The sequence below is a fragment of the Podarcis bocagei genome (assembly GCF_964188305.1).
Source record: "Podarcis bocagei genome assembly, chromosome: 3".
In the NCBI taxonomy this organism is placed as follows: Eukaryota; Metazoa; Chordata; class Lepidosauria; order Squamata; family Lacertidae; genus Podarcis; species Podarcis bocagei.
Genome location: NC_138127.1, coordinates 104,738,642 through 104,982,434, shown reverse-complemented (window position 1 = coordinate 104,982,434; position 243,793 = coordinate 104,738,642). Strand labels below are relative to the sequence as shown.

Sequence of the window (243,793 nt, the reverse complement as noted above, 5' to 3'; positions counted from 1 at the left end):
AGGACAGATTGTCAATATATGAGAAAGGTGATTGTGTGGGTAAATCTTAGGATGATGTGCAAGATAAATAAATGGCTTAGGATGAGTTAAGAGAAAGGGGCCTGGAGGGTTCAGATGCTATGCTGACAGTTACCGGATTTGGCACTGCAACGCTATAAGTAGAGAGAACCTCTTTGTTCCATCCAAACTCCACTTCCTTCTGCCTTAGAGTGCCTTCCCTTTGGCAGAGATCTCAGAGGAAACTGCAGCCATGAGGTTCCTCTACCTGAGCTTTACTCTGGTCGTCATCCTCTTCCATGTTGTTGCAGGTAAGACGGCACAGGAAGGGAGTAGCTGCTGGAAATGCAGAAGGTCTCAGCTTGAATCCCAGGTATGTCCCCTGCCAGAGACCCTGAGAAACTGCTGTAGGTGGAACAACAGCAGGAATTGGCTGCTCCCTATTCTATCTGGCTGCTTAAAAAGGGGTGGTGGAGGAGGAAAGTGTTTAACAATATATTTAATATTGAAATTGAATACAAGGCTTTTGCAAAAGCAGAAATGTTCAGGATGCAGAATGAGCAAGAAGGCATGTTCCATGGTGGTCATTTATATTGCTGTGAATTTGGAAAAGTTAGTGTCCATGATCCCCAAGTCCTTCCGAATTCCAGAGGTCTTGGATCTATGAAGAGTAAAAATCTGATGAAGGATTCTATTGTAGACCTAACCCAGCAAGTTTCTTTGTTAAAGAATGCCCACAGTTGCCACCTCAGGATCCCATGAGCATAGCCAATGAAGAGATGGTGCCCATTGGGCAAATGGGTGGGCCTTACCCTCTTTTCATCTGGCTGGGAGCCGAGTAAGACTATAGCCAGCACAGCATCTGGCTGGGAGCCGAGAAAGACTATAGCCAACACAGTTGGGTGTGAGCTGAGCTAGACACATTGGCAACACTACTGGGAAGATGACAGAAAATACCATTCTCAGAGGCAAGGTATTTCTGAATCTCAGAACAGCAGTAATTCTGATTGGCAGATGTTGAAAGCAAAGGGGAACCTTCAGTAGAATGGAAGGAAGGCTGACTTAGTTGCCAGTTATGTGGGTATGTGGGTGCATTATCTGCTCATTTTTCTCGTCTTCCATTAGCAGCCTGTAAAATTTCGGTTTGGCAACTGTGCTGAAAAGATCCCAGGAGCAGTAATCATCATCATCATAATTTTATGATTTATACGCCACCCAAGTGGCTGGGTGCAGCTAAGTGCCAGCACCCTTACAAGGTTCAAGAATCAGCTGTTGGCCAATGAAATAGTAGTTAGCAGGTTGAGAGGCAGCAGAAGTCTGTAAAAGTTGGTCATCCCATTAAATACGCAGGGTTCTAGTTTGGAAAAAAAGTAGTTGGTAACCCCTTTGCCCCCTTGAAACGAATTTATTTACCTTCTCTTTTACACAGGGCAAGATTTGCTGTGTGAACTATTAGGAGGAACTTGCCAATTCCCAGCAACTACAAACTGTGCCAATGGAGAAATTATAGGGGTCTCCTGTGGCAGCAACGGAATCTGCTGCTTGGGTAAGTGATATCCATTGAGTTGTTTTGTTTTCACAAAAGAGATAAATATGTAGTAAATAAATATATATATAAAGGTAAAGGTAAAGGACCCCTGACAGTTAATTCCCGTCGCGAACAACTCTGGTGCACTCCTCTCGCTTTACTGACTGAGGGAGCCCCCGTCTGTCTTCAGACAGTTTTTCCAGGTCATGTGGCCAGCATGACTAAACCGCTTCTGGCAAAACCAGAGCAGCGCACGGAAACACTGTTTACCTTCCCGCTGCAGCAGTACCTATTTATCAACTTGCACTTTGACATGCTTTCGAACTGCTAGGTGGGCAGGACCTGGGACCGATCAATGGGAACTCAACCGATTATGAGGATTCGGACGAGGACCTTCCGGACAGCAAGCCCAGGAGGACCGGTAAGATGATGTTGGCCAATGAAACAGTAGTTAGCATTTTGAGAGGCAGCAGAAGCCTGTAAAAGTTGGTCATCCCATTAAATACGCAGGGTTTTAGTTTGGAAAAAAGTAGTTGGCAACCCCTTTGCCCCCTTGAAACGAATTTATTTCCCTTCTCTTTTACACAGGGCAATTTATATGTGAACTATTAGGAGGAACTTGCCAATTCCCAGCAACTAGAAACTGTGCCAGTGGAGAAATTACAGGGGTCTCCTGTGGCAGCAACGGAATCTGCTGCTTGGGTAAGTGATATCCATTGAGTTGTTTTGTTTTCACAAAAGAGATATATATGCAGTAAATAAATATATATATATATAACCAAATAGGTAAAGGTAAAGGACCCCTGACAGTTAATTCCCGTTGCGAACAACTCTGGGGTTGCTGCGCTCCTCTCACTTTACTGACTGAGGGAGTCCCCATCTGTCTGCAGACAGTTTTTCCAGGTCATGTGGCCAGCATGACTAAGCCGCTTCTGACAAAACCAGAGCAGCGCACAGAAACGCTGTTTACCTTCCTGCTGCAGCAGTACCTATTTATTAACTTGTACTTTGACATGCTTTCGAACTGCTAGGTGGGCAGGACCTGGGACCGATCAATGGGAACTCAATCGTTTATGAGGATTCAAACGAGGACCTTCCAGACAGCAAGCCCAGGAGGACCGGTAAGATCCCCCCCAAATCTTTTTTTTTTCTTTTTAGAAATTTTTATTGGATTTTACAAAATATAGAAAAAGTACAAAGACAAGGACAAGAGAAAAACACGAATGCATACTGCAAAATACAACAATACACACATTTAGCACAAAAATACAAAATACAAAAATACCGTATTTTTCGCCCTATAAGACGCACTTTTTCCCCTCCAAAAATGAAGGGGAAATGTGGGTGCGTCTTATGGGGCTAATGCAGACTCCTTGGCTTCAGCGATAGCAACACGAAGCCTCCGAAGCCTGCGCTCCGGAGGCTTCGCGTTGCTTCCGCTGAAGCCAGGAGAGTCTGCTGTTTGAGGCTGGCGGTGGAGGAAAGCAGCGCTTCCCCCATCGCCAGCCCCAGAGGATGGGGGGCAGCAGGAAGGCGTGCGACGCCTTGCCGCTGCTCTCCAACCCGGGTTTGAGGCTGGCGGTGGGGAAAGCAGCGCTTCCCCCATCGCCAGCCCCAGAGGATGGGGGGCAGCAGGAAGGCGCGCGACGCCTTGCTGCTACTCTCCAACCCGGGTTTGAGGCTGGCGGTGGGGAAAGCAGCACTTCCCCCATCGCCAGCCCCAGAGGATGGGGGGCAGCAGGAAGGCGCGCGACGCCTTGCCGCTGCTCTCCAACCCGGGTTTGAGGCTGGCGGTGGGGAAAGCAGCACTTCCCCCATCGCCAGCCCCAGAGGATGGGGGGCAGCAGGAAGGCGCGCGACGCCTTGCCGCTGCTCTCCAACCCGGGTTTGAGGCTGGCGGTGGGGAAAGCAGCGCATCCCCCATCGCCAGCCCCAGAGGATGGGGGGCAGCAGGAAGGCGCGCGACGCCTTGCCGCTGCTCTCCAACCCGGGTTTGAGGCTGGCGGTGGGGAAAGCAGCGCTTCCCCCATCGCCAGCCCCAGAGGATGGGGGGCAGCAGGAAGGCGCGCGACGCCTTGCCGCTGCTCTCCAACCCGGGTTTGAGGCTGGCGGTGGGGAAAGCAGCGCTTCCCCCATCGCCAGCCCCAGAGGATGGGGGGCAGCAGGAAGGCGCGCGACGCCTTGCCGCTGCTCTCCAACCCGGGTCTGAGGCTGGCGGTGGGGAAAGCAGCGCTTCCCCCATCGCCAGCCCCAGAGGATGGGGGGCAGCAGGAAGGCGCGCGACGCCTTGCCGCTGCTCTCCAACCCGGGTTTGAGGCTGGCGGTGGGGAAAGCAGCGCTTCCCCCATCGCCAGCCCCAGAGGATGGGGGGCAGCAGGAAGGCGCGCGACGCCTTGCCGCTGCTCTCCAACCCGGGTTTGAGGCGGGCGGTGGGGAAAGCAGCGCTTCCCCCATCGCCAGCCCCAGAGGATGGGGGGCAGCGGGAAGGCGCGCGACGCCTTGCCGCTACTCTCCAACCCTCCTTTGGGCTTTTGCGGGAGATGGGGAAATTCCCCCACCTCCCGCAAAAGCAGGCAAAAGCCGCGCTCTTTAAAGGGGCTCCGCGGCTTCTGCTGGCTTTTCTACGAGGGGGGAATTCCCCCACCTCCTAGAAAAGCCTGCAGGAGCCGTGCACCTTTTAAAGAGCAAGCGGCTCTTGGGGGCTTTTCCCCAAGGAGGGAGAAGGGACTGACTGGCCGAATCAGTCCCTTCTCCCTCCTTTGGGCTTTTGCGCGAGATGGGGGAATTCCCCCACCTCCCGCAAAAGCCCGCAAAAGCCGTGCGCTCTTTAAAGGGGCTCCGCGGCTTCTGCTGGCTTTTCTACGAGGGGGGGGGAATTCCCCCACCTCCTAGAAAAGCCTGCAGGAGCCGTGCACCTTTTAAAGAGCGCGCCGCTCTTGGGGGCTTTTCCCCAAGGAGGGAGAAGGGACTGACTGGCCACATCAGTCCCTTCTCCCTTCTTTGGGCTTTTGCGGGAGATGGGGGAATTCCCCCACCTCCTGCAAAAGCCCGCAAAAGCCGTGCGCTCTTTAAAGGGGCTCCCCAGCTTTTCTAGGAGGTGGGGGAATTCCCCACCTCCTAGAAAAGCCTGCAGGAGCCGTGCACCCTTTAAAGAGCGCACCGCTCTTGGGGGCTTTTCCCCAAGGAGGGAGAAGGGACTGACTGGCCCTTTCAGTCCCTTCTCCCTCCTGGTCAAAAAGCCCGCAGGAGTCAAGTGGGGCTCCTGTGGGCTTTTGCGGGAGGTGGGGGAATTCCGCCACCTCCCGCAAAAGCAGGGAGAAGGTCTTGGAGTAGCGCACAGGCTGCGTGCAGCCTGTCCGCTGCTCCCAGAGCTGCGGGGGGGAAATCATATTTTTTTCCTTGATTTCCCCCCCTGAAAACTAGGTGCGTCCTATGGGCCGGTGCGTCTTATAGGGCGAAAAATACGATACATACATTAAAAACTAATAATAAAAAGAAAAAGCACATATAAAAAAACACAAAAATTCCTTCTTTCTTAATTTTAGAACTTAAATTCACATATTCTCCTGACTTCCTCGCATCCCCCGTTCTTGTATCCCTTTTCAAAGTTAGTTCAGCAAATTCATAGCCCGTTAATTTACCTGTTGTTGGTTTAATCTTAGTTTTTATCTTGTTGCTAGAACCCCCACAATTCATTTCAATCTCATCAACATTCAGAAATTTTACAATATTTCTGCAAATAGATTTTGAATTTCCCCCAATCTTCTTCCACTGAGTCTTCTCCCTGGTCTCGGATTCTGCTAGTCAACTCTGCCATCTCCATGTAGTCCATTAGTTGCATCTGCCAGTCTTCTTTACTAGTGTTAATTCTGTCTCCTTCTGAAACCTCTCTCTCTGTGTCGGTGTCAAGTTTTTCTCCAAAACCTTAGTTTTCGTTTTGTTCAGCTTAAAACCTGCCACTTGACCAAAGTCCTGGATTACTTCTAAAGCCCTCTTGGTGCTAGATATCGGCTCCTGTAATGTCATCACTAGATCGTCTGCAAAGGCTTTGAGCTTATATTGTTTAACTCCGACCTGAATACCTTGAATCATTTGGTCCCTTCTAATCATATTTAGCAAAACCTCCAGGACCAAAATAAAAAGCAATGGGGAAATTGGGCAACCTTGTCGTGTCCCTTTCTCAATTTTAAACTCTTCTGTAACCATATTATTTACTATCAATTTAGCTTTTTGTTCAGAGTATATCGCACCTATACCATTTTCAAAGTTCTGACCAACCCCCATCCCATGAAGATTTTTCTTCATAAAACTCCAGGAAATGTTGTTGAAAGCTTTCTCCGTGTCTTCAAAAATCAAAACTGCTTTTGTATTAATGTTCACCTGCAGATTTTCTAGAATGTCAATTACATTCCTCGTATTGTCCGATAAGTGTCTTCCAGGAAGAAAGCCGGCCTGGTCTTTATGTATCACCTCTGCCAAAACTTTTTCCAGTCTTCTAGCCAAAATATCTGCAAATATTTTGTAATCCACATTAAGTAGGGATATGGGGCGGTAATTCTTTAGTTGTGTCTTTTCCATCTCAGTTTTCGGTATAAGTGTGATGTAAGCTTCTTTCCACGTCTCTGGTGCCTTTTTCCCTTCCATAATTTCATTACAAACCTCCTTCAAAGGTTGAATTAAATAGTCTTTAAGAGTTCTGTAATACTTGGAGGTTAATCCATCAGGCCCTGGAGATTTGCCCAGTTGCATATTCTGAATCGCGCCTTCCACCTCTTGTTCAGATATTTTAGAGTTCAATAAAACTTTATTTTCTTGAGAAATTTTTTGTAATCCATTTGAGTTCAGAAATTGATCAATTTTAGACTCAATCTGCGGCCCTTGTGTGTAAAGTTGTTTAAAATATCTCTGGAAGCAGCTTCTAATCTCCTGTGGTTTCTGTATGTTCTTTCCATCCACTTCAAGATTAGTGACCGTATTTAGTTTTTGTCTCTTCTTCAACTGCCATGCTAATAACTTTCCACATTTATTGGCTGATTCAAAAGTCTTTTGTCTCATCTGTTTAACTTTCCATTCAATGTCCTGGTTTATCATTTTCATATATTGTACTTGATATAACTTAATTTCTCTCAAAATCTCTTGGGATTTTGGTTTAAGTCTCAATTTTTTCTCTCCTTCCCTTATTTTCTCCAGGATCTTCTCCTTTTTCTCATTTTGAGTTTTCCTTTTTATTGCATTTTGTTGTATCAAGAACCCTCTCATTACGGCTTTGCTTGCGTCCCAGATTATTCTTTTTTCCACTGTGGTCTTCAAATTTATCTCAAAATAGTCTTTTATAGTTTTTTGGGCCTTCTTGGTGATTTCTGAATCTCTAAACAAGGCGTCGTTCATCCTCCATCTGAAGGAACCAGTCAATATTGGTTTCATTTCCATCTTCACAGGGTTATGGTCGGAGCAAGTTTTTGGGCAGATTTCCACTTTTTGAATCTTAGGAGCCATTCCTGTAGTTACCCAGATTTGGTCAATCCTTGTCCAGGTCTTTTGGGCTTCAGAAAAGAATGTCCCCTCTTTACCTAGGGGGTTCTTAGTTCTCCAAATGTCAATTAAGTCCATATTGTCTGTCAATTCAAAGAAGGTTTTTGGTAGTCTTCCATCTTTTGTCACCACTTGTCTTTCTGATTTATCCATATTTGTCGATACCACTCCGTTCATATCTCCCAGCATAATGATGTTAAAGTCCATAAAGTCCAACAATGTCTCATGTAGTTTCTTATAGAATTCTGATTTCCCCTCATTTGGTGCATATATTCCTACTATCAAAAATTTCTCACCTTGATATTGTATTTCAATAGCCACAAATCTTCCTTGGTCATCCTTAAAAACAAATTTAGGTGATAAATTTTCTTTTGCATAGATCACCACTGCTCTCTTTTTAACTTTGTCTGATGAGATAAATTCTTGTCCTGGTCTTTTGTTGATTAAAACTTTCCTATGTGTTCTGATCACATGGGTTTCTTGCAGACATATCAAATCCAATTGTTCCTTTTTCAATAGATGAAAGATTTTTTTCCTCTTATCAGGGGAGTTCAAACCTCTAATATTCCAACTTAGTATCTGCAGAGACATTGTGAGATTATTATGCGTCTCCTCCAACTGCTCCCAATTCTTGTTCTTGGTCTGTTGGTGGTAACACTTCTGGTTTATCCAGTTCCAATGGTATTTTTGCCAGGCCCAAAACTCCTGGTTTTAGTTTTGGTTCTTTTCCCTCTGCCTCTTTTTGTAGATTCTCCTCGTGGTCCTTCAGGAATCTCTCTTTATCCTCCTCGGATCTTATCTTCACCTTTTTTCCTCTGTACGTGAACGACAACCCCTGGGGAAATTCCCACCTGAAAAAGATGCTGTTTCTTCTTAACAAGTTCACCAGGTCTCTGTAGTTAGCTCTGATGTCCAATAGGTGTTTTGGGATATCTTTAAAAATTTCTATTCTTGAATCTTCAATTTCCAGCGATTTCTGGTAATGTAGGCCTAATATTCTGTCTCTCTCCTCCTTTGATCTGAGTGTAATCAAACAGTCCCTTACCTTGTTCTTCCTAACTTCTTTATTGCCTTTGCCAAGTCTGAAGGCTGTCAGTATCTTAAAATCCTTTTCTGAGTCCAGGCCCCAAAATTCTTCAAACTCCTGTGTGAGGAATTCACACAGTTTGCCTTCTTCGAGTTCCGGTACTGCCCTAATTCTTAAATTTGCCTGTTTGTCTCTCAATTTAAATAAAGACAGTTGTGCCTTATGGTCTTCTAGTTGTTTATTGATTGGTTGTAATTTTCCTTCTACCACCAGCACCTTCTCTTTAGCCTCATCAGCAATTTTCCTTGTCAATTTAGAGTCCTGCAATAGGCGGTCAATCGCTTGAGTATTGGAGCTAATAGTTGTAGTGTTTAAGTCAATTTTTGTTGACAGTTTTTCCAAAGCTCCAAATATTTTGTCTAAAGATGTCTAAAGATGCATTTATTTATTTATTTTAAAAAAATATTTATTACATTTTTTAAAAAACACAAAGCAAACCAACAAACATATTCGACACAGTCACCATAAAACAAAAGAAAGGAAAACAGAAGAGATTAAAAAAGTGAACAAAAAATAAATGAAGGAAAAAAGATACATCAAAGTCGAGTTATCCATTAATCATATTCTCATAACCTTTGGACTTCCTCACATCACCCTTTCCTGCATTCTCAGTTATATAGTTACAAGCAGCAAATTATTACCTTATTTCAAATCTTATTTTGTAGTTCTCGAATATTATATCCCCAATTTCAATATTTTATATCATATTCTAAACTGATTAACTTAAGCATAATATTACCCCGGATTCTGTCATTTTCTTGAACATCACTTAGTCATACATTTTACCACTAAGTTACTGATGCCATGTTGTTTTCTATCATGCATTTTCTTAACATTCATACAGCTTATGGTGTTTTTTTAGGTAGTCTTTAAATTTCTTCCAGTCCTCTTCCACCGTCTCTTCTCCCAGGTCTCAAATTCTGCCAGTCATTTCGGCCAATTCCATATAGTCTATCAGTGGCGTCTGCCATTCTTCCAGAGTGGGAAATCCTGTGTCTTCCAGTGCTTTGCGATGAGTATTCTTGCTGCTGTTGTTGCATACATAAAGAAAGTTCTGTCCTTCTTTAACACCATTTGGCCGACAATGCCCAGAAGGAAGGCCTCTGGTTTCTTAGGGAAGGTATATTTGAATACCTTTTTTAGTTCATTATAGATCATTTCCCAGAAAGCCTTAACCCTTGGGCACGTCCACCAAAGATGAAAGAATGTTCCTTCAGCTCCTTTGCATTTCCAGCACTTATTATCTGGCAAATGATATATTTTTGCAAGCTTGACTGGGGTCATGTACCACCTATAGATCATTTTCATAATATTTTCTTTCAGGGCATTACATGCCGTGAATCTCACTCCGGTGGTCCATAACTTTTCCCAGTCAGCAAACATAATATTATGCCCAATATCCTGTGCCCATTTTATCATAGCTGATTTAACCGTTTCATCTTGAGTATTCCATTTCAACAGCAAGTTATACATTTTTGAAAGTACCTTAGTCTTAGGTTCTAACAGCTCTGTTTCTAGTTTCGATTTTTCCACCTGGAAACCTATTTTTTTATCCAAATTAAAAACCTCCCTAATCTGTGCGTAGTGTAGCCATCTCACACTTTATCCTTTAATTTCTCAAAACTCTGCAATCTCCAAATATCTCCTTCTTTTTCTAGTATTTCCCAATATTTCGGCCATGCGGCCTCCATATTGAGTCTTTTCTGAGCCTTGGCTTCCATTGGTGATAACCACCTTGGGGTCTTATTCTCAAATAAGTCTTTGTATTTTATCCAGACATTGAAAACTGCTTTTCTGACAATATGGTTCTTGAAATGCTTATGAATTTTTACCTTGTCGAACCACAAATATGCATGCCATCCAAAAGCGTTATTAAACCCTTCCAGATCCAGGACATCAGTGTTCTCAAGTAGCAGCCAATCTTTCAACCAGCAGAAAGCTGCAGATTCATAATATAACCTCAAATCTGGCAGGGGAACCCCCCCTCTCTCTTTAGCATCAGTTAGTATTTTAAATTTTATTCGGGGCTTTTTGCCCTGCCAGACAAACTTAGAGATATCTCTCTGCCACTTTCTGAAACATTCCACCCTGTCCACAATCTGTAGGGTCTGACACAGAAACAACATTTTTGGCAATACATTCATCTTTATCACAGCAATTCTACCCAACAAGGAAAGTTTTAATCTTGACCAGCTTTCTAAATCCTTTTTAATTTCTGACCAGCACTTTTCATAATTATCCTTAAATAAATTCAGATTTTTAGCAGTCATATTAACCCCTAGGTATTTCACCTTCTTCACCACATTTAAGTCTGTCTCTTTCTGAAACCTTTCTGATTCCACAGTTGTCAATTTTTTCCCCCAGAACCTTAGTCTTTTGCTTGTTTAATTTAAATCCCGCCACCCGACCAAACTCATGAATTAGTTCTAGAACCCTTTTCGTACTAGATTCTGGCTCCTGTAGTGTCAAAACCAGGTCATCTGCAAAAGCTTTAAGTTTATACTGTTTGGCTCCGACCTGAATTCCTTCAACCAACCGGTCCCTTCTAATCATGTTCACGAGCACCTCCAGGACAGAAATAAATAACAAAGGGGAGATAGGGCAACCTTGTCGTGTTCCTTTCTCAATCTTGAACTCCTCTGTCACCACATTGTTAACTATCAATTTAGCTTTTTGTTCTGAATAGATTGCCTCTATACCATTTTCAAACCCCCGTCCCACTCCCATCCCTTCCAAATTTTTCTTCATGAACTTCCATGAAATATTGTCAAAGGCCTTCTCCGCATCTATAAATATCAACACTGCTTTTGTATTAGTATTTGTCTGCAAAAGTTCCAAAATATCAATAATATTCCTGGTGTTATCAGACAAATGTCTACCAGGGAGAAAGCCTGCCTGATCTTTATGGATTACTTCATTTAACACTTTTTTAAATCTACTTGCCAAAATATCTGCAAAAATTTTGTAATCCACATTTAGGAGAGATATGGGGCGGTAGTTCTTCAGTTGTGTCTTTTCAGTTTCCAATTTAGGTATCAAAGTGATGAAAGCCTCTTTCCACGATTCCGGTGCCTTCTTCCCCTCCATAATCTCATTGCAGACCTCCATTAATGGTTGTATCAAATAATCTTTCAATGTCTTATAATACTTGGAGGTAAGCCCGTCTGGCCCTGGAGATTTGCCGATTTGCATATTCTGAATGGCACCTTCAATTTCTTGTTGTGTTATTTTATAGTTCAATATTGTTGTATTTTCTTGAGACAACTTTGATAGTCCATTTCTTCTTAAAAATTGATCTATCTCAATCTCTTTTTGCGGCCCTTGCTTATAAAGTTGTTTAAAATATCTCTGGAAGCACTTTCTAATTTCCTCGGGGTTCTGAATGTTTCTTCCTTCAATCTCTAAATTTGTAACCGTGTTCAATTTTTGTCTCTTTTTCAACTGCCAAGCTAGCAGTTTCCCACATTTATTTGCTGATTCAAATGTCCTTTGTTTCATCAATTTAATCTTCCATTCCACTTCCTGATTTATCAACTTGTGATTGATAAAGTTTGATTTCTCTCAGAATCTCCTGTGATTTTGGTTTCAGTCTTAACTTTTTCTCACCTTCCTTTATTTTCTCCAAAATCTTATCCCTTTTCTCATTCTGTGGTCTTTTCTTTATCGTATTCTGTTGTATCAGAAACCCCCTCATAACAGCTTTACTTGCATCCCAGATTACTCTTTTTTCCACTGTGGTGTTCAAATTTATCTCAAAATAGTCCTTCAAAGTCTTTTGGGCCTTCTGAATAATCTCTTTGTCTCTTAACAAGGTGTCATTCATCTTCCATCTGAAGGAGCCGATTGGAGTTAGTCTCATGTCCATCTTTATTGCGTTATGGTCGGAGCAGGTTTTTGGGCAGATTTCCACCTTTCTAGTCTTTGGAGCCAGGCCTCTAGATATCCATATTTGGTCGATTCTTGTCCATGTCAGTTGGGCTTCAGAAAAGAATGTTCCTTCTCTTCCTAGGGGGTTCTTTGTCCTCCAAATGTCAATCAAGTCCATATTGTCTGTTAATTCAAAAAAGGTTTTAGGTAGTCTGCCATCTTTTGTCAAGCTTGGACTTTGTGACTTATCCATGTTTGTGGACACCACCCCATTCATATCTCCCATCATAATGATGTTACTATACTCCAGATAGTCCAGCATTGTCTCATGCAGCTTCTTGTAAAATTCCGATTTCCCCTCATTTGGTGCATAAATTCCCAATATCAGAAACTTTCCCCCTTGTGTTTGTATTTCAATTGCCAGAATTCTGCCTTGCTCATCTTTAAAAAGAAATTTTGGTGACAGGTTCTCCTTAGCATAAATCACCACTCCTCTCTTCTTCACACGGTCAGATGAGATAAATTCTTGGCCTAGCCTCTTATTAATTAACACTTTTCTATGGAGCCTTGTCACATGTGTTTCCTGCAAGCAAATAATGTCCAATTGTTCTTTCTTTAATAAATGGAATATCCTTCTCCTTTTTTCCAGGGAGTTACCGCCATTAATGTTCCAGCTAAAAAGCTGCAGAGACATCCTGGACAAATCTGTTATTCCTTAGGTGGTGGTGTTTCTTTCTTCTGGTCTTCGGGTCCCAAGGGTGTAGGTATAGGCGGTGGCCAGGACTCAGGAGTTCCTGTAATCCCTTTCTGAAGGTCTTCTCCGTGGTTGTTCAAAAACTTTTCTTTATCCTCAGGTGTTTTAATTTTTACTTTCTTCCCTCTGAATGTAAAAGATAGTCCTTGGGGAAATTCCCACCTAAAGGGAGTTTTGCTAGCTCTGTGTAAGTAGCTCTAAGATCCAAAAGTTGTTTTGGGATGTCTTTGTAGATTTCCGCTCTCTTACCTTGGTTTACAATTGACTTTTCGTAATGTGAGCTTAATATTTTGTCTCTCTCTTCCTTGGATCTCAAAATAATCAAGCAATCTCTGGGTCTGTCTTTCCTTACTACTCTTCCAAGTCTGAAGGCACTCATGATTTTAAAGTCCTTTTCTTCCTCCAAGGGCCAAAACTTAGAGAATTCTTTTTGTCAAGTATTCAATTAAGTCCCCTTGTTCAAGTTCTGGAATTGCCCTCAGTTTCAGGTTCTTTTCCCTATTTCGTAATTCGATCATAGACAGGTAGGCCTGCTGTTCACCAATCTGCTTGTGCAATGGTTTTACTTCTTCCTTTAATGCTTCAGCTTTTTGGTTAGCTTCCACAGCTAGCTTACGATTTTCTGTGGTGGCTTCAAAAAGGTTCCCAATTGATTGTGCATGCTGAGCAACTTGTTCAGTCAATTTATTAACACTGGCTGTGGTTTGATCAATCTTAGCCGAATGCTCATCTGCCTTTTTGTCCAAACTTTCCAATTTTTCCAAAATTTTATCTAATACTGAGGCAGTTTCTCCTGCAGCCATACCTTCTAGCAAAGTCTACTCAGTTCCTTCCTCTTGTGCCACCAAAACAGCAGGAACAGATGATCTGCGCGTCTGTGGGATCAAAGTTGTTTGTGTTAATTGTTTGGCTTTAGCTTTGGCCGCTCTTGTTTTCCCAGAGCCACTCATTCCACTCCTGTCTACGTGCCAAGGTCAAACTGTGTATAATCTCATGGGAATCCACAAGCCCAGAGAGTAAACAACAGATGGAAGAAAAAGAGAAAAAAAACAAGTCCCAGACAATTATAAATCCACAGTCCTCTAGGGGGAGTACAGACGTAACTTGAGGGGAAAAAAAATCCAACTTATTCCAAAAACTTCAAAGTTTTAATTTTTGTCCAATTGGTCATAAATTCCAAAAAGACCTTCAGCTCTCTATTATCAGCAGAGTTGATCCTTGTTATAAAGACAATGTTTCAAAGAAAAGTGCCAGAAAGCGATGTTTCAATGTATCTAGTCCAGTAACACTCAAATGTAACAGTTCAAAGTAGCAAAAGCAAAATCCGCAGTCTGACAGCTCTAAATAAATTGGCAGTCCAAGTACCTGGGTTTCTTTGCAAATTATTATAAATCCACAGGGAGAGGTAAAACCAAGTCCAAAACCAAATTAGTTAAGTCTCTTAGTCCCTTAGTCTCTGTAAAAGCAGTTCAAGTAATGCACGAGTTGGAAGCTTTTAACTCCACTTCAAAGGCTTCAGATCAAAGACTTTGCTTTAAAAGTTAAGCAGAACTGGGAGACGGACTTCCTGGTTACATCTCCCGCTTTGGCCGAATTTTAACAACTTTAGTTTCCAATTCCTTTAACCCCTCTTACTCACGGGTTGGTGTTTTTCCGAGTCTAATGTTCCAGGAAAAAAGGTCAGCGCTCACCGACAGCAGCTATGCGGCTTCACTTACGCAGTAAGAGTGATCGACTCACAGCACCGCGCCAGCCCTTCCGCGTTCCGGGACCCCTTACGGGGTTCCTTCTTCGTTTCGGGGAGCGCTTCTGGTGCCCGCCGAGTCCCATGGCCACAGGCTCACTCTGCCTGTGGTTTTCCAACGTGTGTCCCCGCTTCGCCGTAGCGGGCGACCCGTTTCCGCGGAGCTTCCCCTTCACGAAGTGAAGGAGACTGCCATTGCCGTTCGCGCCGCATTTAGTGTCTCTTCAGGGCCTGTATTTTTTGCACCGAACTGCCCAGTATCTTCCTTTTCAGGAGGTGCCACTACGGAATGTCTTCGTTGCTGATATCTAGTTTTTGGCCTTGTAGGCTGGGGTTTTTCCTGATCCATTACTTTGTTTTTGAAACCTCAAGGTCACTTGCACAGTTCAAGCCTCTTTTCTGATGGGAAAATTTTCCAGCCAGCTGTAATGGAAAAACCCCAGCTATGTCCCAGTCCTCCTCTAGGGGAGCACCTTAGCAACAATGTTACTTTCAAGCAAAGATGTTACTTTTCCAGGCAATTTTCCCAAAGGCAATCTTACCTTTATAGCTTTCACTTTCCAGTAAAGGCAACAATTCAATATAAGGCAACAGTGTCCAACTCACATGCAGAGTATTCACAAGTAGTAACAAATGTTCATAAACGGTGCAACACTTTCTTATTGTCACTGGCAGACCAATAGCAGGGATTAGGCAGTGGTCTTTCCTTCACTTCTTCCTTAAACCCAGAAATTCCTTCCCCCCCCCCTCACTTCAAGAGGGGTTCTTGTGTCTGGCAATGAAATTTAAAGTCCTTTCCACTTCTCCAGCTCTAGCTTCAAAAGTCTTTGCTTTGATCTTATCTACAACAGCGGAAGACGGACTTCCTTTTTACATCTTCCCGCTTCAGAGTCAAATTCAAATTTGCTGCGTCGATCAAAGGCAAAACAACCCTTTGAACTCCCAATTTTAAAAATCTTACTCACGGGTTGTATTTTGTAATCTGAAGTTTCAAAGGAAAAAGGTCAGCGCTCTCCAGCAACAGCTGCGCGGCTTTGCTCCGCAGAAGTAGCGATTGACTCTCAGTGCCGCGCCACCCCCATTGCGCTCCGGAACCCCTCGCGGGGTTCCTTTACCAATTGGGGGGGTGCTTCTGGCACCCGCCGAGTCCCACGGCCGCAGGCTTCCTCCACCTGCGGTTTTTGAAAGGGTCTCCGCTGCGCCGTAGCGGACAGACCCGGTTCCTGCGGAGCTTCCCCTTCTGAACTCAGAAGGAGACCGCCATTACCGTTGGCGCCGCCTCCGGAAGTAAGATCCCCCCCCCCAATCAACCATTCTATGTAACATTGATGATGTTGACCGGAGCATCAGTCAAATCAGGACTTCCCGTGCCTGACAATCCAAATCTGTAAAACTCCACCCTGAGCTCACCAGCTGGCCTCGGGTAAACCAGGCTTTCACTCTCAGCCTCGATCTCCCCATCGGTATTATGGGACATAATAATACTGATGTGCTGTTACAGAAGGCTTTGAATATGTATTTACTCATTGCATTTATCTCCCACCTTTTTCTCCATGGAGCTCAAGATGCCTTCTGTGGTTCTTCCTAATTTAATCCTCACGACGACCATGAGAGGCCCAAGGCCACTCTGTTAGCCTCATGATGAGGCTGGATTTGAAGGCTGGTCTCCCATTTCCTGGTTGAGGACCTCAGGCTCTCATACTTGGAAGTGCTCTTCCAATGCTCAAAACAAAACATCAGTCAAATGAATGTTTATGTTTTGCACAAGAAGTCCTTTCAAATAATGACAATTTATTTTGAAGTGCTATTCCAAGGCTCAAAAGAAAACGCCTGTCAAATTAACGTTTCTGTATTGCACTAAGAGTTCTCTCAAATGATGAAAATCTACTTCCCTCTCTTTTGCACAGGTGGATCTCCATTGTGTGGATTCTTGGGAGGATTTTGCCTGGCCCCAAGGACTGTGAACTGTCCCTCTGGAGAGATTACATGGGTCCCCTGTGGTCCTAATGCACGCTGCTGTAGGAGTAAGTTGTATCCATGACTTGGTGGTCCCATTCGTGCAATTGTTTGCTAATTTTTAATCCTGTTTCCTGATCTACACTCTGCGACTTCACTGGACAATGCAGGGCTTTGCTTGTGCTAAAGGAAATAATCACTGATCAGTTTCTGGATCAGAGTAGCAGATAATACGCTCAAGGTATATTAACCCTATGTTTAGATGTCTAAATTTGGATTCAGTTTTGATGCAGCACTTCTAGGTTCTGCATCTTCTTTTAAGCATTAGAGCCTCAAGGTTTTCATCTGTGCACAGGGAATTTTGATGCCACAGATGTTCATATGGGTGCAAACTGTGCAAGCTGCACTTCCCATGGTCAGTAAAAAATGGCGGCTCTGATCTGAGTAAGTGAGGATGAGCCAGCAGTCTGCTGCTGCTGCTGCTGCAAGAACACATATGTGATTTGGCAACAAAGAGTCCCATTTCATTTTGCACTTTCCAGACCTCACCTGAAGTACAAAAATACATCACAATATCCAGTAGACCCAGAGCTAGAAACCGCATGGTCCCTAAGGAACCAAACCAGGAGAGGAATTCTTGAATGCCAACAATGGTGATAATTACGGGTAGGTAGCTGTGTTGGTCTGCCGTAGTCAAAACATAATAAAAAAATTCCTTCCAGTAGCACCTTAGAGATAAACTAAGTTTGGTCTTGGTATGAGCTTTCGTGTGCATGCACACTTCTTCAGATCCACACAATGGTGATAGTTCATTCTGCCTCTTAGAAATACTGGAGAAATGAATTGAAAAGCAACTGCAATCTGAGGCTGGAGATGAGAAATAATTTAATAGATCTATTCTAGCCTGTGATGGAGTCCTCAAAGCCAGCAGCCGCCAGTGGCCCATCCTGACATCCAGGATGGGTCAGGGGATGTCGGCATTGATCTTGCAAATTCCTTCTGGGGCTGGGCCTGCATGTCCTCTTCCTTTCTGCTACAGATTCCTTAAATGTTCCATTGAGTCCTTCCAACACGACAATTCTATGATCCTCCCTCATCTCCTGAAGGTGAGCAATCCGAATCCAGGCTCATGAAAGTGCAATTGATTACAGGTTTCCTTCTTTCTTTTATTCAGGACAATAATCAATGTAAGAGGAAAAGTGGGGTTCTGCCAGAAGGGAATCACCAAACGCTGCCCATCTGGTCTAACTCTTCCTGCTTACTGTGGCTTCAATGCACAATGCTGTGCCCTTGAGTGACATCAGTGAGAAGCCCACATCCATAGGTATGAAAGCCTGATTACTACGCTGATTCTTCTGGATCTTTGCTTGTGGAAGTGAGCCTGATCAATCCATTTGTGAAGCAAACAATGAAACAAAGATCAGTTTGTTCTGATGATCCTCTAATTAAACACATATTAACCTGCAAATCTAAAATTGTTTTTTTTCCATTTTTTAAAAAAGCATTTATGACCAAATATGACCCACCTCCAGTGGAAGCGCATCTTATCTGCCCAAGATTCCTCTTGACTGAAGTTCTCATCCCCGAAAGCTTCAAGTTTGACCAGATTTCTAAATCTTTTTTCACTTCGACCCAACATTTTTCATAGTTGTCTTTAAATAAATTCCCATTTTTGGCTGTCATGTTAATCCCCAAATATTTCACTTTCTTTACCACAGTCAATCCTGTCTGATTCTGAAACCTATCTCTTTCAATCGGTGTTAAATTTTTCTCTAAGACCTTAGTTTTTAACTTATTCAATTTAAAACCTGCCACTTGACCAAATTCTTGAATCAGTTCTAAAACTCTTTTAGTACTAGATTCTGGCTCCTGTAGCGTCAATACTAAATCATCTGCAAATGCTCTCAGTTTGTACTGTTTAGCTCCGACCTATATACCTTTAACCAACTGGTCCCTTCTAATCATATTTAGCAGAACCTCCAGGGCCGTATTGCTGTGATAAAGATGAATGTATTGGCAAGAATGTTGTTTCTGTTTCAAACACTGCAAATTGTGGACAAAATGGATTGCTTCAAGAAGTGGCAGAGAGATATCTCTAGATTTGTCTGGCAGGGCAAGAAGCCCAGAATAAAATTTAAGATATTAACAGATGCAAAGGAAAGGGGTGGGTTTGCCCTGCCAGACCTTAAGCTTTACTATGAATCAGCAGCCTTTTGCTGGATGAAAGAATGGCTACTTCTTGAAAACACAGACATTTTAGACTTAGAAGGTTTTAACAATGTATTTGGATGGCATGCATACTTATTGTATGATAAGGTCAAAGCACATAAAGCATTTAAAAACCATATTGTCAGGAAAGCATTGTTTAATGTCTGGGTAAGATATAAAGACTTATTGGAAAATAAAAGCCCAAGGTGGTTGTCACCAATGGAAGCAAAAGCTCAGAAAAGGCTCAATATGGAGGCCAAATGGCCGACATATTGGGAAATTTTGGAACAAGAAGGAGACAAATTGAAATTGCAGAGTTTCGAAAAATTAAAAAACAAAGTGAGAGATTGGTTTCATTATTATCAGATAATGGAGGCATATTGTCAGGGAACTGCCATCGGAAAGACAGGTGGTGGAAGGGCTCACGGAGGTTGGGAGAGACTCAGCAGCTGAAGAGGGAACCAGCAGGGGGAGAGGTGGGTCTCTGAGGGAAAGTGAGCAGGAGGGATGGCTCAGAGACACTTCCAGCGAGAACAGTGGGGAGGTTTCTGGACCTCCTATAGGGACACCCACTCCGCACTGGAAACTGTCACGACGTGAGTCCAGAAGACGTGTTTCTGTTAAGGAGCTTTTATGTTGGAAGCGATTCCGAAAGCAACCACTGTCGGAATCTGCCAGTGACTGACGGAGCCATGCTTAAGGGGCTCCGTTACAGACAGAGGTTTGCGGACTTGAACAAACTCTGAGGGATTTGGATTTTACGCACAAGCAGCTCATCATCCCATCACACATATAATTTGGACAAGAGGTGGAAAAGTCAAAACTAGAAACAGAACTGTTAGAACCCAAAACTAAGAATCTGTCAAGAATGTATAACTTGCTGTTGAAATGGAATTCTCAGGATGAAACGGTGAAATCTGTTATGATTAAATGGGCACTAGATGTTGGACATAATATTATGTTTGCTGACTGGGAACAGTTATGGACCACAGGTATGAAGTTTACGGCACATAATGCCTTAAGAGAGAATATTATGAAAATGATATACAGGTGGTACATGACTCCAGTCAAGCTTGCAAAAATCTATCATTTGCCCGATAATAAATGTTGGAAATGTAAAGAAACGGAAGGTACATTCTTTCACCTTTAGTGGACGTGCCCAAAGAATAAGGCTTTCTGGGAAATGATATATAATGAACTGAAAAAGGTATTTAAATATACCTTCCTGAACAAACCAGAGGCCTTTCTCCTGGGCATTGGCGGCCAACTGGTGCCAAAGAAGGACAGAACTTTTTTCATGTATGGTACAACAGCAGCAAGAATACTCATTGCAAAGTACTGGAAGACACAAGATCTACCCACTCTGGAAGAATGGCAGATGAAGGTGATTGACTACATGGAGTTGGCAGAAATGACTGGCAGAATCCGAGACCAGGGAGAAGAGTTGGTGAAAGAAGACTGGAAGAAATTTAAAGACTATTTACAGAAATATTGTAAAATTGATGGATGTTAGAAGAATGTTGGAAAGAAACTAAGGGGTTTCCAGCTGTAATGCAGATACGAAAGAAAAAAAGTTTATAAATGGGTAAAAGCTTAATGGTAAGGATTTGCTGAACTCACAAATTGAAGTGGAATACAAAGAAGGGAGGTATGAGAAGGTCTGGGGAAATAAGCGTAAGGAAGATACGTTATGGAAAATTATTTGTTTTTTAATTGTTTTTATGATGTATTTTGTATTTTTTATTTTTATTTTTCATTTCTATTGTTATATTTTAAAAACTTTAATAAATATCTTTGGGGGGGGGGGGATGAAGTTCTCATCCCCGAGTCCCAGGAGGAGATAACTGCAGTCAATTCTTTTTATGCACCCAGGCAGAGCTTAGGTTTTGCTGCCCAGTTGGTTATGTGAACACGGGTGGGATAGGCTGAACTCAACCCAGACTGGAGCCATGACCTAAATGGAGCTGATTATTCAGGACCCACTGCCTTGTGGGTGCCCATAGGCCACAGAGTAGTATTTAATGCTGCTAAATGCACATCAGGTTTATTGATTTCTATGGGTGTACTCTGAGTAGGACTCAGAATTTTCTGAAGGGTTGTTTTCTGGGATTTTGAGAATGAAAGAAGGAACTCAGGGAGGTGCCAGGGAGGAGGTGGGACTGAAGAGTCGGGAAGGGCTATTGCTGCCCAGTGATCAAGATCCCAGATTCAATCATTGATCTGGGTCTTTCTTTTCAACTTTAATTTACATACATTAATTCATAACATAGCCAAGTGTAATTGCAGATGCCAATTAAAATAAAATACAAGCAGGAAAGAATATCTAAAGTTCAACACATAGGAACACATATCCATGCGACTTTCAATTTGTTTGTTTAGACATTTCTCTCCCAACTTTCCCCAAGGAACTCAAGGCAATATACATCTTTTTCTCCCATGAGCCCATGTCTCCCAGGTCTTAGACTAATACCACGCTGGTGCCGTTGCCCTTAGTTCCTTGGTCACCGCTACCTAAAACGCCCTCTGCCTGCTTCCCTGTAACCTCGCCTCTCCCAATGAAGGAAATGCCAGAAGATCCTTGGAGTTGGACCTCCGTGTCAGGGCTGAATGATGAGGGTAGATATGCTCCTTCAGGTATACTTCCACAATGGGATCATTGACTAGTTAGGAAGACTCCAGGGAGGAGAAAGAATCAGCAGTGGAAAGGAGAAACAATGTCAGGAAACCAGGTTGGGGCACTGAAATGGACTGAGGAAAGGGTATGTTTTTTTTGGGGGGGGAGGTAGTGTCGGTGGCTACCTTGAGCGTGCTCAGCTCATCCTCATGCTGCTTATAATTTCCTCTCCCTCTCCCTTTGGTTTCAACCCACGCAGAATAAACCAGGGCTTGTGGAAATTGCAGTTCATGGATGATGGGAATTGTAGTCCAACAACAATTGGAGGGTCACAGGTCAACTATGCCTGATGTCAAGACAAGAGTGCTTATCCATCAACAGTTCTGATTCAACTGGGACATCCCGGAATTACAGAAGCTATGCCCGTTTCTGAGTGGATGTCCCATATTTTGTGCTGAGCTCCGTCGACTGTCATCTGGCTCCTGTGAGAGCTCAGCACTGAAAGACAAATGTCTTTGGGGAAAATAAGGTGGCTGCGCTTTAGTTCATGGAAGGAGAGGAGGAGGGGGAGCTGCTGGTGATGCAGGTCAGGCTGCCCCCCCCCCCGGACCCATTAGCCATGCTTCCTCTGCCCAATGCTACCCCCACTGGAGGGGATGGAGAACCACTGAAGAGGGGAAGCCCCAGCTCATTTGCCCGGGAGTATGGCACTGAAAGGCGCAAGTCTCAAGTTTAACTGGCAGAATGTTGGAGGGTCTAATATTTTGTTATCTAACAATCCATCCATGTTCCCTGTGCTAATGTTTGGTTGTCTGCCTAAAATTCCAGTAAAATGGGCAAGCCTCCAGTGTGTCATAGCTTAGAAACACTGAACAGAACAGAAAGCTGGATTCCAGAAACTACTGAACCAACCGTTTGCCAAATTTTCTTCTGGATCTTCTGTTATGGTTCCTGGTGCACAGAGACATCAGAGGACAACCAATGCTAGCCCTGTTGAAGATATTCTATAAATTGGGTAAAATCGGGGAGGATTTGCTGAAAAAAAATTGGAAATTAGGATGCAGAAAGGGAAGGTACGGGGAAGTCGGTGAAGTAAGGTTTAAGAAAAAAGGATTTGAAATTATACATGTTTGTTTATGTGTTTGTTTGTTTGTTTGTATGGTGTATTGTCTGTGTTTATAAAAATTGTGAAAAACCAATAAAAATTTAAAAATATATATATATATAAATTGGGTAAAGTCGGTATCGCTTCATATAAGAAACAGCGACTTTATTTATTCAGCTAAGAACTATCAGTTCCATATTTGCAGAGGGTCAATTAGAAATTTAGGTATACTCATACCAATGGATATTACCGAATTCGTAGCATGTAATTTAACCAAAGTGATCAATGAGTTTTCTTTATATATTCATAGATGGGAGTCATTTAACCTGCCCTTGTGCGGAAGGGTTAATACTCTTAAACGAACATAATTCCCAGAATAATCTATAGTGTGAGTAGAATTCCAGGTCATATATGTAGTATTTATTTCTAGAAAAGGAATTCCTTAATTAGGAAATGTCTATGGGGTTCTGCAACTCCAAGAATATCCTTACTAAAAATGTGATTATCAATTTGACCAGAGGAGCAGAGGAGGGCCGTCGAATGGTCAAGGCTCTGGAGACCGAACCTTATTATGTGGAAGATGGCTGAAGGAGCTGGGTATGTTGAGCTTGCAAATGAGGAGACTCAGAGGCGATATGATAGCCATCTCAAGGGCTGTCTCATGGAAGAGGGAGCAAGCTTGTTTTCTCCTGCCTTGGAGGGTAGGACTCTAACCAATTGGTTCAAGTTACAAGAAAAGGATTCTGACTAGATATATGGGGGGAAATTAATGAAAGTAAGATCTGTTCAACAGTGGAACGGTCTCCCTCAGGAGGTTGTGGACACTCCTTCCTTGGAGGTTATTAAGCAGAGGTTGGGTGGCCATCTGTCAGGGATGCTTTAGCTGAGATTCCTGCATCGCAGGGGGCTGGAGTAGATGACTCTTGGGGTCCCTTCCAATTCTGATTTTGTAATTGTATCACTATATAAAGAAACCTCATTAGGTACTTTGTTTATATTACATACGGCTAGTTGGGTGATATCCTTTGGTATGGTTATACCTAAATATCTAATTGATTCCCTGCAAATATGGAACTGATAATTCTTAGCTGAATCAATAAAGACACCTTTACTTCCAGGAAGCAATTCCGACTTTGCCCAATTTATAGAATATCAAGAAGTATGACCAAAATGATCTATCATTTGCATCCATCTTGGAAAAGAAGTCATGGAAAAAGGAAATGAAATTTACTGCTCCTTATACACTTATAGAAAATCATTTTAAAATGAGGTACAGGTCTTATTGAATGCCAAATAAACTGGCCAAGATGTATAAAAATGTGTGAAGTAAATGTTGGAAATGTAAGCAAATAGATGGCTCATTCTTCTATATGTGGTGGACATGCAAATACGCTAAAGGTTTTGGGAAAACAATATATAATGAAATGAAGAAAATGTTGAAATGGGCTATTCCCAAAAAGCCTGAAACTATTTATGTACAGTAGCTAGAATATCATATGCACAGAAATTAAGAGATCACAATAATGAATGGAAGAATGGAGGCCGTTTGTGGACTTAAAAAAGAAATTGTAGTCAGATGAAATTGTGGGCAGGATAAAAGCCGTGGAGGAAAAATAATAAAATAACTTTAGTACAGAAATTTTTTTTTATAGATAAAGATATAATGCAGTAGAAAGTGTTTGAGTAGAAACATTGAAGAAGTGGAGGAAGAGGAGGAGGAGTTTGGATTTGATACCCGCTCTATCACTACCCGAAGGAGTCTCAAAGGGGCTAACATTCTCCTTTCCCTTCCTTCCCTACAACAAACACTCTGTGAGGTGAATGAGGCTGAGAGACTTCAGAGAAGTGTGACTAGCCCAATGTCACCCAGCAGCTGCATGTGGAGGAGAGGGGAAGCGAACCCGGTTCACCAGATTACAAGTCCACTGCTCTTATCCACTACACTACACTGGGCTCTCTGTGGGGGTAGGAAGTCAATTTATGAAACAATGTGACTATTTGATGGGAATATCATTGTGAATATGTTTGAGGGGGAATAATAAAGAATTATACTACACATAAGAGAGAATGGTCTACACTGACACACAACAGTTCTTCAGGGTTTCTGGATGGGGAAATACCTGGGACTCCCTCCCTGTGCCCTCTTACCTGCAACAACATGGAAGAAGATGAAGACCAGAGCAAAGCTCAGGTAAAGGAACCTCATGGCTGCAGTTTCCTCTGAGATCTCTGCCAAAGGGAAGGCACTCTAAGGCAAAAGGAAGTGGAGTTTGGCTGGAACAAGGAGGTTCTCTCTACTTATAGTTTTGCCTTGCCAAAAAGATGCTGAAACACACATTTGTGCATCTGAGTGGGAAATGCTGCAAACAGGTATTTCCTGCAATTGTCAGCATTTGAACCATCCACGCCCCCTTTTTCTTAACTCATCCTAGGCAATTTATTCATCTTGGAGGACTTCCTGTGATTTACCTAAAGAATATCCTTTCTCAAACAATCACAACGTGTGCTGTACTTCGGGTGCAGTTTTTCCAATTCCATATCAATTAACAGATTTCCTGTCATCTCACAGAATCAGCTGCCATGTTCTCGGCGCCTGGATGGAAAGGAAGCGGAATGTTGTTTAGGAGATTTGCTTTAATGCAGTATGATGCAACCGCAATTGCAGTACAGTGGTACTTTGGTTCTCAAACTTAATTTGTTCCGGAAGTCCATTCCAAAACCAAAGCGTTCCAAAACCAAGGCACACATTCCCATAGAAAGTAATGCAAAATGGTTTAATCCATTCCAAACTTCTGAAAACAACCTCTAAAGCAGCAATATAACTTGAATTTTACTATCTAACGAGACCATTGATCCATAAAATGAAAGCAATAAACAATCTACTGCAGTCACACAATCAGTCAATCAGTAGCTGAACTGGGTCACAAAAACAAAACAAAAACAAAGACACAAAATAAATAGCAAAAACAGCCAGACCTCAGCGTAACACTCCAAACAGAAGTGCGGCACTCAAATCGAAAGCATAACCATCAAAACAGAAGTGTTGCACTCAAAACGGAAGTATAACACTCAAAACGGAGCACCTTTGGCTTCTGAAAAAAGGTTCGCCATCCGGAACACTTACTTCCAGGTTTGCAGCATTTGGGTTGCAAGTTGTTTGAGTACAAAGGCATTTTGGAACCAAGGTACCACTGTACCTACAAAGAAAGTATCTTTTCCTTTTCCTTTTCTTCTGGTCTGTAGTTTTGGATTCATTTTTGCTTAATATGCTTGTTTCTGTGAGGCTTGTATTTTTATGTGCTCCTACCCTATTTTGTGACCCGCCCCCCCAAAAAAAACACGCACCATACAAATTAGTGGTTTTATTCCATCACTCATAATAAATAAACAGAAACAAGAACAACAGATGTAAAATAAAAATACAGAAATGAGAAAGGGGCCCAAGTATCTACAGTGGTACCTGGGGTCACATACGCTTCAGGTTACAGACTCCGCTAACCCAGAAATAGTACCTCGGGTTAGGATCTTACTTTCATTAATTTTCCCCCATATATCTAGTCAGAATCCCTTTTCTTGTAACTTGAACTGATTGGTTAGAGTCCTACCCTCCAAGGCTGGAGAAAACAAGCTTGCTCCCTCTTCCATGTGACAGCCCTTGTGTTATTCGAAGATGGCTATCATATCTCCTATCATCTCCTCATTTGCAGGCTCAACATACCCAACTCCTTCAGCCGTCTTCCAAATAATAATAATAATAATAATAATAATAATAATAATAATAATAATAATAATTTTTATTTTTACCCCGCCCTCCCCAGCCAACGCCAGGCTCAGGGCAGCTAACCAGCAATAATAAAAACAAGTTGAATGAATACAACTTAAAAACAAAATTAAAATACAACATTAAAATATTGAAACATTAAAATATTAAAATGTAGCCTCATCACAGGAGGAGAAAGGAAAAGAAAAAAGAAAGAGGGGGATGGAATCAAACTGGCTCCAAGCCAAAGGCCGAGCGGAACAACTCTGTCTTACAGGCGCTGCGGAAAGAAATCAGATCCTGCAGGGCCCTGGTCTCATGAGACAGAGCGTTCCATCGGGCCGGAACCAGAGTTGAAAAGGCCCTGGCTCTGGTTGAAGCTAATCTAACTTCCTTAGGGCCCGGGACCACTAGGGTGTTGCTATTTATGGACCTTGAGGCTTTCCGTGGGGCATACCAGGAGAGGCGGTCCCGTAGGTATGAGGGTCCTAGGCTGTGAAGGGCTTTAAAGGTCAAAACCAGCACCTTATATCTGACCCTGTACTCCACCAGGAGCCAGTGCTGTTGGAAAAGCATTGGGTGAATATGCTCTCATGGCAGAGACCCCGTGAGGAGCCTCGCTGCAGCATTCTGCACCCGCTGGAGTGTCTGGGACAGCTTCAAGGGCAGCCCCTTGTAGAGCGAATTGCAGTAGTTAAGCCTGGAGGTGACCGTTGCATGGATCACTGTGGCCAGGTTGGGGCGGGAAAGGTAAGGGACCAACTGCTTGATGCGGCGAAGGTGGAAAAATGTCGCCTTGGCTGTTGCTGTAACCTGCGCCTCCATGGAAAGGGAGTCATCACAGATTACACCCAAACTCTTAACAGAAGGCAATGGCACTAATTGGGCCCCCGCAAGAGAAGGGAGTTGGTCCCTCATCCCCATGCCATCTCAACCCAGCCATGCTGTCTTCGAAGCATTTAGTTTCAATCGGCTCCCACGAAACCATCCAGCCACAGCTTCCAAGCATCTGCTAAGTGTGTTCGGGGCCGAGTCGGTATGGCCATCCATCAGCAGATAGAGCTGAGTGTCATCAGCATATTGGTGACAGCCCAGCCCAAAACTCCGGACAATCTGGGCAAGGGGGCGCCTAAAGATGTTAAAAAGCATCGGGGAGAGGATTGCGCCCTGCGGCACTCCAAACACCAAGGAGTGGCACGACTACATTTCCCTCCCTAGTGCCACCCTCTGTCCCCAACCAGAGTTAAAAGAGCACAGCCATTTATGGGCTATGCCCTGTATCCCCACGTCGGTGACACGGTGGTCCAGAAGATCATGATCAACCATGTCAAAGGCTGTTTCCTCCAGAAACCTACCAAGCTGTTCAGCAACTGCTCTCTCAATTACCCTACCCAGGCACGGAAGATTTGAAACTGGGCGGTAATTGGATAGGTCTAAAGGATCTAGTGAAGTTTTCCTTAAGAGCGGACACACCACTGCTTCCTTCTGTTCCCCTGGGAATTTCCCCGTGGCAAGGGACAAATTGATAATTTCAAGCAGGGGGGACTGTGCGACATCTAGACACACCATAATCAGCCAAGACGGGCACGGATCAAGGAGGCAGGCGGTGGGCCTACCAACTTGGATGAATCTATCCACATCAGCAGGAAGTATACGATCGAAATGGTCCAACACTGGACCTGAAGTCAGTCGAGGGGCCTCCAGTTCAGTCACTGTATCTAAATTGGCAGCAAGGTCACGGCGGCGCAACAGGACTTTCTCCGCAAAAACGCTCGCAAATGCCTCACAGCTGTGGGTCGAATTTGTGCTTAAATTTGCTTGTCCTTCTAAGGACGGTATTGACCTAATTATTCTAAATAGTTTTGCCGGGTGAGAGCTAGCGGATGCAATGGAAGCTGCAAAGTAAGATTTCTTAGCAGCTTTCATAGCCGTCTCATAGGCTTTCATAAGCGTCCTATAAGATGTTCTTGATGCTCCGTCACAAGTCCGTCACCATGCTCCCTCTAGCCATCTTAGATCCCGCTTCATTTTCTGGAGCTCCTCAGTAAACCAAGGGGCCCGGTTTCGACAGGGTCGCAGAGGGCGCTTAGGCGCGATCTCATCGATGGCTGCCAAGAGTCAGTTATTCCAGTCCTCAACAACGTCATCTAATGAGTCGCCAGGAGCAACTCTTGGTCTCCAGAGTCTTAATCATCTGACAGCCCTCCTCTGCCCCTCTGGTCAATATCCTTCTTGAATGCCAAATCCTCATTTTTTAATTGATAATTACATATTTAGTAAGGATATTATTGGAGTTGCAGAACCCCATAGACATTTCCTAATTAAGGAATTCCTTTTCTGGAAATATTTACTACATATATGACCTGGAATTCTACTCCCACTATAGATTATTCTGTGAATAATGTTCGTTTGAGAGTATTAACTCTTCCGCATAAGGGCAGGTTAAATGACTCCCATCTATTAATATTTAAAGAAAACTCATCGATTACTTTGTTTAAATTACATGCTACTAATTCAGTAATATCCATTGGTATGATTATACCTAAATATCTAATTGACTCTCTGCAAATATTGAACTGATAGTTCTTAGCTGAATAAATAAAGTCACTGTTACTTATATGAAGCGATACCGACTTTGCCCAATTTATAGAATATCTTGAGCAGGGCTAGCATTGGCTGTCCTCTGATGTCTCTGTGCACCATGAACCATAACAGAAGATCCGGAAGAAAATTTGGCAAACGGTTGGTTCAGTTGTTTCTGGAATCCAGGTTTCAGTTCTGTTCAGTGTTTCTAAGCTATGACACACCGGAATTTTATTGGAATTTCAGGCAGACAACCAAACATTAGCACAGGGAATATGGATGGATTGTTAGATAACAAAATCTCAGACCCTCCAACATTCTGCCAGTTAAACTTGAGACTTGCGCCTTTCAGTGCCATACTCCCGGGCAAATGAGCTGGGGCTTCCCCTCTTCAGTGGGTCTCCACCCCCTCCAGTGGGGGCAGCATTGGGCAGAGGAAGCATGGTGAATGGGTCCAGTGGGGGCAGCCTGACCCGCATCACCAGCAGCTCCCCCTCCTCCTCTGCTTCCATGGACTAAAGCGCAGCCACCTTTTTTTCCACCAAAGACATTTGTCTTTGGGTGCTGAGCTCTCACAAGAGCCAGATGACTGGCGAGGGAGCTCAGCACAAAAAATGGGACATCCAATCAGAAACGGGCATAACTTCTATAATTCCAGGATGTCCCAGTTGAATCAGAACTGTTGATGGATAAGCAATCTAGTCTTGACATCAGGCATAGTTGACGTGTGACCCTCCGATTGTTGTTGGACTACAATTCCCATCATCCATGAACTGCAATTCCCACAAGCCCTTGTTTATTCTGCATGGGTTGAAGCCAAAGGGGGAGGGGGAGGAAATTATAAGCAGCATGAGGATGAGCTTAGCCCACTCATGGTAGCCACCGACACTACCTCCCAGCCCCCCCCCCCAAAGATACTCTTTCCTCAGTCCATTTCTGAGCCTCCTGCCCCAACCTGGTTTCCTAACATTGTTTCTCCTTTCCACTGCTGATTTCTTTCTCCTCCCTGGAGTCTTCTTAACCGGTCAATGATCCCATCGTGAAAGTATACCTGAAGGAGCATATCTACCTTTATCATTCAGCCCTGACACGGGGGTCCAGCTCCAAGTGTTGGGATTTTAGTTCCCATCAGCTGCGAACAAGCAGCCAGATTGTTTACATCATGTGATGTATCTGAGCATGAGACAGGAAGTCTGAGCCAGTTCTCAGCGCTCTCAGTGTAACCTGGATGGAGTTACTGTGAGTTGTCTTCCACTTCTGGGTAGAAGCAGAGTAGTGTCGTAGACTCGCATCCTGTACTGCTCAGGCGAGCAGGCATGCTTTTGTACAGTCTTAATAAAGTAGCAGTTAGACTACGGACTGTCCTCTTTCTTCTGTGATGGTTTGCCAAAGGATTGCTAGCATGCTCCTCTCAGGAGGGAGGGTTCGCTTATCAATGGTCTCTCTGGACTGAGGGGGATTCCAGACAGAGAGTGACCTCCGGAGAAAGGCCCCGGGTGCCTGGGATGCTGGCACCGCTCCCGGGCAGGCGTTTTTCCAATAACCTTCTGGCGGTGGTGGTGACTAAGGAACTAAGGGCAATGGCACCAGCGTGGTATTAGTCTAAGACCTGGGAGACATGGGCTCATGGGAGAAAAAGATGTATATTGCTTTGAGTTCCTTGGGGAATGTTGGGGGAGAAATGTCTAAACAAACAAATTGAAAGTGGCATGGATATGTGTTCCTGTGGAGTTTGGAACTGACAGGGTAAAACTCCGTGGTGTCCTGTATCTGGGAGGAGCTTGACGCAGAGAAGTGTGTCACAGTCTGTGTCACTGTTCAGACTGGCTTTCGCTTCTGCCTAAGACGCAGCTCAGCTCAGAGGCTGCGTGTGTGCTTTTGGAGCACAGAGAATGTCGGAGGTTTCTGATGGATTTACTGCTTTGTAAAAAAATGCTTCTAGAGATAAGAACCGAACTGTCTCCGGACTCGATTTATCCCTCATCTCACATGGACGCAGGGCCGCTGCTACTCTGCTCTCCTGCCAGGTCAGCTCCCCAGCAGAGCCACGCAGGGAAGCCTGACTGGACGCAGGACAATTTTCCCAAAGTTCCTATGTGTTTAACTTCAGATATCCTTTTCTGCTTGTATTTTATTTTAATTGGCATCTGCAATTATACTTGGCTATGTTATGAATTAATGTATGTAAATTAAAGTTGAAAAGAAAGACCCAGATCAATGATTGAATCTGGGATCTTGATCAGTGGGCGGCAATAGCCCTTCCCGACTCTTCAGTCCCACCTCCTCCCTGGCACCTCCCTGAGTTCCTTCTTTCATTCTCAAAATCCCAGAAAACACCCTTCAGAGAATTCTGAGTCCTACTCAGAGTACACCCATAGAAATCAAGAAACCTGATGTGCATTCAGCAGCATTAAATACCACTCTCAGTGACCTATGGGCACCCACAAGGCAGTGGATCCTGAATAATCAGTTCCCATTAGGTCATGGCTCCAGTCTGGGTTGAGTTCACCCTATCCCACCCGTGTTCACATAACCAGCTGGGCAGCGAAACCCAAGCTCTGCCTGGGAGCATGAAAAACATTAGCTGCTGTTATCTCCTCCTGGGACTCGGGGATGAGAACCAAGAGGGATCTTGGGCAGATATGATGCGCTTCCACTGGAGGTGGGTCATTTTAAGCCATAGATGCTTTTTTAAAAAAATGAAAAAAAAATACATTTTAAATTTGCAGGTTAATAGGTGTTTAATTAGATGATCATCTGAACAGACTGATCTTTGTTTCATTGTTTGCTTCACAAATGGATGATCAGGCCCACTTCCACAAGCAAAGATCCAGAAGAATCAGCGTAGCCATCAGGCGTTCACACTGATGGATGTGTGCTGCTCACTGATGTCATTCAAGGGGACAGCATTGTGCATTGAAGCCACATTAAGCAGGAAGAGTTAGACCAGATAGGCAGCGTTTGGTGCGTTCCTCCTGGCAGGACCCCCCTTTTCCTCTTACATTAATTATTGCCCTAAATAAAAGAAAGAAGGAAATCTCTAATCGATTGCACTTTCATGAGCCTGGAGTCAGATTGCTCACCTTCAGGAGATGAGGGAGGATCATAGAATTGTCGTGTTGGAAGGACTCAATGGAACATTTAAGCCCACCCTGTAATGCAGGAATCTGCGGCAGAAAGGAAGAGGACATGCAGGCCCAGCCCCGGAAGAGCTCTCAGAGGAATTTGCAAGATCAGTGCCGACATCCCCTGACCCATCCTGGATATCAGGATGGGCTGCTGGCAGCTGCTGACTTTGAGGACTCCATCACAGGCTAGAATAGATCTATTAAATTATTTCTCATCTCCAGCCTCAGATTGCAGTTGCTTTTCAATTCATTTCTCCAGTATTTCTAAGAGGCAGAATGAACTATCACCATTGTGTGTATCTGAAGAAGTGTGCATGCACACGAAAGCTCATACCAAGACCAAACTTAGTTGATCTCTAAGGTGCTACTGGAAGGAATTTTTTCATTTTCTTTTGACTACGGCAGACCAACACAGCTACCTATCTGTAACTATCAACATTGTTGGCATTCAAGAATTCCTCCCCTGGTTCAGGTCCTTAGGGACCATCAGGTTTCCAGCTCCGGTTCTACTGCTGGATATTGTCATGTATTTTGGTACTTCAGGTGAGGAATGGTGAGTGCAGAATGAAGTGGAACTCTTTTTTGCTAAATCACATATGCGTTCTTGCAGCAGCAGCAGACGGCTGGCTCATCCTCATTTACTGAGGGTTGTCTTAACATTTTGGAAAGTTAGATAAGAGCCACCAGTTTTTACTGCCCATGGGAAGTGCAGCCTGCACAGTTTGTACCCATACGAAAAAAATGTGATATCAAAATTCCCTGTGCACAGAGGAAAACCTTGAGGCTCTAATGCTTAAAAGAAGATGCAGAACCTAGAAGTGCTGCATCAAAACTGAATCCAAATTTAGAAATCTAAAAATAGGGTTAATATGTCCTGATTTATAAAGTGATTGACCACTATTTCCTTTAGCACAAACAAAGCCCTGCTTCTGCTTCCTCCAGTGAAGATGCAGAGTGTAGATCAGGAAATCAGGATTAAAAATGAGCAAACATTCACACGTGAGTGGGACCAACTCATGGGTATCACTTACTCCTGCAGCAGCGTTCATTAGAACCACAGGAGACGTTTGTAATCTCTCCAAAGGGAGAGTTATCAGCCCTTGGGGCCTGGCAAAAACCTCCCGAGAATCTACACAATGGGACTCCATCTGTGCAAAGGAGAGGGAAGTAGATTTTCATCATTTGAGAGAACTCCTTGTGCAATACAGAAACGTTAATTTGACCGGTGTTTTGTTTTGAGCATTGGACTAGCACTTCCAACTATGAGAGCCTGAGGTCCTGGACCGGGAAATGGGAGACCAGCCTTCAAATCCAGCCTCATCATGAGGCTCACAGAGTGGCCTTGGGACAGTCACTCAATCTCAGCCTAATCTCCCTTGCAGGGTTGTTGTTGAGAAGAACCTGGGATATAAATGCAATGAAAAAATATCAGTATTATTATGTCCCATAATGCTGATGGGGAGATTGAGGCTGAGAGTTAAAGTGTGGTTATCCATAGGCCAGCTGGTGATCTCATGGTGGAGTCTCGCATACTTGGATTGCCAGGCATGGGAAGTCCTGATTTGACTGATGCTCCCGTCAACATTATTTTTGTACTTCAGGTGAGTTCTGGTGAGAGCAGAATGAAGTGGGAATCTTTGTTGCCAAATCATATTTGTGTTCCTTCAGCAGCAGCAGACTGCTGGCTCATCCTCACTTACTCAGTGCTGCCTTAACATTTTGGAGAGTTAGATCAAAGCCCCCATTTTTTACTTCCCATGGAAAGAGCAGCTTGCACAGTTTGCCCCCATACGAAATATCTGTGGCATCAAAATTCCCTGTGCACAGATGAAAACCTTGAGGCTCTAATGCTTAAAAGAAGATGCAGAACCTAGAAGGGCTGCATCAAAACTGAATCCAACTTTTTACTTCTAAAAATAAAATTAATATACCCTGAGCGTATTATCAGCTACTCTGATCCAGAAACTGATCAATGATTATTTCCTTTAGCACAAGCAAAGCCCTGCATTGTCCAGTGAAGATGTAGAGTGTAGATCAGGAAAACAGGATTAAAAATTAGTAAACATTTGTACGAGTGGGACCACCAAGTGATGGGGATCACTTACATCTACAGCAGCGTTCATTAGGACCACAGGGGATGTTTGTAATCTCTCCAAAGGTACAGTTCTTAGTGATTGGGGCCTGGCAAAATCCTCCCGAGTGTGTACAAAATGGAATTTCAGCTGTGCAAAAGAGAGGGAATTAAATTGTCATTATTTGAAAGGACTTCTTGTGCAAAACAGAAATGTTAATTTGACGGGCGTTTTGTTTTGAACATAGGACTAGCACTTCCAAGTATGAGAGCCTGAGGTCCTGGACTAGGAAATGGGAGACCAGCCTTCAAATCCAGCCTCATCATGAAGCTCACAGTGTCTCCTTGGGCCTCTCAGGGTTGTTGTGAGGATTAAATTAGGAAGAACCACAGAAGGCACCTTGAGCTCCATGGAGGAAAAGGTGGGATATAAATGCAATGAGTAAATAAATATTCAAAGCCTTCTGAACCAGCAAGTCAGTATTATTATGTCCCATAATACCGATGGGGAGATCAGTGGCGTAGCGTGGGCTGTCAGCACCCGGGGCAAGGCAAGTAATTTGCGCCCCCTAACCCGTGGATATTAGCACTCAAGTGCGAGCGCCCCCCCCAGATGTTGCGCCCGGCCCCCCTGCACCCCCCACGCTACGCCACTGGGGCTGGAGGCGAGCGAAGGAGCCAAGGACCCCCCCCAAGGCTCAGCAGGAATTTATTAAATTTATTATTTGCGGAGCCCCCGCGGGCCGAGGCAGCCGAAGCCCCCTCCCCTTGGGCGCCTCCCCGCCCCTCCTCTCCTTGGGCTGTAGGTGGAGCTCCAGATCCGGGCTTGGCGAGCGCCTCTCCTCCTCCAGCTGGGTCCGGGGGCTTCCAGCCGTGCTCCGTCTTCGCCCCCCCCCCCGCGGCTGAGACTTGCGCTGAGAGCCGGAGCCAGCAGCGCCCCCTTCTGCCGGGAGACCCTCGCCCGCCCACCGGCTTCCTCTCGGAGGGTTTGGGGGAGCGCAGGGCGCGGCGAGGCCCCTCGGAGCTCTCCTCCCTCCCAGTCGGCAGAAGCAGCCACCGCCTGTGGCTGGGCCGAGGGGATGGTGGCGGCGGCAGGGTGCAGAGGCTGCCTGTGCCCGGCCAGGCGTCGGTGGCGGCGTCGGCGCTGCTGCAGCGGCTGCTCCTCCTGTGAGCCAGTGCTCCTCCTGCGAGCAAGGCGGGCGGTGGCGGCGGGGAGCCCGGCGGAGGAAGGAACTTGTCCCTTCCCTCTGGACTCGCACCCCCCCAGATGTTGCGCCCGGTGCGGCCGGCACCCCTGGCACCCCCCACGCTACGCCAGTGGGGGAGATTGAGGCTGAGAGTGAAAGCCTGGTTTACCCGAGGCCAGCTGGTGAGCTCATGGTGGAGTTTTACAGATTTGGATTGTCAGGCATGGGAAGTCCTGATTTGACTGACATCATCAATTTAACATAGAATGGTTTGATTTGGGGGGGGGGTCTTCTTTATATATGGGGTTGCAGGTGGTGCTGTGGGGTAAACCGCTGAGCCTCTTGGGCTTGCCAATCGGAAGGTCGTCGTTCGAATCCCCATGATAGGGTGAGCTCCCTTTGCTCAGTCCCAGCTTCTGCCAACCTAGCAGTTCAAAAGCATGTTAAAGTGCAAGTTGATAAATAGTTACTACTACTGCAGCAGAAAGGTAAACAGCGTTTCCGTGCGCTGCTCTGGTTTTGCCAGAAGCGGCTTAGTCATGCTGGCCACATGACCTGGAAAAATTGTCTGCAGACAGACGAGGGCTCCCTTGGTCAGTAAAGCTAGCTGAGCACCCAACCCCAGAGTTGTTTGTGACTGGACTTAACTGCCAGGGGTCCTTTACCTTTACCCTTTTATATATATTTATTTAATACATATTTATCTTTTTTGCAAAAACAAAACAACTCAGTGGATATCACTTGCCATTGCAGCAGATTCCGTTGCGGCCACAGGAGATCCCCTTAATTTCTCCATTTTCACATTTTGTAGTTGCTGAATAATGGCAAGTTCCTCCTGCTAGTTCACATATAAATTGCCCTGTGTAAAAGAGAAGGGAAATAAATTCGTTTTAAGAGGAAAAGGGGTTGCCAACTACTTTTTTTCCAAACTAGAACCCTGCGTATTTAATGGGATGACCAACTTTTACAGGCTTCTGCTGCCTCTCAACCTGCTATTTCATTGGGCAACATTAGCAAGGGTCACATCGGTCCTCCTTCTCTGCAAACACTCCAGCTGATTCCTGAACCTTGTAAGGGTGCTGACACTCAGCTGCACCCAGCCAGTTGGGTGGCACATAAATCATAACATTATGATGATGATTATTACTGCTCCTGGGATTTTTTCTGCAAAGCTGAAAAGCCTATATCTTGCAGGTTGTTAATGCAAGGAGAGAAAAATTAGCAGATAATGCACCCACAGACCCACATAAATGGCAACTATGTCAGCCTTCATTCCATTCTACTGAAGGTTGCCCCTTTGCTTTCAACATCTGCCAATCAGAATTACTGCTGTTCTGAGCTTCAGAAATACCTTGCCACTTGCGCCCTCTCTGAGAATGTTTTTTTCTGTAATCTTCCCAGTAGTGTTGCCAATGTGTTTTGCTCAGCTCACACCCAAATGTGCTGGCTATAGTCATTCTCAGCTACCAGCCAGGTGAGGAGGGGGTAAGTCCCACCCATTTGGCAAGGGACACCATCTCTTCATAGGGTATAATGATGGGGTCCTGAGGTGGCAACTGTGGGCATTCTTTAACAAAGAAACTTGCTGGGTTAGGTCTACAATGGAATCCTTCATCAGATATTTACCCTTCATAGATCCAGGACCTCTGGAATTAGAAAGGACTTGGGGATCATAGACTCATAGAATCATAGAGTTGGAAGAGACCACAAGGGCCATCGAGTCCAACCCCCTGCCAAGCAGGAAACACCATCAGAGCACTCCTGACATATGGTTGTCAAGCCTCTGCTTAAAGACCTCCAAAGAAGGAGACTCCACCACACTCCTTGGCAGCAAATTTCACTGTCGAACAGCTCTTACTGTCAGGAAGTTCTTCCTAATGTTTAGGTGGAATCTTCTTTCTTGTATTTTGGATCCATTGCTCCGTGTCCGCTTCTCTTGGAGCAGCAGAAAACAACCTTTCTCCCTCCTCTAAGTGACATCCTTTTATATATTTGAACATGGCTATCATATCACCCCTTAACCTCCTCTTCTCCAGGCTAAACATGCCCAGCTCCCTTAGCCGTTCCTCATAAGGCATCGTTTCCAGGCCTTTGACCATTTTGGTTGCCCTCCTCTGGACACGTTCCAGTTTGTCAGTGTCCTTCTTGAACTGTGGTGCCCAGAACTGGACACAGTACTCCAGGTGAGGTCTGACCAGAGCAGAATACAGTGGCACTATTACTTCCCTTGATCTAGATGCTATACTCCTATTGATGCAGTCCAGAATTGCATTGGCTTTTTTAGCTGCCGCGTCATACTGTTGGCTCATTTCAAGTTTGTGGTCAACCAAGACTCCTAGATCCTTTTCACCTGTACTGCTCTCAAGCCAGGTGTCACCCATCTTGTATTTGTGCCTCTCATTATTTTTTTTTTGCCCAAGTGCAATACTTTACATTTCTCCCTGTTAAAATTCATCTTGTTTGTTTTTGCCCAGTTCTCTAATCTGTCAAGGTGGTTTTGAAGTGTGATCCTGCCCTCTGGGGTGTTAGCCACCCCTCCCAGTTTGGTGTCATCTGCAAATTTGATCAGGATGCCCTTGAGTCCATCATCCAAGTCGTTGATAAAGATGTTGAATAAGACCGGGCCCAAGACAGAACCCTGTGGCACCCCACTAGTCACTCTTCTCCAGGATGAAGAGGAACCATTGATGAGCACCCTTTGGGTTCGGTCAGTCAGCCAGTTACAAATCCACTGAGTGGTAGCATTGTCAAGACCGCATTTTACCAGCTTCTTTACAAGAATATCATGGGGCACCTTGTCAAATGCCCTGCTGAAATCAAGGTAGGCTACATCCACTGCATTCCCTTCATCTACCAGGCTTGTAATTCTGTCAAAAAATGAGATCAGGTTAGTCTGACATGACTTATTTTTCAGAAATCCATGCTGACTATTGGTGATCCCAGCATTCCTTTCTAGGTGCTCACAGACTGTTTGCTTAATGATCTGCTCCAGAATCTTCCCTGGTATTGATGTCAGACTGACTGGGCGGTAATTATTTGGGTCCTCTCTTTTTCCCTTTTTGAAAATAGGGACAACATTTGCCCTCCTCCAGTCTGCCGGGACTTCGCCTGTTCTCCAGGAATTCTCAAAGATGACTGCCAATGGTTCTGAGATCACATCTGCCAGTTCTTTTAATACTCTTGCATGCAGTTCATCTGGCCCTGGAGACTTGAATACATCTAAACTAGCCAAGTATTCTTGTACTATCTACTTAGTTATTCTGGGCTGTGTTTCCTCTGCTGAATCATTTGCTCCAAATTATTCAGGTCGGGCATTGTTTTCTTTATCGGAGAAGACTGAGGCAAAGAAGGCATTAAGGAGTTCAGCCCTTTCTGTGTCCCCTGTTTGCATTTCACCATCTTTTCCTCTGAGTGACCCCACTGTTTCTTTGTTCTTCCTTTTGCTACGAACATACCCATAAAAGCCTTTTTTGTTGCTTTTAACCTCTCTAGCAAGCCTGAGTTCATTCTGTGCTTTAGCTTTTCTGACTTTGTGTCTACACATGCTGGCTAGTTGTTTGAATTCCTCTTTGGTGGTTTCTCCCCTTTTCCATTTTTTGTACACATCCTTTTTTAATCTTAACTCAGTTAAAAGTTCTTTAGATAGCCACCCTGGCTTCTTTAGGTACCTTCCATGTTTCCGTCTCATTGGTATTGCCTAAAGTTGTGCTTTTACTATCTCCCTCTTAACAAACTCCCAACCACCATGAACTCCCTTTCCTTTTAGTATTACTGTCCATGGGATCTCACCCAGCACTTCCCTAAGTTTTATGAAGTCGGCTTTCTTAAAGTCAAGAAATTGAGTCCTAGTATGCTTGGCTGCTCCTTTCCGCTGTATAGTAAACTTCAGAAGAGCATGATCACTCGCACCTAATGATCCTTCCACTTCTACCCCACTAACCAGGTCATCAGCATTGATTAGGACCAGATCAGTGATGCCTATTATGTCATATTTAGTTTGCTGTACCAAGAGCTCAAGCTCATCTTGTTTATTTCCCATGCTTTGTGCATTAGTGTACAGACATTGAAGTCCATTAATCATTCCCCGGTGTCTCTTATTTAAGGATTTTTTCCTCCCACCACTAGGTCTGCGTGCTGTTTGCTCCATTTGGTCTATGACATTTGGATGATCATCTTCATCAATTGATAGACTCCTACCTTCAGGAGCACTGTCTCCCTGCACACTAAATCTTCTAAACTCTCAGCAATATAAATGACCACCATGGAAGCTGCCTTTTGGCTCATTAAGCATCCTGAACATTCTGCTTTTGCAAAAGCCATGTATCCAATTTCAATTTCAATATTAAATATATTGTTAAATACTTTCCTCCTCCACCACCCCTTTTTAAGCAGCCAGATAGAATAGGGAGCAGCTAATACATGTTGTTGTTCCACCTACAGCAGTTTCTCAGGGTCTCCGGCAGGGGAAATACCTGGGATTGAAGCTGAGACCTTCTGCATTTCCAGCAGCTACTCCCTCCCTGTGCCCTCTTACCTGCAACAACATGGAAGAGGATGACGACCAGAGTAAAGCTCAGGTAGAGGAACCTCATGGCTGCAGTTTCCTCTGAGATCTCTGCCAAAGGGAAGGCACTCTAAGGCAGAAGGAAGTGGCGTTTGGATGGAACAAGGAGGTTCTCTCTACTTATAGTGTTGCAGTGCCAAATCCGGTAACTGTCAGCATAGCATCTGAACCCTCCAGGCCCCTTTCTCTTAAATCATCCTAAGCCATTTATTTATCTTGCACATCATCCTAAGATTTACCCACACAATCACCTTTCTCATATATTGACAATCTGTTCTGTGCTCCAGGCTACAAACAGATATTTTGTGCAACTCTCAGCATCCAAACTCTTCTCTCTTAACTCATCCTATGCAATTGATTCATCTTGGAGAACTTCCTAATATTTACCTGCAGAATAGCCTTTCTCCTGCTGTTTTCTTTCCATATCAGTTAACAGATTTCCTGCCATCTCACAAAAGCTGTTGCCAACTTCACAGAGCCTGGATAGAAAGGAAGTGGAATTTTGGGTAAGAGCTCGGCTGTAATGCAGTTTGATACAACCTCTTTGGGTTGGACTGTTCAGTTTGACTGCAGTTGCCATACCTACCAAGAAAGAATCTTTTCAGTGTGCTTTTCTCCTGGTCTGTACCTTTTTGGTTGCAGTTTGCTTAACATGCTTGCTATTGTGATGCATAAAGTTTTATGTACATTGCCCCCATTATATGCTTCCCCCCATACCCACATTAATTACTTTATCCCATCATTCATAAGTTATAAGCACAACCAAGAACAACACCCAGAAGATGAGAGGAGAAACCTGTTAGTAGAAACATTGTTTAAATTCTTTTGATCAGTTGTACTCTGCTTTTCCACATGCTAGCAAGGTTATGCTTAAAATTCTGCAAGGAAGGCTCGAGCAGTATGTGGACCGAGAACTCCCAGAAGTGCAAGCTGGATTTAGAAGAGGCAGAGTAACCAGAGACCAAATTGCAAACATGCGCTGGATTATGGAGAAAGCTAGAGAGTTCCAGAAAGACATCTACTTCTGCTTCATTGACTATGCAAAAGCCTTTGACTGTGTCAACCATAGCAAACTATGGCAAGTTCTTAAAGAAATGGGAGTGCCTGATCACTTCATCTGTCTCCTGAGAAATCTCTATGTGGGACAAGAAGCTACAGTTAGAACTGGATATGGAACAACTTATTAGTTCAAAATTGGGAAAGGAGTACGACAAGGCTGTATATTGTCTCCCTGCTTATTTACTGCTTTTTTTTTTTCTTTTGCTCTATAAGACTCACCTTTTCCCTCCTAAAAAGTAAGGGGAAATGTGTGTGTGTCTTATGGAGCGAATGCAGGCTGTGCAGCTATCCCAGAAGCCAGCACAAGAGGGATTGCTGCTTTCACTGCGCAGCGATCCCTCTTGTGCTGGCTTCTGAGATTCAGAATATTTTTTTTCTTGTTTTCCTCCTCCAAAAACTAGGCGCGTCTTATGGTCTGGTGCATCTTATAGAGCGAAAACTATGGTAACTTATATGCAGAATTCATCATGCAGAAGGCTGGGCTGGATGAATCCCAAGACGGAATTAAGATTGCCGGAAGAAATATCAACAACCTCAGATATGCAGATGACACAACCTTGATGGCAGAAAGTGAGGAGGAATTAAAGAACCTTTTATTGAGGGTGAAAGAGGAGAGCGCAAAATATGGTCTGAAGCTCAACATCAAAAAAACGAAGATCATGGCCACTGGTCCCATCACCTCCTGCCAAATAGAAGGGGAAGAAATGGAGGCAGTGAGAGATTTTACTTTCTTGGGCTCCATGATCACTGCAGATGGTGACAGCAGTCACGAAATTAAAAGACGCCTGCTTCTTGGGAGAAAAGCAATGACAAACCTTGACAGCATCTTAAAAAGTAGAGACATCACCTTGCCAACAAAGGTCTGTATAGTAAAAGCTACGGTTTCCCCAGTAGTGATGTATGGAAGTGAAAGCTGGACCATAAAGAATGCAGATCGCTGAAGAATTGATGCTTTTGAATTATGGTGCTGGAGGAGACTCTTGAGAGTCCCATGGGCTGCAAGAAGATCAAACCTCTCCATTCTTAAGGAAATCAGCCGTGAGTGCTCACTGGAAGGAAAGATCGTGAAGCTGAGGCTCCAATACTAGCTCCTATTCTGCTGGATTTTATGGTGTATTCTTGCACTTCAGGTGAGGTCTGGAAAGTTCAGAATGAAATGGAACTCTTTGTTGCCAAATGACATTTGTGTTCTTTCAGCAGCAGCAGACAGCTGGCTCATGCTCACTTACAGAGGGTTGTCTTAAAATTTTGTACAGTTAGATCTGAGCCACCAGTTTTTACTGCCCATGGGAAATGCAATCTGCACAGTTCACATTCATAGGAACATCGGCAGTACCAAAACTCCTTGTGGGCAGATGAAAACCTTGAGGCTCTGATGCTTAAAAGAAGATGAAGAAACTAGAGTAGCTCAGAGGGAATCCGCCATTTGTCGTTCGCGCTAACCCGGAAGTCACTCATTTTCAATCCTGATTTCCTGATCTACACTCTACATCTTCACAAGAGGAAGCAGAAGCAGGGCTTTGCTTGAACTAAAGGAAATAGTCACGGATCAGTTTCTGGATCAGAATAGTGGATAATATACTCAGGGCATATGAACTCTATATTTAGAAGTACAAAGTTAGATTCAGTTCCGATGCAGCACTTCTAGATTCTGCATCTTCATTTAAGCATTAGTGTAGATCAGAAAATCAGAATTGAGAATGAACAAACATTCCCACCTGAGTGGGACCACCAACTCAATGGATATCACTTACCTGGACAGCTGAATTTATTACCATGACAGAGGTCCATGGCAAATATCCATAGCTACAGCTTGCACTTTAGGGGAACTTGCAAAATCCTGCCACTTTCCCCGCAGAAATGACGATACCCTGTGCAAAAGAGAGGGGAGTAAATTGCCATTATTTGAGATGACCTCTTGTGCAAAGCAAAACCATGAATTTGACGGACGACATTTCATTTGGAGCATTGGAATAGCGTTTTAAAGTATGAGAGGCAGGCTGATGTCGTGCTTAGAGGGTCCTGGGAGACCAGCCTTCCACTCCCACCTTAGCCACAAAGCTTACTGGGTGTTCTTGGGCCAATCACTCACTCTCAGCCTTACCTACCTCACAGGGTTGTTGTGAGGATTGAATAAGGAAGGTAAGAAAGTCACCAGGACCTCCATGGAGGAAAAGGTGAGATATAAATGACAGTAAAATGAAACTTCTTCCCCTGCTCTTCAACAACAGGAGCAGTTCCCTCAGCCAAAGGGCATCACTACTGTTTTCACATGTATTTAATCACAGATTACTCATAGCCCCTGGGAACAAATCTTCTTAGAATCATAGAATGATAGAATTGCAGTGTTGGAAGGGGTGAGATATAAAAACACAGGTGCCGGTTGGGACCCTTGAATTTAATTGTGAGCAAACTTGATGAAGCAGCATAAATTTATTTTAGTGATCACAAAAAAAAGTATTTGCAGGATGGGTGACCAAAGCAGGCACACCTCATTTCAACAGAACACATGTGTTGTCCGAGCGCAAGCCCCTCCTCTGTGCGCAGAGGTCACAGATTTCACGACTGCCTGATTACAATCCTAAAATTCCCCTGTTTGTCAGACTCCCTCACAATCCCTTTTAACCACAAGTTGTTTTTAGCTACAGGTGAAAGCAGGTTTCATGTCTAGGTTCCAAGCAGAAACTTAGTGAAGCATGCAAACATCTGTTCTTCTTGCTAGAGTTCTTAAACCAGAAGATCCTAAAGATAAAGGACCCTATAAATAACCCCCAAATACAAATTATGTTAAGAGGCCCCCGGATAAAAAATCCCTAATTGTTGCATCCTTATGGCCTTATGACCTTTACAAAAAAGCAATAATTAAAAGCACTATTTATTCTGAAAAAACCATCTGAAAAAGCAACATTTCTCATGAAGAGACTCGAAGGCTCATCTACTCCAACCTCTGCAATGCAGGGATCTGTGGGAGCCATGAAGTCATGGCAAAGGCTTGTGGCGCCACCTGGTGCCTCGCTGACCTCGGTGACCTGCATGTCCGTGCCTTGCAGTGTATTAAGTGCATAACCTTATATGGGAATGGGTGGGTAAAAGCCATGACCGGATGTAGGTAACGTGAGACATTGGCAAACGGCCATGCGAGAGGAGAGAACAAAGGATAATAAAAGATACCGGAGAGGAGAGAAGTTCGAAAGGAGCTGCTCATACCATCCTGAAAATATTGCTGGCTCTCTGTGTCTTTATTTTATGCTAAACTGCGCCATTTGTGACGGCTGGCTTCCGTCAAGTGGTGCCCCGTGTGAGGCTGACTAAAAGAATATGTGTGAGGCTTTTAAAAGAAAACCGTGTGAGGTTTTTCGATCCACGCAACGGATATCATCGGCTCACCACGCCTGGCAAGGGTTGCAAGCGCTGCACATTTCAAAAGGATCCCGGTGAGTTAGATCCCTTTTATCTTGATTTTAGAAAAATGGGCAGCTCTTTGTCTACTCCCCAACAGAAATTTTTAAAAGACTTAAAATTTCTCCTCTCCTCCAACAAATTGGAAGTTCCGGAGGGTGATTTGATACAGCTTATTCTGGCCGTCGAGGAGCATTCCCCCTGGTTTCCTGCAGATGGGACTTGGGAATTAAAACATTGGGACAAGATTGGTGCACATTTTCATGGGCACCCCAGCATTGGTATTCGGATTCTAAATGCATGGTGCAAGGTTCGTTACACCATGGGCTCTTTATCACCAAAAAATATCTCCATGGCTGCATTGCCAACACAACCTCCAGCTTCTTTAGTCCAGCCTGCTGTGTTAGCGTCTGTTCCAATACTTGCCTTGCCAGCAGCCCCAGACCCCAAACCTCCAGACTACAGTTCCTCACCAGAGGACCCAATCCTGCAAAAATACCGTGGTCTGGCTGGCAATGATCCTACTCTTTCAGCGGCAGAACCAGATACCCCTTTTCAACGTGCAGTCCTTGCCTGTTCCTTAATTCAGGATACTATGGCATTCCCTGTTATTGTGCCCCCTGCTGGTGCCCCGGCAGGCACCCAAGCCCAACACCAACCGTTTGACTTTAAGATCTTGAAAAGCTGCAGCAGTCAGTAAAGACCTATGGACTCCAAGCCCCATATACGCAGGCGCTTTTAGAAGCCACATTAGCCCAGCTCTTGGTTCCAGAGGACATCAAGCTTTTGGCCCATACAGTGTTACCCCCATCAGCTGGTGTATTGTTTGCCCATGAATGGGAAATCGCCTGCCGTGCTTATGCTCTGGCTTTGTTACAACAAATCAGAGGAAATAATCCAAATATTACCCTCGCAGACGTCATAGATGCCATGATGGGCGTGGTCCCTTCGTTCCAGCTTCAGTGCAAGCCACACTGCTGCAAATCTTATTGAGGGACACCGCTCTTGCTGCTAAACAAGCAATGAGAAAATCATTCAATCAAGGTGGGGTTCAATCAGGCAAGAGGCAAGAGAATCATATTCTTCCTTTATGGACAGGCTGCTTATAGCAGTGAGTCGCCAAATTGAAAATCCTGAAGCCAAACAAATAATTATCAAACAATTGGCCTTTGAAAATGCCAATGAGGATTGTAAGGTTGCGTTACGACCAATAATACACAATCCTGCCACAGACACAGCAGCCATGCTTCACATTTGTCAGTCTGTAGGTACAGCCACCCACAAGGCTCATCTGCTGGCAGCAGCGCTAAATGAAAACCAGCCTGTAGCCACCGATACAACTAGTTTCCAGTGTGGCAAACCAGGATCACCGATACCCCAGTGGGGGTAGAACAGTGGCCTTTACCAAAAGAAAAATCCACAGCAGCGGCACCAGCTTGGTTCTGAACAGCTTATTTCTGAACAATTGACTTTCGGCCACATTGAACCATCTTCATCCCACTGGCTCCAGCAGACAGGGAACGGTTTGTTTTTACATTTCCAGTATATAACCATTTGCAGCCCACCCAGCGATATCAGTGGGTTGTCCTGCCTCAAGGCATGCGGAACTCCCCTACACTTTGTCAACATTTTGTGGGTGAAGCATTGAAACCTTTCCGCATGCGCCACCTAGAGGTGCTGCACATGAGCTGCATCTGGCAGTGTTTGCCTTCCTCACCATCTGCCTTGCCATCCTTTGCTGCACCGTTATACAAGGAAGAGAAGCAGACGACCCAGTCCAGTTGAAACCACCATATTTCACCTTATCAGCTGGCAAGCTGCTGTTGTCAGCTTCCTACTCTGGCTGGCAGCATACACGGCTCAGCCACTTTTGAACTAGAAGAACAGCGTTGTTGAATAAGACTTTTAGGGGAGAAAATTATCATAAGATATGGAGGGATAGTATTTTTGTACAAGATATGATTATTATTACCGGTTTATTACATGCTTCTAAATGTTGGTTGTATATGCACATGCCCCCTTTTGCCAGTCATTCAGGCATAATGCTTCATGGTGTGCCTGTCAATGGATCTTTTCAATTTACAAATGTTATATCCCCTAAGCAATCTTTTTGGCCTCCAGTACAATTGACCCTCCATGAGCCTGCCCCCATTTGTTTTCAAATTAAAGAGGGGAAAGAATCATGGGGCATATATCCAAACTGTCAATATACATTGAATTTCACTTTTAATAGCTCTTGTTCTCTTACAGGAACATACAGTGACCAATCTCAGTGCTATAGGAGTGACACCAGCGCATGGCTAATAAACTAGAAAGGAAGCCTACCATGCAGCTTGGAATCAGAATTCTTATATTCTTGGCTTCCAGATGGGAGTTGGCTTCGACATTTATTGATTTTAGTGATCCTAATATTAATTATTTGCATTATTTTGTGTTGCTGTATCCAATGTATTCCTTCTTTAATCTCTATATGTACTGCATGGTTCTCCCATCAGCGGCCTGCTTCTGGCCTCACAAGAGTCGCCTATCACGCTCGATATAACCGTATTGGTACTGACATATATGACATATATAAAAAGAGGGCATGTGGGAGCCATGAAGAGGGCATGTGGGAGCCATGAATCATGGCAAAGGCTTGTAGCGCCACCTGGTGCCTCGCTGACCTCGGTGACCTGCATGTCCGTGCCTTGCAGTGTATTAAGTGCATAACCTTATATAGGAATGGGTGGGTAAAAGCCATGACCGGATGTAGGTAACGTGAGACATTGGCAAACAGCCATGCCAGAGGAGAGAACAAAGGATAATAAAAGATACCGTAGAGGAGAGAAGTTTGAAAGGACCTGCTCATACCATCCTGAAAATATTGCTGGCTCTCTGTGTCTTTATTTTATGCTAAACTGTGCCATTTGTGATGGCTGGCTTCTGTCAGGAATCTCAGCTAAAGCATCCATGACAGATGACCATCCAACCTCTGCTTATAAACCTCCAAAGAAGGAAAGTATGGGAGATGCAAGCATTGCAGGAATGATGGACCTCCAAATGGACCACTCCACCAGATTGTCTCTGGGGAAGAGATAGGAAGTAGGGCTCATGGCATCTGCTTTTGCTGGAGGTCAAGCTGACTCTTGTCTACAAATTGGTAAGCAGTTCAGGTTTTTGTTTCCCTTTTCCCTTCCTGTGCCATGTTTCTTTTTTCTTTTTTAAATTGTACATAAGCCACTCGGGGAACCTTTTGACTGAAAAGCAGAGTACAACTGATCAAAACAATTTAAACAATGTTTCTGCTCACAGTTGTCTCCTTATATCTTCTTGGTGGTTTCTTTGTTGGGCCTCATTAAAGCAAAGCTAGCGCCTGAAAGACATTGAACGGCAAAACAACCTGACTATTTTAAAGAAAATGTGCCCATGGTATACTTACTTTCCCCCCTCCCACTTTGACTTCCCAGCTTCATATCTGTTTAAACTAACCATCCCAAAATACAGACGCGCCTTTACATTGGCTAGATGGGATGTTCTTCCCTCAGCTGTACTCGAAGGTCGTTACCAAAAGACTCCATTTGAAAAACGACTCTGCCCATGTAGAGATGGTAACACGGAAACAGTGTCCCACGTCCTCCTATCCTGCCCCCTTTATAAAGACCTAAGGAATGAGATTATTACTTCACTCATTCTCCTCAACCCCAGCCGTCCACAAGATATTATGCTGTTCTTTCTCTTATCTGATACGGATAGTCAGACAACAGAGAAGGTCGCAAGGTACATCGAGAGAGCTGTGAAACTGAGGGCCACCATCTGAGTGACAGACTTGTTCATCTGACGGACCTCCTTTTGTTTGTTTCTATCCCCTTTTCATGTTTATCCTATTTTATTTTTTAACTCTTGTATAGCTGTGGCCTGTTGGCTTTGCTAATAAAGTTCTGATGATGATGATGTCTCCTTATATCTTCTTGGTGGTTTCTTTGTTTTTGTTAATTCTTACATTTCTTGTTCTTGCTTGTGTTTATAACTTATGAATGATGGGATGAAGTCATTGATTTATGTGGGTGTTTGTGTGGGAAGCCTATAATGGCGGCAATGGACATAAAACTACATGAATCACAAAAACAAGCATGTTAAGCTAAATGCATCCAAACGGTACAGACTAGGAGAAAAGCACACTGAAAAGATTCTTTCTTGGTAGGTGTGACTACTGCAGTCAAACTGAACAGTCCAATCCAAAGAGGTTGTATCAAACTGCATTACAGCTCAGCTCTTACCCAAAATTCCACTTCCTTTCTATCCAGGCTCTGTGAAGTTGGCAACAGCTTTTGTGAGACGACAGGAAATCTGTTAACTGATATGGAAAGAAAAGAGCAGGAGAAAGGCTGTTCTGCAGGTAAATATTAGGAAGTTCTCCAAGATGAATCAATTGCATAGGATGAGTTAAGAGAGAAGAGTTTGGATGCTGAGAGTTGCACGAAATACCTGTTTGTAGCCTGGAGCACAGAACAGATTGTCAATATATGAGAAAGGTGATTGTGTGGGTAAATCTTAGGATGATGTGCAAGATAAATAAATGGCTTAGGATGATTTACGAGAAAGGGGCCTGGAGGGTTCAGATGCTATGCTGACAGTTACCGGATTTTGCACTGCAACAATATAAGTAGAGAGAACCTCCTTGCTCCATCCAAACTCCAATTCCTTCTGCCTTAGAGTGCCTTCCCTTTGGCAGAGATCTCAGAGGAAACTGCTGCCATGAGGTTCCTCTACCTGAGCTTAACTCTGGTCTTCATCCTCTTCCATGTTGTTGCAGGTAAGAGGGCACAGGAAGGGAGTAGCTGCTGGAAATGCAGAAGGTCTCAGCTTGAATCCCAGGTATGTCCCCTGCCAGAGACCCTGAGAAACTGCTGTAGGTGGAACAACAGTATGAATTGGCTGCTCCCTATTCTATCTGGCTGCTTAAAAAGGGGTGGTGGAGGAGGAAAGTATTTAACAATATATTTAATATTGAAATTGAATACATGGCTTTTGCAAAAGCAGAAATGTTCAGGATGCAGAATGAGCAAGAAGGCATGTTCCATGGTGGTCATTTATATTGCTGTGAATTTGGAAACGTTAGTGTCCATGATCCCCAAGTCCTTCCTAATTCCAGAGGTTTTGGATCTATGAAGAGTAAAAATCTGATGAAGGATTCTATTGTAGACCTAACCCAGCAAGTTTCTTTGTTAAAGAATGCCCACAGCTGCCACCTCAGGATCCCATGAGCATAGCCAATTAAGAGATGGTGCCCACTGGGCAAATGGGTGGGCCTTACCCTCTTCTCATCTGGCTGGGAGCCGAGAAAGACTATAGCCAGCACAGCATCTGGCTGGGAGCCGAGAAAGACTATAGCCAACACAGTTGGGTGTGAGCTGAGCTAGACACATTGGCAACACTACTGGGAAGATGACAGAAAATACCAGTCTCAGAGGCAAGGTATTTCTGAAGCTCAGAACAGCAGTAATTCTGATTGGCAGATGTTGAAAGCAAAGGGGAACCTTCAGTAGAATGGAAGGAAGGCTGACTTAGTGGCCAGTTATGTGGGTATGTGGGTGCATTATCTGCTCATTTTTCTCCCCTTCCATTAGCAACCTGTAAAATTTCGGTTTGGCAGCTGTGCTGAAAAGATCCCAGGAGCAGTAATCATCATCATCATACTTTTATGATTTATACGCCACCCAAGTGGCTGGGTGCAGCTGAGTGCCAGCACCCTTACAAGGTTCAAGAATCAGCTGGAGTGTCTGCAGAGAAGGAGGACCAATCTGTTTTTTTTTTTAATAAATTTTTATTGGTTTTACAGCATTTTTTAAAAAAGAGCAAACAAACACAAAACAAAACAAACATACAAAATACTTTCAAAGATATTTTCATGAACCTCTTTTCTTGGACTTCCCCATACCCCCCCTCTTTGCATCCCAATGTCCATATTTGAACTAGCAACTCCCAGTTGTTACTTTCTAATCTCTGTCATCTTAGTCCTCCTTTATCATCTAACCTTGTATCCCTGTACCCTGTTACTTCTAGCAACCACAACATTTTAACATTCGTTGAGTTTGTAGTAGTCCTTAAGATAGCTCTTAAATTTTTTCCATTCTTCTTCCACCATCTCTTTACGTTGGTCACGGATTCTGCCTGTCATCTCAGCCAGTGTCATATAGTCCATCACTTTCATCTGCCGAGTAAATATCTGATGAAGGATTCCATTGTAGACCTAACCCAGCAAGTTTCTTTGTTAAAGAATGCCCACAGTTGCCACCTCAGGACCCCATCATTATACCCTATGAAGAGATGGTGCCCCTAGCCAAATGGGTGGGCCTTACCCCCTCCTCACCTGGCTGGTAGCTGAGAATGACTATAGCCAGCACATTTGGGTGTGAGCTGAGCAAAACACATTGGCAACACTACTGGGAAGATTACAGAAAAAAACATTCTCAGAGAGGGCGCAAGTGGCAAGGTATTTCTGAAGCTCAGAACAGCAGTAATTCTGATTGGCAGATGTTGAAAGCAAAGGGGCAACCTTCAGTAGAATGGAATGAAGGCTGACATAGTTGCCATTTATGTGGGTCTGTGGGTGCATTATCTGCTAATTTTTCTCTCCTTGCATTAACAACCTGCAAGATATAGGCTTTTCAGCTGTGCAGAAAAAATCCCAGGAGCAGTAATAATAATCATCATAATGTTATGATTTATGTGCCACCCAAGTGGCTGGGTGCAGCTGAGTGTCAGCACCCTTACAAGGTTCAGGAATCAGCTGGAGTGTTTGCAAAGAAGGAGGACCGATCTGACCCTTGCTAATGTTGCCGAAATTACAGGGATCTCCTGTGGCAGCAACGGAATCTGCTGCTTGGGTAAGTGATATCCATTGAGTTGTTTTGTTTTCACAAAAGAGATACATATGCAGTAAATAAATATATATATAAAGGTAAAGGTAAAGGACCCCTGACAGTTAATTCCCGTCGCGAACAACTCTGGTGCACTCCTCTCGCTTTACTGACTGAGGGAGCCCCCGTCTGTCTTCAGACAGTTTTTCCAGGTCATGTGGCCAGAATGACTAAACCGCTTCTGGCAAAACCAGAGCAGCGCACTGAAACACTGTTTACCTTACCGCTGCAGCAGTACCTATTTATCAACTTGCACTTTGACATGCTTTCGAACTGCTAAGTGGGCAGGACCTGGGACCGAGCAATGGGAACTCATCCGATCATGGGGATTCGAACGAGGACCTTCCGGACGGCAAGCCCAGGAGGACCGGTAAGATGATGTTGGCCAATGAAACAGTAGTTAGCAGGTTGAGAGGCAGCAGAAGCCTGTAAAAGTTGGTCATCCCATTAAATATGCAGGGTTCTAGTTTGGGAAAAAAAGTAGTTGGCAACCCCTTTGCCCCCTTGAAACGAATTTATTTCCCTTCTCTTTTACACAGGGCAAGATTTGCTGTGTGAACTATTAGGAGGAACTTGCCAATTCCCAGCAACTAGAAACTGTGCCAATGGACAAATTATAGGGGTCTCCTGTGGCAGCAACGGAATCTGCTGCTTGGGTAAGTGATATCCATTGAGTTGTTTTGTTTTCACAAAAGAGATAAATATGCAGTAAATATATATATATATATAACCAAATAGGTAAAGGTAAAGGACCCCTGACAGTTAAGTCCAGTCACGAACAACGCTGGGGTGGCTGCGCTCCTCTCAATTTACTGACTGAGGGAGCCCCCATCTGTCTGCAGACAGTTTTTCCAGGTCATGTGGCCAGCATAACTAAGCCGCTTCTGACAAAACCAGAGCAGCGCACGGAAACGCTGTTTACCTTCCTGCTGCAGCAGTACCTATTTATAAACTTGTACTTTGACATGCTTTCGAACTGCTAGGTGGACAGGAGGTGGGACCGAGCAACGGGAACTCAACCGATCATGGGGATTCGAACGAGGACCTTCCGGACGGTAAGCCCATGTGGACCGGTAAGATGCCCCCCCCCATATCAACCATTCTATGTAACATTGATGATGTTGACCGGAGCATCAGTCAAATCAAGACTTCCCGTGCCTGACAATCCAAATCTGTAAAACTCTACCCTGAGCTCACCAGCTGGCCTCGGGTAAACCAGGCTTTCACTCTCAGCCTCGATCTCCCCATGGGTATTATGGGACATAATAATCCTGATGTGCTGTTACAGAAGGCTTTGAATATGTATTTACTCATTGCAATTATCTCCTACCTTTTTCTCCATGGAGTTCAAGATGCCTTCTGTGGATCTTCCTAATTTAATCCTCACAACGACCCAGAGAGGCCCAAGGCCACTATGTGAGCCTCATGATGAGGCTGGATTTAAAGGCTGGTCTCCCATTTCCAGGTCCAGGACCTCAGGCTCTCATACTTGGAAGTGCTAGTCCAATGCTCAAAACAAAACATCAGTCAAATGAATGTTTATGTTTTGCACAAGAAGTCCTTTCAAATAATGACAATTTATTTTGAAGTGCTATTGCAAGGCTCAAAACAAAACGCCCGTCAAATTAACGTTTCTGTATTGCACAAGGAGTTCTCTCAAATGATGAAAATCTACTTCCCTCTCTTTTGCACAGGTCTACCTCTATTGTGTGGACTCTTCGGAGGATTTTGCCAGGGCCCAATCACTGCAAATTGTGCCTTTGGAGAGATTACAAACATCCCCTGTGGTCCTAATGCACGCTGCTGTAGGAGCAAGTTGTATCCATGACTTGGTGGTAATACGTTCAAGGTATATTAACCCTATTTTTAGATGTTTTTAGAGTCCCATTTCATTCTGCACTTTCCCAGGAGAGGAATTCTTGAATGCCAACAATGGTGATACTTACGGGTAGGTAGCTGTGTTGGTATGCCGTAGTCAAAACATAATAAAAAAATTCCTTCCAGTAGCACCTTAGAGACCAAGTAAGTTTGTTCTTGGTATGAGCTTTCGTGTGCAATGCACACTTCTTCAGATACACACAATGGTGATAGTTCATTCTGCCTCTTAGAAATACTGGAGAAATGAATTGAAAAGCAACTGCAATCTGAGGCTGGAGATGAGAAATAATTTAATAGATCTATTCTAGCCTGTGATGGAGTCCTCAAAGTCAGCAGCTGCCAGCGGCCCATCCTGATATCCAGGATGGGCCAGGGGATGTCGGCATTGATCTAGCAAATTCCTCTGAGAGCTCTTCTGGGGCTGGGCCTGCATGTCCTCTTCCTTTCTGCTACAGATTCCTTAAATGTTCCATTGAGTCCTTCCAACACGACAATTCTATGATCCTCCCTCATCTCCTGAAGGTGAGCAATCCGAATCCAGGCTCATGAAAGTGCAATTGATTACAGGTTTCCTTCTTTCTTTTATTCAGGACAATAATCAATGTAAGAGGAAAAGTGGGGTTCTGCCAGAAGGGAATCACCAAACGCTGCCCATCTGGTCTAACTCTTCCAGCTTACTGTGGCTTCAATGCACAATGCTGTGCCCTCGAGTGACATCAGTGAGCAGCCCACATCCATCAGTGTGAACGCCTGATGGCTACGCTGATTCTTCTGGATCTTTGCTTGTGGAAGTGGGCCTGATCAATCCATTTGTGAAGCAAACAATGAAACAAAGATCAGTTTGCTCTGATGATCCTCTAATTAAACACATATTAACCTGCAAATCTAAAATTGTATTTTTTCCCATTTTTAAAAAAAGCATTTATGACTAAATATGACCCACCTCCGGTGGAAGCGCATCATATCTGCCCAAGATTCCTCTTGACTGAAGTTCTCATCCCCGAGTCCCAGGAGGAGATAACTGCAGCCAATGTGTTTTCATGCACCCAGGCAGAGCTGGGGTTCTGCTGCCCAGTTGGTTATGTGAACACGGGTGGGATAGGCTGAACTCAACCCAGACTGGAGCCATGACCTAAATGGAGCTGATTATTCAGGAGCCACTGCCTTGTGGGTGCCCATAGGTCACTGAGAGTGGTATTTAATGCTCCTGAAGGCACATCAGGTTTATTGATTTCTATGGGTGTACTCTGAGTAGGACTCGGAATTTTCTGAAGGGTGTTTTCTGGGATTTTGAGAATGAAAGAAGGAACTCAGGGAGGTGCCAGGGGGAGGTGGGACTGAAGAGTCAGGAAGGGCTATTGCTGCCTAGTGATCAAGATCCCAGATTCAATCATTGATCTGGGTCTTTCTTTTCAACTTTAGTTTACATACATTAATTCATAACATAGCCAAGTGTAATTGCAGATGCCAATTAAAATATAATACAAGCAGGAAAGGATATCTAAAGTTCAACACATAGGAACACATATCCATGCCACTTTCAATTTGTTTGTTTAGACATTTCTCTCCCAACTTTCCCCAAGGAACTCAATGCAATATACATCTTTTTCTCGCATGAGCCCATGTCTCCCAGGTCTTAGACTAATACCACGCTGGTGCCGTTGCCCTTAGTTCCTTGGTCACCACTACCTAAAAGGCCCTCTGCCTGCTTCCCTGTAACCTCACCTCTCCCAATGAAGGAAATGCCAGAAGGTCCTTGGAGGTGGACCTCCGTTTCCGGGCTGAATGATGAGGGTAGATATGCTCCTTCAGGTACACTTCCACAATGCAATTATTGACTAGTTAGGAAGACTCAAGGGAGGAGAAAGAATCAGCAGTGGAAAGGAGAAACAATGTTAGGAAACCAGGTTGGGGCAGGAGGCTCAGAAATGGACTGAGGAAAGAGTATCTTTTTTGGGGGGCGGGGAGGTAGTGTCGGTGGCTACCTTGAGCGCGCTTAGCTCATCCTCATGCTGCTTATAATTTCCTCCCCCTCTCCCTTTAGCTTCAACTCACGCAAAATAAACCAGGGCTTGTGGGAACTGCAGTTCATGGATGATCGGAATTGTAGTCCAACAACAATTGGAGGGTCACACGTCAACTATGCCTGATGTCAAGACTAGAGTGATTATCCATCAACAGTTCTGATTCAACTGGGACATCCTGGAATTACAGAAGCTATGAAATAAAAAATTTACAGGAGATTGTTTAATTACATTTAAAGAAAAGGAAATGAGGAATAGGATTCTGCAAAAAAACAGAGGGAAAATGCTGAACATTGATGGGAATTATGTAATAATTTTCAAAGACATCCCAGTCAGGCTGTTAAAACGCAGAGACCCATATAAAGAACTGGTTCAGACTCTGAAGAGGAACAACATAGAGTTTAAATGGGAGTTCCCTGAAGGAATCTCCTTTACTTATAGGAGTAAGAGGCAAAAATTGACAACTCCAGAAGAGACCGGTAAATTTTTAAGAAGATATAAAGAACTGAAAATACAAAAAGAAGAAGATAAAAGTGAGGAGGCAGAAGGAAGGAAAGACTCAGAAGAAGAGACAGAGAGGACAGAGGGAGAGGAAGAGGAAGAGGAGGAGGAAGAGGAGGAGGGGGGAGCGGGAAGAGTTTAAAGAGAGGAAGCAGTTTTTCGTAAACACAATTACTATGGCGCTAAAGACTTGGAGCTGGAATATTAATGGGAGGAATGATAAGAAAAAGAGGAATAAAATTGAGTATATCTTTAAAAAAGAATGTTTAGATATTATCTGTTTACAAGAAACCCACATAGCGAGGAAACATAAAAGAGTTCTGATCAATAAAAGATTGGGAAACGAATTTGTATCGTCGGATAAAAATAAAAAAAGGGGAGTGGTTATCTATATTAAAAAGCAAATTGAAGCACAACAAATCTTCAAAGATGAAGAAGGGAGGATAATAGCAGTTCAAATTAAATGGCAAGGAGAAAACCTAATAATAGTGGGGATATACGCACCAAATGACAATAAATCGGAGTTTTACAGAATGTTAGAAAAAAAGCTATCTGAATATGTTGATCAGAAAATAATATTATTGGGAGATATGAATGGTGTGGTGTCCCTAGACATGGACAGACTAAGAGAAGGAAGGGGTAAAGAAGGGAAGCTACCCAGAACCTTCTTCTCATTGGTTCAAAACTGCAATTTGGTGGATATTTGGAGATTTAAATACCCTCTAGAAAAACAATATACTTACCACTCAGAACCTAATGATTCATCCTCGAGATTAGATCAGATATGGACCTCGGCAGAATTAGTCTCAAGAGTTATACGGGTGGAGATCCAGGCCAAAACGATTTCGGATCATAACCCAATAAAAATGGAATTGAAAGGGCTGGAAGAAAGAACATATAGATGGAAAATGAAAGACTACCTGTTAGATGACTCAGAGATTGTAGAGAAAGCTCAGAAAAGGCTAAAGGAATATTTCGAGGACAATTTAGGTAAAGATACAAAAATAAAGGTGGTGTGGGATGCAGGCAAGGCGGTGATGAGGGGTTTCTTCATTCAACAGAGTGCAATTAAGAACAAAAAAAGAGAGAAAGGGAAAAAAGAAATTTTACAGCAAATATTGGACAATGAACAAAAATTGACTAAAAACCCCAAAAATAAGAGAGTAAAAGAAAATATCAAGGTTTTACAATCCCAGTTTGCAATGCTGATAAATAGGGAAATAGAATGGAAGGTCAAAAAACTAAGACAGAAGAGCTTCGAATTTGCAAACAAATCAGGAAGGCTAATGGCTTGGCAGCTTAAAAAAAGGAAGGAACAGAATACAATAAATAAAATTGAAGTGGAGGGAGAAGAGATAAATAACCACAAGGAAATAAGGAAGGCCTTTTTGGACTTCTACAGAGGACTCTATAAAAATAGTGAAAGGAATAATTTGAGAAAAATAGAAAGATTTCTAAAAGGGAAGAATATAAAAAAGATCTCGACAGTGGAGAAAGACAAACTGAGTGCCTTAATCGAGGCAGAAGAAATAAAAGAAGTCATAAAGGAACTAAAAAAAGGGAAAGCCCCAGGCCCAGATGGGTTCACTGGTAGCTATTATAAAGAAATGGAGTCAGTTTTGCTGACTCCACTGCAAGAAGTAATGAATAACATCCTTAAAGAAAGAGAAATACCAGAGACATGGAAGGAGGCATTAATTACATTAATCCCCAAACAGGATTCGGATTTAAAGCAGATCAAAAACTACAGACCGATCTCCCTATTAAATATAGATTATAAGATCTTCGCAGGGATTTTGGCAAGGAGACTAAAAAATATATTGGTAGAAAGCATACACAAAGATCAAGCGGGCTTTTTGCCGGGCAGGCAAATGAAAGACAATACAAGAAATGTAGTAAATATTATAGAATATTTATCTGATAGGTGTGATAAACAAGGCTTGCTGTTGTTCGTGGACGCAGAGAAAGCATTCGATAACATAATCTGGGACTTCCTGCTGAAACAATTGGAACATATGGAGGTCGGCACCGAATTCTTTAATAGGGTAAAGGCAATCTACACGGAACAAAAGGCAAAACTGATAATAAATAATGTGAAGACAACAGAAATTAGAATAGCAAAAGGAACAAGACAGGGATGCCCACTGTCCCCACTGTTATTTATAATGGTGTTAGAAGTCCTCCTAAACTCAATAAGAGAAAACAAGGGGATAAAAGGAGTAACAGTTGGGCAGAACGAATACAAAATCAAGGCATTCGCAGACGATCTGGTCGTAACAATGGGGGATCCAATAGATTCAATAAAAGAGGTACTCGAAGAATTTGACCAATTTGGAAAAGTGGCCGGCTTCAAATTAAATAAAAGAAAAACAAAAATTATAGTAAAGAATATGGATATAGATAAAATAGAAGAACTACAAAATGAAACGGAGATAGAGGTGGTCAGAAAGGTAAAATATCTAGGAATATGGGTAACGCCAAAAAACATAGACTTATTTAAAAACAATTATGAGATAGTATGGAAAGGAATTAAGAAAGATATTGAAGTGTGGGGCAAGCTGAAACTGTCATTCTGGGGCAGAATAGCCACAATCAAGATGAGTGTACTCCCTAAAGTGTTGTTTTTGTTCCAGAATATCCCCATAATCAAAGGTACAAAGTTATTTAAAGAATGGCAGAGAGTGATCTCAAAATTCGTCTGGCAGGGCAAGAAACCAAGAATAAAATTTAAATTGTTGACAGATGTGAAGGAGAGGGGGGGCTTTGCCCTGCCAGATCTGAAATTATATTATGAGGCGTCATGCCTATGCTGGGTTAAAACATGGATAAAATTGGAAGACAAGGAAGTGCTAGACCTAGAGGGATTTAACAACAGATTCGGGTGGCACGCCTATTTGTGGCAGGAGAAGAAAAAAGTGCACAGGGGCTTCGAAAATCACATCTTTAGAGGCCCACTGATTGAGGTATGGGAGAGGAATAGAGATATGTTAGAACCTAAAACACCCCATTGGCTATCGCCACTAGAAGTCATGAGCGTTAGAAAGATTAACATGAGAAATAATTGGGCCACTTATGAACAACTGTTAATGAAAGAAGAAGGAAAGTGGAAAATGAAGCCGTATAATCAGGTCAAAGAGAAAGTCTATGATTGGCTGCACTACTTCCAGATAAATGGAATGTTTAGAAAATACATTAAAGACAAAGGATATGCTGTGATGAATAATGGCAATATAAAACAGGAAATGCGAACCCTCATAAAGATTATAACGGATGATTTGTGGAAAGGTTGAAGGAAGTCATACCAAAAGCCTGTGAAAATGAGAATTGATTTTTTTTTGTATTTTGTATTTTGTACTACGCAAATTAATAAAAATTATGCATGGAAAAAAAAACAAAGACAAATGATGGAAGCAGAGGAGGAGGGGGAGCTGCTGGTGATGCAGGTCAGGCTGCCCCCACTGGACCCATTCGCCATTCTTCCTCTGCCCAATGCTGCCCCCACTGGAGGAGAAGGAGACAACAACAACCGGGGGCTGAAGAGGGGAAGCCCCAGCTCATTTACCCGGGAGTATGGCACTGAAAGGCGCAAGTCTCAAGTTTAACTGGCAGAATGTTGGAGGGTCTGAGATTTTGTTATCTAACAATCCATCCATGTTCCCTGTGCTAATGTTTGGTTGTCTGCCCGAAATTCCAATAAAATGGGCGACCTTCCGGTGTGTCATAGCTTAGAAACACTGAACAGAACTGAAACCTGGATTCCAGAAACAACTGAACCAACCGTTTGCCAAATTTACTTCCGGATCTTCTGTTACGGTTGCCGGTGCACAGAGACTTCGGAGGACAGCCAATGCTAGCCCTGCTCAAGATATTCTGTAAATTGGGTAAAGTCGGTATCGCTTCATATAAGTAACAGTGACTTTATTCAGCTAAGAACTATCAGTTCCATATTTGCAGAGGGTCATTTAGAAATTTAGGTATACTCATACCAATGGATATTACTGAATTTGTAGCATGTAATTTAACCAAAGTAATCGATGAGTTTTCTTTATATATTCATAGATGGGAGTCATTTAACCTGCCCTTGTGCGGAAGGGTTAATACTCTCAAACGAACATTATTCTCAGAATAATCTATAGTGTGAGTAGAATCCCAGGTCATATATGTAGTAAATATTTCCAGAAAAGGAATTCCTTAATTAGGAAATGTCTATGGGGTTCTGCAACTCCAAGAATATCCTTACTAAAAATGTGATTATCAATTTGACCAGAGGAGCAGAGGAGGGCTGTCCAATGGTCAAGGCTCTGGAGACCGAACCTTATGTGGAAGATGGCTGAAGGAGCTGGGTATGTTGAGCTTGCAAATGAGGAGACTGAGAGGCGATATGATAGCCATGTCAAGGGCTGTCACATGGAAGAGGGAGCAAGCTTGTTTTTTCCTGCCTTGGAGGGTAGGACTCTAACCAATTGGTTCAAGTTACAAGAAAAGGATTCTGACTAGATATATGGGGGGAAATTAATGAAAGTAAGACCTGTTCAACAGTGGAATGGTCTCCCTCAGGAGGTTGTGGACGCTCCTTCCTTGGAGGTTATTCAGCAGAGGTTGGGAGGCCATCTGTCAGGGATGCTTTAGCTTAGATTCCTGCATTGCAGGGGGATGGAGTAGATGACCCTTGGGGTCCCTTCCGATTCTCTGATTCTGTAATTCTATCACTATATAAAGAAACCTCATTAGGTACTTTGTTTATATTACATACGGCTAGTTGGGTGATATCCTTTGGTATGGTTATACCTAAATATCTAATTGATTCTCTGCAAATATGGAACTGATAATTCTTAGCTGAATCAATAAAGACACCTTTACTTTCAGGAAGCAATTCCGACTTTGCCCAATTTATAGAATATCAAGAAGTATGACCAAAATGATCTATCATTTGCATCAATCTTGGAAAAGAAGTCATGGAAAAAGGAAATGAAATTTACTGCTTATACACTTATAGAAAATCATTTTAAAATGAGGTACAGGTCTTATTGAATGCCAAATAAACTGGCCAAGATGTATAAAAATGTGTGAAGTAAATGTTGGAAATGTAAGCAAATAGATGGCTCATTCTTCTATATGTGGTGGACATGCAAATAAGCTAAAGGTTTTGGGAAAACAATATATAATGAAATGAAGAAAATGTTGAAATGGGCTATTCCCAAAAAGCCTGAAACTATTTATGTACAGTAGCTAGAATATTATATGCACAGAAATTAAGATATCACAATGATGAATGGAAGAATGGAGGCCTTTTGTGGACTTAAAAAAGAAATTGTAGTCAGATGAAATTGTGGGCAGGATAAAAGCCGTGGAGGAAAAATAATAAAATAACTTTAGTACAGAATTTTTTTTTATATAGATAAAGATATAATGCAGTAGAAAGTGTTTGAGTAGAAACATTGAAGAAGTGGTGGAGGAGGAGGAGTTTGGATTTGATACCCGCTCTATCACTACCCGAAGGAGTCTCAAAGGGGCTAACATTCTCCTTTCCCTTCCTTCCCTACAACAAACACTCTGTGAGGTGAATGAGGCTGAGAGACTTCAGAGAAGTGTGGCTAGTCCAATGTCACCCAGCAGCTGCATGTGGAGGAGAGGGGAAGCGAACGCAGTTCACCAGATTACGAGTCCACTGCTCTTATCCACTACACTACACTGGGCTCTCTGTGGGGGTAGGAAGTCAATTTATGAAACAATGTGACTATTTGATGGGAATATCATTGTGAATATGTTTGGGGGGGAATAATAAAGAATTATACTACACATAAGAGAGAATGGTCTACACTGACACACAACAGTTCTTCAAGGTTTCTGGATGGGGAAATACCTGGGACTCCCTCCCTGTGCCCTCTTACCTGCAACAACGTGGAAGAAGATGAAGACCAGAGCAAAGCTCAGGTAAAGGAACCTCATGGCTGGATTTGTCTCTCAGATCTCTGCCCAAGGGAAGACGTTCCAAGGCAGAAGGAAGTCAAGTTTCAATGGAACAAGGAGGTTCTCTCTACTTATAGTTTTGCCTTGCCAAAAAGATGCTGAAACACACATTTGTGCATCTGAGTGGGAAATGCTGCAAACAGGTATTTCCTGCAGCTGTCAGCATTTGAACCGTCCACGCCCCCTTTTTCATAACTCATCCTAGGCAATTTATTCAACTTGGAGAACTTCCTGGGATTTACCTAAAGAACACCCTTTCTCAAACAATCACAACGTGCGCTGTACTTCGGGTGCAGTTTTTCCAATTCCATATCAATTAACAGATTTCCCGTCATCTCACAGAATCAGCTGCCATGTTCACGGCACCTGGATGGAAAGGAAGCGGAATGTTGTTTAGGAGATTTGCTTTAATGCAGTATGATGCAACTGCAATTGCAGTACAGTGGTACTTTGGTTCTCAAACTTAATTTGTTACGGAAGTCCATTCCAAAGCCAAAGCGTTCAAAAATGAAGGCACACATTCCCATAGAAAGTAATGCAAAATGGTTTAATCCATTCCAAACTTCTGAAAACAACCTCTAAAACAGCAATTTAACTTGAATTTTACTATCTAACGAGACCATTGATCCATAAAATGAAAGCAATAAACAATGTACTGCAGTCACACAATCAGTCGATCACACACTCAAAACGGAGCACCTTTGGCTTCTGAAAAAGGTTCGCCATCCGGAACACTTACTTCCAGGTTTGCAGCATTTGGGTTGCAAGTTGTTTGAGTACAAAGGCATTTTGGAACCAAGGTACCACTGTACCTACAAAGAAAGTATCTTTTCCTTTTCCTTTTCTTCTGGTCTGTACTTTTGGATTCATTTTTGCTTAATATGCTTGTTTCTGTGAGGCTTGTATTTTTATGTGCTCCTCCCCTATTTTGTGACCCGCCCCTCCAAAAAACACACGCACCATACAAATTAGTGGTTTTATTCCATCACTCATAATAAATAAAGAGAAACAAGAACAACAGATGTAAAATAAAAATAAAAATGCAGAAATGAGAAAGGGGCCCAAGTATCTACAGTGGTACCTGGGGTCACATACGCTTCAGGTTACAGACTCCGCTAACCCAGAAATAGTACCTCGGGTTAGGATCTTACTTTCATTAATTTTCCCCCATATATCTAGTCAGAATCCCTTTTCTTGTAACTTGAACTGATTGGTTAGAGTCCTACCCTCCACGGCTGGAGAAAACAAGCTTGCTCCCTCTTCCATGTGACAGCCCTTGTGTTATTCGAAGATGGCTATCATATCTCCTATCATCTCCTCATTTGCAGGCTCAACATACCCAACTCCTTCAGCCGTCTTCCAAATAATAATAATAATAATAATAATAATAATAATAATAATAATTATTATTTTTATTTTTACCCCGCCCTCCCCAGCCAACGCCAGGCTCAGGGCAGCTAACCAGCAATAATAAAAACAAGTTGAATGAATACAACTTAAAAACAAAATTAAAATACAACATTAAAATATTGAAACATTAAAATATTAAAATGTAGCCTCATCACAGGAGGAGAAAGGAAAAGAAAAAAGAAAGAGGGGGATGGAATCAAACTGGCTCCAAGCCAAAGGCCGAGCGGAACAACTCTGTCTTACAGGCGCTGCGGAAAGAAATCAGATCCTGCAGGGCCCTGGTCTCATGAGACAGAGCGTTCCATCGGGCCGGAACCAGAGTTGAAAAGGCCCTGGCTCTGGTTGAAGCTAATCTAACTTCCTTAGGGCCCGGGACCACTAGGGTGTTGCTATTTATGGACCTTGAGGCTTTCCGTGGGGCATACCAGGAGAGGCGGTCCCGTAGGTATGAGGGTCCTAGGCTGTGAAGGGCTTTAAAGGTCAAAACCAGCACCTTAAATCTGACCCTGTACTCCACAGGGAGCCAGTGCTGCTGAAAAAGCACTGGGTGAATATGCTCTCATGGCAGAGACCCCGTGAGGAGCCTCGCTGCAGCATTCTGCACCCGCTGGAGTGTCTGGGACAGCTTCAAGGGCAGCCCCTCGTAGAGCGAATTACAGTAGTTAAGCCTGGAGGTGACCGTTGCATGGATCACTGTGGCCAGGTTGGGGCGGGAAAGGTAAGGGACCAACTGCTTGATGCGGCGAAGGTGGAAAAATGTCGCCTTGGCTGTTGCTGTAACCTGCGCCTCCATGGAAAGGGAGTCATCACAGATTACACCCAAACTCTTAACAGAAGGCAATGGCACTAATTGGGCCCCCGCAAGAGAAGGGAGTTGGTCCCTCATCCCCATGCCATCTCAACCCAGCCATGCTGTCTTCGAAGCATTTAGTTTCAATCGGCTCCCACGAAACCATCCAGCCACAGCTTCCAAGCATCTGCTAAGTGTGTTCGGGGCTGAGTCTGTGTGGCCATCCATCAGCAGATAGAGCTGAGTGTCATCAGCATATTGGTGACAGCCCAGCCCAAAACTCCGGACAATCTGGGCAAGGGGGCGCCTAAAGATGTTAAAAAGCATCGGGGAGAGGATTGCGCCCTGCGGCACTCCACACACCAAGGAGTGGCACGACTACATTTCCCTCCCTAGTGCCACCCTCTGTCCCCAACCAGAGTTAAAAGAGCACAGCCATTTACGGGCTATGCCCTGTATCCCCACTTCGGTGAGGCGGTGGTCCAGAAGATCATGATCAACCATGTCAAAGGCTGCTGACAAATCTAAAAGGATCAGCAGTCCTGACCCGCCTTGATCCAGTTGTCTACGGAGATCATCTGTTAGGGCAACCAGAGCTGTCTCAGTCCCAAAACCAGGACGGAAACCGGACTGAAATGGATCTAAAACCGATGTTTCCTCCAGAAACCTACCAAGCTGTTCAGCAACTGCTCTCTCAATTACCCTACCCAGGCATGGAAGATTTGAAACTGGGCGGTAATTGGATAGGTCTAAAGGATCTAGTGAAGTTTTCTTTAAGAGCGGACACACCACTGCTTCCTTCTGTTCCCCTGGGAATTTCCCCGTGGCAAGGGACAAATTGCTAATTTCAAGCAGGGGGGACTGTGCGACATCTAGACACGCCCTAATCAGCCAAGACGGGCACGGATCAAGGAGGCAGGCGGTGGGCCTACCAACTTGGATGAATCTATCCACATCAGCAGGAAGTATACGATCGAAATGGTCCAACACTGGACCTGAAGTCAGTCGAGGGGCCTCCAGTTCAGTCACTGTATCTAAATTGGCAGCGAGGTCACGGCGGCGCAACAGGACTTTCTCCGCAAAAACGCTCGCAAATGCCTCACAGCTGTGGGTTGAATTTGTGCTTAAATTTGCTTGTCCTTCTAAGGACGTTATTGACCTAATTATTCTAAATAGTTGTGCTGGGTGAGAGCTAGCGGATGCAATGGAAGCTGCAAAGTAAGATTTCTTAGCAGCTTTCATAGCCATCTCATAGGCTTTCATAAGCATCCTATAAGATGTTCTTGAGGCTCCGTCACGAGTCCGTCACCATGCTCCCTTTAGCCGTCTTAGATACCGCTTCATTTTCTGGAGCTCCTCAGTAAACGAAGGGGCCCAGTTTCGACAGGGTCGCAGAGGGCGCTTAGGCGCGAGCTCATCGATGGCTGCCAAGAGCCAGTTATTCCAGTCCTCAACAAGGTCATCTAATGAGTCGCCAGGAGCAACTCTTGGTCTCCAGAGCCTTAATCATCTGACAGCCCTCCTCTGCCCCTCTGGTCAATATCCTTCTTGAATGCCAAATCCTCATTTTTTAATTGATAATTACATATTTAGTAAGGATATTCTTGGAGTTGCAGAACCCCATAGACATTTCCTAATTAAGGAATTCCTTTTCTGGAAATATTTACTACATATATGACCTGGAATTTTACTCCCACTATAGATTATTCTGGGAATAATGTTCGTTTGAGAGTATAAACTCTTCCGCATAAGGGCAGGTTAAATGACTCCCATCTATTAATATATAAAGAAAACTCATCGATTACTTTGTTTAAATTACATGCTACTAATTCAGTAATATCCATTGGTATGATTATACCTAAATATCTAATTGACTCTCTGCAAATATGGAACTGATAGCTCTTAGCTGAATAAATAAAGTCACTGTTACTTATATGAAGCGATACCGACTTTGCCCAATTTATAGAATATCTTGAGCAGGGCTAGCATTGGCTGTCCTCCGATGTCTCTGTGCACCATGAACCATAACAGAAGATCCGGAAGAAAATTTGGCAAACGGTTGGTTCAGTTGTTTCTGGAATCCAGGTTTCAGTTCTTTTCAGTGTTTCTAAGCTATGACACACCGGAATTTTATTGGAATTTCGGGCAGACAACCAAACATTAGCACAGGGAACATGGATGGATTGTTAGATAACAAAATCTCAGACCCTCCAACATTCTGCCAGTTAAACTTGAGACTTGCGCCTTTCAGTGCCATACTCCCGGGCAAATGAGCTGGGGCTTCCCCTCTTCATTGGGCCTCCACCCCCTCCAGTGGGGGCAGCATTGGGCAGAGGAAGCATGGTGAATGGGTCCAGTTGGGGCAGCCTGACCCGCATCACCAGCAGCTCCCCCTCCTCCTCTGCTTCCATGGACTAAAGCGCAGCCACCTTTTTTTTCACCAAAGACATTTGTCTTTGGGTGCTGATGAGGCATCAGGCATAAGCCTGCATTTTATTAATGTTTGATCAGGACTTGTATATTAAAGAGGGCTTAATTTTCAAACGTTTCATGCCAGGCAGAGAAAACCTTGGCCATTCTCCTAAGACAAGGGGCCCCTTTTGATTGATAGCAGAAAACAATTCTCAAAGTCGTAAAAGCTGAAAATACAGACTAAGAGCAGGACATTGACCCTACATGTTACAGAAGATAACAAAGGCAGAGATAAATATAATTAGGAATGGGCAAATAGTAAAATGATACCATGGGCCTCTCTTAAAACCTTGAGCTGTATTTTCTAAGGCCAGAGGCAAATGGGAGAAAAAACATCTAGCTGGCAGAAAGAGAGGCTTTTTGGGAAGTCCTTTTAAAGCATCTAGCTAGGAAGTCTTTTTAAAGCTGTTTCTTCCTTAAACAGATAATGGGAAAAGCAGCTTGCTGAAGGGGGGGGATGTAAACTGAAGAGCCTTCTTCTGAAACTGTTTTAAACTGAGTTCTTCTTTTTTTTTCTTTCTCTCTCTACTTTAAAAAGGCCTTATTCCTTTTAAGAGGCTATCTGTGTTGTGTATTAAATATGTTGGCTTAAATGTAATTATGCAAAGGATTTAACAAATGCTAGAAGAGTTGTATTTATCTTGAAATTAAGTCAGCCATTGAGCCCAGCCTCTTGCCAGACAAGAAGACGCCATCAAATGCTGTCCTGATATATGGCTGTCAGACATTTGTTTAGAAACCTTCAAATGAAGGATATCTTTCAATGTTGATGTGAAACTCAAGATCCTTGACATATGTTTAAGATAAAAATTTAAGATTAACCATTTGTTTTAAAAGGCAATAGGGCAGGGAGGGCAAGAGGTGAGCTGGTAATTAAGATTCCTTGTTGAGACACATGTAAGATATATTACTACTTATTTGTCATTTATAGATGTAACAATATATAGCTGTTTGTGTTCCATATAAGGACAGGAGGATGTGGGTGTATCTTTTAGGATTGGATATAGCAATCAGCCAATAGGAAATCCAACTAGGCTGATTGGACAGAGGCAGCCACAGGAGGAGCAAAGGGGGCTGGATTAAGGGAATATAAGGGCTGGCCATAATGGCAGGAGCCAGGCCAGAGCTTGGTAACCATATACCACTGTGCCTCTCATTTATTTGTCTGACAAATAAATAATTATTTTAATTTCTCTATTGCTGCGTTGAATATTTCATTCCAGCTAAGCGTTAACCACAAGCAGGGTGCTACACTGAGATCTCACAAGAGCCAGATGACTGGCGAGGGAGCTCAGCACAAAAAATGGGACATCCAATCAGAAACGGGCATAACTTCTATAATTCCAGGATGTCCCAGTTGAATCAGAACTGTTGATGGATAAGCAATCTAGTCTTGACATCAGGCATAGTTGACGTGTGACCCTCCGATTGTTGTTGGACTACAATTCCCATCATCCATGAACTGCAATTCCCACAAGCCCTTGTTTATTCTGCATGGGTTGAAGCCAAAGGGGGAGGGGGAGGAAATTATAAGCAGCATGAGGATGAGCTTAGCCCACTCATGGTAGCCACCGACACTACCTCCCCGCCCCCCCCAAAAGATACTCTTTCCTCTGTCCATTTCTGAGCCTCCTGCCCCAACCTGGTTTCCTAACATTGTTTCTCCTTTCCACTGCTGATTTCTTTCTCCTCCCTGGAGTCTTCCTAACCAGTCAATGATCCCATTGTGTAAGTATACCGGAAGGAGCATATCTACCTTTATCATTCAGTCCTGACACGGGGGTCCAGCTCCAAGTGTTGGGATTTTAGTTCCCACCAGCTGCGAGCAAGCAGCCAGATTGTTTACATCATATGATGTATCTGAGCATGAGACAGGAAGTCTGAGCCAGTTCTCAGTGCTCTCAGTGTAACCTGGATGGAGTTACTGTGAGTTGTGTTCCACTTCTGGGTAGAAGCAGAGTAGTGTCGTAGACTCGCATCCTGTACTGCTCAGGCGAGCAGGCATGCTTTTGTACAGTCTTAATAAAGTAGCAGTTAGACTACGGACTGTCCTCTTTCTTCTGTGATGGTTTGCCAAAGGATTGCTAGCATGCTCCTCTCAGGAGGGAGGGTTCGCTTATCAATGGTCTCTCTGGACTGAGGGGGATTCCAGACAGAGAGTGACCTCCGGAGAAAGGCCCCGGGTGCCTGGGATGCTGGCACCGCTCCCGGGCAGGCGTTTTTCCAATAACCTTCTGGCGGTAGTGGTGACTAAGGAACTAAGGGCAATGGCACCAGCGTGGTATTAGTCTAAGACCTGGGAGACATGGGCTCATGGGAGAAAAAGATGTATATTGCTTTGAGTTCCTTGGGGAATGTTGGGGGAGAAATGTCTAAACAAACAAATTGAAAGTGGCATGGATATGTGTTCCTGTGGAGTTTGGAACTGACAGGGTAAAACTCCATGGTGTCCTGTATCTGGGAGGAGCTTGACGCAGAGAAGTGCGTCACAGTCTGTGTCACTGTTCAGACTGGCTTTCGCTTCTGCCTAAGACGCAGCTCAGCTCAGAGGCTGCGTGTGTGCTTTTGGAGCACAGAGAATGTCGGAGGTTTCTGATGGATTTACTGCTTTGTAAATAAACGCTTCTAGAGATAAGAACCAAACTGTCTCCGGACTCGATTTATCCCTCATCTCACACGGACGCAGGGCCGCTGCTACTCTGCTCTCCTGCCAGGTCAGCTCCCCAGCAGAGCCACGCAGGGAAGCCTGACTGGACGCAGGACAATTTCCCCAAAGTTCCTATGTGTTTAACTTCAGATATCCTTTTCTGCTTGTATTTTATTTTAATTGGCATCTGCAATTATACTTGGCGATGTTATGAATTAATGTATGTAAAATAATGTTGAAAAGAAAGACCCAGATCAATGATTGAATCTGGGATCTTGATCACTGGGCAGCAATAGCCCTTCCCGACTCTTCATTCCCACCTCCTCCCTGGCACCTCCCTGAGTTCCTTCTTTCATTCTCAAAATCCCAGAAAACACCCTTCAGAGAATTCTGAGTCCTACTCAGAGTACACCCATAGAAATCAAGAAACCTGATGTGCATTCAGCAGCAGTAAAAACCACTCTCAGTGACCTATGGGCACCCACAAGGCAGTGGATCCTGAATAATCAGTTCCCGTTAGGTCATGGCTCCAGTCTGGGTTGAGTTCACCCTATCCCACCCGTGTTCACATAACCAGCTGGGCAGCGAAACGCAAGCTCTGCCTGGGAGCATGAAAAACATTAGCTGCTGTTATCTCCTCCTGGGACTCGGGGATGAGAACCAAGAGGGATCTTGGGCAGATATGATGCGCTTCCACTGGAGGTGGGTCATTTTAAGCCATAGATGCTTTTTAAAAAAATGAAAAAAAATACATTTTAAATTTGCAGGTTAATAGGTGTTTAATTAGATGATCATCTGAACAGACTGATCTTTGTTTCATTGTTTGCTTCACAAATGGATGATCAGGCCCACTTCCACAAGCAAAGATCCAGAAGAATCAGCGTAGCCATCAGGCGTTCACACTGATGGATGTGTGCTGCTCACTGATGTCATTCAAGGGCACAGCATTGTGCATTGAAGCCACATTAAGCAGGAAGAGTTAGACCAGATAGGCAGCGTTTGGTGCGTTCCTCCTGGCAGGACCCCCCTTTTCCTCTTACATTAATTATTGCCCTAAATAAAAGAAAGAAGGAAATCTCTAATCGATTGCACTTCCATGAGCCTGGAGTCAGATTGCTCACCTTCAGGAGATGAGGGAGGATCATAGAATTGTCGTGTTGGAAGGACTCAATGGAACATTTAAGCCCACCCTGTAATGCAGGAATCTGCGGCAGAAAGGAAGAGGACATGCAGGCCCAGCCCCGGAAGAGCTCTCAGAGGAATTTGCAAGATCAGTGCCGACATCCCCTGACCCATCCTGGATATCAGGATGGGCTGCTGGCAGCTGCTGACTTTGAGGACTCCATCACAGGCTAGAATAGATCTATTAAATTATTTCTCATCTCCAGCCTCAGATTGCAGTTGCTTTTCAATTCATTTCTCCAGTATTTCTAAGAGGCAGAATGAACTATCACCATTGTGTGTATCTGAAGAAGTGTGCATGCACACGAAAGCTCATACCAAGACCAAACTTAGTTGATCTCTAAGGTGCTACTGGAAGGAATTTTTTCATTTTCTTTTGACTACGGCAGACCAACACAGCTACCTATCTGTAACTATCAACATTGTTGGCATTCAAGAATTCCTCCCCTGGTTCAGGTCCTTAGGGACCATCAGGTTTCCAGCTCCGGTTCTACTGCTGGATATTGTGATGTATTTTGGTACTTCAGGTGAGGAATGGTGAGTGCAGAATGAAGTGGAACTCTTTTTTGCTAAATCACATATGTGTTCTTGCAGCAGCAGCAGACTGCTGGCTCATCCTTATTTACTGAGTGTTGTCTTAACATTTTGGGAAGTTAGATAAGAGCCACCAGTTTTTACTGCCCATGGGAAGTGCAGCCTGCACAGTTTGTACCCATACGAAAAAAATGTGATATCAAAATTCCTTGTGCACAGAGGAAAACCTTGAGGCTCTAATGCTTAAAAGAAGATGCAGAACCTAGAAGTGCTGCATCAAAACTGAATCCAAATTTAGAAATCTAAAAATAGGGTTAATATGTCCTGATTTATAAAGTGATTGACCACTATTTCCTCTAGCACAAACAAAGCCCTGCTTCTGCTTCCTCCAGTGAAGATGCAGAGTGTAGATCAGGAAATCAGGATTAAAAATGAGCAAACATTCACACGTGAGTGGGACCAACTCATGGGTATCACTTACTCCTGCAGCAGCGTTCATTAGAACCACAGGAGACGTTTGTAATCTCTCCAAAGGGAGAGTTATCAGTCCTTGGGGCCTGGCAAAAACCTCCCGAGAATCTACACAATGGGAGTCCATCTGTGCAAAGGAGAGGGAAGTAGATTTTCATCATTTGAGAGAACTCCTTGTGCAATACAGAAACGTTAATTTGACCGGCGTTTTGTTTTGAGCATGGGAATAGCACTTCCAAGTATGAGAGACTGAGGTCCTGCACTGGGAAATGGGAGACCAGCCTTCAAATCCAGCCTCATCATGAGGCTTACAGAGTGGCCTTGGGACAGTCACTCAATCTCAGCCTAATCTTCCTTGCAAGGTTGTTGTGAGGATTAAATTAAGAAGAACCATAGAAGCCACTTTGAGCTCCATTGAGAAGAACCTGGGATATAAATGCAATGAAAAAATATCAGTATTACTATGTCCCATAATGCTGATGGGGAGATTGAGGCTGAGAGTGAAAGTGTGGTTATCCATAGGCCAGCTGGTGATCTCATGGAGGATTCTCACAGACTTGGATTGCCAGGCATGGGAAGTCCTGATTTCACTGATGCTCCGGTCAACATTATTTTTGTACTTCAGGTGAGTTCTGGTGAGTGCAGAATGAAGTGGGAATCTTTGTTGCCAAATCATATTTGTGTTTCTTCAGCAGCAGCAGACTGCTGGCTCATCCTCACTTACTCAGTGCTGCCTTAACATTTTGGAGAGTTAGATCAAAGCCCGCATTTTTTACTTCCCATGGAAAGAGCAGCTTGCACAGTTTGCCCCCATATGAACATCGGTGGCATCAAAATTCCCTGTGCACAGATGAAAACCTTGAGGCTCTAATGCTTAAAAGAAGATGCAGAACCTAGAAGGGCTGCATCAAAACTGAATCCAACTTTTTACTTCTAAAAATAAAATTAATATACCCTGAGCATATTATCAGCTACTCTGATCCAGAAACTGATCAATGATTATTTCCTTTAGCACAAGCAAAGCCCTGCATTGTCCAGTGAAGATGTAGAGTGTAGATCAGGAAAACAGGATTAAAAATTAGTAAACATTTGCACGAGTGGGACCACCAAGTGATGGGTATCACTTACATCTACAGCAGCGTTCATTAGGACCACAGGGGATGTTTGTAATCTCTCCAAAGGTACAGTTCTTAGTGATTGGGGCCTGGCAAAATCCTCCCGAGTGTGTACAAAATGGAATTTCAGCTGTGCAAAAGAGAGGGAATTAAATTGTCATTATTTGAAAGGACTTCTTGTGCAAAACAGAAATGTTAATTTGACGGGCATTTTGTTTTGAACATTGGACTAGCACTTCCAAGTATGAAAGCCTGAGGTCCTGGACTAGGAAATGGGAGACCAGCCTTCAAATCCAGCCTCATCATGAAGCTCACAGTGTCTCCTTGGGCCTCTCAGGGTTGTTGTGAGGATTAAATTAGGAAGAACCACAGAAGGCACCTTGAGCTCCATGGAGGAAAAGGTGGGATATAAATGCAATGAGTAAATAAATATTCAAAGCCTTCTGAACCAGCAAGTCAGTATTATTATGTCCCATAATACCGATGGGGAGATCAGTGGCGTAGCGTGGGCTGTCAGCACCCGAGGCAAGGCAAGTAATTTGCGCCCCCTAACCCGTGGATTTTAGCACTCAAGTGCGAGCGCCCCCCCCAGATGTTGCGCCCGGCCCCCCTGCACCCCCCACGCTACGCCACTGGGGCTGGAGGCGAGCGAAGGAGCCAAGGACCCCCCCCCCCAAGGCTCAGCAGGAATTTATTAAATTTATTATTTGCGGAGCCCCCGCGGGCCGAGGCAGCCGAAGCCCCCTCACCTTGGGCGCCTCCCCGCCCCCTCCTCTCCTTGGGCTGTAGGTGGAGCTCCAGATCCGGGCTTGGCGAGCGCCTCTCCTCCTCCAGCTGGGTCCGGGGGCTTCCAGCCGTGCTCCGTCTTCGCCCCCCCCCCGCGGCTGAGACTTGCGCTGAGAGCCGGAGCCAGCAGCGCCCCCTTCTGCCGGGAGACCCTCGCCCGCCCACCGGCTTCCTCTCGGAGGGTTTGGGGGAGCGCAGGGCGCGGCGAGGCCCCTCGGAGCTCTCCTCCCTCCCAGTCGGCCGAAGCAGCCACCGCCTGTGGCTGGGCCGAGGGGATGGCGGTGGCGGCAGGGTGCGGAGGCTGCCTGTGCCCAGCCAGGCGTCGGTGGCGGCGTCGGCGCTGCTGCAGCGGCTGCTCCTCCTGCGAGCCAGTGAGTGGAGCGCAGCGGCGGCGGGGTGCGCGCGCGCGCTAGGGCGCAAGGCGGGCGGTGGCGGCGGGGAGCCCGGCAGAGGAAGGAACTTGTCCCTTCCCTCTGGACTCGCACCCCCCCAGATGTTGCGCCCGGTGCGGCCGGCACCCCTGGCACCCCCCCCCACGCTACGCCACTGGGGGAGATTGAGGCTGAGAGTGAAAGCCTGGTTTACCCGAGGCCAGCTGGTGAGCTCATGGTGGAGTTTTACAGATTTGGATTGTCAGGCATGGGAAGTCCTGATTTGACCGACATCATCAATTTAACATAGAATGGTTTGATTTGGGGGGGGGTCTTCTTTATATATGGGGTTGCAGGTGGTGCTGTGGGGTAAACCGCTGAGCCTCTTGGGCTTGCCAATCGGAAGGTCGTCGTTCGAATCCCCATGATAGGGTGAGCTCCCTTTGCTCAGTCCCAGCTTCTGCCAACCTAGCAGTTCAAAAGCATGTTAAAGTGCAAGTTGATAAATAGTTACTACTACTGCAGCAGAAAGGTAAACAGCGTTTCCGTGCGCTGCTCTGGTTTTGCCAGAAGCGGCTTAGTCATGCTGGCCACATGACCTGGAAAAATTGTCTGCAGACAGACGAGGGCTCCCTCGGTCAGTAAAGCTAGCTGAGCACCCAACCCCAGAGTTGTTTGTGACTGGACTTAACTGCCAGGGGTCCTTTACCTTTACCCTTTTATATATATTTATTTACTACATATTTATCTTTTTTGCAAAAACAAAACAACTCAGTGGATATCACTTGCCATTGCAGCAGATTCCGTTGCGGCCACAGGAGATCCCCTTAATTTCTCCATTTTCACATTTTGTAGTTGCTGAATAATGGCAAGTTCCTCCTGCTAGTTCACATATAAATTGCCCTGTGTAAAAGAGAAGGGAAATAAATTCGTTTCAAGGGGGCAAAGGGGTTGCCAACTACTTTTTTCCCAAACTAGAACCCTGCGTATTTAATGGGATGACCAACTTTTACAGACTTCTGCTGCCTCTCAACTTGTTAACTACTGTTTCATTGGGCAACATTAGCAAGGGTCAGATCGGTCCTCCTTCTTTGCAAACACTCCAGCTGATTCCTGAACCTTGTAAGGGTGCTGACACTCAGCTGCACCCAGCCACTTGGGTGGCACATAAATCATAACATTATGATGATTATTATTACTGCTCCTGGGATTTTTTCTGCACACCTGAAAAGCCTATATCTTGCAGGTTGTTAATGCAAGGAGAGAAAAATTAGCAGATAATGCACCCACAGACCCACATAAATGGCAACTATAAATTAGCAGATAATGCACCCACAGACCCACATAAATGGCTCATTTCAAGTTTGTGGTCAACCAAGACTCCTAGATCCTTTTCACCTGTACTGCTCTCAAGCCAGGTGTCACCCATCTTGTATTTGTGCCTCTCATTATTATTTTTTTGCCCAAGTGCAATACTTTACATTTCTCCCTGTTAAAATTCATCTTGTTTGTTTTTGCCCAGTTCTCTAATCTGTCAAGGTGGTTTTGAAGTGTGATCCTGCCCTCTGGGGTGTTAGCCACCCCTCCCAGTTTGGTGTCATCTGCAAATTTGATCAGGATGCCCTTGAGTCCATCATCCAAGTCGTTGATAAAGATGTTGAATAAGACCGGGCCCAAGACAGAACCCTGTGGCAACCCACTAGTCACTCTTCTCCAGGATGAAGAGGAACCATTGATGAGCACCCTTTGGGTTCGGTCAGTCAGCCAGTTACAAATCCACTGAGTGGTAGCATTGTCAAGACCGCATTTTACCAGCTTCTTTACAAGAATATCATGGGGCACCTTGTCAAATGCCTTGCTGAAATCAAGGTAGGCTACATCCACTGCATTCCCTTCATCTAACAGGCTTGTAATTCTGTCAAAAAATGAGATCCGGTTAGTCTGACATGACTTATTTTTCTGAAATCCATGCTGACTATTGGTGATCCCAGCATTCCTTTCTAGGTGCTCACAGACTGTTTGCTTAATGATCTGCTCAAGAATCTTCCCTGGTATTGATGTCAGACTGACTGGGCGGTAATTATTTGGGTCCTCTCTTTTCCCCTTTTTGAAAATAGGGACAACATTTGCCCTCCTCCAGTCTGCCGGGACTTCACCTGTTCTCCAGGAATTCTCAAAGATGACTGCCAATGGTTCTGAGATCACATCTGCCAGTTCTTTTAATACTCTTGCATGCAGTTCATCTGGCCCTGGAGACTTGAATACATCTAAACTAGCCAAGTATTCTTGTACTATCTACTTAGTTATTCTGGGCTGTGTTTCCTCTGCTGAATCATTTGCTCCAAATTCTTCAGGTCGGGCATTGTTTTCTTTATCGGAGAAGACTGAGGCAAAGAAGGCATTAAGGAGTTCAGCCCTTTCTGTGTCCCCTGTTTGCATTTCACCATCTTCTCCTCTGAGTGACCCCACTGTTTCTTTGTTCTTCCTTTTGCTACGAACATACCCATAAAAGCCTTTTTTGTTGCTTTTAACCTCTCTAGCAAGCCTGAGTTCATTCTGTGCTTTAGCTTTTCTGACTTTGTGTCTACACATGCTGGCTAGTTGTTTGAATTCCTCTTTGGTGGTTTCTCCCCTTTTCCATTTTTTGTACACATCCTTTTTTAATCTTAACTCAGTTAAAAGTTCTTTAGATAGCCACCCTGGCTTCTTTAGGTACCTTCCATGTTTCCGTCTCATTGGTATTGCCTAAAGTTGTGCTTTTACTATCTCCCTCTTAACAAACTCCCAACCACCATGAACTCCCTTTCCTTTTAGTATTACTGTCCATGGGATCTCACCCAGCACTTCCCTAAGTTTTATGAAGTCGGCTTTCTTAAAGTCAAGAAATTGAGTCCTAGTATGCTTGGCTGCTCCTTTCCGCTGTATAGTAAACTTCAGAAGAGCATGATCACTCGCACCTAATGATCCTTCCACTTCTACCCCACTAACCAGGTCATCAGCATTGGTTAGGACCAGATCAGTGATGCCTATTGTGTCATATTTAGTTTGCTGTACCAAGAGCTCAAGCTCATCTTGTTTATTTCCCATGCTTTGTGCATTAGTGTACAGACATTGAAGTCCATTAATCATTCCCCGGTGTCTCTTATTTAAGGTTTTTTTCCTCCCACCACTAGGTCTGCGTGCTGTTTGCTCCATTTGGTCTATGACATTTGGATGATCATCTTCATCAATTGATAGACTCCTACCTTCAGGAGCACTGTCTCCCTGCACACTAAATCTTCTAAACTCTCAGCAATATAAATGACCACCATGGAAGCTGCCTTTTGGCTCATTAAGCATCCTGAACATTCTGCTTTTGCAAAAGCCATGTATTCAATTTCAATTTCAATATTAAATATATTGTTAAATACTTTCCTCCTCCACCACCCTTTCTAAGCAGCCAGATAGAATAGGGAGCAGCTAATTCATGCTGTTGTTCCACCTACAGCAGTTTCTCAGGGTCTCCGGCAGGGGAAATGCCTGGGATTGAAGCTGAGACCTTCTGCATTTCCAGCAGCTACTCCCTCCCTGTGCCCTCTTACCTGCAACAACATGGAAGAGGATGACGACCAGAGTAAAGCTCAGGTAGAGGAACCTCATGGCTGCAGTTTCCTCTGAGATCTCTGCCAAAGGGAAGGCACTCTGAGGCAGAAGGAAGTGGAGTTTGGATGGAGCAAGGAGGTTCTCTCTACTTATAGTGTTGCAGTGCCAAATCCGGTAACTGTCAGCATAGCATCAGAACCCTCCAGGCCCCTTTCTCTTAAATCATCCTAAGCCATTTATTTATCTTGCACATCATCCTAAGATTTACCCACACAATCACCTTTCTCATATATTGACAATCTGTCCTGTGCTCCAGGCTACAAACAGGTATTTCGTGCAACTCTCAGCATCCAAACTCTTCTCTCTTAACTCATCCTATGCAATTGATTCATCTTGGAGAACTTCCTAATATTTACCTGCAGAACAGCCTTTCTCCTGCTGTTTTCTTTCCATATCAGTTAACAGATTTCCTGCCATCTCACAAAAGCTGTTGCCAACTTCACAGAGCCTGGATAGAAAGGAAGTGGAATTTCGGGTAAGAGCTCGGCTGTAATGCAGTTTGATACAACCTCTTTGGGTTGGACTGTTCAGTTTGACTGCAGTTGCCATACCTACCAAGAAAGAATCTTTTCAGTGTGCTTTTCTCCTGGTCTGTACCTTTTTGGTTGCAGTTTGCTTAAAACATGCTTGCTATTGTGATGCATATAGTTTTATGTACATTGCCCCCATTATATGCTTCCCCCCATACCCAAATAAATTAATTACTTTATCCCATCATTCATAAGTTATAAGCACAACCAAGAACAACACCCAGAAGATGAGAGGAGAAACCTTTAGTAGAAACATTGTTTAAAGTCTTTTGATCAGTTGTACTCTGCTTTTCCACACGCTAGCAAGGTTATGCTTAAAACTATGCAAGGAAGGCTCAAGTAGTATGTGGACCGACAACTCCCAGAAGTGCAAGCTGGATTTAGAAGAGGCAGAGGAACCAGAGACCAAATAGCAAACATGCACTGGATTATGGAGAAAGCTAGAGAGTTGCAGAAAGACATCTACTTCTGCTTCATTGACTATGCAAAAGCCTTTGACTGTGTTGACCACAGCAAACTATGACAAGTTCTTAAAAAATGGGAGTGCCTGATCACCTCATCTGTCTCCTGAGAAATCTCTATGTGGGACAAGAAGCTACAGTTAGAACTGGATATGGAACAACTGATTAGTTCAAAATTGGGAAAGGAGTATGACAAGGCTGTATATTGTCTCCCTGCTTATTTAACTTATATGCAGAATTCATCATGCAGAAGGCTGGGCTGGATGAATCCATAGCCGGAATTAAAATTGCTGGAAGAAATATCAACAACCTCAGATATGCAGATGACACAACCTTGATGGCAGAAAGTGAGGAGGAATTAAAGAACCTTTTATTGAGGGTGAAAGAGGAGAGCGCAAAATATGGTCTGAAGCTCAACATCAAAAAAACGAAGATCATGGCCACTGGTCCCATCACCTCCTGGCAAATAGAAGGAGAAGAAATGGAGGCAGTGAGAGATTTTACTTTCTTGGGCTCCATGATCACTGCAGATGGTGACAGCAGCCACAAAATTAAAAGACACCTGCTTCTTGGGAGAAAAGCAATGACAAACCTTAACGACTGTAATAGGCCAAACCTTACGCCAAAGAATAAACGGACATAAATCTGACATCAAGAATCACAAAACAGAGAAACCAGTAGGAGAACACTTCAATCTCCCAGGACATTCTATACAAGATCTCAAAGTAGCTGTTTTACTACAAAGGAATTTCAGAAATAGACTGGAAAGAGAAGCTGCTGAATTGCAACTCATTACCAAACTTAAAACAATGGAGAGACCTGGTCTGAACAGAGACATTGGATTCTTATCTCATTATACATGACTAAGCCATTTCTCACCTTCTCACCCCTTGCCTTTTCCTGCAAGACCTATTACAGTCGTTAAGAGTCGTCAACAGGCTCATCTCAGCTATCTGCCAATCTCCGATTCCCACCACCCTTCTGAGTAATACCCCTCCCCACCTTCTCAATATATAGAAGGATCTGGCAACTTCTGTTTCAGTGTATCTGAAGAAGTGTGCATGCACACAAAAGCTTATACCAAGAACTAACTTAGTTGGTCTTTAAGATGCTACTGGAAGGAATTTTTTTATTTTGACTATCGCAGACCAACACGGCTACCTATCTGTAACTGGGAAGAGAAAGTTTGTTTTGGCTATGTTCGATGCTGTGCAAGGTCTGAGAAATAGCTTGCATTTTGCCTGCCTGGAAAGGCAGTAAACAATCCAGCAAAGGCTATTGGAGTTTTAGCAAGGCTGGAAAGTAAGAAAGAGGCTTGGCTTCAAGATGGATGCCAAGAAGGGGGGAGCCCTGCCTTGTCCATCTCCCCTGACTAGAGACAGTTATTCATCGTAGTCTGGATGGATAACTACCCCAGAAGGGGTGAGCAAAAATGATGCTGGCCAAGTTCCTAAGAGTTCATCAAAAGCTGAGGAGAGCTTTGACCCCAGATGGGGGAGTGAAGGAACTGTTGCTGTTGGAACTGTTGCTGTTCCTGTTCAAGATGCAATGGATGTTGCTGGCAGGGGGAGAGAGGAACAGAGTTCTGACTCCCCCACTGATGATGCTACTGGAAAGCGTGCTGTAGCATTGAGTGCTGTCCAATGTTACAATTGTGGACAGACTGGGCATCTACAGCGAAACTGTAGGAAGCCACGCCAGCCAAAAGGAGCCAAGAGCAGCTCTGCGAAGCCTGAGGCGTCAGGCAAAAGCCGTTCCAAGTACCAGGTGAAACCTGCAAAGGCTTTGATGGCGAAAGGAACCACACCAGATGTTGGGAACTCGTTTATAATCGACACTGGAGCCACGGTTCATATGTGTCCACACAGAGAACTGTTTTCTACGTTTAAGAAGCAAAGCTTCGCTGTGAAACAGGCCAACGGTCAGGAGCTGGAAGCGACCGGGATTGGGACTGTGTATCTTGAGAGTCTGAACTTGACAATAAACAATGTCTACCTGGTTCCAGAATTGAAGTTCAATCTGCTGAGTGTGTCACAGATTGCAAAGAAAGGACTGAAACTGTCCTATGATGCTAAGAGCTGCAAGATCTTCAAAGATGGAGAACTGTATCTTTCTGCCAGAGAGAAAGATGGACTGTATTTGTTGACTTTTGATCAAAGTGATTACATGAAATGTAATTCTTCTGGTTCTAATGCAATATCTCTTGCAGGTGTGACCAAGAGCGCCCGGAAGGTGGCGAAGGTCGACAGGGCATTTCAGCGGGTGTATGCTGATGTGATTGGTCCTCTAGAACCATCTAGAGGCGGTGCAAGATTTTACCTTGTGTGTGTGGATTGTTTTACTAATTATTCTTGGGTTTTTATGATGGAGAAACCACAAGAGACCTTAGAAAGGTTTCAGGAGTTTTGTGACAAGGTTAAAAATATGCATGATGCTAACATTGATTGTCTCTTCACAGATGAGAAACAAGTTTTTCTTTTACAGGCTTTTCAGAAGTTCCTGCAGAAGAAAGGGATAGACCACAAAGTTGCTGTTTCAGCAGAAGCATGGAACAGGGGGGTCTGTGTGAGGGTGAACAAAGAATTGCAAAAGGGGATGAATGCGCAATTGCTGAGTTCACATTTGCCACATGAATATTGGGCGGAGGCGTTAGTGTCCTATGTTCACGTGTGGGTGAGAAAGGTCTCAAAAGAGTTGGGAAGTTCTCCTTTTGAGAAGCTGTTCCACAGAAAACCTTCTGTTGCCTATTTTAAGGTTTTCGGGTCTCATGTGAGAACAGAAGCTCCAGGTGGAGTGAAGAATGCCAGAGGCATTTTTGTGGGATATGAAAAGGGTCTCTACAGGGTAATTTTGTCTGAATCTGGTCAGGTGATTCTCACAAAGTTTCTGGAGAGTGCTCCTGAACAGGAGCGGGTAGTAGTACACACATTTCCCACAAATGACAATTCAGATGATGATGATTTTTCTGATTTCACAGATTACAGTGGTACTGATGATGACAGTGATAGCTCAGTTGTAACAGTCATTGAGAGAAAATCTCACACAATGGATAGACCTTCACAGGTGAAGGATGAACCACTGTTTGCCATTGGATCTGGTTCTCAACAAAGTCCTGAGGTTGAACCAGTGAGCAGAGAGGATCAGCACCTCATACGCAGGTCTGAGAGAGTTACAAAGGGTGTACCACCAAAGAGGTACTCAAAAGAGTTTGCTAACTTAGCTGTTGCGTGTGTTGCTATTGTTAACAACTCAAAGCAGGTTGAAGCAGTGTCTAAGTCAGAGACAAAGACACAACAGAGAGCTGCTAGCCAAGGTAATGCAGATGCACTCATTCCTTGGAAGCCAGACAACCAGAGAGGTACACTGGTGAAACCAGTGGTGGGGAGTTCCAAGGGTGGAACTGAAACAAAAGGGGACTGTTATATGTATAACAACTGTTTGTTCTCTTCTCTGGATCATGTTTTGCACATTGATGCTTTTGGGGGAGGTTCTCAGGGAAAAGCAGCAATGCAAAAGCCAGCTGCAGGTGGCTGGAAAGCAAAACAGGATGTTGGTGTATGGAACTGTACTGGTGGGAAAAAGGGGCAGTCCATTCTCTGTACTGAGCACCGGATGTTAGCTCAGAGTGTCATCTGACCTGTACTGGAAGTGCAGGGGTGGAGCAGTGACTCTACTGCTGGAGTCTGATGGGTACAGACACGTTTCTCTGTACTGCTGAACGACAGGAATAAAAGACATGTAAAAGGACTCCTGTCTGTCTTTCATCCCCTCCCTGGGGGAATGCAGGTAGGGAGAGAAGGAGGAGGGTGTGTCCTGCTCACGTCTGAGGAGGATCGCTGATTTATGACCTTGCCTGCCGGGAGACGCAGACGGGAAGGTCAACAAGAATCCCAGCTGAATGCCTGGGAGTGAGGCCAGTTACCTCTGACCTCGGCTGGAATCCTGACACATAGCAGGTGCTGCTGAGTTGTACTGATTAAACTGTGTCAGCAATTGGGTAGAGTATATAAGGAGCAGCACCTAACTCTCCCATTACCCTGGGGGATGGGTTGGTGGTTGGGTCTTTGCAGAAAGATGGTCTGCAAGACCTTATAAAAACTTTTGAAATTCCCATCCTCCAGGTCCAGCCCACCCCCAGAAACATCATGCATACATTACAGAAAGGAGGGGTTGACATCATGCATACATTACAGAAGGGGTTGACATCATGCATACATTACAGAAAGGAGGGGTTGAGGGAGGAGTTGTGGTGGTAACCTGAGTGTCCTGTCACCTGGCTCGTTCCTCCTTTCCCCCTGCCCATGAGTCACTTCCAGGAGACAAAGGAGAGTTTGCAGTTTCCTGCCCCCAGAGGGAAGATCTGATTATTGTCCTTTGTTTCAGTCCATGCTGAATCCACTACCATATGCAAGTTCTTTGTCATTTTGATTGTCTTCTGTCTGGGATTATCAGGGCTGACATAGCAACTGGGCAGGGCTCCTGTGGATGTGCTGGTATGCTGAAGGGATTATGGCTGACCAGAACCAAGCCACCCCCCTTTGATAGTCCTTGTAACATGGAGTAAAATAAAATGGAACAGTGCAAATCCGATGTATGGTTGATTTTCTATGAATTTATAACAGAAATGTGGCGTATGTAGTGTGTGTGAAGTTTGTACAAACAGAATGATTGGGGTGGGGGGTTCCTGCTACAAATGGAAGGAAGGCTGACTCAATCGGCAGGTCTGTGGGTACATTATCTGCTCATTTTTCTCCCCTTCCATTAGCAACCTGTAAAATTTAGGTGGCAGCTGTTCTGAAAAGATCTAAGGAGCAGTAATAATAATAAACACAATTTTATTATTCAAAACCCACCCAACTGGCTGGGTGCAGCTGAGTGTCAGCGCCCTTACAAGGTTCAGGAATTGGCTAGAGTGTTTGTAGTGAAGGAGGACCAATCTGACCCTTGCTAATGTTGGCCAATTAAACAGTAGTTAGCAGGTTGAGAGGCAGCAGAAGCCTGTAAAAGTTGGTCATCCCATTAAATATGCAGGGTTCTAGTTAGGGGGAAAAAGTAGTTGGCAACCCTTTTGCCCCCTTTAAATGATTTTATTTCCCTTCTCTTTTACACAGGGCAAGATTTGCTGTATGAACTATTTGGAGGAACTTGCCAATTCCCAGAATCTACAAACTGCACCTATGGAGAAATGACATGGGCCACCTGTGATAATAATGGAGCCTGCTGTAGGAGTAACTGATATCCACTGAGTTGGTCCCACTCACATGTAAATGTTTGCTCATTTTTAATCCTGATTTCCTGATCTATACCTCCACAGGAGGAAGCAGAAGCAGGGTGTTGCTTGTGCTAAAGGAAATAGTGAGCAATGATTTTATAAATCAGTATAACTGATAATATACTCAGTGCATATTAAACCTGTTTTCAGTAGTATGAATTGTGATTCCTTTCTTATGCTACAACTCTAGTTTCTTCATCTTCTTTTAAGCATCAGAGCCTCAAGGTTTTCATCTGCCCACAAGGAGTTTTGGTACTGCCGATGTTCCTATGAATGCGAACTGTGCAGATTGCATTTCCCATGGGCAGTAAAAACTGGTGGCTCAGATCTAACTGTAAAAAAAATTAAGACAACCCTCTGTAAGTGAGCATGAGCCAGCTGTCTGCTGCTGCTGAAAGAACACAAATGTCATTTGGCAACAAAGAGTTCCATTTCATTCTGCACTTTCCAGACCTCACCTGAAGTGCAAGAATACACCATAAAATCCAGCAGAATAGGAGCTAGAAACCTCATGGTCCCAAAGGTCCTGAACCAGGGGTGCAACCATCATCAAGGAATACTAGGAAGGCAAACATGGTGATAGTTATTGCTGCATTTTAGAAATCTTTGAGAAATAAATAACTATTTTAAAAAGCAACTGCAATCCTAGGCTGCAGGTGAGAAATAATTTAATAGATCCATTGTTTTCTGTGGCCAATTCTGAACCCAGGTTTTTAGAAGGCAAACAACTGGCTTCAGTGTCTCTGAAAACTTGTTGTTGTTATTATTTGCAAAAGAGAAAAAGATGCAGTAAGTAAGTATAAAAGGTCCCTCCAAACTCGACAATTCTATGTAACATTGATGACTGCAGCATCAGTTAAGTTGGGACTTCTGATGTTTGGCAATCCAAATCTGTGACCAGCTTGCTTTCCAGGACAAGGTGTCTGTTGTGCTCTGTGCTATGGCAAGGCCAGGCAAAACTGGGGGATAAGGAACGATGGGGTGAAGGCTGCACTATCAGGAACACAGCTCTAAAGTTGTTTCCATGAAGGCAGGAGCTGAATTGGAGGTTTTACTCTGTAGCAGCAATTTCAGGCAAAAGGAGGCAGTGTGGTAAAGTGGTTAGAGTACTAGAACAGGTCCCTTCCCACCCTGAGTTTTTCATTTTCAAGATCCAGTTGACTAGATGAGAGAATTGTAGCTGTAGCCTTCTCAAATCAAAATCAAGATCCATTTTTAAAAAAAGCTGTAAAATGTTCTTAAGCCCCAAAATTCTAACATTTTACAGCTGTTAAAGCCAACTCTTCTTAGATTTCTTATTTAGGCAATATTGCTCTGATAAGGTATCCTTTGCTATGATTAGTTTCATCTTCACCACTACCTTGGAGCCGGGTGGCTGTCCATAGCAGAGTGGTGAATCTGAGTTCGAGATGATGATTGTTCCTACCTTGCTAGGTAGGACTAGGTGACCCTTTGGGTTCCCTTCAACCTCACAGTTCTATGATTCTGTGATCATTGATAGAGAAGCATGGAAACTATATAACTGAGTACAACCGTGGCCACATGCAAAGAATTACAAAACAATACACCCTCATCTAAAAACAGTGAGGCTGATGGATTGCAAGCCTCTCACCCACTTTTGTCAATATTGCTAACATGTAAACATTATCAAGGCACTGAAAATCAGAGCGCAGAGAGAGATCGGGCCTCTGGTGAAGTTTTCCTTCTCTATCACGCGCTTGTGTGTGTGCTTCTGCATGTGAGAACTTGTTAAGCAAACTCTGAAGAGACATATGATGGTGAAGCACAGTGGCTAAGAGATGGAGACTCCACCATGAGCTCACCAGCTGGCCTCCAGCAAGCCACGCTCTCACTCTCAGCCTTGGTCTCTCTATCATTATTATGGGACATAATAAGACTGATTTGCTGTTACAGAAGGCTTTGGATATTTATTTATTTATTCATTGCATTTATATCCCACCTTTTTCTCCATGGAGCTCAAGGTGCCTTCTCTCAGCTGAATTTATTACCATGACAGAGGTCCATGGCAAATATCCATAGCTACAGCTTGCACTTTAGGGGAACTCGCAAAATCCTGCCACTTTCCCCGCAGAAATGACGATACCCTGTGCAAAAGAGAGGGGAGAAAATTGCCATTATTTGAGATGACCTCTTGTGCAAAGCAAAACCATGAATTTGACGGAGGACGTTTCATTTGGAGCATTGGAATAGCATTTTCAAGTATGAGAGGCAGACTGATGTCGTGCTTAGAGGGTCCAACTAGGACTTGGGAGACCAGCCTTCCACTCCCACCTTAGCCACGAAGCTTACTGGGTGACCTTGGGCCAATCACTCACTCTCAGCCTTACCTACCTCACAGGGTTGTTGTGAGGATTGAATAAGGAAGGTAAGAAAGTCACCAGGACCTCCATGGAGGAAAAGGTGAGATATAAATGACAGAAAAATGAAACTTCTTCCCCTGCTCTTCAACAACAGGAGCAGTTCCCTCAGCCTAAGGGCATCACTACTGTTTTCACATGTATTTAATCACAGATCAGGCACTGCCCTTGGGAACAAATCTTCTTAGAATCATAGAATGATAGAATTGCAGAGTTGGAAGGGGTGAGATATAAAAACACAGGTCCCAGTTGGGACCCTTGAAATTAATTCTGAGTAAACTCGATGAAGCAGCATAAATTTATTTTAGTGATCACAAAAAAACATATTTGCAATATAGATGACCAAAGCAGGCACACCTCGTTTCAACAGAACACATGTATATATTGCTTGTCCAAGCGCAAGCCCCTCTTCTGTGCGCAGAGGTCACAGATTTCACGACCGCTGGATTACAATCCTAAAATTCCCCTGTTTGTCAGACTCCCTCACAAGCACTTTTAACCACAAGTTGTTTTTAGCCACAGGTGAAAGCAGGTTTCATGTCTAGGTTCCAAGCAGAAACTTATTGAAGCATGCAAACATCTGTTCTTCTTGCTAGAATTCTTAAGCAAGAAGCTCCTAAAGATATAGCACCCTATAAATAACCCCCAAATACAAATCATGTTAAAAGGCCCCCGGATAAAAAAATCCCTAATTGTTGCATCCTTATGGCCTTATGACCTTTTTTAAAAAAGCAATAATTAAAAGCACTATTTATTCTGAAAAAACCATCTGAAAAAGGAACATTTCTCATGAAGAAACTTGAAGGCTCATCTACTCCAACCTCTGCAATGCAGGAATCTCAGCTAAAGCATCCTTGACAGATGACCATCCAACCTCTGCTTATAAACCTCCAAGGAAGGAAAGTACGCAGGCTCCCAGGGGAGATGCAAGCAGTGCAGGAAAGATGGACCTCCAAATGGACCACTCCACCAGATTGTCTCTTGGGAAGAGATAGGAAGTAGGGCTCATGGCATCTGCTTTTGCTGGAGGTCAAGCTGACTCTTGTCTACAAATTGGTAAGCAGTTCAGGTTTTTGTTTCCCTTTTCCCTTCCTGTGCCATGTTTCTTTTTTCTTTTTTAAATTGTACATAAGCCACTCTGGGAACCTTTTGACTGAAAAGCAGAGTACAACTGATCAAAACAATTTAAACAATGTTTCTGCTCACAGTTGTCTCCTTATATCTTCTTGGTGGTTTCTTTCTTTTTGTTAATTCTTACATTTCTTGTTCTTGCTTGTCTTTATAACTTATGAATGATGGGATGAAGTCATTGATTTATGTGGGTGTTTGTGTGGGAAGCCTATAATGGCGGCAATGGGCATAAAACTACATGAATCACAAAAACAAGCATGTTAAGCTAAATGCATCCAAGAAGGTACAGACCAGGAGAAAAGCACACTGAAAAGATTCTTTCTTGGTAGGTGTGACTACTGCAGTCAAACTGAACAGTCCAATCCAAAGAGGTTGTATCAAACTGCATTACAGCTGAGCTCTTACCCGAAATTCCACTTCCTTTCTATCCAGGCTCTGTGAAGCTGGCAACAGCTTTTGTGAGATGACAGGAAATCTGTTAACTGATATGGAAAGAAAAGAGCAGGAGGAAGGCGGTTCTGCAGGTAAATATTAGGAAGTTCTCCAAGATGAATAAATTGCATAGGATGAGTTAAGAGAGAAGAGTTTGGATGCTGAGAGTTGCACGAAATACCTGTTTGTAGCCTGGAGCACAGGACAGATTGTCAATATATGAGAAAGGTGATTGTGTGGGTAAATCTTAGGATGATGTGCAAGATAAATAAATGGCTTAGGATGAGTTAAGAGAAAGGGGCCTGGAGGGTTCAGATGCTATGCTGACAGTTACCGGATTTGGCACTGCAACGCTATAAGTAGAGAGAACCTCTTTGTTCCATCCAAACTCCACTTCCTTCTGCCTTAGAGTGCCTTCCCTTTGGCAGAGATCTCAGAGGAAACTGCAGCCATGAGGTTCCTCTACCTGAGCTTTACTCTGGTCTTCATCCTCTTCCATGTTGTTGCAGGTAAGACGGCACAGGAAGGGAGTAGCTGCTGGAAATGCAGAAGGTCTCAGCTTGAATCCCAGGTATGTCCCCTGCCAGAGACCCTGAGAAACTGCTGTAGGTGGAACAACAGCAGGAATTGGCTGCTCCCTATTCTATCTGGCTGCTTAAAAAGGGGTGGTGGAGGAGGAAAGTGTTTAACAATATATTTAATATTGAAATTGAATACAAGGCTTTTGCAAAAGCAGAAATGTTCAGGATGCAGAATGAGCAAGAAGGCATGTTCCATGGTGGTCATTTATATTGCTGTGAATTTGGAAAAGTTAGTGTCCATGATCCCCAAGTCCTTCCTAATTCCAGAGGTCTTGGATCTATGAAGAGTAAAAATCTGATGAAGGATTCTATTGTAGACCTAACCCAGCAAGTTTCTTTGTTAAAGAATGCCCACAGTTGCCACCTCAGGATCCCATGAGCATAGCCAATGAAGAGATGGTGCCCATTGGGCAAATGGGTGGGCCTTACCCTCTTTTCCTCTGGCTGGGAGCCGAGAAAGACTATAGCCAGCACAGCATCTGGCTGGGAGCCGAGAAAGACTATAGCCAACACAGTTGGGTGTGAGCTGAGCTAGACACATTGGCAACACTACTGGGAAGATGACAGAAAATACCATTCTCAGAGGCAAGGTATTTCTGAAGCTCAGAACAGCAGTAATTCTGATTGGCAGATGTTGAAAGCAAAGGGGAACCTTCAGTAGAATGGAAGGAAGGCTGACTTAGTGGCCAGTTATGTGGGTATGTGGGTGCATTATCTGCTCATTTTTCTCGTCTTCCATTAGCAACCTGTAAAATTTCGGTTTGGCAACTGTGCTGAAAAGATCCCAGGAGCAGTAATCATCATCATCATAATTTTATGATTTATACGCCACCCAAGTGGCTGGGTGCAGCTAAGTGCCAGCACCCTTACAAGGTTCAAGAATCAGCTGTTGGCCAATGAAATAGTAGTTAGCAGGTTGAGAGGCAGCAGAAGTCTGTAAAAGTTGGTCATCCCATTAAATACGCAGGGTTCTAGTTTGGAAAAAAAGTAGTTGGCAACCCCTTTGCCCCCTTGAAACGAATTTATTTACCTTCTCTTTTACACAGGGCAAGATTTGCTGTGTGAACTATTAGGAGGAGCTTGCCAATTCCCAGCAACTACAAACTGTGCCAATGGAGAAATTATAGGGGTCTCCTGTGGCAGCAACGGAATCTGCTGCTTGGGTAAGTAATATCCATTGACTTGTTCTGTTTTCACAAAAGAGATAAATATGTAGTAAATAAATATATATATAAAGGTAAAGGTAAAGGACCCCTGACAGTTAATTCCCGTCGCGAACAACTCTGGTGCACTCCTCTCGCTTTACTGACTGAGGGAGCCCCCGTCTGTCTTCAGACAGTTTTTCCAGGTCATGTGGCCAGCATGACTAAACCGCTTCTGGCAAAACCAGAGCAGCGCACGGAAACACTGTTTACCTTCCCGCTGCAGCAGTACCTATTTATCAACTTGCACTTTGACATGCTTTCGAACTGCTAGGTGGGCAGGACCTGGGACCGATCAATGGGAACTCAACCGATTATGAGGATTCGGACGAGGACCTTCCGGATGGCAAGCCCAGGAGGACCGGTAAGATGATGTTGGCCAATGAAACAGTAGTTAGCATTTTGAGAGGCAGCAGAAGCCTGTAAAAGTTGGTCATCCCATTAAATACGCAGGGTTCTAGTTTGGAAAAAAAGTAGTTGGCAACCCCTTTGCCCCCTTGAAACGAATTTATTTCCCTTCTCTTTTACACAGGGCAATTTATATGTGAACTATTAGGAGGAACTTGCCAATTCCCAGCAACTAGAAACTGTGCCAATGGAGAAATTACAGGGGTCTCCTGTGGCAGCAACGGAATCTGCTGCTTGGGTAAGTGATATCCATTGAGTTGTTTTGTTTTCACAAAAGAGATATATATGCAGTAAATAAATATATATATAACCAAATAGGTAAAGGTAAAGGACCCCTGACAGTTAATTCCCGTCGCGAACAACTCTGGGGTTGCTGCGCTCCTCTCACTTTACTGACTGAGGGAGTCCCCATCTGTCTGCAGACAGTTTTTCCAGGTCATGTGGCCAGCATGACTAAGCCGCTTCTGGCAAAACCAGAGCAGCGCACAGAAACGCTGTTTACCTTCCTGCTGCAGCAGTACCTATTTATTAACTTGTACTTTGACATGCTTTCGAACTGCTAGGTGGGCAGGACCTGGGACCGATCAATGGGAACTCAATCGTTTATGAGGATTCAAACGAGGACCTTCCAGACAGCAAGCCCAGGAGGACCGGTAAGATCCCCCCCAAATCTTTTTTTTTCTTTTTAGAAATTTTTATTGGATTTTACAAAATATAGAAAAAGTACAAAGACAAGGACAAGAGAAAAACACAAATGCAAACTGCAAAATACAGCAATACACACATTTAGCATAAAAATACAAAATACAAAAATACATACATTAAAAACTAATAATAAAAAGAAAAAGCACATATAAAAAACCACAAAAATTCCTTCTTTCTTAATTTTAGAACTTAAATTCACATATTCTCCTGACTTCCTCGCATCCCCCGTTCTTGTATCCCTTTTCAAAGTTAGTTCAGCAAATTCATAGCCCGTTAATTTACCTGTTGTTGGTTTAATCTTAGTTTTTATCTTGTTGCTAGAACCCCCACAATTCATTTCAATCTCATCAACATTCAGAAATTTTACAATATTTCTGCAAATAGATTTTGAATTTCCCCAAATTTTCTTCCACTGAGTCTTCTCCCTGGTCTCGGATTCTGCTAGTCAACTCCGCCATCTCCATGTAGTCCATTAGTTGCATCTGCCAGTCTTCTTTACTAGTGTTAATTCTGTCTCCTTCTGAAACCTCTCTCTCTGTGTCGGTGTCAAGTTTTTCTCCAAAACCTTAGTTTTCGTTTTGTTCAGCTTAAAACCTGCCACTTGACCAAAGTCCTGGATTACTTCTAAAGCCCTCTTGGTGCTAGATATCGGCTCCTGTAATGTCATCACTAGATCGTCTGCAAAGGCTTTGAGCTTATATTGTTTAACTCCGACCTGAATACCTTGAATCATTTGGTCCCTTCTAATCATATTTAGCAAAACCTCCAGGACCAAAATAAAAAGCAATGGGGAAATTGGGCAACCTTGTCGTGTCCCTTTCTCAATTTTAAACTCTTCTGTAACCATATTATTTACTATCAATTTAGCTTTTTGTTCAGAGTATATCGCACCTATACCATTTTCAACGTTCTGACCAACCCCCATCCCATGAAGATTTTTCTTCATAAAACTCCAGGAAATGTTGTTGAAAGCTTTCTCCGTGTCTACAAAAATCAAAACTGCTTTTGTATTAATGTTCACCTGCAGCTTTTCTAGAATGTCAATTACATTCCTCGTATTGTCCGATAAGTGTCTTCCAGGAAGAAAGCCGGCCTGGTCTTTATGTATCACCTCTGCCAAAACTTTTTCCAGTCTTCTAGCCAAAATATCTGCAAATATTTTGTAATCCACATTAAGTAGGGATATGGGGCGGTAATTCTTTAGTTGTGTCTTTTCCATCTCAGTTTTCGGTATAAGTGTGATGTAAGCTTCTTTCCACGTCTCTGGTGCCTTTTTCCCTTCCATAATTTCATTACAAACCTCCTTCAAAGGTTGAATTAAATAGTCTTTAAGAGTTCTGTAATACTTGGAGGTTAATCCATCAGGCCCTGGAGATTTGCCCAGTTGCATATTCTGAATCGCACCTTCCACCTCTTGTTCAGATATTTTAGAGTTCAATAAAACTTTATTTTCTTGAGAAATTTTTTGTAATCCATTTGAGTTCAGAAATTGATCAATTTTAGACTCAATCTGCGGCCCTTGTGTGTAAAGTTGTTTAAAATATCTCTGGAAGCAGCTTCTAATCTCCTGTGGTTTCTGTATGTTCTTTCCATCCACTTCAAGATTAGTGACCGTATTTAGTTTTTGTCTCTTCTTCAACTGCCATGCTAATAACTTTCCACATTTATTGGCTGATTCAAAAGTCTTTTGTCTCATCTGTTTAACTGCTTGGCAGGGGGTTGGACTCGATGGCCCCTGTGGTCTCTTCCAACTCTATGATTCTATGATTCTATTCTAACTTTCCATTCAATGTCCTGGTTTATCATTTTCATATATTGTACTTGATATAACTTAATTTCTCTCAAAATCTCTTGGGATTTTGGTTTAAGTCTCAATTTTTTCTCTCCTTCCCTTATTTTCTCCAGGATCTTATCCTTTTTCTCATTTTGAGTTTTCCTTTTTATTGCATTTTGTTGTATCAAGAACCCTCTCATTACGGCTTTGCTTGCGTCCCAGATTATTCTTTTTTCCACTGTGGTCTTCAAATTTATCTCAAAATAGTCTTTTATAGTTTTTTGGGCCTTCTTGGTGATTTCTGAATCTCTAAACAAGGCGTCGTTCATCCTCCATCTGAAGGAACCAGTCAATATTGGTTTCATTTCCATCTTCACAGGGTTATGGTCGGAGCAAGTTTTTGGGCAGATTTCCACTTTTTGAATCTTAGGAGCCATTCCTGTAGTTACCCAGATTTGGTCAATCCTTGTCCAGGTCTTTTGGGCTTCAGAAAAGAATGTCCCCTCTTTACCTAGGGGGTTCTTAGTTCTCCAAATGTCAATTAAGTCCATATTGTCTGTCAATTCAAAGAAGGTTTTTGGTAGTCTTCCATCTTTTGTCACCACTTGTCTTTCTGATTTATCCATATTTGTCGATACCACTCCGTTCATATCTCCCAGCATAATGATGTTAAAGTCCATAAAGTCCAACAATGTCTCATGTAGTTTCTTATAGAATTCTGATTTCCCCTCATTTGGTGCATATATTCCTACTATCAAAAATTTCTCACCTTGATATTGTATTTCAATAGCCACAAATCTTCCTTGGTCATCCTTAAAAACAAATTTAGGTGATAAATTTTCTTTTGCATAGATCACCACTGCTCTCTTTTTAACTTTGTCTGATGAGATAAATTCTTGTCCTGGTCTTTTGTTGATTAAAACTTTCCTATGTGTTCTGATCACATGGGTTTCTTGCAGACATATCAAATCCAATTGTTCCTTTTTCAATAGATGAAAGATTTTTTTCCTCTTATCAGGGGAGTTCAAACCTCTAATATTCCAACTTAGTATCTGCAGAGACATTGTGAGATTATTATGCGTCTCCTCCAACTGCTCCCAATTCTTGTTCTTGGTCTGTTGGTGGTAACACTTCTGGTTTATCCAGTTCCAATGGTATTTTTGCCAGGTCCAAAACTCCTGGTTTTAGTTTTGGTTCTTTTCCCTCTGCCTCTTTTTGTAGATTCTCCTCGTGGTCCTTCAGGAATCTCTCTTTATCCTCCTCGGATCTTATCTTCACCTTTTTTTCCCTCTGTACGTGAACGACAACCCCTGGGGAAATTCCCACCTGAAAATGATGCTGTTTCTTCTTAACAAGTTCACCAGGTCTCTGTAGTTAGCTCTGAGGTCCAATAGGTGTTTTGGGATATCTTTAAAAATTTCTATTCTTGAATCTTCAATTTCCAGCGATTTCTGGTAATGTAGGCCTAATATTCTGTCTCTCTCCTCCTTTGATCTGAGTGTAATCAAACAGTCCCTTACCTTGTTCTTCCTACCTTCTTTATTGCCTTTGCCAAGTCTGAAGGCTGTCAGTATCTTAAAATCCTTTTCTGAGTCCAGGCCCCAAAATTCTTCAAACTCCTGTGTGAGGAATTCACACAGTTTGCCTTCTTCGAGTTCCGGTACTGCCCTAATTCTTAAATTTGCCTGTTTGTCTCTCAATTCAAATAAAGACAGTTGTGCCTTATGGTCTTCTAGTTGTTTATTGATTGGTTGTAATTTTCCTTCTACCACCAGCACCTTCTCTTTAGCCTCATCAGCAATTTTCCTTGTCAATTTAGAGTCCTGCAATAGGCGGTCAATCGCTTGAGTATTGGAGCTAATAGTTGTAGTGTTTAAGTCAATTTTTGTTGACAGTTTTTCCAAAGCTCCAAATATTTTGTCTAAAGATGTCTAAAGATGCATTTATTTATTTATTTTTTAAAAAAATATTTATTACATTTTTTTTTAAAACACAAAGCAAACCAACAAACATATTCGACACCGTCACCATAAAACAAAAGAAAGGAAAACAGAAGAGATTTAAAAAGTGAACAAAAAATAAATGAAGGAAAAAAAGATACATCAAAGTCGAGTTATCCATTAATCATATTCTCATAACCTTTGGACTTCCTCACATCACCCTTTCCTGCATTCTCAGTTATATAGTTACAAGCAGCAAATTATTACCTTATTTCAAATCTTATTTTGTAGTTCTCGAATATTATATCCCCAATTTCAATATTTTATATCATATTCTAAACTGATTAACTTAAGCATAATATTACCCCGGATTCTGTCATTTTCTTGAACATCACTTAGTCATACATTTTACCACTAAGTTACTGATGCCATGTTGTTTTCTATCATGCATTTTCTTAACATTCATACAGCTTATGGTGTTTTTTTAGGTAGCCTTTAAATTTCTTCCAGTCCTCTTCCACCGTCTCTTCTCCCAGGTCTCAAATTCTGCCAGTCATTTCGGCCAATTCCATATAGTCTATCAGTTGCGTCTGCCATTCTTCCAGAGTGGGAAATCCTGTGTCTTCCAGTGCTTTGCGATGAGTATTCTTGCTGCTGTTGTTGCATACATAAAGAAAGTTCTGTCCTTCTTTAACACCATTTGGCCGACAATGCCCAGAAGGAAGGCCTCTGGTTTCTTCGATACCTCCCTCTCTATGGAGGCGCAGATTACAGCCATAACAAAGGCGGCATTTTTCCATCTCCGCCAAGCTAAGCAGTTGGCCCCTTATCTCTCTCGCCCTGACCTAGCCACTGTGATCCATGCGACGGTCACCTCCAGACTGGATTATTGTAACTCGCTCTACGTGGGGCTGCCCTTGAGACTGACCCAGAAACTCCAGCGGGTGCAGAATGCCGCGGCGAGACTCCTTACGGGGTCTTCGCTGCGAGATCACATTCACCCGGTGCTATACCAGCTGCACTGGCTCCCGGTGGAGTACAGGATCAGGTTTAAGGTGCTGGTTTTAACCTTTAAAGCCCTATACGGCCTAGGACCCTCGTACCTGCGGGACCGCCTCTCCTGGTATGCCCCACAGAGAAACCTACGGTCTACAAATAATAACACCCTCAAGGTCCCAGGCCTCAGAGAGGTTAGGCTGGCCTCAACTAGAGCCAGGGCCTTCTCGGCTGCGGCTCCAACCTGGTGGAATGCTCTGTCACAAGAGACTAGGGCCCTGCAGGACTTGACATCTTTCCGCAGGGCCTGCAAGACAGAGTTGTTCCGCCAGGCCTTTGGTCAGGGCGCAGCCTGACTCCCTCCTCTGGCAACCTGCACAGAATTTTGTTTAATCGGTTGCCATCAATTTGATTTTAACTAATTTTATAATGAAATATTTTTAGAATGCGTTATTATTTGATTGTTTATTTGATTGTTGTTAGCCGCCCTGAGCCCGGCTTAGCTGGGGAGGGCGGGATATAAATAAAATTTATTATTATTATTATTATTCTTAGGGAAGGTATATTTGAATACCTTTTTTAGTTCATTATAGATCATTTCCCAGAAAGCCTTAACCCTTGGGCACGTCCACCAAAGATGAAAGAATGTTCCTTCAGCTCCTTTGCATTTCCAGCACTTATTATCTGGCAAATGATATATTTTTGCAAGCTTGACTGGGGTCATGTACCACCTATAGATCATTTTCATAATATTTTCTTTCAGGGCATTACATGCCGTGAATCTCACTCCGGTGGTCCATAACTTTTCCCAGTCAGCAAACATAATATTATGCCCAATATCCTGTGCCCATTTTATCATAGCTGATTTAACCGTTTCATCTTGAGTATTCCATTTCAACAGCAAGTTATACATTTTTGAAAGTACCTTAGTCTTAGGTTCTAACAGCTCTGTTTCTAGTTTCGATTTTTCCACCTGGAAACCTATTTTTTTATCCAAATTAATCATGGAACTTTGGAGTGTCAGGCATAGCCCTATTGGCTTTAGCCCAAACGTAGCAGAGTTTTCCTGCACAGCGAAGAAGCTAGTCGCGGCGGTAATGACTAGTCAGCTAGACTCAAAATAACTATTTACAGGATTTATTAAAAGGAAAAATAAAACCAGCAGAGTTTCTGCATACAAATAAAAGCAAAATAAATCCTCTTTCTTTCTTTCTCTCTCTCTCTCATAACCATACACAGCACTTCTAACTCCTAACACACCTCACACCAAACTGTGCTAGCAATCCCTAGATAACAGAGTTGAGTGCTGCTCGTTAACCAATCAGAGTGAGTAGTTTCTAGGTCAAGCAGACCTGGGCTTTCTGCCAAGAGTAAATTGCCACCAGCTGGAGTTAATTGGTGAAGCTAGAATCTGCAAGTTTCTCACGAGAACCAATTAACAGAAACTGAAACCGAAACTGAACACCCCCTCACAGATTCTGCTGAACAATTAACACCAAATACACCTATGTAGGAGATTATTTTTCCAGCAAACCTAAACCCTTGCACATTCGCTTGTTCTTTATCTTTGCCAATGGTTTAGTTAACACATCTGCTACATTTTCTTCACTTGACACATAAGTACAGGTGATTACATTGTCTTGTACACAGCAACGTACATTTTGGTATTTTACAGAGATATGTTTGGAACGCGATTTGAAACCCTCTGTTTTACTTAAGGTTATACAAGCTTGATTATCAATGTAAACTTGTACTGGTTCTCCACAATTTACATTTAAATCTGCTAACAAATGCTTGAAATAAATCACCTCGTTGCACAATTCACTCAATGCAGCATACTCTGATTCTGTTGATGACACACTTACAACGTCTTGCTTGCGTGACCGCCAGCTGATTAAAGCTCCACCGACCCTTATGACTAGTCCTGTGACAGATTTTCTATCTGGCAAATTTCCCCAGTCACTATCACAGTAGCAACTCAACATTTCATCCTCTGAAGAATTTAATTGTAACATATAGCCAATTGTCTGTTTGAGATACCTCAGAACTTGTTTTACCCCTTTCCAGGCATTTAGTGTGGGTTTTGAGACCAATCTACTTAATATGCCTACTGCATAGCTAATATCAGGTCTGGACCACTGTGCTATATACAATAAACTTCCAATTACAGAGTGATATACATCAGGATGTTCAAATTCAGGACTCTCATCTATGTGAAGTGTTTTTATGAAACCTGGATCCATAGGCACCGCTGCCCCTTTGCAATCCTGCATCCTGTATGTAGTCAGTAGTTGTTTAACTTTGTTCTGCTGACTAATTAGGCAGCTGCCATCTTGGGCCCAGCACACTTCCAACCCTAGATATGTCCTAACCGGGCCTAAGTCTTTCACTTTGAACTTACTGGACAATTGCTTGGCAAACCTTTTAGTTTGTTTATCTGTTTTACAGGCATACAATACATCATCTACATAAATCAGACAAAACTCTTGATCACTGCCTGTACCACGTACATAAACACAATTGTCAGCTGTACTCTGCTTGAAACCAAATGACACTAAGGCCTCATGGAAACATCTGTTCCAAGATCTTGCAGCCTGTTTGAGACCGTATAGAGCTTTGTTTAATTTCAACACTCTATTGGAACCTGTCTCATAACCAGGCGGTTCGGCTAGATACAGGTCTTCTGATATTGGTGCATGTAAATATGCAGTCTGAATGTCAAAATGGTTTAACAGGAGTTTTCTCTTTGCTCCAAGCGTTAGAATCAGCCTTACACTGTCCCCCTTAGCAGTAGGGGAAAAAGTCTCGTCATAATCTTTTCCAGGCCTCTGAGAGTATCCTTGAGCAACTAAACGAGCTTTGTATTTGTACTCTCCTGTCACCAGATGTTTAAGTTTGTACACCCACCTGCAGCCTACAATCTTTGCCCCCTCAGGCGCTGCCACTGGTGTAAAAACCTTGTGCTCATTCAGAGAGGACATCTCTTCCTCCATTGCCTGTTTCCAGCGCTCTGCCTCCTCTTTTGGTAACTTTAACACCTCCTGAAAACTCTTGGGTTCTGCAATTACACTAAACACATTTGCAGTATCAGGAGAAAAACGCACTGGAGGCACTCCTTTGTTTTGTCTTTTAGATCTTCTGGGAGAAAATTTTTCTTCTGACCCACTTTCCTCCTCAGAACTACGACCTCTCTTTTGTTGCTTAGCAACTGGTCTTCCACTTTCTTGAGAGCTCTTGTCTGAACTTTCCTCCCCCTCAGACTCTGATTCTCTGTGTCTACTTTCAGAGTCATGAAGCTCCTGGGAAGGTTCAAACCAAACCTCAGTATTGGCATGTAGTCTCTCCCAGCCACTATGTTCACAAAAACTGGCATTCCTGGAGATCACAATGCCATTTGTCCCTTCAGCAAAGCGGAAACCTTTTCCCAGCTCCTGGTAACCCACAAACACTAGCTGTTTGGTCTTAGGATCTCCCTTCTTTCTCATTTGTTTCGGAATTAATACCCAGGCCTTTGATCCAAACACATGCAAATGGTCAATTTTAGGTTTTTTCTGAAACAATTTAAAGTATGGGGTTGTACCTATTGTTTGATGAAAGAGCCTATTTTGGAGATAACACGCGGTGAGCATGCTCTCCCCCCAATAAGACATGGGCAAATCAGCATCATCAAGCATGGCAAACATCATATCTTGTAAAGATCTGTTTTTTCGCTCTGCAACGCCATTCTCCTCAGGGGAAAAAACATTCGTTTTCCTATGCCCAATGCCACGCTTTTGCAACCAATCTTTAAAGGCATTTGACATAAATTCGCCACCTCTGTCCGTCTGAATCCTTTTGAGTTTAACAGACAGAAATCTTTCCACGGATGCCACCCAGCCTTTAAACTTAGTGAACACGTCACCCTTATTTTTCATGGGAAAAACCCAGGAATAACGCGTGGCGTCATCCACAATTGTTAGTGAAAAGCGCGATCCACCCCTGCTTACAGCAAATGGACCAATTACGTCCATGTGAACCAGCTGTAGCGGTGACTCACTAACTCTGTCACTTCTGGGGTAAGAGACTCTGTGGGTTTTAACCTTTTTACACACATTACAATCAAGGTACTTGTTACAACTCTTTAAATTACCCCCATCAGCCAATTCAGACATTTTTAGTACACTTTTCCAGCAAGCATGCCCCATTTTCCTATGCAATAAGTGCACACAGTTGTCATGTATAGCTTTGTTATTCACTGCAGGCTGAGATTTACTGACTACTGCTGCAACTTGAGATCCTGCTTTAAGCCAAAACAAGCCTCCCTCTGACTTAGCAGTGCCTAAAATCTCACCAGCCTTCTTAATAATGCAACTGTCTCCTTCAAAATGCACTTTAAACCCAGCTTTTAGCAAACAATCTACAGACATCAGATTGCTCCTTAATGACGGCACACAAAGTACATTTTGCAGGCACTCACGAAGACAAGGAACAAAAACTGCACCCCCCGAAATCACTTCGGATGTACTTCCGTCTGCTAGAGCCACCTGGCTGCGCTGTGCTGAGTTCTTGGAAACAAACAATTCATCTGAATTCACGATGTGGCGAGACGCTCCCGAATCGACCACCCAGACCGCTTGTTTCTCATCAGCAATCTTGACCTCGCCGGTCACCAGCTGAGCCGACTGTTTTCGTTTGAAGAATTTCCTTTTACGCTGCTGCTGCTGCTGATCTCGTCTCTGCTCCTGCACCGGCCACTGAGACTTGACCAACTCCGGACATTGTCGTTTTAGATGCGCTGAAGACCCACATCGGAAACAACGCCTAACAGCAAACGCTGACTCCTCACCAGTACGCTGTTTTTGCTTCACCTCTGGCACGGCATGAGAACTCCTTCCAAACCGTCCACCTGTAGAAGCCTCTGCAGCCACCGACCTTTCTTGCCTCTTCTGCCATTCTTCAATCAAACGCCCAGTAACGTAACTGACTGATAAATCACGCTCCTGCATGCCTTCTAGAGACAAAACTAAATTGTCCCAGCTTTCCGGGAGAGAACTCAAAATAATAGCCACCTTCTCCTGCTGGTCTAATGCACAGTCTCTTTCCTGTAGCGCAGCAAACTTTAACTGTAAACTGTGTAGGTGTTCTTGCATTGTAACCCCAGGCTGTAACGTTGCCTTGTACAATGCCTTGCGAATGAACAGCTTGGAAACCGCTGTCTCACGCACATGGAGTTCTTTAAGTGCTTGCCACACACCTCTAGCTGTCTTGATTCCCCTCACATACGGCAACTGGGAATCTTCCAGCCCCAAGACAATTGTGGCCCTTGCTCTTTGGTCTTTATCGAGGTCTTCATCATCAGGCTTCGTAGGAAACTTACTCACCACTTGCCAGAGACGATCCCTCTGCAGCACTGCCTGCATGCGTTCCGACCACAGCAAGTAATTGGAGTCATTCAGACGCTCAAAAGCCATCTGAACTGGTTGTGAGGCCATCTTGAGAGCGATGTCCCTGGAACCCGGAACCAGCTACTCACGACCACCGAGAGAGAAAACAGGAACCACAGCACCCAGCACTCACACGCTGCAGCTGTTGTCCTTCTGTCCGCTGCGTCACCAGCTCACCACGGTCAGGAACCAGCCAGGAACAACAACCTCTGGAACTACTGGAACCAACGCCGTTGATGCTGACACCACCGCAACTCAGGCTGGCAGCACAATGCCCATAACCTCATGGAACTTTGGAGTGTCAGGCATAGCCCTATTGGCTTTAGCCCAAACGTAGCAGAGTTTTCCTGCACAGCGAAGAAGCTAGTCGCGGCGGTAATGACTAGTCAGCTAGACTCAAAATAACTATTTACAGGATTTATTAAAAGGAAAAATAAAACCAGCAGAGTTTCTGCATACAAATAAAAGCAAAATAAATCCTCTTTCTTTCTTTCTCTCTCTCTCTCATAACCATACACAGCACTTCTAACTCCTAACACACCTCACACCAAACTGTGCTAGCAATCCCTAGATAACAGAGTTGAGTGCTGCTCGTTAACCAATCAGAGTGAGTAGTTTCTAGGTCAAGCAGACCTGGGCTTTCTGCCAAGAGTAAATTGCCACCAGCTGGAGTTAATTGGTGAAGCTAGAATCTGCAAGTTTCTCACGAGAACCAATTAACAGAAACTGAAACCGAAACTGAACAATTAAAAACCTCCCTAATCTGTGCGTAGTGTAGCCAATCTCACACTTTATCCTTTAATTTCTCAAAACTCTGCAATCTCCAAATATCTCCTTCTTTTTCTAGTATTTCCCAATATTTCGGCCATGCGGCCTCCATATTGAGTCTTTTCTGAGCCTTGGCTTCCATTGGTGATAACCACCTTGGGGTCTTATTCTCAAATAAGTCTTTGTATTTTATCCAGACATTGAAAACTGCTTTTCTGACAATATGGTTCTTGAAATGCTTATGAATTTTTACCTTGTCGTACCACAAATATGCATGCCATCCAAAAGCGTTATTAAACCCTTCCAGATCCAGGACATCAGTGTTCTCAAGTAGAAGCCAATCTTTCAACCAGCAGAAAGCTGCAGATTCAAAATATAACCTCAAATCTGGCAGGGGAACCCCCCCTCTCTCTTTAGCATCAGTTAGTATTTTAAATTTTATTCGGGGCTTTTTGCCCTGCCAGACAAACTTAGAGATATCTCTCTGCCACTTTCTGAAACATTCCACCCTGTCCACAATCTGTAGGGTCTGACACAGAAACAACATTTTTGGCAATACATTCATCTTTATCACAGCAATTCTACCCAACAAGGAAAGTTTTAATCTTGACCAGCTTTCTAAATCCTTTTTAATTTCTGACCAGCACTTTTCATAATTATCCTTAAATAAATTCAGATTTTTAGCAGTCATATTAACCCCTAGGTATTTCACCTTCTTCACCACATTTAAGTCTGTCTCTTTCTGAAACCTTTCTGATTCCACAGTTGTCATTTTTTCCCCCCAGAACCTTAGTCTTTTGCTTGTTTAATTTAAATCCCGCCACCCGACCAAACTCTCGAATTAGTTCTAGAACCCTTTTCGTACTAGATTCTGGCTCCTGTAGTGTCAAAACCAGGTCATCTGCAAAAGCTTTAAGTTTATACTGTTTGGCTCCGACCTGAATTCCTTCAACCAACCGGTCCCTTCTAATCATGTTCACGAGCACCTCCAGGACAGAAATAAATAACAAAGGGGAGATAGGGCAACCTTGTCGTGTTCCTTTCTCAGTCTTGAACTCCTCTGTCACCACATTGTTAACTATCAATTTAGCTTTTTGTTCTGAATAGATTGCCTCTATACCATTTTCAAACCCCCGTCCCACTCCCATCCCTTCCAAATTTTTCTTCATGAACTTCCATGAAATATTGTCAAAGGCCTTCTCCGCATCTATAAATATCAACACTGCTTTTGTATTAGTATTTGTCTGCAAAAGTTCCAAAATATCAATAATATTCCTGGTGTTATCAGACAAATGTCTACCAGGGAGAAAGACTGCCTGATCTTTATGGATTACTTCATTTAACACTTTTTAAAATCTACTTGCCAAAATATCTGCAAAAATTTTGTAATCCACATTTAGGAGAGATATGGGGCGGTAGTTCTTCAGTTGTGTCTTTTCAGTTTCCAATTTAGGTATCAAAGTGATGAAAGCCTCTTTCCACGATTCCGGTGCCTTCTTCCCCTCCATAATCTCATTGCAGACCTCCATTAATGGTTGTATCAAATAATCTTTCAATGTCTTATAATACTTGGAGGTAAGCCCGTCTGGCCCTGGAGATTTGCCGATTTGCATATTCTGAATGGCACCTTCAATTTCTTGTTGTGTTATTTTATAGTTCAATATTGTTGTATTTTCTTGAGACAACTTTGATAGTCCATTTCTTCTTAAAAATTGACCTATCTCAATCTCTTTTTGCGGCCCTTGCGTATAAAGTTGTTTAAAATATCTCTGGAAGCACTTTCTAATTTCCTCGGGGTTCTGAATGTTTCTTCCTTCAATCTCTAAATTTGTAACAGTGTTCAATTTTTGTCTCTTTTTCAACTGCCAAGCTAGCAGTTTCCCACATTTATTTGCTGATTCAAATGTCCTTTGTTTCATCAATTTAATCTTCCATTCCACTTCCTGATTTATCAACTTAGAGTATTGTGATTGATAAAGTTTGATTTCTCTCAGAATCTCCTGTGATTTTGGTTTCAGTCTTAACTTTTTCTCACCTTCCTTTATTTTCTCCAAAATCTTATCCCTTTTCTCATTCTGTGCTCTTTTCTTTATCGTATTCTGTTGTATCAGAAACCCCCTCATAACAGCTTTACTTGCATCCCAGATTACTCTTTTTTCCACTGTGGTGTTCAAATTTATCTCAAAATAGTCCTTCGAAGTCTTTTGGGCCTTCTGAATAATCTCTTTGTCTCTTAACAAGGTGTCATTCATCTTCCATCTGAAGGAGCCGATTGGAGTTAGTCTCATGTCCATCTTTATTGCGTTATGGTCGGAGCAGGTTTTTGGGCAGATTTCCACCTTTCTAGTCTTTGGAGCCAGGCCTCTAGATATCCATATTTGGTCGATTCTTGTCCATGTCAGTTGGGCTTCAGAAAAGAATGTTCCTTCTCTTCCTAGGGGGTTCTTTGTCCTCCAAATGTCAATCAAGTCCATATTGTCTGTTAATTCAAAAAAGGTTTTAGGTAGTCTGCCATCTTTTGTCAAGCTTGGACTTTGTGACTTATCCATGTTTGTGGACACCACCCCATTCATATCTCCCATCATAATGATGTTACTATACTCCAGATAGTCCAGCATTGTCTTATGCAGCTTCTTGTAAAATTCCGATTTCCCCTCATTTGGTGCATAAATTCCCAATATCAGAAACTTTCCCCCTTGTGTTTGTATTTCAATTGCCAGAATTCTGCCTTGCTCATCTTTAAAAAGAAATTTTGGTGACAGGTTCTCCTTAGCATAAATCACCACTCCTCTCTTCTTCACATGGTCAGATGAGATAAATTCTTGGCCTAGCCTCTTATTAATTAACACTTTTATATGGAGCCTTGTCACATGTGTTTCCTGCAAGCAAATAATGTCCAATTGTTCTTTCTTTAATAAATGGAATATCCTTCTCCTTTTTTCCAGGGAGTTACCGCCATTAATGTTCCAGCTAAAAAGCTGCAGAGACATCCTGGACAAATCTGTTATTCCTTAGGTGGTGGTGTTTCTTTCTTCTGGTCTTCAGGTCCCAAGGGTGTAGGTATAGGCGGTGGCCAGGACTCAGGAGTTCCTGTAATCCCTTTCTGAAGGTCTTCTCCGTGGTTGTTCAAAAACTTTTCTTTATCCTCAGGTGTTTTAATTTTTACTTTCTTCCCTCTGAATGTAAAAGATAGTCCTTGGGGAAATTCCCACCTAAAGGGAGTTTTGCTAGCTCTGTGTAAGTAGCTCTAAGATCCAAAAGTTGTTTTTGGATGTCTTTGTAGATTTCCGCTCTCTTACCTTGGATTACAATTGACTTTTCGTAATGTGAGCTTAATATTTTGTCTCTCTCTTCCTTGGATCTCAAAATAATCAAGCAATCTCTGTGTCTGTCTTTCCTTACTACTCTTCCAAGTCTGAAGGCACTCATGATTTTAAAGTCCTTTTCTTCCTCCAAGGGCCAAAACTCAGAGAATTCTTTTTGTCAAGTATTCAATTAAGTACCCTTGTTCAAGTTCTGGAATTGCCCTCCGTTTCAGGTTCTTTTCCCTATTTCGTAATTCGATCATAGACAGGTAGGCCTGCTGTTCACCAATCTGCTTGTGCAATGGTTTTACTTCTTCCTTTAATGCTTCAGCTTTTTGGTTAGCTTCCACAGCTAGCTTACGATTTTCTGTGGTGGCTTCAAAAAGGTTCCCAATTGATTGTGCATGCTGAGCAACTTGTTCAGTCAATTTATTAACACTGGCTGTGGTTTGATCAATCTTAGCCGAATGCTCATCTGCCTTTTTGTCCAAACTTTCCAATTTTCCCAAAATTTTATCTAATACTGAGGCAGTTTCTCCTGCAGCCATACCTTCTAGCAAAGTCTACTCAGTTCCTTCCTCTTGTGCCACCAAAACAGCAGGAACAGATGATCTGCGCGTCTGTGGGATCAAAGTTGTTTGTGTTAATTGTTTGGCTTTACCTTTGGCCGCTCTTGTTTTCCCAGAGCCACTCATTCCACTCCTGTCTGACTCAAGGGCATCCTGATCAAATTTGCAGATGACACCAAACTGGGAGGGGTTGCTAACACCCCAGAGGGCAGGATCACACTTCAAAACGACCTTGACAGATTAGAGAACTGGGCAAAAACAAACAAGATGAATTTTAACAGGGAGAAATGTAAAGTATTGCACTTGGGCAAAAAAAATGAGAGGCACAAATACAAGATGGGTGACACTTGGCTTGAGAGCAGTACATGTGAAAAGGATCTAGGAGTCTTGGATGACCACAAACTTGACATGAGCCAACAGTGTGACGCGGCAGCTAAAAAAGCCAATGCAATTCTGGGCTGCATCAATAGGAGTATAGCATCTAGATCAAGGGAAGTAATAGTGCCACTGTATTCTGCTCTGGTCAGACCACACCTGGAGTACTGTGTCCAGTTCTGGGCACCACAATTCAAGAAGGACACAGACAAACTGGAACGTGTCCAGAGGAGGGCAACCAAAATGGTCAAAGGCCTGGAAACGATGCCTTATGAGGAACGGCTAAGGGAGCTGGGCATGTTTAGCCTGGAGAAGAGGAGGTTAAGGGGTGATATGATAGCCATGTTCAAATATATAAAAGGATGTCACATAGAGGAGGGAGAAAGGTTGTTTTCTGCTGCTCCAGAGAAGCGGACACGGAGCAATGGATCCAAACTACAAGAAAGAAGATTCCACCTAAACATTAGGAAGAACTTCCTGACAGTAAGAGCTGTTCGACAGTGGAATTTGCTGCCAAGGAGTGTGGTGGAGTCTCCTTCTTTGGAGGTCTTTAAGCAGAGGCTTGACAACCATATGTCAGGAGTGCTCTGATGGTGTTTCCTGCTTGGCAGGGGGTTGGACTCGATGGCCCTTGTGGTCTCTTCCAACTCTATGATTCTATGATTCTATGATTCTATGATTCTATGATTCTATGATTCTATGATTCTATGATTCTACGTGCCAAGGTCAAACTGTGTATAATCCCATGGGAATCCACAAGCCCAGAGAGTAAACAACAGATGGAAGAAAAAGAGAGAAAAAACAAGTCCCAGACAATTATAAATCCACAGTCCTCTAGGGGGAGTACAGACGTAACTTGAGGGGAAAAAAATCCAACTTATTCCAAAAACTTCAAAGTTTTAATTTTTGTCCAATTGGTCATAAATTCCAAAAAGACCTTCAGCTCTCTATTATCAGCAGAGTTGATCCTTGTTATAAAGACAATGTTTCAAAGAAAAGTGCCAGAAAGCGATGTTTCAATGTATCTAGTCCAGTAACACTCAAATGTAACAGTTCAAAGTAGCAAAAGCAAAATCCGCAGTCTGACAGCTCTAAATAAATTGGCAGTCCAAGTACCTGGGTTTCTTTGCAAATTATTATAAATCCACAGGAAGAGGTAAAACCAAGTCCAAAACCAAATTAGTTAAGTCTCTTAGTCCCATAGTCTCTGTAAAAGCAGTTCAAGTAATGCACGAGTTGGAAGCTTTTAACTCCACTTCAAAGGCTTCAGATCAAAGACTTTGCTTTAAAAGTTAAGCAGAACTGGGAGACGGACTTCCTGGTTACATCTCCCGCTTTGGCCGAATTTTAACAACTTTAGTTTCCAATTCCTTTAACCCCTCTTACTCACGGGTTGGTGTTTTTCCGAGTCTAATGTTCCAGGAAAAAAGGTCAGCGCTCACCGACAGCAGCTATGCGGCTTCACTTACGCAGAAAGAGTGATCGACTCACAGCACCGCGCCAGCCCTTCCGCGTTCCGGGACCCCTTACGGGGTTCCTTCTTCGTTTCGGGGGGCGCTTCTGGTGCCCGCCGAGTCCCATGGCCACAGGCTCACTCTGCCTGTGGTTTTCCAACGTGTGTCCCCGCTTCGCCGTAGCGGGCGACCCGTTTCCGCGGAGCTTCCCCTTCACGAAGTGAAGGAGACCGCCATTGCCGTTCGCGCCGCATTTAGTGTCTCTTCAGGGCCTGTATTTTTTGCACCGAACTGCCCAGTATCTTCCTTTTCAGGAGGTGCCACTACGGAATGTCTTCGTTGCAGATATCTAGTTTTTGGCCTTGTAGGCTGGGGTTTTTCCTGATCCATTACTTTGTTTTTGAAACCTCAAGGTCACTTGCACAGTTCAAGCCTCTTTTCTGATGGGAAAATTTTCCAGCCAGCTGTAATGGAAAAACCCCAGCTATGTCCCAGTCCTCCTCTAGGGGAGCACCTTAGCAACAATGTTACTTTCAAGCAAAGATGTTACTTTTCCAGGCAATTTTCCCAAAGGCAATCTTACCTTTATAGCTTTCACTTTCCAGTAAATGCAACAATTCAATATAAGGCAACAGTGTCCAACTCACATGCAGAGTATTCACAAGTAGTAACAAATGTTCATAAACGGTGCAACACTTTCTTATTGTCACTGGCAGACCAATAGCAGGGATTAGGCAGTGGTCTTTCCCTCACATCTTCCTTAAACCCAGAAATTCCTCCCCCCCCCCACTTCAAGAGGGGTTCTTGTGTCTGGCAATGAAATTTAAAGTCCTTTCCACTTCTCCAGCTCTAGCTTCAAAAGTCTTTGCTTTGATCTTATCTACAACAGCGGAAGATGGACTTCCTTTTTACATCTTCCCGCTTCAGAGTCAAATTCAAATTTGCTGCGTCGATCAAAGGCAAAACAACCCTTTGAACTCCCAATTTTAAAAATCTTACTCACGGGTTGTATTTTGTAATCTGAAGTTTCAAAGGAAAAAGGTCAGCGCTCTCCAGCAACAGCTGCGCGGCTTTGCTCCGCAGAAATAGCGATTGACTCTCAGTGCCGCGCCACCCCCATTCTGCTCCGGAACCCCTCGCGGGGTTCCTTTACCAATTGGGGGGGCGCTTCTGGCACCCGCCGAGTCCCACGGCCGCAGGCTTCCTCCACCTGCGGTTTTTGAAAGGGTCTCCACTGCGCCGTAGCGGACAGACCCGGTTCCTGCGGAGCTTCCCCTTCCGAACTCAGAAGGAGACCGCCATTACCGTTGGCGCCGCCTCCGGAAGTAAGATCCCCCCCTCCAATCAACCATTCTATGTAACATTGATGATGTTGACCGGAGCATCAGTCAAATCAGGACTTCCCGTGCCTGACAATCCAAATCTGTAAAACTCCACCATGAACTCACCAGCTGGCCTCGGGTAAACCAGGCTTTCACTCTCAGCCTCGATCTCCCCATCGGTATTATGGGACATAATAATACTGATGTGCTGTTACAGAAGGCTTTGAATATGTATTTACTCATTGCATTTATCTCCCACCTTTTTCTCCATGGAGCTCAAGATGCCTTCTGTGGTTCTTCCTAATTTAATCCTCACGACGACCATGAGAGGCCCAAGGCCACTCTGTTAGCGTCATGATGAGGCTGGATTTGAAGGCTGGTCTCCCATTTCCTGGTTGAGGACCTCAGGCTCTCATACTTGGAAGTACTCTTCCAATGCTCAAAACAAAACATCAGTCAAATGAATGTTTATGTTTTGCACAAGAAGTCCTTTCAAATAATGACAATTTATTTTGAAGTGCTATTCCCATGCTCAAAACAAAACGCCGGTCAAATTAACGTTTCTGTATTGCACAAGGAGTTCTCTCAAATGATGAAAATCTACTTCCCTCTCTTTTGCACAGGTGGATCTCCATTGTGTGGATTCTTGGGAGGATTTTGCCTGGCCCCAAGGACTGTGAACTGTCCCTCTGGAGAGATTACATGGGTCCCCTGTGGTCCTAATGCACGCTGCTGTAGGAGTAAGTTGTATCCATGACTTGGTGGTCCCACTCGTGCAATTGTTTGCTAATTTTTAATCCTGTTTCCTGATCTACACTCTGCGACTTCACTGGACAATGCAGGGCTTTGCTTGTGCTAAAGGAAATAATCACTGATCAGTTTATGGATCAGAGTAGCAGATAATACGCTCAAGGTATATTAACCCTATTTTTAGATGTCTAAATTTGGATTCAGTTTTGATGCAGCACTTCTAGGTTCTGCATCTTCTTTTAAGCATTAGAGCCTCAAGGTTTTCATCTGTGCACAGGGAATTTTGATGCCACAGATGTTCATATGGATGCAAACTGTGCAAGCTGCACTTCCCATGGTCAGTAAAAAATGGCGGCTCTGATCTGAGTAAGTGAGGATGAGCCAGCAGTCTGCTGCTGCTGCTGCAAGAACACATATGTGATTTGGCAACAAAGAGTCCCATTTCATTTTGCACTTTCCAGACCTCACCTGAAGTACAAAAATACATCACAATATCCAGTAGACCCAGAGCTAGAAACCGCATGGTCCCTAAGGACCCAAACCAGGAGAGGAATTCTTGAATGCCAACAATGGTGATAATTACGGGTAGGTAGCTGTGTTGGTCTGCCGTAGTCAAAACATAATAAAAAAATTCCTTCCAGTAGCACCTTAGAGATCAACTAAGTTTGGTCTTGGTATGAGCTTTCGTGTGCATGCACACTTCTTCAGATCCACACAATGGTGATAGTTCATTCTGCCTCTTAGAAATACTGGAGAAATGAATTGAAAAGCAACTGCAATCTGAGGCTGGAGATGACAAATAATTTAATAGATCTATTCTAGCCTGTGATGGAGTCCTCAAAGCCAGCAGCCGCCAGTGGCCCATCCTGACATCCAGGATGGGTCAGGGGATGTCGGCATTGATCTTGCAAATTCCTTCTGGGGCTGGGCCTGCATGTCCTCTTCCTTTCTGCTACAGATTCCTTAAATGTTCCATTGAGTCCTTCCAACACGACAATTCTATGATCCTCCCTCATCTCCTGAAGGTGAGCAATCCGAATCCAGGCTCATGAAAGTGCAGTTGATTACAGGTTTCCTTCTTTCTTTTATTCAGGACAATAATCAATGTAAGAGGAAAAGTGGGGTTCTGCCAGAAGGGAATCACCAAACGCTGCCCATCTGGTCTAACTCTTCCGGCTTACTGTGGCTTCAATGCACAATGCTGTGCCCTTGAATGACATCTGTGAGCAGCACACATCCATCAGTGTGAACGCCTGATGGCTACGCTGATTCTTCTGGATCTTTGCTTGTGGAAGTGAGCCTGATCAATCCATTTGTGAAGCAAACAATGAAACAAAGATCAGTTTGTTCTGATGATCCTCTAATTAAACACATATTAACCTGCAAATCTAAAATTGTGTTTTTTTTCCATTTTTTAAAAAAGCATTTATGACCAAATATGACCCACCTCCAGTGGAAGCGCATCTTATCTGCCCAAGATTCCTCTTGACTGAAGTTCTCATCCCCGAAAGCTTCAAGTTTGACCAGATTTCTAAATCTTTTTTCACTTCGACCCAACATTTTTCATAGTTGTCTTTAAATAAATTCCCATTTTTGGCTGTCATGTTAATCCCCAAATATTTCACTTTCTTTACCACAGTCAATCCTGTCTCATTCTGAAACCTATCTCTTTCAATCGGTGTTAAATTTTTCTCTAAGACCTTAGTTTTTAACTTATTCAATTTAAAACCTGCCACTTGACCAAATTCTTGAATCAGTTCTAAAACTCTTTTAGTACTAGATTCTGGCTCCTGTAGCGTCAATACTAAATCATCTGCAAATGCTCTCAGTTTGTACTGTTTAGCTCCGACCTATATACCTTTAACCAACTGGTCCCTTCTAATCATATTTAGCAGAACCTCCAGGGCCGTATTGCTGTGATAAAGATGAATGTATTGGCAAGAATGTTGTTTCTGTTTCAAACACTGCAAATTGTGGACAAAATGGATTGCTTCAAGAAGTGGCAGAGAGATATCTGTAGATTTGTCTGGCAGGGCAAGAAGCCCAGAATAAAATTTAAGATATTAACAGATGCAAAGGAAAGGGGTGGGTTTGCCCTGCCAGACCTTAAGCTTTACTATGAATCAGCAGCCTTTTGCTGGATGAAAGAATGGCTACTTCTTGAAAACACAGACATTTTAGACTTAGAAGGTTTTAACAATGTATTTGGATGGCATGCATACTTATTGTATGATAAGGTCAAAGCACATAAAGCATTTAAAAACCATATTGTCAGGAAAGCATTGTTTAATGTCTGGGTAAGATATAAAGACTTATTGGAAAATAAAAGCCCAAGGTGGTTGTCACCAATGGAAGCAAAAGCTCAGAAAAGGCTCAATATGGAGGCCAAATGGCCGACATATTGGGAAATTTTGGAACAAGAAGGAGACAAATTGAAATTGCAGAGTTTCGAAAAATTAAAAAACAAAGTGAGAGATTGGTTTCATTATTATCAGATAATGGAGGCATATTGTCAGGGAACTGCCATCGGAAAGACAGGTGGTGGAAGGGCTCACGGAGGTTGGGAGAGACTCAGCAGCTGAAGAGGGAACCAGCAGGGGGAGAGGCGGGTCTCTGAGGGAAAGTGAGCAGGAGGGATGGCTCAGAGACACTTCCAGCGAGAACAGTGGGGAGGTTTCTGGACCTCCTATAGGGACACCCACTCCGCACTGGAAACTGTCACGACGTGAGTCCAGAAGACGTGTTTCCGTTAAGGAGCTTTTATGTTGGAAGCGATTCCGAAAGCAACCACTGTCGGAATCTGCCAGTGACTGACGGAGCCATGCTTAAGGGGCTCCGTTACAGACAGAGGTTTGCGGACTTGAACAAACTCTGAGGGATTTGGATTTTACGCACAAGCAGCTCATCATCCCATCACACATATAATTTGGACAAGAGGTGGAAAAGTCAAAACTAGAAACAGAACTGTTAGAACCCAAAACTAAGAATCTGTCAAGAATGTATAACTTGCTGTTGAAATGGAATTCTCAGGATGAAACGGTGAAATCTGTTATGATTAAATGGGCACTAGATGTTGGACATAATATTATGTTTGCTGACTGGGAACAGTTATGGACCACAGGTATGAAGTTTACGGCACGTAATGCCTTAAGAGAGAATATTATGAAAATGATATACAGGTGGTACATGACTCCAGTCAAGCTTGCAAAAATCTATCATTTGCCCGATAATAAATGTTGGAAATGTAAAGAAACGGAAGGTACATTCTTTCACCTTTAGTGGACGTGCCCAAAGAATAAGGCTTTCTGGGAAATGATATATAATGAACTGAAAAAGGTATTTAAATATACCTTCCTGAACAAACCAGAGGCCTTTCTCCTGGGCATTGGCGGCCAATTGGTGCCAAAGAAGGACAGAACTTTTTTCATGTATGGTACAACAGCAGCAAGAATACTCACTGCAAAGTACTGGAAGACACAAGATCTACCCACTCTGGAAGAATGGCAGATGAATGTGATTGACTACATGGAGTTGGCAGAAATGACTGGCAGAATCCGAGACCAGGGAGAAGAGTTGGTGAAAGAAGACTGGAAGAAATTTAAAGACTATTTACAGAAATATTGTAAAATTGGGAATACAGGTCGGAGGAAAACAATATAAACTGAAGGCCTTTGCAGATGATTTGGTCTTGACACTACAGGAGCCAGAACCTAGTACAAAAAGAGCTTTAGAACTAATTTCGGAGTTTGGTCGGGTGGCGGGATTCAAGTTGAACAAACAAAAAACTAAGGTTTTGGCAAAAAACCTGATACCTTCAGAAATAGATGGGTTCCAGAAGGAAACAGAATTAAATGTGGTTACAAAAGTGAAATACCTGGGGGTTAATTTGACTGGGAAAAATTTGAATTTGTTCAAAGATAATTATGAAAAATGCTGGTCTGAAATTAAAAAGGACTTAGAAACTTGGTCAAGATTGAAACTTTCCTTGTTGGGAAGAATTGCAGCAGTTAAGATGAATGTATTGCCAAGAATGTTGTTTCTGTTCCAAACCCTCCAGATCGTGGACAGAGTGGAGTGTTTTGGAAAGTGGCAGAGGGATATTGCAAAGTTTGTCTGGCAGGGCAAAAAGCCCCGAATAAAATTTAAAATACTAACAGATGCAAAGGAAAGAGGGGGATTTGCCCTGCCGGACTTAAGATTGTATTATGAAGCTGCATCCTTCTGCTGGATGAAGGATTGGTTCTTGTTAGAAAACACTGATGTCCTAGATCTGGAAGGGTTTAACAATGCTTTTGGGTGGCATGCATATCTGTGGTACGACAAGGTAAAGTTTCATAAATTGTTCAAAAACCATATTGTCAGGAAAGCTTTATTTATTGTCTGGACCAAATATAAGGACTTACTTGAAAATAAGACCCCGAGGTGGTTATCACCGATGGAGGCTAAGACCAGAAAACTAGTTAACATGGAGAGTGGCTGGGTAAAATACTGTGAGATAATAGAAAGAGTTGGTGATACTTGGAGGTTGCAGAGTTTTGAAAAATTGAAAGGAAAGGTGCGAGACTGGTTTCTCTATGCCCAAATCTTAGAGATTTTTAAAAAGGATAAAAAAATTGGTTTCCAGGTGGAAAAATCAAAACTAGAGACAGAACTTCTTGAACCTAAGACGAAAGTGCTTTCAAGGATGTATAACTTGCTGCTTAAATGGAACACTCAAGATGAGACAGTTAAATCAGCCATGATAAAATGGGCACAAGATATTGGGCACAACATTATGTTTGAAGACTGGGAAAGGTTATGGACCACCGGTATGAAATTTACGGCATGTACTGCCTTAAAAGAAAACATTATGAAAATGATATACAGGTGGTACATGACCCCAGTCAAACTTGCAAAGATATACCATCTGTCTGATAATAAATGTTGGAAATGTAAGGAGGCTGAAGGAACATTCTTTCACCTCTGGTGGACATGTCCGAGGGTGAAGGCCTTTTGGGAAATGATTTATAATGAGTTGAAAAAGGTATTTAAGTATACCTTCCATAAGAAACCAGAGGCCTTCCTCCTGGGCATTGTAGGCCAGAGAGTGTTAAAGAAGGATAGAACTTTCTTTTTATACGCAACTACAGCAGCAAGAATCCTTATAGCCAAACATTGGAAGGCACAGGAGCTACCCACGCTGGAAGAGTGGCATACGCAACTGATGGACTACATGGAACTAGCCGAAATGACTGGCAGAATCCGAGACCTGGGAGAAGAGGCAGTGGAAGAGGATTGGAAAAAATTTAAGGACTATCTACAAAAACATTATAAGTTATATGAATGTTGAGAAATTTGCTAAGTTTTGGAAAAACATGCTTCAGTATTGAGATTTGAAAATGACGGAAATTAAGTTATGACTGTGAAAAGCTTAAATTATAGAGTATATAATCAGATGAAAGTACAAAAACACATGAAACAAGGTATCAATTTGCTGTTCATTTTTTATTCCAAAGAAAACAGGGGATGGAAGATGTGGGGAAGTCCAGTTGATTATGAAAAAAGATCTGGAAATGTGAATTTTCTTGTATTCAACTTTCTTTTTTTCTTCTGTAAAATCGCTTTTGCTGTATTATTGACGATGTATTCTGACCTTGGAAAAAAAGCAAATAAAAAATATTATAAAAAAAAGAAATATTGTAAAATTGATGGATGTTAGAAGAATGTTGGAAAGAAACTAAGGGGTTTCCAGCTGTAATGCAGATACGAAAGAAAAAAAGTTTATAAATGGGTAAAAGCTTAATGGTAAGGATTTGCTGAACTCACAAATTGAAGTGGAATACAAAGAAGGGAGGTATGAGAAGGTCTGGGGAAATAAGCGTAAGGAAGATATGTTATGGAAAATTATTTGTTTTTTAATTGTTTTTATGATGTATTTTGTATTTTTTATTTTTATTTTTCATTTCTATTGTTATATTTTAAAAACTTTAATAAATATCTTTGGGGGGGGGGAATGAAGTTCTCATCCCCGAGTCCCAGGAGGAGATAACTGCAGTCAATTCTTTTTATGCACCCAGGCAGAGCTTGGGTTTTGCTGCCCAGTTGGTTATGTGAACACGGGTGGGATAGGATGAACTCAACCCAGACTGGAGCCATGACCTAAATGGAGCTGATTATTCAGGACCCACTGCCTTGTGGGTGCCCATAGGCCACAGAGTAGTATTTAATGCTGCTAAATGCACATCAGGTTTATTGATTTCTATGGGTGTACTCTGAGTAGGACTCAGAATTTTCTGAAGGGTTGTTTTCTGGGATTTTGAGAATGAAAGAAGGAACTCAGGGAGGTGCCAGGGAGGAGGTGGGACTGAAGAGTCGGGAAGGGCTATTGCTGCCCAGTGATCAAGATCCCAGATTCAATCATTGATCTGGGTCTTTCTTTTCAACTTTAATTTACATACATTAATTCATAACATAGCCAAGTGTAATTGCAGATGCCAATTAAAATAAAATACAAGCAGGAAAGAATATCTAAAGTTCAACACATAGGAACACATATCCATGCGACTTTCAATTTGTTTGTTTAGACATTTCTCTCCCAACTTTCCCCAAGGAACTCAAGGCAATATACATCTTTTTCTCCCATGAGCCCATGTCTCCCAGGTCTTAGACTAATACCACGCTGGTGCCGTTGCCCTTAGTTCCTTGGTCACCGCTACCTAAAACGCCCTCTGCCTGCTTCCCTGTAACCTCGCCTCTCCCAATGAAGGAAATGCCAGAAGATCCTTGGAGTTGGACCTCCGTGTCAGGGCTGAATGATGAGGGTAGATATGCTCCTTCAGGTATACTTCCACAATGGGATCATTGACTAGTTAGGAAGACTCCAGGGAGGAGAAAGACTCAGCAGTGGAAAGGAGAAACAATGTCAGGAAACCAGGTTGGGGCACTGAAATGGACTGAGGAAAGGGTATGTTTTTTTTTGGGGGGGAGGTAGTGTCGGTGGCTACCTTGAGCGTGCTCAGCTCATCCTCATGCTGCTTATAATTTCCTCTACCTCTCCGTTTGGTTTCAACCCACGCAGAATAAACCAGGGCTTGTGGAAATTGCAGTTCATGGATGATGGGAATTGTAGTCCAACAACAATTGGAGGGTCACAGGTCAACTATGCCTGATGTCAAGACAAGAGTGCTTATCCATCAGCAGTTCTGATTCAACTGGGACATCCCGGAATTACAGAAGCTATGCCCGTTTCTGAGTGGATGTCCCATATTTTGTGCTGAGCTCCGTCGACTGTCATCTGGCTCCTGTGAGAGCTCAGCACTGAAAGACAAATGTCTTTGGGGAAAATAAGGTGGCTGCGCTTTAGTTCATGGAAGGAGAGGAGGAGGGGGAGCTGCTGGTGATGCAGGTCAGGCTGCCCCCCCCCCCCGGACCCATTAGCCATGCTTCCTCTGCCCAATGCTACTCCCAACTGGAGGGGATGGAGAACCACTGAAGAGGGGAAGCCCCAGCTCATTTGCCCGGGAGTATGGCACTGAAAGGCGCAAGTCTCAAGTTTAACTGGCAGAATGTTGGAGGGTCTAATATTTTGTTATCTAACAATCCATCCATGTTCCCTGTGCTAATGTTTGGTTGTCTGCCTAAAATTCCAGTAAAATGGGCAAGCCTCCAGTGTGTCATAGCTTAGAAACACTGAACAGAACAGAAAGCTGGATTCCAGAAACTACTGAACCAACCGTTTGCCAAATTTTCTTCTGGATCTTCTGTTATGGTTCCTGGTGCACAGAGACATCAGAGGACAACCAATGCTAGCCCTGTTGAAGATATTCTATAAATTGGGTAAAATCGGGGAGGATTTGCTGAAAAAAATTGGAAATTAGGATGCAGAAAGGGAAGGTACGGGGAAGTCGGTGAAGTAAGGTTTAAGAAAAAAGGATTTGAAATTATACATGTTTGTTTATGTGTTTGTTTGTTTGTATTGTGTATTGTCTGTGTTTATAAAAATTGTGAAAAACCAATAAAAATTTAAATATATATATATAAATTGGGTAAAGTCGGTATCGCTTCATATAAGAAACAGTGACTTTATTTATTCAGCTAAGAACTATCAGTTCCATATTTGCAGAGGGTCAATTAGAAATTTAGGTATACTCATACCAATGGATATTACCGAATTCGTAGCATGTAATTTAACCAAAGTGATCAATGAGTTTTCTTTATATATTCATAGATGGGAGTCATTTAACCTGCCCTTGTGCGGAAGGGTTAATACTCTTAAACGAACATAATTCCCAGAATAATCTATAGTGTGAGTAGAATTCCAGGTCATATATGTAGTAAATATTTCCAGAAAAGGAATTCCTTAATTTGGAAATGTCTATGGGGTTCTGCAACTCCAAGAATATCCTTACTAAAAATGTGATTATCAATTTGACCAGAGGAGCAGAGGAGGGCTGTCGAATGGTCAAGGCTCTGGAGACCGAACCTTATTATGTGGAAGATGGCTGAAGGAGCTGGGTATGTTGAGCTGGCAAATGAGGAGACTCAGAGGCGATATGATAGCCATCTCAAGGGCTGTCACATGGAAGAGGGAGCAAGCTTGTTTTCTCCTGCCTTGGAGGGTAGGACTCTAACCAATTGGTTCAAGTTACAAGAAAAGGATTCTGACTAGATATATGGGGGGAAATTAATGAAAGCAAGATCTGTTCAACAGTGGAACGGTCTCCCTCAGGAGGTTGTTGACGCTCCTTCCTTGGAGGTTATTAAGCAGAGGTTGGGTGGCCATCTGTCAGGGATGCTTTAGCTGAGATTCCTGCATCGCAGGGGGCTGGAGTAGATGACTCTTGGGGTCCCTTCCAATTCTGATTTTGTAATTGTATCACTATATAAAGAAACCTCATTAGGTACTTTGTTTATATTACATACGGCTAGTTGGGTGATATCCTTTGGTATGGTTATACCTAAATATCTAATTGATTCCCTGCAAATATGGAACTGATAATTCTTAGCTGAATCAATAAACACACCTTTACTTCCAGGAAGCAATTCCGACTTTGCCCAATTTATAGAATATCAAGAAGTATGACCAAAATGATCTATCATTTGCATCCATCTTGGAAAAGAAGTCATGGAAAAAGGAAATGAAATTTACTTCTCCTTATACACTTATAGAAAATCATTTTAAAATGAGGTACAGGTCTTATTGAATGCCAAATAAACTGGCCAAGATGTATAAAAATGTGTGAAGTAAATGTTGGAAATGTAAGCAAATAGATGGCTCATTCTTCTATATGTGGTGGACATGCAAATAAGCTAAAGGTTTTGGGAAAACAATATATAATGAAATGAAGAAAATGTTGAAATGGGCTATTCCCAAAAAGCCTGAAACTATTTATGTACAGTAGCTAGAATATCATATGCACAGAAATTAAGAGATCACAATAATGAATGGAAGAATGGAGGCCGTTTGTGGACTTAAAAAAGAAATTGTAGTCAGATGAAATTGTGGGCAGGATAAAAGCCGTGGAGGAAAAATAATAAAATAACTTTAGTACAGAAAATTTTTTTTATAGATAAAGATATAATGCAGTAGAAAGTGTTTGAGTAGAAACATTGAAGAAGTGGAGGAAGAGGAGGAGGAGTTTGGATTTGATACCCGCTCTATCACTACCCGAAGGAGTCTCAAAGGGGCTAACATTCTCCTTTCCCTTCCTTCCCTACAACAAACACTCTGTGAGGTGAATGAGGCTGAGAGACTTCAGAGAAGTGTGACTAGCCCAATGTCACCCAGCAGCTGCATGTGGAGGAGAGGGGAAGCGAACCCGGTTCACCAGATTACAAGTCCACTGCTCTTATCCACTACACTACACTGGGCTCTCTGTGGGGGTAGGAAGTCAATTTATGAAACAATGTGACTATTTGATGGGAATATCATTGTGAATATGTTTGAGGGGGAATAATAAAGAATTATACTACACATAAGAGAGAATGGTCTACACTGACACACAACAGTTCTTCAGGGTTTCTGGATGGGGAAATACCTGGGACTCCCTCCCTGTGCCCTCTTACCTGCAACAACGTGGAAGAAGATGAAGACCAGAGCAAAGCTCAGGTAAAGGAACCTCATGGCTGCAGTTTCCTCTGAGATCTCTGCCAAAGGGAAGGCACTCTAAGGCAAAAGGAAGTGGAGTTTGGCTGGAACAAGGAGGTTCTCTCTACTTATAGTTTTGCCGTGCCAAAAAGATGCTGAAACACACATTTGTGCATCTGAGTGGGAAATGCTGCAAACAGGTATTTCCTGCAATTGTCAGCATTTGAACCATCCACGCCCCCTTTTTCTTAACTCATCCTAGGCAATTTATTCATCTTGGAGGACTTCCTGTGATTTACCTAAAGGATATCCTTTCTCAAACAATCACAACGTGTGCTGTACTTCGGGTGCAGTTTTTCCAATTCCATATCAATTAACAGATTTCCTGTCATCTCACAGAATCAGCTGCCATGTTCTCAGTGCCTGGATGGAAAGGAAGCGGAATGTTGTTTAGGAGATTTGCTTTAATGCAGTCTGATGCAACCGCAATTGCAGTACAGTGGTACTTTGGTTCTCAAACTTAATTTGTTCCGGAAGTCCATTCCAAAACCAAAGCATTCCAAAACCAAGGCACACATTCCCATAGAAAGTAATGCAAAATGGTTTAATCCATTCCAAACTTCTGAAAACAACCTCTAAAGCAGCAATATAACTTGAATTTTACTATCTAATGAGACCATTGATCCATAAAATGAAAGCAATAAACAATCTACTGCAGTCACACAATCAGTCAATCAGTAGCTGAACTGGGTCACAAAAACAAAACAAAAACAAAGACACAAAATAAATAGCAAAAACAGCCAGACCTCAGCGTAACACTCCAAACAGAAGTGTGGCACTCAAATCGGAAGCATAACCATCAAAACAGAAGTGTTGCACTCAAAACGGAAGTATAACACTCAAAACGGAGCACCTTTGGCTTCTGAAAAAGGTTCACCATCCGGAACACTTACTTCCAGGTTTGCAGCATTTGGGTTGCAAGTTGTTTGAGTACAAAGGCATTTTGGAACCAAGGTACCACTGTACCTACAAAGAAAGAATCTTTTCCATTGGCTTTTCTTCTGGTCTGCAGTTTTGGATTCATTTTTGCTTAATATGATTGTTTCTGTGAGGCTTGTATTTTTATGTGCTCCTCCCCTATTTTGTGACCCGCCCCCCCAAAAAAAAACACGCACCATACAAATTAGTGGTTTTATTCCATCACTCATAATAAATAAACAGAAACAAGAACAACAGATGTAAAATAAAAATAAAAATGCAGAAATGAGAAAGGGGCCCAAGTATCTACAGTGGTACCTGGGGTCACATACGCTTCAGGTTACAGACTCCGCTAACCCAGAAATAGTACCTCGGGTTAGGATCTTACTTTCATTAATTTTCCCCCATATATCTAGTCAGAATCCCTTTTCTTGTAACTTGAACTGATTGGTTAGAGTCCTACCCTCCAAGGCTGGAGAAAACAAGCTTGCTCCCTCTTCCATGTGACAGCCCTTGTGTTATTCGAAGATGGCTATCATATCTCCTATCATCTCCTCATTTGCAGGCTCAACATACCCAACTCCTTCAGCCGTCTTCCAAATAATAATAATAATAATAATAATAATAATAATAATAATAATAATTTTTATTTTTACCCCGCCCTCCCCAGCCAACGCCAGGCTCAGGGCAGCTAACCAGCAATAATAAAAAAAAGTTGAATGAATACAACTTAAAAACAAAATTAAAATACAACATTAAAATATTGAAACATTAAAATATTAAAATGTAGCCTCATCACAGGAGGAGAAAGGAAAAGAAAGAGGGGGATGGAATCAAACTGGCTCCAAGCCAAAGGCCGAGCGGAACAACTCTGTCTTACAGGCGCTGCGGAAAGAAATCAGATCCTGCAGGGCCCTGGTCTCATGAGACAGAGCGTTCCATCGGGCCGGAACCAAAGTTGAAAAGGCCCTGGCTCTGGTTGAAGCTAATCTAACTTCCTTAGGGCCCGGGACCACTAGGGTGTTGCTATTTATGGACCTTGAGGCTTTCCGTGGGGCATACCAGGAGAGGCGGTCCCGTAGGTATGAGGGTCCTAGGCTGTGAAGGGCTTTAAAGGTCAAAACCAGCACCTTAAATCTGACCCTGTACTCCACCGGGAGCCAGTGCTGCTGGAAAAGCATTGGGTGAATATGCTCTCATGGCAGAGACCCCGTGAGGAGCCTCGCTGCAGCATTCTGCACCCGCTGGAGTGTCTGGGACAGCTTCAAGGGCAGCCCCTTGTAGAGCGAATTACAGTAGTTAAGCCTGGAGGTGACCGTTGCATGGATCACTGTGGCCAGGTTGGGGCGGGAAAGGTAAGGGACCAACTGCTTGATGCGGCGAAGGTGGAAAAATGTCGCCTTGGCTATTGCTGTAACCTGCGCCTCCATGGAAAGGGAGTCATCACAGATTACACCCAAACTCTTAACAGAAGGCAATGGCACTAATTGGGCCCCCACAAGAGAAGGGAGTTGGTCCCTCATCCCCATGCCATCTCAACCCAGCCATGCTGTCTTTGAAGCATTTAGTTTCAATCGGCTCCCACGAAACCATCCAGCCACAGCTTCCAAGCATCTGCTAAGTGTGTTCGGGGCCGAGTCGGTATGGCCATCCATCAGCAGATAGAGCTGAGTGTCATCAGCATATTGGTGACAGCCCAGCCCAAAACTCCGGACAATCTGGGCAAGGGGGCGCCTAAAGATGTTAAAAAGCATCGGGGAGAGGATTGCGCCCTGCGGCACTCCACACACCAAGGAGTGGCACGACTACATTTCCCTCCCTAGTGCCACCCTCTGTCCCCAACCAGAGTTAAAAGAGCACAGCCATTTCGGAGACTTCCGGAGGCGGCGCGAAACACGCAATGGCGGTCCTCTTCAGTCTCTGAAGAGGGGCTCCGCAGAAAAGGATCGTTCGCTACGGCACAGCGACGATCCATTAAGAAAAACCACGGGCAGAGTGAGCTCGTGGCCGTGGGACTCAGCGGGCACCTGGAGCGACCCCCAAAACGAAGAAGGGACCCCGTAAGGGGTTCCGGAAGCGCGGAGGGGAAGCGGTGCTGAGAGTACATCGCTCTTTCTGCGGGAGCGAAGCCGCGCGGCTGCTGCTGATGAGCGCCGACCTTTCTTCCTTGAACATTGGACTCTAAATTACCTACTCGTGAGTAAGACGTACTTTATTTCGGAACTACAAATTGTAAATTTGGCTGAAAGCGGGAGACGAGAAAAAGGAAGTCCGTCTCCCGGCAGCGCTTATAGATCAAAGGCAAAGGAACTGACAAGCTGGAAGCAACAGAGAGGGATTATAAAAAGGGAAGCGTGCGATTGATGGAACTGGCAACTGAAAGGAAAGGCAAGCTTTTTCTCTTCTTTGGGTTACTGTGTTAATGCAATTTGGGAACCTTCTCCTTTCGTGGACTTTAACAAATTTTAAAACCCAACCTGGGGCTGGCAGGGGAAAAGGGTTGTTTTTGCGGATACAATCTATAAAGCTGAAATAGACACATAGAGGCACTACTGGAAGATACAATTTAAGCAACTGTATCTTGCACCTCCAGATGGGCTTTGTGGCAATTTTGAAAGGGCTCTGCAAGTGGAAAAGGCTGTAAGGACTATTATTAATTTACTGAGCTGCAGGAACTTTAATGGCGACTAAAACTTCCTTCCTTTCTTTATGAACTGTAACAACACTCCCTCTAGTGGAGCTTTGGATTTACAAATTCCTGGGAACTAACTTTGTTTTGACTCTCTGCTGTTTTGTTATCTACTTTGAGGACTGTCTTTCCCATGGAAATTTTGACAGTTTGACCTTGACTCACAGACAGCTGTGGTATGAGTGGCCATCCGAAAACAAGATCTGCAGCGAAAGCAGGGAAAGGCCAACTTGTACAAACAACTTTGACCTCTCAGTCTTGCAGATCTTCAGTCCCGGCTGTTTTACAGGGAGCTATACCCCCAACAACAGCTCCACTACAGGAAGCTGAACAGCCAACAACTGAGGATATGGCTGCAGGGGGATCTGGTACCCTCCTAGATGAAATGCTACAGCAATTCGCAGTTCTAAATAAGAAGGTTGACGACCAAACAGCAAAAATTGACTTAGCCACATCCTCAATTACCAAACTAACTGAACAGGTGGCTCAGCATTCACAAGCAATTGGGGATTTAAAAGACGCCACTTCTGAGAACCGGAAACTGGCTGAGGCTGCAAATGAGAAAGCTGATCAAGCAATTCAGAAAGTGGATGAACTGAAAGGAGAGGTAAGGCCACTACACAAGCACATCAGTGACCAGCAGACTTATCTGTCTTTGGCGGAATTGAGAAATCGAGAAAATAATCTAAGATTACGCTCTATCCCAGAGCTTGAGAAAGAGGATTTGACCGGCTACTTGACAACAGAATTTTCTAAATTCTGGGATATAAAGGAAGACAAAGATTTCAAAATAACAACTGCGTTTAGATTGGGAAGAGTCGCCAGGAAGGACAGTCCCAGAGATTGTCTGATTATCCTAAGGACCAAACAGGAGAGAGACAAAATACTAGACCTCCATTTTAATAAATCACTGGAGATCCAGGACAGAAGAGCGGAAATTTACAAGGATATCCCTAAACAATTATTGGATCTCAGAGCTAACTACGCTGATCTAGCTAGACTCCTGAGAAGCAACGGGATATCTTACAGGTGGGAGTTTCCACAAGGTTTATCATTTAATTACAAAGGAAAGAAGGTTAAAATCAAAACGAAAGAGGACAGCCAGAAGTTCCTACACGACCACGGAGAGGACCTGCAGAAAGGAACAGTAGTACCTTTGCCCCTACCGCAACCTGGAAAAGAACCAACACCCTCGGACTTGGACAAAAAAGAAGACACCCCATAAAGAGTAACAACAGATTGATACAGGATGTCTCTGCAGCTATATAGTTGGAACATTAATGGCGCAAATTCCCCGGAAAAACGCAAAAGGATTTTCCACATTTTGAAAAAAGAACATTTGGATATAATTTGTTTGCAAGAAACACATGTGACCAGGCTCCATAGGAAAGTGTTAATTAACAAAAGACTAGGCCAAGAATTTATTTCATCAGACAGAGTTAAAAAGAGAGGCGTGGTGATCTACGCAAAGGAGAACCTATTACCGAAATTTTTGTTTAAAGATGAACAAGGAAGAATCCTGGCAATTGAAATACAAACTCAAGGAGAAAAAGTTTTGATATTAGGAATTTATGCACCAAATGAGGGGAAATCAGAATTTTATAAGAAGCTACATGAGACGTTACTGGACTATCTGGACTACTCTAACATCATTATGATGGGAGATATGAATGGGGTGGTCTCTACTTATATGGATAAGTCACAGAACCAGAATTTAACCTAGGATGGCAGACTACCAAAAACTTTTTTTGAACTGACTGACAATATGGACTTGATTGATATATGGAGGACGAGAAACCCCTTAGGTAAAGAAGGAACTTTTTTCTCTGAGGCCCACCTGTCATGGACAAGAATCGACCAAATCTGGACAACTAGAGGGCTGGCACCTAAGACTATAAGAGTGGAAATCTGCCCAAAGACCTGCTCCGACCATAACGCTTTGAAAATGGAAGTGAGATTCACCCCAGCCGGTTCCTTCAGATGGAAAATGAATGACAACCTGTTAAGAGACCGAGAGATTGTAAAGAAGGCCCAAAAAGCTTTAAAGGACTATTTTGAAATCAACCTGAACACCTCGGTGGAAAAAAGAACAATCTGGGACGCAAGTAAAGCTGTAATGAGAGGGTTTCTGATACAACAGAATACGATCAAGAAAAAACTCTGGAATGGAAAAAAGGATAAGATATTAGAGAAGATAAGAGATGGAGAGAAAAAGTTAAGATTGAATCCAAAATCAAAAGAGATTTTAAGAGAAATTAAATTCCACCAGTCACAATATACGAAACTGATAAACCAAGAAGTGGAATGGAAAATTAAACAAATGAAACAAAGATCCTTTGAATCGGTGAACAAATGTGGGAAACTGCTAGCTTGGCAGTTGAAAAAGAGACAAAAATTAAATTATGTTACCAACCTAGAAGTTGAAGGGAAAAACATTCAGAAACCGGGAGAAATTAGAAAGTGTTTCCAGAAATACTTCAAAAAATTATATACTCAAGGGCCTGAGGATTTGATTGAGATAGATCAATTCTTGAAAGACAATGGTTTACCAGAACTATCTCAGGAGAAGAGATCAATCTTGAATCACAAAATAACACAACAGGAAATTGAGGATGCCATTCAGAACATGCAGCTAGGCAAATCTCCAGGCCCTGATGGACTTACCTCCAAGTATTATAGGACGTTAAAAGACTACTTGATACATCCATTAATGGAGGTTTGTAACCAGATTATGGGGGGAGGGAGGGCACCAGAAACGTGGAAAGAAGCATTCATCACATTGATACCCAAAGTGGAAACTGAAAAGACTCAACTTAAGAACTACCGTCCCATCTCACTCCTAAATGTGGATTACAAAATATTTGCAGACATTTTGGCAAATAGATTTAAAAAAGTATTAAATGAAGTAATCCATAAGGACCAAGCAGGCTTTCTTCCAGGCAGGCATTTGTTTGACAATACCAGGAACATTATTGATATTCTGGAACTTTTACAAACAAATATTAACACTAAAGCAGTGTTAATATTTATCGATGCAGAGAAGGCCTTTGATAACATTTCTTGGAAGTTTATGAAGAAAAACTTGGAAGGGATGGGTGTGGGACGGGGGTTTGAAAATGGAATAGAAGCAATTTATTCAGAACAGAAAGCTAAGTTGATAGTGAACAATGTGGTGACAGAAGAATTCCATATTGAAAAAGGAACACGACAGGGGTGCCCCCTATCCCCTTTATTATTTATCTCGGTCCTGGAGGTGTTGCTGAATATGATTAGGAAGGACCGGCAGGTACAAGGAATACGGGTTGGAGCGAAACAATATAAACTGAAAGCTTTTGCAGATGACTTGGTTTTAACATTACAGGAGCCAGAATCTAGTACTAAAAGAGTTTTAGAATTGATTCAAGAATTTGGTCGGGTGGCGGGATTTAAGTTGAACAAACAAAAAACTAAGGTATTAGGAAAGTATTTGACATCTTCTGAAACAGATGGGTTTCAGAAGGAAACAGACTTAAATGTTGTTAAAAAAGTGAAATACCTGGGGGTTAACTTGTCTTCCAAAAATTTGAACTTATTTAAAGACAACTATGAGAAATGTTGGTCAGAAGTCAAAAAAGACCTAGAAATTTGGTCAAGACTGAAATTATCCTTGTTAGGCCGAATCGCAGCTATAAAGATGAACGTTTTGCCAAAAATGTTGTTTTTGTTTCAAGCCTTGCAGGTCGTGGACAGAGTGGAATGTTTTGGAAAGTGGAAGACGGATATTTCAAAGTTTGTTTGGCAGGGCAAAAAGCCCCGAATAAAGTTTAAAATATTAACTGATGCAAAAGAAAGAGGGGGGTTTGCCCTGCCAGACTTAAGGTTATATTACGAAGCTGCAGCCTTCTGCTGGATGAAAGATTGGATTTTGCTAGAAAACACTGATGTCCTATATCTGGAAGGCTTTAACAATTCGTTAGGTTGGCATGTGTATTTGTGGTATGACAAGGTAAAAACACACGGAATGTTCAAAAGCCATATTGTCAGAAAAGCAATATTTATGGTCTGGACAAAATACAAAGACTTACTTGAAAGTAAGACTCCGAGGTGGCTATCACCACTAGAGGCCAAGGCTTGGAAAAAACCCAATATGGAGGCCGGCTGGCCGAAATATTGGGAAATAATAGAAAACATTGGAGACAATTGGAGGTTGCAGAGTTTTGAAAAATTAAAGGATAAGGTGCAAGACTGGTTTCATTATGCCCAAATTAATGAGGTTTTTAAGTTGGACAAAAAAACAGGATTCCAGGTGGAAAAATCGAAACTTGAGACAGAGCTGTTAGAACCAAAGACCAAGGTATTATCGAGAATGTATAACTTGCTGCTTAAATGGAACACCCAGGATGAGACAGTTAAATCAGCCATGATAAAATGGGCACAAGACATTGGGTACAATATTATGTTTGAAGACTGGGAAAGGTTATGGACCACCGGTATGAAATTTACGGCATGTAATGCCTTGAAATAAAACATTATGAAAATGATATACAGGTGGTACATGACCCCAGTCAAGCTTGCTAAGATATACCATTTGTCTGACAATAAATGTTGGAAGTGCAAAGAGGCTGAAGGGACATTCTTTCACCTTTGGTGGACCTGTCCAAGAGTGAAGGCCTTTTGGGAAATGATTTACAATGAGTTAAAAAGGTGTTTAAGTACACCTTTCCTAAGAAACCGGAGGCCTTCCTCTTGGGCATTGTCGGCCAAAAGGTGGTAAAGAAGGACAGAACGTTTTTTATGTATGCTACTACAGCAGCAAGAATTCTTATCGCTAAATATTGGAAGACTCAAGATTTGCCCACACTGGAAGAGTGGCAGACGCAATTGATGGACTACATGGAGTTGGCCGAGATGACTGCCAGGATCTGAGATTTGGGAGAAGAAGCAATGGAGGAGGACTGGAAAAAATTCAAGGACTATCTGCAAAAATTTTATAAGTTATATGAACTATAGGATTTCGCATGAATTTGAATGTTAGCCCCAGCAAAGAGAATGGAATATATATGAAATTAGATAATATTAATGAAAGATTCAATGTTTAAATGCCCAAAAAGGATAATATGTTTGCTTATAGAGTAAATGGATAATAAGGGATTTAAACTTAAATTGCAATTGAAAGTACAAAATAACACATGAAACAAGGTTATAATTTGCTGATAAATTTATTGTTAAGAATGCTCTGTACGGGAGACGTGGGGAAGTCCGTTGGAAAGTTGAAACAAGTTGTTGAAATGGTAGGTTTGTTCTTTCTTTCTTTCTTTATCTGTACTTTTTTTCTTTTCTTTTCTTTCTCTTTCGTTGTTTAATACTGTATCTGGAAAAAATGCAATAAAAATTATTATTATTATTTTTTAAAAAAAGAGCACAGCCATTTACGGGCTATGCCCTGTATCCCCACGTCGGTGACGCGGTGGTCCAGAAGATCATGATCAACCATGTCAAAGGCTGTTTCCTCCAGAAACCTACCAAGCTGTTCAGCAACTGCTCTCTCAATTACCCTACCCAGGCATGGAAGATTTGAAACTGGGCGGTAATTGGATAGGTCTAAAGGATCTAGTGAAGTTTTCCTTAAGAGCGGACACACCACTGCTTCCTTCTGTTCCCCTGGGAATTTCCCCGTGGCAAGGGACAAATTGATAATTTCAAGCAGGGGGGACTGTGCGACATCTAGACACACCCTAATCAGCCAAGACGGGCACGGATCAAGGAGGCAGGCGGTGGGCCTACCAACTTGGATGAATCTATCCACATCAGCAGGAAGTATACGATCGAAATGGTCCAACACTGGACCTGAAGTCAGTCGAGGGGCCTCCAGTTCAGTCACTGTATCTAAATTGGCAGCAAGGTCACGGAGGCGCAACAGGACTTTCTCCGCAAAAACGCTCGCAAATGCCTCACAGCTGTGGGTCGAATTTGTGCTTAAATTTGCTTGTCCTTCTAAGGACGGTATTGACCTAATTATTCTAAATAGTTGTGCCGGGTGAGAGCTAGCGGATGCAATGGAAGCTGCAAAGTAAGATTTCTTAGCAGCTTTCATAGCCGTCTCATAGGCTTTCATAAGCGTCCTATAAGATGTTCTTGATGCTCCGTCACAAGTCCGTCACCATGCTCCCTCTAGCCATCTTAGATCCCGCTTCATTTTCTGCAGCTCCTCAGTAAACCAAGGGGCCCGGTTTCGACAGGGTCGCAGAGGGCGCTTAGGCGCGATCTCATCGATGGCTGCCAAGAGTCAGTTATTCCAGTCCTCAACAACGTCATCTAATGAGTCGCCAGGAGCAACTCTTGGTCTCCAGAGTCTTAATCATCTGACAGCCCTCCTCTGCCCCTCTGGTCAATATCCTTCTTGAATGCCAAATCCTCATTTTTTAATTGATAATTACATATTTAGTAAGGATATTCTTGGAGTTGCAGAACCCCATAGACATTTCCTAATTAAGGAATTCCTTTTCTGGAAATATTTACTACATATATGACCTGGAATTCTACTCCCACTATAGATTATTCTGGGAATAATGTTCGTTTGAGAGTATTAACTCTTCCGCATAAGGGCAGGTTAAATGACTCCCATCTATTAATATATAAAGAAAACTCATCGATTACTTTGTTTAAATTACATGCTACTAATTCAGTAATATCCATTGGTATGATTATACCTAAATATCTAATTGACTCTCTGCAAATATTGAACTGATAGTTCTTAGCTGAATAAATAAAGTCACTGTTACTTATATGAAGCGATACCGACTTTGCCCAATTTAGAGAATATCTTGAGCAGGGCTAGCATTGGCTGTCCTCTGATGTCTCTGTGCACCATGAACCATAACAGAAGATCCGGAAGAAAATTTGGCAAACGGTTGCTTCAGTTGTTTCTGGAATCCAGGTTTCAGTTCTGTTCAGTGTTTCTAAGCTATGACACACCGGAATTTTATTGGAATTTCAGGCAGACAACCAAACAATAGCACAGGGAATATGGATGGATTGTTAGATAACAAAATCTCAGACCCTCCAACATTCTGCCAGTTAAACTTGAGACTTGCGCCTTTCAGTGCCATACTCCCGGGCAAATGAGCTGGGGCTTCCCCTCTTCAGTGGGTCTCCACCCCCTCCAGTGGGGGCAGCATTGGGCAGAGGAAGCATGGTGAATGGGTCCAGTGGGGGCAGCCTGACCCACATCACCAGCAGCTCCCCCTCCTCCTCTGCTTCCATCATTTGTCTTTGGGTGCTGAGCTCTCACAAGAGCCAGATGACTGGCGACGGAGCTCAGCACAAAAACCGGGACAGCCAATCAGAAACTGGGATAGCTTCTGTAATTCCGGGATGTCCCAGTTGAATCAGGAATGTTGATGGATAAGCAATCTTGTCTTGATATCAGGCATTGTGGACCTGTGACCCTCTTATTGTTCTTGGACTACAATTCCCATCATCCATGAACTGCAATTCCCACAAGTCCTGTTTTATTCTGCGTGGGTTGAAGTCAAAGGGAGAGGGGGAGGAAATTATAAGCAGCATGAGGATGAGCTGAGCCCACTCAAGGTAGCCATCAACACTACCTCCCCGCCCCCCCCCAAGGTGTTACGATATGAAGGCAACACAGCTGCAAACTGGTAGCTTGAAAACATCACATGATGTGGCTAGGTGTGGGAAAGAATCTTCCCAGAAGTTCACAGGCTTCAAGAGTTTGTTTTCTGAGTGTAATATGAGACCTTCCTGTTGTGTATGTGTGGGAAGTCTTTGTCACTTGCTTGCTGAAGTCTGAACTGATCGGACATGTTTTCTGTAGTGCTGCAAAGTCAGAAATAAAGAGATGTAAAAGGATTTCTGACTATCTCCTTTCCCTGCTAGGGAAGCAAGGAGGGAGGGGTGTGCATTTTCCACGCTGGGAAATGTCACCTATCGAGATCTATCATGGTAGCCACCGACACTACCTCCCCGCCCCCCCCCCCAAAGATACTCTTTCCTCTGTCCATTTCTGAGCCTCCTGCCCCAACCTGGTTTCCTAACATTGTTTCTCCTTTCCACTGCTGATTTCTTTCTCCTCCCTGGAGTCTTCCTAACCAGTCAATGATCCCATCGTGAAAGTATACCTGAAGGAGCATATCTACCTTTATCATTCAGCCCTGACACGGGGGTCCAGCTCCAAGTGTTGGGATTTTAGTTCCCATCAGCTGCGAACAAGCAGCCAGATTGTTTACATCATGTGATGTATCTGAGCATGAGACAGGAAGTCTGAGCCAGTTCTCAGCGCTCTCAGTGTAACCTGGATGGAGTTACTGTGAGTTGTGTTCCACTTCTGGGTAGAAGCAGAGTAGTGTCGTAGACTCGCATCCTGTACTGCTCAGGCGAGCAGGCATGCTTTTGTACAGTCTTAATAAAGTAGCAGTTAGACTATGGACTGTCCTCTTTCTTCTGTGATGGTTTGCCAAAGGATTGCTAGCATGCTCCTCTCAGGAGGGAGGGTTCACTTATCAATGGTCTCTCTGGACTGAGGGGGATTCCAGACAGAGAGTGACCTCTGGAGAAAGGCCCTGGGTGCCTGGGATGCTGGCACCGCTCCCGGGCAGGCGTTTTTCCAATAACCCTCTGGCGGTGGTGGTGACTAAGGAACTAAGGGCAATGGCACCAGCGTGGTATTAGTCTAAGACCTGGGAGACATGGGCTCATGGGAGAAAAAGATGTATATTGCTTTGAGTTCCTTGGGGAATGTTGGGGGAGAAATGTCTAAACAAACAAATTGAAAGTGGCATGGATATGTGTTCCTGTGGAGTTTGGAACTGACAGGGTAAAACTCCGTGGTGTCCTGTATCTGGGAGGAGCTTGACGCAGAGAAGTGCGTCACAGTCTGTGTCACTGTTCAGACTGGCTTTCGCTTCTGCCTAAGACGCAGCTCAGCTCAGAGGCTGCGTGTGTGCTTTTGGAGCACAGAGAATGTCGGAGGTTTCTGATGGATTTACTGCTTTGTAAATAAACGCTTCTAGAGATAAGAACCAAACTGTCTCCGGACTCGATTTATCCCTCATCTCACATGGACGCAGGACCGCTGCTACTCTGCTCTCCTGCCAGGTCAGCTCCCCAGCAGAGCCACGCAGGGAAGCCTGACTGGACGCAGGACAATTTTCCCAAAGTTCCTATGTGTTTAACTTCAGATATCCTTTTCTGGTTGTATTTTATTTTAATTGGCATCTGCAATTATACTTGGCTATGTTATGAATTAATGTATGTAAATTAAAGTTGAAAAGAAAGACCCAGATCAATGATTGAATCTGGGATCTTGATCACTGGGCAGCAATAGCCCTTCCCGACTCTTCATTCCCACCTCCTCCCTGGCACCTCCCTGAGTTCCTTCTTTCATTCTCAAAATCCCAGAAAACACCCTTCAGAGAATTCTGAGTCCTACTCAGAGTACACCCATAGAAATCAAGAAACCTGATGTGCATTCAGCAGCATTAAATACCACTCTCAGTGACCTATGGGCACCCACAATGCAGTGGATCCTGAATAATCAGTTCCCATTAGGTCATGGCTCCAGTCTGGGTTGAGTTCACCCTATCCCACCCGTGTTCACATAACCACCTGGGCAGCGAAACGCAAGCTCTGCCTGGGAGCATGAAAAACATTAGCTGCTGTTATCTCCTCCTGGGACTCGGGGATGAGAACCAAGAGGGATCTTGGGCAGATATGATGCGCTTCCACTGGAGGTGGGTCATTTTAAGCCATAGATGCTTTTTTAAAAAATGAAAAAAAAATACATTTTAAATTTGCAGGTTAATAGGTGTTTAATTAGATGATCATCTGAACAGACTGATCTTTGTTTCATTGTTTGCTTCACAAATGGATGATCAGGCCCACTTCCACAAGCAAAGATCCAGAAGAATCAGCGTAGCCATCAGGCGTTCACACTGATGGATGTGTGCTGCTCACTGATGTCATTCAAGGGCACAGCATTGTGCATTGAAGCCACATTAAGCAGGAAGAGTTAGACCAGATAGGCAGCGTTTGGTGCGTTCCTCCTGGCAGGACCCCCCTTTTCCTCTTACATTAATTATTGCCCTAAATAAAAGAAAGAAGGAAATCTCTAATCGATTGCACTTTCATGAGCCTGGAGTCAGATGAGGGAGGATCATAGAATTGTCGTGTTGGAAGGACTCAATGGAACATTTAAGCCCACCCTGTAATGCAGGAATCTGCGGCAGAAAGGAAGAGGACATGCAGGCCCAGCCCCGGAAGAGCTCTCAGAGGAATTTGCAAGATCAGTGCCGACATCCCCTGACCCATCCTGGATATCAGGATGGGCTGCTGGCAGCTGCTGACTTTGAGGACTCCGTCACAGGCTAGAATAGATCTATTAAATTATTTCTCATCTCCAGCCTCAGATTGCAGTTGCTTTTCAATTCATTTCTCCAGTATTTCTAAGAGGCAGAATGAACTATCACCATTGTGTGTATCTGAAGAAGTGTGCATGCACACGAAAGCTCATACCAAGACCAAACTTACTTGATCTCTAAGGTGCTACTGGAAGGAATTTTTTCATTTTCTTTTGACTACGGCAGACCAACACAGCTACCTATCTGTAACTATCAACATTGTTGGCATTCAAGAATTCCTCCCCTGGTTCAGGTCCTTAGGGACCATCAGGTTTCCAGCTCCGGTTCTACTGCTGGATATTGTGATGTATTTTGGTACTTCAGGTGAGGAATGGTGAGTGCAGAATGAAGTGGAACTCTTTTTTGCTAAATCACATATGTGTTCTTGCAGCAGCAGCAGACTGCTGGCTCATCCTTATTTACTGAGTGTTGTCCTAACATTTTGGAAAGTTAGATAAGAGCCACCAGTTTTTACTGCCCATGGGAAGTGCAGCCTGCACAGTTTGTACCCATACGAAAAAAATGTGATATCAAAATTCCCTGTGCACAGAGGAAAACCTTGAGGCTCTAATGCTTAAAAGAAGATGCAGAACCTAGAAGTGCTGCATCAAAACTGAATCCAAATTTAGAAATCTAAAAATAGGGTTAATATGTCCTGATTTATAAAGTGATTGACCACTATTTCCTTTAGCACAAACAAAGCCCTGCTTCTGCTTCCTCCAGTGAAGATGCAGAGTGTAGATCAGGAAATCAGGATTAAAAATGAGCAAACATTCACACGTGAGTGGGACCGGCGTTTTGTTTTGAGCATGGGAATAGCACTTCCAAGTATGAGAGACTGAGGTCCTGCACTGGGAAATGGGAGACCAGCCTTCAAATCCAGCCTCATCATGAGGCTCACAGAGTGGCCTTGGGACAGTCACTCAATCTCAGCCTAATCTCCCTTGCAAGGTTGTTGTGAGGATTAAATTAAGAAGAACCATAGAAGCCACTTTGAGCTCCATTGAGAAGAACCTGGGATATAAATGCAATGAAAAAAATATCAGTATTATTATGTTCCATAATGCTGGTGGGGAGATTGAGGCTGAGAGTGAAAGTGTGGTTATCCATAGGCCAGCTGGTGATCTCATGGAGGATTCTCACAGACTTGGATTGCCAGGCATGGGAAGTCCTGATTTGACTGATGCTCCGGTCAACATTATTTTTGTACTTCAGGTGAGTTCTGGTGAGTGCAGAATGAAGTGGGAATCTTTGTTGCCAAATCATATTTGTGTTTCTTCAGCAGCAGCAGACTGCTGGCTCATCCTCACTTACTCAGTGCTGCCTTAACATTTTGGAGAGTTAGATCAAAGCCCCCATTTTTTACTTCCCATGGAAAGAGCAGCTTGCACAGTTTGCCCCCATATGAACATCGGTGGCATCAAAATTCCCTGTGCACAGATGAAAACCTTGAGGCTCTAATGCTTCAAAGAAGATGCAGAACCTAGAAGGGCTGCATCAAAACTGAATCCAACTTTTTACTTCTAAAAATAAAATTAATATACCCTGAGCATATTATCAGCTACTCTGATCCAGAAACTGATCAATGATTATTTCCTTTAGCACAAGCAAAGCCCTGCATTGTCCAGTGAAGATGTAGAGTGTAGATCAGGAAAACAGGATTAAAAATTAGTAAACATTTGCACGAGTGGGACCACCAAGTGATGGGTATCACTTACATCTACAGCAGCGTTCATTAGGACCACAGGGGATGTTTGTAATCTCTCCAAAGGTACAGTTCTTAGTGATTGGGGCCTGGCAAAATCCTCCCGAGTGTGTACAAAATGGAATTTCAGCTGTGCAAAAGAGAGGGAATTAAATTGTCATTATTTGAAAGGACTTCTTGTGCAAAACAGAAATGTTAATTTGACGGGCGTTTTGTTTTGAACATTGGACTAGCACTTCCAAGTATGAGAGCCTGAGGTCCTGGACTAGGAAATGGGAGACCAGCCTTCAAATCCAGCCTCATCATGAAGCTCACAGTGTCTCCTTGGGCCTCTCAGGGTTGTTGTGAGGATTAAATTAGGAAGAACCACAGAAGGCACCTTGAGCTCCATGGAGGAAAAGGTGGGATATAAATGCAATGAGTAAATAAATATTCAAAGCCTTCTGAACCAGCAAGTCAGTATTATTATGTCCCATAATACCGATGGGGAGATCAGTGGCGTAGCGTGGGCTGTCAGCACCCGGGGCAAGGCAAGTAATTTGCGCCCCCTAACCCGTGGATTTTAGCACTCAAGTGCGAGCGCCCCCCCCCCAGATGTTGCGCCCGGCCCCCCTGCACCCCCCACGCTACGCCACTGGGGCTGGAGGCGAGCGAAGGAGCCAAGGACCCCCCCCCCAAGGCTCAGCAGGAATTTATTAAATTTATTCTTTGCGGAGCCCCCGCGGGCCGAGGCAGCCGAAGCCCCCTCCCCTTGGGCGCCTCCCCGCCCCCTCCTCTCCTTGGGCTGTAGGTGGAGCTCCAGATCCGGGCTTGGCGAGCGCCTCTCCTCCTCCCAGCTGGGTCCGGGGGCTTCCAGCCGTGCTCCGTCTTCGCCCCCCCCCCGCGGCTGAGACTTGCACTGAGAACCGGAGCCAGCAGCGCCCCCTTCTGCCGGAGACCCTCGCCCGCCCACCGGCTTTCTCTCGGAGGGTTTGGGGGAGCGCAGGGCGCGGCGAGGCCCCTCGGAGCTCTCCTCCCTCCCAGTCGGCAGAAGCAGCCACCGCCTGTGGCTGGGCCGAGGGGATGGCGGCGGCGGCAGGGTGCGGAGGCTGCCTGTGCCCGGCCAGGCGTCGTGGCGGCGTCGGCGCTGCTGCAGCGGCTGCTCCTCCTGCGAGCCAGTGAGTGGAGCGCAGCGGTGGCGGGGGGTGCGCGCGCGCTAGGGCGCAAGGCGGGCGGTGGCGGCGGGGAGCCCGGCAGAGGAAGGAACTTGTCCCTTCCCTCTGGACTCGCACCCCCCAGATGTTGCGCCCAGTGCGGCCGGCACCCCTGGCACCCCCCACGCTACGCCACTGGGGGAGATTGAGGCTGAGAGTGAAAGCCTGGTTTACCCGAGGCCAGCTGGTGAGCTCATGGTGGAGTTTTACAGATTTGGATTGTCAGGCATGGGAAGTCCTGATTTGACTGACATCATCAATTTAACATAGAATGGTTGATTTGGGGGGGGGGTCTTCTTTATATATGGGGTTGCAGGTGGTGCTATGGCGTAAACCGCTGAGCCTCTTGGGCTTGCCAATCGGAAGGTCGTCGTTCGAATCCCCATGATAGGGTGAGCTCCCTTTGCTCAGTCCCAGCTTCTGCCAACCTAGCAGTTCAAAAGCATGTTAAAGTGCAAGTTGATAAATAGTTACTACTACTGCAGCAGAAAGGTAAACAGCGTTTCCGTGCGCTGCTCTGGTTTTGCCAGAAGCGGCTTAGTCATGCTGGCCACATGACCTGGAAAAATTGTCTGCAGACAGACGAGGGCTCCCTCGGTCAGTAAAGCTAGCTGAGCACCCAACCCCAGAGTTGTTTGTGACTGGACTTAACTGCCAGGGGTCCTTTACCTTTACCCTTTTATATATATTTATTTAATACATATTTATCTTTTTTGCAAAAACAAAACAACTCAGTGGATATCACTTACCCCTGCAGCAGATTCCCTTGCGGCCACAGGAGATCCCCTTAATTTCTCCATTTTCACATTTTGTAGTTGCTGAATAATGGCAAGTTCCTCCTGCTAGTTCACATATAAATTGCCCTGTGTAAAAGAGAAGGGAAATAAATTCGTTTCAAGGGGGCAAAGGGGTTGCCAACTACTTTTTTTCCAAACTAGAACCCTGCGTATTTAATGGGATGACCAACTTTTACAGGCTTCTGCTGCCTCTCAACCTGCTAACTACTGTTTCATTGGCCAACATTAGCAAGGGTCAGATTGGTCCTCCTTCTCTGCAAACACTCCAGCTGATTCCTGAACCTTGTAAGGGGGCTGACACTCAGCTGCACCCAGCCAGTTGGGTGGCACATAAATCATAACATTATGATGATTATTATTACTGCTCCTGGGATTTTTTCTGCAAAGCTGAAAAGCCTATATCTTGCAGGTTGTTAATGCAAGGAGAGAAAAATTAGCAGATAATGCACCCACAGACCCACATAAATGGCAACTATGTCAGCCTTCATTCCATTCTACTGAAGGTTGCCCCTTTGCTTTCAACATCTGCCAATCAGAATTACTGCTGTTCTGAGCTTCAGAAATACCTTGCCACTTGCGCCCTCTCTGAGAATGTTTTTTTCTGTAATCTTCCCAGTAGTGTTGCCAATGTGTTTTGCTCAGCTCACACCCAAATGTGCTGGCTATAGTCATTCTCAGCTACCAGCCAGGTGAGGAGGGGGTAAGGCCCACCCATTTGGCTAGGGGCACCATCTCTTCATAGGGTATAATGATGGGGTCCTGAGGTGGCAACTGTGGGCATTCTTTAACAAAGAAACTTGCTGGGTTAGGTCTACAATGGAATCCTTCATCAGATATTTACCCTTCATAGATCCAGGACCTCTGGAATTAGAAAGGACTTGGGGATCATAGACTCATAGAATCATAGAGTTGGAAGAGACCACAAGGGCCATCGATTCCAACCCCCTGCCAAGCAGGAAACACCATCAGAGCACTCCTGACATATGGTTGTCGAGCCTCTGCTTAAAGACCTCCAAAGAAGGAGACTCCACCACACTCCTTGGCAGCAAATTCCATTGTCAAACAGCTCTTGCTGTCAGGAAGTTCTTCCTAATGTTTACGTGGAATCTTCTTTCTTGTACTTTGCATCCATTGCTCCGTGTCCGCTTCTCTTGGAGCAGCAGAAAACAACCTTTCTCCCTCCTCTAAGTGACATCCTTTTATATATTTGAACATGGCTATCATATCACCCCTTAACTTCCTCTTCTCCAGGCTAAACATGCCCAGCTCCCTTAGCTGTTCCTCATAAGGCATCGTTTCCAGGCCTTTGACCATTTTGGTTGCCCTCCTCTGGACACGTTCCAGTTTGTCAGTGTCCTTCTTGAACTGTGGTGCCCAGAACTGGACACAGTACTCCAGTTGAGGTCTGACCAGAGCAGAATACAGTGGCACTATTACTTCCCTTGATCTAGATGCTATACTCCTATTGATGCAGTCCAGAATTGCATTGGCTTTTTTAGCTGCCGCGTCATACTGTTGGCTCATTTCAAGTTTGTAGTCAACCAAGACTCCTAGATCCTTTTCACCTGTACTGCTCTCAAGCCAGGTGTCACCCATCTTGTATTTGTGCCTCTCATTATTATTTTTTTGCCCAAGTGCAATACTTTACATTTCTCCCTGTTAAAATTCATCTTGTTTGTTTTTGCCCAGTTCTCTAATCTGTCAAGGTGGTTTTGAAGTGTGATCCTGCCCTCTGGGGTGTTAGCCACCCCTCCCAGTTTGGTGTCATCTGCAAATTTGATCAGGATGCCCTTGAGTCCATCATCCAAGTCGTTGATAAAGATGTTGAATAAGACCGGGCCCAAGACAGAACCCTGTGGCACCCCACTAGTCACTCTTCTCCAGGATGAAGAGGAACCATTGATGAGCACCCTTTGGGTTCGGTCAGTCAGCCAGTTACAAATCCACTGAGTGGTAGCATTGTCAAGACCGCATTTTACCAGCTTCTTTACAAGAATATCATGGGGCACCTTGTCAAATGCCTTGCTGAAATCAAGGTAGGCTACATCCACTGCATTCCCTTCATCTAACAGGCTTGTAATTCTGTCAAAAAATGAGATCCGGTTAGTCTGACATGACTTATTTTTCTGAAATCCATGCTGACTATTGGTGATCCCAGCATTCCTTTCTAGGTGCTCACAGACTGTTTGCTTAATGATCTGCTCCAGAATCTTCCCTGGTATTGATGTCAGACTGACTGGGCGGTAATTATTTGGGTCCTCTCTTTTCCCCTTTTTGAAAATAGGGACAACATTTGCCCTCCTCCAGTCTGCCGGGACTTCGCCTGTTCTCCAGGAATTCTCAAAGATGACTGCCAATGGTTCTGAGATCACATCTGCCAGTTCTTTTAATACTCTTGCATGCAGTTCATCTGGCCCTGGAGACTTGAATACATCTAAACTAGCCAAGTATTCTTGTACTATCTACTTAGTTATTCTGGGCTGTGTTTCCTCTGCTGAATCATTTGCTCCAAATTCTTCAGGTCGGGCATTGTTTTCTTTATCGGAGAAGACTGAGGCAAAGAAGGCATTAAGGAGTTCAGCCCTTTCTGTGTCCCCTGTTTGCATTTCACCATCTTCTCCTCTGAGTGACCCCACTGTTTCTTTGTTCTTCCTTTTGCTACGAACATACCCATAAAAGCCTTTTTTGTTGCTTTTAACCTCTCTAGCAAGCCTGAGTTCATTCTGTGCTTTAGCTTTTCTGACTTTGTGTCTACACATGCTGGCTAGTTGTTTGAATTCCTCTTTGGTGGTTTCTCCCCTTTTCCATTTTTTGTACACATCCTTTTTTAAACTTAACTCAGTTAAAAGTTCTTTAGATAGCCACCCTGGCTTCTTTAGGTACCTTCAATGTTTCCGTCTCATTGGTATTGCCTAAAGTTGTGCTTTTACTATCTCCCTCTTAACAAACTCCCAACCACCATGAACTCCCTTTCCTTTTAGTATTACTGTCCATGGGATCTCACCCAGCACTTCCCTAAGTTTTATGAAGTCGGCTTTCTTAAAGTCAAGAAATTGAGTCCTAGTATGCTTGGCTGCTCCTTTCCGCTGTATAGTAAACTTCAGAAGAGCATGATCACTCGCACCTAATGATCCTTCCACTTCTACCCCACTAACCAGGTCATCAGCATTGATTAGGACCAGATCAGTGATGCCTATTATGTCATATTTAGTTTGCTGTACCAAGAGTTCAAGCTCATCTTGTTTATTTCCCATGCTTTGTGCATTAGTGTACAGACATTGAAGTCCATTAATCATTCACCGGTGTCTCTTATTTAAGGATTTTTTCCTCCCACCACTAGGTCTGCGTGCTGTTTGCTCCATTTGGTCTATGACATTTGGATGATCATCTTCATCAATTGATAGACTCCTACCTTCAGGAGCACTGTCTCCCTGCACACTAAATCTTCTAAACTCTCAGCAATATAAATGACCACCATGGAAGCTGCCTTGTGGCTCATTCAGCATCCTGAACATTCTGCTTTTGCAAAAGCCATGTATTCAATTTCAATTTCAATATTAAATATATTGTTAAATACTTTCCTCCTCCACCACCCCTTTTTAAGCAGCCAGATAGAATAGGGAGCAGCTAATACATGCTGTTGTTCCACCTACAGCAGTTTCTCAGGGTCTCCGGCAGGGGAAATACCTGGGATTGAAGCTGAGACCTTCTGCATTTCCAGCAGCTACTCCCTCCCTGTGCCCTCTTACCTGCAACAACATGGAAGAGGATGACGACCAGAGTAAAGCTCAGGTAGAGGAACCTCATGGCTGCAGTTTCCTCTGAGATCTCTGCCAAAGGGAAGGCACTCTAAGGCAGAAGGAAGTGGCGTTTGGATGGAACAAGGAGGTTCTCTCTACTTATAGTGTTGCAGTGCAAAATCCGGTAACTGTCAGCATAGCATCTGAACCCTCCAGGCCCCTTTCTCTTAAATCATCCTAAGCCATTTATTTATCTTGCACATCATCCTAAGATTTACCCACACAATCACCTTTCTCATATATTGACAATCTGTTCTGTGCTCCAGGCTACAAACAGATATTTTGTGCAACTCTCAGCATCCAAACTCTTCTCTCTTAACTCATCCTATGCAATTTATTCATCTTGGAGAACTTCCTAATATTTACCTGCAGAATAGCCTTTCTCCTGCTGTTTTCTTTCCATATCAGTTAACAGATTTCCTGCCATCTCACAAAAGCTGTTGCCAACTTCACAGAGCCTGGATAGAAAGGAAGTGGAATTTTGGGTAAGAGCTCGGCTGTAATGCAGTTTGATACAACCTCTTTGGGTTGGACTGTTCAGTTTGACTGCAGTTGCCATACCTACCAAGAAAGAATCTTTTCAGTGTGCTTTTCTCCTGGTCTGTACCTTTTTGGTTGCAGTTTGCTTAACATGCTTGCTATTGTGATGCATAAAGTTTTATGTACATTGCCCCCATTATATGCTTCCCCCCATACCCACATTAATTACTTTATCCCATCATTCATAAGTTATAAGCACAACCAAGAACAACACCCAGAAGATGAGAGGAGAAACCTGTTAGTAGAAACATTGTTTAAATTCTTTTGATCAGTTGTACTCTGCTTTTCCACATGCTAGCAAGGTTATGCTTAAAATTCTGCAAGGAAGGCTCGAGCAGTATGTGGACCGAGAACTCCCAGAAGTGCAAGCTGGATTTAGAAGAGGCAGAGTAACCAGAGACCAAATTGCAAACATGCGCTGGATTATGGAGAAAGCTAGAGAGTTCCAGAAAGACATCTACTTCTGCTTCATTGACTATGCAAAAGCCTTTGACTGTGTCAACCATAGCAAACTATGGCAAGTTCTTAAAGAAATGGGAGTGCCTGATCACTTCATCTGTCTCCTGAGAAATCTCTATGTGGGACAAGAAGCTACAGTTAGAACTGGATATGGAACAACTTATTAGTTCAAAATTGGGAAAGGAGTACGACAAGGCTGTATATTGTCTCCCTGCTTATTTACTGCTTTTTTTTTTTTTGCTCTATAAGACTCACCTTTTCCCTCCTAAAAAGTAAGGGGAAATGTGTGTGTGTCTTATGGAGCGAATGCAGGCTGTGCAGCTATCCCAGAAGCCAGCACAAGAGGGATTGCTGCTTTCACTGCACAGCGATCCCTCTTGTGCTGGCTTCTGAGATTCAGAATACTTTTTTTCTTGTTTTCCTCCTCCAAAAACTAGGCGCGTCTTATGGTCTGGTGCATCTTATAGAGCGAAAACTATGGTAACTTATATGCAGAATTCATCATGCAGAAGGCTGGGCTGGATGAATCCCAAGACGGAATTAAGATTGCCGGAAGAAATATCAACAACCTCAGATATGCAGATGACACAACCTTGATGGCAGAAAGTGAGGAGGAATTAAAGAACCTTTTATTGAGGGTGAAAGAGGAGAGCGCAAAATATGGTCTGAAGCTCAACATCAAAAAAACGAAGATCATGGCCACTGGTCCCATCACCTCCTGGCAAATAGAAGGGGAAGAAATGGAGGCAGTGAGAGATTTTACTTTCTTGGGCTCCATGATCACTGCAGATGGTGACAGCAGCCACGAAATTAAAAGACGCCTGCTTCTTGGGAGAAAAGCAATGACAAACCTTGACAGCATCTTAAAAAGTAGAGACATCACCTTGCCAACAAAGGTCTGTATAGTAAAAGCTACGGTTTCCCCAGTAGTGATGTATGGAAGTGAAAGCTGGACCATAAAGAATGCAGATCGCTGAAGAATTGATGCTTTTGAATTATGGTGCTGGAGGAGACTCTTGAGAGTCCCATGGGCTGCAAGAAGATCAAACCTCTCCATTCTTAAGGAAATCAGCCGTGAGTGCTCACTGGAAGGAAAGATCGTGAAGCTGAGGCTCCAATACTAGCTCCTATTCTGCTGGATTTTATGGTATATTCTTGCACTTCAGGTGAGGTCTGGAAAGTTCAGAATGAAATGGAACTCTTTGTTGCCAAATGACATTTGTGTTCTTTCAGCAGCAGCAGACAGCTGGCTCATGCTCACTTACAGAGGGTTGTCTTAAAATTTTGTACAGTTAGATCTGAGCCACCAGTTTTTACTGCCATGGGAAATGCAATCTGCACAGTTCACATTCATAGGAACATCGGCAGTACCAAAACTCCTTGTGGGCAGATGAAAACCTTGAGGCTCTGATGCTTAAAAGAAGATGAAGAAACTAGAGTAGCTCGGAGGGAATCCGCCATTTGTCGTTCGCGCTAACCCGGAAGTCACTCATTTTCAATCCTGATTTCCTGATCTACACTCTACATCTTCACAAGAGGAAGCAGAAGCAGGGCTTTGCTTGAACTAAAGGAAATAGTCACGGATCAGTTTCTGGATCAGAATAGTGGATAATATACTCAGGGCATATGAACTCTATATTTAGAAGTACAAAGTTAGATTCAGTTCCGATGCAGCACTTCTAGATTCTGCATCTTCATTTAAGCATTAGTGTAGATCAGAAAATCAGAATTGAGAATGAACAAACATTCCCACCTGAGTGGGACCACCAACTCAATGGATATCACTTACCTGGACAGCTGAATTTATTACCATGACAGAGGTCCATGGCAAATATCCATAGCTACAGCTTGCACTTTAGGGGAACTTGCAAAATCCTGCCACTTTCCCCGCAGAAATGACGATACCATGTGCAAAAGAGAGGGGAGTAAATTGCCATTATTTGAGATGACCTCTTGTGCAAAGCAAAACCATGAATTTGACGGACGACATTTCATTTGGAGCATTGGAATAGCGTTTTAAAGTATGAGAGGCAGGCTGATGTCGTGCTTAGAGGGTCCTGGGAGACCAGCCTTCCACTCCCACCTTAGCCACAAAGCTTACTGGGTGTTCTTGGGCCAATCACTCACTCTCAGCCTTACCTACCTCACAGGGTTGTTGTGAGGATTGAATAAGGAAGGTAAGAAAGTCACCAGGACCTCCATGGAGGAAAAGGTGAGATATAAATGACAGTCAAATGAAACTTCTTCCCCTGCTCTTCAACAACAGGAGCAGTTCCCTCAGCCTAAGGGCATCACTACTGTTTTCACATGTATTTAATCACAGATTACTCATAGCCCCTGGGAACAAATCTTCTTAGAATCATAGAATGATAGAATTGCAGTGTTGGAAGGGGTGAGATATAAAAACACAGGTGCCGGTTGGGACCCTTGAATTTAATTGTGAGCAAACTTGATGAAGCAGCATAAATTTATTTTAGTGATCACAAAAAAAAGTATTTGCAAGATGGGTGACCAAAGCAGGCACACCTCATTTCAACAGAACACATGTGTTGTCCGAGCGCAAGCCCCTCCTCTGTGCGCAGAGGTCACAGATTTCACGACTGCCTGATTACAATCCTAAAATTCCCCTGTTTGTCAGACTCCCTCACAATCCCTTTTAACCACAAGTTGTTTTTAGCTACAGGTGAAAGCAGGTTTCATGTCTAGGTTCCAAGCAGAAACTTAGTGAAGCATGCAAACATCTGTTCTTCTTGCTAGAGTTCTTAAACCAGAAGATCCTAAAGATACAGCACCCTATAAATAACCCCCAAATACAAATTATGTTAAAAGGCCCACGGATAAAAAATCCCTAATTGTTGGATCCTTATGGCCTTATGACCTTTACAAAAAAGCAATAATTAAAAGCACTATTTATTCTGAAAAAACCATCTGAAAAAGCAACATTTCTCATGAAGAGACTCGAAGGCTCATCTACTCCAACCTCTGCAATGCAGGAATCTGTGGGAGCCATGAAGTCATGGCAAAGGCTTGTGGCGCCACCTGGTGCCTCGCTGACCTCGGTGACCTGCATGTCCGTGCCTTGCAGTGTATTAAGTACATAACCTTATATGGGAATGGGTGGGTAAAAGCCATGACCGGATGTAGGTAACGTGAGACATTGGCAAACGGCCATGCGAGAGGAGAGAACAAAGGATAATAAAAGATACCGGAGAGGAGAGAAGTTCGAAAGGAGCTGCTCATACCATCCTGAAAATATTGGTGGCTCTCTGTGTCTTTATTTTATGCTAAACTGCGCCATTTGTGACGGCTGGCTTCCGTCAAGTGGTGCCCCGTGTGAGGCTGACTAAAAGAATATGTGTGAGGCTTTTAAAAGAAAACCGTGTGAGGTTTTTCGATCCACGCAACGGATATCATCGGCTCACCACACCTGGCAAGGGTTGCAAGCGCTGCACATTTCAAAAGGATCCCGGTGAGTTTGATCCCTTTTATCTTGATTTTAGAAAAATGGGCAGCTCTTTGTCTACTCCCCAACAGAAATTTTTAAAAGACTTAAAATTTCTCCTCTCCTCCAACCAATTGGAAGTTCCGGAGGGTGATTTGATACAGCTTATTCTGGCCATCGAGGAGCATTCCCCCTGGTTTCCTGCAGATGGGACTTGGGAATTAAAACATTGGGACAAGATTGGTGCACATTTTCATGGGCACCCCAGCATTGGTATTCGGATTCTAAATGCATGGTGCAAGGTTCGTTACACCATGGGCTCTTTATCACCAAAAAATATCTCCATGGCTGCATTGCCAACACAACCTCCAGCTTCTTTAGTCCAGCCTGCTGTGTTAGCGTCTGTTCCAATACTTGCCTTGCCAGCAGCCCCAGACCCCAAACCTCCAGACTACAATTCCTCACCAGAGGACCCAATCCTGCAAAAATACTGTGGTCTGGCTGGCAATGATCCTACTCTTTCAGCGGCAGAACCAGCTACCCCTTTTCAACATGCAGTCCTTGCCTGTTCCTTAATTCAGGATACTATGGCATTCCCTGTTATTGTGCCCCCTGCTGGTGCCCCGGCAGGCACCCAAGCCCAACACCAACCGTTTGACTTTAAGATCTTGAAAAGCTGCAGCAGTCAGTAAAGACCTATGGACTCCAAGCCCCATATACGCAGGCGCTTTTAGAAGCCACATTAGCCCAGCTCTTGGTTCTAGAGGACATCAAGCTTTTGGCCCATACAGTGTTACCCCCATCAGCTGGTGTATTGTTTGCCCATGAATGGGAATTCGCCTGCCGTGCTTATGCTCTGGCTTTGTTACAACAAATCAGAGGAAATAATCCAAATATTACCCTCGCAGACGTCATAGATGCCATGATGGGGCGTGGTCCCTTCGTTCCAGCTTCAGTGCAAGCCACACTGCTGCAAATCTTATTGAGGGACACCGCTCTTGCTGCTAAACAAGCAATGAGAAAATCATTCAATCAAGGTGGGGTTCAATCAGGCAAGAGGCAAGAGAATCATATTCTTCCTTTATGGACAGGCTGCTTATAGCAGTGAGTCGCCAAATTGAAAATCCTGAAGCCAAACAAATAATTATCAAACAATTGGCCTTTGAAAATGCCAATGAGGATTGTAAGGTTGCGTTACGACCAATAATACACAATCCTGCCACAGACACAGCAGCCATGCTTCACATTTGTCAGTCTGTAGGTACAGCCACCCACAAGGCTCATCTGCTGGCAGCAGCGCTAAATGAAAACCAGCCTGTAGCCACCGATACAACTTGTTTCCAGTGTGGCAAACCAGGATCACCGATACCCCAGTGGGGGTAGAACAGTGGCCTTTACCAAAAGAAAAATCCACAGCAGCGGCACCAGCTTGGTTCTGAACAGCTTATTTCTGAACAATTGACTTTCGGCCACATTGAACCATCTTCATCCCACTGGCTCCAGCAGACAGGGAACGGTTTGTTTTTACATTTCCAGTATATAACCATTTGCAGCCCACCCAGCGATATCAGTGGGTTGTCCTGCCTCAAGGCATGCGGAACTCCCCTACACTTTGTCAACATTTTGTGGGTGAAGCATTGAAACCTTTCCGCATGCACCACCTAGAGGTGCTGCACATGAGCTGCATCTGGCAGTGTTTGCCTTCCTCACCATCTGCCTTGCCATCCTTTGCTGCACCGTTATACAAGGAAGAGAAGCAGACGACCCAGTCCAGTTGAAACCACCATATTTCACCTTATCAGCTGGCAAGCTGCTGTTGTCAGCTTCCTACTCTGGCTGGCAGCATACACGGCTCAGCCACTTTTGAACTAGAAGAACAGCGTTGTTGAATAAGACTTTTAGGGGAGAAAATTATCATAAGATATGGAGGGATAGTATTTTTGTACAAGATATGATTATTATTACCGGTTTATTACATGCTTCTAAATGTTGGTTGTATATGCACATGCCCCCCTTTGCCAGTCATTCAGGCATAATGCTTCATGGTGTGCCTGTCAATGGATCTTTTCAATTTACAAATGTTATATCCCCTAAGCAATCTTTTTGGCCTCCAGTACAATTGACCCTCCATGAGCCTGCCCCCATTTGTTTTCAAATTAAAGAGGGGAAAGAATCATGGGGCATATATCCAAACTGTCAATATACATTGAATTTCACTTTTAATAGCTCTTGTTCTCTTACAGGAACATACAGTGACCAATCTCAGTGCTATAGGAGTGACACCAGCGCATGGCTAATAAACTAGAAAGGAAGCCTACCATGCAGCTTGGAATCAGAATTCTTATATTCTTGGCTTCCAGATGGGAGTTGGCTTCGACATTTATTGATTTTAGTGATCCTAATAGTAGTTATTTGCATTATTTTGTGTTGCTGTATCCAATGTATTCCTTCTTTAATCTCTATATGTACTGCATGGTTCTCCCATCAGCGGCCTGCTTCTGGCCTCACAAGAGTCGCCTATCACGCTCGATATAACCGTATTGGTACTGACATATATGACTCTGATTAATAAAATATAAAGAAAGAGGGCATGTGGGAGCCATGAAGTCATGGCAAAGGCTTGTAGCACCACCTGGTGCCTCGCTGACCTCAGTGACCTGCATGTCCGTGCCTTGCAGTGTATTAAGTGCATAACCTTATATGGGAATGGGTGGGTAAAAGCCATGACCGGATGTAGGTAACGTGAGACATTGACAAACAGCCATGCCAGAGGAGAGAACAAAGGATAATAAAAGATACCGTAGAGGAGAGAAGTTTGAAAGGAGCTGCTCATACCATCCTGAAAATATTGCTGGCTCTCTGTGTCTTTATTTTATGCTAAACTGTGCCATTTGTGACGGCTGGCTTCTGTCAGGAATCTCAGCTAAAGCATCCATGACAGATGACCATCCAACCTCTGCTTATAAACCTCCAAAGAAGGAAAGTATGGGAGATGCAAGCATTGCAGGAAAGATGGACCTCCAAATGGACCACTCCACCAGATTGTCTCTGGGGAAGAGATAGGAAGTAGGGCTCATGGCATCTGCTTTTGCTGGAGGTCAAGCTGACTCTTGTCTACAAATTGGTAAGCAGTTCAGGTTTTTGTTTCCCTTTTCCCTTCCTGTGCCATGTTTCTTTTTTCTTTTTTAAATTGTACATAAGCCACTCTGGGAACCTTTTGACTGAAAAGCAGAGTACAACTGATCAAAACAATTTAAACAATGTTTCTGCTAAGTGTTGTCTCCTTATATCTTCTTGGTGGTTTCTTTCTTTTTGTTAATTCTTACATTTGTTGTTCTTGCTTGTGTTTATAACTTATGAATGATGGGATGAAGTCATTGATTCATGTGGGTGTTTTGTGTGGGAAGCCTATAATGGCGGCAATGGACATAAAACTACATGAATCACAAAAACAAGCATGTTAAGCTAAATGCATCCAAAAAGGTACAGACCAGGAGAAAAGCACACTGAAAAGTTTCTTTCTTGGTAGGTATGGCAACTGCAGTCGAACTGAACAGTCCAACCCAAAGATGTTGTATCAAACTGCATTACAGCCGAGCTCTTACCCAAAATTCCACTTCCTTTCTATCCAGGCTCTGTGAAGCTGGCAACAGCTTTTGTGAGATGACAGGAAATCTGTTAACTGATATGGGGAAAAAACAGCAGGAGAAAGGCTGTTCTGCAGGTAAATATTAGGAAGTTCTCCAAGATGAATCAATTGCATAGGATGAGTTAAGAGAGAAGAGTTTGGATGCTGAGAGTTGCACGAAATACCTGTTTGTAGCCTGGAGCACAGAACAGATTGTCAATATATGAGAAAGGTGATTGTGTGGGTAAATCTTAGGATGATGTGCAAGATAAATAAATGGCTTAGGATCATTTAAGAGAAAGGGGCCTGGAGGGTTCAGATGCTATGCTGACAGTTACCGGATTTGGCACTGCAACACTATAAGTAGAGAGAACCTCCTTGTTCCATCCAAACTCCACTTCCTTCTGCCTTAGGGTGCCTTCCCTTTGGCAGAGATCTCAGAGGAAACTGCTGCCATGAGGTTTCTCTACCTGAGCTTTACTCTGGTCTTCATCCTCTTCCATGTTGTTGCAGTTAACAAGGCACAGGGAGGGAGCATCTGCTGGAAATGCATAAGGTCTCATGTACAATCCCAGGTATTTCCCCTACCGGAGACCCTGAGAAACTGCTGTAGGTGGAACAACAATATGAATTGGCTGCTCCCTCTCCTATCTGGCTGCTTAAAAAGGGGTGGTGGTGGAGGAGGAAAGTATTTAACAATATATTTAATATTGAAATTGAAATTGAATACATGGCTTTTGCAAAAGCAGCAATGTTCAGGATGCAGAATGAGCAAGAAGGCATGTTCCATGGTGGTCATTTATATTGCTGTGAATTTGGAAAAGTTAGTGTCCATGATCCCCAAGTCCTTCCTAATTCCAGAGGTCCTGGATCTATGAAGAGCAAAAATCTGATGAAGGATTCCATTGTAGACCTAACCCAGCAAGTTTCTTTGTTTAAGAATGCCCACAGTTGCCACCTCAGGATCCCATGAGCATAGCCAATGAAGAGATGGTGCCCACTGGGCAAATGGGTGCGCCTTACCCCCTCCTCGCCTGGCTGGGAGCCAAGATAGACTATAGCCAGCACATTTGGGTGTGAGCTGAGCTAGACACATTGGCAACACTACTGGGGAGATTCCAGAAAATACCATTCTCAGAGAGGGCACAAATGTCAAGGTATTTCTGAAGCTCAGCTGTATTTCTGATTAGCAGATGTTAAAAGCAAAGGGGAAACTTCAGTAGAATGGAATGAAGTCTGACTCATTCGCCAATTATGTGGGTCTGTGGGTGTATTATCTGCTCATTTTTCTCCCCTTCCATTAGCAACCTGTAAAATTTAGGTTTGGCAGCTGTGCTGAAAAGATCCCAGTAGCAGTAATCATCATCATCATAATTTTATGATTTATACGCCACACAAGTGGCTGGGTGCAGCTACGTGCCAGCACCCTTACAAGGTTCAGGAATCAGCTGGAGTCAACCCCAGAGTCGGTCACGACTGGACCTAATGGTCAGGGGTCCCTTTACCTTTTGGTTGTCCATAGGTCATTGAGAGTGGTATTTAATGCTACTGAAGGCACATTAGGGTTATTTATTTCCATGGGTGTACTCTGAGTAGGACTATTGCTGCCTAGTGATCAAGATCCCAAGTTCAATCATAATTTGGATGGTTATGTGGGAGCCGGTTGAAGTTAAATCCTTTAAAGACAGAGGTCCTTTGACTGGGTCGGGACGATATGGGATCGGGGGGCAATTCCCATCTCTTGCGGGGGTGCAATTAGTTCCAGCACCATCCATTAAGAGTTTGGGTGTAATCTTTGACACCTCCCTTTCCATGGAGGTGCAGATTGCAGCTATACCAAAGGTGGCATTTTTTCATCTCCGCCAAGCTAAGCAATTGGCTCCTTACCTCTCTCGCCCTGATCTTGCCACTGTAATCCACGCCACGGTCACCTCCAGACTGGATTATTGTAACTCGCTCTACATGGGGCTGCCCTTGAGACTGACCCAGAAACTCCAGCTGGTGCAGAATGCCGCAGTGAGACCTCTTACGGGGTCCTCACCGCGGAATCACATTCACCCGGTGCTATACCAGCTGCACTGGCTCCCGGTGGAGTACAGGATCAGGTGTAAGGTGCTGATTTTAACCTTTAAAGCCCTATACGGTCTAGGACCCTCATACCTACGGGACCGCCTCTCCTGGTATGTCCCATGGAGGACCTTACGGTCTTCAAACAAAAACATTTTGGAGGTCCCGGCCCACAGGGAGCTCAGGCTGGTGTCAACCAGAGCCAGGGGTTTTGGGCTGTGGCTCCAATCTGGTGGAACGCTCTGTCACAAGAGACTAGGGCCCTGCGGGACTTGGCATCTTTCCGCAGGGCCTGCAAGACAGAGCTATTCCACCAGGCCTTTGGCCAAGGCACAGTCTGACCCCCTCCTTTGGCCATCCTCACAGAACTCTAGCCCAATGGTTGCCATTAATCTTATTTGAACTGATTTTATAATGAACTGATTTTATAATGCTGTATCATTTTACTGTTGTTAGCCACTCTGAGCCCGGCTTTGGCTGGGGAGGGCGGGATATAAATAAGTTACCGTATTATTATTATTATTATTATTATTATTATTATTATTATTATTAAACTTTAATTCACATATATTTATTCACAACTTAACAAAGTATGATTATAGATGTCAATTAAAATAAAATACAAGCAGAGAAGGATATCTAGAATTAAATGCACAGGAACACATTTCCATATGAATTCCAGACACGAACAGATAATATTGAAAAGTTTAAAGTAACAAAAATGGCTTTACATTCTCCTATGTCTTCTTGCTCTGGTGCATTATAAAAAAGACTTCATTTCTTGGTTAATACATTATCTTGCTGTCTGCCCTCTCTTGTTCTCGTCATATATGAAAGCTGTGCAAACCATGTCCCAGATTTTAATTATTCATTATCTCATGATTGGTGTTCTCACCCCCCCACCCCAAATTTTGAAATTCTGGCGGCAGCACACCCTCCAATATTCCTCAGATGACATTAGGGACCTTCTTCAGTCCCACCCCGACTCTTCTCAATCTTTGCCACCCATTCTCCCCGTGCAGAACATTTCCTATCAGAAGAACAATGGGACACAGCACACATGCCCTCTATCATCCTGAAAAACAACAACCCCTTAATCATGACTTTATTCTACTTTATTCTTTGGTAGATTTCCAAGCAGAAAAAAACACACACCAATAAATAAATTTTAGAAAGGGGAGTGATTAGATGCAGATGAACAAAGTGTCCCGTCCCCTCCAGAAAATAAAAATAAGTCTGGTCTCTTTGTGCTCCACTCTGCTCCCCCTTTCTTCCTACCCAGGCAAGAATTTTGCTGGATATCACCCACGGTCCTTCCTTCTCTTTTTCAAACAGTCGGAGGATGAATGGCAATTCTGAAAGGTTACAGGAGAGATAATGATAGGACAAGTTAGTACAGATAGTTCGAGGTATACCAGGCAACTCCTACGAGGAATTAACTAGGTTAATTTAGGGGGAAAGGGTGGGCAGAAGATTGACGCTGGGGATGTTCTAAAGGATAGCGATTGCCTACACCTTGCAGGTGCCCCACTGCAAAGCAGAGACCTTTATTTTATTATTATCACACACCTGTATAAATAACTGGAACTTCTCAGCTTCATTCATCACCGATCAGCGTCCTTTCTGCAGCAGCCTCGAGTTATCAGAGGGAGCTTCAACCATGAGGTTCCTCTCCCTTTTTCTTCTTCCTTTGCTGTTGCTGGCCCTGGCCAGCCAAGCTGAAGAAGGTAAAAAGAAAAAGGGGGAAAAAAGGCTCAGATTTTTTAGAAGTCTTTCGTATATGGTAGACTTGTAAAAGGGTAAAAGAGTATTGGGAAATGATCCATAATGAATTGAATTTGTTTTTTCTAAAGTACTTTCCCAATAAAACCAGAGTCCTTTCAGTTGGGGACAATTCAGACTGAAATTCCCAGGTGTCAAAAAAGGTTATTTACGTATGCCACTACTGAGGGCTGCGTTTTGTTAGCCCCCAAATGGAAAACAAGTGAGGTCCCAACCAAAGAAGAATGGCAGCTTAAATTGATGGGACATGCACAGCTTGCAGATCCAACTTATAAAATAAGAGAGCAAGAAGAACATTCGTTTGAAGAAGATTGGAAAATGTTTATTGAATATACAGTATGGGGGGGAAATTGTGTACATTTGAAAACGTTGGCAGCATTAAGATAAATTCAACAGTGTAAATAAGTTATGATGGATGTACTGAATGGTATAGTTTATGTAAAATATGCAGGGATTTATGAAGTTGCTCAGATTGATTAAGTGCAAAAGGGATGTTGAGTAAGTGAGTGATTGATAACTCTCTCTCTCTCTCTCTCTCTCTCTCTCTCTCTCTCTCTCTCTCTCTCTCTCTCTAAATTACTCACTGGAATCTATGAGCTTATGTCATACCCTCCAACATTTATCTGATGAAAAAAGGGACTCCCTATTCAATAATACTAATAAGAATAAGAATCATAGAATTGTAGAATTTGAAGGGACCCAAGAGTCAACTAATCCAAATCCCTGCCCATACGCAGCTCATTGGATGGGGTTTCCTTAGCCACTCCGGGCGGCTTCCTACATATATAAAAACACAACAAAACATTTTTAAAACTTCCCTATAGAGGGCTGCCTTCAGATGTCTTCTCAAGATTGTATAGTTACTTATCTTGCTTGCTTGGGTGTCACATAGCTCCATGCCCTCCAACATTTCTCTGATGAAAATAGGTATGTCTCGAGGAAAAGCAGGACATTCTGGGATCAAACCTGAAACCAGAAACCAACAACTTCTGTTTGTTAATCTTCAATGAGTATATCTTGATTAAGTATACAATCCATATATATGCAATGTTCAGGGAAATATAAATTGAGTGGTTAATTTGGACAATAACCAGATATTGTGCACAATCACCATGTCTCGTGGACAATGTACATCTACTCCTTCTGCGAAGAGGGAATTGTGCACAATTCCTGGTCAATATATACAACCCCCCTGCAGGCCTCATAATGACTGGATTTTGTATATTCTTTGGCCATTATGCATAATCCTCAACAGGCCTTATGTTGCCAGTCTTGCCCATCTGACATTCCTGCCACTGTGCCCAAACCCCACTGAGCTCCACATGCCTTACCCCACACACAACTTGAAAAGGAGCAGCAATGCTTGGGCGTAGGTAGCTGTGTTGGTCTGCCGTAGTCAAAACATAATAAAAAAATTCCTTCCAGTAGCACCTTAGAGACCAAGTAAGTTTGTTCTTGGTATGAGCTTTCGTGTGCATGCAAACTTCTTCAGATACACACAATGGTGATAGTTCATTCTGCCTCTTAGAAATACTGGAGAAATGAATTGAAAAGCAACTGCAATCTGAGGCTGGAGATGAGAAATAATTTAATAGACATATTCTAGCCTGTGATGGAGTCCTCAAAGCCAGCAGCTGCCAGCGACCATCCTGATATCCAGGATGGGCCAGGAGATGTCGGCACTGATCTTCCTCTGAGAGCTCTTCTGGGGCTGGGCCTGCATGTCCTCTTCCTTTCTGCTACATATTCCTGTATTGCAGGGTGGCCTTAAATGTTCCATTGAGTCCTTCCAACACTACAATTCTATGATCCTCCCTCATCTCCAGAAGGTGAGCAATCTGACTCCAGGCTCCTGAAAGTGCAATCGATTACAGATTTCCTTCTTTCTTTTATTCAGGAGGACAATAATCAATGTAAGAGGAAAAGGGGGGTTCTGCCAGGAGGAACTCACCAAACGCTGCCCATCTGGTCTAACACTTCCGGCTTACTGTGGCTTCAATGCGCAATGCTGTGCCCTCGAGTGACATCAGTGAGCAGCCCACATCCATCAGTGTGAACGCCTGATGGCTACGCTGATTCTTCTGGATCTTTGCTTGTGGAAGTGGTCCTGATCAATCCATTTGTGAAAGCAGACAATGAAATAATAATCAGTCTGTTCAGATGATCATCTAATTAAACGTATATTAACCTGCAAATCTAAAATTTTATTTTTTTCCCATTTTTTTAAAAAATCATTTATATGGCCCACCTCCAGAAGAAGCGCATCATATCTGCCCAAGATTCCTCTTGACTGAAGTTCTCATCCCTGTGTCCCAGGAGGAGATAACTGAAGCCAATGCTTTTCATGCACCCAGGCAGAGCTTGGGTTCCACTGCCAAGTTGGTTATGTGAACACGGGTGGGATAGGCTGAACACAACCCAGACTGGAGCCATGACCTAACTGGAGCTGATTATTCAGGAGCCACTGCCTTGTGAGTGCCCATAGGTCACTGAGAGTGGTATTTAATGCTGCTAAATGCACATCAGGTTTATTGATTTCTATGGGTGTACTCTGAGTAGGACTCGGAATTTTTCTGGAGGTGTGTTATGTGGAACTTTGAGAAGGAAAGAAGGAACTCAGGGAGGTGCCAGGGAGGAGGTAGACTAATACCACACTGGTGCCGTTGCCCTTAGTTCCTTAGTCACCACTACCTAAAAGGCCCTCTGCCTGCTTCCCTGTAACTTCGCCTCTCCCAATGGAGGAACTGCCAGAAGGTCCTTGGAGCTGGACCTCGGTGTCCGGGCTGAATAATGAGGGTAGAGATGCTCCTTCAGGTATACTTCCACAATGGGATTATTGACTGGTTTGGAAGACTCCAGGGAGGAGAAAGAAAACAGCAGTGGAAAGGATAAACAATGTTAGGAAACCAGGTTGGGGCAGGGGGTGCTGAAATGGACTGAGGAAAGGGTACCTTTTGTTGGAACACAAGCCTCCTAGGGAGAGGCTGGCAACTCTCCCAGACTCCTGGCTTGCTTACCGGTGATCTGCCCTGGCTGCAATCCCTGCAAGTCCAGAATAGATCCCTCCTTGCTTCCCTATCAGGGAAAGGAGATAGTCAGAAATCCTTTTACATCTCTTTATTTCTGACTTTGCAGCACTACAGAAAACATGTCCGATCAGTTCAGACTTCAGCAAGCAAGTGACAAAGACTTCCCACACATACGCAACAGGAAGGTCTCATATTACACCCAGAAAACAAACTCTTGAAGCCTTTGAACTTCCGGGAAGATTCTTTCCCACAGCTAGCCACATCATTTGATGTTTTCAAGCTACCAGTTTTTGTTTTATTTTAATAATAATAATAATATTTTATTAAGATTTTCACAAAAAAAGATTAACATCCACAAAAAAGAAAACAACAGGAAAAACCAGCAACAACCATCAAAAAAAGAAAATCAGAAAAAAAGAAAAATACAGAAAAAAATTTTTTTGCATAAAAAAGAACTTTTTTACATTGATACCTTTCAAGACCTTATTCTCATTACTTCCACCCGCCTTCCCTTCTTGTATTCTACTTTAAGAGTTAGTTCAGCAAGATCGTTTAATATTCATTCTAGATCTTTATCCCTCCCTTTATAAGCTTATTTATCCTAATCGCTAGAACCCCTTCATTTCATTTTCAGAGCCTTCAACATTCATAAATTTTACAGTGTTTTTGTAGATAAGCTTTGAACTTCTTCCAATCCTCTTCCATCTGCTCCTCTCCTTGATCTCGGATTCTGCCGGTCATCTCAGCCAGTTCCATATAGTCTATCACTTGCATCTGCCATTCTTCCAAAGTGGGTAAATCTTGCGTCTTCCAATGCTTTGCGATAAGTATTCTTGCTGCTGCTGTGGCATACATAAAAAAAAGTTCTATCCTTCTTTGGCACCAATTGGCCGACTATGCCCAGGAGAAAGGCCTCTGGTTTCTTCAGGAAAGTATACTTAAATACTTTTTTCAGTTCATTATAGATCATTTCCCAGAACGCCTTAATCCTTGGGCACGTCCACCAAAGGTGAAAGAATGTTCCTTCAGTTTCTTTACATTTCCAACATTTATTATCAGGCAAATGATAGATTTTTGCAAGCTTGACTGGTGTCATGTACCACCTATAAATCATTTTCATTATATTTTCTCTTAAGGCATTACATGCCGTAAATTTCATACCGGTGGTCCACAACCGTTCCCAGTCAGCAAACATGATATTATGCCCAATGTCTTGTGCCCATTTTATCATAGCCGATTTAACCGTTTCCTCCTCCGTATTCCATTTCAACAGCAAATCATACATTCTTGACAATATCTTAGCTTTGGGTTCTAACAATTCTGTTTCTAACTTTGATTTTTCCACCTGGAAACCGTTTTTCCTGTCCAAGTTATAGGCCTCTCTTATTTGAAAATAATGTAACCAGTCCCACACCTTATCTTTAAGTTTCTACCAGTTTGCAGCTGCGTTGCCTTCATATTGTAACACTTTTGGAGGGATTACAACCGTCTCCTGTGGCCCTAATGCATGCTGCTGCAGGAGTAAGTGATACCCAGGATTGGTCCCATTCACATGTGAATGTTTGCTCATTATTCATCCTGATTTCCTGATCTACACTCTACATCTTCACTGGACAATGCAGGGCTTTGCTTGTGCTAAAGGAAATAATCACTGATCAGTTTCTGGATCAGAGTAGCTGATAATACGCTCAGGGTATATTAATTTTATTTTTAGAAGTAAAAAGTTGGATTCAGTTTTGATGCAGCCCTTCTAGGTTCTGCATCTTCTTTTAAGCATTAGAGCCTCAAGGTTCATCTGTGCACAGGGAATTTTGATGCCACAGATATTTCGTATGGGGACAAACTGTGCAAGCTGCTCTTTCCATGAGAAGGAAAAAATGGGGGCTCTGATCTAACTCTCCAAAATGTTAAGACAGCGCTGAGTAAGTGAGGATGAGCCAGCAGTCTGCTGCTGCTGAAGGAACACAAATATGATTTGGCAACAAAGATTCCCACTTCATTCTGCACTCACCAGAACTCACCTGAAGTAAAAAAAAAAATAATGTTGACCGGAGCATCAGTCAAATCAGGACTTCCCATGCCTGACAATCCAAGTCTGTGAGACTCCACCATGAGATCACCAGCTGGCTTATGGATAACCACACTTTCACTCTCAGCCTCAATCTCCCCATCAGCATTATGGGACATAGTAATACTGATATTTTTTCATTGCATTTATATCCCAGGTTCTTCTCAATGGAGCTCAAAGTGGCTTCTATGTTTCTTCTTAATTTAATCCTCACAACAACCTTGCAAGGGAGATTAGGCTGAGATTGAGTGACTGTCCCAAGGCTTTTTCTCCCATGAGCCCATGTCTCCCAGGTCTTAGACTAATACCACGCTGGTGCAGTTGCCCTTAGTTCCTTGGTCACCACTACCTAAAAGGCCCTCTACCTGCTTCCCTGTAACCTTGCCTCTCCCAATGAAGGAACCGCCAGATGGTTATTGGAAAAATGCCTGCCCAGGAGCGGTGCCAGCATCCCAGGCACCCGGGGCCTTTCTCCGGAGGTCACTCTCTGTCTGGAATCCCCCTCAGTCCAGAGAGACCATTGATAAGCGAACCCTCCCTCCTGAGAGGAGCATGCTAGCAATCCTCTGGCAAACCATCACAGAAGAAAGAGGACAGTCCGTAGTCTAACTGCTACTTTATTAAGACTGTACAAAAGCATGCCTGCTCGCCTGAGCAGTACAGGATGCAAGTCTACGACACTACTCTGCTTCTACCCAGAAGTGGAACACAACTCACAGTAACTCCATCCAGGTTACACTGGGGGTGGAGGCCCACTGAAGAGGGGAAGCCCCAGCTCGTTTGCCCGGGAGTATGGCACTGAAAGGCGCAAGTCTCAAGTTTAACTGGCAGAATGTTAGAGGGTCTGAGATTTTGTTATCTAACAATCCATCCATGTTCCCTGTGCTAATATTTGGTTGTCTGCCCGAAATTCCAATAAAATTCCGGTGTGTCATAGCTTAGAAACACTGAAAAGAACTGAAACCTGGATTCCAGAAACAACTGAACCAACCGTTTGCCAAATTTTCTTCCGGATCTTCTGTTATGGTTCATGGTGCACAGAGACATCGGAGGACAGCCAATGCTAGCCCTGCTCAAGATATTCTATAAATTGGGCAAAGTCGGTATCGCTTCATATAAGTAACAGTGACTTTATTTATTCAGCTAAGAGCTATCAGTTCCATATTTGCAGAGAGTCAATTAGATATTTAGATATCTAGATATTTAGATATTTAGGTATAATCATACAATTAGATATTTAGGTATAATCATACCAATGGATATTACTGAATTAGTAGCATGTAATTTAAACAAAGTAATCGATGAGTTTTCTTTATATATTAATAGATGGGAGTCATTTAACCTGCCCTTATGTTCTCAAACGAACATTATTCCCAGAATAATCTATAGTGGGAGTAGAATTCCAGGTCTTATATGTAGTAAATATTTCCAGAAAAGGAATTCCTTAATTAGGAAATGTCTATGGGGTTCTGCAACTCCAAGAATATCCTTACTAAATATGTAATTATCAATTAAAAAATAAGGATTTGGCATTCAAGAAGGATATTGACCAGAGGGGCAGAGGAGGGCTGTCAGATGATTAAGGCTCTGGATACCAAGAGTTGCTCCTGGCGACTCATTAGATGACCTTGTTGAGGACTGGAATAACTGGCTCTTGGCAGCCATCGATGAGATCACGCCTAAGCGCCCTCTGCGACCCTGTCGAAACAGGGCCACTTCGTTTACTGAGGAGCTCCAGAAAATGAAGCGGGATCTAAGACGGCTAAAGGGAGCATGGTGACGGACTCGTGACGGAGCCTCAAGAACATCTTATAGGATGCTTATGAAAGCCTATGAGATGGCTATGAAAGCTGCTAAGAAATCTTACTTTGCAGCTTCCATTGCATCCGCTAGCTCTCACCCGGCACAACTATTTAGAATAATTAGGTCAATAACGTCCTTAGAAGGACAAGCAAATTTAAGCACAAATTCGACCCACAGCTGTGAGGCATTTGCGAGCGTTTTTGCGGAGAAAGTCCTGATGCGCCGCCGTGACCTCGCTGCCAATTTAGATACAGTGACTGAACTGGAGGCCCCTCGACTGACTTCAGGTCCAGTGTTGGACCATTTCGATCGTATACTTCCTGCTGATGTGGATAGATTCATCCAAGTTGGTAGGCCCACCGCCTGCCTCCTTGATCCGTGCCCATCTTGGCTGATTAGGGCGTGTCTAGATGTCGCGCAGTCCCCCCTGCTTGAAATTATCAATTTGTCCCTTGCCACGGGGACATTCCCAGGGGAACAGAAGGAAGCAGTGGTGTGTCCGCTCTTAAAGGATCCTTTAGACCTATCCAATTACCACCCAGTTTCAAATCTTCCATGCCTGGGTAGGGTAATTGAGAGAGCGGTTGCTGAACAGCTTGGTAGGTTTCTGGAGGAAACATCGGTTTTAGATCCATTTCAGTCCGGTTTCCGTCCTGGTTTTGGGACTGAGACAGCTCTGGTTGCCCTAACAGATGATCTCCGTAGACAACTGGATCAAGGCGGGTCAGGACTGCTGATCCTTTTAGATTTGTCAGCAGCCTTTGACATGGTTGATCGTGATCTTCTGGACCACCACCTCACCGAAGTGGGGATACAGGGCATAGCCCGTAAATGGCTGTGCTCTTTTAACTCTGGTTGGGGACAGAGGGTGGCACTAGGGAGGGAAATGTAGTCGTGCCACTCCTTGGTGTGTGGAGTGCCGCAGGGCGCAATCCTCTCCCCGATGCTTTTTAACATCTTTAGGCGCCCCCTTGCCCAGATTGTCCGGAGTTTTGGGCTGGGCTGTCACCAATATGCTGATGACACTCAGCTCTATCTGCTGATGGATGGCCACACAGACTCAGCCCCGAACACACTTAGCAGATGCTTGGAAGCTGTGGCTGGATGGTTTCGTGGGAGCCGATTGAAACTAAATGCTTCGAAGACAGCATGGCTGGGTTGAGATGGCATGGGGATGAGGGACCAACTCCCTTCTCTTGCGGGGGCCCAATTAGTGCCATTGCCTTCTGTTAAGAGTTTGGGTGTAATCTGTGATGACTCCCTTTCCATGGAGGCGCAGGTTACAGCAACAGCCAAGGCGACATTTTTCCACCTTCGCCGCATCAAGCAGTTGGTCCCTTACCTTTCCCGCCCCAACCTGGCCACAGTGATCCATGCAACGGTCACCTCCAGGCTTAACTACTGTAATTCGCTCTACGAGGGGCTGCCCTTGAAGCTGTCCCAGACACTCCAGCGGGTGCAGAATGCTGCAGCGAGGCTCCTCACGGGGTCTCTGCCATGAGAGCATATTCACCCAGTGCTTTTTCAGCAGCACTGGCTCCCTGTGGAGTACAGGGTCAGATTTAAGGTGCTGGTTTTGACCTTTAAAGCCCATCACAGCCTAGGACCCTCATACCTACGGGACCACCTCTCCTGGTATGCCCCACGGAAAGCCTCAAGGTCCATAAATAGCAACACCCTAGTGGTCCCGGGCCCTAAGGAAGTTAGATTAGCTTCAACCAGAGCCAGGGCCTTTTCAACTCTGGTTCCGGCCCGATGGAACGCTCTGTCTCATGAGACCAGGGCCCTGCAGGATCTGATTTCTTTCCGCAGCGCCTGTAAGACAGAGTTGTTCCGCTCGGCCTTTGGCTTGGAGCCAGTTTGATTCCATCCCCCTCTTTCTTTTTTCTTTTCCTTTCTCCTCCTGTGATGAGGCTACATTTTAATATTTTAATGTTTCAATATTTTAATGTTGTATTTTAATTTTGTTTTTAAGTTGTATTCATTCAACTTGTTTTTATTATTGCTGGTTAGCTGCCCTGAGCCTGGCGTTGGCTGGGGAGGGCGGGGTAAAAATTAAAATTATTATTAATATTAATATTAATATTAATATTAATATTAATATTAATATTAATAATATTAATATTAGGAAAAGGAAAAGATACTTTCTTTGTAGGTACAGTGGTACCTTGGTTCCAAAATGCCTTTGTACTCAAACAACTTGCAACCCAAATGCTGCAAACCTGGAAGTAAGTGTTCCGGATGGCGAACCTTTTTCAGAAGCCAAAGGTGCTCCGTTTTGAGTGTTATACTTCCGTTTTGACTGCCACACTTCTGTTTTGATGGTTATGCTTCCGATTTGAGTGCCGCACTTCCGTTTGGAGTGTTACGCTGAGGTCTGGCTGTTTTTGCTATTCATTTTGTGTCTTTGTTTTTGTTTTTGTTTTTGTGATCCAGTTCAGCTACTGATTGACTGATTGTGTGACTGCAGTACATTGTTTATTGCTTTCATTTTATGGATCAATGGTCTCGTTAGATAGTAAAATTCAAGTTAAATTGCTGCTTTAGAGGTTGTTTTCAGAAGTTTGGAATGGATTAAACCATTTTGCATTACTTTCTATGGGAATGTGTGCCTTCATTTTCGAACGCTTTGGAATGGACTTCTGGAACAAATTAAGTTTGAGAACCAAAGTACCACTGTACTGCAATTGCGGTTGCATCATACTGCATTAAAGCAAATCTCCTAAACAACATTCCGCTTCCTTTCCATCCAGGTGCCGTGAACATGGCAGCTGATTCTGTGAGATGACGGGAAATCTGTTAATTGATATGGAATTGGAAAAACTGCACCCAAAGTACAGCACACGTGATTTTTTGAGAAAGGATGTTCTTTAGGTAAATCCCAGGAAGTTCTCCAAGATGAATAAATTGCCTACGATGAGTTAAGAAAAAAGGGGGCGTGGACGGTTCAAATGCTGACAATTGCAGGAAATACCTGCTTGCAGCTTTTCCTACTCAGATGTACAAATGTGTGTTTCAGCATCTTTTTGGCACGGCAACACTATAAGTGGAGAGAACCTCCTTGTTCCATTGAAACTTGACTTCCTTCTGCTTTGGAGCGTCTTCCCTTGGGCAGAGATCTGAGAGACAAATCCAGCCATGAGGTTCCTTTACCTGAGCTTTGCTCTGGTCTTCATCCTCTTCCACGTTGTTGCAGGTAAGAGGGCAGCACAATCTTGTGGGGGGGGGAGGGAGGGAATCATCTGCTGCAAATGCAGAAGGTCTCAGATTGGGTCCCAGGTATTTTCCCGATCGGCAACCCTGAAGAACTGTTGTGTGTCAGTGTAGACCATTCTCTCTTTTGTGTAGTATAATTCTTTATAATTTCCCCCCAGACATATTCACAATGATAATCCTATCAAATAGTCACATTGTTTTATAAATTGACTTTTCGCCCCCACTTCCGCAATGTTTTTACTTAGACCTTTTCTACTGCATTATATATTTATCTGTTACAAAAAGTTTCTGTACTGCAGTTATTTTAGCATTTTTCCTCCGCTGCTCTTGTCCTGCCCACAATTTCATCTGACTACAGGTTGTTTTAAGTCCACAAAAGCCCTCCATTCTTCGAGAAACATTCATCATTGTGATCTCTTAATTTCTGTGCATATGATTTTCTAGCTACTGTACATAAATAGTTTAGTCCTCGCCTTTGGAACCTTTGTCCCTCTTATGCCTGTAAGAAAAGTTTCAGGCTTTTGGGGGATAGCCTATTTCAACATTTTCTTCATTACATTATATATTGTTTCCCAAAACTCTTATATACACATCCTTTATTAGGCCTAGCTAACCACACATTATCAGACACCATATACAAATTGTGCAAAATACGAGCTCAACGTAACAAACTTTGTCCCAGTCAGATCTTTAACTCCAGGGAAAATCAATTTGCATAAATAATACAATACAACACCAGCACATCACCAATTAATTAATAACCACTAAATCCCTTTATAATGGGCCAGTTTTTCTACATGGACATCACTCAAAAATTCAGCCACTATTAAAATAATTTGATCATTCCTGTCTGAGAGCAGGTCCTGAACCATTGGTTTTCCCCAAAAACCTTTAGCTTATTTGCATGTCCACCACATATAGAAGAATAAGCCATCTATTTGCTTACATTTCCAACATTTACTTGCCACATTTTTATACATCTTGACAAGTTTATTTGGCATTCAATACCACCTGCACCTCATTTTAAAATGATTTTCTATAAGTGTAAAAGGAGCAGTAAATTTCATTTCCTTTTTCCATGACTTCTTTTCCAAGTTTGATGCAAATGGTAGATCATTTTGGTCATACTACTTGATATTCTATAAATTGGGCAAAGTCGGAAGTAAAGGTGTCTTTATTGATTCAGCTAAGTATTATCAGTTCCATATTTGCAGAGAATCAATTAGATATTTAGGTATAATCATACCAAAGGATATTACCCAATTAGCAGTCTGTAATGTAATAAAAGTACCTAATGAGGTTTCTTTATATATTGATAGAATTATAGAATCAGAGGATTGGAAGGGACCCCAAGGGCCATCTACTCCATCCCCCTGCGATGCAGGAATCTCAACTAAAGCATCCCGGACAGCTGGCCACCCAACCTCTGCTTAATAACCTCCAAGGAAGGAGCGTCCACAACCTCCTGAGGGAGACCGTTCCACTGTTGAACAGATCTTACATTCATTAATTTTCCCCCATATGTCTAATCAGAATCCTTTTCTCGTAACTTGAACCAATTGGTTAGAGTCCTACCCTCCAAGGCAGAAGAAAACAAGCTTGCTCCCACTTCCATGTGATAGCCCTTGAGATGGCTATCATATCGCCTCTCAGTCTCCTCATTTGCAGACTCAACATACCGTATTTTTTGCTCTATAAGACTCACTTTTCCCCTTCTAAAAAGTAAGGGGAAATGTATGTGCATCTTATGGAGTGAATGCAGGCTGCGCAGCTATCCCAGAAGCCAGAACAGCAAGAGGGATCACTTCTTTAGCTGCGCAGCGATACCTCTTCTTGTTCCGGCTTCTGAGTTTCAGAATTTTTTCTTCTTCTTTTCCTCCTCCAAAAACTAGGTGTGTCTTATGGTCTGGTGCATCTTATATAGCGGAAAATGTGGGTACCCAACTCCTTCAGCCATCGTCAACATATGGCTTGGTATTCAGAGCCTTGATCATTGGACAGGTCTCCTCTGCTCCTCTGGTCAGTATCCTTCTTAAATGCCAAATCCTCATTTTTTAATTAATAATTGCATTTTTAGTAAGGATATTCTTGGAGTTGCAGAACCCCATAGACATTTCCTAATTAAGGAATTCCTTTTCTGGAAATATTTACTACATATACGACCTGGAATTCTACTCCCACTATAGATTATTCTGGTAATAATGTTCGTTTGAGAGTATTAACCCTTCCGCATAAGGGCAGGTTAAATGACTCCCATCTATTAATATATAAAGAAAACTCATCGATTACTTTGTTTAAATTACATGCTACTAATTCGGTGATATACATTGGTATGATTATACCTAAATATCTAATTGACTCTCTGCAAATATTGAACTGATAGTTCTTAGCTGAATAAATAAAGTCACTGTTACTTATATGAAGCGATACCGACTTTGCCCAATTTATAGAATATCTTGAGCAGGGCTAGCATTGGCTGTCCTTTGATGTCTCTGTGCACCAGCAACCATAACAGAAGATCCAGAGGTACATTTGGCAAAAGGTTGCTTCAGTTGTTTCTGGAATCCAGGTTTCTGTTCTGTTCAGTGTTTCTAAGCTATGACACACCGGAGGCTTGCCCAATTTACTGGAATTTCGGGCAGACAACCAAACATTAGCACAGGGAAAATGGATGGATTGTTAGATAACAAAATCTCAGACCCTCCAACATTCTGCCAATTAAACTTGGGACTTGCGTCTTTCAGTGCCATCCTCCCGGGTAAATGAGCTGGGGCTTCCCCTCTTCAGCCCCCGGTTGTTGTTGTCTCCTTCTCCTCCAGTGGGGGCAGCATTGGGCAGAGGAAGCATGGTGAATGGGTCCAGTGGGGGCAGCCTGACCTGCATCACCAGCAGCTCCCCCTCCTCCTCTGCTTCCATGGACTAAAGCGCAGCCACCTTTTTTTCACCAAAGACATTTGTCTTTGGGTGCTGAGCTCTCACAAGAGCCAGATGACTGGCGAGGGAGCTCAGCACAAAAAATGGGACATCCAATCAGAAACGGGCATGACTTCTATAATTCCAGGATGTCCCAGTTGAATCAGAACTGTTGATGGATAAGCAATCTAGTCTTGACATCAGGCATAGTTGACGTGTGACCCTCCGATTGTTGTTGGACTACAATTCCCATCATCCATGAACTGCAATTCCCACAAGCCCTTGTTTATTCTGCATGGGTTGAAGCCAAAGGGGGAGGGGGAGGAAATTATAAGCAGCATGAGGATGAGCTTAGCCCACTCATGGTAGCCACCGACACTACCTCCCCGCCCCCCCCAAAAGATACTCTTTCCTCTGTCCATTTCTGAGCCTGGTTTCCTAACATTGTTTCTCCTTTCCACTGCTGATTTCTTTCTCCTCCCTGGAGTCTTCCTAACCAGTCAATGATCCCATTGTGGAAGTATACCTGAAGGAGCATATCTACCTTTATCATTCAGCCCTGACACGGGGGTCCAGCTCCAAGTGTTGGGATTTTAGTTCCCACCAGCTGCGAGCAAGCAGCCAGATTGTTTACATCATGTGATGTATCTGAGCATGAGACAGGAAGTCTGAGCCAGTTCTCAGTGCTCTCAGTGTAACCTGGATGGAGTTACTGTGAGTTGTGTTCCACTTCTGGGTAGAAGCAGAGTAGTGTCGTAGACTCGCATCCTGTACTGCTCAGGCGAGCAGGCATGCTTTTGTACAGTCTTAATAAAGTAGCAGTTAGACTACGGACTGTCCTCTTTCTTCTGTGATGGTTTGCCAAAGGATTGCTAGCATGCTCCTCTCAGGAGGGGGGGGGGTTCGCTTATCAATGGTCTCTCTGGACTGAGGGGGATTCCAGACAGAGAGTGACCTCCGGAGAAAGGCCCCGGGTGCCTGGGATGCTGGCACCGCTCCCGGGCAGGCGTTTTTCCAATAACCTTCTGGCGGTAGTGGTGACTAAGGAACTAAGGGCAATGGCACCAGCGTGGTATTAGTCTAAGACCTGGGAGACATGGGCTCATGGGAGAAAAAGATGTATATTGCTTTGAGTTCCTTGGGGAATGTTGGGGGAGAAATGTCTAAACAAACAAATTTAAAGTGGCATGGATATGTGTTCCTGTGGAGTTTGGAACTGACAGGGTAAAACTCCATGGTGTCCTGTATCTGGGAGGAGCTTGACGCAGAGAAGTGCGTCACAGTCTGTGTCACTGTTCAGACTGGCTTTCGCTTCTGCCTAAGACGCAGCTCAGCTCAGAGGCTGCGTGTGTGCTTTTGGAGCACAGAGAATGTCGGAGGTTTCTGATGGATTTACTGCTTTGTAAATAAACGCTTCTAGAGATAAGAACCAAACTGTCTCCGGACTCGATTTATCCCTCATCTCACACGGATGCAGGACCGCTGCTACTCTGCTCTCCTGCCAGGTCAGCTCCCCAGCAGAGCCACGCAGGGAAGCCTGACTGGACGCAGGACAATTTTCCCAAAGTTCCTATGTGTTTAACTTCAGATATCCTTTTCTGCTTGTATTTTATTTTAATTGGCATCTGCAATTATACTTGGCTATGTTATGAATTAATGTATGTAAATTAAAGTTGAAAAGAAAGACCCAGATCAATGATTGAATCTGGGATCTTGATCACTGGGCAGCAATAGCCCTTCCCGACTCTTCATTCCCACCTCCTCCCTGGCACCTCCCTGAGTTCCTTCTTTCATTCTCAAAATCCCAGAAAACACCCTTCAGAGAATTCTGAGTCCTACTCAGAGTACACCCATAGAAATCAAGAAACCTGATGTGCATTTAGCAGCATTAAATACCACTCTCAGTGACCTATGGGCACCCACAAGGCAGTGGATCCTGAATAACCAGTTCCCGTTAGGTCATGGCTCCAGTCTGGGTTGAGTTCACCCTATCCCACCCGTGTTCACATAACCAGCTGGGCAGCGAAACCCAAGCTCTGCCTGGGAGCATGAAAAACATTAGCTGCTGTTATCTCCTCCTGGGACTCGGGGATGAGAACCAAGAGGGATCTTGGGCAGATATGATGCGCTTCCACTGGAGGTGGGTCATTTTAAGCCATAGATGCTTTTTTAAAAAATGGAAAAAAAATACATTTTAAATTTGCAGGTTAATAGGTGTTTAATTAGATGATCATCTGAACAGACTGATCTTTGTTTCATTGTTTGCTTCACAAATGGATGATCAGGCCCACTTCCACAAGAAAAGATCCAGAAGAATCAGCGTAGCCATCAGGCGTTCACACTGATGGATGTGTGCTGCTCACTGATGTCATTCAAGGGCACAGCATTGTGCATTGAAGCCACATTAAGCAGGAAGAGTTAGACCAGATAGGCAGCGTTTGGTGCGTTCCTCCTGGCAGGACCCCCCTTTTCCTCTTACATTAATTATTGCCCTAAATAAAAGAAAGAAGGAAATCTCTAATCGATTGCACTTTCATGAGCCTGGAGTCAGATTGCTCACCTTCAGGAAATGAGGGAGGATCATAGAATTGTCGTGTTGGAAGGACTCAATGGAACATTTAAGCCCACCCTGTAATGCAGGAATCTGCGGCAGAAAGGAAGAGGACATGCAGGCCCAGCCCCGGAAGAGCTCTCAGAGGAATTTGCAAGATCAATGCCGACATCCCCTGACCCATCCTGGATATCAGGATGGGCTGCTGGCAGCTGCTGACTTTGAGGACTCCATCACTGCTAGAATAGATCTATTAAATTATTTCTCATCTCCAGCCTCAGATTGCAGTTGCTTTTCAATTCATTTCTCCAGTATTTCTAAGAGGCAGAATGAACTATCACCATTGTGTGTATCTGAAGAAGTGTGCATGCACACGAAAGCTCATACCAAGACCAAACTTAGTTGATCCCTAAGGTGCTACTGGAAGGAATTTTTTCATTTTCTTTTGACTACGGCAGACCAACACAGCTACCTATCTGTAACTATCAACATTGTTGGCATTCAAGAATTCCTCCCCTGGTTCAGGTCCTTAGGGACCATCAGGTTTCCAGCTCCGGTTCTACTGCTGGATATTGTGATGTATTTTGGTACTTCAGGTGAGGAATGGTGAGTGCAGAATGAAGTGGAACTCTTTTTTGCTAAATCACATATGTGTTCTTGCAGCAGCAGCAGACTGCTGGCTCATCCTTATTTACTGAGTGTTGTCTTAACATTTTGGAAAGTTAGATAAGAGCCACCAGTTTTTACTGCCCATGGGAAGTGCAGCCTGCACAGTTTGTACCCATACGAAAAAAATGTGATATCAAAATTCCCTGTGCACAGAGGAAAACCTTGAGGCTCTAATGCTTAAAAGAAGATGCAGAACCTAGAAGTGCTGCATCAAAACTGAACCCAAATTTAGAAATCTAAAAATAGGGTTAATATGTCCTGATTTATAAAGTGATTGACCACTATTTCCTTTAGCACAAACAAAGCCCTGCTTCTGCTTCCTCCAGTGAAGATGCAGAGTGTAGATCAGGAAATCAGGATTAAAAATGAGCAAAAATTCACACAGGAGTGGGACCAACTCATGGGTATCACTTACTCCTGCAGCAGCGTTCATTAGAACCACAGGAGACGTTTGTAATCTCTCCAAAGGGACAGTTATCAGTCCTTGGGGCCTGGCAAAAACCTCCCGAGAATCTACACAATGGGAGTCCATCTGTGCAAAGGAGAGGGAAGTAGATTTTCATCATTTGAGAGAACTCCTTGTGCAATACAGAAACGTTAATTTGACCGGCGTTTTGTTTTGAGCATGGGAATAGCACTTCCAAGTATGAGAGACTGAGGTCCTGCACTGGGAAATGGGAGACCAGCCTTCAAATCCAGCCTCATCATGAGGCTTACAGAGTGGCCTTGGGACAGTCACTCAATCTCAGCCTAATCTTCCTTGCAAGGTTGTTGTGAGGATTAAATTAAGAAGAAACATAGAAGCCACTTTGAGCTCCATTGAGAAGAACCTGGGATATAAATGCAATGAAAAAATATCAGTATTATTATGTTCCATAATGCTGATGGGGAGATTGAGGCTGAGAGTGAAAGTGTGGTTATCCATAGGCCAGCTGGTGATCTCATGGAGGATTCTCACAGACTTGGATTGCCAGGCATGGGATGTCCTGATTTCACTGATGCTCCGGTCAACATTATTTTTGTACTTCAGGTGAGTTCTGGTGAGTGCAGAATGAAGTGGGAATCTTTGTTGCCAAATCATATTTGTGTTTCTTCAGCAGCAGCAGACTGCTGGCTCATCCTCACTTACTCAGTGCTGCCTTAACATTTTGGAGAGTTAGATCAAAGCCCCCATTTTTTACTTCCCATGGAAAGAGCAGCTTGCACAGTTTGCCCCCATATGAACATCGGTGGCATCAAAATTCCCTGTGCACAGATGAAAACCTTGAGGCTCTAATGCTTCAAAGAAGATGCAGAACCTAGAAGGGCTGCATCAAAACTGAATCCAACTTTTTACTTCTAAAAATAAAATTAATATACCCTGAGCATATTATCAGCTACTCTGATCCAGAAACTGATCAATGATTATTTCCTTTAGCACAAGCAAAGCCCTGCATTGTCCAGTGAAGATGTAGAGTGTAGATCAGGAAAACAGGATTAAAAATTAGTAAACATTTGCACGAGTGGGACCACCAAGTGATGGGTATCACTTACATCTACAGCAGCGTTCATTAGGACCACAGGGGATGTTTGTAATCTCTCCAAAGGTACAGTTCTTAGTGATTGGGGCCTGGCAAAATCCTCCCGAGTGTGTACAAAATGGAATTTCAGCTGTGCAAAAGAGAGGGAATTAAATTGTCATTATTTGAAAGGACTTCTTGTGCAAAACAGAAATGTTAATTTGACGGGCGTTTTGTTTTGAACATTGGACTAGCACTTCCAAGTATGAGAGCCTGAGGTCCTGGACTAGGAAATGGGAGACCAGCCTTCAAATCCAGCCTCATCATGAAGCTCACAGTGTCTCCTTGGGCCTCTCAGGGTTGTTGTGAGGATTAAATTAGGAAGAACCACAGAAGGCACCTTGAGCTCCATGGAGGAAAAGGTGGGATATAAATGCAATGAGTAAATAAATATTCAAAGCCTTCTGAACCAGCAAGTCAGTATTATTATGTCCCATAATACCGATGGGGAGATCAGTGGCGTAGCGTGGGCTGTCAGCACCCGGGGCAAGGCAAGTAATTTGCGCCCCCTAACCCGTGGATATTAGCACTCAAGTGCGAGCGCCCCCCCCAGATGTTGCGCCCGGCCCCCCTGCACCCCCCACGCTAGGCCCTGGGGCTGGAGGCGAGCGAAGGAGCCAAGGACCCCCCCCCCCAAGGCTCAGCAGGAATTTATTAAATTTATTATTTGCGGAGCCCCCGCGGGCCGAGGCAGCCGAAGCCCCCTCCCCTTGGGCGCCTCCCCGCCCCCTCCTCTCCTTGGGCTGTAGGTGGAGCTCCAGATCCGGGTTTGGCGAGCGCCTCTCCTCCTCCAGCTGGGTCCGGGGGCTTCCAGCCGTGCTCCGTCTTCGCCCCCCCCCCCGCGGCTGAGACTTGCGCTGAGAGCCGGAGCCAGCAGCGCCCCCTTCTGCCGGGAGACCCTCGCCCGCCCACCGGCTTCCTCTCGGAGGGTTTGGGGGAGCGCAGGGCACGGCGAGGCCCCTCGGAGCTCTCCTCCCTCCCAGTCGGCAGAAGCAGCCACCGCCTGTGGCTGGGCCGAGGGGATGGCGGCGGCGGCAGGGTGCGGAGGCTGCCTGTGCCCAGCCAGGCGTCGGTGGCGGCGGCGGCGCTGCTGCAGCGGCTGCTCCTCCTGCGAGCCAGTGAGTGGAGCGCAGCGGCGGCGGGGGGTGCGCGCGCGCTAGGGCGCAAGGCGGGCGGTGGCGGCGGGGAGCCCGGCGGAGGAAGGAACTTGTCCCTTCCCTCTGGACTCGCACCCCCCCAGATGTTGCGCCCGGTGCGGCCGGCACCCCTGGCACCCCCCACGCTACGCCACTGGGGGAGATTGAGGCTGAGAGTGAAAGCCTGGTTTACCCGAGGCCAGCTGGTGAGCTCATGGTGGAGTTTTACAGATTTGGATTGTCAGGCATGGGAAGTCCTGATTTGACTGACATCATCAATTTAACATAGAATGGTTTGATTTGGGGGGGGGTCTTCATTGTATATCGGGTTGCAGGTGGTGCTGTGGGGTAAACCGCTGAGCCTCTTGGGCTTGCCAATCGGAAGGTCGTCGTTCGAATCCCCATGATAGGGTGAGCTCCCTTTGCTCAGTCCCAGCTTCTGCCAACCTAGCAGTTCAAAAGCATGTTAAAGTGCAAGTTGATAAATAGTTACTACTACTGCAGCAGAAAGGTAAACAGCGTTTCCGTGCGCTGCTCTGGTTTTGCCAGAAGCGGCTTAGTCTTGCTGGCCACATGACCTGAAAAAATTGTCTGCAGACAGACGAGGGCCCCCTCGGTCAGTAAAGCTAGCTGAGCACCCAACCCCAGAGTTGTTTGTGACTGGACTTAACTGCCAGGGGTCCTTTACCTTTACCCTTTTATATATATTTATTTAATACATATTTATCTTTTTTGCAAAAACAAAACAACTCAGTGGATATCACTTGCCATTGCAGCAGATTCCGTTGCGGCCACAGGAGATCCCCTTAATTTCTCCATTTTCACATTTTGTAGTTGCTGAATAATGGCAAGTTCCTCCTGCTAGTTCACATATAAATTGCCCTGTGTAAAAGAGAAGGGAAATAAATTCGTTTCAAGAGGGCAAAGGGGTTGCCAACTACTTTTTTTCCAAACTAGAACCCTGCATATTTAATGGGATGACCAACTTTTACAGGCTTTTGCTGCCTCTCAACCTGCTATTTCATTGGGCAACATTAGCAAGGGTCACATCGGTCCTCCTTCTCTGCAAACACTCCAGCTGATTCCTGAACCTTGTAAGGGTGCTGACACTCAGCTGCACCCAGCCAGTTGGGTGGCACATAAATCATAACATTATGATGATTATTATTACTGCTCCTGGGATTTTTTCTGCAAAGCTGAAAAGCCTATATCTTGCAGGTTGTTAATGCAAGGAGAGAAAAATTAGCAGATAATGCACCCACAGACCCACATAAATGGCAACTATGTCAGCCTTCATTCCATTCTACTGAAGGTTGCCCCTTTGCTTTCAACATCTGCCAATCAGAATTACTGCTGTTCTGAGCTTCAGAAATACCTTGCCACTTGCGCCCTCTCTGAGAATGTTTTTTTCTGTAATCTTCCCAGTAGTGTTGCCAATGTGTTTTGCTCAGCTCACACCCAAATGTGCTGGCTATAGTCATTCTCAGCTACCAGCCAGGTGAGGAGGGGGTAAGGCCCACCCATTTGGCTAGGGGCACCATCTCTTCATAGGGTATAATGATGGGGTCCTGAGGTGGCAACTGTGGGCATTCTTTAACAAAGAAACTTGCTGGGTTAGGTCTACAATGGAATCCTTCATCAGATATTTACTCTTCATAGATTCAGGACCTCTGGAATTAGAAAGGACTTGGGGATCATAGACTCATAGAATCATAGAGTTGGAAGAGACCACAAGGGCCATCGAGTCCAACCCCCTGCCAAGCAGGAAACACCATCAGAGCACTCCTGACATATGGTTGTCAAGCCTCTGCTTAAAGACCTCCAAAGTAGGAGACTCCACCACACTCCTTGGCAGCAAATTTCACTGTCGAACAGCTCTTACTGTCAGGAAGTTCTTCCTAATGTTTAGGTGGAATCTTCTTTCTTGTAGTTTGGATCCATTGCTCCGTGTCCGCTTCTCTTGGGGCAGCAGAAAACAACCTTTCTCCCTCCTCTAAGTGACATCCTTTTATATATTTGAACATGGCTATCATATCACCCCTTAACCTCCTCTTCTCCAGGCTAAACATGCCCAGCTCCCTTAGCTGTTCCTCATAAGGCATCGTTTCCAGGCCTTTGACCATTTTGGTTGCCCTCCTCTGGACACGTTCCAGTTTGTCAGTGTCCTTCTTGAACTGTGGTGCCCAGAACTGGACACAGTACTCCAGGTGAGGTCTGACCAGAGCAGAATACAGTGGCACTATTACTTCCCTTGATCTAGATGCTATACTCCTATTGATGCAGTCCAGAATTGCATTGGCTTTTTTAGCTGCCGCGTCATACTGCTGGCTCATTTCAAGTTTGTGGTCAACCAAGACTCCTAGATCCTTTTCACCTGTACTGCTCTCAAGCCAGGTGTCACCCATCTTGTATTTGTGCCTCTCATTATTATTTTTTTGCCCAAGTGCAATACTTTACATTTCTCCCTGTTAAAATTCATCTTGTTTGTTTTTGCCCAGTTCTCTAATCTGTCAAGGTGGTTTTGAAGTGTGATCCTGCCCTCTGGGGTGTTAGCCACCCCTCCCAGTTTGGTGTCATCTGCAAATTTGATCAGGATGCCCTTGAGTCCATCATCCAAGTCGTTGATAAAGATGTTGAATAAGACCGGGCCCAAGACAGAACCCTGTGGCACCCCACTAGTCACTCTTCTCCAGGATGAAGAGGAACCATTGATGAGCACCCTTTGGGTTCGGTCAGTCAGCCAGTTACAAATCCACTGAGTGGTAGCATTGTCAAGACCGCATTTTACCAGCTTCTTTACAAGAATATCATGGGGCACCTTGTCAAATGCCTTGCTGAAATCAAGGTAGCCTACATCCACTGCATTCCCTTCATCTACCAGGCTTGTAATTCTGTCAAAAAATGAGATCCGGTTAGTCTGACATGACTTATTTTTCTGAAATCCATGCTGACTATTGGTGATCCCAGCATTCCTTTCTAGGTGCTCACAGACTGTTTGCTTAATGATCTGCTCCAGAATCTTCCCTGGTATTGATGTCAGACTGACTGGGCGGTAATTATTTGGGTCCTCTCTTTTCCCCTTTTTGAAAATAGGGACAACATTTGCCCTCCTCCAGTCTGCCGGGACTTCGCCTGTTCTCCAGGAATTCTCAAAGATGACTGCCAATGGTTCTGAGATCACATCTGCCAGTTCTTTTAATACTCTTGCATGCAGTTCATCTGGCCCTGGAGACTTGAATACATCTAAACTAGCCAAGTATTCTTGTACTATCTACTTAGTTATTCTGGGCTGTGTTTCCTCTGCTGAATCATTTGCTCCAAATTCTTCAGGTCGGGCATTGTTTTCTTTATCGGAGAAGACTGAGGCAAAGAAGGCATTAAGGAGTTCAGCCCTTTCTGTGTCCCCTGTTTGCATTTCACCATCTTCTCCTCTGAGTGACCCCACTGTTTCTTTGTTCTTCCTTTTGCTACGAACATACCCATAAAAGCCTTTTTTGTTGCTTTTAACCTCTCTAGCAAGCCTGAGTTCATTCTGTGCTTTAGCTTTTCTGACTTTGTGTCTACACATGCTGGCTAGTTGTTTGAATTCCTCTTTGGTGGTTTCTCCCCTTTTCCATTTTTTGTACACATCCTTTTTTAATCTTAACTCAGTTAAAAGTTCTTTAGATAGCCACCCTGGCTTCTTTAGGTACCTTCCATGTTTCCGTCTCATTGGTATTGCCTAAAGTTGTGCTTTTACTATCTCCCTCTTAACAAACTCCCAACCACCATGAACTCCCTTTCCTTTTAGTATTACTGTCCATGGGATCTCACCCAGCACTTCCCTAAGTTTTATGAAGTCGGCTTTCTTAAAGTCAAGAAATTGAGTCCTAGTATGCTTGGCTGCTCCTTTCCACTGTATAGTAAACTTCAGAAGAGCATGATCACTCGCACCTAATGATCCTTCCACTTCTACCCCACTAACCAGGTCATCAGCATTGGTTAGGACCAGATCAGTGATGCCTATTATGTCATATTTAGTTTGCTGTACCAAGAGCTCAAGCTCATCTTGTTTATTTCCCATGCTTTGTGCATTAGTGTACAGACATTGAAGTCCATTAATCATTCCCCGGTGTCTCTTATTTGAGGATTTTTTCCTCCCACCACTAGATCTGCGTGCTGTTTGCTCCATTTGGTCTATGACATTTGGATGATCATCTTCATCAATTGATAGACTCCTACCTTCAGGAGCACTGTCTCCCTGCACACTAAATCTTCTAAACTCTCAGCAATATAAATGACCACCATGGAAGCTGCCTTTTGGCTCATTAAGCATCCTGAACATTCTACTTTTGCAAAAGCCATGTATTCAATTTAAATTTCAATATTAAATATATTGTTAAATACTTTCCTCCTCCACCACCCCTTTTTAAGCAGCCAGATAGAATAGGGAGCAGCTAATACATGCTGTTGTTCCACCTACAGCAGTTTCTCAGGGTCTCCGGCAGGGGAAATACCTGGGATTGAAGCTGAGACCTTCTGCATTTCCAGCAGCTACTCCCTCCCTGTGCCCTCTTACCTGCAACAACATGGAAGAGGATGACGACCAGAGTAAGGCTCAGGTAGAGGAACCTCATGGCTGCAGTTTCCTCTGAGATCTCTGCCAAAGGGAAGGCACTCTAAGGCAGAAGGAAGTGGCGTTTGGATGGAACAAGGAGGTTCTCTCTACTTATAGTGTTGCAGTGCCAAATCCGGTAACTGTCAGCATAGCATCTGAACCCTCCAGGCCCCTTTCTCTTAAATCATCCTAAGCCATTTATTTATCTTGCACATCATCCTAAGATTTACCCACACAATCACCTTTCTCATATATTGACAATCTGTTCTGTGCTCCAGGCTACAAACAGATATTTTGTGCAACTCTCAGCATCCAAACTCTTCTCTCTTAACTCATCCTATGCAATTGATTCATCTTGGAGAACTTCCTAATATTTACCTGCAGAATAGCCTTTCTCCTGCTGTTTTCTTTCCATATCAGTTAACAGATTTCCTGCCATCTCACAAAAGCTGTTGCCAACTTCACAGAGCCTGGATAGAAAGGAAGTGGAATTTTGGGTAAGAGCTCGGCTGTAATGCAGTTTGATACAACCTCTTTGGGTTGGACTGTTCAGTTTGACTGCAGTTGCCATACCTACCAAGAAAGAATCTTTTCAGTGTGCTTTTCTCCTGGTCTGTACCTTTTTGGTTGCAGTTTGCTTAACATGCTTGCTATTGTGATGCATAAAGTTTTATGTACATTGCCCCCATTATATGCTTCCCCCCATACCCACATTAATTACTTTATCCCATCATTCATAAGTTATAAGCACAACCAAGAACAACACCCAGAAGATGAGAGGAGAAACCTGTTAGTAGAAACATTGTTTAAATTCTTTTGATCAGTTGTACTCTGCTTTCCCACATGCTAGCAAGGTTATGCTTAAAATTCTGCAAGGAAGGCTCGAGCAGTATGTGGACCGAGAACTCCCAGAAGTGCAAGCTGGATTTAGAAGAGGCAGAGTAACCAGAGACCAAATTGCAAACATGCGCTGGATTATGGAGAAAGCTAGAGAGTTCCAGAAAGACATCTACTTCTGCTTCATTGACTATGCAAAAGCCTTTGACTGTGTCAACCATAGCAAACTATGGCAAGTTCTTAAAGAAATGGGAGTGCCTGATCACTTCATCTGTCTCCTGAGAAATCTCTATGTGGGACAAGAAGCTACAGTTAGAACTGGATATGGAACAACTTATTAGTTCAAAATTGGGAAAGGAGTACGACAAGGCTGTATATTGTCTCCCTGCTTATTTACTGCTTTTTTTTTTTTTGCTCTATAAGACTCACCTTTTCCCTCCTAAAAAGTAAGGGGAAATGTGTGTGTGTCTTATGGAGCGAATGCAGGCTGTGCAGCTATCCCAGAAGCCAGCACAAGAGGGATTGCTGCTTTCACTGCGCAGCGATCCCTCTTGTGCTGGCTTCTGAGATTCAGAATATTTTTTTTCTTGTTTTCCTCCTCCAAAAACTAGGCGCGTCTTATGGTCTGGTGCATCTTATAGAGCGAAAACTATGGTAACTTATATGCAGAATTCATCATGCAGAAGGCTGGGCTGGATGAATCCCAAGACGGAATTAAGATTGCCGGAAGAAATATCAACAACCTCAGATATGCAGATGACACAACCTTGATGGCAGAAAGTGAGGAGGAATTAAAGAACCTTTTATTGAGGGTGAAAGAGGAGAGCGCAAAATATGGTCTGAAGCTCAACATCAAAAAAACGAAGATCATGGCCACTGGTCCCATCACCTCCTGCCAAATAGAAGGGGAAGAAATGGAGGCAGTGAGAGATTTTACTTTCTTGGGCTCCATGATCACTGCAGATGGTGACAGCAGCCACGAAATTAAAAGACGCCTGCTTCTTGGGAGAAAAGCAATGACAAACCTTGACAGCATCTTAAAAAGTAGAGACATCACCTTGCCAACAAAGGTCTGTATAGTAAAAGCTACGGTTTCCCCATTCCCCAGTAGTGATGTATGGAAGTGAAAGCTGGACCATAAAGAATGCAGATCGCTGAAGAATTGATGCTTTTGAATTATGGTGCTGGAGGAGACTCTTGAGAGTCCCATGGGCTGCAAGAAGATCAAACCTCTCCATTCTTAAGGAAATCAGCCGTGAGTGCTCACTGGAAGGAAAGATCGTGAAGCTGAGGCTCCAATACTAGCTCCTATTCTGCTGGATTTTATGGTGTATTCTTGCACTTCAGGTGAGGTCTGGAAAGTTCAGAATGAAATGGAACTCTTTGTTGCCAAATGACATTTGTGTTCTTTCAGCAGCAGCAGACAGCTGGCTCATGCTCACTTACAGAGGGTTGTCTTAAAATTTTGTACAGTTAGATCTGAGCCACCAGTTTTTACTGCCCATGGGAAATGCAATCTGCACAGTTCACATTCATAGGAACATCGGCAGTACCAAAACTCCTTGTGGGCAGATGAAAACCTTGAGGCTCTGATGCTTAAAAGAAGATGAAGAAACTAGAGTAGCTCGGAGGGAATCCGCCATTTGTCGTTCGCGCTAACCCGGAAGTCACTCATTTTCAATCCTGATTTCCTGATCTACACTCTACATCTTCACAAGAGGAAGCAGAAGCAGGGCTTTGCTTGAACTAAAGGAAATAGTCACGGATCAGTTTCTGGATCAGAATAGTGGATAATATACTCAGGGCATATGAACTCTATATTTAGAAGTACAAAGTTAGATTCAGTTCCGATGCAGCACTTCTAGATTCTGCATCTTCATTTAAGCATTAGTGTAGATCAGAAAATCAGAATTGAGAATGAAGAAACATTCCCACCTGAGTGGGACCACCAACTCAATGGATATCACTTACCTGGACAGCTGAATTTATTACCATGACAGAGGTCCATGGCAAATATCCATAGCTACAGCTTGCACTTTAGGGGGACTTGCAAAATCCTGCCACTTTCCCCGCAGAAATGACGATACCCTGTGCAAAAGAGAGGGGAGTAAATTGCCATTACTTGAGATGACCTCTTGTGCAAAGCAAAACCATGAATTTGACGGACGACATTTCATTTGGAGCATTGGAATAGCGTTTTAAAGTATGAGAGGCAGGCTGATGTCGTGCTTAGAGGGTCCTGGGAGACCAGCCTTCCACTCCCACCTTAGCCACAAAGCTTACTGGGTGTTCTTGGGCCAATCACTCACTCTCAGCCTTACCTACCTCACGGGGTAGTTGTGAGGATTGAATAAGGAAGGTAAGAAAGTCACCAGGACCTCCATGGAGGAAAAGGTGAGATATAAATGACAGTCAAATGAAACTTCTTCCCCTGCTCTTCAACAACAGGAGCAGTTCCCTCAGCCTAAGGGCATCACTACTGTTTTCACATGTATTTAATCACAGATTACTCATAGCCCCTGGGAACAAATCTTCTTAGAATCATAGAATGATAGAATTGCAGTGTTGGAAGGGGTGAGATATAAAAACACAGGTGCCGGTTGGGACCCTTGAATTTAATTGTGAGCAAACTTGATGAAGCAGCATAAATTTATTTTAGTGATCACAAAAAAAAGTATTTGCAGGATGGGTGACCAAAGCAGGCACACCTCATTTCAACAGAACACATGTGTTGTCCGAGCGCAAGCCCCTCCTCTGTGCGCAGAGGTCACAGATTTCACGACTGCCTGATTACAATCCAAAAATTCCCCTGTTTGACAGACTCCCTCACAATCCCTTTTAACCACAAGTTGTTTTTAGCTACAGGTGAAAGCAGGTTTCATGTCTAGGTTCCAAGCAGAAACTTAGTGAAGCATGCAAACATCTGTTCTTCTAGCTAGAGTTCTTAAACCAGAAGATCCTAAAGATACAGCACCCTATAAATAACCCCCAAATACAAATTATGTTAAAAGGCCCACGGATAAAAAATCCCTAATTGTTGCATCCTTATGGCCTTATGACCTTTACAAAAAAGCAATAATTAAAAGCACTATTTATTCTGAAAAAACCATCTGAAAAAGCAACATTTCTCATGAAGAGACTCGAAGGCTCATCTACTCCAACCTCTGCAATGCAGGAATCTGTGGGAGCCATGAAGTCATGGCAAAGGCTTGTGGCGCCACCTGGTGCCTCGCTGACCTCGGTGACCTGCATGTCCGTGCCTTGCAGTGTATTAAGTGCATAACCTTATATGGGAATGGGTGGGTAAAAGCCATGACCGGATGTAGGTAACGTGAGACATTGGCAAACGGCCATGCGAGAGGAGAGAACAAAGGATAATAAAAGATACCGGAGAGGAGAGAAGTTCGAAAGGAGCTGCTCATACCATCCTGAAAATATTGCTGGCTCTCTGTGTCTTTATTTTATGCTAAACTGCGCCATTTGTGACGGCTGGCTTCCGTCAAGTGGTGCCCCATGTGAGGCTGACTAAAAGAATATGTGTGAGGCTTTTAAAAGAAAACCGTGTGAGGTTTTTCGATCCACGCAACGGATATCATCGGCTCACCACGCCTGGCAAGGGTTGCAAGCGCTGCACATTTCAAAAGGATCCCGGTGAGTTAGATCCCTTTTATCTTGATTTTAGAAAAATGGGCAGCTCTTTGTCTACTCCCCAACAGAAATTTTTAAAAGACTTAAAATTTCTCCTCTCCTCCAACAAATTGGAAGTTCCGGAGGGTGATTTGATACAGCTTATTCTGGCCATCGAGGAGCATTCCCCCTGGTTTCCTGCAGATGGGACTTGGGAATTAAAACATTGGGACAAGATTGGTGCACATTTTCATGGGCACCCCAGCATTGGTATTCGGATTCTAAATGCATGGTGCAAGGTTCGTTACACCATGGGCTCTTTATCACCAAAAAATATCTCCATGGCTGCATTGCCAACACAACCTCCAGCTTCTTTAGTCCAGCCTGCTGTGTTAGCGTCTGTTCCAATACTTGCCTTGCCAGCAGCCCCAGACCCCAAACCTCCAGACTACAGTTCCTCACCAGAGGACCCAATCCTGCAAAAATACCGTGGTCTGGCTGGCAATGATCCTACTCTTTCAGCGGCAGAACCAGATACCCCTTTTCAACGTGCAGTCCTTGCCTGTTCCTTAATTCAGGATACTATGGCATTCCCTGTTATTGTGCCCCCTGCTGGTGCCCCGGCAGGCACCCAAGCCCAACACCAACCTTTTGACTTTAAGATCTTGAAAAGCTGCAGCAGTCAGTAAAGACCTATGGACTCCAAGCCCCATATACGCAGGCGCTTTTAGAAGCCACATTAGCCCAGCTCTTGGTTCCAGAGGACATCAAGCTTTTGGCCCATACAGTGTTACCCCCATCAGCTGGTGTATTGTTTGCCCATGAATGGGAAATCGCCTGCCGTGCTTATGCTCTGGCTTTGTTACAACAAATCAGAGGAAATAATCCAAATATTACCCTCGCAGACGTCATAGATGCCATGATGGGCGTGGTCCCTTCGTTCCAGCTTCAGTGCAAGCCACACTGCTGCAAATCTTATTAAGGGACACCGCTCTTGCTGCTAAACAAGCAATGAGAAAATCATTCAATCAAGGTGGGGTTCAATCAGGCAAGAGGCAAGAGAATCATATTCTTCCTTTATGGACAGGCTGCTTATAGCAGTGAGTCGCCAAATTGAAAATCCTGAAGCCAAACAAATAATTATCAAACAATTGGCCTTTGAAAATGCCAATGAGGATTGTAAGGTTGCGTTACGACCAATAATACACAATCCTGCCACAGACACAGCAGCCATGCTTCACATTTGTCAGTCTGTAGGTACAGCCACCCACAAGGCTCATCTGTTGGCAGCAGCGGTAAATGAAAACCAGCCTGTAGCCACCGATACAACTTGTTTCCAGTGTGGCAAACCAGGATCACCGATACCCCAGTGGGGGTAGAACAGTGGCCTTTACCAAAAGAAAAATCCACAGCAGCGGCACCAGCTTGGTTCTGAACAGCTTATTTCTGAACAATTGACTTTCGGCCACATTGAACCATCTTCATCCCACTGGCTCCAGCAGACAGGGAACGGTTTGTTTTTACATTTCCAGTATATAACCATTTGCAGCCCACCCAGCGATATCAGCGGGTTGTCCTGCCTCAAGGCATGCGGAACTCCCCTACACTTTGTCAACATTTTGTGGGTGAAGCATTGAAACCTTTCCGCATGCACCACCTAGAGGTGCTGCACATGAGCTGCATCTGGCAGTGTTTGCCTTCCTCACCATCTGCCTTGCCATCCTTTGCTGCACCGTTATACAAGGAAGAGAAGCAGACGATCCAGTCCAGTTGAAACCACCATATTTCACCTTATCAGCTGGCAAGCTGCTGTTGTCAGCTTCCTACTCTGGCTGGCAGCATACACGGCTCAGCCACTTTCGAACTAGAAGAACAGCGTTGTTGAATAAGACTTTTAGGGGAGAAAATTATCATAAGATATGGAGGGATAGTATTTTTGTACAAGATATGATTATTATTACCGGTTTATTACATGCTTCTAAATGTTGGTTGTATATGCACATGCCCCCCTTTGCCAGTCATTCAGGCATAATGCTTCATGGTGTGCCTGTCAATGGATCTTTTCAATTTACAAATGTTATATCCCCTAAGCAATCTTTTTGGCCTCCAGTACAATTGACCCTCCATGAGCCTGCCTCCATTTGTTTTCAAATTAAAGAGGGGAAAGAATCATGGGGCATATATCCAAACTGTCAATATACATTGAATTTCACTTTTAATAGCTCTTGTTCTCTTACAGGAACATACAGTGACCAATCTCAGTGCTATAGGAGTGACACCAGCGCATGGCTAATAAACTAGAAAGGAAGCCTACCATGCAGCTTGGAATCAGAATTCTTATATTCTTGGCTTCCAGATGGGAGTTGGCTTCGACATTTATTGATTTTAGTGATCCTAATAGTAGTTATTTGCATTATTTTGTGTTGCTGTATCCAATGTATTCCTTCTTTAATCTCTATATGTACTGCATGGTTCTCCCATCAGCGGCCTGCTTCTGGCCTCACAAGAGTCGCCTATCACGCTCGATATAACCGTATTGGTACTGACATATATGACATATATAAAATATAAAGAAAGAGGGCATGTGGGAGCCATGACGTCATGGCAAAGGCTTGTAGCACCACCTGGTGCCTCGCTGACCTCGGTGACCTGCATGTCCGTGCCTTGCAGTGTATTAAGTGCATAACCTTATATAGGAATGGGTGGGTAAAAGCCATGACCGGATGTAGGTAACGTGAGACATTGGCAAACAGCCATGCCAGAGGAGAGAACAAAGGATAATAAAAGATACCGTAGAGGAGAGAAGTTTGAAAGGAGCTGCTCATACCATCCTGAAAATATTGCTGGCTCTCTGTGTCTTTATTTTATGCTAAACTGTGCCATTTGTGACGGCTGGCTTCTGTCAGGAATCTCAGCTAAAGCATCCATGACAGATGACCATCCAACCTCTGCTTATAAACCTCCAAAGAAGGAAAGTATGGGAGATGCAAGCATTGCAGGAAAGATGGACCTCCAAATGGACCACTCCACCAGATTGTCTCTGGGGAAGAGATAGGAAGTAGGGCTCATGGCATCTGCTTTTGCTGGAGGTCAAGCTGACTCTTGTCTACAAATTGGTAAGCAGTTCAGGTTTTTGTTTCCCTTTTCCCTTCCTGTGCCATGTTTCTTTTTTCTTTTTTAAATTGTACATAAGCCACTCTGGGAACCTTTTGACTGAAAAGCAGAGTACAACTGATCAAAACAATTTAAACAATGTTTCTGCTAAGTGTTGTCTCCTTATATCTTCTTGGTGGTTTCTTTCTTTTTGTTAATTCTTACATTTCTTGTTCTTGCTTGTGTTTATAACTTATGAATGATGGGATGAAGTCATTGATTCATGTGGGTGTTTTGTGTGGGAAGCCTATAATGGCGGCAATGGACATAAAACTACATGAATCACAAAAACAAGCATGTTAAGCTAAATGCATCCAAAAAGGTACAGACCAGGAGAAAAGCACACTGAAAAGTTTCTTTCTTGGTAGGTATGGCAACTGCAGTCCAACTGAACAGTCCAACCCAAAGATGTTGTATCAAACTGCATTACAGCCGAGCTCTTACACAAAATTCCACTTCCTTTCTATCCAGGCTCTGTGAAGCTGGCAACAGCTTTTGTGAGATGACAGGAAATCTGTTAACTGATATGGGGAAAAAACAGCAGGAGAAAGGCTGTTCTGCAGGTAAATATTAGGAAGTTCTCCAAGATGAATCAATTGCATAGGATGAGTTAAGAGAGAAGAGTTTGGATGCTGAGAGTTGCACGAAATACCTGTTTATAGCCTGGAGCACAGGACAGATTGTCAATATATGAGAAAAGTGATTGTGTGGGTAAATCTTAGGATGATGTGCAAGATAAATAAATGGCTTAGGATCATTTAAGAGAAAGGGGCCTGGAGGGTTCAGATGCTATGCTGACAGTTACCGGATTTGGCACTGCAACACTATAAGTAGAGAGAACCTCCTTGTTCCATCCAAACTCCACTTCCTTCTGCCTTAGGGTGCCTTCCCTTTGGCAGAGATCTCAGAGGAAACTGCTGCCATGAGGTTTCTCTACCTGAGCTTTACCCTGGTCTTCATCCTCTTCCATGTTGTTGCAGTTAACAAGGCACAGGGAGGGAGCATCTGCTGGAAATGCATAAGGTCTCATGTACAATCCCAGGTATTTCCCCTGCCGGAGACCCTGAGAAACTGCTGTAGGTGGAACAACAATATGAATTGGCTGCTCCCTCTCCTATCTGGCTGCTTAAAAAGGGGTGGTGGTGGAGGAGGAAAGTATTTAACAATATATTTAATATTGAAATTGAAATTGAATACATGGCTTTTGCAAAAGCAGCAATGTTCAGGATGCAGAATGAGCAAGAAGGCATGTTCCATGGTGGTCATTTATATTGCTGTGAATTTGGAAAAGTTAGTGTCCATGATCCCCAAGTCCTTCCTAATTCCAGAGGTCCTGGATCTATGAAGAGTAAAAATCTGATGAAGGATTCCATTGTAGACCTAACCCAGCAAGTTTCTTTGTTTAAGAATGCCCACAGTTGCCACCTCAGGATCCCATGAGCATAGCCAATGAAGAGATGGTGCCCACTGGGCAAATGGGTGGGCCTTACCCCCCTCCTCACCTGGCTGGGAGCCAAGAAAGACTATAGTCGGCACCGTTGGGTGTGAGCTGAGCTAGAAATATTGGCAACACTACTGGGGAGATTCCAGAAAATACCATTCTCAGAGAGGGCACAAATGTCAAGGTATTTCTGAAGCTCAGCTGTATTTCTGATTAGCAGATGTTAAAAGCAAAGGGGAAACTTCAGTAGAATGGAATGAAGTCTGACTCATTCGCCAATTATGTGGGTCTGTGGGTGTATTATCTGCTCATTTTTCTCCCCTTCCATTAGCAACCTGTAAAATTTAGGTTTGGCAGCTGTGCTGAAAAGATCCCAGGAGCAGTAATCATCATCATCATAATTTTATGATTTATACGCCACACAAGTGGCTGGGTGCAGCTACGTGCCAGCACCCTTACAAGGTTCAGGAATCAGCTGGAGTCAACCCCAGAGTCGGTCACGACTGGACCTAATGGTCAGGGGTCCCTTTACCTTTTGGTTGTCCATAGGTCATTGAGAGTGGTATTTAATGCTACTGAAGGCACATTAGGGTTATTTATTTCCATGGGTGTACTCTGAGTAGGACTATTGCTGCCTAGTGATCAAGATCCCAAGTTCAATCATAATTTGGATGGTTATGTGGGAGCCGGTTGAAGTTAAATCCTTTGAAGACAGAGGTCCTTTGACTGGGTCGGGACGATATGGGATCGGGGGGCAATTCCCATCTCTTGCGGGGGTGCAATTAGTTCCAGCACCATCCATTAAGAGTTTGGGTGTAATCTTTGACACCTCCCTTTCCATGGAGGTGCAGATTGCAGCTATACCAAAGGTGGCATTTTTTCATCTCCGCCAAGCTAAGCAATTGGCTCCTTACCTCTCTCGCCCTGATCTTGCCACTGTAATCCACGCCACGGTCACCTCCAGACTGGATTATTGTAACTCGCTCTACATGGGGCTGCCCTTGAGACTGACCCAGAAACTCTAGCTGGTGCAGAATGCCGCAGTGAGACTCCTTACGGGGTCCTCACCGCGGAATCACATTCACCCGGTGCTATACCAGCTGCACTGGCTCCCGGTGGAGTACAGGATCAGGTGTAAGGTGCTGATTTTAACCTTTAAAGCCCTATACGGTCTAGGACCCTCATACCTACGGGACCGCCTCTCCTGGTATGTCCCATGGAGGACCTTACGGTCTTCAAACAAAAACATTTTGGAGGTCCCGGCCCACAGGGAGCTCAGGCTGGTGTCAACCAGAGCCAGGGCTTTTGGGCTGTGGCTCCAATCTGGTGGAACGCTCTGTCACAAGAGACTAGGGCCCTGCGGGACTTGGCATCTTTCCGCAGGGCCTGCAAGACAGAGCTATTCCACCAGGCCTTTGGCCAAGGCACAGTCTGACCCCCTCCTTTGGCCATCCTCACAGAACTCTAGCCCAATGGTTGCCATTAATCTTATTTGAACTGATTTTATAATGAACTGATTTTATAATGCTGTATCATTTTACTGTTGTTAGCCACTCTGAGCCCGGCTTTGGCTGGGGAGGGCGGGATATAAATAAGTTACCGTATTATTATTATTATTATTATTATTATTATTATTATTATTATTATTATTAATAAACTTTAATTCACATATATTTATTCACAACTTAACAAAGTATGATTATAGATGTCAATTAAAATAAAATACAAGCAGAGAAGGATATCTAGAATTAAATGCACAGGAACACATTTCCATATGAATTCCAGACACGAACAGATAATATTGAAAAGTTTAAAGTAACAAAAATGGCTTTACATTCTCCTATGTCTTCTTACTCTGGTGCATTATAAAAAAGACTTCATTTCTTGGTTAATACATTATCTTGCTGTCTGCCCTCTCTTGTTCTCGTCATATATGAAAGCTGTGCAAACCATGTCCCAGATTTTAATTATTCATTATCTCATGATTGGTGTTCTCACCCCCCCACCCCAAATTTTGAAATTCTGGCGGCAGCACACCCTCCAATATTCCTCAGATGACATTAGGGACCTTCTTCAGTCCCACCCCGACTCTTCTCAATCTTTGCCACCCATTCTCCCCGTGCAGAACATTTCCTATCAGAAGAACAATGGGACACAGCACACATGCCCTCTATCATCCTGAAAAACAACAACCCCTTAATCATGACTTTATTCTACTTTATTCTTTGGTAGATTTCCAAGCAGAAAAAAACACACACCAATAAATAAATTTTAGAAAGGGGAGTGATTAGATGCAGATGAACAAAGTGTCCCGTCCCCTCCAGAAAATAAAAATAAGTCAGGTCTCTTTGTGCTCCACTCTGCTCCCCCTTTCTTCCTACCCAGGCAAGAATTTTGCTGGATATCACCCACGGTCCTTCCTTCTCTTTTTCAAACAGTCGGAGGATGAATGGCAATTCTGAAAGGTTACAGGAGAGATAATGATAGGACAAGTTAGTACAGATAGTTCGAGGTGTACCAGGCAACTCCTACGAGGAATTAACTAGGTTAATTTAGGGGGAAAGGGTGGGCAGAAGATTGACGCTGGGGATGTTCTAAAGGATAGCGATTGCCTACACCTTGCAGGTGCCCCACTGCAAAGCAGAGACCTTTATTTTATTATTATCACACACTTGTATAAATAACTGGAACTTCTCAGCTTGATTCATCACCGATCAGCGTCCTTTCTGCAGCAGCCTCGAGTTATCAGAGGGAGCTTCAACCATGAGGTTCCTCTCCCTTTTCCTTCTTCCTTTGCTGTTGTTGGCCCTGGCCAGCCAGGCTGAAGAAGGTAAAAAGAAAAAGGGGGGAAAAAGGCTCAGATTTTTTAGAAGTCTTTCGTATATGGTAGACTTGTAAAAGGGTAAAAGAGTATTGGGAAATGATCCATAATGAATTGAATTTGTTTTTTTCTAAAGTACTTTCCCAATAAAACCAGAGTCCTTTCAGTTGGGGACAATTCAGACTGAAATTCCCAGGTGTCAAAAAAGGTTATTTACGTATGCCACTACTGCGGGCTGCGTTTTGTTAGCCCCCAAATGGAAAACAAGTGAGGTCCCAACCAAAGAAGAATGGCAACTTAAATTGATGGGACATGCACAGCTTGCAGATCCAACTTATAAAATAAGAGAGCAAGAAGAACATTCGTTTAAAGAAGATTGGAAAATGTTTATTGAATATACAGTATGGGGGGGAATTGTGTACATTTGAAAATGTTGGCAGCATTAAGATAAATTCAACAGTGTAAATAAGTTATGATGGATGTACTGAATGGTATAGTTTATGTAAAATATGCAGGGATTTATGAAGTTGCTCAGATTGATTAAGTGCAAAAGGGATGTTGAGTAAGTGAGTGATTGATAACTCTCTCTCTCTCTCTCTCTCTCTCTCTCTCTCTCTCTCTCTCTCTAAATTACTCACTGGAATCTATGAGCTTATGTCATACCCTCCAACATTTATCTGATGAAAAAAGGGACTCCCTATTCAATAATACTAATAAGAATAAGAATCATAGAATTGTAGAATTTGAAGGGACCCAAGAGTCAAGTAATCCAAATCCCTGCCCATACGCAGCTCATTGGATGGGGTTTCCTTAGCCACTCCGGGCGGCTTCCTACATATATAAAAACACAACAAAACATTTTTAAAACTTCCCTATAGAGGGCTGCCTTCAGATGTCTTCTCAAGATTGTATAGTTACTTATCTTGCTTGCTTGGGTGTCACATAGCTCCATGCCCTCCAACATTTCTCTGATGAAAATAGGTATGTCTCGAGGAAAAGCAGGACATTCTGGGATCAAACCTGAAACCAGAAACCAGGACTTCTTCTGTTTGTTAATCTTCAATGAGTATATCTTGATTAAATATACAATCCATATATATGCAATGTTCAGGGAAATATAAATTGAGTGGTTAATTTGGACAATAACCAGATATTGTGCACAGTCACCATGTCTCGTGGACAATGTACATGTACTCCTTCTGCGAAGAGGGAATTGTGCACAATTCCTGGTCAATATATACAACCCCCCTGCAGGCCTCATAATGACTGAATTTTGTATATTCTTTGGCCATTATGCATAATCCTCAACAGGCCTTATGTTGCCAGTCTTGCCCATCTGACATTCCTGCCACTGTGCCCAAACCCCACTGAGCTCCACATGCCTTACCCCACACACAACTTGAAAAGGAGCAGCAATGCTTGGGCGTTGGGAAACCAGGTGTGCAAGCTCATCCCACCAGGATCACCCCAGGATCAACTGCTGCTGAGCAATATTTCATTGGTGGGGTGGGGGTGGGCGCAGAGATGGCAGTGGGTGGGATCAGAGGGCTGGGCAATGCATGGATACATCATCTGAAGTCGGTTTGAAGTCCAGACTGTGATAACGGTTTCATAATTTTTGACCAGGCAATATATTGCGAATCCCCACTCACCAGGTGCTCAGGCAGTTTCTGAAGCCCTTGCCACTGACGGCACTGGGGGCGCAGGACGAGAAATGCCCCCCCCTTTACTCCAAAGTAAATGGCTGCTTCCTGCCTGCCCGATTTGCAAGCCATGAGCCTGTGCTGCCTATCAGCTGGCCTTGCAGAGTGGCCAAAGACAAATGCACTTCATGTTAGGCAGCGAAACTGGAGATTTAGCAGGAAGGAAACCATGAGCCAGGTCGTACAGAAAGGCAGGTGCCCTGCATTTCTGAAGGGGGAGATGACCTCCTGATTCATAGGCACCAACTCCAGGGGGCCTTGGGGGCCTGGGCACCCACATTTTTTTCCTGTGGGTGTCTGGCCCCCACCCCTGCTGCTGCTGCCTGGCGCTCTGGATCTGATCTTAGCTAGCAAAAGCAGGAGCCAAGCCACATGGATCTTGTTGCAAAAAGAAACATCTCACTTTGCTGCTTGGGAATCTCCCTCCCTCCCCAGCCAAGCTTAGCTGATTAGCCCTAGGCTTAATCATGTGAGCATGGCGGTTTTTTCTTTTAACCTTCCACACGGAGGCCCCACTAACCATTTGGTTCTCTATTTCTTCCAGTGGGCAAGGCTTGTGAGAGGATGAGAGGCTTTTGCGTCCATAAGAGTTCACACTGCCCCAGCAACGAAGTACTTCCGTTTGAATGTGGCGAGAAGAGAAAGTGCTGCAAAAAGTTAGACTCAGATGCGTAACCGTGGATAAGAGAAACCGAACTTCACACGGGGGGGAAACAAAGAGTGCTCGATATATGCTAAGGCAGAAATTGTTAAAAGCATTGCATTCCGCTCATTAAATGCCTGTCAGAAATAAGCAGCTGAAGTGTTCATTGCAAGATAGGATTTGGTCCCAAGGATACTGTTGGATGTTCCTGGTGCTCCCTGCTCAGTTCTGAAGTTTCTCAAGCTCCTGGTGGCTTTTGCTATGCTTAGAAAGTCCACAGCTGCATTTCCGATCAGCTTCAGTCTTCAAACAGTCTTCAAAGGCAGCCGTGTGTAACACATACCAGTAGTCTGACCAGGAGTGTGATGGCCTGGGATTCAGACTCGGAGGCTGAACCTGAGTTATCCCAGCCTGCACAGGAGTCCCCGCCTCCAGAACCAGCTGAGCCGGGGATGGGGCTTGAGCCTGAAGGGTCCTCACCTGTGCTGGATCCTCAGCTGCAGGCACCAGCCGAGTCTGCTCTGACTCCTGAGGTGATGGAGGACCCATTGCCTGCAGTTGCTCCATCCTCAGTCCCATCAAAGGAAGTTGAGGTTGCCTCTGGGTCCGGTAACCCTCCAGCCTCTCCTGAGCTGCAGAGGCTCAGGGCAGAGAGGCTGAGAGAACTAAGTTCTTGCAGGAGGACTGCTCGCCTCCAGGCCAGGAGAGGCGAGTCACCTGTGGACTGGGGCCGCCCTATGCCTCGGGGCAGGTAAAAGCCAGCCCCAGTCCCAGGTTGCGGGAGCAACATTGTTGGTAAACTGTTCCTGCCTGCACCCTGTCCTGCTCTTCTGCCAGAGTTCCTGACCTCACTCAACTCCCTGCCTTGAACCCAGCTTCAGCTTTGCCGGACAATCTCCATACTGCACCCTTGACCTCGGACTGGACTCAAACCTCGCCGCACAGATAACCCTTGGGACCAGCACAAGGAGATACCTAGAGTGTGCGTAATCATAGCCAGGCTAGCTCCTCAAAAAAGAACCAGAGCTGGTACAGTACACCACCCTCAGCTTGTGCCTCCAGTGACTGAGCTGGATCCAAAATGATCCCCGGGGTGTGCGCCTGATCCTTTAGAGAGGGATCAAATCTATCCAGCACAGGTTGACCTCCACTGTCTTGGCTAGATAAACCACCTATTTACAGCAGGGGTTGAGAGACTTCAGGCTTTGGGGAAATTGGTGCTTTTTGGTTTTTACAATAGCCTGGCAGAAAACACATGCACTCAGAATTAAAGCATCCCGAGTCCCAAAACTGAATGGATCCCATAGTCCTCCTACACACATGCACACACAAAATCACTCCTGTTTACCTACCCACTCTGCTTTCTTAATCCGAGCAGTATTAGGAGAGGAGATTCATTTTGTTGCTCCTCTTGCTAAAAAGTTAGGAATCTGAAACCCTACTTCAAACCATCCAGAGATTGGCATCATTCTGCCCAGTGGTTTGCCCTGCCCTGGATGTTGACATCCATGTGAGATGGGCATCTTGCATGACCCTGCAGCATAAATGCCACAGGGTCAGCCAGGAGCTCCAACACCACTTCCTGGTCTCTCAGGTAGGAACTGAACTATTGAGAACCCACTCAGAGGCAATACAATATAAGGTTGTTTTCAACCAAGTCCTAATCAGAGCAGACCCATGGAAGTTAATGGGCCTAAGTCAGTCATACCTTTCAGCTTCAATGGGTCTACTCTGAGTAGCATTGAATACCACATAGGGTGCACAGTGTCAAAAGCCAATGAAAGGTCCAAGAGAAAGAGCAGGCTAGCATTCCATTAATTTCTCTTCCACCAGGGCCACAGCTTAGTGATAGAGACCTTAAAACATGGAATCATAGCATCTTCATGTTGGAAGGGGCCCAAGGGTCATCTAGCCCAACCCCTTGCAATGCAGGAATCTCAGCTAAAGCATCCATGACAGATGGCTATCCAACCTTTGCTTTAAAAACCTCCAGGGAAGGAGACTCCACCACCTCCCAAGGGAGACTGTTCCACAGTTGAACAGCTCTTAATGTCAAAAAGCTTTTCCTTATATCTAATCAGAACATCATATCCTGCAACTCGAAACCATTGATTCAAGTCCAGCCTTTCAGAGCAGGAGAAAACAAGCTTGCTCCATCCACCATGTGACAGCCCTTCAAATATTTGAAGATGCCTATCATAACTCCTCTCAGTCTTCTTTTTCCAGGCTAAACATTTCCAGTTCTTTCAAGAGTTCCTCATAAGGCTTGGCTTCTAGACCCTTGATCACTCTACAGTGGTACCTTGGGATGCAAAGCTCTACGCGGGGCTGCCCTTGAAGCTGTCCCAGAAACTCCAGAAACTCCCAGAAGCTCTGCCATGGGAGCATATTCACCCTGTGCTTTTCAAGCTGCACTGGCTCCCGGTGGAGTACAGGGTCAGATTTAAGGTGCTGCTTTTGACCTTTAAAGCCCTTCACAGCCTAGGACCCTCATACCTACGGGACCGCCTCTCCTGGTATGCCCCACGGAAAGCCTCAAGGTCCATAAATAGCAACACCCTAGTGGTCCCAGGCCCTAAGGAAGTTACATTAGCTTCAACCAGAGCCAGGGCTCCGGCCTGGTGGAACGCTCTGCCTCATGAGACCAGGGCCCTGCAGGATCTGATTTCTTTCCGCAGGGCCTGTAAGACACAGTTGTTCCGCCTGGCCTTTGGCTTGGAGCCAATTTGTTTTTTTTTATTTTTGTTTTTTTTATAAAAAAATTTTATTGCGTTTCTTTCCATAGGTTAACAGATTTGTTTACACAGCAACATACAAGAAACATTTTTTTTATATATATAAAGAAAAGTGAAGAAAAAGAAGAAAAAGTTAAGATACTTTCATAACGTCCTTCGACGGCTAATTTTTGGACATCCTCGCATCCTCTCAGCATTGCATTCATTATTCTAGCCCGTTCAGCAATTTGTTATCTTGTTTCCCATCTTATTATACCTTTAAATTTATTATGTTACCAATTTCGAAAATTTGTAATTTAGTTTTAACACTCTTAATAAACATAATATTTTGTTTCTAATTTGTCTCGTTTTTTTCCATCAATACTTACTTTATCATTTACTTAAAATAAATTGCAGAAGCATAACGTTTCTTAATCGTGCGCAATCTTAACATTCAAACAACTTATAATGTTTTTGCAAATAGTCCTTAAATTTTTTCCAGTCCTCCTCCATTGTTTCTTCGCTCAGATCTCGAATTCTGCCAGTCATTTCTGCCAACTCCATGTAGTCCATCAGCTGCGTCTGCCAGTCCTCCAGTGTGGGTAAATCTGGTGTCTTCCAGAACTTTGCGATAAGAATCCTAGCTGCTGTGGTTGCATACATAAACAAGGTTCTGTCCTTCTTTGGCACCTTCCGGTCCACCATGCCCAGAAGAAAGGCCTCTGGTTTCTTAGAAAAGGTATATCTGAATACCTTTTTCAGCTCATTATGTATCATTTCCCAAAAGGCCTTTACTTTCGGGCAGGTCCACCAGAGGTGAAAGAATGTCCCTTCTGCCTCCTTGCATTTCCAACACTTATTATCAGAAAGATGATATATTTTAGCCAACTTGACTGGGGTCATGTACCACCGGTATACCATTTTCATAATGTTCTCTTTCAGGGCACTACATGCCGTGAATTTCATACCGGTGTTCCATAACCTTTCCCAGTCCTCAGACATAATGTTGTGTCCTACATCCTGTGCCCATTTTATCATAGCAGATTTAACTGTCTCATCCTGTGTGTTCCATTTAAGCAGCAAGTCATACATCCTCGAAAGTACCTTAGTCTTTGGTTCTAGTAACTCCGTCTCCAGTTTCGATTTCTCCAACTGGAAACCCACTTTTTTATCCATTTTAAATACCTCTTGAATTTGAGCATAATGTAACCAATCTCGCACCTTGTTTTTTAGTTTGTCCTGGCTTTGGAGCTTCCAATTATCTCCAACTCTTTCAATCAATTCCCAATATTTTGGCCAGTAGGCCTCCATATTGGGCCTTTTTTTAGAAATCTTGGCTTCCACTGGTGATAACCACCTCGGGGTCTTGCTTTCTAATAAGTCCTTATACTTCATCCAGACGGCAAAAATTGATTTTCTGACAATATGGTTTTTAAACAGTTTATGAACCTTCGCCTTGTCATACCACAAGTATGCATGCCAACCATAAACATTGTCAAACCCTTCCAGATCTAGGACATCGGTGTTTTCCAACAGAAACCAATCCTTCAGCCAGCAGAAGGCTGCAGCCTCATAGTACAACCTTAAATCCGGCAGGGCAAACCCCCCTCTTTCTTTTGAGTCAGTTAGTATTTTGAATTTAATTCGGGGCTTTTTGCCCTGCCAGACAAACTTAGAGATATCCTTCTGCCATTTTCCAAAACATTCCATTCTGTCCACGACCTGGAGGGTTTGAAATAAAAATAACATTTTTGGCAAAACACACATCTTTATAGCTGCGATTCGGCCTGACAAGGTAAGTTTCAATCTTGACCAAATATCCAAGTCTTTTTTAATCTCCGACCAACATTTTTCATAATTATCTTTGAATAGATTTAAGTTTTTGGTGGACAAAGATACCCCCAGGTATTTCACTTTTTTAACCACACTTAGCTCTGTCTCTTTCTGGTACCCCTCTATCTCTGTAGGCGTCAAATTTTTGGCCAAAACCTTAGTTTTTTGTTTGTTTAGCTTAAATCCCGCCACCCGACCAAACTCCAAAATAAGTTCAAGAACTCTTTTTGTGCTAGATTCTGGCTCCTGTACTGTAATGACTAGGTCATCTGCAAAAGCTTTCAGTTTATATTGTTTCGCTCCGACCACTATACCCTGCACCAACTGGTCCTCCCTGATCATATTCAGCAATACCTCCAGAACAGAAATAAATAACAGAGGGGATAAAGGGCACCCCTGTCGTGTCCCTTTTTCAATTTGGAGTTCCTCAGATACCACATTGTTCACTATCAGTTTGGCTTTTTGTTCTGAATAGATTGCTTCTAGTCCATTTTCAAACCCCCGTCCCACTCCCATCCCTTTCAAGTTTTTCTTCATAAACATCCAAGAAATGTTGTCAAATGCTTTCTCCGCATCAATAAAAATTAAGGCAGCCCTTGTGTTTCTAATTCGCAACAACTCCAATATATCAATAATGTTCCTGGTGTTGTCAGACATATGTCTACCAGGGAGAAAGCCTGCTTGGTCCTTGTGAATTACTTCATTTAGTACATTTTTAAGTCTATTTGCTAAAATGTCTGCAAATATTTTGTAATCCACATTCAGGAGTGAGATGGGACGGTAGTTCTTAAGCTGAGTCTTTTCCCTTTCTGACTTGGGAATCAATGTGATGAATGCTTCTTTCCACGTTTCCGGTGCCTTTCTCCCCTCCATGATCTGGTTACAAACCTCCAACAACGTTGGAGTCCATCCGGGCCTGGAGATTTGCCCAGCTGCATGTTCTGGATGGCACCTTCAATTTCCTGTTGAGTTATTTTGCTGTTAAGAATTGATCTTTTATCTTGGCTTATTTTAGGTAGTCCATTTATCCTCAAAAATTGATCTATTTCCAGTTCTTTCTGAGGCCCCTGTGCGTAAAGCTCTTTGAAGTATCTGTGGAAGCACTTTCTTATTTCTTCTGGTTTCTGAACTATTTTTCCTTGAATCTCCAAGTTTGTAACCGTATTTAACTTTTGTCTTTTTTTCAACTGCCAAGCTAGCAACTTTCCACATTTATTTGCTGATTCAAACGATCTCTGCTTCATTTGTTTAATTTTCCACTCAATCTCTTGATTGATCAGTTTCGAATATTGTGCTTGATGGAATTTGATCTCTCTTAGCACCTCTATTGACTTCGGTTTGGTTCTCAACTTTTTCTCTCCTTCACTTATTTTCTCTAAAATTTTTTCCTTTTTTCCATTCCAAAATTTTCTCTTTATTGTATTCTGTTGTATCAGACCCCTCTCATTACAGCTTTACTTGCATCCCAGATTATTCTTTTCTCCACCGTAGTGTTCAAATTTATTTCAAAGTAGTCCTTTAGCGTTTTTTGGGCCTTCTTAACAATCTCTTGATCTCTTAGCAAGGTGTCATTCATTCTCCATCTGAAGGATCCAGTTGGGAAAAGTCTCAATTCCATTTTTAAGGCATTATGGTCGGAGCAGGTTTTTGGGCAGATTTCCACTTTTCTTGTTTTCGGGGCCAGCCCTCTAGATATCCAAATTTGGTCAATTCGTGTCCATGACAAGTGGGCCTCAGAGAAGAAGGTTCCTTCTTTACCCAAGGGGTTCCTTGTCCTCCAAATGTCAATCAAGTCCATATTGTCTGTCATTTCAAAAAAGGTTTTAGGGAGTCTGCCGTCTGTTGTTAAGTTTTGATTTTGGGATTTGTCCATATTTGTAGACACCACCCCATTCATATCTCCCATCACAATAATGTTAGGATAGTCCAGATAGTCCATCATTGTCTCATGCAGCTTCTTATAGAATTCTGATTTTCCATCATTTGGCGCATAAACTCCTAATATCAAAATCTTTTCCCCTTGTGTTTGGATTTCAATTGCGAGAATTCTTCCATGATCATCTTTGAATAGAAATTTTGGTGACAGGTTCTCCTTTGCATAAATTACAACGCCTCTTTTTTTAACTTTGTCTGATGAGATAAATTCTTGGCCAAGTCTTTTATTGATTAATACTTTCCTATGGAGCCTAGTCACATGTGTTTCTTGAAGGCATATTACATCCAATTGTTCTTTTTTTAGGATATGAAATATCCTCCTTCTTTTTTCCGGAGAATTCCCGCCATTTATGTTCCAACTAAGTAGCTGCAGAGACATCCTGTTCTAATTAAGATGTTCTTAGGATGAGGTGTCTTCCTTTTGCTCAGGTCCCGAGGGTGCAGGCGTTGGCCCGCTTCCAGGCAGTATTGGTGCTGGTAAAACTGGAAGCCAATCCACTCCTTTTTGGAGATCTTCTCCGTGGTCGTGAAGGAACTTTTGGTTATCTTCAGGTGTTCTAATTTTAACCTTCCTTTCTTTGTAGGTGAAGGATAATCCTTGTGGAAACTCCCACCTATAGGGAATTGCGTTGTGTCTCAACAATTTTGCTAGTTCTGTATAGGTGGCTCTGAGGTCCAACAACTGTCTCGGAATATCTCTATAAATTTCCACCCTTTTGTCTTGTATTTCAATTGCTTTTTTGAAGTGAAGACCTAGGATCTTGTCTCTCTCTTCCTTTGATCTTAAAATTATCAAACAGTCTCTGGATCTGTCTTTCCTTACCAATCTTCCCAGTCTATATGCCGAGACAATCCTGAAATCTGTATCTTCCTTTAAACCCCAGAACTTCGAGAATTCCTGTGTCAAGTATCCAATCAAGTCTCCTTGTTCAAGTTCCGGGATGCCTCTCAATTTGATGTTATTCTCGCGATTTTTCAATTCCACCATTGACAGATAAACTTGTTGTTCACCCACCTGTTTGTGCAGGGGCTTAACTTCTCCCTTTATTTCTTCAACTTCTTTTTGTAAAGCTCCCACTTTCTGGATTGCTTCTCCAGCTAATTCCCGATTTTCCGCTGTTGCTCCTTGCAAATTCTCTATGGCTTGCGTGTGCTGGGAAACTTGATCAGTCAATTTTTGAATCGAGGAAGTCGCTTTATCTATCTTCAGAGACTGGTCGTCCACCTTCTGGTTTAAACTTGATAATTGCTCCAATATTTGTTTTAATAGTGTATCTGACCCACCTGCTGCCATATCTTCCTCAGTGGCCTTCTCAGTTATTTCCCCTTGTTCCCTTTGGGTCACCAGTACAGCTGGAACCGACGATCGGCGTCCTTGGGTCAGTGTTGTTTGTACAAATTGTGCTGGTTTTCTTTCCTTTTCTTTTTCCTTGGCCTCTTTAGATTCCTTAGCTTTAGATGCTCTTGTTCTCCCTGCACCACTCATTACACATCTGTCAGTGTTCAAGGTCAGATTGTCTATTGTTCCATGGGAGAGACAAATTCAGTTATAAACAACCAGTGAAGTGGAATTCAAAACAAAAGTCAGTTCCCAGGATTTTATAATCCGAAAGCCCTGTAGGGGGAGTGCCACCAGGTTTCAAAGACAAAGAAGGAGGTAATCCGCCATTAAAGTTCCAAATTATTTCAACTCAGTAAATTCAATGATCCAACAGTCCCTTCAAAGACTCAGAATTCCCCAAAGCACCTTTTAAAGTTCAGCAAAATTTCACAGAAGGTGCTTGCAACAATATCACGTCCAGTCTTTTCTGCTCAAATGTATCAGTTACGCTTACAAAGTTTTTGCAACTGTTTCCGCAGTTTGACACAGTCTCCCTCTCCGGCAGCCCGACGATCTGGCTTTTTTTAAAAAATACGACCCAAAGAAAAAGGAGGTAGGAGAGAAGTCTCCTTCTTTTAATCAATGTCCCTTTCCACCTTCAATTCAGCAGGAAAAAGAGCAGGTTTAATAGCACGAAAAAGTTAAAGCTTCCCACAGTCCCGTTTCAAGCGCTTTCCGCTTTTTAAAGCTTTGCTTTGATCTTGTCAGCAATGTCGGAAGACGGACTTCCCTTTTCTCGTCTCCCGTTTTCAGCCAAATTTAACAGATTCTTTGCCAATTTTAAACCCTTTACTCACGGGTATGTTGCTTGCAGTTTGATGTTGGTTTTAGGAAGAAGGATCAGCGCTCATCTGCAACGGCCGTGCGGCTTCACTTCCGCGGAAAGAGCGATGAACTCACAGCACCGCTACCCCTCCTTCACTCCGGGTCTCCTTACGGGGTCCCTTCTGTGTTTTCGGAGCAGCTTCTGGTGCCCGCCGAGTCCCACGGCCACGGGCTCACTCTACCCGTGGTTTATCTTGATGGGTCGTCGCTATGCCGCAGCGAACGACCCTTTTCCGCGGAGCCCCTCTTCAGAGCTCGAAGAGGACCGCCATTACAGTTTCGCGCCGCCCGCGGAAGTCCCTGGCTTGGAGCCAATTTGATTCCCTCCCTCTCTTTCTTTTTTCTTTTTTCTTTTCCTTTCTCCTCCTGCGATGAGGCTACATTTTAATATTTTAATGTTTCAATATTTTAATGTTGTATTTTAATTTTGTTTTTAAGTTGTATTCATTCAACTTGTTTTTATTATTGCTTGTTAGCTGCCCTGAGCCTGGCCTTGGCTGGGGAGGGCGGGGTATAAATAAAATTATTATTATTATTATTATTATTATTATTATTATTATTATTATTATTATCCATTCCGGAGCCCAGTTTGCATCCTGAATGGAAAGTAAGATGCGACGGCGCATCTGTGCGTGCACGGGTTGCGTTCCGTCGCTTCCATGCATGTGCGTCTTCCGTGAATTTGAGCGTGTGTGCATGTGCGAACGGCGAAACCCGGAAGTAACGCACTCTGTTACTTCCAGGTTGCCGCGGAGTGCAACCCAAAAGCGTGCAACCTGAAACACATTCAATTCGAGGTATGACCGTAGTTGCCCTCCTCTGCACACATTCCAGCTTATCAACATCCTTCTTAAATTGTGGTGCCCAGAAGTGGGCACCATATTCCAGGTGTCTTGTGGAGTTCTTGACATCACACATCAAACTGAAGGGCTGAGATCTCTGAATTACCCTAATGTGCCTCATTATTCAGCCCCCACATAGAGCCTATGTGCACCCCAATAAATAGTTCAGCAGTATCTTCAAGGCACAAAGTTTCCCTACCCATGAGCTGCCCCATAGTGTCAGAAGCTGGAGCCCATCTACTGTCTTTCAAACCAGTGGATTTTTACTGCATAGGTGGCAGATGTTTCCTTCCTTTCTCATAAGAAAATTAGTAGACCCACCGACATTTTGTGGCTGAATGGACATTCCTGCACACTTGCAAGACTCTTCTTGCACCACAGATCACACTCTGCCTGCATGCCTGGCATGTTACCTGACCAGTCTTTAAAATGATGGTCATAAAACTCCACCTTGACCCTTGCTGCAAGCTGGGCCAACTAAAGGGGTTATCATTAAATCACCCAATGCATCCAGAGGTTGATGGGTCCATGTGTTCACACCAGCAGGTGAAAGGTGCAGTGTACTGAGCTTCAAAATACAGCAATCCTGATTTTTCAGGCCAACCAGGGCAGTTGCAGCAATGCCCTTTTCCTCTTCTTCTCAGGTTGTGTGGGACATGGAAGCTGCCTTATTTTCAGACTATAAAAGCTCAGTACAATCATACTTTGGTTTTGGAACAGGTTAGTTCCCAAACTGTTTGGCTCCCAAACACCGCAAACACAAAAGTGTCTGGAATGTGCTCTCCCCCACACTGCAGCGGAAGAGTTGGCCTCAGAAATTGAACAAGGAGCCGACTCTTCAGCTGAGAACTGTCTGAGTTTAGAGAAGACAGCCCAGGCTGCCTCCTTCCCAGGCAAGACACTATTAGCTCCCAAGGAGAGGAAGAGTTGGAAGTTGGCCGAAGCGTTGCCAGGCAACCAGCAGATAAGCCAGTATCAGAGGCTGAGTCTTCTGGGGAAGAGCTAGGCAAGATGTGCAGTCCTCAAATGAGGAGGTTGGAGAAGTTCAAAGAGCAATGGAAGGGAAGGAGATGAAAGGCAGGATTTTGGCATTCTTTCTGTTGGTGGAGGACAATGAGTCAGACTGAGCAACTAAGATTAATGAGAGCAGGCAGAACGCCATGCTCTGGATGTGCTTTTTTTCTTTTAAATAAACTTTTAAATAAACTTAATTAAAACTTAATTAAAGCCGCACTTTGGTTTTCGAACATTTTGGAAGTTGAACGGACTTCTGGAACGGATTCTATTTGACTTCCATGGTACGACTGTATTGCCAACAATCCCCTTCAGAGGCTCTCAAGGGTTCCCAGTGGGGGTCTTTCCCACCCTTACCTGAACATATAAGGGGTTGGACTGAGGACCTTTTGCATGCAATGGATGTGTTCTACCATTGAGCTATGTTCTTCCCCACATGTCAGGAAAGAGATCTGACGCGGCAACCATGGGCACCCCAGGGAAGTTTGGCAAAGGGGCAGAAGCGTGTGGTGCATACTCTGAGGTTCTGTGGTTGCCTTCACACCGAATGGCAAATCATTATAAAATACTCCTAATGGAGGAGAGCCCAAAACATCCCAGCTAGAAACATGCATGCTCAATGGCCATGGTGGCTGGCTAACTCAATCACAGAAATTGGGGGTGGCTGGTTGGGAATGGGGGGGGGGGGTGGAATCAGAGAGATGTCCAAGACTGGCTGACTGGCTGGTACAGTGAACAAGTGCACTTCATAAGTGCATGTTTAGCCTGGAGAAGAGGAGGTTAAGAGGTGATATGATAGCCATGTTCAAATATATAAAAGGATGTCACATAGAGGAGGGAGAAAGGTTGTTTTCTGCTGCTCCAGAGAAGCGGACACAGAGCAATGGATGCAAAGTACAAGAAAGAAGATTCCACCTAAACATTAGGAAGAACTTCCTGACAGCAAGAGCTGTTTGACAGTGGAATTTGCTGCCAAGGAGTGTGGTGGAGTCTCCTTCTTTGGAGGTCTTTAAGCAGAGGCTTGACAACCATATGTCAGGAGTGCTCTGATGGTGTTTCCTGCTTGGCAGGGGGTTGGACTCGATGGCCCTTGTGGTCTCTTCCAACTCTATGATTCTATGATTCTATGGTGCAGGCTGCACTATAATATATTTATTTTCCATTCTCTTGGCTTTACATTCTGTACTGTGAATGAAATCGCAGCCCTCTAATCTGTTTCAGCTGTTTATAGAAAAGTAAGATATGAGCCTGCTGGATCTGGCCCACGGCCCATCTAGTCCAGCATCCTGTTCTCACAGCAGCCACCAGATGCCTGGGGAAACAGGAATCAAGCACAAAAGCACTCCCCGCTTCTTTGGTTTTTCAGCAACTGGTTATTCATGAGCTGTGAATTAATGATTTTTTAAGGAGTTATGTAGGAGTTTGTACTGAGCCCCAGGGGACGCGGATGGTGCTGTGGTCTAAACCACTGAGCCTCTTGGGCTTGCCGATCAGAAGGTCAGCGGTTCGAACCCCAGCAATGGCGTGAGCTCCTGTTGCTCTGTCCCAGCTCCTGCCAACCTAGCAATTCGAAAGCATGCCAGTGCAAGTAGATAAATAGGTATCGCTGTGGCGGGAAGGTAAACGGCATTTCCGTGCGCTGCTCTGGTTTCCGCCACTGTGTTCCGTTGTGCCAAAAGTGGTTTAGTCATGAGGGCCACATGACCTGGAAAGCTGTCTATGGACAAACACTGGCTCCCTAGGCCCATAGTTGCTTTTGACTGGACTTAACCTTCCAAGGGTCCTTTACCTTTACCTGTACTGAGCCCCACTTGATGGAAACCACAGGAAGGGAGAGTGGAGTCTAGTGATGTTCCAATACTGTTCTGACACCTTCACCTTTCCTCAAGGTAATCTAAGAGATAAGATGACAAGTCATCTCCCTCAATTATCTAAGTAATTTGTCTACCTCAGGCTGGACAAGTTGCAATCTTTTCATCCAAACAGGACCAGTTCTTGCTCTTTCTCAGTGTGGAGTCCATGTTGAAATGGATTGGGGCAACTTTGCTGATAACGAATTGTGCAAGCTCAGCATGGCAAACAGCCTTGAGTGCCCTCATTCTGACATTCCTTTGTCTCTAAATTCCTAAAGCTGTATATAGAGGGGATCTTCAATTTGTATCCAGATCCACCGTCACTTTGTCTTGAAGCTGCTTCTCTCCAGATGTCTTGAGATCTCAGAGAAAACTTTGGCCATGAAGTTCTTCCACATTTTCTTTGCTATGGTTGTTCTGCTCTTCCAAGTTTTCACAGGTAAGAGGGCAGCTCAGACTGGGGAGTTAAGGGGTGCAGATTAGTTGTTTAATGGAAGGGGGTTTGGCCAAATAGAAAGCACTTTTTTGTTTAATGCTATGTCAGTGCTGCAATGCATTAAGACTCTTTGGTCCTAAGCACACATGGTTTGAAGCAGGTGCCATGGAAATCAATCTCATTTATTTCTGACTAAATCGTAACTCAGCCTCCTTCAGGACAGTGTAACATGCAAAGGGCCACTGGTTCTGCAGACAGAATCAGCAAAAGTGTACTGAAGTGTGGGGGCAAAACTGTAGCTGTTTAAGACCACAGGGATTCCCATTGCCTAGTGTCCAAACTACTCACAGCTCTGAATTCACACCCTAGATAAAAACACTGAAATGATATGTTTGTTTTCTGCAGGGGTGCACCTTATCCCCTGTGATGAGATGGGGGGTTACTGCGTGATAAAACCTGCTCCATGCCCCGAGGGGCAAATACGTGGCTATTGTGGTCCAAATAGCAAATGCTGCAAGGCTTGATGTTGCTGCTGAAGAGCTCGGATCTGCGAGGACAAACGTTCACCCCTGATTTCCTGATGAAAACTAAGACAGATCTTCACTTGGAGAAGCAAGTCAAGGCTGCACTTGTACTAGACGTCTCAGCGATCTCAGTGAGCCGAACTCATCAGCTCATCAAATAAACGTTCAAAATGTGGGTTTGACAATGTGTTTTTAATGTGTTCACCAACAACTTAGCTATAACATGAAGTAGGGATGCGCAGAAGCTCTCTACCGCTGTGCCTGCATGCACAGAAGCAGTCCCTCCAGTTGTGGAAACCTCGGGATCCAACTGGAGCTCCGGAATAGATCCTGTCCACAACCGAAGGTACCACTGTAGTTCGAAAGCATGCCAGTGCAAGTAGATAAATAAGTACCACTGTGGTGGGAAGGTAAACAGTGTTTCAGTGCTCCCTGGCACTCGACATGGTGCTCCATGCACCAGTAGCTGCTTAGTCATGCTGGCCACATGACCCAGAAAGCTGTCTGTGGACAAACATCGGCTCCCTTGGCCTGTAAAGCGAGATGAACACCGCAACCCCATAGTTGCCTTTGACTGGACTTAACCATCCAGGGGTCCTTTACCTTACCTTTTTTTTACCTAAATTCATATGCATAGGAGCTTATTTCCCATAGGGGGGTTATTGGGTTACTGCTTTTGGTTTGATTTGATATGTTGTGGTCTTGTTGTGAACTGCCCTGAGACCTCCAGGTATAGTTGAATAAACAACAACAACAACAACAACAAATAATAAGAATCCAGAGTAGAATAAGCCTGGCGAATTGTAGGCAGATACATCAAGAGGTTTTCACTCAGGATTGGACCCCAGGCAGCATGGCTGATGCCATTTGTTCACTGCCAGAAACCTACAACCTGGATTTACCAAGGTGGGATCTTCATAAACCAGTATCTCAAGCAAAGGTGTGTTCAGACCGTGTTCAACTCAGTGAATGCAAGTTTTAAAAAGTGTAGGTTTTAAATCCGGTTCATAATGCAGCAGGTCAAAAACATGGCGATTCAGTTTTGAGGCTATGGTGGCATGTTCTTGATAGGTTTCCTGTGACCTAAGCCGGTTATAGACACATTTTTTTACATTGGCCCAGGATGAATTTTGGCTGACACATTGCAGTCAAAGGCGATCCTGTGTCTGCCAGGTGTACACGCCGAACCTTTTTGTTTGTACAGTAGTGGCACAATGCATTTTGAGCTTTTGTTTTCTCCTTGTCTGTCTTGATCAAAGGCAAACTGGTCACCTTATCTGGGCTCTGACCCCAGATCCAACAGGGTGTGACACTTGGAACTTCCATAACCACATGCTTATTCCTCAGTCCCTGCCCCTTAAATTCTGTATCTGTTACCCCACTCCCCAAAAAGCTGAACAAGGAACAGATACCTACCAGTCTGTTTTGTTAGTGTTACATCCTAAACTGAGACCAGAGATCCTAAGTTGTGGTTTGATTACTCTGAGTACCAGATAAGAAGACCCTGTTAGATCAGAACAATGCCCATCCGGTCTAGAATCCTGCTTTCCCAGTAGCCAACCAGGTGCCAATATGAAAACTGTATGCAGGATCTGAGAATAAGAGAACTCTCCTCTCCTGTAATTTCCAACAACTGGAAACCAGAAGCTTGACTACATCTGACCACAGAGAAAGAGCCTAGCCATTGTGGCTGGGTTTTGTTTTTTGTTTTTAAATCAATGTATCAAACAGGGACCAATTTCCTGGGTCTAGGAAAGCCTGAGCAAAACATAATAAATCACCTGTTATTCAATATGCAAGCAGTCCAGTTTTCTCTTTGGTGCCGTTAGATAGATCTCATCCCCACTTCAACCTCACAACAACCCTATGAGGTAAGTTAGGCTGAGAGAAAGTGACTGACTGACCTGAGGTCACCCAGTGAGTTTCATGCCTGAGTGAGGTTTTGAACCCTGCTGTTGCAGAATCTAGTTGAACACTCTAGTCCCCATTTTGTTTGTTAGGACATATACTAGTGTGGTTTGTTTTTTTAGATATACAGTGGTACCTCTGGTTACGTACTTAATTTGTTCCGGAGGTCCTTAGGTCCTTTCTTAACCTGAAACTGTTCTTAATCTGAAGCACCACTTTAGGTAATGGGGCCTCCTGCTGCCGCTGCGCTGCCAGAGCACAATTTCTGTTCTCATCCTGAAGCAAAGTTCTTAACCCGAGGTACTATTTCTGGGTTAGCGGAGTCTGTAACCTTAAGCGTATGTAACCTGAAGCGTATGTAATCCAAGGTACCACTGTACAGTGGTACCTCTGGTTACAAACTTAATCCGTTCCGGAGGTCCATTCTTAACCTGAAACCGTTCTTAACCTGAGGTACCACTTTAGCTAATGGGGTCTCCCGCTGCCGCCACACCACTGCCGCACGATTTTTGTTCTCATCCTGAAGCAAAGTCCCAAAACATCTGGAGGGCTGAGTTTGCCTATGCCTGTTCTAGATAATAAACTAAAACATCCCAAAGCTGTGTATCTGAAGAAGTGTGCATGCACACGAAAGCTCATACCAAGAACTAACTTAGTTGGTCTTTAAGGTGCTACTGGAAATTTTTTTTTTTTTATCCCAAAGACTGCAACTTTTCTTCATAGGGACATTGTTCCATTCCCTTGATCTGGAGGGTGCCAGGGTGGAAAAGGCTGTCCTTAAAATTTAAATAAATGGGAGATCTCAATGGAGACACTCTCTTAGCGATACCAATAAGCTTCCTTCAGCCAAACATCCACTGAACTTGAAAATTTCTGCAGACAAAGAAGTTTCTCCTCTATCACAGAACCACCACCTCTTTCCAAGGGGACTTCAGGCACCCTCTCACCTCTCTGTCTTTTCTTCTGCAGGCTGAACATACCCAACTCAACCATTCCTCGTACCTTAGATCTTGAACTTAATCTGTTTCAGGAGCCCATTCGACTCCAGGAACCGTTCAAAAACCAATGTGCGGCCTCCGATTAGCTGCAGGACCTTCCTACATGCAATTGGAAGCCGCGGAAGCAATGTCAGAAGTTCGGCTTCTGAAAAACATTTGCAAACCGGAACACCTGCTTCTGGGTTTGCAGCGTTCAGGAGCCGATTTGTTCGGCTACTAGGCCATTCGAGATACAGTGGTACCCCTGGTTACGTACTTAATTTGTTCCGGAGATCCATTCTTAACCTGAAACCATTCTTAACCTGAGGTGCCACTTTAGCTAATGGGGCTTTCCGCTACTGCTGCGCTGCCGGCGCACGATTTCTCTTCTCATCCGGAGGTAAAGTTCTTAACCCAAGGTACTACTTCCAGGTCAGCTGAGTCTGTAACCTGAAGTGTTTGTAACGCGAGGTGTTTGTAAGCTGAGGTGCCTCTGTATTGTGGCCCTGCCATGGGGTGGAGAATTTCAATTCAAAATTTATAAGGAAACTTCTCTAATTCATACTTTCTAAAACTACAAAGGAAGCAAAACACAGCTGTCCTTTGAAATTTGCACTTCTCTGAATTTTCAATGCAATTTCCCCAGCCAAGTAATGTGTGCCAAATGCGAAACAAACCAAATATCTTTCTCAGCTCTACTTCTGAGTCAAGCTACACTGCATAGCACTATCCATGCTTGCTTTGATTTGCACCCATCTGAACAGATTTTTTTGTGGGTTATCATCATTATTTTTTCCCTTAGTTCTTCCAGATATAGATCATTACTAATTTACTGCCAAACTGACTCAGGTCCTTTCTGATTGTCTCATGACACAATATAAATGCCTGGCTACACAATTTGCATGTGCACCACAGCAAATTGTCTCCACATCCATATAAATAGAGGGAAACATCCTGATCTTATCCAGATTTTGATCCGGGTCGGCTGTGGAGAGGCTTCCTTCCAGCAACCTTGAGTGTTCAGAGAAAACTTCAGCCATGGGACTTCCTTACCTGCTCTTTGCTTTGGTTGCTCTCCTCTTTCACACATCTGCTGGTAAGAGGAAAGCTCAGGTGGAGGGATAGGGAGGGAGGCGAGTCCAAATGGAGGGATCTGAATTTCTCATCTCTCAACAGCAGCCTGGGAATGTATAGGCAAGTCCTGGAAGACCTTTAATCTCAATAATTTGGATGGCTGGTATTTGAGGGTTTGGCAAAGTGCCCTTCTTAAAAATATATCTCATAAATCAAAAATATTGAAAGGGCAGAGCTCGAATGACCTTTTGATTGATTGATTGATTGATTGATTGATTAGATTTATATGCCGCCCTTCATCCAAAGATCTCAGGGTACTTCATGATATATGGCATGATTTCATTTCTTACACAAATTTTGGGGCAAATGATTGCTCAGTTCTACCAGTATATGCAAACGTCTGGCTCATTTAAGCCTTCATTCTCAACAGCTGTGGGGCACACAGGTCGGGAATAATAATAATATTCAGTGCTTTTTTCCCTAAAAAAAGATGCTCTCCTGAAGGAGCGTCTCCACCCTCATCGTTCTGCCCGGACGCTGAGGTCCAGCGCCGAGGGCCTTCTGGCAGTTCCCTCATTGCGAGAAGCAAAGCTACAGGGAACCAGGCAGAGGGCCTTCTCAGTGGTGGCACCCACCCTGTGGAACACCCTCCCATCAGATGTCAAAGCGATAAACAACTACCTGACATTCAGAAGACATCTTAAGGCAGCCCTGTTCAGGGACGTTTTTAATGTGTGACATTTTAGTGTATTTTTGATCTCTGTGGAAGTCGCCCAGAGTGGCTGGGCAAACCCAGCCAGATGGGCGGGGTACAAATAATAAATTACTAATAAATTACTAATTACTATAAATTACTATTACTATCACTATTACTAAAGAAATGTTTAGGGGTACTCTCATTTTGACTCAAGAAAATCACCTTTTTGTAGTTCAAATTGGGAAAAATAAAGGCAGTAAATGGACGGAAGTACAAAGATTCACAAAATATTTAGGGATATGTGTACCCCTGCATCCCCCCAGAAAAAAAGCACTGATAATATTTATTATTTGTAAAGGGAATCTTTGCATGATGTAATACTTCACTATTCCTTTTGATTTGCACCGCATCATTCTAATCCTTCCAGGCTGTGACTCCTTATGGTTTAGATTGTTGATCCTTTGTTGTTATCTTTCTTTTCTTTTCTATGTTTGCACTTTTGTTTAACTAATCAAGGAAATTAAAAGTAACAATTGCCAAAAAGTAATTGGAGACAAAAAGCACCTGCTTTTTCATGCAGAAAGTCCCAGGTTTGATCCCTAGCATCTCCTAATAGGGTTAGGGGAAAACTCCATTTGAAACCCTGGGAATTGCTGCCATTCACTGTAGACAATATTGTTAGGCGGACCAGTGGTCTCACTCAGTATTAGCCAGCTTGCCATGTTTCCCATGTTCCTGAAGCTGTGGTCCTAGGCACTAGCTAGGGTCAGCCCAAAGCATCTTGCTTCCTGAGGCAAAGTGCAAGGTGATGCCTGTTGCCCCCTGTCCTCTGTGGAACCACAGCTGCTTAGTGTACTATTGCAGGAAGCTTCATCATTACGAAAAACACACAACCCCCCCCCCCCTTAGCTGGCCATTATTCTAGGTACTCTGAACAACAAGCAACACGTCGGCTAATAATACAATGGTACCTCGTGTTGTGTAACCTCCAGGTTATGGAATCTTCAGGTTACGGCCGCGGCAAACCCGGAAGTGTATACTTCCAGGTTTCGCTGTACTCACATGTGCAGAAGCGCTCTGTACATCTTGTGCATGCACAGAAGGACGCCTCCGGTTATGAAGTTTTCAGGATACGTCCGGGCCTCCGGAACGGATCCCGTTCGTAACCGGAGATACCACTGTATACTGAATTTATTTTTAGAACACTATACTGTTTCTATACTGAGAGCCAGTGTGGTGTAGTGGTTAAGAGCAGTAGACTCGTAATCTGGGGAACCGGGTTCGCGTCTCCGTTCCTCCACATGCAGCTGCTGGGTGACCTTGGGCTAGTCACACTTCTCTGAAGTCTCTCAGCCTCACTCACCTCACAGAGTGTTTGTTGTGGGGAGGAAGGGAAAGGAGAATGTAAGCCGCTTTGAGACTCCTTCGGGTAGTGATAAAGTGGGATATCAAATCCAAACTCTTCTTCTTCTGCTTCAAAATTCATAAACAGAAGACATATAACATGTGCATGGAGTCACAAACTAATACGAATCAAATAAATGTTCCATGAACAGGAATGGTAGGAGTGGCAAGTTACTGTCAAAGATCACTGAAATGGAGGCAGAATGGCTTGCCACAGTCAATATCCTACAAACGTGAGATGATGGGTGCTCCAAATGTCAAAATAGGGTGCTCCGAGAACAGCAGTAGACAGTACAGTTCTTCCAGGATACTACACTTTCTAGTAATAGCTGATCTATGGCCATTTGAAGTACCTTTGGGTACTCTTAATTTGCTGATGAAGATTTATCATTGAAACAGTTCATTATCCTGGAAGAACTGTTCATGGAACATTTATTTGATTCTTATTAGTTTGTGACTCCATGCACATATTATATGTCTTCTGTTTATGAATTTTGAAACAATTGCTGTTGTTTAGTCGTTTAGTCATGTCCAACTCTTCGTGACCCCATGGACCGGACCAGAGCATGCCAGGTACTCCTGTCTTCCACAGCCTTCCGCAGTTTGGTCAGACTCATGTTTGTAGCTTCGAGAACACTGTCCCACCATCTCGTCCTCTGTCGTCCCCTTCTCCTTGTGCCCTCAATCTTTCCCAACATCAGGGTCTTTTCCAGGGAGCCTTCTCTTCTCATGAGGTGGCCTCAGTATTGGAGCCTCAGCTTCAGGATGTGTTCTTCCAGATTTGAAACAGTATAGTGTTATAGAAAAATATTGTCAGTATTATTAGCTGACGTGTTGCTTATTGTTGTTCAGAGTGTTCTGTTTTGCAACAGAGGAGACTTTCTTTGGTGCATTATTCTAGTTAGGCATGATGCTGGAACGGGGAGGGGGGCACATTTTTGGTTCTGTGGGCCAGATTCTGTTGAGTTTTGGCCTTGCGGGCCAAATTTGGCAGGTGTGTCGAGCTGAAGTCAAGACTTCATAGAGATAGGAGGGACCCAGAAGTTCATCTAGTCCAAGCCCTCTGCAATGCAGGAATATGCAGCTGTCCCTTACGGGGCTTGAACCACCAGCCTTGGCGTTATCAGCACCATGCTGTAGCCAACTGAGCTATCCAGCTGTTGCTTGCAGGTAGCAAGGCCTCCCCACAACAGAAAGCAGGCTTGCTTCTTCAGCCCATCAGCTGATGGGTAGGAGAGCTTAATATGGCTCTCTAATAGGATATACAGTGGTACCTCGGGTTACATATGCTTCAGGTTACATATGCTTCAGGTTACACACTCCGCTAACCCAGAAATAGTGCTTCAGGTTAAGAACTTTGCTTCAGGATAAGAACAGAAATTGGGCTCCGGCGGTGCGGCAGCAGTAGGAGGCCCCATTAGCTAAAGTGGTGCTTCAGGTTAAGAACAGTTTCAGGTTAAGAACGGACCTCCGGAACGAATTAAGTACTTAACCTGAGGTACTACTGTAAATGGGCACTCACCTTCCTGCAAGGGGGGGAGAGCAATTTCCATTGAAGCCATTGGTATGATGGAGACCCCCCCCGAATTTCAACAGTGGTTTCAATGGAAACTGAAAGACTCTCCCACATTGCCCATCATTTGTTGGCCAGCAAGGACAATTGAGACCCCTGCTATAAAATGGAGAGGGAAATTTGATTTTAATGCAAACCCCCTCCTGATCAGGAAAGGCTTTGCACTAAAAGCGCAAGTAGGATGGAACTTCCCCCTGCAGCTCAGAGTTGTGGATACAAGCCCCATGTCGGGCAAAAGGTTCCTTCGAAAGGTTGACCCTCGTGGTTCCTTCCAGCTCTACAATTCTTTGATTCTATTCTACTATCAGCAGATGAGCCGATCCTTCTTTCTCCAGGGATGGGCAACTGCGACGTCATGTGTGGGGAAGGTGGGTGTGGTGTTGCAAAAATGGCCCCATGAGCCAAATGGGAGACCTGGCAGACCAGATTTGGCCAGGGCGGGGGAGTTGGCTCCTACACTCCTTGATGTACATCAAACTACCTTTTAGAGTGTGTGTGTGGTGGTGGTGGTGGTGGTGGGGTAAGGGCTAGGCCAAGTTGTCTCCCAGCTAATGGAAGTCTTATTTGTCCCCCCCCCCCTTTTTTTGTACAGTGCCGCCTGAGGAGAAGTGTGGAGACCAGAGGGGCTACTGCCAACCTTCATCAGACAAAGACTGTGATGATGACGACGCCCTTCCATTACCATGCTCTCATGCTAATGAGACATGCTGCAAATGTAAGTCATGTGCAGTTCTGCAAAGATGGGTGCTTGGTTGTTATTCCAGATAGATAGATAGATAGATAGATAGATAGATAGATATAGATAGATAGATAGATAGATAGATAGATAGATAGATAGATAGACAGATAGATAGATAGACAGACATAGATAGATATAGATAGATAGATAGATAGATAGATAGATAGATAGATAGATAGATAGATAGATAGATAGATAGATATAGATGATAGATAGATAGATAGATAGATAGATGATAGATAGATAGATAGATGATAGATAGAATAGTAACAATATATATAATTTTCTGTTTTGCAATTTAAAGTACTCATTTTTACATCCTTAAGATATCAGTAACTTCCCTTCTTCTCTTTCCATGGTTCATTTTACATAATCCCTGCATATTTTACAGAAACTAAACCATTCAGCATTCCCTTATTACATCCATCAAAACCTATATACACTGTTGAATTTATCTTAATGCTGCCAGCGTTTTCAGCTGTACACAGTTATTTTCTATATATAGTTGTTAATAATAATAATAATAATAATAATAATAATAATAATAATAATAATAATAATAATAATAATTTATTATTTATACCCCGCCCATCTGGCTGAGTTTCCCCAGCCACTCTGGGCAGCTCCCAATTGAGTGTTAAAAACAATACAGCATTAAATGTTAAAAACTTCCCAAAACAGGGCTGCCTTCAGATGTCTTTTAAAAACAGGATAGTTGTTAATTTCTTTGACATCTGATGGGAGGGCATTCCACAGGGTGGGCACCACTACCGAGAAGGCCCTCTGTCTGGTTCCCTGTAACCTCACTTCTCTCAATGAGGAAACTGCCAGAAGGTTCTCGGAGCTGGACCTCAGTGTCCAGGCTGAACAATGGGGGTGGAGATGCTCCTTCAGGTATACTGGGCCAGGGATGTTTAGGGCTTTAAAGGTCAGCACCAACACTTTGAATTGTGCTCGGAAACATACTGGGAGCCAATGGTACCTCGGTTTATGAACTTAATCCATTCCGGAAGTCCGTTCTTAAACCAAAACCATTCTTAAACTGAGGTGCACTTTCCCTATAATGAGGCCTCCCACCGCTGGTGCCCTTCCACCGTTTGGCCTCCGAACGGTGGAAGCCGAACTACATATTCGTAAACTAGGTACCACTGTACTCAACAAACACTCTCCAATCTTCTTTAAACATAAGTTTTTCTTGTTCTCTTATTCTATATGTTACGTATGCAAGTTGTGCATATTCATCTTAGATGTTCTTGTTATTCCTAAGTGCCTGACTAAACAAGTTGTTGCTGTTGTTGTTGTTGTTGCTGCTGCAGGCAACTCTTCACTTACACGGAGGCTACATTCTGCCCCTGCGTGCATAAGTGAAAATCCGTAAAGTGAGGAAGACCCTCTAAACACTCTTTATGCATCCCTATACCACTCTCTCCCCAAGCCATACCATAAATATTGTATCCAAAAATATCCCCAACTAGGATTGAAGCTCTGGGAGCCTCACTGACATCCCTTTCGGGCTCCTCATGAGCTACAAACGCTCTCTGGCTCTCTCTGGCCATTTCTGGGTTTGAATTTCATTCGTGAATTGAAACACACCTAGGTTCTTCATGGTAGTCACACCTGCCCTGTGGAACACCCTCCTGTCAGATGTCAAGGAAATAGACAACTGTCTTATGGACAACATCTGGAGGCAGCCCTGTATAGGGAAGTTTTCAATGTTTGATGTTTAAATTTGCTGGAAGCCACCCAGAGTAGCTGGGGCAAACCCAGTCAGATGGGTGGCATATCAATAAAATATTATTATTATTATTATTATTATTATTATTATTATTATTATTAATTTACCGGTGCTATGTGTATGTGTGCTACACGGCCGCACACAAGTTGAACGCATGTGAGTGGGGAATTGTCTGTATTATTAATCCTGTCCTCACTGCAAGTGATCAGGAGTCTCAGATGAGGGAATATCAAGGCTGTATATGGAGCCCAGCATGCATTGTCAAGCTATATTCAGAATCCTAGAGTCGGGAGACACCTCAGAGCTCATCTATTCCACCCCCTGAAGCTCTTTACAGAATGAGTGCATCCTGGCTATAGGACAATTGTCTTCAGTCCAAAGGCTTAGAGGCTACCTGAATGTAATTGGTGTCCTCCTTATTCACTCTTTGGAAATAATAATAATAATAATAATAATAATAATAATAATAATAATAATAATGCTATTTGTTTCTTTTCTGCAGTACCACCACTGTTAAAATGTGAAGATCTGGGGGGCACCTGCATGAATCCACCTGATGACACCTGCCTTTCTGTTATATCAGCAAAATGTGACGAGGATGACATGAAATGTTGCAAAAAAAATTGAGGCTGAAGTGACAGTATCAAGTGTCAATGTCCCCTCCTCCTTTATCTCTGATTATTATTATTTAATTGCCAGTGAAGAATGTCTGCTTGCGATACACAAGGATAAATCAGGATGACTAACGGATCAGCTCTAACGCCGATTAAAACACAGATTAGAAATCCTACTTTAAAATAAAAACAAAGATGAAGGCTTATTATTTCATACTGAATACAAATTCAGGCATAAGAAAGGCACAGAATCACAGAAATGTAGAGTTGCAAGGGATCCCAGACATCATCTATCCCACCCCCTGCAATGCAGGAATCTCAGCTAAAGCATCCATGACAGATGGTCATCCAACCTCTGCTTAAAAATCTCCAAGGAAGGAGAGCCCACCATCTCCTGAGGGAGACCGTTCCATGGTTGAACAGTTCTTATTGTCAGAAAGTTCTTCCAGATGATTAGTTGGAACCCACCTTTTTGTGGTTTGAATACATTGGTTCGGGTCCTGTTCTCTTGAACAGGATTAAACAAGCTTGCTCCCTCTTCCATGTGGCAGCCCTTTAGATATTTCATAAAATCATAGAGTTGGAAGGGACCCTTAGGGTTATCTAGTCCGACCCCCTGCAATCCGGGAATCTCAACTAGAGCATTCACGACAGATGGCCACCCAACCTCTGCTTTAGAGAGAGCCAGTGTGGTGTAGTGGTTAAGAGCGGTAGACTCGTAATCTGGTGAACCGGGTTTGCGTCTCCGCTCCTCCACATGCAGCTGCTGGGTGACCTTGGGCTAGTCACACTTCTCTGAAGTCTCTCAGCCTCACTCACCTCACAGAGTGTTTGTTGTGGAAGAGGAAGGGAAAGGAGAATGTTAGCTGCTTTGAGACTTCTTCGGGTAGTGATAAGGCGGGATATCAAATCCAAACTCCTCCTCCTCCTCCTCCTCCTCCTCCTCCTCCTCCTCCTCCTCCTCTTCTTCTTCTCCACTGTGACAATCAGTACACTTGACATTCAGGAGTCAAATTAATAAAAGGAGATATTAAACAACTCTCCCAACTACTGTGTGTTTTCCCTTGCTTGCGATTACAGTGGTGCCTCGGGTTAAGTACTTAATTCGTTCCGGAGGTCTGTTCTTAACCTGAAACTGTTCTTAACCTGAAGCACCACTTTAGCTAATGAGGCCTTCTGCTGCTGCCGCGCCGCCGGAGCACGATTTCTGTTCTCATCCTGAAGCAAAGTTCTTAACCCAAGGTACTATTTCTAGGTTAGCGGAGTCTGTAACCTGAAGCGTATGTAACCTGAAGCGTATGTAACCCGAGGCACCACTGTAATTTGTTAATTTAGCCATGCCCCCAAAATCACATACTTCTTCAAAGTCATTCTTCTGTAGCAAAGCTATCGGCATCTCAATGGATGCCTATATTGTCACGTATGTTGAAAAGAACTCCTTAGCTAATGAGAGGGGAGGGCTCAGAACTGACCAATAGCAGAAGACTAATCAAACAGCATTTTCAAAGACAGTGTCTTCTTCTGTTTAAATGACAGGCTTCAGATATCCAAGATTAGTCTGAGTAAATCCCAAAAAGTCACTTTTTGTGCTTCTTTGGCACACATTTCCTTTCGCAGAAAACCGAATGTAAAGCTTAGATCCCTGAAAGGTCGGAACATCAAAAGTTGCCTTATATTGGGGTTCAGACCCCTGCTTCATCTAGTTCAGTATTGCCTGCTGACCGGCAACCGTTTTCAAAGGTCCTTCAGATAGGGGCCTCTCTCAGCTCCACTGGGAGATTCAGGAGATCAGACCTCAAGCTTCCCACATGCATGTTAGCAGAGTAGCTCAATTGCAGCTAGGAAGCCAAATCATGTGCAGTACTGACTCTTGATATTCAAAAAGCTTTTACTTGTAGAACATATAGCCACAGAAAAATACATACAAAGTATTTACACTTACACACTTATCCAAGCACGGCCTTAGTTTTACTTAATTGATGATTGCATCTTCTTTCTCAAATATTCAGACAAACAATGTCTTTCTATTCCTGCATATTCCTTCCTAAACAGCTTATGTTTTAGAGCTATAATGATGCACAAATGGAAGGTAGGAATGTGCGAGACTACTGGAATCTCCAGCCTGACGCAATTGCTTCACCTTCTTTCCTCCTTGCACACTTCCTGGGGCATCTTGTTGACCTCTGCAAAAACAGGGGGGTGGAGTAGATGGGCCTTTCACCTGATCCAGCAGAGCTTAAGTTTTATATATATAATTATTGTTAAATTTTCTGTTTTACAATTTAGAATACTCATTTAAACATCCTTAAAATATTAATGACTTTCCATGGTTCATTTTGCATACCATAAACCCCTGCATATTTTACAGAAACTAAACCATTCAGTATTCCATTATTACATCCACCAAAACTTATTTACACTGTTGAATTTATCTTAACTCTGCCAATGTTTTCAAGTGTACACAATTTCCCCCCATATATTCAATAAACATTTTCCAATCTTCTCTAAATGTATGTTCTTCTTGTTCTCTTATTCTATATGTTAAGTCCGCAAGCTGTGCATATTCTATGAGTTTAAATTGCCATTCTTCTTTGGTTGGGACCTCGTTTTCCGTTTTTGGGCTAACAAAACATGGGCTGCAGTAGTGGCATACATGAATAACCTTTTTTGGAACCTGGGATCTTCCATCTGAATGGTGCTGGAGGAGACTCTTGAGAGTCCCATGGACTGCAAGAAGATCAACCCTATCCATTCTTAAGGAAATCAGCCCTGAGTGCTCACTGGAAGGACAGATCCTGAAGCTGAGGCTCCAATACTTTGGCCACCTCATGAGAAGAGAAGACTCCCTGGGAAAGACCCTGATGTTGGGAAAGATGGAAAGGAGAAAGGGAAGACAGAGGATGAGATGGTTGGATAGTGTTCTCGAAGCTACCAGCATGAGTTTGACCAAACTGAGGGAGGCAGTGGAAGACAGAAGTGCCTGGCGTGCTCTGGTCCATTGGGTCACGAAGAGTTGGACACGACTAAACGACTAAACAACAACAACTTTTCAACATTTTTTTCAATTCATTATGGATTATTTCCCAATACTCTTTTACCCCTTTACAGGTCTACCACATATGAAAGAAGTTCCCTCAACCTCATTGCATCTCCAGCACTTATCTGATTCAGTCTTATACATCTTAGCAAGCCTACTCGGAGTTAGATACTGCCTGTACATCATTTTCAAGTAGTTCTACAAAGAATAACATGCTCTAAACTTCAAATCACTTTTCCAAAATTATTATGACTTCTTATGCCCAGCTTAGATGATGTACTGGAGATCAGTAACAGGTTTTTCTGTTTCTTTAAATTTCTCTCAAATTATCCATTGGGGAGTGCTGGACAGTGTGGGAATTGATCCAACAGGACTCTGGAAAGTTATGCCCTAAACTTCCAGCCCATTAACAGAGACATTATTCCTTTCCCTGCAGATCCAGTTTGTCCTGTTGAGAGGAGAATGTCACTGTTTTATAGATGTCCTGACAGCAAAAAAAAGTAGCATGGTTTGTACGTAGGCCAAGATGGGAAGTGTGTAAAACATTTTATGTGTTTTCTGATTCAAAACCTGTGCTCATATATGTTGAAAGAGATGAGAATGACATTTCTCCATCCGGAGAATAGCAGAAGCCAGCCGGCAAAAAAATTCCAATCCAGGTTTAAGTTGATTTTTGTTTGCGTGTGCATATGGGGGTGGGGACTGAGAACTTTTAAGATGGAATGGTTACTGTTATGTGTGCCGGCGTGGTTGCTCGAGAGCGAACAGGCAAGACCCCCACTGGTCTTTTCGAGGCTTTATTATCGGTGCAAAAACATTCACAGTGCAGAACATCTCCATTCCGTGTCTGCTCAGTCACTAGCAGAATCTAGGAGTGGGTGGTCCTTAAACTTTCCCCAGCAGAGCAGTCTTTTGACCCCCATCCTACACCTCCCCTCTCTGCGTGTAAACCGACTGCAAAGAGAGGGCGTGGGCAAAGGGGGACCTGCCTCCCCCCCCCCACTTTGCTCAGGCTTGGTGTTGCAGCTCTCTCTAGCATCCTCCGAACCCTGCATCCCTTCCCCACTGGAAGCGTGGCTTCCCTCCTCCGCGGAGGAAGAGATGCTTCTTACGATCTTCGGAGGCTCCCTGTAACCCAACTGCCCTTCCACCTCTCGTCTCTGAGCTGATGGCAGTTCCCTGACAGTTACTTATCATTATTACTCATTAAATTTGCATATTGCCCTTCATTTGTCGATCTCAGGGCAGTTCGTAGCATAAAAATACAAGACAAAAATGCAAAATGCATAATAAAAGCAAGAGCAAGAACAAACAAAACCAATAATCTCTCATCCCAGCCCTTGCCACAAGCACATTTTAAAGGATATAGGTTGTTAGTCAGCCCAAAACCTGGTTGAAGAGGAACGTTTCTGCCTGGCACCTAAAGATATATAATGAAGGTGCCTGCTGAACCTCCCTGGGGACAGCATTCCACAAATGGGGAACCACTGCAGAAAAGACTGTTCCTGTGTTGCTGGAACTCTCATGGAGGAAGCGCACGAAGAAGGACCTCAGATGATGATCACAGAGTCCAGGTAGGGAGAAGCGGTCCTTGCAGTATTGCAATCCTGAGCCTAATAATAAATAATAATAATAATAATAATAATAATAATAATAATAATAATAATAATAATAATAATAATTTATTTGTACCCCGCCCATCTGGCTGGGTTTGCCCAGCCACTCTGGGCGGCTTCCAACAAAGATTAAAAATACATAGAATGTCACACAATAAAAACTTCCCTGAACTTCAGATGCCTTCAGATGTCTTCTAAATGTCAGGTAGTTGTTTATCTCTTTGACATCTGATGGGAGGGCGTTCCACAGGGCGGGCGCCACTACCGAGAAGGCCCTCTGCCTGGTTCCCTGTAACTTTGCTTCTCACAGTGAGGGAACTGCCAGAAGGCCCTTGGTGCTGGACCTCAGCATCTGGGCAGAACAATAGGGGTGGAGATGCTCCTTCAGGTATACAGGGCCGAGGCCATTTAGGGCTTTAAAGGTCAACACCAACACTTTGAATTGTGCTTTGTAGGTCTGAACCACCACTTTGCATCAGGCCTAGAAACTAACTGGCAGTCAGTACAGTCAGACCGGTATTGGTGTAACATGCCCAAACTGTCTTGCCCCTGGCCACTGTATTCAGCACCAGCTGAAGTTTCCGAACCATCTTCAGAAACAGCCCTATGTATAATGCACTGCAGTAATCTAACCTAGAGGTTATCAGAGCATAGAAAATGGTAGTTGGGCTATCTCTGTCCATGCAGGGGCACAGCCAGCGGCGTAGCGTGAGTTGTCAGCACCCGGGGCAACGCAAGTAATTTGCGCCCCCTAACCCGGGGCAAGGCACGTAATTTGCACCCCCCCTAACCCCTAACCTGCGAGTTGCCGCTGGCGCTGCCGCCCAAACGACGCCGCTTGCCCGGAGGAGGAGGGGGGCAGAGAGGCGAGGAAAATGCAACGGCCCAGCAGCTGCAGCAGCAGCAGCGGAGGCGGGGCTGTGAGAAGGGGCTGCCTGGCGCGTCCTCCGCGGCGAGCGCTGAGAGCCGCTGCCTGCAGGGCGCCTTCAGCCCGGACGCGCGCACAGCTCGTCAGTTCCGCGAGACACGCGGCTCTGCTACAGCCTGCGCCCGAGGCTCTTCGGCGACTCCGGAGGCAGCGAGCGCGCCCCCCCCCAGATGTTGCGCCCGGTGCGGCCTGCCCCCCTGGCACCCCCCACACTACGCCACTGGGCACAGCTGGGCCACCAGCCAAAGCTGATGGAAGGCACTCTGCACCACTGAGGCCACCTGAACATCAAGAGATAGCAAATGATATAGGAGTGCCCCAAGCTACATACCTGCTTCTTCAGAGGAAGTGTAACTCCATCAAGAACAGGCAACCTCTCATCAATCCAGCCTATGGAACAGTGTCTCAGTCTTATCTGAATTGAGCTTCAGTTTGTTGGCTCTTATCCAGACCATTACTGAGGCCCAGCACATCCACTGCGACACCTGCAGAGTCCACCCAATTTGAATTCTTAAAGCATCCTTAGGATTTCTTTCTCCACACCCAAGCCAAAGCAGATGAGCACTACTGCAGCTCCTACTTCCATGATGTGCACAGCTGCATGGATGGGGTTATCACATTGTACCCTCACAGCAACTCTGTGAGGTGGGCTGATCCTCCATTAAGAGAAGTGGCTTGCCCAAAGTCAACTTAAAGAGGGGTTTTAGTGTAGGGTTTTCTGTGACCCTCCAGATATTGTTGACCTTCAGTTCCAAGCAGCATCTGCAGCCAGTATGATCAAATGTCAGAGTTGATGGGAATTTTATTTAGGGTTGCTAGTTCAGGAGCATCCCACACCCTGAGAGTTCAGGACACAAACCTAAGACTTTGGGGTATCCTTGTGATGTCTGGAGACAGAGGTTAATTGGGAGAGAGGTGTCTTTGTGATGTTATAAGGGCAGGCCCTGGAGATAGAGGTTAATTGGAAGAGAGGAGCAGAGGACAACAGGACAGGGTGCTAAAGAAGGACAGAACTTCCTTTATGTACGCCACAACAGCAGCAAGAATACTTATTGCAAAGTATTGGAAGACGCAAGATCTACCCACCCTGGAAGAATGGCAGATGAAGGTGATGGACAACATGGAACTGGTGGAAATGACTGGCAGAATCCGAGACCAGGGAGAAGAGTCGGTGGAAGAAGATTGGAAGAAATTTAAAGACTATTTACAGAAATATTGCAAAATTAATGAATGTTAGAATGATGTTAGAATGAAGTTAAGTGGTTTAAGCAGCAATGTTTTAAAGGTGTATGAAAAATGGATTAATAACAGGTGAGAACTCAAAGTTATATTATATTAAGTTTAAGGATTAAGATAAAAATAAAGAGGGAAAGAAACTGCTGAATTAACTAACTGAACTGGAATACAAAAAAGGGAGGTGTGAGGAGGTCAGGGAAGCAAGGATATGAATATATGATATGGAAAGATTGATGTGTTTTTTCTTCTTTTTTAAATGTTTTTTTATCTTTTTCCTGTATTTTGTTTTCTTCTTTTTCTTTATTTTTTATTTTTATTGTTGTTTTTTTCATCTAATTTCTTTACTTATGTAACTTTTTTCCTTTGAAAACTTAATAAATATCATTAAAAAAAAAACAAAACAGGACAGGGTGGCTATGCTATAATTTGCAGCCAGCTCCTAACAGGCTGAAGCTTACAAACTTCACACATGGTCACATGTATATATTTAAAGACATTCTCATCCTCCTGGAGATTCAAGCCCTCCACCTGCTATGAGGAGGGAACCAGCCAATCCTGGAGACCTCATATCAGACCTGGAGGTCTGGCAACCCTAGCTGTAGTCCACCAACATCTGGAGGACCACAGGTTCCCCAGCCCTGATTTATGGAGATGCACTGCCCATCCAACAGTGTTCTGGTTTCTTTTTCTCTGTGTGCATAGGATCCCCTTTAGCATTTTCTCCTGAGCAATGCACAAGAGAAGGAGGAGAATGCAGATGGAGGACATTCTTCTGCCTGATACCTTATAGGAACATTGGCATTCTCAACTGATCCCTTGCTGCAAAAAGTGAGAATAAAGACCCCAATACAAAACAGCATTGGGTTGTATTCAACCAACTTTACCTAAAGTGGAGTGATTAAAATTAATAGACCTAAGTTAGGAATAGAGGGACGCGGGTGGCGCTGTGGTCTAAACCACGGAACCTAGGGCTTGCCAATCGGAAGGTCGGTGGTTCGAATCCCCATGACGGGGTGAGCTCTGGTTGCTCTGTCCCAGCTCCTACCAACCTAGCAGTTCAAAAGCACATCAAAGTGCAAGTAGATAAATAGGTACCGCTCCTGCGGGAAGGTAAACAGCGTTTCCGTGCGCTGCTCTGGTTCACCAGAAGCGGCTTAGTCATGCTGGCCACATGACCCGGAAGCTGTACGCCGGCTCCCTCAGCCAGTAAAGCAAGATGAGCGCCGCAACCCCAGAGTCGTCTGTGACTGGACCAAACCGGCAGGGGTCCCTTTACCTTTAAGTTAGGAATGGTCATTAGTTTCAATTGGTCTGCTATGAGCATTGAATACAGACTATGACAATTTGTAATGAAATCAAAGATTTGAAGATGGGCTTATTTAAAGCAGGTGTGGTTATCCTTTGGCCCTTCAGATCACATTTACGATCACATGATGGGTTGGGGTTTTTTTTGCTGTGTTTTGCCAGTGTAGGGATGATTGAATGCATCACTGAAATCACAGAATCATAGAGTTGGAAGGGACCCCAAGAAAGATTGGGCAACACATGCAAGCATCTCCTGCGACAAGACAAGAGACGTACCGGGAGAGTTTGGCTAAATTTCCTGCGTCAGTGAAATCCAGAGAAATGGGCTAACACTTCAACTGCATGAAAACTGGTGCTTATCAGAAATGACAACCTGCCACTTGCGCACAAACCCCTATGAAACACAGACCCACCTTGCAACATTCCACTGTCCCTATAACTTCTTAAATAGTTGGAATCAGATGGATTTACTAAACACACTTTACTAAGCCGGGTGTGCTAAACCCACCTTCTGCTTGAGAGACTGTCTCCTGAGAAGCATTCAGCCATGAGGTTGCATCTTCTCTTTGCTCTTCTTGTCCTACCTGCCACAGGTAAGAAGCTATCACAGTCTGGTTATACAATTCTCTCTCTCTCTCTCTCTCTCTCTCTCTCTCTCTTTTTCCCCCTCTGTGTCTCTGTCTCTCTCTTGTTCTTTAAAATAAAAATATATAAAGAAAGAAACTTTTAAAATGTATTTGTATATTTGGCAAGACTTTGTCAAATCCTAATTTAAAGCTGTAACTAAATTCAGAGCCAGTTTGGTGTAGAGGTTAGAGTGTCAGACTAGGACCTGGGAGATCAGAGCTCGAATCCCCACTCAGTCATGAAGCTCACTTTGACCAACATACCTCACAGGGTTGCTGAGAGGATAAAATGGGGAGGAGAACTATGAAAGCCACTTTGAGCTCATTTGAGGAAATGTGGCATACAAATATAACAGATAACAACTACTACTACTACTACTACTACTACTAGTGTGGTGGCAACTTCACGGCTTAACTATGTAAATAATAAAATCGCAGAATTGTAAAGCTGGAAGGGGCGTCAAGGGTCATCTAGTCCAAGCCCCTGCAATGCAGCTAAAGCATCCATGACAGATGAACATGCACGCTTTGATTTAGAACCTTCAAGGAACTCCACCACTTCTCATGGGAGTCTGTTCCACAGTCAATATTTGAAGATGGCTATCACATCTCCTCTTTTCCAAGCTAAACATACCCAGCTCCTTCAAGCACTCCCCATAAGGCTTGGTTTCCAGACCACTGATCATCTTGGTTACCCTTCTCTGCACAGGTTCCAGCTTGTCAATATCCTTCTTAAACTGTGGCGACCAGAACTGGACACCATACTCCAGTTGGGGTCTGACCAAGGCAGAATAGAGCAGTACTATTACTTCCGTTGATCTGGACATTCAACTTCTATTAATGCAGCCAGGGCCATCTTAGGCATATCCGGCACCATGGTGCAAAGATTCCTCTGCCAGCTTATCAGAAAGGCACCCAGCCAATTTGGTTGCCAATAAATATTCCTGTAGACATTTCTGAGATCATGGTCTTTCCAACTAGTGGCTTTGTTAATTGTCTTACTTTAATTGCCCTTTGACAGCCCTACTCCAAGCCCAGGCGTGCAGGGAGGAGCCGCGCAGCTGCCTCAGCACCTCACTCGGCCCCGAACTTGCGCACATCCCGCAGCAAAAGAGCCCGCTAGGTCCCCTGGGAGCCCAGCGCTGTGGTGTCATGCACCACAGGAGGTGGAAATAAGAAACCAATATTTTCATAAATTCTCTGTGTTTTTATTTTTAATCTTTTCCCCCCTTTCCTCCCTGCAGTTTGTAAATACATGAGTGTCATTATGGACAGCATCTTTCCAAAGTTCTTATTTCATCAAATTGTTAAGTAAAACTTTTTTTTAAATCCAAACGAAGGTGTTGACATGGACAGCAACATGCTGTTAACTTGCACTATCCCATTAACAGGACTTCTAGGTTTCCTTTGGTGTAATCTCACCGCTTCTTCCTTTACTTCCACATGAACATCATTTTGTTAATTTGTTTATTGATGGGCTATTCTGGATTCTTGGGAGGGAAATAAATTACAATTTTACATTTAAAAAAGAGAGAGATAACAGTTAAGACGTCCCTGAATGCAGCCTAGAATAGCATTAGCCCCCCCCCCTTTTTTTTTTGCTGCTACTGCAGCACACTACTGACTCATGTTACGCTTGTGGTCTACTAAGATCCCCAGATCATTTTTGCATGTATTACTGGCAAGACAAGTGTCCCCCATCTTATATGGGTGCAGCTTCCTGGTTTCAGCACTGAACTCATGGCTTATACTTTGGGGAGATATCCCTCTGAGGAAAACTGTATCCCCCCCCCCACTATGGGGGAAAAGCACCTCAAGATCTTGAATACTTGCATAAGCAGAAAATAAAAAAAGTCTGCTTACTGATAAGGGAATTGCTCTGACCAGCAAAATGTCCTGATCAGAATCAAATAAAAGTTATGTCAGATGTGCCAAGAGTAACTCAGGAAGTACAGCTGCTAACCTACTTGGTACCCCATGAAACAGAAAATAGAGATTATGAATGTTACCACATTGAGGGGTGCCTGAGAGGAGAGGAGTGGCAACTAGAATGGCCAATGTAGAATGGCAGAGTATCAGGAGACTAGGAGAAGATGGAAGTAGAGAATAAATGGGGCAAATACTCTATGACTATGATGTAAGAATCCATGGCTTTCTGTCTTCTAAAGAAGTCTTCTCAAGCAGCTGATACCCACAACAACCTAAAATCAACAAGAAAAGCTGATATAAGCAATTCCATAATTTATTTTCAGGGAGTGTGATTCTTCCATTGCAAGAAGAGGAAGAGCTAAGAAGGACTGAAATGGCATCTCCTCCTCAACAACAGGATGAGGGGCATGAGCAGAAGGCCCCCTCATCTGCACCTTCCCAGCAGGAGGAACAAGTTCCTGAGGAGAAGGCCCCTTCACTTGCACCTTCCCAAGAGGAGGAAGTCCCTGAGCAGAAGGCCCCCTCATCCGCACCATCCCAGCAGGAGGAAGTCCCTGAGCAGAAAGCCCCCTCATCTGTACCTCCACAGCAGGAGCAGCAAGTCCCTGACCAGAAGGCCCCCTCATCTGCACCTTCCCAAAAAGAGCAGCAAGTCCCTGAGGAGAAGGCCCCCTCATTTGCACCTTCCCAAAAAGAGCAGCAAGTCCCTGAGGAGAAGGCCCCCTCATTTGCACCTTCTCAGCAGGAGGAAGTCCCTGAGGAAAAGGCCCCCTCATCTGCACCTTCCCAAAAAGAGCAGCAAGTCCCTGAGGAGAAGGCCCCCTCATCCGCACCATCCCAGCAGGAGGAAGTCCCTGAGCAGAAGGCCCCCTCATCTGCACCTTCCCAAAAAGAGCAGCAAGTCCCTGAGGAGAAGGCCCCCTCATTTGCACCTTCTCAGCAGGAGGAAGTCCCTGAGGAGAAGGCCCCCTCATCCGCACCTTCCCAGCAGGAGCAGCAAGTCCCTGAGGAGAAGGCCCCCTCATCCGCACCATCCCAGCAGCAGGAAGTCCCTGACCAGAAGGCCCCCTCATCTGCACCTTCCCAAAAAGAGCAGCAAGTCCCTGAGGAGAAGCCTCCCTCATCGGCACCTTCCCAAAAAGAGCAGCAAGTCCCTGAGGAGAAGGCCCCCTCATTTGCACCTTCCCAGCAGGAGCAGCATGTCCCTGAGGAGAAGGCCCCCTCATCTGCACCTTCCCAGCAGGAGGAGCAAGTCCCTGAGCAGAAGGCCCCCTCATCTGCACCTTCCCAGCAGGCACAGCAAGTCCCTGAGGAGAAGGCCCCTTCATCTGCACCATCCCAGCAGGAGGAGCAAGTCCCTGAGGGGAAGACCCCTTCATCTGCACCTTCCCAACAGGAGCAGCAAGTCCCTGAGGAGAAGGCCCCCTCATCTGCACCTTCCCAGCAGGAGCAAGAAGTCTCTGATCAGGAGTCCACCTCATCTGCTCCTTCCCAACAGGAGCAAGTCCCTGACCAGAAGGCCACCTCATCTGCTCCTTCCCAGCAGGAGGAGCAAGTTCCTGACCAGAAGGCCACCTCATCTGCTCCTTCCCAGCAGGAGGAGCAAGTCCCTGACCAAAAGGCCACCTCATCTGCACCTTCCCAACAGGAGCAAGTCCCTGACCAGAAGGCCACCTCATCTGCTCCTTCCCAGCAGGAGGAGCAAGTTCCTGACCAGAAGGCCACCTCATCTGCACCTTCCCAGCAGGAGGAGCAAGAAGTCTCTGACCAGGAGTCCACCCCATCTGCACCTTCCCAACAGGAGCAAGTTCCTGACCAGAAGGCCACCTCATCTGCTCCTTCCCAGCAGGAGGAGCAAGTCCCTGACCAAAAGGCCACCTCATCTGCACCTTCCCAACAGGAGCAACAAGTCCCTGAGGAGAAGGCCCCCTCATCTGGACCTTCCCAGCAGGAGCAAGAAGTCTCTGACCAGGAGTCCACCTCATCTGCTCCTTCCAAACAGGAGCAAGTTCCTGACCAGAAGGCCACCTCATCTGCTCCTTCCCAGCAGGAGGAGAAAGTCCCTGACCAAAAGGCCACCTCATCTGCTCCTTCCCAGCAGGAGGAAGACCCTGACCAGAAGGCCACCTCATCTGCTCCTTCCCAGCAGGAGCAAGAAGTCTCTGACCAGGAGTCCACCTCATCTGCACCTTCCCAACAGGAGCAAGTCTCTGACCAGAAGGCCACCTCATCTGCATCTTCCCAGCAGGAGGAGCAAGTCCCTGACCAGAAGGCCACCTCATCTGCTCCTTCCCAGCAGGAGGAGCAAGTTCCTGACCAGAAGGCCACCTCATCTGCTCCTTCCCAGCAGGAGGAGCAAGTTCCTGACCAGAAGGCCACCTCATCTGCTCCTTCCAAACAGGAGCAAGTTCCTGACCAGAAGGCCACCTCATCTGCACCTTCCCAGAAGGAGGAGCAAGTCCCTGACCAGAAGGCCACCTCATCTGCTCCTTCCCAGCAGGAGGAAGTCCCTGACCAGAAGGCCACCTCATCTGCTCCTTCCCAGCAGGAGCAAGAAGTCTCTGACCAGGAGTCCACCCCATCTGCACCTTCCCAACAGGAGCAAGTCCCTGACCAGAAGGCCACCTCATCTGCTCCTTCCCAGCAGGAGGAGCAAGTTCCTGACCAGAAGGCCACCTCATCTGCACCTTCCCAGCAGGAGGAGCAAGAAGTCTCTGACCAGGAGTCCACCCCATCTGCACCTTCCCAACAGGAGCAAGTCCCTGACCAGAAGGCCACCTCATCTGCTCCTTCCCAGCAGGAGGAGCAAGTCCCTGACCAGAAGGCCACCTCATCTGCTCCTTCCCAGCAGGAGGAGCAAGTTCCTGACCAGAAGGACACCTCATCTGCACCTTCCCAACAGGAGCAACAAGTCCCTGAGGAGAAGGCCCCCTCATCTGGACCTTCCCAGCAGGAGCAAGAAGTCTCTGACCAGGAGTCCACCCCATCTGCACCTTCCCAACAGGAGCAAGTCCCTGACCAGAAGGCCACCTCATCTGCACCTTCCCAGCAGGAGGAGCAAGTTCCTGACCAGAAGGCCACCTCATCTGCACCTTCCCAGCAGGAGGAGCAAGAAGTCTCTGACCAGGAGTCCACCCCATCTGCACCTTCCCAACAGGAGCAAGTCCCTGACCAGAAGGCCACCTCATCTGCTCCTTCCCAGCAGGAGGAGCAAGTCCCTGACCAGAAGGCCACCTCATCTGCTCCTTCCCAGCAGGAGGAGCAAGTTCCTGACCAGAAGGACACCTCATCTGCACCTTCCCAACAGGAGCAACAAGTCCCTGAGGAGAAGGCCCCCTCATCTGGACCTTCCCAGCAGGAGCAAGAAGTCTCTGACCAGGAGTCCACCTCATCTGCTCCTTCCCAGCAGGAGCAAGAAGTCTCTGACCAGGAGTCCACCCCATCTGCACCTTCCCAACAGGAGCAAGTCCCTGACCAGAAGGCCACCTCATCTGCTCCTTCCCAGCAGGAGGAGCAAGTTCCTGACCAGAAGGACACCTCATCTGCACCTTCCCAGCAGGAGGAGCAAGTTCCTGACCAGAAGGACACCTCATCTGCACCTTCCCAACAGGAGCAAGTCCCTGACCAGAAGGCCACCTCATCTGCACCTTCCCAGCAGGAGGAGCAAGTTCCTGACCAGAAGGCCACCTCATCTCCTCCTTCCCAGCAGGAGGAAGTCCCTGGGCACAAAAGCACCTCATCTGATGATGCATTTGATGAAATTGATTTTCCTTCGGCAGGTGATCCTGATTCCGAGGAGGAAACCGATTACGATCTCCTTGATCACATACTTCCTTTCCGTATCCTAAGACAGTTCTTTTCTGGCCTGAGAGGTAGGGATCTATTTCCCCCTTGATATTGAGATTATACAGACATTCTTACATTCTACCCCCAATGTCAGACACATTATTCCTTTGAATACCTGTTGCTCTTAGCTGGAGGAGGGGAGATTAGTGATGTCCAAATCTCATTTCCCACTGTGAGAACATGATAATGAACTAGAAGAACCACTGGCCTGATTTGGGAGGCTTTTCTATTTATTTATTTATTTATTTATTTATTTATTTATTTATTTATTTATTTTCTTCTGTTTTAATGGGTTCATCCATTTTCAGTCCATGATTTGTCCAGCCACATAGGTCCATGTTTGTAGACTGCCCTGATGTCTGCAGCTCCTCCAGAGCCATATTGCTGTTTTTGGTTCTTTGGATCAAACATCAGTTTCAAATCCTGCAATGAAGCTTTCAATGGACATGGACAGTTTTCTTTGATCTTCTGTGGCCTGTGAGCAGACTGGAATCATTTCCAGTCCCCCTTAGGAGACGCCAGGGATTGGATATGCCAGTATCTGCATGCAAATAATGTCTTCCATTCTCCCCTTTTCCTCACTTCATTTGTGTGTGTGTGGTTGTTTGTTTGTTTGCTTGTTTTTTTAAAAAAATCACCATTGTTGACATAAGACATTCCAGCACCATGCACTATAGTTTATCATAGAATCATAGAATTGTAGACTTGGAAGGGACCCTCACGGGTTATCTAGTCCAACCCTCTGCAATGCAGGAATCCCAAGTAACGCATCCATGACAGATGGCCAGTCAACCTTTGCTTGAAAACCTCCAAGAAGAGTCCACAACTCCCCAAAGGAGACCGTTTCACACTTGAACAGCTCTTACTGTCAGAAAGTTTTTCCTGATGTTTAGTTGGAATCTCCTTCCTTTTAACTTGAAGCCATTCGTTTTAATCATAACTGGGAGGTGTCTAAATAAAAAAATTCCTTCCAGTAGCACCTTAAAGACCAACTAAGTTAGTTCTTGGTATGAGCTTTCGTGTGCATGCATGTCTTTAAGGTGCTACTGGAAGGAATTTTTTTATTTTGACTATGGCAGACCAACACGGCTACCTATCTGTAACTGGGAGGTGTCTGCTGACCAAAAAGAGCAAAATCCCTGGAGCAGGAGGAAACAAGCACTCTTCTTCCATGTGACAGCCCTTGACATATTTGAAGGTGGTTATCATATCTCGTCTCAGTCACCTCTTTTCCAGGTTAAACATCTGTAGCTCCTTCACCCGCTCCTCATAAGGCTTGGTTTCCAGACACTTGATCATCTTGGTTGCCCTCTTCTGCACACGTTCCAGCTTGTCAACATCCTTCTTAAATTGTGGTGCATGGCATTGGACACAGTATTCCAGGTGTGGTCTGACCAAGGCAGAATAGAGCAGTACTATTACTTCCCTTGATCTGGGCACTATACAGTGGTACCTCGGGTTAAGAACTTAATTTGTGCTGGAGGTCCATTCTTAACCTGAAACTGTTCTTAACCTGAAGCACCACTTTAGCTAATAGGGCCTCCCACTGTTGCTGTGCGATTTCTGTTCTCATCCTGAAGCAAATTTCTTAACCCACGGTACCATTTCTGGGTTAGTGGAGTCTGTAACCTGAAGCATCTGTAACCTGAGGTACCACTGTACTTCTGTTGATACAGCGTAGAGTAGTGTTAGCTCTTTTTTTGCTGTTGCAAAAAATGTGAAGACCACTAGATCCTTTGCACATGTACTGCTCATAAGCCAGGTGTCCCCCATCTTATATTTGTACATCTGGTTGTTGTTGTTGTTGTTGTTGTTGTTGTTGTTGTTGTTGTTCTTCTTCTTCTTCTTCTTCTTCTTCTTCTTCTTCTTCTTCTTCTTCTTCTTCTTCTTCTTCCTCTTCCTCTTCCTCTTCCTCTTCCTCTTCCTCTTCCTCTTCTTTTTCTTCTTCCTTGTCCTTGTAGGATAAGTTCCCAATCATGACAGAGTTATGTGTCTCTTTCCTTCAGGGGCCCTGCACTGCCGAAAGCTGGGAGGTGTCTGCCGACCAAAAAGAGCAAAATGCAGGACGACTCTACAGATTCAGATCCCGTGTGGTCCTGGCAGGAAATGTTGCTCCCTTTGGTGAACTGACAGTAGCACAAATTTACAAAAGTCAGCATGGCAGTGTTGAAACTAAGCCGTGCAATGACTGTCCAAGTCAGAAAAGTAAATGCCAATGGGACTTGGTAAACACAACAAATATGGTATAAATCTGTAACTGTGTGCTCAGCATCTTAAAAAACAACAAAAATAAAGGAGCAACTTCCATTTTGTGATCCTCAGTTGTCCTGATATTTATGGCTATGTGTGATGTGATAAATTGTTGTACTGTGTGAGACAGGGTGCGGGAGAGGATCGTGGAAAAGACCACATCTCAGCAGTAAGACAGAGGTGCCAACTTGAATAAAATATGGGGGGGATGTGTGCAGGTAAGCTCCGCTCCACATAATTGATCAAATGGAGCATGCACACACCATTTGAATGGCAATGCCCATCAACTGGGGGGGGGATTTATTGGGGGGGGGGTGATTGGACTTTGGCTCCTAGAAGTTGGCTCCTATGGATAAGAGTATGTGCATTGGCTAGGGCGTGGAAAAGGTAAAGCAGCAGAGCTCAGTATGTTCCTTGAGTCCAGCTCTCATCAGCTCCAGTCAGAAGGAACAGGGTTGATGGGAGTTGTAGCCCAACAACATCTGGAGGGACCAAATGTACTCTTCCCAAGCTCATTGTGATGGCCTGGGATACGGACTCCGAGGCTGAACCTGAGGAATCCCAGCCTGCACAGGAGTCCCCACCTCCAGAACCAGCTGAGCTGGGGCTGGGGCATGAGCCTGAAGGATCCTCACCTGTGCTGGATCCTCAGGTGCAGGCACCAGCTGAGTCTGTTTTGGCTCCTGAGGTGATGGAGAGCCCATTGCCTGCAGGTGCTCCACTCTCAGCCCCGTCAGAGGAAGCTGAGGTTGCCTCTGGGTCCGGTAACCCTCCAGCCTCTCCTGAGCTGCAGAGGCTTAGGGCAGAGAGGCGGAGGAAACTAAGTTCCCGCAGGAGGCATGGTCGCCTCCAGGCCAGGAGAGGTGAGTCACCTGTGGACCGGGGCTCCCCTATGCCTTGGGGCAGATAAAAGCCAGCCAGCCCCAGTCCCAAGTTGTGGGAGCAACGTTGTTGGTAGCCAGTTCCTGCCTGCACCCTGTCCTGCCGGATCACCTGACCTCGCCCAACTCCCTACCTTGGACCTAGCTTCAGCTTTGACGGACGGCCTCAATAATGCACCCTCGACCTTGGACTGGACTCGGACCACACCTCATGGAAACCCACGGGACCAGCACACTCATCCCTCGTCATTGACAGTTGAAGGCTCCCAGGTAGCAATTAAAAAGATACAGTTAGGCCATGCCTTGCAGCTCCTATGATATATTTCCACTTTTACCTTCTCCTGCTTCTTTGTTTTCTTTCTTGTCAAGCAGAGAAGAAGCACTCCAACACTCTATTCAACTCAGCAGTGTTCACTGTGGATTCTGAAACACAGTCATCTTGCTTCACATAAAATTGAGTCTCTCCTTCACTAGATACCCTCATGTGACCATCGTTAGCCAATCATATAAGAACTACTAGTGAACTCTCTAGTTACCAACTAATCAGTTACCAATCAATCTAATTTAAACACATAGTAATGCATACAAGCATTTATAATTTCCATGAATCAAACTGCTATACTTAACACCTCCTTGGTTCCAAAATAGTCTCCTAACCTACCCAATAGAAAGCATCATTCAGATTTGCAGTTTGCATGACTCACTAAGGATGATCAGAGCACAATAAAATTCAAAACAGTAACAATTTATTATGCATTAATTCAAATCCCATTTAGTTTAATTAATTCAACAAAGTTGATGAACTTGATGCAGTGTTATCACATACCCTCCAACATTTATCCAATGAAAATAGCGACGTCCCATTCCATAATGATTATTTTACTATTTATACCCCACACATCTTATTGGGTTGCCCCAGCCACTCTGGGCAGCTTCCAACATACAGTCGTACCTTGGTTCTCAAATGGAATGAAAACATTCGAAAACCAAGGGGCTGCTTCCGATTGGCTGCAGGAACTTCCTGCACTCAATCAGAAGCCGTGTAAGCCACGTTGGACATTCGGGTTCCAAAGAATGTTCACCAACAAGAACACTCACTTCTGGGTTTGCGGAGCCAAAACATTTGAATCGCAAGGCATTTGACAACCAAGGTACAACTGTATATAAAAGCATAATAAAACATTAAGCATTGGAAAAACTTCCCTATACAGGATTGCCTTCAGACAGCTCGGGAGTCAAATAACGCCATACCCTCCAACATTTCTCCAATGAAAATAGGGACATCCTCAGGAAAAGTGGGAACATTCCGGGATCAAATCAGAAATTGGGATGGATTTTCTAAATAAGGGACATCCCTGGAAAATAGGGACACTTGGAGGGTCTGCTACCAGCTTTTCAAAATCTGGTAGTCATTTGCACCTCCAGTGCTCCCCTGCTAAGTAACAACAACAACAACAACAACAACAACAACAACAACAACAACAACAACAACAACAACAACAACAACAACAACAACAACTTATTTATACCCCGCCCATCTGGCTGGGTTTCCCCTGCTTTAGCTTGTACCTGATTATGTAATTTATCAATGTAATTGTTGCACTGAAATACAATTAAGAAGAAGTATATTAATAGTGAAATAATGATTAAGCTCTAACTTTTGGGCCCTAAGCTATAGCTTGTTTAGTAAATCCAGCACTGGACTGGTTTGGCAGGTGACATTCCCATTTTTTAATAGGATCTTTAAACTGTTTTGAAATGGTCAATGGGACAAATATGTCAATGGACAGGTAGCAGTCCTGTTTTTCCAGGCCAGCCAGCGCAAGATCCCTTACCAAGCCTGTGTAGGGCAAGGAGAATAAAGGATGGGTTGAAAAAGATGCATTTCACCCGAAACAGCTGGAAATAGATACTTTGATATACTACTGAAGAAGGCCAGTCAAGCCATGAAACAAGTTGAAGCAATTGCATCAGTCTGCAGATTCCAGAAGTCTAACACATTCCTCTCTACTATTTGTGCATCAGTATAGCTCTGTGTGGTGCTGCGGTCTAAACCACTGAGCCTCTTGGGCTTGCCGATCAGAAGGTCAGCGCTTCAAATCCCCACAACGGGGTCCCAGCTCCTGCCAGCCTAGCAGTTCAAAAGCACGTCAGTGCAAGTAGATAAATAGGTACCACTCCAGTGGGAAGGTAAACAGCGTTTCCGTGCGCTGCTCTGGTTTCGGTGTTCCATTGCGCCAGAAGCGGCTTAGTCATGCTGGCCACATGACCTGGAAAAACTGTCTGCGGACAAACGCCGGTTCTCTCAGCCTATAAAGCAAGATGAGCGCCACAACCCCAGAGTCCTCTGCGACTGGACTTAACAGTCAGAGGTCCTTTGCCTTTACCTTTTTATAGCTCTGTCTACATTGTATTGATGTAGTTACATCCAAGGCCACCTAATTTGGCCTTCACATGTCACCACCCAGGTCCAAACTTTAGAGAAGCAATGCAAAATCTAAAAAAGGAAGCATTTTGCTCCAGTGATGTAAACATGGTATCATACAGCCTTGGGGTGGGGGCTTATTTGAGTTACACAGTTCGGAACATAATGCTCCTTCTGTATGGGCACTTGGAATAGAAGCTTTGCAGAGATAATGGCAATACAGTAGACATTCATTTCCATGAGCATCACATACTTAAGTGTGATCAAACAGGTTTTGCGGGGGGCTTCTGGAGCACCACAAAAGCCTGTTGCACCTAAGAAGAGCTCTGCTGGATGAGGCCGATGGCCCATCAAGTCCAGCATCCTGTTCTCACAGTGGCCAACCAGATGCCTGTGAGAAGTAGGATTTGAACACGAGAGTGCTTTCCCTTTTTGTGGTTTCCAGCAGCTGGTATTCAGAAGCGTTGCTGCCTCAAACTGTGGAGGGCAGAACAAAGCCCTCTAGGTTGGTTGCCTTCACTGACTCCTGTGTGTATCTGAAGAAGTGTGCTTGCACATGAAAGCTCATACCAAGAACTAATTTAGTTGGTCTTTAAGGTGCTACTGGAAGGAATTTTTTTTATTTTGACTATGGCAGACCAACACGGCTACCTATCTGTAACTGACTCCTGTGGGAGAGAGTTCCACAGTTTAACTATGCACTGCACGAAGTACACACCCTACAGGCTCTCTGCAGCAATAGGAGAAGAGTTTTGTCTCAGGCCTCTGAAATGGCTGCCTTGGACACCTTCCACCCTGCTATACCATATTGAAGGAAGCAAAGTATTTCCTGGACCCAAGCTTAGCATGAATTTTGTATGGCAGCTAGGGATGGAGGGATCAGTTTATTTCGGTTCTCTCGGTTTCCAAACTTAAATTCACTTCTCTACATTTTGCAGCAATTAGGTTTTTTTGTCTGAACAAAAACCTCATTAAAATTCACCATCCTTTTAGTCCGAACTGCTTCTAATAAAAACATTTTTATAAGCTCTTTTGACTAACTTGCACACTTTTTTTGCAAGCGATCACTCTGATGCATTTCTGTATGTTATAGTGTACCCTTATTAGACTTTACTGATTGGTGGGCTCTGAGTTGCTCCCGGACGGGAGGAAGGAAGCCAAATGACACCAAGGGTTGGTTCAGAGAAAGAGTTCTTTATTTCTGCTCTCCGGAGCAGCAGAAAGGCACTTGAGTGGTCAGTCCACAGCAAGTCCAAAGAAATGAGAGATTTCATGCAGTATATACCGGTATATCATAGAATCATAGGCACCCTCTCCCCCTTCCCCAGGAAACCAAGCACGTCAGCTTGTACATGCAGGTTGACATCACAGATGTCCCTGCTCCGGCATTCTTAACCATAAAAGGGTTTTCCTTCCTGTACTCCTGACCATAAAAGGGTATTCCTGTTCCTATATTCTTATCTTGGAGCAAGAGGTCACCAACTCCAAGAACACACTCTGGCGCTGTTCCCGGACTAGGTCTGTGCGTCAGAGTGTGGTCAGGACGTAAGATAAGGCCTAGACGTGTCATCCCTACTCTACTGGAATAGCCAAGGTCATCCTTGCTCTCACGAACTGATAAAGGAGAGGGCTCTGAGCACTTGTTTATACAGTGGTGCCTCGCAAGACGAAATTAATTCGTTCCGCGAGTTTTGTCGTCTTGCGATTTTTTCGTCTTGCGAAGCACGGTGTCGGAAAAGTTTTGGAAAAGCTTCAAAAATCACCAAAGTCTTCAAAAACCTCAAAAAAGGCTACCACACCGCGTGCTCTGAGTTGCTCCTCGAAGTCAAGTCGCAACTGTATTAACGGTGTTAAGAAAAAGGAAACAAACTTGCAAGACGTTTCCGTCTTGCGAAGCAACCCCATAGGGGAAATCGTCTTGCGAAGCAGCTCAAAAACCAAAAAACCCTTTCGTTTTGCGAGTTTTCCGTCTTGCGAGGCATTCGTCTTGCGAGGTACCACTGTATAGCCGGGTTTTTGTTTATACATTGACTCAGAGCTCAAGTTAATGGATTTTAGCTAAGCAAAAACAGGGATTTTGGTGCCTGCACAGTCAGTTTTGGGTTTGGGAAACCCATTCCTTCAATAGGAACAAATATCTTCCTTTTTATGCATGCTGTCTCCTAAAATATGCATTCTCGCAAACACTGGTTGGAGAACTAGGTCCTACATTGCAGAGGCTAGGAGATGTCCTTCAAGGACCCAACTCTCCTATGATTCTCCATCCCAAAATTCATATAAGTGTGAATTCCAAAGAATCAATGTTTCGGTTGGCTTTTTTTTGGGGGGGGGGGTGGAAGTGAGATAAATATGCCTTTACATGCATACCAAAGCAATTTCCCCCCAATCCCAGTAGCAACAAGCCAGCTGCGAGCCATAGACAGGGTTTTAGGCAACAATTTATCCTATTTCTACTTTGAGATGCCAGGGAAGAAACCCAGAACCTTTGGCATTCAAGCTGAGGGGAATTGCGTGGTTCATAGGAGCCAAATCCTAGGGGCTGGGAGGCTTCAGGCCCCCCTCCAATAAAATATTTGAGGAGGCTGGGCCACCCGAAAGTTGATGGGCATTGCCATTCAAATGGTGTGTGTGTGTACTGTGTCATGTGATCAGTTATGCAGGGTGTGGCTTACCTGCCCTCCCCCAATATTTTATTCAAGTTGGCATCCCTGGCATGGTTTGAATCCTGCCCTCCAGAGCCCGAGAAAACCAGCTTGCTCCATCTTCCATGTGACAGCCCTTTATGTATTTGAATATGGCTAACTTGTCACCTGTCAGTCTCCTCTTATCCCTCAACCATTCCTCATAAGGCTTATTTTCCAGACCCTTGATCATTTTCTCCACCCTCCTCTGCAAATGTTCCAGCTTTTCAATTTCTTTTTGCTTTTCGGAGAACACGTAATCTCGCAGGACATTCTATACAAGATCTCAAAGTAGCTGTCTTATTACAAAAGGATTTCAGAAATAGACTGGAAAGAGAAGTTGCTGAATTGCAACTTATTACCAAACTTAAAACCATGGAGAGACCTGGTCTGAATAGAGACATTGGATTCTTATCTCATTATACATGATAAAGCTATTTTTTGCCATCTCACCCCTTGCTTTTTCCTGTAAGACCAACTGCAGTTGTTAACAGTCGTCAACAGGTTTACCACACCTATCAGCCAATCACCCATTCCCAACACCCTTCTGAGTAATACCCCTCCCCACCCTCTCACTATAAATAAGGGTCTGGTGACTTCTGTTTCAGTGTATCTGAAGAAGTGTGCATGCACACGAAAGCTCATACCAAGAACAAACTTAGTTGGTCTCTGGAAGGAATCCCCCCCCCCCGACTATGGCAAACCAACATGGCTACCTACCTGTAACTAAATCTTTTTACTTCTACAGTGGTATCTTGGATTAAGAACTTAATTCGTTCTGGAGGTCTGTTCTTAACCTGAAACTGTTCTTAACCTGGGGTACCACTTTAGCTGGTGGGGCCTCCAACTGCCACTGCGCCACCGCCGCACGATTTCTGTTCTCATCCTGAAGCAAAGTTCTTAACCCAAAATACTATTTCTGGGTTAGCGGAGTCTGTGACCTGAAGCATTTGTAACCTGAAGCGTCTGTAACACTGTATTACTCTTACTTCGCTAGAGCTGGACTCTATTGTTGATGCATCCTAGAACTGAATTAGTTTTATTTTTGCTGCTGCATCACACTGTTGACTCATGCCAGACTTATGGTCCACTAAACACTCTATATCCATTTCACATGGTCTGCTGTCAAGCCAGGTGTCCCCTATCCTATATTTGCACATCTATCTAACAGTCACAAGAGCCCTCTCTCCATTTGCAGTTCCCAGAAACAGATACTCAGAGGCATATTGCATAATGTTGCTTTCTTTGGCATTCGAATCAGGAAGTTGAGAAAACTACAGTCCCCATGAGCCTTGCAGGAAACTACACCTCTGAGCTTCCGGATGGCAGTCGTTTTCAGCTCAGAGTCAGATAGGCAGAGAGGCTCTCTGCAAGATCTCCCTGCAACCAATATCCCTCTTCCCCGTCACAAAGGTAAAAGAGGTTTTTCTTTAATTTTCCTGTTAAAGTGTTTTTCTCTGTGTGCATATTATGGAGGAACTGGCCGGGCACAAGAGTCTCGGGGGGGGGGGGGGAGGAAGCAATTGGATTGTTCTAGATTTCCTTTTATTTTCAAAGGCTAAACTCAAAAAGACCACACAGCTGCAGAGAGTGCTGTGTCAGGGTTTGCGAATCGTTGCATCTGACTGCTATTTTGGAATCCATGTGAACAATGTGAAAATTACGAGTGTAATGGAAAGCATTGTCGGATGCTGAGGCCAATATCTGATTCATGTGTAAGTGTGAGCCAGCCCATAAATCATGTGAACACTTGGCACGTGATATGTTATTGCATATGAATGACTTCTGTTGAGACATGAGCTTCATTCACGTAAAAATAATAATAGAGAGGTTGAGCATTATGAATGCAATTCTATACACATTGACCTGGGGGTAAGACCCACTGAGCCCAATGATATTTATTTCTCAGGAGGCAGATGTGTGTTTGTGTGCATGCGATACTTATTCATAGATATACAGAAATACATACCCATTAAAAAGCACCTGTCACCATCCTCCGTGTGCCAGTAGTGGTTTAGTCATGCAGGCCACATGACCTGGAAAACTGTCTGTGGACAAACGGCGGCTCCCTCAGCCTGAAAGCAAGATGAGCGCCGCAACCCCATAGTCGCCTTGGATTGGACTTAACCGTCCAGGGGTCCTTTAACTTTTTACCTTTACCTTAAAATAACATGCTAAGATAAGACAGCTACTTAGCCTAAAAAAAGAACAAAGTCAGAAAGAAGAACAAGAAAGAAGACCAGAAAAGGAGAGAGACCTAAGAAAAAGAGAAAAGGAAAAGACAGGAAGAGCTACCAAAATAAAGAAAAAAGTAAAGGGACTTCTGGCTCTCTGTCCTGTGGCTACATATAATATTACAAGTCCATTTTCTCTTTCACACACAAAGTCCATAAGAAATTTCCCATCCTTAGCAAATGTCAGCAATTATTTTTCCATCGTTAAACATGTTAACTTCGCCATCTCAGCCATATCCAATGATTTTAGTGGCATATAGCAGTCTCTCTGAGGCAGATATAGAACTGCACTGTGTAACACACACACACACACACACACACACACACACACACAGGTCTTCCTCTTTCAGGCCCCTGTAACTGCCTTCCTACCAACCGACAAACCTGTTCCTCCTTGGAATTCTAAGCAAGCTCCAGTATTTACAGTGCTACTGTCATCACAAAAGGATCCATGGGTGAGGCCCAGTGTGGTGAGCTGGTTAGACTAGGAGAGGGGTAAAGCAAACCTTTTGGGCACATTTGCCATGGGCACTAGCCACAAAATGGCTGCCACGGGGGCGTGGCATAAAGGTTGCCACATCTTGACAGTGCAGAGAAAGAGGCAGGGTCACCAAATGCTGTAGGCACCTCCCTCCCTATCCGCCAGTCCATCCATGGCAGGAAAAGTACTTTCATCATCCTTCTGCTTTGGTGATCACTCCATGTGTAAGATTGCCTTCCATGAACATGGGCTTGTAGGCCAATTCTGGATCCACACATCCTGCCACAGTGGGGGCATAGGTTTCCGGGTAGGAGTTGATCATGGTGAGGGTTTGCCAAACGTGCCTTCCTCCTAGCACGTTTCTCCCTTTCGACCTGAATTCGAGTTTCTTCAAAGTCCATGTGACACCTTTGGTAAAGGCTGTTCTCCAATTGGAGCGCTCGCAATTGTTGGTATTTATACTTTATTATCCATCACTGTGTTGGCTTGCAGAGAGAAGCTCTTCTCCTGTCTGTCCAGAACTGATGGGAGGGTGGGTGACCAGTCCTGGCATTCAGTGAAATACAGGCATCTTTAAGGGGGTGTGTTCAACATAGGAGGGTCTAAGCCAGCACAAACAGAGACTGGACAGTAAGAGCATCTTGTTTTTTGGGTATTGGTGAGGAGATATTTACTGAGTGCCTTTGTGGGCACCATAGGAGGTATTGGGGGCACATCGGTGCCCATGGACACTACACTGGCAACCCCTGGCTTAATAAGTGCACAAATTTCTTATCCAGTCTGCTTTCATCTCAGTGTGTCTTCTTTCTAAGGTTACCGAGACTCCAGCTGAACTTCAGTCATGAAGATCCTTCATTGCCTCTCTGCTGCCATCTTACTATTATTATGGACTGTTCAAGGTGAGCAATGACAGAACATGTGTCACACCCTACCCCACCCCCCATGTTCATGTTCTGATTTGGATTGGGATCCAGGATCCAGCTGGATCTGGAGCACAGCTCTAATATTTGTTTTTATTCCATCCTCTAACTCTATTCCCAGGGCTGTTTGCAGCAACAATTAAAGCATACAGTGGTACCTCTAGTTACAGACTCAATCAGTTCCGGGGTGCCGTTTGCACCCCAAAAAGTGCGTAACTAGCGTGCCTTTTCTGTGCACATGCACGACGCGATAGAGCACTTCTGTGCATGTGCAAAGCTTGAAGAACGCTTCTGCGCACACACGAGTGGCAAAACCTGGAAGTATACTCTTCTGGGTTTGCCGCGTTCGCAAGCCGAAAAGACGCAACATGAACCTAACGCAACACGAAGTATGACTGTACATGCAAAAATGAAATATAATAAATGGGGAAAGCTACAAAATTACAATAGCAGAGAATAGTCAGTCAGTTTAGAATCATGTTAAAAAATATCAGAGCAATAAATCATTTATTTGTTCTAATATACTGAGCTAAATATATAGGTTCATTTTTTCTGTTCTAAAACACATACTTATAGATTCTTAGTATATGTTTCTAAGTCCCCCATGACCACCACAGAAGGTAAGGCTTGACGTATGCGTTATTGGAAAATTTCCAAGAAAGATTAAGAAGAAGAATAGCAAAAAATGATGAAATAATTGGCCACAGTCTCTGTGTGTTTTATAGATAGATTGTCAGGGAAGGTGGAAGTTGTAGTCATTAAATGTTCACCAATCTTTAGTTGTTTTGCTGTTTTTGGGAGGTATTGGCCTAGACCTGACCTCCATTGTTTTCTCCACCTCCTGATCTGATTTTCTCCTTATCGTTCTACAGAAGGCTATTTACAGATGTTCTTCTTTTCAAATTGCAGTCTGGCACCAATTTCACTGGCAGTCTCTTTCCTTATTTCCTTACTTCAGGCATGCCCTTCTAGCACTTCCCTGCTCCCCTGCTTCTGGTCAAATTCTGCTTCCAGAGATACCCCAGTATCCACCAATATCAGTCACTGGTAGTGGACCAGACCAAGTTAGGCAAAAGGAAAACACTAGCATTGATCTTCTGAGGCAGATGGTTTAAGTCTAAATCAAAGTGGGCTGCCAAGGGTTCTCAAGGTTGCTGCAGCCTCAACCAAGGTCGGTGGTTGAGATGCCATCCAAAAAATATAGAGGGCATCAGGTTGGGGAAAACTACTCCACATGTTAGAATCTAAACCAAAGGGTGGTTCAAATGGCAAAAAGGGAAAGTAGATTAAGTACAAGGAAGAACTTCCTGATAGTACAAGCTGTTGAATGGTGGGACAGAGGGCCTCAGAAGGTTGTTCACTCTCCTTTTTTTAGCAGAGGCTGACTTTATCAGGGGTGCTTCATTTTTGGATGTCCTCCAAAAATCAGATCAGCCTTTGCCCATTTCGTGCCCTTTAAGTGTTTTGGACTCCAACTACAATTGGCCCCATCCAAGGGGTTGGCTAGGGATGATGGGAGTTGCAAATACATGAAAGACACCAGGTTGATGAAGACTGAACTAGGTGGTCCAGCTCGGTGATTCTAAACCTTCTGTTGTTGTTTCTACAGAAGACAGCCCTGCAGACGCCGCACTTCTTACTTGCTCCTCCATGGGAGGGTACTGCATTCAGCCAGTCAATCAGACCTGCCCTTCGGGTCTATTCCTGGATGTGCCCTGCCATTTCAAAAGAGTCTGCTGCTCAAAGATGGGTGATTAGCCTTCATGTGCATCCTCACCCATCTCACCTGTTCTTCAAGCTGGAAGCTCAGCTGCAATGACTTCTGTCAGCAAGGCCTTCCTCGCCATTCTGAAACAACACTTGGGAACAACCAGCATTGATTGTTCAGGAATCCTCACTGATTGTTCAGACCTCATCTAAGGTTTTATTTCAGTCATATTTTCATGTATCTATGCTTGGCAAATAAAGTTCCCCTGTGGAAGAAGGGGCAAATTTGTTGGGATGCTGAATGCTTAAAGGTAAAGGTAAAGGACCCCTGGACAGTTAAGTCCAGGCAAAGGCGACTATGGGGTTGCGGTGCTCATCTCGCTTTCAGGCCGAGGGAGCTGGGTTTGTCCACAGACAGCTTTTCGGGCCGTGTGGCCAGCATTACTAAACCACTTCTGGCACAACTGAACACCGTGATGGAAACCAGAGAGCACAGAAACGCCGTTTACCTTCCCGCCACAGTGGTACCTATTTATCTACTTGTACTGGCATGCTTTCAAAATGCTAGGTTGGCAGGAGCTGGGACAGAGCAACGGGAGCTCACTCCGTAGTGGGGATTCAAACTGCCGACCTTCTAATCGGCGAGCCCAAGAGGCTCAGTGGTTTAGACCACAGCGCCACCTGTGTCCCTGCTGGATGCTTAGTTCAGTATGTCTTGGTATAGACCTCCAAGAATTCTCTGTGGAACCATCCCAAGGCTGTCAGTATCATTTGTAGACCAGGATGCTTTGATGCATGAGGATGCAAACCCAAATGGCACATGCTGATTCCAATCATTCACACAGGGCTTAATTTATTGGGAAGTTCTTCTGCACCAGCCTGGGTAAAAAGGAAAGTAGATGATCTTCCTTTCCATCTCCTGGTCTCCAACTCTGCTGCTGTGAATGCCACCCAGTGCCAACTCCAGATTCTGGAGAGTCCTTGGGAAAGGTACCCTCAGGGTCCCCTCTTCCCATGGAGGAAGGGCATCTGCTTTGTAGCAGGTTCAATCTCCAGCATCTCTAGGTAGGGTTGGGGAAAGACTGTTGAAAACTATTGAGCTAGATGGATCCGTGCTCTTATTTAGTGTCAGGGAGCTTCTCACTTCCCTCCCAGTGTGGTGTAGTGGTTAAGAGCGGTAGACTCGTAATCTGGTGAACCAGGTTCATGTGTCTGCTCCTCCACATGCAGCTGCTGGGTGACCTTGGGCTAGTCACACTTCTCTGAAGTCTCTCAGCCTCACTCACCTCACAGAGTGTTTGTTGTGGGGGAGGAAGGGAAAGGGGAATGTTAGCCGCTTTGAGACTCCTTTGGGTAGTGCTAAAGCGAGATATCAAATCCAAACAACTCCTCCTCCTCCTCTTCTTCTTCTTCTTCTTCTTCTTCTTCTTCTTCTTCTTCTTCTTCTTCTTCTTCTTCTCCCTCTGTGTGTTTAGCTCCTTAACACCATACTCCCCCTCCTCTTTTTCATCAATGCTTGCATTCCAAGCAGAGAGATGATGAGCAAGCAGGAACTCACACCTACTTCACTGCCTTCTCACCACCAAAGCTGCCTTGGGCAAGGGGAGAAAAAGGTGAACCAGTCAACTGCAATGGTAAAGAGGAGAGTTGGTCAGGAAAAGCTTTTGTTAGTGGGCCCTCTGTTTCACTGAGC

General features: G+C 44.1%; 1 protein-coding gene and 4 long non-coding RNA genes across 8 annotated transcripts; 4 read left to right on the top strand and 1 right to left on the bottom strand.

Annotated features, from left to right (window-relative positions):
* Positions 1 to 212: 212 nt before the first annotated feature.
* Positions 213 to 154,129, top strand: LOC308584092 (uncharacterized protein). Of its 3 annotated transcripts, XM_081188798.1 has the most exons (9): positions 213 to 308; positions 1,427 to 1,543; positions 1,857 to 1,946; positions 2,114 to 2,227; positions 89,097 to 89,186; positions 89,355 to 89,468; positions 89,794 to 89,883; positions 108,485 to 108,601; positions 109,705 to 109,975. In XM_081188798.1, the coding sequence occupies exons 1-9, from the start codon at positions 251 to 253 to the stop codon at positions 109,710 to 109,712; spliced, it is 798 nt and encodes a 265-aa protein (XP_081044924.1). In that variant the 5' UTR covers positions 213 to 250; the 3' UTR covers positions 109,713 to 109,975. The 3 variants fall into 3 exon arrangements, 2 of the variants coding, with proteins under 2 accessions (XP_081044924.1, XP_081044925.1); XM_081188799.1 differs by lacking the exons at positions 89,097 to 89,186; positions 89,355 to 89,468; positions 89,794 to 89,883; positions 108,485 to 108,601; positions 109,705 to 109,975 and adding exons at positions 2,557 to 2,646; positions 16,417 to 16,533; positions 52,737 to 52,853; positions 154,052 to 154,129; XR_014006512.1 differs by lacking the exons at positions 213 to 308; positions 1,427 to 1,543; positions 1,857 to 1,946; ... (4 more) ...; positions 108,485 to 108,601; positions 109,705 to 109,975 and adding exons at positions 51,345 to 51,412; positions 52,737 to 52,853; positions 154,052 to 154,129.
* Positions 154,130 to 167,646: 13,517 nt separating this feature from the next.
* Positions 167,647 to 170,049, bottom strand: LOC308584280. The gene is made up of 3 exons (XR_014006735.1): positions 169,937 to 170,049; positions 168,819 to 168,935; positions 167,647 to 167,675 (listed from the first exon to the last, which is right to left on the bottom strand). It is a non-coding gene; the product is annotated as an uncharacterized lncRNA (long non-coding RNA).
* A 17,314-nt stretch (positions 170,050 to 187,363) lies between these two features.
* LOC308584179 lies at positions 187,364 to 190,070 on the top strand. The gene is made up of 2 exons (XR_014006586.1): positions 187,364 to 187,583; positions 189,822 to 190,070. It is a non-coding gene; the product is annotated as an uncharacterized lncRNA (long non-coding RNA).
* A 16,991-nt stretch (positions 190,071 to 207,061) lies between these two features.
* On the top strand, positions 207,062 to 216,670 carry LOC308584187. The gene is made up of 3 exons (XR_014006599.1): positions 207,062 to 207,258; positions 211,503 to 211,625; positions 213,887 to 216,670. It is a non-coding gene; the product is annotated as an uncharacterized lncRNA (long non-coding RNA).
* Positions 216,671 to 237,988: 21,318 nt separating this feature from the next.
* LOC308583748 lies at positions 237,989 to 242,385 on the top strand. 2 transcript variants are annotated; one of them, XR_014006401.1, is made up of 3 exons: positions 237,989 to 238,171; positions 240,286 to 240,372; positions 242,003 to 242,385. It is a non-coding gene; the product is annotated as an uncharacterized lncRNA (long non-coding RNA). The 2 variants fall into 2 exon arrangements; XR_014006402.1 differs by lacking the exon at positions 237,989 to 238,171 and adding an exon at positions 239,298 to 239,447.
* Positions 242,386 to 243,793: the final 1,408 nt, after the last annotated feature.

Bases quoted from the DNA above. Each gene is read 5' to 3' on its own strand.
- LOC308584092 (XM_081188798.1), top strand. From the start codon at position 251: ATGAGGTTCCTCTACCTGAGCTTTACTCTGGTCGTCATCCTCTTCCAT. The intron at 1,544-1,856 runs GTAAGTGATATC...TCGAACTGCTAG, and splicing joins CAACGGAATCTGCTGCTTGG to GTGGGCAGGACCTGGGACCG. The intron at 89,884-108,484 runs GTAAGATCCCCC...TCTTTTGCACAG, and splicing joins CAGCAAGCCCAGGAGGACCG to GTGGATCTCCATTGTGTGGA.